This window comes from Ammospiza nelsoni, chromosome 12, assembly GCF_027579445.1.
Source record: "Ammospiza nelsoni isolate bAmmNel1 chromosome 12, bAmmNel1.pri, whole genome shotgun sequence".
Lineage (NCBI taxonomy): Eukaryota > Metazoa > Chordata > Aves > Passeriformes > Passerellidae > Ammospiza > Ammospiza nelsoni.
This window is the reverse complement of record NC_080644.1, coordinates 13,895,916-14,179,545: the sequence shown is the minus strand read 5'-3', so window position 1 is coordinate 14,179,545 and position 283,630 is coordinate 13,895,916. Positions and strand designations below refer to the sequence as shown.

The 283,630-nt window shown below is 48.3% G+C and overlaps 7 protein-coding genes across 9 annotated transcripts; 2 read left to right on the top strand and 5 right to left on the bottom strand.

The window, feature by feature from the left end:
• The first annotated feature begins 62,027 nt into the window (after positions 1-62,027).
• On the top strand, positions 62,028-104,406 carry MMP24 (matrix metallopeptidase 24). The gene is made up of 9 exons (XM_059480638.1): positions 62,028-62,202; positions 64,561-64,709; positions 70,599-70,715; positions 72,717-73,021; positions 89,773-89,934; positions 97,792-98,006; positions 99,306-99,444; positions 100,352-100,618; positions 101,887-104,406. Exons 1-9 carry the CDS (start codon positions 62,104-62,106, stop codon positions 102,222-102,224), a joined length of 1,791 nt encoding a protein of 596 aa, XP_059336621.1. The 5' UTR covers positions 62,028-62,103; the 3' UTR covers positions 102,225-104,406.
• Positions 104,407-106,510: 2,104 nt separating this feature from the next.
• EIF6 (eukaryotic translation initiation factor 6) lies at positions 106,511-113,525 on the bottom strand. Of its 2 annotated transcripts, XM_059480639.1 has the most exons (6): positions 113,172-113,525; positions 113,012-113,097; positions 112,095-112,270; positions 110,710-110,886; positions 109,252-109,433; positions 106,511-108,115 (listed from the first exon to the last, which is right to left on the bottom strand). In XM_059480639.1, the coding sequence occupies exons 1-6, from the start codon at positions 113,276-113,278 to the stop codon at positions 108,106-108,108; spliced, it is 738 nt and encodes a 245-aa protein (XP_059336622.1). In that variant the 5' UTR covers positions 113,279-113,525; the 3' UTR covers positions 106,511-108,105. The 2 variants fall into 2 exon arrangements, with proteins under 2 accessions (XP_059336622.1, XP_059336623.1); XM_059480640.1 differs by lacking the exon at positions 109,252-109,433.
• Positions 113,526-114,401: 876 nt separating this feature from the next.
• FAM83C (family with sequence similarity 83 member C) lies at positions 114,402-137,197 on the bottom strand. The gene is given in 5 exon segments (XM_059480926.1): positions 114,402-115,746; positions 125,001-125,125; positions 129,364-129,531; positions 136,518-137,150; positions 137,153-137,197. Coding segments are annotated over 5 exon segments (1,902 nt in total). The 3' UTR covers positions 114,402-114,815.
• Positions 137,198-144,791: 7,594 nt separating this feature from the next.
• LOC132078767 (ubiquinol-cytochrome-c reductase complex assembly factor 1) lies at positions 144,792-191,702 on the bottom strand. 2 transcript variants are annotated; one of them, XR_009419296.1, is made up of 11 exons: positions 191,672-191,702; positions 187,531-187,635; positions 186,109-186,213; positions 181,247-181,354; positions 178,877-178,949; positions 173,398-173,455; positions 167,451-167,559; positions 150,433-150,510; positions 148,946-149,059; positions 145,562-145,963; positions 144,792-145,121 (listed from the first exon to the last, which is right to left on the bottom strand). XR_009419296.1 is itself a non-coding variant. In XM_059481085.1 (10 exons), the coding sequence occupies exons 1-10, from the start codon at positions 191,693-191,695 to the stop codon at positions 145,829-145,831; spliced, it is 909 nt and encodes a 302-aa protein (XP_059337068.1). In that variant the 5' UTR covers positions 191,696-191,702; the 3' UTR covers positions 144,792-145,828. The 2 variants fall into 2 exon arrangements, 1 of the variants encoding a protein (XP_059337068.1); XM_059481085.1 differs by having other exon boundaries at positions 144,792-145,963.
• A 16,695-nt stretch (positions 191,703-208,397) lies between these two features.
• Positions 208,398-211,742, bottom strand: GDF5 (growth differentiation factor 5). Its single transcript, XM_059481019.1, has 2 exons — positions 211,109-211,742; positions 208,398-209,564 (listed from the first exon to the last, which is right to left on the bottom strand). Exons 1-2 carry the CDS (start codon positions 211,740-211,742, stop codon positions 208,696-208,698), a joined length of 1,503 nt encoding a protein of 500 aa, XP_059337002.1. The 3' UTR covers positions 208,398-208,695.
• Positions 211,743-216,563: 4,821 nt separating this feature from the next.
• Positions 216,564-245,049, top strand: CEP250 (centrosomal protein 250). The gene is made up of 32 exons (XM_059480562.1): positions 216,564-216,829; positions 216,935-217,022; positions 217,266-217,322; positions 217,996-218,078; positions 218,644-218,809; positions 220,146-220,252; positions 221,882-222,109; positions 222,688-222,784; positions 223,267-223,365; positions 224,119-224,280; positions 224,581-224,759; positions 225,206-225,388; positions 225,509-225,653; positions 225,934-226,080; positions 226,254-226,484; positions 227,769-227,962; positions 228,322-228,449; positions 228,628-228,797; positions 229,551-229,730; positions 230,344-230,478; positions 230,755-230,898; positions 231,363-231,643; positions 234,587-234,746; positions 235,323-235,635; positions 236,032-236,159; positions 236,423-236,543; positions 237,148-237,302; positions 238,249-240,837; positions 242,402-242,557; positions 242,946-243,059; positions 243,222-243,272; positions 244,281-245,049. The coding sequence occupies exons 1-32, from the start codon at positions 216,564-216,566 to the stop codon at positions 244,569-244,571; spliced, it is 7,548 nt and encodes a 2,515-aa protein (XP_059336545.1). The 3' UTR covers positions 244,572-245,049.
• Positions 245,050-262,633: 17,584 nt separating this feature from the next.
• MAP1LC3A (microtubule associated protein 1 light chain 3 alpha) lies at positions 262,634-280,888 on the bottom strand. The gene is made up of 4 exons (XM_059481001.1): positions 280,762-280,888; positions 270,981-271,036; positions 264,357-264,463; positions 262,634-263,857 (listed from the first exon to the last, which is right to left on the bottom strand). The coding sequence occupies exons 1-4, from the start codon at positions 280,799-280,801 to the stop codon at positions 263,695-263,697; spliced, it is 366 nt and encodes a 121-aa protein (XP_059336984.1). The 5' UTR covers positions 280,802-280,888; the 3' UTR covers positions 262,634-263,694.
• Between the last annotated feature and the right edge of the window lie 2,742 nt (positions 280,889-283,630).

The following is a 283,630-nucleotide window of genomic DNA, read 5'->3' as shown; positions in this document are numbered from 1 at the left end:
ATATGTGCCTGAGCTTCGAACCTAAATCCGGGACTGGCTTGGAACAAAGGAAGCAGCAAGAGGTGCTGAAGAAAGGCAGGCACTTGTGGCCACCATTCAGGGCTGGAGGGAAGCCCTTTGGTGTCTGCTGAGGACATGGCTCGCTTCACAAGCTCAGGCTTTGCTGCTGGAAGATCCTGCTTTGCTCTTGCTGGAGCCCATTCCCTACCACCAATGCATGGGCTTCCATCGTTCCTGAATCAAGTCTGCTGGACCTGTGGGCAACAAGTCTGTCCCGTGTGCATCTGAGAGCAGAAAAGAGCAGGACATGGCTGCTTCCAGCACTTGTCTTGGCTGCTCCTTCATGGTGCTTGCACCACCATCAGAGACACAGAACGGCTTCTCCTCCCAGAGTTATCCCTATCCTCTGCAATTCCCCGGGTGTCTGCCTTGATGTTCACCGGGGACCTCCCTGTTTGTGGCCATCCATTGCCGTGCTCAGCAGGCAGCCAGTTGTGTTTGCACGGGAGCTGCCACAGGAAGAAACGCAAGAAGTGGACAATTGAATAGCAGAGGCTGGGCCAATTATTTTTCTTTCCAAGTGCAAGACAGACAGAAAAGCACAAGGAAACATGACAGTGTTTTGCTGGAGTCTCTTTGTCCTGCGAAATTCTGTAGCTGTTGGTGTTGCTGTGCTACTCCTAATCCCTTCCTTGAAAAAAATCATTCCAGGAAGGAGCAACATCATCTGACACGTACCAAGTGTTGCCACCAGTTGCTCCAGGTGCTCCTCCCAAGAGCCCCTGTAGGATGGAGCACAGCCCCCAGTGCACGTTGGCTTTGGCTGCCCTCTGGCAGAGAAGCCCTCTCGAGGCACAGGTCTCTGGGGCAGGAGATGGGCACCAGCATTGCCAGGGCTCGGGGGGACTCTGCTTTGGCGGGGACTCTGCCACACCTGCTGATGTCAGTGCTCCCAGGGCCCCAGGGCTCAGAGCAGCATTTGTGCCCTGGCTCACACGTTCCTTGTCTCTGTCACACGGCTGCGCTTAGCACCAGTGTCACTGAGTCCTGTTCAGACGATGTCTTTGCCTTTCAGAGTCACTTTGCATTGGCATGTGGGGCACTGATAGGTAATACATTGTGTCCAAAATTTCTGCCAGACCCCTGTGGAACCAAATCCCCGCCCCTCTGTTCAGTTATCAGGGGTGCAGATATGGGTGCTCTCAGGAAAAGCATTGTTATAAATACATATTATAATATAGACTTTTTGCAAATATTAGGATGGATTCTATATGTGTATTAGAATAACTTTTCTATAAAAATATAGAGTTTTTTCAGTTCTACACTAAACCTTGACATAGTAGTTAAATGGATGATATTATATGCCTGTGTTAAACTGCCTGCTTGGTTGGGATAACATTCAATGAACATATGATGGAGACCCCTCTTGCTGACATGCCAGTTTTCAGCACTGACCATCTGTAGAAAGAATGGACCAAAGCCCAAACAGGAGGTGATAACAAGGGTGAGCTCAAACCATAGCCACGAAATGCACATGCTCTGAAAAGGTGGACCTGAGGAGGAGCCATGCTAAACAATTCTTGGAACATGTAAACTAGTTTGGGGAAAAGTTTAAATATGCTTAATTGGTTATGACTATGCAGTAGGCTCATGCAGTAGAAAGGGTATGTAAAGGACATCTCTGAAAGAGCAGGTGTGCTCTTGGTGGAATGCCAAGCAGCTGGCCACAAAAAAATTTGCTTTATTTGTCTCTTATTGTCCTTTATTCAACTTTTAAATTTTACAGGAGAGTGAACCTCTTTTTTCACAATGGGGATGTGTAAAATGGGACTTGAGGTACTCAAATGCCTCAAGAATGCACCAAAAACCCCAAGCACCACATTCCCCTCATGCCTGGGCTGGTGGTCCAGCAGCTCAAGTAGAAGAGTCCTCCAGGAGCTCAGGGGAGCAGCAGCCCTCGTGCTCCTCAGCCGGTGGAGAAAGGGGCCAGTGGCCCATATGTCTGCTTTGGAAATCAGAGCTGGGTTCCTAAACTCCATTGGCAGTCTCTATAATAGACCTGTGGTGGCTGAGGGATGTAGGTGGGAAGGGTTTGGCAGCCTTGAGCTGGACTTGTTGATGCTCTGAGCTCTGTTGTGTGTGGGAGCCTGTTCCTTTCCCCTTGCTCAAGGGCAGAGTGTTGGTGAGGGCTGGAGTTGGAGGCTGTGTGTGCCCCGAGAGCCGGTACCGTGGGGCTGCAGGTGCTCCTGCCAGCGTGGGCTTGTCTGAGCGGGGCCTTGTGCCTCTTTCAGGTGTCCCTGCTGCAGTCACAGCTGGCCCAAGAGCGACAGCAGCGGCAGAACTACCCTGAGAGCTGTGCAAGGACCAGGCAGGAGCTGTCAGACCTTCACCAGGAGCTGTGCTGCTCCTTTGCAGCTGTGCAAGGAGCCAAAAGCTGTTCTTGTGGAAGAAGAGACTTGAAGCTGCATCGCTCTCTGAACCTTAACTTGGTACTGACTTCCTTGGGCCATGTGTCTCTGGAGAGAGAGGCCTTACAGAAGGCAGGTGCAGCTCTTCTCTTCCACGCAGGATTTGTGCACTGCTCAGAAGCCAATTTCTGCCAACAGGGGCACAAAAATCCTCCCTAGGACACAGATGAACACTGTCAAAGATGAGGGCAAAAAATACCTGCCAAAGCCTCTGCAAACAAACCCATTTGGTTCTTGAAGGTCTGTTCTAGTGAGGAATCTTTGATGGAAGCAGCAAGACTTTTCTTCTGCCTACAAGACCTAGTGATTTATTGCCAAACAGAGAGCAGGGAAAAATGCACTCGTGGCTGTCTCAGAATTCTTAATCTATTTTGTGAGCCTTAAACACTGCACCTCTTGGGTTTTCTCTGTAGAAATTTGAAAAGCCCCAGAAACACCATGCTACCTCCTCATGTGGCTATTTCAAAAGCAAAGCTTTTTTTCCATGAATATTTGTAAGGACTAAGAATCTTTTTAGGCTTTTCCATACATATGCCCTTTGTCAGGGTAGACAGAAGAATTCCTGTGACTCAGGAATGGAGCAGATCCTTAAAGAGCCTGCAGGTTTTGAGGATGCTGAGCCTTCAAACTGACTTCTGAGCCAGGTTCCTGCCCAGCTGCCCAGGAGGGCTCTGGGGACCCAAGGGAAGCAGGGCCAGTGCCAGGAGCAGCAGAGCCAGGTGAGAGCCAGGGAGGGCCTCTCCAACAGCCCCTGGAATGCTGGGCTTTGGGCCCTGGCAGCCATCACAAAGGCCATGGAATGTTGGGGGTGTGACCCTGGCAACTGTCACAAAGGCCATGGAATGCTGGGGGTTGGATCCTGGCAACAATCAACAGCTCCTGGCTATTGGGGTTTGTACCCTGGAGCTGTCAACAGCTCATGCACTTTGGGGCTTGGACCTTGCAAAGGCCAAGGGCACTTTGTGCTATTGTCCTTGCAAAGGCCAAGAACCTTTGGATATTGGTGTTTACACCCTGCAAAGGCCAAGGGCCTTTGGATATTGGTGTTTATTTCCTGCAAAGGCCAAGGGCCTTTGGGCACTGGGGTTTAGACCCTGCAAAGGCCAAGGGCCTTTGGTCACTGGGGTTTAGACCCTGCATAGACCAAGGGCCTTTGGTCACTGATAGTTTCTCACTCTTTGTGCGAGGGGGCGGATGGCGACCCGGAGGGTGAGTGACAAAGCCACTGCTCTCCTTGTGCCAAGCCCAGCCGGGACCTGGCAGGCCTGGGCTGTGCCTCGGGGAACAGTTCCCTTTGGGATTAGCAAGGGATTGACAGTTGGCTGTTGCAGAGCTGGCAGCAGCTGTGGTGCTGCCCTGGGGACAGGCCTGGCAGGGAATGGGGGGCTCCTGGCTATCCCAGAGTGCAGCCACATCTCCTCCACTGTCCTTCTCCCACTGGAGGCCATGGGCACAAACAAAGGAGCAGCTTTACATTGCCTTCCCCTCACCCAAATTACAGCACAGCCTCAGTGCTTCCCAGAGTCAAGGATGAGTTTCTCCCTGACATTTTCAAAATGATCCCCAGTGGCTTAGAGAAGGTCACAAGGATGATAGGAAGATGCTGCAAGGGCTGGAGCACCTGTGCCAAGGGAAAAGGATGCAAGAGTTGGGGTTGTCCAGGCTCGAGAAGGTTTCAGGGTGACCTTAGAGTCCCTTCCAATGCATGAAAAGGCTGCAAGAGAGCTGGAGAGGGACTTAAGCCAGGGGCCTGCAGAGACAGGACAAAGCTTCCCACTGAGACATGGCAAGGATGGATGGGAGGGAATTCTGCCCTCTGAGGGTGCTGAGGCCCTGGCACAGCTTGCCCAGAGAAGCTGTGGCTGCCCCTGGATCCCTGGGGGTGTTCACGGCCTGGTTGGATTGGGCTCTGGGCAGTTCCCGTTCTGGTGTTCTTAGAAGTGATGAGACACCTTGCAGCATGTTGGTTTGTGCTGCTGTCAAAGTCCTGGGCTGAAAATATTGCCAAGGAGGGGAGGAAGAGCTCAGCTGGAAGTGCTGTGCTCTGGGACAGGCTGGGAAGCACTTAGAGGCAACTGCCTCAGGGGCAGCCATGCAGTCTGAGTGTGCTCTTCCCTGTGCACTTGCAGGGAGCTCGAGGGCTTTCTCACCAGGGACGTTCCTCCAGAGCCCCTGAGGTGAGTAAACTGTGCTGAGCTCACTGGCCTTTTGAAACTGGTTCTCCATGAATGGACACTGGTTCTTATGGGATCGGAAGAGCATCTCAGTGCTACTTTGGAACAGGAACAGAATATCTGACTAACAGCTGGATGTGGGCATTCAGGTGCTGGTAGACGACAGTGACAGCATGGCCAATTCCATCATCTGCACCGACAATCCTGGAAACATCCTCTCAACTCTGACATCCACTGAAGATCAGCATCCCTTTGAATTGGCTCGGGAAGCTACAGAGAATTGTGAGCGCATGTGGCAACAGTTTGATCAAGTAGAGGCGAGAACCCAGAGGATCAGAAGCCAATACCAGATCATAGACTCTCTGCTAGAGGAAATCAGAAGGTGAGCATTTCCTCCTCTTCTTCCTCCTGCATTCCAGAGGCAATCAACTTCCAGGTCTGGGAGGTCAGAGGTGTCCTGGGTGAAGAAATCACCTGCCCACCATCTGTAGGCCTCAGTGTGGCTCTCGAGCATTGTCCTGTCTGGGTTTTTCATGCTCTACTGTGACTCCCAAGGCTGTCTGGGAGATGCAGAGCCATGTTGGAATAGAAGACTCCTTCTTCTCGCTGTGCTGCTTCCCTGAATTCTGTTTTTGTGTGCCCCTGCCCAGCCACTGCTTCTGGCTGAAGGAAGGCAAAATCCTGCCTTCCTTTCCCTTTGCCTCTGGAGGATTTCCTTGGGAGGGAAAGAGCAAGGTCTTCCTTAGCCCACTGCCCCAAACTCCATCATGGAATGATGGAAATGGCATTGCTGACTCTTCAGGCCTCTTGCTTCTTCTGACTGAGCCTTGTCTCTGCAGTGACTGTGCAAACTTTGAGAAGTCCAAGGAAATGCTGCTGCAATGCACTGGAATCCTGGAGACAGGAGCATTTCGTCTGCAGCAGAAGAACACTAAGCAGCAGAAGGAAGCATCAGTCCAGGAGGAAGAGGCAGAGCAGCAGGACAGGATGGAGGTTGGTTTTGGAAATGAGACTGGTTTTCTCTCGAAAAGTTGTCTTGCCCCTTCTTGTACAGTGAAGAACTTGGCTGCACTCGAGGGAGAAGAGCCATCCTTGCAGATCCAACTGGAATTCAAGAGGAAGACATTGGAGGAATTGAAGCTTGAGAGGGATGTGCTGGAGCAAGAGAGGGATGATGTTAGCAGGGCTCTGAACACCTTATTGCTAGGCAGCACCTGTGGGAGTGGGAGTTGTGGCAGCCAGATCAGCCCAGATGCTCTTTCTGGCACTAGAAGACAGGCACACTGCTGTGCACACCTGGCTCAAGATGGCACACGCATTTCTTAGCCAGGGATATGCATGTTCATCAGCAAAGTGTTGCATGCTTCTGCAAAATGTGTTGCTTTGGGCAGCCACAGAGCCTCTAAAAGAGGGAAGTGAGCTGGGGAAACTTTGAGGCCAGAGCACAGCTGCTCCTTGTCCTCTGGCTGCCTGTCAGGTGGCACTGGCTGGCTCTGCACAGGGCTCCCCAGGAAGGGCTCCAGCTGTACCTTGTCCCACTTGCAGGTTTCCCCGGAGCAAGAGTCGTCGACGTGGTGTCTGGAGCAGCTGAGCCAGGAATCCTCTGGCCAAGGGCATGAAGTGGCCCAGGTGGGCAGAGAGGAGGAGCTGCTGGCCCAGAAGGCTGACCTTGAGGGGCGACTGGCAGCCAGCGAGGGGCTCCAAGAAGACCTTGCCAGGCAGCTGGCAGAGACCAGGTAAAGGCAGGGAGCTGAGCCTTTTCAGATGTTTTTACATTGCATGGACAGAATACAGAAGAGTCTCAAAAACAAAACAAAACTATACTAAACTAAACTAAAAAAAGAAACAAAAAACAAAACAAACAAACAAAAAAAACAAAAAAACCACCAAAAAAACCCCATGATATGAAGGTTATTTTTCTGGCACGTAGAGCCAGAAAAGCTTTTATGAGCCTTGGGCTCCTGTTTGTGCCACCGAGTACACTCCTGTGGGATGTCAAACACAATCCAGCCAGCCTGAACTGAGGAGTACTTCAACCATGCAGATGCTGAGTGAAACCTCAAGTTTCTCTCGGATTTGGTTCCTCGTTCTGGGCATTGAACATCCCTCGCTCCTTTCTGAGTAGCTTGACATGATCCTGATCTTCAGACCAGGAAGCTTCATCTTCAGCATTCCAGGCTCTTACCTTGGCACGCTGGGAGTAGCACGCTGCCATTCAGGGTGAAGCCAGAGGCTCCTGCTGAAAATCTTGAGGCATTTCTGCTTCCAAGCACACTCTTGAGATGTGAGGGACAGGATGTAGTGCTGTTAGAGAGCAGCAGGGAAAGCTCTTTGGAATTCTCAACAGCCTCTGGGCATTCTTGCTGATTGTTGATGGGCACCCAGCTGCCAAACCTGCCAAGGGCCCTTTGCATGGTCCCTCTCACTGTGTAAGGAAGGACAAGTCCCTTGGGCTCCTGCCTGCTTGTTCAGCAACACTCAAATAAAGGCAGCAAGTCTACTGCTTGACGTGACAAGAGTTGAAACAGCAGTCTCTGCATTCAGGTAGTTGGTATTCAGACAAAAACCTGTTCCGATTATTTCCAAGTGCTGCCATGGCCATGACATTTTACTGGATCTGCAAAGTAGTTCTGAAGCCTCGTTAAATACAGGGTGTCTGGAAGATGATGTACCTTTCTGTCCATTATCAAGAGCATTAAAAAGTCAGGAGTCAGCCAGGACAAGAGTCTGTTCTGTCCCCCTGCAGAGCAGCTTGGAAGTGCTGATGAGAGAAGGGCTGTGAGCAGGGGCTGGGCTTTTGCTTGTTGCTCCAGCCTGTTTGGGCACAGCTGCCCAGAGTCATAGGTCAGGAACAGCAAGTGAAGGTTTGGCTGTTGAGGCCAAGTTGGGCTGGGCAGTCTGTGCTATGGCAGGCCATAAGGAAGGCCTGGGCAGTCCCTCAGAGGCCCTGCTCTGCTCTGGAAATGGCCCAGATGGGCCTTCTCTGGACAAGTTTCCAGGTGACCCATTTTCCATCCTCAGGCATGGGGATCTTGAGCCACGTCGTCCTGGAATAAGCGGCTGTGGGTGTCTGGAGCAAGCAACTCATGTCTGTCCATATTTGCAACTTGTAGGTCAGCAAAGGAGAGCCTGCAATCCAGGCTGTGTGCTGCCCAGCAGCAGATATCACAGCTGGAGATCACCAGGAACAATCTGGAAGCTCAAGTGCTCACAGTCAGACAGGCCAAGGAGGTGATAGAAGGTGAGAACCTCGTGTGCTTTGTTTGTGGTGCTGCCCCTTGCTAGAGAAAGCTGTCTCTGTCCACAGAGCTTCTGAGGAGTGGTGGGGCTGGAGACACTGAAAGGGCCTGCAGTCAGTAAAGTCAGTAAAGAGTGTGACTCTTGCTGTTGGTCATGTTTGCAGGACAAGTGAAGGGCCTGCAACGTGAGCTGGAAGCAGAGAGAGCTCTCAGGAGGCAGGAGCAGGAAGACACAGCTCAACAGCTCGTGCAGGCAGAGCAGCAGCATCAGGAAAGCCTCAGGCTTCAGGGAACTGCTCAGCAACTGGAAATAAAGAAGCTCCTGCAAGACCTGGTAGGGGACAATATGCTTCTGAATTGTCCAAGCCAGCCCTGTGAGTTGGTGTAGCACAAGCAGAGGCTGAGGGTGTGAAAGGGCAGCAATTCTCTGCCAGAGGCCTCCCGCTGCTGGGCTGGACAGCAGAGCCAGCAGCTGAGACTTGGAGGAGCATGAAGGCCCCCAGGGTGGTGCTGGGACAGTAAATGCAGCCATGGCTTCAGGGAGGGTGTAAGAGGAGCTCCAGAGCAGGTTGGGCAGTGCCCACCCGAAGCGTGGCAGCCCAGGGCAGGATCATTCCCGAGTCCCACCTGCCACAGAGCAGATGCCAACGTGGAGCAGATGCCAACATGGAGCAGATGCCAACAGTGCTGTTAGCTGCAGGTGTGGGAACTCGTTTCTTTTCTTGCTATGCTTCCATGGTGGACAGAGGGATTAGCTTTGGGCTGGAAGCAAATGGAACAGGCCCCTTGTCCCTGGTCCTTCAGTCCTTGTGACTGGGGCAGCAGAGAGGGGAAGGTGACACCTCCTCTTCTGAGTGCTTGGACTCGGTGCTTGGGAAGGTCTTGGCCAGCAGAAGAGATTCCACAAGTCTCTGAATCCTGCACCTGCTGAGCCTCCTTTTGAATTCCCTGACAGGACACAGTTTCTGGTGTGCAGAAAGCCAGTGCTGTTGTCTTTTCCAGTTGGGGGTTGTGGGAGGGATGGAGCTTCACATCTTTCAGCATGAGCTTGCCTGGGACTTCATCTTGCAAAGTTTTCCTCCCCTCCTCAGGCAAGTGAGCGTGAAAAGCACCGTGCAGAGATGCAGGAGATGCTGGAGCAATGGGAAAAAGAGAAGGCAGAGAGAGAGCAGGAGCACAAGAAGGTGCTGTCTGAGATGAGGCAGAAAGTTGCCACCCTGCTGGCACAACAAGAAGAGGAACGAAGTAGATTTGAAAATGCCAACCAAGAGGTAATGATTGTGAGAGGAGAACTGGTGTGATTTTTTGCAAGGCAGGAGCTGTGGGAGATGGCAGGATATGGGGCTGTGTGGAGCATGCGCTCCGTGTCTTCTGCACTGAATTAGGGGAGGTGAAAGCTGAACGGGGCTGTCGTTGGCACCAGGAATGAGCCCTCTCATAGGAAGCCAGGCAGAAACATCAGCTGTCAGCTGAGAGCTTTGTGCTGCTCTTGTGCTCTGTTGTTCTAAGATGTACCTCAGGGTATCTTCACTGTTCTCCTTCTGCTTCCCTTTCGGTGTGTACTGGTAGATGTTCATGGCCAAGGTGAGTTTGTAGGACTTTTCTTTGGGAGCATGCAGAGGGTGCAGCAAGAATGCTGACAAGAGAACAATCTCTTTAAAGGCTTGCCTGAAGTATTTCTGAACAGGAATGCAGAGATGTCTTCTGGGCTGTGTTTTAAGTCACTTCCTGGGAAGCTGTGTCTCCCTCAGGGCAGGCAGTGGCCCAGGGCAGCAGCAGCCAAGTGCTCTGAGAGCACAGGAGCCCATCAGTCTTTGCCCCTTGCCACGGGGATGTTGCAGGAGGAGTGTGAAGCCCTCTGCTCTTTCCTCCTGTGCAGGTCCTGCTGGAAGAGCAGAAGGAGAAGAGTGCTTTATCAGAGGCACTGCTCCAAACTCAGGGAGAGCTCATCCGAGCCCGCCAGCAAGTCCAGCAGCTCAGGCAGGAGGTGACAGAGCAGCAAGAGAAGGGGCAGGTAAGTGTGAGTAGGCAGGCAACAGAGGGCAGGGCAGTGACAAGGGCACAAAAGGCAGCTCCTGGGACTGAGGAAGCAAGGGCTGCCTCAGGCCCTGGGAGCACAGAGCCTGGTAAGCTCCAGAGCTCAGCCCCAGGAAGGAAGGCTTGCAGTGGAAGCAGAGCTGGGTACAGATGCCAAAAGAAGCAGCTGAGGGAATGGGATTTTGAGGCAGCAAGTGGAAAAAGCTGAGCCTGAAGGCAGGTCCCAGGAAGTGGCTCTGCATTTTGTTGCCAGACCGTGAAGGCAAATCTGCAAGCTGAGCTGGAGGAAGCTCACAGTGAAGTCCAGGCAGAGCAGAGGAAGCATGAGGAAGAGCTACAAGGCCTCAAAGAGGAAATGAATCTCCTCCTTGAGCAGAGGGAGGCTCTACAAAAGCAGGTGAGTGAAAGGGCAGTGGCACTGCAGTCATGCTGGGAGGGGTCTGTGGCCTTCTTGCTTTTCCATGGCAGAGCAGCAGCTGCTGGGCTGAGCCCTGGGGCTGTCTCGTGCTCTGGGGGCTCCATGGCAGCTGCTCTGAAGGACACTCAGTGCTCTGCTGAATGTCAGCTGCTGCTCTGGACAGCTGGGCTGGTCCTCTGTGCTGTTGGCCAGCATGGATTCCTGCTGGCCTGTTCTTGCTAGCCTTGCTTTGGCAGGTGCTTTCTCAGGTGCCCTTGGTGGTGGGCCACTTAGAGCCTGAAACAAGTTGTCCATATCCTTTGTGAATCTGGTGCTCTCAGGACAGGGAGGAGAGGAAAGTTTTCCTTTACCTTTGCTCACAGCCTGTGCTGTGGCTGACAGTGACTGTAGCTGTGGCTGTAGCCTCTGACTGCTTTGTTCTGTTTGATTGGAGGTGGCAGAGTTGACATCTCAGCTGGCAGCCTCCCGAGAGTGCCAGGAAAGGACTGTGCAGAGAGCCCAGCAAGATGGGAGGGAGGCCCAGGAAGAGTCCAGGCAGAAGCTGCTGGAGGTTGAGCAGATGCAGAAGATGCTGGAGGAGGCAGAACATCAGAACAAGGAGCTGCAAGAGCATCTGCAGAACTTGGAGAAGGAATGGAGTCAATGGGAAGAAGTGGCTCAGCAAAATTCAGAATTGCAGGCCTCCGTCAATGCCCTAGAGCGGGAAAAAAACAGGTAAATGAAAGCCTGTGGCACTCTGCATTGTGCTGAATGGATTCCCTCTTTGCCATCTTTGCACCTGCCAGGGCCTCTGGCAGCATTTCCTAAGTGGCGGATTCTGAATTCCCCATGTAGACACATCTAATTGTCTGGATGTTGAGTTTCATTTTCTTTACTTTTAAGCCTTCAGATAGAGTTTTTATGAAGAAAAAGGCTTTGGGGTAGCCCTTTCCCTCTAGGGGATATTGTGTTGTTAGGTGGGGGTGTTGATGCTGCCCAAGCTGCACTGTAAGGAGCTGGATCCATCCATCAGCTCCACCTTGGGGCCTGTAACTTGAAGCCTTTGGGGTCTGGATCAGCCTGGCATCTGATGCTTTTTCTGGGCAGAACCATCTTAAGGCCCTGATTGCTGCTCTAGGCCAGATTGGCCTCGGAGGCAGCCCAGAAACAAGAATGTCTCTGTTGCATCGTTCCTCATCAAATGTCCCCCGGTGCCTGCAGGGGGTCAAGCAGGGTCCCTGCCACCCTGCACAGTCACAGGCATTTCTGACTGTGCAAAGAATGCAAGAAACAGGACCAAGGTATGGGGGGCTCCTGCAGCTGATCAAGTCCTGCCAGGCTTCAGTGCCTCAGGATTCTTCCTCCATGAAGGAGACAAAGGAAAGGCAGGGCACTCCTGCTTGGCTTGAGCCTTCTGCATCTTCCATGAGGTTGTGCTTCAAGCCTCGGTTGCCACTTTGGCCTTTGTTTCTCCAGCTGAAAGTAGGATGGGTGCTGGTAAATGTTAGGGAAGTTGCCAGAGATGCCCTGGCTCTAGGGTGCTGCTCTTCCTACCTGGATGTGTAAGATGAGGGAAGGAAATGTCTCTTCCATGCTGACCAAGCCTCCCTGCTTTGGAGCCTGTTTAGTCAGAAGGAAATTGTTCCTCTCCCCTAATGTCTTCATTGCAAGACTTTGTTAGGTTTGTATTCACATTCCCATCTCAAAAACAAGGTAGAGCATGGAGGCAGGAACTCACTGTTCCTTCAGGGACAAAAGCAGAGCAGGCACATTCTGGGCTGGGACTGCAGGGGGAACAAAGAGCCAAGTTGTTTAGACAAACCTTATCAGGCAGAGCAGGTTTTCTCTGAGGTGTGGTGCAAGTCCTAAGAGTTGCTAAAAAGTGATATAATTTAGTAATGAGTCACTTGCTTCCCTTCCAGGCTGATTCTGTCTCTGGAGGAAAAGAATGTGTGCCTTACAACACTGGAAGAACAGAACTTGGTGCTGACCAATCAGCTGTCTCAGTGTCAATCTGCTCTTTGGGAGACAGAGCAGCTCTATTCTAAGCATAGAAGAGAACTGCTGGGGCTCAACACACAGGTAAGCTGTGCAGTGGCATCCTCTTCTCCAGGGACACACAACAGCACCTTTGCCTTGGAGGCCCCAACCTCTTTCCCCTGCCAGCAGCATCCACAGCTGCCGTGTTCTGCCCGGGGCTGCTGCTGCACCCTGAGCCTGAGGCTGGATCTGGTGTCAGCTGCAGAAGTTTTCCCCCATCCTCTCCCGGGTCCCAGCAGGAAATGTGGGAGGAGAAGCAGCAGCAGACTCCTCTGGAGCTTCTCTGTCCCTCTGTTAGCCGTGTTGTCCCAGACAGAGTGGGTGCCTGTGCCAGGCACTGGGCAATGTGGGACACAGAGGTGGCTGTGGCAGGCTCGGCAGGGCACTTCCAGCACAGCCAGTTCAGCCACTGTTCAGAGCTGCAGCCCAAGGATGCCCATTGCCTCCCTTTCCCTGTTTTCTCTCCATTTGTCTCCATTGCAATCCTTGCTTCTGTGCCTTCTGGGTTTGGCTTGAAGTCATTTCCCCTCCGTTGCTCTCCCTGCGGCCCACTCTGTGGCCTCAGGAGCAGCCCTGTCCCTGAGGCCCTGTGCATCCATCTTCCAGGCCTGGGCTCTGCTGGAGGCAGTGAAGGAGAAGGGAGCTTGCCTTGAACCTCGACAGAAGCAGCTGGAAACTGACGTGTCTGAGCTGTGCATGAGGCTCCAGAGCTCTGACCAAAGAGCACAGGCCATTGTCACACAGTGTAACGCCTTGGAGCGAGAGCTGAGGAAAAGACAGGCTCAGAGAGACAATCTCAGGGCTCGCAATAGGGAGCTGCTCAAACAGCTGGAGCAAAGTGAGCAAGGTACAGCTTCTCCTCTACCATCCACTGCCCCATGCTCTCTCTCATCAGCGGAGATCTCACTGATGCCTCGCAGAGGAAAAGTGCCCAGAGATTGCCGAGGAGAAAAACAGCCAGCAGGAGATTACTCCATCCAAGTGCCAGTGAAAGCTTTCTCTTGAGAAAGATGCTGTGGCTGGCAGTGCCATCTGGCTGTGCTAGGGCTGATCCTGTGCACGGCTGGTGCCTCTCAGTTGCCGTATCTGTGCTAAGGAGCTGTAGCTGGATGCCTCAGCTCCATTCCCCCAAACTCCAGGCCCTGCCAGAGTTTACAGGCTATTGGCCTCTCTGGAGCAGGCCTGCACAGGCATCCCATCTCCTGTGTCTCTCTTGGCTTGATCACTCTTCACAAGGGCAAGAGCAAACACACTTTCCTATCCCTCTGAAACTTGTCCCTTTCATTCCTGCCTTTTTCTGTGCCTGGAAGTTTCCTTCATTTCTGTCAGCTTTGGAGCCTTTGTGGGCTTAGGGCCTGGCAAACACAGGCAGGTAGAGAAGACAGTGCTGTTGTCTCTGCAGGATGCACATCAGTTTAACTCGACTTTTCTTTTCCCCTCCTCCTTCCCCTTCCCTCCTGCAGCAATGTTGAAGGCAGAACACCAGAAAATCTCTCTAGAAAGCACCCAGAAGAAAGACATCATTGCCCTGAAGGAAGAGGATATGACTCATGGTCACTCTCTGCAGAGGAAATTGGAAAAGCTGGAGAAGGAAAGGAAAGATGTGCTGGTGAGATTGGCAGATGCCACAAAGAACCATTTCCTAGCTATGTTTGGACCTTGTGTTCATAGTTCTAAAGAGCACCTTTTCTCAATTTACATTTTGTAATTGATTTTTTCTGAATAAGGAGAAGATGTTGTAGTCATGGCAAAGACAGTTAATGCTGAGACTGCTGATTTTCCTCCATGCTGGGATTCTGTGCCCTAGGACCTTTAGTTCTCCATGTCCTCAGTGTCCCCACTGACATTGCATGGCTGGGGGAATTCCTGGTGCCCAATCCCATGTTCAGATTTCTAAATATCTGGATCTGGAATGCAGGGGAGAGTCCCAATTTTGCTGTTAAGAGAAAAGTGTTTGTCCTTGGCCATCGGAGAGCAGCCAGTGGGGAGAGAGGAGAGGAAAGGCAAGTGCTGATCCCCAGCAGGATGTGTGCCTGCAAGATGAGAATTCGTCCTGAGTGGCAGCAGAGAATGACAGACTGATGTGGCCATTGCTGCTGCCAGAGAGGGCAGTGGGGCTCTGGGGGATGGAGCCATGGAAACTCTACACAGGAGAGGTTTAAAACCACTGCTGTCAGCCCAAGAACAGGGAATGAAAGGCTGGGGCTGTTTACTCTTCCCTTCCCCCCAGATGGAGAGCACATCCTCGTGGCACTGCCTGAATCCTGCTTAGCGTGCACTTGCAATCCTGGCTGCAGTTCTGGCAGCTCCTGCCCAAAGGAGCACTGGAGTGGAGCTGCAGGAGGTCAGGGAAGGGCAGAAAGGAAGCTGGGACAGGCTGAGTGAGCTGGGAAAGATGCAGCATCAAGGGGTCCTAGCAAAGCTCTGCAGCATCCCGAGGGGCAGAGAGAGAGGGGCAGCCTGTGCCTGCCCCTGCAGCAGGAGTCCAGATCTGGTATGAAAAGCAAAGGGAGAGAGGGAATGAGGGACCCTTTTTCTCCCTGTTTTGGCAGCATGAACGGGAATTGTACCAGCAGCAGATGAGAGATCTGGAAAAGAAGAATGAAATGCATGCACCTGAGATGAGAAATCATAAGAGAAATACTCAAGAATTGGAGGTAGAGAGGGAAGACCTGCAGGAAGATTTGGAACATGGTGCTGCTGCTTTGAAGAAATTGAGGGACAAAACTCAAGTACTGAGTTCTGCACTCAACAAGTGTGAACTTGCCAAAGGGGCTCTGAAGAAAGACTTAGACATCCTGAAGGGAAAGACTTCTATCCAGGCAGGCACTGGCATTGACCTTCAGTCCACTCCAGTGTCCCTCACTTATTCCAGAGATGTTTCCCATGAAGAGGTGGGTCTCTATCCCTGTCAGTCCCATTGGGTAAAGCAGCCTGGGCTGCAGCAGGCAGCCTTGTCTGTGTGCCTGGCTCCAGCCAGAGGCCATTGACTGCCAGATTGTTTCCTGGCACACCTGGAATGACTGATCCAGCTCTGGAGCTTGCTGTTAAAACCAGCTCCAGGCCAAAAGCTGGGCATGGGGAGCTGCTTATCCTGTGCCTGTAAAAGGGGAAACATGGGAGTCTGGTTTTGGTGTGAGAAGGAATGGAGCAGGTGAGCAGAATGATGGACTTAAGCTGGCTGAATTTTGGATCAATGGCTGAAAATTGATCACTGCTGGTGCTTAGAGTAAATTGTATTGGCACTTGTGGAAGATGCAGTGGTTTGGGGTGACAACACAGAGTTTGGAGTAGGGATATTATAGGGAAGGAGCTGTCTGGTCCCAGGTAAGGCAGCAGGGCCTGCCACAGCACTTCCAAGGTAACAGTGCCAGAGGCTTCTGGCAGGCCAGGCTATCAGAGCTGCATGGGGCAGGTGCTGTGAAACTTTCAGGCCAGAGCACAGCTGCTCCTTGTCCTCTGGCTGCCTGTCAGGTGGCACTGGCTGGCTCTGCACGGGCTCCCCAGGAAGGGCTCCAGCTGTACCTTGTCCCACTTGCAGGTTTCCCAGGAGCAAGAGTCATCGAGCCGGTGTCTGGAGCAGCTGGGCCAGGAATCCTCTGGCCAAGGGCATGAAGTGGCCCAGGTGGGCAGAGAGGAGGAGCTGCTGGCCCAGAAGGCTGACCTTGAGGGGCGACTGGCAGCCAGCGAGGGGCTCCGAGAAGACCTTGCCAGGCAGCTGGCAAAGAACAGGTAAAGGCAGGGAATTGAAACGTTTCAGCTGTTTTTACATTGCATGGACAGAATATGGAAGAGTCTCAAAAAAAAAAATTAGGCCACAATGTGAAGGTTATTCTTCTGGCATGTAAAGCCAGCAAAGCTCTTGTGAGCCTTGGGCTCCTGTTTGTACCACCGAGTACACTCCTGTGGGATGTCAAACGCCATCCAGCCAGCCTGAACTGAGGAGTACTTCAACCATGCAGATGCTGAGTGATACTCAAGTTTCTCTTGGGTTTGGTTCCTCATTCTGGGCATTGAACATCCCTCGCTCCTTTCTGAGTAGCTTGACATGATCCTGATCTTCAGACTAGGAAGCTTCATCTTCAGCATTCCAGGCTCTTACCTTGGCATGCTGGGAGTAGCACGCTGCCATTCAGGGTGAAGCCAGAGGCTCCTGCTGAAAATCTTGAGGCATTTCTGCTTCCAAGCACACTCTTGAGATGTGAGGGACAGGATGTAGTGCTGGTTAGAGAGCAGCAGGGAAAGCTCTTTGGAATTCTCAACAGCCTCTGGGCATTCTTGCTGATTGTTGATGGGCACCCAGCTGCCAAACCTGCCAAGGGCCCTTTGCATGGTCCCTCTCACTGTGTAAGGAAGGACAAGTCCCTTGGGCTCCTGCCTGCTTGTTCAGCAACACTCAAATAAAGGCAGCAAGTCTACTGCTTGACCTTGCAAGGGTTGAAACAGCAGTCTCTGCATTCAGGTAGTTGGTATTCAGACAAAAACCTGTTCCGATTATTTCCAAGTGCTGCCATGGCCATGACATTTTACTGGATCTGCAAAGTAGTTCTGAAGCCTCGTTAAATACAGGGTGTCTGGAAGATGATGTACCTTTCTGTCCATTATCAAGAGCATTAAAAAGTCAGGAGTCAGCCAGGACAAGAGTCTGTTCTGTCCCCCTGCAGAGCAGCTTGGAAGTGCTGATGAGAGAAGGGCTGTGAGCAGGGGCTGGGCTTTTGCTTGTTGCTCCAGCCTGTTTGGGCACAGCTGCCCAGAGTCATAGGTCAGGAACAGCAAGTGAAGGTTTGGCTGTTGAGGCCAAGTTGGGCTGGGCAGTCTGTGCTATGGCAGGCCATAAGGAAGGCCTGGGCAGTCCCTCAGAGGCCCTGCTCTGCTCTGGAAATGGCCCAGATGGGCCTTCTCTGGACAAGTTTCCAGGTGACCTATTTTCCATCCTCAGGCATGGGGATCTTGAGCCACGTCGTCCTGGAATAAGTGGCTGTGGGTGTCTGGAGCAAGCAACTCATGTCTGTCCATATTTGCAACTTGTAGGTCAGCAAAGGAGAGCCTGCAATCCAGGCTGTGTGCTGCCCAGCAGCAGATATCACAGCTGGAGATCACCAGGAACAATCTGGAAGCTCAAGTGCTCACAGTCAGACAGGCCAAGGAGGTGATAGAAGGTGAGAACCTCGTGTGCTTTGTTTGTGGTGCTGCCCCTTGCTAGAGAAAGCTGTCTCTGTCCACAGAGCTTCTGAGGAGTGGTAGGGCTGGAGGCCATGAAAGGGCCTGCAGTCAGTAAAGTTAGTAAAGAGCGTGACTCTTGCTGTTGGTCATGTTTGCAGGACAAGTGAAGGGCCTGCAACGTGAGCTGGAAGCAGAGAGAGCTCTCAGGAGGCAGGAGCAGGAAGACACAGCTCAACAGCTCGTGCAGGCAGAGCAGCAGCATCAGGAAAGCCTCAGGCTTCAGGGAACTGCTCAGCAACTGGAAATAAAGAAGCTCCTGCAAGACCTGGTAGGGGACAATATGCTTCTGAATTGTCCAAGCCAGCCCTGTGAGTTGGTGTAGCACAAGCAGAGGCTGAGGGTGTGAAAGGGCAGCAATTCTCTGCCAGAGGCCTCCCGCTGCTGGGCTGGACAGCAGAGCCAGCAGCTGAGACTTGGAGGAGCATGAAGGCCCCCAGGGTGGTGCTGGGACAGTAAATGCAGCCATGGCTTCAGGGAGGGTGTAAGAGGAGCTCCAGAGCAGGTTGGGCAGTGCCCACCCGAAGCGTGGCAGCCCAGGGCAGGATCATCCCCGAGTCCCACCTGCCACAGAGCAGATGCCAACGTGGAGCAGATGCCAACATGGAGCAGATGCCAACAGTGCTGGTGGCTGCAGGCTTGGGAACTCGTTTCTTTTCTTGCTGTGCTTCCATGGTGGACAGAGGGATTAGCTTTGGGCTGGAAGCAAATGGAACAGGCCCCTTGTCCCTGGTCCTTCAGTCCTTGTGACTGGGGCAGCAGAGAGGGGAAGGTGACACCTCCTCTTCTGAGTGCTTGGACTCGGTGCTTGGGAAGGTCTTGGCCAGCAGAAGAGATTCCACAAGTCTCTGAATCCTGCGCCTGCTGAGCCTCCTTTTGAATTCCCTGACAGGACACAGTTTCTGGTGTGCAGAAAGCCAGTGCTGTTGTCTTTTCCAGTTGGGGGTTGTGGGAGGGATGGAGCTTCACATCTTTCAGCATGAGCTTGCCTGGGACTTCATCTTGCAAAGTTTTCCTCCCCCCTCAGGCAAGTGAGCGTGAAAGGCACCGTGCAGAGATGCAAGAGATGCTGGAGCAATGGGAAAAAGAGAAGGCAGAGAGAGAGCAGGAGCACAAGAAGGTGCTGTCTGAGATGAGGCAGAAAGTTGCCACCCTGCTGGCACAACAAGAAGAGGAACGAACTAGATTTGAAAATGCCAACCAAGAGGTAATGATTGTGAGAGGAGAACTGGTGTGATTTTTTGCAAGGCAGGAGCTGTGGGAGATGGCAGGATATGGGGCTGTGTGGAGCATGCGCTCCGTGTCTTCTGCACTGAATTAGGGGAGGTGAAAGCTGAACGGGGCTGTCGTTGGCACCAGGAATGAGCCCTCTCATAGGAAGCCAGGCAGAAACATCAGCTGTCAGCTGAGAGCTTTGTGCTGCTCTTGTGCTCTGTTGTTCTAAGATGTACCTCAGGGTATCTTCACTGTTCTCCTTCTGCTTCCCTTTTGGTGTGTACTGGTAGATGTTCATGGCCAAGGTGAGTTTGTAGGACTTTTCTTTTGTGGGCATGCAGAGGGTGCAGCAAGAATGCTGACAAGAGAACAATCTCTTTAAAGGCTTGCCTGAAGTATTTCTGAACAGGAATGCAGAGATGTCTTCTGGGCTGTGTTTTAAGTCACTTCCTGGGAAGCTGTGTCTCCCCCAGGGCAGGCAGTGGCCCAGGGCAGCAGCAGCCAAGTGCTCTGAGAGCACAGGAGCCCATCAGTCTTTGCCCCTTGCCACGGGGATGTTGCAGGAGGAGTGTGAAGCCCTCTGCTCTTTCCTCCTGTGCAGGTCCTGCTGGAAGAGCAGAAGGAGAAGAGTGCTTTATCAGAGGCACTGCTCCAAACTCAGGGAGAGCTCATCCGAGCCCGCCAGCAGGTCCAGCAGCTCAGGCAGGAGGTGACAGAGCAGCAAGAGAAGGGGCAGGTAAGTGTGAGTAGGCAGGCAACAGAGGGCAGGGCAGTGACAAGGGCACAAAAGGCAGCTCCTGGGACTGAGGAAGCAAGGGCTGCCTCAGGCCCTGGGAGCACAGAGCCTGGTAAGCTCCAGAGCTCAGCCCCAGGAAGGAAGGCTTGCAGTGGAAGCAGAGCTGGGTACAGATGCCAAAAGAAGCAGCTGAGGGAATGGGATTTTGAGGCAGCAAGTGGAAAAAGCTGAGCCTGAAGGCAGGTCCCAGGAAGTGGCTCTGCATTTTGTTGCCAGACCGTGAAGGCAAATCTGCAAGCTGAGCTGGAGGAAGCTCACAGTGAAGTCCAGGCAGAGCAGAGGAAGCATGAGGAAGAGCTACAAGGCCTCAAAGAGGAAATGAATCTCCTCCTTGAGCAGAGGGAGGCTCTACAAAAGCAGGTGAGTGAAAGGGCAGTGGCACTGCAGTCATGCTGGGAGGGGTCTGTGGCCTTCTTGCTTTTCCATGGCAGAGCAGCAGCTGCTGGGTTGAGCCCTGGGGCTGTCTCGTGCTCTGGGGGCTCCATGGCAGCTGCTCTGAAGGACACTCAGTGCTCTGCTGAATGTCAGCTGCTGCTCTGGACAGCTGGGCTGGTCCTCTGTGCTGTTGGCCAGCATGGATTCCTGCTGGCCTGATCTTGCTAGCCTTGCTTTGGCAGGTGCTTTCTCAGGTGCCCTTGGTGGTGGGCCACTTAGAGCCTGAAACAAGTTGTCCATATCCTTTGTGAATCTGGTGCTCTCAGGACAGGGAGGAGAGGAAAGTTCTCCTTTACCTTTGCTCACAGCCTGTGCTGTGGCTGACAGTGACTGTAGCTGTGGCTGTAGCCTCTGACTGCTTTGTTCTGTTTGATTGGAGGTGGCAGAGTTGACATCTCAGCTGGCAGCCTCCCGAGAGTGCCAGGAAAGGACTGTGCAGAGAGCCCAGCAAGATGGGAGGGAGGCCCAGGAAGAGTCCAGGCAGAAGCTGCTGGAGGTTGAGCAGATGCAGAAGATGCTGGAGGAGGCAGAACATCAGAACAAGGAGCTGCAAGAGCATCTGCAGAACTTGGAGAAGGAATGGAGTCAATGGGAAGAAGTGGCTCAGCAAAATTCAGAATTGCAGGCCTCCGTCAATGCCCTAGAGCGGGAAAAAAACAGGTAAATGAAAGCCTGTGGCACTCTGCATTGTGCTGAATGGATTCCCTCTTTGCCATCTTTGCACCTGCCAGGGCCTCTGGCAGCATTTCCTAAGTGGCGGATTCTGAATTCCCCATGTAGACACATCTAATTGTCTGGATGTTGAGTTTCATTTTCTTTACTTTTAAGCCTTCAGATAGAGTTTTTCTGAAGAAAAAGGCTTTGGGGTAGCCCTTTCCCTCTAGGGGATATTGTGTTGTTAGGTGGGGGTGTTGATGCTGCCCAAGCTGCACTGTAAGGAGCTGGATCCATCCATCAGCTCCACCTTGGGGCCTGTAACTTGAAGCCTTTGGGGTCTGGATCAGCCTGGCATCTGATGCTTTTTCTGGGCAGAACCATCTTAAGGCCCTGATTGCTGCTCTAGGCCAGATTGGCCTCGGAGGCAGCCCAGAAACAAGAATGTCTCTGTTGCATCGTTCCTCATCAAATGTCCCCCGGTGCCTGCAGGGGGTCAAGCAGGGTCCCTGCCACCCTGCACAGTCACAGGCATTTCTGACTGTGCAAAGAATGCAAGAAACAGGACCAAGGTATGGAGGGCTCTTGTCGCTGATCAGGTCCTGCCAGGCTTCAGTGCCACAGGATTCTTCTTCCAAGAAGGAGACAAAGGAAAGGCAGGGAACTCCTGCTTGGCTTGAGCCTTCTGCATCTTCCATGAGGTTGTGCTTCAAGCCTCGGTTGCCACTTTGGCCTTTGTTTCTCCAGCTGAAAGTAGGATGGGTGCTGGTAAATGTTAGGGAAGTTGCCAGAGATGCCCTGGCTCTAGGGTGCTGCTCTTCCTACCTGGATGTGTAAGATGAGGGAAGGAAATGTCTCTTCCATGCTGACCAAGCCTCCCTGCTTTGGAGCCTGTTTAGTCAGAAGGAAATTGTTCCTCTCCCCTAATGTCTTCATTGCAAGACTTTGTTAGGTTTGTATTCACATTCCCATCTCAAAAACAAGGTAGAGCATGGAGGCAGGAACTCACTGTTCTTTCAGGGACAAAAGCAGAGCAGGCACATTCTGGGCTGAGACTGCAGGGGGAACAAAGAGCCAAGTTGTTTAGACAAACCTCATCAGACAGAGCAGGTTTTCTCCGAGGTGTGGTGCAAGTCCTAAGAGTTGCTAAAATGTGATATAATTTAGTAATGAGTCACCTGCTTCCCTTCCAGGCTGATTCTGTCTCTGGAGGAAAAGAATGTGTGCCTTAGGACACTGGAAGAACAGAATCTGACACTTAACAGTCAGGTGTCTCAGTGTCAATCTGCTCTTCAGCATGCCGAACGGCTCTCTTCAAACCGTGCTGGACAACTGCGGGAGCTCAACACACAGGTAAGCTGTGCAGTGGCATCCTCTTCTCCAGGGACACACAACAGCACCTTTGCCTTGGAGGCCCCAACCTCTTTCCCCTGCCAGCAGCATCCACAGCTGCCGTGCTCTGCCCGGGGCTGCTGCTGCACCCTGAGCCTGAGGCTGGATCTGGTGTCAGCTGCAGAAGTTTTCCCCCATCCTCTCCCGGGTCCCAGCAGGAAATGTGGGAGGAGAAGCAGCAGCAGACTCGTCTGGAGCTTCTCTGTCCCTCTGTTAGCCGTGTTGTCCCAGACAGAGTGGGTGCCTGTGCCAGGCACTGGGCAATGTGGGGACACAGAGGTGGCTGTGGCAGGCTGGGCAGGGCACTTCCAGCACAGCCAGTTCAGCCGCTGTTCAGAGCTGTAGCCCAAGGATGCCCATTGCCTCCCTTTCCCTGTTTTCTCTCCATTTGTCTCCATTGCAATCCTTGCTTCTGTGCCTTCTGGGTTTGGCTTGAAGTCATTTCCCCTCCGTTGCTCTCCCTGCAGCCCACTCTGTGGCCTCAGGAGCAGCCGTGTCCCTGAGGCTGTGTTCATCCATCTTTCAGATCCAGGCCCTACAGGATGCAGTGCTGCAGATGGAGGCTTCCCAGGCAACTCGGCAGAAGCAGCTGCTGAAGGAGCTGGAGGAGTCCCAAGCAGGAGGACGCTCTTTGAGGGACTCTGTGCACGTGCTGGAGGCTGAGGTGTCTGAGCTGCGTGTGAAGCTCCAGAGATCTGATGACAAAGCTCTTGCCTTGGCCATACAGTCTAAGGCTGTGGAGCAGGAGCTGAGGAAGACAAAAGTTCAGAGTGAAAATCTCAGAGCCCGCAACCTGGAGCTGCAGAAGGAGTTGGAGGAAATTGAGCAAGGTACAGCTTCTCCTTTCCCACTCACTGCCCCATGCTGTCTCACCAGCTGAGGAGCTGTAGCTGGAGGCCTCAGCTCCATTCCCCCAAACTCCAGGCCCTGCCAGAGTCTCCAGGCGAGTGGCCTCTCTGGAGCAGGGCTGCACAGGCATCTCCTCTCCTTCGTCTCTATTGAATTGCTCACTCTGCACAAGGCCAAGGGCAAACACACTTTCCTATCCCTATGAACCTTGTCCCTTTCATTCCTGCCTTTTTCTCTGCTTAGAAATTTTCTTCATTTCTGTCAGCTTTGGAGTCTTTGTGGGCTTAGGGCCTGGCAAACACAGGCAGGTAGAGAAGACAGTGCTGTTGTCTCTGCAGAGTGCACATCAGTTTGCCTTTCCTTTGCTTGTGTCTTTCTCCTTCTCCTTTCCCCTTTCCTTCTGCAGATTGGTGGAAGGAGGAAGCCAAGCACACCTCTCGAGAAACTGCCCTGGAGAAAGAGGCCACTGAAAGGCAGGAAGAGGCTGTGGCTCTCCGTCGGGAGGTGGCATCTCTGAGGACGAAACTCGAAAAGCTGGAGAAGGAAAGGAAGAATGTGCTGGTGAGATTGGCAGATGCCACAAAGTGCCATTTCCTAGCTATGGTTGGGCCTTGTGTTCATAGTTCTAAAGAGCACCTTTTCTCAGTTTAACTTTTGTAATTGCATTCCTCTGAATAAGGAGGAGATGTTCTAGTCATGGCAAAGCCAGTTAATGCTGAGGCTGCTGCTGATTTTCCTCCATTCTGGGCTTCTGTGCCCTAGAACCTTTAGTTCTCCATGTCCTCAGTGTCCCCATTGACATTGCATGGTTTGGGGAACTCCTGGTGTCCAATCCCATGTTCAGATTTCTAAATATCTGGATCTGGAATGCAGGGGAGAGTCCCAAGTTTGCTGTTAAGAGAAAGGTGTTTGTCCTTGGCCATCGGAGAGCAGCCAGTGGGGAGAGAGGAGAGGAAAGGCAAGTGCTGATCCCCAGCAGGATGTGTGCCTGCAAGGGGAGAATTCGTCCTGAGTGGCAGCAGAGAATGACAGACTGATGTGGCCATTGCTGCTGCCAGAGAGGGCAGTGGGGCTCTGGGGGATGGAGCCATGGAAACTCTGCACAGGAGAGGTGGAAAACCACTGCTGTCAGCCCAAGGGCAGGGAATGAAAGGCTGGGGCTGTTTGCTCTTCCCTTCCTCCCTGATGGAGAGCACATCCTCGTGGCACTGCCTGAATTCTGCTTAGCGTGCACTTGCAATCCTGGCTGCAGTTCTGGCAGCTCCTGCCCAAAGGAGCACTGGAGTGGAGCTGCAGGAGGTCAGGGAAGGGCAGAAGGGAAGCTGGGACAGGCTGAGTGAGCTGGGAAAGATGCAGCATCAAGGGGGGCCCAGCAAAGCTCTGCAGCATCCCGAGGGGCAGAGAGAGAGGGGCAGCCTGTGCCTGCCCCTGCAGCAGGAGTCCAGATCTGGTATGAAAAGCAAAGGGAGAGAGGGAATGAGGGACCCTTTTTCTCCCTGTTTTGGCAGCATGAACAGGAATTGTACCAGCAGCAGATGAGAGATCTGGAAAAGAAGAATGAAATGCATTCACTCAACATGCCAAGTCAGCAGGAAAGATTTCAACACTTGGATAGTGAAAAGGAAACCATGCAGGAATATTTGGAGCATAGCGCTGCTGCTTTGAATGAAAGAGGGAGCACGCTGACTGCTGCACTGACCAAGTTTAAAATTGCCAAAGGGGCTCTGCAGAAACACTTGGCCTTCCTGAAGGGAAAGTCTTCTATCCAGTCAGGCACTGGCATTGACCTTCAGTCCACTCCAGTGTCCTTGACTTATTCCAGAGATGTTTCCCATGAAGAGGTGGGTCTCTATCCCTGTCAGTCCAGGCCTGCTTGGGTAAAGCAGCCTGGGCTGCAGCAGGCAGCCTTGTCTGTGTGCCTGACTCCAGCCAGAGGCCACTGACTGTCAGATTGTTTCCTGGCACACCCAGAATGACTGATCCAGCTCTGGAGCTTGCTGTTCAAACATCTCCAGGCCAAAGCTGGGTTGGGCAGCTTCGTCTTCTCCTGTGCCCACAAAAGGGGAGGCAACATGTAGGGGTTTGGAATTGGTGTGGGAGGGAACAGAGCAGGTGAGCAGAGTGATGAACTAAACCCAGCTGAGTATTGTACCAAGAGGGCTCAACAGCAGCTGCACTGCTGGTGCTTCAAGGATGCTTCATGAGATGGAGATTTCTGAGGGACAGCTTCTGTGGTGTTTGAAATATGGGAATCATCTCCTCTCTAAACACCCAGCAGGCTGTTGCAGCACAAGAGAAGCACCTGTTATGTGGCTCAAGGACCAGCCTGGAATCTAAGAAAACGCTTGCATCAGCAGAGAAGGAGAGGAGAGAGAGGCCTGAATTATCCACTGTGCACAGGAGAAGTGGTGAGCAGGTAAATTGGGATTTCACTGCCTCTGCAGAGCCTCAGGCTCCTCTGGAACAGAAGCCTGTGGTGTCAGGAAAGAAGAGTTAGAGGAGTTTCAAGTCCTCGGCATTGCTTCAAGGCTCATTTTTCCCCTGGGCTTGGTTGCCCACATTGTGATCGGATCCCATGTGGAATGCTCTGATGTTTCGGAGAGGGAGAATTTGCTCCCTGACCCTGGGCTGCCTGTGCAGGAGCTTGCTGTTCAAACATCTCCAGGCCAAAGCTGGGCATGGGGAGCTGCTTCTCCTGTGCCCACAAAAGGGGAGGCAACATGTAGGGGTTTGGAATTGGTGTGGGAAGGAATGGAGCAGGTGAGCAGAGTGATGAACTAAACCCAGCTGAGTATTGTACCAAGAGAGCTCAACAGCAGCTGCACTGCTGGTGCTTCAAGGATGCTTCATGAGATGGAGATTTCTGAGGGACATCTTCTGTGGTTTTTGAAATATGGGAATAATCTCCTCTCTAAACACCCAGCAGGCTGTTGCAGCACAAGAGGAGCAGCTGTTACCTGGCTCAAGGACCAGCCTGGAATCTAAGAAACCACTTGCATCAGCAGAGAAGGAGAAGAGAGAGAGGCCTGAATTATCCACTGTGCACAGGAGAAGTGGTGAGCAGGTAAATTGGGCTTTGACTGCCTCTGCACAGCCTCAGGCTCCTCTGGAACTTGGCACCTTAGGCCAGGCAGTGCTTTGGAGACCTCTGCTTGCTCCGTTGCCTCTCCCTGTCCCTGCTGTGGCCCAGCCCTTTGTTTGCTCTCTCTCTTGTGGCAGCCCATGGCTTTCACAAGGGCTTTCACTGCGCTGCCTCCCTCCCTGGCCCCGTGTCCCTGCACACACACACTGGCCTCTCTTGCACAGCTTCCAGCGAGAGCTTTTTGCCCCCAGTGTGGTCTGGTGCAGTTCAGGGTCTCAGAGCAGGGATCTCCTTTCTTGATGTCCAGAGGTGCTTTTGCTCCATGTTTGCTGACAGCTTTCTGTGACCCTCTCTCCCATCCAATGTGCAGGTGGACCCTGAAAGGAGAAGAATCAGAACTTTTAGGAGAGTGTTCCCTCCAGACTACTATACCTTGCCTGTCCATGACTCTACCGATAGAAACTGGTCGACTTCTGAAATAGAAGAGTCCTCCAGTAGCTCAGGGGAGCAGCAGCCTCTGTGCTGAGGCACAGCCTGTGGAGAAAGGGGTCAGTGGCCCAAATGTGTGCTCTGGAAATCAGAGCTGGATTCCTAAATCCCTTTGGGAGTCTCTGTAATAGACCTGTGGTGGCTGAGGGATGTAGGTGGGAAGGGTTTGGCAGCCTTGAGCTGGACTTGTTGATGCTCTGAGCTCTGTTGTGTGTGGAAGCCTGTTCCTTTCCCCTTGCCCAAGGGCAGAGTGTTGGTGAGGGCTGGAGTTGGAGGCTCTGTGTGCCCCGAGAGCCGGTACGGTGGGGCTGCAGGTGCTCCTGCCAGCGTGGGCTTGTCTGAGCGGGGCCTTGTGCCTCTTTCAGGTGTCCCTGCTGCAGTCACAGCTGGCCCAAGAGCGACAGCACCACCTGGAGAGCTGTGCAGGGAGCAGGCAGGAGACACAAGGTGCAGAAGGGATCTCCTTGCTTCCTGAACGTCTCAGAGAGGAGCCAGGCTGCAGCTGGATATAGTTTTAGACTTAGTCAGTAGTTTATGTTTAAAGGATAGTATAGGTGTGTTTGAACCTTTATACAACTGTGTTCCATAGGATTAAGAATATATTTATAGGAAAATAAAGAGTTTATTATGATCATGAATAAAGTAAACGATCTTTGTCAGGGCTATTTACTACCCAGTGCACAGACTTATATCTTCCAGTATAGTGCATTATGTCTGAAGCAACATTGAAGCAATTCTAGTCCATCCAGCAAAAACCAAGTCTTAATTAAAGATTGATGCCACTCACCCAAACCAATGACCATGGGCAAACATTCCTCTCAGCCTCAAGGCGTGACCTTGAGGAGCATCCTCACTCCAGGGAGGAATCTGCAGAAGGGAGACATGTGCCATGAAGCACTTTGGTGAAGGCAGGAGAAAGCTGCCATGTGTGGAGCTTTTTCATTTGTCTTTAGGAAGCTGCAGCCTGTTTGTTGTCAGAGTGACAGAATCTCAGGCTGGGGGAGGCTGGAGGCACCTCTGGAGGTCACCTCGCCCAGCCCCTGCTCCATCAGGACCAGCCAGAGCCGGCTGCCCAGGATGTGTCCAGGTGCCTTTGAGTCTCTGCAGGGATGGAGACTCCCCCAGCTCCCCGGGCACCTGCGTCAGTGCTCGGCCACCCTCCCAGTGCAGCAGCATCTCCTGAGCTCGGAGGGCCCCTCCTTTGGGTCACTCTGTGCCCAAGGCCCCCGGGGCTGTCCCTGGCCCCGTCCCCTCTGCAGCCTCCCCCTGGCTTTTCATGCCCAGGGATGAGATGCCCTGAGCCTGCTGTGCTCCAGGCTGGGCAGTGCCAGCTCTCTCAGCCTCTCCTCATGGCAGAGACGCTGCAGTCCCTCTATCAGCTTCATGGCCCTGTGCTGGACTCTGTCCAGTCTGTCCCTGTGTCCCGTCCTGGGGAGCCCAGCTCTGGGCCCAGCACTCCAGGGCTGCCTCACTGCTGTGGAGCAGAGGGAAAGGATCCCCTCCCTCTGCCAGCTGTGACACAGCTCCCAGTGCAGCCCAGGACGCTGTTCTGCATTGCTGCAGGAGCACATTGCTGCCCCATGGGCATCCTGGTGTCCAGCAGAACCCTGCCAATCTTCACGTTTCCAACTGGGTGGCCCCCAGCAGTCACCGCTGCCTGTGGTTGTTCCTTGCCAAGGACAGGACTCAGCACTTGTCATTGAACTGTCCCCCTTGTTGAACTGTCCCTCTGCATGGCAGCACTTCTCTCTGGCAGATCAGCCACTGCTCCTGGTGTGTGGGAGTGCACAGCCTGGCTTCTCACCCTGTTCACTAACAAAGGTGTCAGGAAGGACTGGGCTCAGCATTGTCCTTCCAGCATCCTCCGCTAGACTCTGTGCCACTGATCACCAGGGTTCCAACAAGGTAGAGTCTGTACAAGGCATCTTTGCTTGTATGTACTTATTCAGAAAGAATAGGCAGGATTTACAACAGGGATTTCTGCTCCATATCTTATGTGGGAAAATGGAATGATCCACGCTCCCTCTCACTGGTGGTGGGTAAAGTGGTCCTATTGTTGGTGGCAGTGGATGTCACCTGCACAGGAACTGTGCCAGACTGGTGTGACATACTGTGGGAAGGAGCACTCTGAGGGAGGTAAAAGCTGGGCTGTAGAGATCATTCCAAGACTCTTCTTCAAGTCATAGAAGGCCCAGTTTTGTGCAGATCAGGAACAATTCCTAGGCAAGGGCTGAAGCTGCATACATCTGTGAGTTCCTTTACCTCCTAGGTCAATTTCTCCGTTAATGATAGCAGATTGTCCTGGTTGAAAAGACAGATGTCTTCCAAGGAAGCTGGGAATCTTCCTGGAATGGAGAGATAGGCCCCTCCCTCCAAATCATTCTAACTTGAAAATTCTGGGCCTCCAGGCAAAGATATGGGAAGAGAAATATCAGTTCTTCACTAGAATATAAAGATATGTATGTATAGGTGAAGAGGAGAGAACAAGCAGCAGCGCCCCCAAAGCAATGCCAGACTCTTCCCACCCGTTGAGCAGTTCTGCCTTTGCTGTAGTTCTGAGCACACCCGGCAGAGGGCGCTGTGAGCTGAGGCGGGGCAGAGGGGCTGCAGTGACTCTGCCCTGGCTCCAGGGGGCGCTGTCGGCCCCGGCGGCCTCAGGGGCCACGGCTGCGAGTCCTGAGCCAGCCCCGGGGTTAACGGCAGCCTCGGGGACACAGGGAAGCTGGGGCTCTGCTTTTCCCAGCTTCTCACCTGCCTCTTGCAGTATCCTGGTGATGGCAGCTCTGCTCTGGTTCCAGTCAAGCAGCCCCTGGGGCTCCCTCTCTCCAGGGAGGTGGGAGGTGGTCCCATTTCCCATGAAGCACCCACACAGATGGTGAGGATCTTCCTTGGCGATAGCGAGTGTTGAAAAGTCCCCGTCAATCAGCAGCTGCATCAAGCAATAGGCTCACCTATGGATGGCAAGAAGAATTCTGAAGCAGTGCCGGATCAAGCACCAAAAACTGCCCAAAGTGCCCTGCTCCTAGCATGGCCAGCTGGTTATTCCTTCGGCAAGCCAGTGCCCAACCCTGCCCTCCCTGCCTGGAATTTTCCAGTGGAATGGGAGAGTCATTGGCCAGTTCTTTTGCATCTCAGTTGCCCCACAGGCAATTCATTCCCCACAGGCATCAACTGCTCTTTCCTCGCCACGTTCCCCTTTTCAAGTAACACATGAGAGAAAATTCACAAAAAAACACCCCAAACACACAACATTTTCCACCCTGACTTTTTTCCCATACCAACATGTTACAACAAACTGAATTTTTAACTACATACATCCGTGTATTATCCAAATTATATACATACATAGATACATACATGCAGATATGGATACAGGCACAGTGTTTTGGGCAATTCACCCCAAAAACAAGGTCTCCTGGAGATATGCATTGTATTTTTCCATCTTTCTGCATCATCCACCAAGTCCAGTCCAGTCCCTGAGCAAAGACAACCTCACAGGTGCGTTTGTCTTTGCTCGAGGCAGAATTAATCCCAACAGTCTTTCCTAGCACCCCTCTCATGTGCACCACCAGAACTTTGTCTCCACCTGCTGTGCACAGGGGTTTGCATTGGGCATGGCCAGCTTGGTTGGTGGAATCTCTGCTATTAGCTAACCATGCAGCCTTTGCTAAATGCAGCTCCCACTGCTTGGGGGTCCCATCCCCCCATTACCTTCCATGTGTTTTTGAAGAGTTCATTGCACTGCTGACCGTTCCTGGCCGCTGGTGCACAGTAAGGAATGTCTGTCCTGCCACTTCACTCCCAGGACCTGGACCTCTTGGACAGGTCTCTTGACTTTGCTCTTTTTGATGGAGAAGCTGGCTTCCAGCAGAATCTGGATGATTCCTTCTCCTTTCTCAAATACAATGATGTCACCAATGCACTGCAGATTTTCTGGAGCTTCACCCTTTTCCAGTGCAGCCTGGATCAGTCCATGGCAGATGGTGGGGCTGTGTTTCCACCCTTGGGGCAGTTGGTTCCAGGTGTACTGCACAACCCTCCAGAAGAAGGCAAACTGAGGCCTGCATTCAGGTGCCAGAGGAATGGAGAAAAATGCATTGGCAATGTCAGTAGTGGCACACCACTTTGCTGCCTTGGACTCCAGCTCGCACTGGGGCTCCAGCATGTCCGGCCCAGCAGCGCTCAGCGGTGGAGTCACTTCATTCAAGGCACAATTGTCCACAGTCAATCTCCATTCTCCATCAGACTCATTCACAGGCCAAGTGGGGCTGTTGAAGGGGGAGTGGGCCTTGCTGACCACCCCTTGGCTCTCCAGCTCTCAGATCATTTTGTGGATGTGGATCATGGCATCTCAATTTGTCTGATATTGTGGGTGACACACCTCTGAGGTGGCAATTGGTCCTTGTTACTCTCCTGCCTTCAAGAGTCCAACAGCAGAAGGATTTTTAGACAGTCCAGGCAAGAACTTTCATTTGCCTAACATCCTCTGCCTCCACAGCAACTGTTGCAAAAGCTCACCTGAGTCCTTTTGTGTCTTTGAAATAACCACTCCAGAGGAAATCTCTGCCCAGAATAGACGGGGCCGCTGGGTCAGTCACATAGGATGTTTCTTGCACTCTTTCCCAGCCTAACTCACCTCAGCTTCCAGCAGGGACAACTGCTGCGATCCCCCGTCACGCCAGCAATAGAAACGGGTTCTGCCCCCACATGTCCTGATGGGATTGGAGTACACTGTGCACCAATGTCAACAAAAGCCTTGTATACCTATGGCTCTGCTGTGCCAGGGATCCACACAGCCCAAAAGACACAATTTTACCTGGCCTCTACCTGGCTAGAGACAGGGCCTCTCTAGTTCTGGCTACCGTTCCCTCCCTGGGCATATATTCTGGATGTTCCTTCAAGGGGATCTGACATATCATGCTCCCTTCTGTTATACCTGGCAGCTTGGTCACAGGAAGCTGGGGCTGCATTCATTTGGGTGGAAATCCCTCTGTTAGTAGTTTCCTCCTTTAGCTTGCATACCCATGCTGCTAGGACAGACATGGGTTTTCCATTCCACCCTCTCATGTCTTCCCCATGTTCATACAGGAAGAGCCACAGGTCAACTCATGAGCTGTACTCTCTCTCCCTAGCTGGGGATGTTGGGTACTGACACTGAGGCCTCTGGTTTTGTTATAGATGGATAATGGGATGATTGGCTCAGGCAATTCAGGGATAACTATTGTGTAAATATTAAGAAAAGCTTTAATGATATATAGTTACGTTATTGTAGTTTAGACGTCCTCTCTTCTCCCCATAGTTCCCTTTTCCCCCTCCTGTAGTGTTACCATCAGACAGCCGGGGTTGTCTAGGACAGGTACAAAGAAGGCTGCACGTGTGCCCCTTGCATGGGGCAGTTGGGAATGAAAAAGCTTGGTGCTTAGGGGGTGAGGCATGGCAACACCTGATCTCCAATCCAGTTACAAGAAAGCAATCTCCACTGATAAATGGCAAAGAAGAGCTGACTGACAGACCTTGGGAGGGGCCAGGGCTGGCTGATGCAACCCCCAGGGGTATAAAAGACTGAGAATCCATCTTGAAGATGAACCTGCCACATGGTATGCACGAGAACAGTCCCCAGCGCTGTGAATTTTTCTATATATAGTCCATTTTTTATATTTTTGTCAAGGTTTAATAAGCCTTTTTTAAATTTTCAAAGCGAGCAGTTGTTTCTCAGAGGTTTGCACCGATGTCATATGGGAACTACCCTTGCTTATCTCCTTTCTCATCTTCTCTCTGAATTTTTCCTGTTCATCCTTGAGACTCAACCACAGCAGAGACATGAGTGTGTATCAGGCCATGGACGAAGGTCTCATCATTCCTGAGCTTGCTTGCTACAGAACTCACTGTCTCTTGGTTGTCCACTAAATGCATTGTTCCCATGAAGCTGGAGTATTCCGATGGCTCATGCAGTGTAAGGCTCCAGCCCATTTGCACTGTGCACCTGACCTTGTCAGGGTCATTATGCTGTCCATCCCTTGCAAAATGTTTCTCCATTACTGCCATTTGTCTCAGTGTTGGAGGTTAGGATTTTTCCTTTTTTTTTCTTTCTCTTAGGATATTTTCTCCCATTTGTTGCTAAGAGATTGATACTTAAGAGAACAAAAGATGTGGCTGAGAGGAGGAGGAGGCAGAAGGGGAGTGTCTTACTGTAGGGGTTTTCTCTTGGGAAGGGCAGGGATACCACAAAATTGTGGCCAGGGGGTGAGGGGCTAGGCTCTGCTCCTTTCACTCTCTCGAGGTCAGATGAGGGGCAGCCTGGAGGATGTTATGAGTAAAAAAAGCATTACTCATTTTTTTAGAAGAAACATTGCTGAGTTACAAGTTGAGTTGGGAGCTGATTGCTGGCCGAAGAGAGTTCTTTGTTAGCTGCATGTTGTAACCACCTGTTAAGTGTCAGTCGTTAACCCTCTTTTGTTGAGAATTCCCCTTTTTGTATCAGTAGTGCCCTGCCTAAAGCCAGGTTGATGGCCCTTCTTGGACAGTGCAAGGAAGAGACATCAGAGTACATGCAGATAACCTCAGACCCAGAATGCAACAAGAGAGGACCCCCACCAAACTTACCAAAAGACCCCAAAACCAACGAGCCAACACAGAATTAAGAGATCAAAGTGATGTCTGGACGTGAGCAACAAAGTACAAGAGCCTGCAGAGACGCTGACACCCTTTTTTGCCCCTCGCCCTAGCTAAGGAAGGACCCCGGCTAGAGGCAGGGCCCTGGGAGGCAAACCCAAGAGTTGTAACATGGGGTTTACCACACTGCTGTTGTGACGATAGGACCCCCACAGCTCTGCCCCCTAGGGGACAAAGCTGCTCATTCCTCCTCCTCCAAGGCACTCCTGGGAGCGGCGAAACCAGGGACCGGTCCAGCCTCCCAGCCTTGAACTGATCACTTTTAATAAAGGCATTAAAAAGAAGAAAAGATCTCCTGCCCTGTTTATTTCAGAGGATTCTCTGCCACTATAGAGCTTTTGTCCTGCCACTGCTTCTCCTACCATGGCTCGCTGCTGCCAAGGTTCCTGCTGCAGTCCATTTCTCCAGCCGGAGGTGCAGCGGGCCCGGCCGTCCCTGAGGGTTCCAAAGGCAGCCCCTTGTGCATCCCTTCCGCCAGCCCGGCCGCCATTGCCGTGCGCAGAGAGGCGGCCGAGCTCGCGCCACAGCGCCCCCTGCAGCCCCGGGGGAATCATCGCCCCACCCTGCCCGGCTGGGAGCCACCAGCGCCCCTGCTGGCTGTGCCCGGAACTGCACCGCAGGGGAAGGGGCCTGCAGCCGGGACAAGGCCGGCCCTGGGGCTCTGCGTCTGCTCGTCGGTGCTGCCGCCTTGGGGTTGGTTTGCCACGTTATACACACACACGCTAGCAAGGAACTTCTATTCCTCTTCTCCTGTCTTTGCCTGTAATCCCTGTCATTTCAAAGTTATACGAATTTAGAGGGAAAGGGGTCATATTTTCCATTCTAAGGGAGCTTCCTGCCTTCCTTGGCAGACACCTGTCTTTCAAACCAAGACACTCAGGCACTGGATTCTTTCCTTCCTGGTCTTCCAGGGCTTTTTATGATGGTGTTTCTACAGGCTGTCCCTGTAAACAAAAATCTCTCCTTCATTTGTTATAAACTGCTCCCAGAGAGAAAGGGGCCTTAAATTTTCATCCTTTACCTGTTTTTCAATTGCTGCAGCAATTTTTTTCCCCAAATTGCAGAAAAGGCTCTTTAAGACCTTGTCTTATAGTGACATTTCTTGGTTTTGGAGCTGCCATTTCCATCTTTTTAGTGATAGGACTCATACCTAATTGTTGAGCCTGTGTTAAAACCAGGGGATCCCATCATGCCTGAAATCTGGATTAGAAAAAGGCCCTTGACCAAGAAAAACATCAACTCCTACAGCATGGTGAGGGTCCTGCTGAGGTAGTTGCATATTATTTAAAGCTGTTCGCTTGGCTAATTGCCTCCAATTGTCTTGAAATATTCCATACTGCACTGATTGAAACAAAACTGCAGCCAAATGCACAATATCATAAGGAGACAGCAAATCTGTATTAATAATACTGATTAATTGCATTACTTCAGCAGAATTAATACCAAATTTAGCTACTTTAGACTGAAGATCATGCACAACCTTCCATGCAAAAACCTCATAACTATCATTTTGTCCTGAATTAGGAGCTGTTTTAAACACAGGAAAAGCCATTTTACCATTAGCAACATCCATATCAACAGCATCTGGTGGGCCTATTTTCTCCACTAAATCCCAGTCTCCTGTCTCAACTGCTTTCCTTTTAACATATTCCCAACACTGAAAAGAATGACAAACAGTTACAATAGCATTATCAGAAGGCAGAGTTTTTGAAACACCAAGCTTATTTCTATTACCAGTCTTACCAAGCTTATTTCTACTACCAGTTTTACTAAGCTTCTCTCTATTACCAGTTTTACAGCAATCAGAAGTATGCATTAATTCAGACCTTTTAATCCCTGTAATTTCCTCATTGTCACTATCAGAATCAGAAGTCAAAGGAGGAAAAAGAGTTAATATTTCCTTATGTTTGTGCAGTTCAGAATCAGAAGCAAGCAAAGGAGCAGATGGCTCAATTTGTTTCTTTTTTAAGGTCATCTTAGCCAGCCGCTGTGCCAAGGACTCAGAGTTAGATTTAACATTAAGTTCAGCTAGTTACTCTGTGGGTGAGGGGTACATGGATTTAAAGCCTTTTGCAGACAAACACAAAGAAGCCTTATCAAATTGGTGCCCATTTCCCGTAGCAACAGACCCAGCAACAGTCTCTGCAGAAAAAATCCCAGCAGAACTCTCAGGCTGAGCTTCTCCCCTTTGCTGCTCCCCAGCAACTTCGAGTTCCTCCTTCAATTCCCTTTCTACCTCCTCCAAGTCTTTTTTATTCTGCTCCGCTTTCCACTCCTTTAAGGTGTTATAAAGCAACCTCCCAGTAGAAGATAAATCTGCAGCTGCTTTTCCCCCATTCTGAATTACTTCCCAGAGTGTTTCTCCAACTTCTTTCCAAGATCTAACACTAAAAGTAGTAGTTACATCAGTCTTAAAATTTTGAGACTTTGCCCATATTAAAATATTACGCAGAGCATAGTCTGTTGTTTTAACTCCTTTTCTTTTGAAGAAAGTTTTCCATGTAGATAAAACAATCTGTTCTTCACTTGTTAAATTATTTCCCATTGTTCCAAGCGGCTCACCTCTTTTCCAGGTGTCAGAATCAGATCTGGACTGACAGCTGCAGCCCACTGCTCTCAGCTTTACTGGGCTCCGACCTCACTGCCCCTCGCCTGGCAGTTCCATCATGCCAGGTAGGCACCAAATGTCACTGTTAAGCTGGATGTGACATACATACGTGATCAGGGTCCAAAAAGAAAAAGGTTTTTTTATTCTGCATGTTCTCCAGTTTATATACTCTTAACAAAACGTGATCTTAAGTCATTAACTACATCACAATAACCTATTATATTCATTGGTGCAAAGCAATTAGCGTCCATATCATTGGCAAAAGTTTTACAGAAATTTAATAAGGCACGTATACACATCTACTTAGGCATGTGGTCTAGCTACAAAAAGTTTCATGTTTCTTTTCTAATCGGTTTCCATGCTGGCGGCGTTGTCTTCTTCCTTGCTGTGGATACACTCAAAAATCATCTATTGTTATTTCTTCTATTAACTCAGCTTTGCCTGCAGGCCAGCTGTCAAGGCCCTCCATATGCAAGCTATTCCATCCTCCCCTTCTCGACTCTCTAAATTCTCCACAGCTGGGTGCCCCCAGTCCAAAGCCACTAGTCTCCCAGCAGACATCTGATATAAACCTTCTAAATATATTCTCTCATTTCCCCTGTCTATCCACTAGTTTATAGAATTCACAAACTCTCACGAGTCGAGCCCAAATCACTGAAGCCAAGGAGTTCCTCCTATCTGTCTGTCCAGATTGGATTCTCAGATCAAAACTACCCCTATTATGTTTACAAACATAAACCCCGTACCTAAAACCACAAGTGAGCCCTTAGCAAAGTCTCCAAACAAACCAGTTTAACGACTTCACACTCAACGTGTGCTACACTTACAACTTTTGGCACAAGACGGCAGCGTTGCCTCAAAAATACACCACAGCTACAAACATGACTGCAACACCACAATCTTCTTATTCCCGAGGGAAACACTTAATACAATCTAACAATATCCAAATACATTACACTAAAGCACTCAACTTCTATTTTTCAAATTCCACAAACATAAACACCCTTTTACTGTGAACACCATCTGTTACCATAAATTCCATCCCCCATAACTAAAACACAGACACACACAGTCACAGTGGGGAGGGGATTTTATTAAGGATCATGCACCCCACTTGCTTTGTTTCAGTCACCCAAAAAGGGAACCGTGGGCCCAAGCTCCCACTTGCATCATACTAACAGCATGTCTCAACAAATGCTCTCACAGTTGTTTTCACTGTCAGGACACATTCACAACAGCACAACCACTTTAGATTTGCCCTTATGACTGGTAGCCCCAATTGCTACCAGACTGAGCCCTCTACGATGAAACAAATGGCAAAATCCTCTTCTGTCAGCAACAGAAGCCCAAGCTCTGCACAACAGTTCAACAAATCTTTCTGCTGACAACCAGATTTCAACTGCAACTTCAGTCTGCAAGCACACTACAGAGGCACAAGTTGTGCATGGAACGTCTCCCACGACTTACCAAATGGCCTTTTCTGACCAGGCGCATGCCTTACAGACCACTGCGTACAACTGTTAAATTTTTAAACATACCATTTTCTCCAGAGTTTTAGTAGTCAGGGGTCCTTGTCTGCTGCTGGATGAACAGTCTGGGCAGCAGAGGCTGCTTTTCCAGGAATATCCCTGGGGTCATCCCGAGGACATCCATGTCCTGAGCTGCTCTCACAGCCGAGCAGAGTCTTCTCCTGACTTGGCTCGCCAATTGAATCATTAGAACCGAAAATCACGGACAAAGACTCTCTAAACTCATCCAAGTTAGAAAGTCTTATGCTTATTATGCAGCAGGTGGCACTGTAGGGGTCATCCCCAAAATGCGTGACTGCGCCACACAAGGATTTTTGGCCTCTATTTATTTCCCAAAATAATACATATGCATAACCATAACCCCAGCACCTCCCATCCCCGCTTTGTATTAAAATGAGTTTATTATTCCCTCATGCCTGCGCTATTTTTCTCTTGAATTGGGTGGGTGATCTCAAACTGGGTCAGTGGTCCCAGGGATTAAGTCAGGAAAGTCTTCGTCAGGTCTCTGGGACCCTCTGACACAATCCAAGCCCCTCTGCTTCATGATGGATTGACATAGAGTCCAGGTGATGAGCATTGTCCTGGTTTCAATAATGGTTCCTACAATGGTTCACTTGCTCTACTTTCTTCCACAATGAGTTCATAATATAACAGTTAACTTTAGCTTAAGCATCTTATAATCATTAACCTATCGCTGGTGTATCTAACTTCAATGTGAATTGCCTCTAAATCTGAGCTGAAATCTTAGCGCTTTAAAATCATTATTTAATTGGTTGTTGCTGTTGTCTCTGCCCCTTATAGCAGTAGATATCTATATCTCACTGTCTTTGTTCCTGGACCCCTCCAGAGTGTCGGTGAAATAAACTACCACTGGAAACCAATACAATGACACTCCCTGCCTCTGCCATCATCGATAATCACCTGCTGCGCATGAGTGTGGTATTTGCTGCGTGCTTGGTGGTGCGCTCTCCTAGTGGGGACGCTTTAGGTAGATTGCAACAACCAACCATCTGCCCACACTGCAACATGCACCCTCCTGGAGCTCTCTCCAACTGGCAGAGGAGAGGAGCCAAAGGGACGAGCACTTGCACCAAGCCCTGCCATACCTGGACAGCCCACAGGAGTCCGTGGGTTCTGCTCCCTGTGCGCAGCAGGGCTGCCGTGGCCAGAGCACACGCTCCCATTTCAGGCCCACGTGGGGCAACAGTGTCCGGCAGCTTCGGGCTGATCCCCTTGCTCCCTGCTCCCTCCTGGCCATGGCCAGAGCCGGCTGACATGGCCCTGCCTCCGGCGTCTCCTTGGCTCCCCAAAGATCCGGGATCTGACCGTGCCTCTGTTCCTCTCTCTTGCAGCCCTCAAAGACAAGGCAGAGGACATCAGCCCTGCCACTAGCAGCCTGGCTCTCGAAACAGCCTTTGTCCTCCGGGCTGTGGAGAGAGCTCCAGGCTCCATCTTGCTGAAGGTGCAAGATCAGTTTCGCAGGGCCCGCAAGAAACGGCCTTGTCTCTGGGGCCACAGCTGGCTGTGCTGCTGGCGCTCTGAGGAGAGCTGATTTGAGAGGCTCTCTGTCTGCTGGGGCCATATGAGCCAGAGGGGATTTTTCTTTTCTTGATGATTGTTTTATTCCTTTTTTATTTCATTCTTCATTAGGATATAATGTTAGAATGTGTTCCAATACCCAGACTCCCAGAAGCTCTCTTTGGTGCCCAGCGTCCACAGGGCACAGGGGAAGAGGGGAAAACGGCTTCTTGTGCCAAGTGAGCTGCCCAGGTGTGCAGTGGGGAAGGGAAAATGGCCAGAAGCCCCTTGGCATTTGGTGGTTCTGCTGAAGCCTTTGTGCTGGCCACAGAGCGGCTGGGCAGGGGCCAGAGCTGCAGGGATCGCTGCCGGCCTGGTGCCTGGAGATGGCCACAAGGCCCTCCTGCCCAGCCAGGAAGGGCCATCTGTGTCCTCCTGCCCGTGTGTTGCTGGCTGCATTGCTGAGGCCTCTGAGGTGCCTCTCGATGCGGCTTCTCTGGAGCTCCCTCGGGGCTGCGCCACTGCCAGGCACCTGGGCCGGACTGGGGGAGACCCTGAGGGGACGACAGGGCAGTGGGAGGCCGTGAAGGCATGAGGTGCTGCGGAGGCCCTGATGGGACAAGGCGCTGGGAAGGCACGAGGGCCCTGTGAGGGGAGTGGGTGGCAGGAGGCTCCAAGGGGACAGGAGGCCCCTGAGGGGCTGCGCTGTTGGGAAGCCCTGAGGAAATGGGTGTCAGCCTTGTTCCTGACAGCCGGCTGCTCTGGCGCTTCCTCAGGGAGGCTCCCACACCTGGGGCAGAAGCCCTGGAGGCTGGGCCTCAGCAGGAGGATGGCGACACCCCGAGGTGCCCAGATTGGGCTGGCTGGGGACACGGAGGGCAAGGGGGCCCTGCCAGGGCACGGTCACTGGGTGCTGCCAGGGCAGAGGGCAGAGCAGGGCTGGCGGCCAGCCCGGGCCCCCGCGGCTGCCCAGGCCATGGTGCTGAGGATGAGGCCCTTCTGACACAGAGCTCTGGGCCCAAAGAGCTTCTGCCTCCGTGGCCAGGGTGGCGATGTCTCCTCGAGCAGGGCTGCTGAGTCGCTGCTGCCAAAGCGGCTCTGGACGCCACAGAAACAGCACCAGAGCGTGCACAGGAACAGCAGCACCCTGAACGCAGGCACCTGCTCCAGGAGGCGTCTGCACCAGCCAGGGGCCATACTGTGGGCACTATTGCACGTGGTTTAGCAAAAGGCTTCAGCACACTCGGCCACAATGGCTTTCTCTCTGTGAGGTTTGCCAGCCTCACAGCAATGCTTGGCAGCTGCTGCTGCAGCCTGTGCCCCTGACTGGCTACAATGGCTGTGCTTGAGGGCAGACTCGCCTTCCACAGGCCAGCATCCCCAGGCAGCAGCACTGGTGCCATTGTGAGAGGGAAACAAGTCTGCGCTGCCGCTGGCAACCCTCTTCTTCGTGCAGGCGCCTTAAAATATGTGCCTGAGCTTCGAACCTAAATCCGGGACTGGCTTGGAACAAAGGAAGCAGCAAGAGGTGCTGAAGAAAGGCAGGCACTTGTGGCCACCATTCAGGGCTGGAGGGAAGCCCTTTGGTGTCTGCTGAGGACATGGCTCGCTTCACAAGCTCAGGCTTTGCTGCTGGAAGATCCTGCTTTGCTCTTGCTGGAGCCCATTCCCTACCACCAATGCATGGGCTTCCATCGTTCCTGAATCAAGTCTGCTGGACCTGTGGGCAACAAGTCTGTCCCGTGTGCATCTGAGAGCAGAAAAGAGCAGGACATGGCTGCTTCCAGCACTTGTCTTGGCTGCTCCTTCATGGTGCTTGCACCACCATCAGAGACACAGAACGGCTTCTCCTCCCAGAGTTATCCCTATCCTCTGCAATTCCCCGGGTGTCTGCCTTGATGTTCACCGGGGACCTCCCTGTTTGTGGCCATCCATTGCCGTGCTCAGCAGGCAGCCAGTTGTGTTTGCACGGGAGCTGCCACAGGAAGAAACGCAAGAAGTGGACAATTGAATAGCAGAGGCTGGGCCAATTATTTTTCTTTCCAAGTGCAAGACAGACAGAAAAGCACAAGGAAACATGACAGTGTTTTGCTGGAGTCTCTTTGTCCTGCGAAATTCTGTAGCTGTTGGTGTTGCTGTGCTACTCCTAATCCCTTCCTTGAAAAAAATCATTCCAGGAAGGAGCAACATCATCTGACACGTACCAAGTGTTGCCACCAGTTGCTCCAGGTGCTCCTCCCAAGAGCCCCTGTAGGATGGAGCACAGCCCCCAGTGCACGTTGGCTTTGGCTGCCCTCTGGCAGAGAAGCCCTCTCGAGGCACAGGTCTCTGGGGCAGGAGATGGGCACCAGCATTGCCAGGGCTCGGGGGGACTCTGCTTTGGCGGGGACTCTGCCACACCTGCTGATGTCAGTGCTCCCAGGGCCCCAGGGCTCAGAGCAGCATTTGTGCCCTGGCTCACACGTTCCTTGTCTCTGTCACACGGCTGCGCTTAGCACCAGTGTCACTGAGTCCTGTTCAGACGATGTCTTTGCCTTTCAGAGTCACTTTGCATTGGCATGTGGGGCACTGATAGGTAATACATTGTGTCCAAAATTTCTGCCAGACCCCTGTGGAACCAAATCCCCGCCCCTCTGTTCAGTTATCAGGGGTGCAGATATGGGTGCTCTCAGGAAAAGCATTGTTATAAATACATATTATAATATAGACTTTTTGCAAATATTAGGATGGATTCTATATGTGTATTAGAATAACTTTTCTATAAAAATATAGAGTTTTTTCAGTTCTACACTAAACCTTGACATAGTAGTTAAATGGATGATATAATATGCCTGTGTTAAACTGCCTGCTTGGTTGGGATAACATTCAATGAACATATGAGGGAGACCCCTCTTGCTGACATGCCAGTCTTCAGCACTGACCATCTGTAGAAAGAATGGACCAAAGCCCAAACAGGAGGTGATAACAAGGGTGAGCTCAAACCATAGCCACGAAATGCACATGCTCTGAAAAGGTGGACCTGAGGAGGAGCCATGCTAAACAATTCTTGGAACATGTAAACTAGTTTGGGGAAAAGTTTAAATATGCTTAATTGGTTATGACTATGCAGTAGGCTCATGCAGTAGAAAGGGTATGTAAAGGACATCTCTGAAAGAGCAGGTGTGCTCTTGGTGGAATGCCAAGCAGCTGGCCACAAAAAAATTTGCTTTATTTGTCTCTTATTGTCCTTTATTCAACTTTTAAATTTTACAGGAGAGTGAACCTCATTTTTCACAATGGGGATGTGTAAAATGGGACTTGAGGTACTCAAATGCCTCAAGAATGCACTAAAAACCCCAAGCACCACATTCCCCTCATGCCTGGGCTGGTGGTCCAGCAGCTCAAGTAGAAGAGTCCTCCAGGAGCTCAGGGGAGCAGCAGCCCTCGTGCTCCTCAGCCGGTGGAGAAAGGGGCCAGTGGCCCAAATGTCTGCTTTGGAAATCAGAGCTGGGTTCCTAAACTCCATTGGCAGTCTCTATAATAGACCTGTGGTGGCTGAGGGATGTAGGTGGGAAGGGTTTGGCAGCCTTGAGCTGGACTTGTTGATGCTCTGAGCTCTGTTGTGTGTGGGAGCCTGTTCCTTTCCCCTTGCCCAAGGGCAGAGTGTTGGTGAGGGCTGGAGTTGGAGGCTCTGTGTGCCCCGAGAGCCGGTACCGTGGGGCTGCAGGTGCTCCTGCCAGCGTGGGCTTGTCTGAGTGGGGCCTTGTGCCTCTTTCAGGTGTCCCTGTTGCAGTCACAGCTGGCCCAAGAGCGACAGCAGCGGCAGAACTACCCTGAGAGCTGTGCAAGGACCAGGCAGGAGCTGTCAGACCTTCACCAGGAGCTGTGCTGCTCCTTTGCAGCTGTGCAAGGAGCCAAAAGCTGTTCTTGTGGAAGAAGAGACTTGAAGCTGCATCGCTCTCTGAACCTTAACTTGGTACTGACTTCCTTGGGCCATGTGTCTCTGGAGAGAGAGGCCTTACAGAAGGCAGGTGCAGCTCTTCTCTTCCACGCAGGATTTGTGCACTGCTCAGAAGCCAATTTCTGCCAACAGGGGCACAAAAATCCTCCCTAGGACACAGATGAACACTGTCAAAGATGAGGGCAAAAAATACCTGCCAAAGCCTCTGCAAACAAACCCATTTGGTTCTTGAAGGTCTGTTCTAGTGAGGAATCTTTGATGGAAGCAGCAAGACTTTTCTTCTGCCTACAAGACCTAGTGATTTATTGCCAAACAGAGAGCAGGGAAAAATGCACTCGTGGCTGTCTCAGAATTCTTAATCTATTTTGTGAGCCTTAAACACTGCACCTCTTGGGTTTTCTCTGTAGAAATTTGAAAAGCCCCAGAAACACCATGCTACCTCCTCATGTGGCTATTTCAAAAGCAAAGCTTTTTTTCCATGAATATTTGTAAGGACTAAGAATCTTTTTAGGCTTTTCCATACATATGCCCTTTGTCAGGGTAGACAGAAGAATTCCTGTGACTCAGGAATGGAGCAGATCCTTAAAGAGCCTGCAGGTTTTGAGGATGCTGAGCCTTCAAACTGACTTCTGAGCCAGGTTCCTGCCCAGCTGCCCAGGAGGGCTCTGGGGACCCAAGGGAAGCAGGGCCAGTGCCAGGAGCAGCAGAGCCAGGTGAGAGCCAGGGAGGGCCTCTCCAACAGCCCCTGGAATGCTGGGCTTTGGGCCCTGGCAGCCATCACAAAGGCCATGGAATGTTGGGGGTGTGACCCTGGCAACTGTCACAAAGGCCATGGAATGCTGGGGGTTGGATCCTGGCAACAATCAACAGCTCCTGGCTATTGGGGTTTGTACCCTGGAGCTGTCAACAGCTCATGCACTTTGGGGCTTGGACCTTGCAAAGGCCAAGGGCACTTTGTGCTATTGTCCTTGCAAAGGCCAAGAACCTTTGGATATTGGTGTTTACACCCTGCAAAGGCCAAGGGCCTTTGGATATTGGTGTTTGTTTCCTGCAAAGGCCAAGGGCCTTTGGGCACTGGGGTTTAGACCCTGCAAAGGCCAAGGGCCTTTGGTCACTGGGGTTTAGACCCTGCATAGACCAAGGGCCTTTGGTCACTGATAGTTTCTCACTCTTTGTGCGAGGGGCGGATGGAGACCCGGAGGGTGAGTGACAAAGCCGCTGCTCTCCTTGTGCCAAGCCCAGCCGGGACCTGGCAGGCCTGGGCTGTGCCTCGGGGAACAGTTCCCTTTGGGATTAGCAAGGGATTGACAGTTGGCTGTTGCAGAGCTGGCAGCAGCTGTGGTGCTGCCCTGGGGACAGGCCTGGCAGGGAATGGGGGGCTCCTGGCTATCCCAGAGCGCAGCCACATCTCCTCCACTGTCCTTCTCCCACTGGAGGCCATGGGCACAAACAAGGGAGCAGCTTTACATTGCCTTCCCCTCACCCAAATTACAGCACAGCCTCAGTGCTTCCCAGAGTCAAGGATGAGTTTCTCCCTGACATCTTCAAAATGATCCCCAGTGGCTTAGAGAAGGTCACAAGGATGATAGGAAGATGCTGCAAGGGCTGGAGCACCTGTGCCAAGGGAAAAGGATGCAAGAGTTGGGGTTGTCCAGGCTCGAGAAGGTTTCAGGGTGACCTTAGAGTCCCTTCCAATGCATGAAAAGGCTGCAAGAGAGCTGGAGAGGGACTTAAGCCAGGGGCCTGCAGAGACAGGACAAAGCTTCCCACTGAGACATGGCAAGGATGGATGGGAGGGAATTCTGCCCTCTGAGGGTGCTGAGGCCCTGGCACAGCTTGCCCAGAGAAGCTGTGGCTGCCCCTGGATCCCTGGGGGTGTTCATGGCCAGGTTGGATTGGGCTCTGGGCAGTTCCCGTTCTGGTGTTCTTAGAAGTGATGAGACACCTTGCAGCATGTTGGTTTGTGCTGCTGTCAAAGTCCTGGGCTGAAAATATTGCCAAGGAGGGGAGGAAGAGCTCAGCTGGAAGTGCTGTGCTCTGGGACAGGCTGGGAAGCACTTAGAGGCAACTGCCTCAGGGGCAGCCATGCAGTCTGAGTGTGCTCTTCCCTGTGCACTTGCAGGGAGCTCGAGGGCTTTCTCACCAGGGACGTTCCTCCAGAGCCCCTGAGGTGAGTAAACTGTGCTGCGCTCACTGGCCTTTTGAAACTGGTTCTCCATGAATGGACACTGGTTCTTATGGGATTGGAAGAGCATCTCAGTGCTACTTTGGAACAGGAACAGAATATCTGACTAACAGCTGGATGTGGGCATTCAGGTGCTGGTAGACGACAGTGACAGCATGGCCAATTCCATCATCTGCACCGACAATCCTGGAAACATCCTCTCAACTCTGACATCCACTGAAGATCAGCATCCCTTTGAATTGGCTCGGGAAGCTACAGAGAATTGTGAGCGCATGTGGCAACAGTTTGATCAAGTAGAGGCGAGAACCCAGAGGATCAGAAGCCAATACCAGATCATAGACTCTCTGCTAGAAGAAATCAGAAGGTGAGTATTTCCTCCTCCTCTTCCTCCTGCATTCCAGAGGCAATCAACTTCCAGGTCTGGGAGGTCAGAGGTGTCCTGGGTGAAGAAATCACCTGCCCACCATCTGTAGGCCTCAGTGTGGCTCTCCAGCATTGTCCTGTCTGGGTTTTTCATGCTCTACTGTGACTCCCAAGGCTGTCTGGGAGATGCAGAGCCATGTTGGAATAGAAGACTCCTTCTCGCTGTGCTGCTTCCCTGAATTCTGTTTTTGTGTGCCCCTGCCCAGCCACTGCTTCTGGCTGAAGGAAGGCAAAATCCTGCCTTCCTTTCCCTTTGCCTCTGGAGGATTTCCTTGGGAGGGAAAGAGCAAGGTCTTCCTTAGCCCACTGCCCCAAACTCCATCATGGAGTGATGGAAATGGCATTGCTGACCCTTCAGGCCTCTTGCTTCTTCTGACTGAGCCTTGTCTCTGCAGTGACTGTGCAAACTTTGAGAAATCCAAGGAAATGCTGCTGCAATGCACTGGAATCCTGGAGACAGGAGCCTTTCGTCTGCAGCAGAAGAACACTAAGCAGCAGAAGGAAGCATCAGTCCAGGAGGAAGAGGCAGAGCAGCAGGACAGGATGGAGGTTGGTTTTGGAAATGAGACTGGTTTTCTCTCGAAAAGTTGTCTTGCCCCTTCTTGTACAGTGAAGAACTTGGCTGCACTCGAGGGAGAAGAGCCATCCTTGCAGATCCAACTGGAATTCAAGAGGAAGACATTGGAGGAATTGAAGCTTGAGAGGGATGTGCTGGAGCAAGAGAGGGATGATGTTAGCAGGGCTCTGAACACCTTATTGCTAGGCAGCACCTGTGGGAGTGGGAGTTGTGGCAGCCAGATCAGCCCAGATGCTCTTTCTGGCACTAGAAGACAGGCACACTGCTGTGCACACCTGGCTCAAGATGGCACACGCATTTCTTAGCCAGGGATATGCATGTTCATCAGCAAAGTGTTGCATGCTTCTGCAAAATGTGTTGCTTTGGGCAGCCACAGAGCCTCTAAAAGAGGGAAGTGAGCTGGGGAAACTTTGAGGCCAGAGCACAGCTGCTCCTTGTCCTCTGGCTGCCTGTCAGGTGGCACTGGCTGGCTCTGCACAGGGCTCCCCAGGAAGGGCTCCAGCTGTACCTTGTCCCACTTGCAGATTTCCCCAGAGCAAGAGTCGTCGACGTGGTGTCTGGAGCAGCTGAGCCAGGAATCCTCTGGCCAAGGGCATGAAGTGGCCCAGGTGGGCAGAGAGGAGGAGCTGCTGGCCCAGAAGGCTGACCTTGAGGGGCGACTGGCAGCCAGCGAGGGGCTCCAAGAAGACCTTGCCAGGCAGCTGGCAGAGACCAGGTAAAGGCAGGGAGCTGAGCCTTTTCAGATGTTTTTACATTGCATGGACAGAATACAGAAGAGTCTCAAAAACAAAACAAAACTATACTAAACTAAACTAAAAAAAAAAAAAAAAAAAAAACAAAAAAAAAAAAACAAAACAAACAAACAAAAAAAACCAAAAAAACCCCCAAAAAACCCCCATGATATGAAGGTTATTTTTCTGGCACGTAGAGCCAGAAAAGCTTTCATGAGCCTTGGGCTCCTGTTTGTGCCACCGAGTACACTCCTGTGGGATGTCAAACACAATCCAGCCAGCCTGAACTGAGGAGTACTTCAACCATGCAGATGCTGAGTGAAACCTCAAGTTTCTCACGGATTTGGTTCCTCGTTCTGGGCATTGAACATCCCTCGCTCCTTTCTGAGTAGCTTGACATGATCCTGATCTTCAGACCAGGAAGCTTCATCTTCAGCATTCCAGGCTCTTACCTTGGCACGCTGGGAGTAGCACGCTGCCATTCAGGGTGAAGCCAGAGGCTCCTGCTGAAAATCTTGAGGCATTTCTGCTTCCAAGCACACTCTTGAGATGTGAGGGACAGGATGTAGTGCTGTTAGAGAGCAGCAGGGAAAGCTCTTTGGAATTCTCAACAGCCTCTGGGCATTCTTGCTGATTGTTGATGGGCACCCAGCTGCCAAACCTGCCAAGGGCCCTTTGCATGGTCCCTCTCACTGTGTAAGGAAGGACAAGTCCCTTGGGCTCCTGCCTGCTTGTTCAGCAACACTCAAATAAAGGCAGCAAGTCTACTGCTTGACGTGACAAGAGTTGAAACAGCAGTCTCTGCATTCAGGTAGTTGGTATTCAGACAAAAACCTGTTCCGATTATTTCCAAGTGCTGCCATGGCCATGACATTTTACTGGATCTGCAAAGTAGTTCTGAAGCCTCGTTAAATACAGGGTGTCTGGAAGATGATGTACCTTTCTGTCCATTATCAAGAGCATTAAAAAGTCAGGAGTCAGCCAGGACAAGAGTCTGTTCTGTCCCCCTGCAGAGCAGCTTGGAAGTGCTGATGAGAGAAGGGCTGTGAGCAGGGGCTGGGCTTTTGCTTGTTGCTCCAGCCTGTTTGGGCACAGCTGCCCAGAGTCATAGGTCAGGAACAGCAAGTGAAGGTTTGGCTGTTGAGGCCAAGTTGGGCTGGGCAGTCTGTGCTATGGCAGGCCATAAGGAAGGCCTGGGCAGTCCCTCAGAGGCCCTGCTCTGCTCTGGAAATGGCCCAGATGGGCCTTCTCTGGACAAGTTTCCAGGTGACCTATTTTCCATCCTCAGGCATGGGGATCTTGAGCCACGTCGTCCTGGAATAAGTGGCTGTGGGTGTCTGGAGCAAGCAACTCATGTCTGTCCATATTTGCAACATGTAGGTCAGCAAAGGAGAGCCTGCAATCCAGGCTGTTTGCTGCCCAGCAGCAGATATCACAGCTGGAGATCACCAGGAACAATCTGGAAGCTCAAGTGCTCACAGTCACACAGGCCAAGGAGGTGATAGAAGGTGAGAACTTCGTGTGCTTTGTTTGTGGTGCTGCCCCTTGCTAGAGAAAGCTGTCTCTGTCCACAGAGCTTCTGAGGAGAGGTAGGGCTGGAGGCCATGAAAGGGCCTGCGGTCAGTAAAGTTAGTAAAGAGTGTGACTCTTGCTGTTGGTCATGTTTGCAGGACAAGTGAAGGGCCTGCAACGTGAGCTGGAAGCAGAGAGAGCTCTCAGGAGGCAGGAGCAGGAAGACACAGCTCAACAGCTCGTGCAGGCAGAGCAGCAGCATCAGGAAAGCCTCAGGCTTCAGGGAACTGCTCAGCAACTGGAAATAAAGAAGCTCCTGCAAGACCTGGTAGGGGACAATATGCTTCTGAATTGTCCAAGCCAGCCCTGTGAGTTGGTGTAGCACAAGCAGAGGCTGAGGGTGTGAAAGGGCAGCAATTCTCTGCCAGAGGCCTCCCGCCGCTGGGCTGGACAGCAGAGCCAGCAGCTGAGACTTGGAGGAGCATGAAGGCCCCCAGGGTGGTGCTGGGACAGTAAATGCAGCCATGGCTTCAGGGAGGGTGTAAGAGGAGCTCCAGAGCAGGTTGGGCAGTGCCCACCCAAAGCGTGGCAGCCCAGGGCAGGATCATCCCCGAGTCCCACCTGCCACAGAGCAGATGCCAACGTGGAGCAGATGCCAACATGGAGCAGATGCCAACAGTGCTGTTAGCTGCAGGTGTGGGAACTCGTTTCTTTTCTTGCTGTGCTTCCATGGTGGACAGAGGGATTAGCTTTGGGCTGGAAGCAAATGGAACAGGCCCCTTGTCCCTGGTCCTTCAGTCCTTGTGACTGGGGCAGCAGAGAGGGGAAGGTGACACCTCCTCTTCTGAGTGCTTGGACTCGGTGCTTGGGAAGGTCTTTGCCAGCAGAAGAGATTCCACAAGTCTCTGAATCCTGCACCTGCTGAGCCTCCTTTTGAATTCCCTGACAGGACACAGTTTCTGGTGTGCAGAAAGCCAGTGCTGTTGTCTTTTCCAGTTGGGGGTTGTGGGAGGGATGGAGCTTCACATCTTTCAGCATGAGCTTGCCTGGGACTTCATCTTGCAAAGTTTTCCTCTCCTCCTCAGGCAAGTGAGCGTGAAAAGCACCGTGCAGAGATGCAAGAGATGCTGGAGCAATGGGAAAAAGAGAAGGCAGAGAGAGAGCAGGAGCACAAGAAGGTGCTGTCTGAGATGAGGCAGAAAGTTGCCACCCTGCTGGCACAACAAGAAGAGGAACGAAGTAGATTTGAAAATGCCAACCAAGAGGTAATGATTGTGAGAGGAGAACTGGTGTGATTTTTTGCAAGGCAGGAGCTGTGGGAGATGGCAGGATATGGGGCTGTGTGGAGCATGCCCTCCGTGTCTTCTGCACTGAATTAGGGGAGGTGAAAGCTGAACGGGGCTGTCGTTGGCACCAGGAATGAGCCCTCTCATAGGAAGCCAGGCAGAAACATCAGCTGTCAGCTGAGAGCTTTGTGCTGCTCTTGTGCTCTGTTGTTCTAAGATGTACCTCAGGGTATCTTCACTGTTCTCCTTCTGCTGCCCTTTTGGTGTGTACTGGTAGATGTTCATGGCCAAGGTGAGTTTGTAGGACTTTTCTTTGTGGGCATGCAGAGGGTGCAGCAAGAATGCTGACAAGAGAACAATCTCTTTAAAGGCTTGCCTGAAGTATTTCTGAACAGGAATGCAGAGATGTCTTCTGGGCTGTGTTTTAAGTCACTTCCTGGGAAGCTGTGTCTCCCCCAGGGCAGGCAGTGGCCCAGGGCAGCAGCAGCCAAGTGCTCTGAGAGCACAGGAGCCCATCAGTCTTTGCCCCTTGCCACGGGGATGTTGCAGGAGGAGTGTGAAGCCCTCTGCTCTTTCCTCCTTTGCAGGTCCTGCTGGAAGAGCAGAAGGAGAAGAGTGCTTTATCAGAGGCACTGCTCCAAACTCAGGGAGAGCTCATCCAAGCCCGCCAGCAGGTCCAGCAGCTCAGGCAGGAGGTGACAGAGCAGCAAGAGAAGGGGCAGGTAAGTGTGAGTAGGCAGGCAACAGAGGGCAGGGCAGTGACAAGGGCACAAAAGGCAGCTCCTGGGACTGAGGAAGCAAGGGCTGCTTCAGGCCCTGGGAGCACAGAGCCTGGTAAGCTCCAGAGCTCAGCCCCAGGAAGGAAGGCTTGCAGTGGAAGCAGAGCTGGGTACAGATGCCAAAAGAAGCAGCTGAGGGAATGGGATTTTGAGGCAGCAAGTGGAAAAAGCTGAGCCTGAGGGCAGGTCCCAGGAAGTGGCTCTGCATTTTGTTGCCAGACCGTGAAGGCATATCTGCAAGCTGAGCTGGAGGAAGCTCACAGTGAAGTCCAGGCAGCGCAGAGGAAGCACGAGGAAGAGCTACAAGGCCTCAAAGAGGAAATGAATCTCCTCCTTGAGCAGAGGGAGGCTCTACAAAAGCAGGTGAGTGAAAGGGCAGTGGCACTGCAGTCATGCTGGGAGGGGTCTGTGGCCTTCTTGCTTTTCCATGGCAGAGCAGCAGCTGCTGGGCTGAGCCCTGGGGCTGTCTCGTGCTCTGGGGGCTCCATGGCAGCTGCTCTGAAGGACACTCAGTGCTCTGCTGAATGTCAGCTGCTGCTCTGGACAGCTGGGCTGGTCCTCTGTGCTGTTGGCCAGCATGGATTCCTGCTGGCCTGTTCTTGCTAGCCTTGCTTTGGCAGGTGCTTTCTCAGGTGCCCTTGGTGGTGGGCCACTTAGAGCCTGAAACAAGTTGTCCATATCCTTTGTGAATCTGGTGCTCTCAGGACAGGGAGGAGAGGAAAGTTTTCCTTTACCTTTGCTCACAGCCTGTGCTGTGGCTGACAGTGACTGTAGCTGTGGCTGTAGCCTCTGACTGCTTTGTTCTGTTTGATTGGAGGTGGCAGAGTTGACATCTCAGCTGGCAGCCTCCCGAGAGTGCCAGGAAAGGACTGTGCAGAGAGCCCAGCAAGATGGGAGGGAGGCCCAGGAAGAGTCCAGGCAGAAGCTGCTGGAGGTTGAGCAGATGCAGAAGATGCTGGAGGAGGCAGAACATCAGAACAAGGAGCTGCAAGAGCATCTGCAGAACTTGGAGAAGGAATGGAGTCAATGGGAAGAAGTGGCTCAGCAAAATTCAGAATTGCAGGCCTCCGTCAATGCCCTAGAGCGGGAAAAAAACAGGTAAATGAAAGCCTGTGGCACTCTGCATTGTGCTGAATGGATTCCCTCTTTGCCATCTTTGCACCTGCCAGGGCCTCTGGCAGCATTTCCTAAGTGGCGGATTCTGAATTCCCCATGTAGACACATCTAATTGTCTGGATGTTGAGTTTCATTTTCTTTACTTTTAAGCCTTCAGATAGAGTTTTTATGAAGAAAAAGGCTTTGGGGTAGCCCTTTCCCTCTAGGGGATATTGTGTTGTTAGGTGGGGGTGTTGATGCTGCCCAAGCTGCACTGTAAGGAGCTGGATCCATCCATCAGCTCCACCTTGGGGCCTGTAACTTGAAGCCTTTGGGGTCTGGATCAGCCTGGCATCTGATGCTTTTTCTGGGCAGAACCATCTTAAGGCCCTGATTGCTGCTCTAGGCCAGATTGGCCTCGGAGGCAGCCCAGAAACAAGAATGTCTCTGTTGCATCGTTCCTCATCAAATGTCCCCCGGTGCCTGCAGGGGTTCAAGCAGGGTCCCTGCCACCCTGCACAGTCACAGGCATTTCTGACTGTGCAAAGAATGCAAGAAACAGGACCAAGGTATGGGGGGCTCCTGCAGCTGATCAAGTCCTGCCAGGCTTCAGTGCCACAGGATTCTTCATCCAAGAAGGAGACAAAGGAAAGGCAGGGCACTCCTGCTTGGCTTGAGCCTTCTGCATCTTCCATGAGGTTGTGCTCCAAGCCTCGGTTGCCACCTTGGCCTTTGTTTCTCCAACTGAAAGTAGGATGGGTGCTGGTAAATGTTAGGGAAGTTGCCAGAGATGCCCTGGCTCTAGGGTGCTGCTCTTCCTACCTGGATGTGTAAGATGAGGGAAGGAAATGTCTCTTCCATGCTGACCAAGCCTCCCTGCTTTGGAGCCTGTTTAGTCAGAAGGAAATTGTTCCTCTCCCCTAATGTCTTCATTGCAAGACTTTGTTAGGTTTGTATTCACATTCCCATCTCAAAAACAAGGTAGAGCATGGAGGCAGGAACTCACTGTTCTTTCAGGGACAAAAGCAGAGCAGGCACATTCTGGGCTGAGACTGCAGGGGGAACAAAGAGCCAAGTTGTTTAGACAAACCTCATCAGACAGAGCAGGTTTTCTCCGAGGTGTGGTGCAAGTCCTAAGAGTTGCTAAAATGTGATATAATTTAGTAATGAGTCACCTGCTTCCCTTCCAGGCTGATTCTGTCTCTGGAGGAAAAGAATGTGTGCCTTAGGACACTGGAAGAACAGAATCTGACACTTAACAGTCAGGTGTCTCAGTGTCAATCTGCTCTTCAGCATGCCGAACGGCTCTCTTCAAACCGTGCTGGACAACTGCGGGAGCTCAACACACAGGTAAGCTGTGCAGTGGCATCCTCTTCTCCAGGGACACACAACAGCACCTTTGCCTTGGAGGCCCCAACCTCTTTCCCCTGCCAGCAGCATCCACAGCTGCCGTGTTCTGCCCGGGGCTGCTGCTGCACCCTGAGCCTGAGGCTGGATCTGGTGTCAGCTGCAGACGTTTTCCCCCATCCTCTCCCGGGTCCCAGCAGGAAATGTGGGAGGAGAAGCTGCAGCAGACTCCTCTGGAACTTCTCTGTCCCTCTGTTAGCCGTGTTGTCCCAGACAGAGTGGGTGCCTGTGCCAGGCACTGGGCATTGTGGGGACACAGAGGTGGCTGTGGCAGGCTGGGCAGGGCACTTCCAGCACAGCCAGTTCAGCCGCTGTTCAGAGCTGCAGCCCAAGGATGCCCATTGCCTCCCTTTCCCTGTTTTCTCTCCATTTGTCTCCATTGCAATCCTTGCTTCTGTGCCTTCTGGGTTTGGCTTGAAGTCATTTCTCCTCCGTTGCTCTCCCTGCGGCCCACTCTGCTGCCTCAGGAGCAGCCGTGTCCCTGAGGCTGTGTTCATCCATCTTTCAGATCCAGGCCCTACAGGATGCAGTGCTGCAGATGGAGGCTTCCCAGGCAACTCGGCAGAAGCAGCTGCTGAAGGAGCTGGAGGAGTCCCAAGCAGGAGGACGCTCTTTGAGGGACTCTGTGCACGTGCTGGAGGCTGAGGTGTCTGAGCTGCGTGTGAAGCTCCAGAGATCTGATGACAAAGCTCTTGCCTTGGCCATACAGTCTAAGGCTGTGGAGCAGGAGCTGAGGAAGACAAAAGTTCAGAGTGAAAATCTCAGAGCCCGCAACCTGGAGCTGCAGAAGGAGTTGGAGGAAATTGAGCAAGGTACAGCTTCTCCTTTCCCACTCACTGCCCCATGCTGTCTCACCAGCTGAGGAGCTGTAGCTGGAGGCCTCAGCTCCATTCCCCCAAACTCCAGGCCCTGCCAGAGTCTCCAGGCGAGTGGCCTCTCTGGAGCAGGGCTGCACAGGCATCTCCTCTCCTTCGTCTCTATTGAATTGCTCACTCTGCACAAGGCCAAGGGCAAACACACTTTCCTATCCCTATGAACCTTGTCCCTTTCATTCCTGCCTTTTTCTCTGCTTAGAAATTTTCTTCATTTCTGTCAGCTTTGGAGTCTTTGTGGGCTTAGGGCCTGGCAAACACAGGCAGGTAGAGAAGACAGTGCTGTTGTCTCTGCAGAGTGCACATCAGTTTGCCTTTCCTTTGCTTGTGTCTTTCTCCTTCTCCTTTCCCCTTTCCTTCTGCAGATTGGTGGAAGGAGGAAGCCAAGCACACCTCTCGAGAAACTGCCCTGGAGAAAGAGGCCACTGAAAGGCAGGAAGAGGCTGTGGCTCTCCGTCGGGAGGTGGCATCTCTGAGGACGAAACTCGAAAAGCTGGAGAAGGAAAGGAAGAATGTGCTGGTGAGATTGGCAGATGCCACAAAGTGCCATTTCCTAGCTATGGTTGGGCCTTGTGTTCATAGTTCTAAAGAGCACCTTTTCTCAGTTTAACTTTTGTAATTGCATTCCTCTGAATAAGGAGGAGATGTTGTAGTCATGGCAAAGCCAGTTAATGCTGAGGCTGCTGCTGATTTTCCTCCATTCTGGGCTTCTGTGCCCTAGGACCTTTAGTTCTCCATGTCCTCAGTGTCCCCATTGACATTGCATGGTTTGGGGAACTCCTGGTGTCCAATCCCATGTTCAGATTTCTAAATATCTGGATCTGGAAGGAGGGGGGAGAGTCCCAAGTTTGCTGTTAAGAGAAAGGTGTTTGTCCTTGGCCATCGGAGAGCAGCCAGTGGGGAGAGAGGAGAGGAAAGGCAAGTGCTGATCCCCAGCAGGATGTGTGCCTGCAAGGGGAGAACTCGTCCTGAGTGGCAGCAGAGAATGACAGACTGATGTGGCCATTGCTGCTGCCAGAGAGGGCAGTGGGGCTCTGGGGGATGGAGCCATGGAAACTCTACACAGGAGAGGTGGAAAACCACTGCTGTCAGCCCAAGGGCAGGGAATGAAAGGCTGGGGCTGTTTGCTCTTCCCTTCCTCCCTGATGGAGAGCACATCCTCGTGGCACTGCCTGAATTCTGCTTAGCGTGCACTTGCAATCCTGGCTGCAGTTCTGGCAGCTCCTGCCCAAAGGAGCACTGGAGTGGAGCTGCAGGAGGTCAGGGAAGGGCAGAAGGGAAGCTGGGACAGGCTGAGTGAGCTGGGAAAGATGCAGCATCAAGGGGGGCCCAGCAAAGCTCTGCAGCATCCCGAGGGGCAGAGAGAGAGGGGCAGCCTGTGCCTGCCCCTGCAGCAGGAGTCCAGATCTGGTATGAAAAGCAAAGGGAGAGAGGGAATGAGGGACCCTTTTTCTCCCTGTTTTGGCAGCATGAACGGGAATTGTACCAGCAGCAGATGAGAGATCTGGAAAAGAAGAATGAAATGCATTCACTCAACATACCAAGTCACCAGGAAAGATTTCAACACTTGGATAGTGAAAAGGAAACCATGCAGGAATATTTGGAGCATAGTGCTGCTGCTTTGAATGAAAGAGGGAGCACGCTGACTGCTGCACTGACCAAGTTTAAAATTGCCAAAGGGGCTCTGCAGAAACACTTGGCCTTCCTGAAGGGAAAGTCTTCTATCCAGTCAGGCACTGGCATTGACCTTCAGTCCACTCCAGTGTCCCTGACTTATTCCAGAGATGTTTCCCATGAAGAGGTGGGTCTCTATCCCTGTCAGTCCAGGCCTGCTTGGGTAAAGCAGCCTGGGCTGCAGCAGGCAGCCTTGTCTGTGTGCCTGGCTCCAGCCAGAGGCCACTGACTGCCAGATTGTTTCCTGGCACACCCAGAATGACTGATCCAGCTCTGGAGCTTGCTGTTCAAACATCTCCAGGCCAAAGCTGGGTTGGGCAGCTTCGTCTTCTCCTGTGCCCACAAAAGGGGAGGCAACATGTAGGGGTTTGGAATTGGTGTGGGAGGGAACAGAGCAGGTGAGCAGAGTGATGAACTAAACCCAGCTGAGTATTGTACCAAGAGGGCTCAACAGCAGCTGCACTGCTGGTGCTTCAAGGATGCTTCATGAGATGGAGATTTCTGAGGGACAGCTTCTGTGGTGTTTGAAATATGGGAATCATCTCCTCTCTAAACACCCAGCAGGCTGTTGCAGCACAAGAGAAGCACCTGTTATGTGGCTCAAGGACCAGCCTGGAATCTAAGAAAACGCTTGCATCAGCAGAGAAGGAGAAGGGAGAGAGGCCTGAATTATCCACTGTGCACAGGAGAAGTGGTGAGCAGGTAAATTGGGCTTTGACTGCCTCTGCACAGCCTCAGGCTCCTCTGGAACTTGGCACCTTAGGCCAGGCAGTGCTTTGGAGACCTCTGCTTGCTCCGTTGCCTCTCCCTGTCCCTGCTGTGGCCCAGCCCTTTGTTTGCTCTCTCTCTTGTGGCAGCCCATGGCTTTCACAAGGGCTTTCACTGCGCTGCCTCCCTCCCTGGCCCCGTGTCCCTGCACACACACACTGCCCTCTCTTGCACAGCTTCCAGCGAGAGCTTTTTGCCCCCAGTGTGGTCTGGTGCAGTTCAGGGTCTCAGAGCAGGGATCTCCTTCCTTGATGTCCAGAGGTGCTTTTGCTCCATGTTTGCTGACAGCTTTCTGTGACTCTCTCTCCCATCCAATGTGCAGGTGGACCCTGAAAGGAGAAGAATCAGAACTTTTAGGAGAGTGTTCCCTCCAGACTACTATACCTTGCCTGTCCATGACTCTACCGATAGAAATTGGTCGACTTGTGAAATAGAAGAGTCCTCCAGTAGCTCAGGGGAGCAGCAGCCTCTGTGCTGAGGCACAGCCTGTGGAGAAAGGGGTCAGTGGCCCAAATGTGTGCTCTGGAAATCAGAGCTGGGTTCCTAAATCCCTTTGGGAGTCTCTGTAATAGACCTGTGGTGGCTGAGGGATGTAGGTGGGAAGGGTTTGGCAGTCTTGAGCTGGACTTGTTGATGCTCTGAGCTCTGTTGTGTGTGGGAGCCTGTTCCTTTCCCCTTGCCCAAGGGCAGAGTGTTGGTGAGGGCTGGAGTTGGAGGCTCTGTGTGCCCCGAGAGCCGGTACCGTGGGGCTGCAGGTGCTCCTGCCAGCGTGGGCTTGTCTGAGCGGGGCCTTGTGCCTCTTTCAGGTGTCCCTGCTGCAGTCACAGCTGGCCCAAGAGCGACAGCACCACCTGGAGAGCTGTGCAGGGAGCAGGCAGGAGACACAAGGTGCAGAAGGGACCTCCTTGCTTCCTGAACGTCTCAGAGAGGAGCCAGGCTGCAGCTGGATATAGTTTTAGACTTAGTCAGTAGTTTATGTTTAAAGGATAGTATAGGTGTAATTGAACCTTTATACAACTCTGTTCCATAGGATTAAGGATATATTTATAGGAAAAAAAAGAGTTTATTATGATCATGAATAAAGTAAACGATCTTTGTCAGGGCTATTTACTACCCAGTGCAGAACAATAAATTCCATTATAGTGCATTATATCTGAAGCGACATTGAAGCAATTCCAGTCCAGCCAGCAAAACCAAGTCTTAATTAAAGATTGATGCCAGTCACCCAAACCAATGACCATGGGCAAACATTTCTCTCAGGCTCAAGGCATGACCTTGAGGAGCATCCTCACTCCAGGGAGGAATCTGCAGAAGGGAGATGTGTGCCATGAAGCACTTTGGTGAAGGCAGGAGAAAGCTGCCATGTGTGGAGCTTTTTCATTTGTCTTTAGGAAGCTGCAGCCTGTTTGTTGTCAGAGTGACAGAATCTCAGGCTGGGGGAGGCTGGAGGCACCTCTGGAGGTCACCTCGCCCAGCCCCTGCTCCATCAGGGCCAGCCAGAGCCGGCTGCCCAGGATGTGTCCAGGTGCCTTTGAGTCTCTGCAGGGATGGAGACTCCCCCAGCTCCCTGGGCACCTGCGTCAGTGCTCGGCCACCCTCCCAGTTCAGCAGCATCTCCTGAGCTCGGAGGGCCCCTCCTTTGGGTCACTCTGTGCCCGAGGCCCCCGGGGCTGTCCCTGGCCCCGTCCCCTCTGCAGCCTCCCCCTGGCTTTTCATGCCCAGGGATGAGATGCCCTGAGCCTGCTCTGCTCCAGGCTGGGCAGTGCCAGCTCTCTCAGCCTCTCCTCATGGCAGAGACGCTGCAGTCCCTCCATCAGCTTCATGGCCCTGTGCTGGACTCTGTCCAGTCTGTCCCTGTGTCCCGTCCTGGGCAGCCCAGCTCTGGGCCCAGCACTCCAGGGCTGCCTCACTGCTGTGGAGCAGAGGGAAAGGATCCCCTCCCTCTGCCAGCTGTGACACAGCTCCCAGTGCAGCCCAGGACGCTGTTCTGCATTTCTGCAGGAGCACATTGCTGCCCCATGGGCATCCTGGTGTCCAGCAGAACCCTGCCAATCTTCACGTTTCCAACTGGGTGGCCCCCAGCAGTCACCGCTGCCTGTGGTTGTTCCTTGCCAAGGACAGGACTCAGCACTTGTCATTGAACTGTCTCCCTTGTTGAACTGTCCCTCTGCATGGCAGCACTTCTCTCTGGCAGATCAGCCACTGCTCCTGGTGTGTGGGAGGGCACAGCCTGTCCCCTCACCCAGTTCAGTAACAAAGGTGTCAGGAAGGACTGGACTCAGCATTGTCCTTCCAGCATCCTCCGCTAGACTCTGTGCCACTGATCACCAGGGTTCCAACAAGGTAGAGTCTGTACAAGGCATCTTTGCTTGTATGTACTTATTCAGAAAGAATAGGCAGGATTTACAACAGGGATTTCTGCTCCATATCTTATGTGGGAAAAATGGAATGATCCACGCTCCCTCTCACTGGTGGTGGGTAAAGTGGTCCTATTGTTGGTGGCAGTGGATGTCACCTGCACAGGAACTGTGCCAGACTGGTGTGACATACTGTGGGAAGGAGCACTCTGAGGAAGGCAAAAGCTGGGCTGTAGAGATCATTCCAAGACTCTTCTTCAAGTCATAGAAGGCCCAGTTTTGTGCAGATCAGGAACAATTCCTAGGCAAGGGCTGAAGCTGCATACATCTGTGAGTTCCTTTACCTCCTAGGTCAATTTCTCCATTAATGATAGCATATTGTCCTGGTTGAAAAGACAGATGTCTTCCAAGGAAGCTGGGAATCTTCCTGGAATGGAGAGATAGGCCCCTCCCTCCAAATCATTCTAACTTGAAAATTCTGGGCCTCCAGGCAAAGATATGGGAAGAGAAATATCAGTTCTTCACTAGAATATAAAGATATGTATGTATAGGTGAAGAGGAGAGAACAAGCAGCAGCGCCCCCAAAGCAATGCCAGACTCTTCCCACCCGTTGAGCAGTTCTGCCTTTGCTGTAGTTCTGAGCACACCCGGCAGAGGGCGCTGTGAGCTGAGGCGGGGCAGAGGGGCTGCAGTGACTCTGCCCTGGCTCCAGGGGGCGCTGTCGGCCCCGGCGGCCTCAGGGGCCACGGCTGCGAGTCCTGAGCCAGCCCCGGGGTTAACGGCAGCCTCGGGGACACAGGGAAGCTGGGGCTCTGCTTTTCCCAGCTTCTCACCTGCCTCTTGCAGTATCCTGGTGATGGCAGCTCTGCTCTGGTTCCAGTCAAGCAGCCCCTGGGGCTCCCTCTCTCCAGGGAGGTGGGAGGTGGTCCCATTTCCCATGAAGCACCCACACAGATGGTGAGAATCTTCCTTGGCGATGGCGAGTGTTGAAAAATCCCCATCAACCAGCAGCTGCAGCAAGCAATGGGCTCACCTATGGATGGCAAGAAGAATTCTGAAGCAGTGCCGGATCAAGCACCAAAAACTGCCCAAAGTGCCCTGCTCCTAGCATGGCCAGCTGGTTCTTCCCTCAGCAAGCCAGTGCCCAACCCTGCCCTCCCTGCCTGGAAGTTTCCAGTGAAATGGGAGAGTCATTGGCCAGTTCTTTTGCATCTCAATTGCCCCACAGGCAATTCATTCCCCACAGGCATTAACTGCTCTTTCCTCACCACATCCCACTTTTCAAGTAAGAAATGAGAGAAAATTCACCAATAAAAAACACCCCAATCACACAACATTTTCCACCCTGAATTCTTTCCATACCAACATGCTACATCAAACTTTGATTTTTAAACTATATACATCGATGTATTATCCTAATTATATACGTACATACATAACATGCAGATATGGATACAGGCACAGTGTTTTGGGCAATTCACCCCAAAAACAAGGTCCCCTGGAGATATGCATTGTGTTTATCCATCTTTCTGCATCACCCACCAAGTGCAGTCCAGTCCCTGAGCAAAGGCAACTCCACAGGTGCGTTTGTCTTTGCTCGAGGCAGAATTAATCCCAACAGTCTTTCCTAGCACCCCTCTCATGTGCACCACCAGAACTTTGTCTCCACCTGCTGTGCACAGGGGTTTGCATTGGGCATGGCCAGCTTGGTTGGTGGAATCTCTGCTATTAGCTAACCATGCAGCCTTTGCTAAATGCAGCTCCCACTGCTTGAGGGTCCCATCCCCCCATTGCCTTCAATGTGTTTTTGAAGAGTTCATTGCACTGCTGACCTTTCCTGGCCGCTGGTGCACGGTTGGGAATGTGACACACCCACTCCATGCCAGGTTCTCTAGCCCAGGTGTTGATAAGGCTGTCCTTGAGATGAGTCCCTTTGTTGGACTCAATTCTCTTACAGGTGCCATGCCTCCAAAGGAGCTGCTTTTCAAGGCCCATCATGGTGTTCTGGGCAGTGCCATGAGGCACAGGGTAGGTCTCCAACCATCCCGTGCTGGCTTCTGCCATTGGGAGCATGTAGCACTTGCCTTGGTGGGTTGGAGGCAGCCTGATGTAGTCAATCTGCCAGGCCTGGCCATACTTCTGTTGGAACCATGGCCCCCATACCACAGGGGCTTCATCCGCTCAGCTTGCTTGATGGCAGCTCCCGTCTCAGAGTCATGGATAACCTGGGAGATGCTGCCCATGCTTACATCCACCCCTGGCTCTCGTGCCTACCTGGAGGTGGCATCTCTGCCCTGATGGCCTGAGGTACCATGGGCCCATTGAGCTGTGAACAACTGTCCCTTGTGTTGCCAATCCAAACACGTCGTAACACCTCGTTTTTTGCAGACAGGACAGAGTGCTGCCCTGAGGAGCCCCCGCAGGGCACACTCATTTCTTGCTGAGCAGAAACGAGTTTAACTCACACCCCCAGGAAGGTTTAACCAGACCACTGTAGTTCTAGAATTTTGAAAAAAAAAGATCAGTTCAGCTTTGTAGTACATTAGGGTCACAGTAAGGATTCTCAGAAGCGTCTAAAAGCTCCATGTCATCTGGCATAGACTGTGTTGTTGAGAGCATAGTGTTGTCCCTGCAGAGAAATACAATGAAGTTTACAGAGCAGAACTGTAGGAGCTCAGGGAGAGTGGGAGGAAGGAGTTCTCTGCCCAAAGTCCTGGCAGGGGCTGGTGGTCAGAGGGGACAGAGGAACAGACTGCTGCCTGCCTCCATCCTCACAGTCCCTCTGTTTACACAGTATGGCCCAAATGGAATGTGGGCTTGTCATTCGTATTCCAGGAGAGGGCAGGAAAAAAAGAAAACTCAGAACAGAACCAAGAGTGATTTTGCTGGGCTGAAGCAGCAGAGGGAAGATCTTCTGGCTGCTGGTACTGTTCAGTGCTTACCTGGCTGAGAAGAGGCTCCAAGGTGCCAAGCTGCTCCGGGGCAGAACTGGCTGCCTGCAGCAAGCAATTCCCTCCCTGCAAGCAGACCGAACTGCGGGGGAACAGAAGGGAGCTATGATTTGGCCTGGCAGGAGGGAAGGGCTCCTGTAGCCTGTGAGAGATGGGGCTGGTTGTGTAGGTGTCAAGGGGAGTCCTGCTGATCCTGATGTGCTGGAATTGTCTTGGGAAATGGGGTGCAATTGGAAGGAGAGAGACTGGTGAAGTTCGTGGCTGAGCTTGATCCGCCGCCCGCTACCTCTGGTACATAGCAGTTCATCTGGGAAGGCCTTCCACAAGCTAGAGCTAGTAAATATCTGCACGACACAGCCCTCATTCCCTGAGGAATGTCCCTGCTGACCGCCCGTCCAGCTGTCCCGCTGTCGGCTACCCGCAGCCGGTATCACATTCTCTCCGGAGACGGTCACACCGAATAACAGCCTTTCTTAAGAAAACTCTGCATATTCCTTGCAACACGCCGGCCGGTCACGGCGACCCGCGGCCGCACTCTGCGCGGGGCAGCCCCCGGCCGACCGGCAGAGGAAGCAGCGGATTCTGCTGCCCGCCTTCCCTTTCCCTTTCCTCTTTCGCCGTCCCCCTTCCCCCTTCTCCTTCCGGGCAGCCGCGCAGCCGCAGCCGCGGCGCCGGGGCCGGAGCGCTCCGAGCCGCGCTGGTGCCGAGCCGGGCCCGGGCCCCGCCGGGGCCATGGCGCGCTGCCCGCGCCGGGCGCTGGGCGCGGCGGGGCCGCTGCTGCCGCTGCTCTGCGCGCTGCTCCGCGCCGCCGCTGACACCAGCACCGGCCGGGTAGGTCCGCGAGCGGGTCCGGGCGGGGCCGCCGCTGCCACCGGCGTCTCGGGGCCGCGATGTGCGCCAGGTGTCTCGGGGTGGGCCGGAAAGCTGGGCGGGCAGCGGTTCCTCCGCCTCCTCCGCCAGAAGCCTTCCATCATCTCCCGCAGGGCCGGGCTGAGCTCGGGTATGCGGGCACAGCTCCTCCGGCCGCGCCTCGGCAGGTTGGGACCGGCCGGAGAAGCAGCCGTACTCCTCCTGTGTGATCATAAGCTTCAGTCTCCGGGAGCAGCTTCTCGGGGTGTCCGAGTGGCCATCGTGTGGTGCCCCGTTCCCGCTGCCGCCTCCGAGTGCGGCCGGGAGCGAAGGGGTATACGCGAGGGCAGCCCCGCTCCGAGCTGTTTTGGTTACTGTTCTCTCGCTGCTCCAGGCGAGCTAATGTTGGTTATAATGGAGTGTCCCAGCATTGTTGTGCTTGTCAGAGGCCGAGGTAGGGATAGCAGATGGTCTTGGAGCAGTTTTGCAGCTTGGCTTTGTCTGAAGCCATTGGTGATGTCTGTGTTTAGTAGCGTTGTATGTGCCCTTGGTGGACTTGGGCATGCCCGGTCCGTGCTCTCGTGTCGCTTCCCTGCCCCACCTAGAGCACTGCCTCCGGCTCTGGGGCTCCTAACACAAGACCATTCAGGAGCTGCTGGTGCAAGGCCAGAGGAGGCCATGGAGATTTTCTGAGAGCTGGAGCTCCACTGCTCTGAGCCAGGCCGGGAGAGCTGAGGATGTTCACCTGGAGACGAAAAGGCTCCGAGGAGACAGTACAGCCCCTTCCAGTGCCCAAAGGGGCTCCAAGAGAGCTGGAGAGGGACTTTGGACAAGGGTCTGGAGGGACAGACACAGGGACTGGCTTCCTACTGCCAGCAGGCAGGGTTAGATGGGATATTGGGAAGGAACGTGAGGGTGAGGAGGTACAGGGTGCCCAGAGCAGCTGTGGCTGCCCCATCCCTGGAAGTGTCCAAGGCCAGGTTGGACAGGGCTTGGAACAACCAACAAGACCATAGTGGCAGATGTCCCTGCCTACAGCAGGGGAGTGGAATGAGATGGGCTTCTAGCCCTTCTATGATTCTTTCTCCTGCTTTGGAAGCAGGACCCTTCCCTCTCCCTAATGGCTTCTGGCATCTCCTTGTTGCTACAAAGAAACAGGGATTGTTCTCCCACTTCTGCTTCTCCTGACTTGAGCCCCTTTCCTCCTGCTATGTAATGTTAAGGGAGAGCAAGCATCTTCCCTCCCCCTTCCCTGAGCGATCATGCTGTCAGTGGGAGAGCAGGTCAGGCAGATGATTTACCAGTGCTGATGTGGTGAGGACTGTCCTGTGGGTCACATTGATTGGGGAAAAGCCTACAGGATATATGCTGCTCTCATAATAATCCTGGTCTAAGAATTGAATCAACCAGAAGGATGAAGCACTAGAGAGTGTGCATGAAAAGTTATGGAGAAAAGTTCATGAAAACAAGTTTTTATTCTACTACTGCTATTTTTGTTGTTGTTGTTATTGTTACTTAATGTTCTGGTTTCTCCTCTTATCAAAGTGAGGGAGGGGATGACAGGAGAGGAAAAAACTCCTGAATAATTGTATGTTTTCGAAAATGCTGTCCTTAGCATTTTGACAAGTTTGATATTCAGTTTTATCTAAGGCTGCATTTTAGGTGGAGGCAGGGAAAAGGGACATAACTCCTTGAGGAGTTGGCTATTTTCCTGTTCTGACAGTTGGCTAGTATTAGCTATTAGTTGAGGAAACACCCACCTAATCAGGTTGTTTCATTTTTTTTGTGTGTGTTTTATGTTTTTTGGGGATTTTGTTGCTGTTGTTTGTTTGTTTGTTTTGGTTCATTTGGTTTTTTTTAGAATTACTCCTGTGTTCGTTTGCAAATGCAAAGGTGAACATGTGTTTCCAGGGATTTCTCAGGACTGTTAAGCTGTTTTCTTGGAATGATGCTCCAGAGACAGCAGTGTGTAGTGGGCTCTTGGGAGCTTGCTGCTGTGGGGACTGAGGAGTCTCATGGTGGCACAGGAAGTCCCTGGAACAACAACAAAGCTTCTTGGGCATTTCTGGTGCTCCAAAGATTTAAGTCTGCCCCAATTGCTCAGTACAGATGATGCTCATTTTTAAGTGGCAGGTATGCCTGTCCTGTCAGGACAGGTGATATTAAGCTGGGTCTTCAGCCCTTCCTAGGAATCATCTGATATTACCAAATCTAACCAAAAAAAGAGAGATGACTGAATATTTTGGGCTAGTTTGTCACTTTTTCTTTTGAGGAAATGTTCTGAACTGTTATGTTGAAAAATTACTGTGGCATCTTACCATCTGTTTCTTTCTTTTTCAGGGTTGGTTAAAAACTTATGGCTACTTACTTCCATCTGACAGCCAAATGTCTCCCTTGCAGTCAGGAAAAGCTGTGCAGTCTGCAGTTGCCACTATGCAACAGTTTTATGGAATCCCAGTAACAGGAGTTTTGGACCAGACAACTCTTGAGTAAGATTAATATAGGCTACTTTTGTCTTTCTCTTTCTTAATGCACTGTCATATTTCAGTATGAAATATGTATTTCATACTGACAGTATTTTTTTGTGAGTGTGAGGAGAAGCTCTTGTTACTGTTGTTCTTTGAGCACAGATCCCCATTGCTGGTGCACAATCAAAGCGTGAATCCTGTGAGCTTTTGAAAGTGGAAGACATCAAGGGTTTAATTTACTTCCATCTCTGTCTGAATTTAGGTTAAAATTCTGGCTCCAGAAATGGCTTCTAATCTATTTCCTAATTAATGGATTTGTGCATCACCATAGATGTTATTTGTGGAGATCCATAGTTTGAACTGAAGTGAGGTATTGTAGTCTGATAATGGTAGTCAAGGCTGTTTAGCTGCCCACAGTTGCCCTTTGTTGGACATTAGATGTTCTCTGCTGTGTGTTGGCCATGTGTTGGTGGTGGTGGTCAGGGTTTTGATAGCTCAGATGCATTGGTGTAAATTGCCAGGGCTGGAGGGAATTTGTTTTTTCATCTTCTCTTCAATGTGGGCTCCAAAGGGTGGTGTGGAAGTGGCTCCTTGTCTGGCTGCCAGGTGTTGTGTAGCGGCTGGATCCATCTGCTGTTGGTCTGGGGAGCATCTGCTAACTACAGCAGAATGCAGAGAAGGTCTTACTGAGGCTGTCTGGGGAAAAAAGCATCTCATGGTGAGCAAAAAGAGAAAGTCCGATGGAACTTGCTTGGGCCCTGCCTTGCTACCTTCGGAGACCCTTTCAGAGCATGCTCTGCCTGGTTCTTCATCTCTCCTCAGTGGGCGTCCTGCTGGCAAAAGGGGTGTGGTAGCCCAAAAGAAAGGGCCATAAAGTAACCAAATTAAAAGTAACCAAAGTAAAGAACAAAGTGGCTTGGTTTTATGCCTTCCAGACTGCAAGAAGAGGGAGAAATAGAAGAAATCAGTGAGTTGGACAGGAGGGGATCATTCTGGGCTGGGACTACCTCTCTAGTGAATGTAGCATTCCCTCCTTTAGCTCACAGGAAAAGCCCCTTGTTCTCCATTGAGGAACAGAGAGAATCCTGTATGCTTTTCAAATTACTTGAAAACAAAGTGCTTTTTAAAGGTGGGGATTTTCCTCTGAGATCTCTTTGCTATTTATAACATGGTTTGTAGGTGAATGCTGAAGCAGAGCCATCGAGCAATGCTCTGTGTGTGCAGTTAGTGTGTCGAAGCTTGGATTTGGGATGCTGATGATTTGGAAAGGGATAGGGAAAGAAGGGGCTGTGATACTGGGGTACTAGTTTGGAAAGTTAAGGAGCTGCTTCTGCTGTCTTGTGGGTGACAGGGGAAGGGTGCAAACTGCGAGTGGGAGTCCCTGCTTTAATAAGTAAAAGTTTTTCTGAAAGAAAGGAAGGTATTGCCCACATTTTAAGACTTTGTATTTATGGGCAGGGCTTGATCAGTGCATGAACACCCAAAGGCTGATGAGTGGAAAACCCAGATGGTTCCCTCTTCTGAAACTCAAGTATCGAAAGCTTGAGACCTCAGCTCCAACCAAACACTGGTGTGCTTTGGAGGCATGTTGGGTTGCTCTGCCTCCATCTGTCCTGAGTCAGTGGGTCCATATGTTGTATGGCAGGGTGGAATTTGCCTAGAATTTGGATGAAGGGGAAAAGAGGTCCAGATTGCTGTTAGCAGTGAGCCTGTCGTTTGAGCTGGAGGGGCATCTGCCTGGGCTGTGTTGGGCTGTCACTTCCTCAGACCTGGCTGTGGAAGCTGAGCAGGAGGAAGAGAGCTGGCAAGGCAGCCTGCCTCCAAGGGCTCTGAATTACTCAAGCATTCACTGAGCCGTTGTTTCAGTCTGTGTTAGGAGTTTTGAGATTGCAATTAGGAATTTTTCTGTCACTTCTGTCAGTGTCATAAGTTCTGTCTCTTAAAAGTGACTTTAAGAATCAGAGTTATTTACACTTACTATGGAAGCCTAAAGTTTCTTATCTCCTTTCACACATGCCCTCAAATCTGGAGCTTGTTTTTTCCTCCAAGATTGGTACCCAAGCATGTGGAAGCCACCATTCAGGTGCTGCTAGTGGGAGATGAGAAGAAGCATCACCACAGGTGATGCTTTTTAATACCCAAAAGGAAGTTTGAGTGGGGGTCCATTCAGCAGAAGATAAGTAGTTTCCTGTAAAGAGAGCAGGGAGAACACATAAAACAGCTTCCCCAGACCCTGCAACTGATGATGCCTCAGCAGATCTTGTGTCTGCCTACAGCTGGTGGGCTGAACTGTGGTTTTGTGAGCAGCTGGGCAAGGAAATAATCCTTGAGCATGCTGGAGAGAAGGCACAATAGTGCTGAACAAAAGTGGTGATTTGTCTCTGTCATGGTCAATCACATGGCCTTAGAAGGAACCAAGAAATTATCTTACTTCTGTTGGAAGCATCTTGTGCTTTGTCTGGAGCCTGTTGTGTAGGTCTGTCACCTTGGGGTGCACCACAGCTGTTTAAAGATACCACTCCCACCAGCTTAAGAGTAGGGGATTGAGAGTGACAGCTCCCTCTCTTTAGGAGAGTCTTGTGAAAGGCTTGGAGCCTGAGCTGGGGAGAGCAGCTGTATCTGGACAAGAACTGGATGTCACTGCTTTTGGAAATTGCTTGTTTCCTGATGCCAAGCAGCTGGAGGAATGCAGTAGTCTGTGCCTCAAGAGTGCCAAGTATAAATTTTGATGATCCAGTGTTAGTGGTGTTCCCATTTAAAAAAATAAAGAGAGGGGAATCAACCATAAGTATCTGAATCTTGCTTCAAGTAATTGTCTTTTGTTGTTTCTGATGTGATGATTTCCCCTGGAAATAGAGTGGGGTATCCAAACTGCTCAGTAGAGAATGACTATCATAAAGCTCAGCTACAGATGATTGGCAGCAGCAGCTACAGCTTTGTGGATATTTTGCCACAGACCTGCTCTGCTGAGAGGAGGAGAGATGGCTGCATTTGTACCATGTGATGAGAGCAGGGCCCATATGTCTGGGAAGTAAGTTGAAGCAGGGAACTGATCCAGATAAACATTCTCAGCTTGACATTAGCTCAGGCTGACGACAGCTCGGGTGCTGCTGAGCTCCAACCAGGTAGCTGAGCTCTGTTCCTTGGCTTCACACAGGCAATATCTGAGCTCTGGAACAAACTGTGGGGGAATATGGGGGTTCAGACAGGCCTAAGTTAAGTAGGGTATTTATATAGTTTAAATGAGGAGTTAGGGGCCATGGGCGGCATGAGTCTCAGTAGCTCTACCTTGGAAGCTTTGACTCAAGAAGTCCTTGAAGGCCCAGGGGTTGGTATTGCAGCTTCCTGTGGAGCAGCCCCATGCTCTTGTGCCTGTACCTGGAGCTGGCAGACAGGCAGGGAATTTGGCTGTTGGAGGGAATTCACTTTCTGTGGGGTCTCTGGGCAGTTCTGGCTTTGATAACAATGGGCTGAGCCGTGTGGGGGTGAATTCATGTGGCCAGCTGGGCACAGGGCAAGTGTTGGGAGCTTGGCAAGGTGTTGTTACAGGAAACAGATGCTGAGGTGTGAGGTCCTGCTGGTGTGTCAGCACTGCCCTGGACAGCCCCAGCGACTTCTCTACACATGCAGGCTAGTTTGGTAGTACTGCTTTGTTAATTCTTTATCTTCTAGATGATACTGGTAAGTATAAAACAGAGGGTCGTTTTCTGACTGTAGTCAGGGCCTGATGATGGTGGTGTTCAGGCTACTGGAGTTCCCATGAAGCTCAAGAGGGGAAAACCTGATTCAGACTATGGCTTGTGTAAGGTTATGATGAAAACATTGTATCATAACATATGAGTGGAACTGGAAAAGACCCTGACAACTCAGGAGGTAATCTAGGAGAATACGGGTGACAGAAAGCTTGAGGTCTCTTTAGGAAAGTGCTAGAAGCAATGCAAAAGAGCACAAATAAAGGACACTTGGAAAAACACAGTGTGTTCAGGTTGAATTGATATTTCTAAAAGCAAATCTTAGATGTACTGATTTTATTTGAAGGTGGCAGCAGTTGTGTGGGCAAGACAGATCCAATTTCCACAGGTTGCCTGGATTTCTGAAAGATGTACAGTGCTGATAAATGTGAGGTGATGTAAGTGGGGAAGATCTGTGCTGGCTTTATATACACAGCTTGGGTTCTTGTCAGGTACAGTGCAATGTGTATAACAGCTCTCATTTGCTCTGTTCTTGGTGGGGAGACGATGACAGATGACAGCATTGAAATTTATAAGCAACCAGAATGACATACAGGAAGTGGAATCAGGAAAGGGCTGCATGGCTGCCTGAATAGGGAGCAGGTGTGTGTGTTCCGAAAGAATTTGCTGCTGAGGCACAGTGTCTGTGTGTCTGGTTGGTTTTAATTTAAAAGGTGTCCAAAAGTCTTGTAAACCATCTACTGGTGATGGGAGACTCTCCCTTCCTGAAGGTCTGGGATTAATATTTTTTGGTGAATAATATGTACATTGTTTAGGCACAAGTGTGGACTGCTTGCCATTGGCTGGCTGCAGTTGATGGAGGAGTGTCTGCATTTGGAGGCCAAAAATTGTCCCCTGGATAACCAAGGATGTGGGAGAAACTTTATTGAGGAGGGGGGAGAGAATTTGGTATCCTGTGAGAAATGGGCCAGCGCTGGCTAGAATGCTTTTCCGTGGCATGTCCTGCAAAGTGTTCTTAAGAGCTTTGTGTCACTTGTCTTTGCCATCAGAGTGAGTGGATCAAATGTATGAAATGCCTGAAGAAGTCCAGTGGCTGAGGCAGTGCCAGTCTGCTTAGGGGGAGGCTCTGGCCAGAGATTGCTTGTGTTGTGCCTGGGCTCTGCTCTCCTGGGATGCACTGCAGAGTCTCAGAGGATGTGACTGGGCACCTGTGGAGACTAGTGCTTGTAGTTCCTCAGCCTCTGCCTTTGTCTCCTTCTTCCCCAGCTGCCACATGCAGTGATGGGCAGATTTGTTCCTCCATAAGCCACTTCTGGCTTCTCTGGAGTGTGTCCACATGAGCAAGTGTAATTTGAGGAACAGTCTATTTCTCCTTGATTCTGTCAGAGAATCATTGAAGGAGGGTCTTGAGTTCATCTACTCTGACCCTCTGCTGAAACAGGGATGTCTAAAGCAGGCTGCCCAGGACCATCTCCAGTTGGGTCATGAATATCTTCAAGGATGGAGATTCTGCCACTTCTCTGGGCAACCTCTGCGAGTGTTTGACCATCCCCAAGCTGCTGTAAGAAAGAAACAGAAGATCTGTCAAGGCCGGAGGTAAAGGAGGTAGGGAAGGAGAGTGGACTTCTGTGATAATACTGCCTGGATCCCTGTGCAAGGGACTTTGCTCTTGCAGTTCACTTGGCAATAGAGACTAGAGTTTCCTGCATCATGAGTGACATCAAGAGTCAGGGGTTATGGAAGACCTGTTCTGGTCATTCCAGGTGAAAGCCTTAGTTATTATCTGGGAGGGCTGTGTTTGCACTTGTTCAGTTTTACCTAGTGAGGTATGAACTGGATTTTTTTTCAGTGGCACAGGACACTTTACCAAAAGAAGAGTGGATCCAGTGGGTGATAGGTGAGTTTGATCCCACCTGCAATTTTGATTTGGATCTCTTGTGGCATTATCATGATTGAGCTCTTGTTGAACATAGGGACTGCCTGATCTGGGCTCTGTGTTTCCACAAGGAAAAGTGAAGTGGCTTTGGTGTGTGGATTGCCAGCAGAGGTGGGTAGCACAGCCCGGTGCAGAGGACAAACCTGACAAAGGGAGGACTGAACCCTTCTTGCTGTCAGCACTGGCCATCTCTCAGAGGTCTTCCAGTCACCCCCTGAGGTGTTTGGAATCTCTTTTCCAAACTCTTAGTGTAGCTTGTTGTTTTGTTCCCTTTACTTGCAGGTGGATGAAGAAGCCTCGATGCGGAGTTCCGGATCATCCCCACCTGCGTCGCAGCCGGAGGAAAAAGCGGTACGCGCTCACTGGCCAGAAGTGGAGACAGAAGCACATAACCTACAGGTACAGCCCCCTCCCTCCCCCTTCTGGATGGGGAAAAAATGGTCTGGACTGGTTTGGCATGCAGAGTTTGTAAGCACTTTTAAATTGAAGCTGGATCCTCCCTGTTATGTCTAGTCTGGGCTTTGGTTCTCACAATGTGATGGGGGAGAATACTGTTAGAGCACTGGAGTAACTGAAGAGTGTTATCAAGTCTGTTATTATTTATTAGAAAATAACTGATCAGTAAAGGCACCTGAATTGCAGCCATCAGATGTGTCATTTTGGTAGAAAAATCTTAGTAAAAGGCCCTTTTTCTTCTGTTAGAAATCTAAAGCTCCAGCCTTTAGATCATGTGTCACCTTTAACAAACCATTAAACCAAAAGGAACATCACTGTTTAGGGATGAGATGCTTTCTCTTTCTCCTGATTTGCAACATTTACTTTTGCAGAGGTTTTATTTTTGCTCCTGTAGTAGAACTCTTGCTTTTATCCAGACTTAGGCCAGCTGAGGTTAGGCCAGCTGGGGTGAGCTACAGGTGTCAGGGGAGTGTTGCAGAGGGGCAGTTGTTTCCCAGAGGGGTGTTCTGAGTCAGTCAGGCTGTGAGCTTTTGGAAGGCAGTTGCTGAAAGATGGTCAGTGGAGGTTTCTGGCAATAGGAATGTCACTTCAAATTAAAACTAACCCACCCTCTAGTTGAAATTGCAGCCTTTTAAATTGTTTGGAGGGAGAAAGGAGATTGCAAAAAAGTGAAAATTAGAGATGTAGTCATTAAGAAGATCTGGGTAAGACTAAGACAGAAAGAAGGTGTGTAGTGAAGAGGTAGAAATGTGAGTGACCAGCACAGGAAAAGTACCAGAATGTGTAGGAAAGAACATGATGGTGTGAAGGGAAAGAGGATCAGGGACTGGGGCCCTCTGTCTCTTCTGCAAAGAATTCTGAGAAAGGAGGAGGATGCTTCAAGTCACAGTGAGGGGCTACAGAGACTGGGAGGAAGGACTAGTTCTGGGCACTAGTTCAAAGCTTCCACCAATAATAATTGCTTTAACTCAAATTGTAAAGGGACACCTTCTGTATGCAAAGGTCTGAGAATCAGATCCTTCTTCTAACCTTTTTCTGGATCGTAGGGGAAAGTGGTATGGAGTCATATAAATAAAATAAGTCTTAAGCATATGCATAAGCAAGAGAAGCAGCTTGGTAGATGACTGCACTGCTGCCCTTGTCATACCAGTAGTTGTTTGGCTTTCCAATTTCAGTATTTGTTGTGTGCATTCAAGTGATGGGTGTCTTGATTCACCACTGAATGTGTTACAGTGTGTTTATATTAAATTGAGCCAGCTTCATTAAAGACTGAAAATTGTTCCCATGGCATAGTTACTTTATATTCCCCAAGTCAAGTTTAGTAGATCATGAGGCTATTATGTGCACATGCACAAAACATCTCATGAACAATATTTTTAACATAAGGTTTAGAATTATGGGACATTTAGGTGCAGTTAAATGCCCCTTACTCTCCCCAAACTCTGTATCTTTAGCTCTCATGGACTTGGGCTGCACAAAACTGGCAGATCCATCACCCTTATGACCTCTAGAATATTTTAAGTAGTTTGGAGAATGAAGCAGGTCATATAAGTAAGGTTGTGTGGTTTACTGCAAGTTTGTTTCTCAAAATGTATTTTAGTGATCCATTTTTTTCATGTAGTAGATTCCGTCTTAGCACAACTTCAGACAAAATCTGAAGTAATTTACATTTTAAAAAAAGTTACTCAGCTGTCTACACCCAGATTTGAAAGGTTTTTAGGAAGTGATCCAAAATCAACCAAAGCATTATGAAGGTTCTTGTTAATAAATGTAGAATTCAGATCAGGGTGGTAGTTCTGTTGGTAACTTTCTTTGTAACAGCCAAACTTTGCATGCACAGAGTAAAAAAACTTCCTGTGGGAAGTTGAAACTGTGTGGTTATGTATTGATAAGTCTCAGATGTGTTCTGCAAATTGAAACATTCCTTCTTTCTCATTCCCACAGTGTACACAACTACACCCCCAAGGTTGGCGAGATCGATACCAGGAGAGCCATTCGTCAGGCCTTTGATGTTTGGCAGAGAGTGACACCACTTACCTTTGAAGAGGTCCCTTACCATGAAATTAAAAATGACAGAAAGGAGGCAGATATTATGATCTTTTTTGCTTCTGGTTTCCATGGAGACAGTTCTCCGTTTGATGGAGAAGGTGGCTTCCTGGCTCATGCTTACTTTCCTGGACCAGGAATTGGAGGAGACACTCACTTTGACTCAGATGAGCCATGGACCCTGGGAAATTCTAACCATGATGGTAAGAGTGCAGGTCATCTTTCCCAGCAAGGATAAGTTGGATGCAGACACACTGACAGGCTTTCAACTAGAAAGTATTTGCTTGGTGGAGCTTTCACCTCCCATACAGTGGTTCAGGTGCTTTCTAAATACATATTCTATCTTAAATGGGAAAATGATAGTATTTATTTGTTTGTGGCTGTGCATGGTGTGAATTTTAGGAGTGAAGAGAAGAGTGTGTCTGCTGGGTTCTTACATCTCTCAAGATTTGAGCCTTAATTGCTACAAAAACCACAACTCTGGGAGGGAAAAGATTAATAAAATGGTGTTGAAATTGTATCAAATGGAATACTTTCCAAGGGCAAATAAAGTTAGTTGTAAAGGTGAATAGAAAGTTGAGAGTGAAGACATTTTGAATTGCCAATTTGTTTTGATCCATATTTGTTTTCTTACACTCTGGAATTCCTTTATTCTGTCACAGTTTGGGGCTGGCTGATCAGTTAAGGGAGGCTGATGATTGGGACAACTCTTTTTATCTTATTAAGCATGAAGAGTCTGCGTCTTTCTAGCTTTATCTTACTCTCTAAAGGCAATGAGCTCTTTCTGTTCTATTTTCAAACCTTTGATTGAGGGTAGTGATGTCTTGTAAAAAGTTTAAGCTGATAATCAGAATTTCACAGTGGCCTCACCAAATATCTCTCCATTTTTCACAGTCCTAATGGTTTGGGAAGAACGAGGTGTCTTTAAGCCTTTGGGGATTCAAAATTATGTTTTAAATTTTGATAAGGACTAAAAGTTTACTTGGACTGTAAATATGTCTTGATTTTTCAACCATATAAAAGCAGCAGTATTGTGCTCATGATGCCTAAGGACATAGGCAGAGGTGATGTCTTTCTTTAGACCAAAAAGTGTTGTTTTAAAAGAAAAAGCTTTCAGGCACACAAGCCACTTTCAGGCCTGGCTTAAAAGTGACAGCTTGCTTTCAGACTGGGTTGCAAATGGGGAAAATCCCTCAGAGTTGAGAGTTGGTGTCAGATCATCTCTGCCAGGAAATGGAGCTGTCAGGTTCAGCGCGGGAGTGCTGATTCGTAGGAAAGCAGAAATGAGACAATACTTGTCTTTGTAGGGAAAGAGGAGCAATGTTTCCTGGCATGTGCAAATGACTACAGAAGGTGTAGGCTGAGAAAGGGAGGTGGGGTGTGGTGAGTGGGAGAATGTGGAGACTGTGGGAAATTATAATGTGGCTGAGAAAAGCTGTGTTTTGCTGTCTTGCAATGTTAGCAAGTTTTATTCCTAGGTTTGTGGCTGGAGGGCTCCCTCCAGGATCAGGAGTGACAGACAGGCAGCGACTGGGTGGTTTCTGTGTGAGAGCTGCAGCAGTGAGGTGTGTTTGTGTGTGCCAGTGCTCTGTGCCACTTCAGTCTGGTCTCAGCAGTTATTTGAGCTCAGCTGTGGCAGTGTGGGAGCCCCAGGTATTGGGTATGACTTCCTAGGAAAGCTCCTGTATGAGACCTGGGAGTGCTGGTGTCTGGGGTGGAAGGTCCTTGCAGGAAGGTGGAAGGGAAGGTTTTGACAAGTTGTTCTTGCTTTTTTCTATTCTCATTTTCTGCACAAAATGCTTCCTTCTGAGATAAGCTTAGCAAGGTTGGGTGCCAGCTTAAAGGCTGGCAGGGATGGCTCTGCAGAAAATATTCCATCCCTTGGTAGGATGTTCCACCATAGGTGGTCACTTCTTTGAGGATTTCTTTAATGCAGTTTTTAGGATGATGTTTGAGTGCAATGCATACAATGAGTAGAGTGTCTCTCTTTTTATAAAAGCTTTTTTATGCTATTCTTATCCATGTGGCTCTTTCAAAAACATGCTGTATTTCTCTGCTGTTCTGAGTGACTGTCATGAGTGGTGTCCTCAAAGTTCATGAATTGGTATTTGATGGGCTGGTGTGCTCTTTGTGTAAGAATTGATAGAGGAATTGAGATTTCCTTTTCAGAGGATGTCACCTGTGCATTTACTGTGCTGCACAGACTGGGCTGCACAGGCTCTTTTCAGAAGTCACCAGTGAGGAAGCTGAGAATGGTGGGGTTGTATTTGACCCTTCCATGTGGGGGAAGTGTTGGTGGTAGGAGAATTTGATGTTTTGAAGGTGACAGGGGTAAGGCTGTAGTCAGAGCATTATAGACATTTTGTTTTTGGTTTTGCCTGCATCCTTATTTTTGGTGTGCAGTTGTGAAGGTGTCCTGCTTCCTCCCTGGGTGGTCCAGGCCTCTTTAGGGAGGAGTTTCCTTCTGTTTCACTGTTCCTTGTCACTGGAGCACTCACTAGCTTCAGGTTCTCAGCTCTGATGTGTTCTATTTGAAATGCTTTTAGGAGGGCTTTGAAGAGTTTCTTTTTGGTCAGAGGTTTCCTGCTCAGTTCACTGCCAATTTTCATTGAAAATAAGTTATTAGAGGGGACAATATAATCTGTTTAACAGGAAGTGTTTCTTCAAATATGATCTTGCTTGTCCTTAAGATATGTATTTTCTGACAACAGGGTTGATCAGTCTGGAATTGAAGAAGCCTCAGTAAAAGAACAAGAAAAGCCCAACCAAAAATCATTAGCAAAGCTCTCATCTATTCACATGCAAAAGAGGAACTGGTTTGGCCATTCAGTATCTGTTCAATGATTATAAGAGTCTTGAAATAAGATTGAAGTAACAGTGGTATCTTTTCATCAACCCACAAAATACCACAGTGTAAAATGTTCACTCCTGACAAGAATGTGTCTTAGTTGGAGGGAAAAGTTGAGCCATCTACCTTAGAGCTCTCTTAGCCTTGCACTTGGGAAGGTAAATCTCCTGTCAGCAGAGCAGAATGTTGAAACTGCTGCCATAGATCCTTAGAACATTTTGCTGACCTCTCACCCATAAAGTTGTATTACAATTATTCCAGTCTGAATCCTTGCTTTTCTGAGTCTGCATCTGTTTCACTGTATTGTGGCACCTGCAGAGATCCAGTGCATCTGTGTTTGGAAGCACCTCTCACCCCACAGAAGAGCTGCTTTGCAGTCTTCACTAGCAGTACAAATTATATGGATAGAAGTGAAATGTTTCACATGAAATTTCATCCACTCAGGAAAAATAAGAATTATTTGATTTGAGCAGATCTTTCTATGCAAACAGCCATCTCCAATTTGTACATGGAGAATGTGGTATATCCTGTTGATGAAAGCTTCTGTCTTGTAAAGAGGCCTTGTGGTAATCCACTGGGATTATTGACAACTTTATCATCCCAGCTAGGATATAGTTAGTTGGGATTTATATACTCATTATCACTTTGCATTGTTATTATTATACTGATTTTGCCCTTGTGGACAGCATGTCCACTACCACATCCCTTAAAATTATTGGTGTAATCATAATAGCTGTGATGCGGTTGCTTGTCCTCTTGAGCCCTTGGTAACAGGGGCACATGCACCAACCCTTCTGTTTTCTTCTGCTGTGAAGAATGACCCCTGCATAGGCTTTCAAAGTGAATGCAAAGTTTCCTTCCCCCTGGATATTACAGTTCCACTCAGACATTCAGTTTCGTTAGCCAAGTAAGACTGTACTTTCAATTTATGGTTGCTGATTTATCTTCATAATTGTACTGCCTTCTCTGGCATTCTCATAAGTAAGCTCTGGAAGATTAATTTAGATAATCTTACGATGAAGATGGGCAAAACCAGGTAGGAGGTTGAACTCCTGGAGTGGCTCTTATTAACTGGGACCATGGGATAAAGAATTTGTTTGTTTTCCCATGAAAATGTTGATGAGAGCAGCTGGAAGCACGAAGCAGAACATTGGAATTTGGAGGAAACAAGGGAAATCAGAGAAGTCATGCAGCAAACAAGATGCAACTGAAAAAGAGAGGGCACATTCAGAGATAAATCATCTACAGAACCCCACATGAGGAGCAGCTGGCACGGTCACAGTGGTGGGGGCTGACCTTGTGATTTTCCTGGAATGTGCTCTTCAATAGGGATGAAAGCAGCTGTTGGCTGCTTAGCTGGCCCCAGCCCTGTTGGGCTTTGGTGCCTGGCAGCTGGAGGCAGGTGAGGCTGTGTTTGAGTCCCTGTCCCTCAGCAGGACCTGGGGTGCAGCTGCTCCCTGCCCACGGGGCCCCTCTTGGCTGCTCACATGCAGCATTTGGAACCTGCACGTGTCAGCACAGCCTCAGTTCCCAGTGCTGGTTTTATCAAAAGAACACCAGACTTTCCTCTCCTTTCTTGAGGTTTTGGGCATTTTTTACTTGAAATGCGCTGTAGAAACAGCCAAGCAGGCTTTGAACTGCTCACCTCAAGACTCACAGCACCAGCGCGTTGCTCAGGCAGCGAAAGCCTGAAAGGGGATTGTCACGGTTTGACGCTGGTGCAATGTGAGTGTCTCCATGAAAATAACTTCTCCCTGGTGTCTGCAGTGAGATGGGACCAGAAATAGAGCAAAACAGGCTCTCACTTAGAAATAAAGAAGAGAAAACTTTATTAACTTACAACTATATGTAAAAAGAAGCACACAGAAAGAATGAAAACCTTCCAAAAACATTTCCTCCTCCCCCCCCACCAAAAAATTCACTTCCTCTCAAACCACAACACTGATGAACAGACTTGGCAGGGCTGGGGTCTCTCTCCCTTGGCTCCTAACTTGGCCCAAGCATAGAGGAGATGCATGGAATACATTATTAACTGGCCAAATTGAACACTTGCTGGGCTTTATATGGAAATAATAATTATAGATGTATGTAGCTCCAAAGTTGAAAAGGAATCCTGAGTGACTGAAAGTGAGTTCTGTCAGTTTAAATATCCACATGACACATAGCAGCTCTTACACACCTCTGACAATTCAAATATTATTTTAATCCAGATTAATTACAGAAAGTAAATTTTTATCTCCAGTTTAACATTACAAACAGTATTAATAATAATCCCAGGCAAATCTCCCTCCTAGTGTTTTAAAACCAAAAATACATTGCTGTTATGCATGTCACTAACACCATACCACTAAATCTGTGGTGTCTGTCAACGCCCTGCATGTAGATTAGTCTTTTTAATACTAAGGTGAGGTAAGACCTGGGGTATCCATACTCTGCCAGGGATCACTAGATTTTATTTATTTCACCATGCCCACAGTTGGCCTCTAAGAGCCTCCCTGTCATGTGTTGTCATGTGGCATTGTGGCTGGGAGTGTGCCCAGGGCAGCCACTTCAGCTCCTTCAGCAAACACCCACAGCTGATGAATTATTTCTGTACCAACTCCAGTGTGCTCAGCTTCACATTGTGTGGTCACTGTACAGACCACAGGGTTCATCTTCCAGTGCCTCTCTTCCACACTTGTACCAAGTTTTCTCGGTAAATGTTGGATGACCACTGTGGCGGCTTTTTAGATGTTGGCAAGAAATGCTGAGCTTTGCTAACAGCAAGTAAACAAATCTTATAATTATTCCAACTGATTGTGTCCCCCACAGATCCCAGTGGGTTCCTGCAGAGACTTCTTTGGAAAGCTTCCTGTTCATGGCTTCTGAGAGAAAGCCAACCAAAAATACTGCCAGAGTTTGCAGGACACTGGCAGAAGCAGTACAGGAGATGAGATTTCCCAGGTCACCTTCAATTAATTCAGTGCTAATTCAGCACAGGAGCTCTGGAGGAAGAGGGCCTGAAGCACCTTTGGGAAGGTTCTGTCAGCCACAGAGCAGAGGAACTGGAGAGCTTTTTCCCTGTGATTCTGCCACAAGGAGAAGCATTGTTTCAGTGGACACAGCAGAGCAAGCACTCCTGGAGTCACCATCTGGACATGGCATATGTTCAGGAACCTGACCAGGTTTTTCAGGACAGCCAAATATTGTCTGGGCTGACGAATGTGAATATTCAGCAAGGATCTGAAGGAGAAAATTTTGATTAGGATAGCTAATTTTGGAGCTTACTGACAGCCAGTGATCATGACAGGCCTGTTTGGGGAATGCAGAGCTTTAAGCCAACATATGCTGATCAGTGTGTTCAAAGCACTGTCTCACTAGAGGTTTGCTGTTTTCTGTCCTGTCAGTATTAACATCACAGACCTCCTTGATTCTTTGGACATTTGTATCCCTGTAAGCAAGATGAAACCAGGGGAGATGGGCTTGGTCAGCCTAGTGAGGAGGATGGGGAGGAAGCATCTAATAAAAGTCCTCTTTTACCTGAGGAGATATTAGGAAGAGGAGGGAGGCACACTCTCTTGGAGATGGAGGAACAGAAAAAGGAACAAAAGGCAAGGGGCACAAGCTGCACCTGGGCTGTAAGGTGAAAACTTCTTCAGCTGCAGAGTGGTAGAACTCAGAGGCTGCACCTGGAGAGGCTGTGGGGACTCCATCCTTTGAGACTTTTGGAACATGGCTGGATGATGTCCTGAGCAACCTGATGTAGTTTTGGGATTAGTCCTGCTTGAAGCAGAAAGATAAACTTGGTGGCTTCCAGCCATGCCTTTCAATCTACATTTTTCCATAATTCTTTAGTGCTGCCATAGACAGAATTTGAGTTCCTAGAACTTGAAAGCAAATTGTAGTTATTTCCCATGGCAGTTCTGAGCCATAACAAGGTATTCAGCTCATAAAATTCTCTGTTTCTAGCAGCTAGTTCCCTTCTAAAAACAGGACTGTTTAACATTGAAATTGCTCATGAGGGAGGACTGGTGATGCTCACAGGTGCATGAAAAGGTAGCTGGCAATATTTTTTGCCAGCTGCTTGATCATTTTGAAGAAACACCTCTGACTGATCCTTTTTCTTTTTTTCTTTTTTCCATGCCTGAATGTACAAGGTTTCTGGAGCATTGACTAGACTAATCCTATAAACATAGAATGTATGTTAGAATATCCAACAGATTCTCTGGTATTTAGGGGGGGATGTATCAGTAGGTTTGGCTTTTTCTAGGTAAAAACTAGTCATACAATTCTTCTTTATCAAAGACTTCCAGGTGTTTCCAGTCACTTTGGAAACACTGCTGGCTAAACATGATTTATCCTATTTGTTTTGTTTGATTACAGTTGTGATATTTTATGTGGGGGGAGGGAACTAAGAGGAATGCAGAGTATCCAGCTGTAGCTTTCTTGTTGTGTTTGAGATTTGTGTTGGTATCCATTTTCCTAGATTGACTCTCTACTCTCTGCTTGCTTCCCACTTACCTGACTTGTGCAAGTGCAGTGCCTGCTCGAAAAAGGAAATGCACCTTAACCCCTGTGCCTTCACCCAGCAAATTGCCAGAACTTGGCAGTCTTCTCTCCTTGATTAATTCCTGTTTCCTCTGTGTCTTGCCTCGCTTTCTCTCATTTCTTACTTATTTTACCACTTTTTCTCATGTTCATTTTCTACGGAGGTACTGAGATTGGCAATCTACAGAGAACGTGTAATTTTTGTGCTGTTTGGCTGCTAAGTAGATTTTTAATTTTCTTTCTTTGATTTCTCAGATACAGAACATGTTCTCATCTAAAGAGCTTTGTTCTAACAAATGGCATTTTGAATCCATCATTATTTTTCAGGCTTTTGACACTGTTGTTGAAAATGAGCATCAGCGTTTTCCAGAGCAAAAACCAGAGCTGCTTTGAAGTTACTCACAAGTACCTTAACACAGAAGACCTGGAAGACTTTCATGTACACGTTGGAAGTCAAGTGGGGCATAAATTGTATTAAAATTTCAATTTATTCTCTCATGCCTTTTGATGATACATCACCAGGTCATGCTGTTGCTTGGTATTTTGTTCACTGAAGACCAGTTCAGTGTTTAATCTCCAGGACATACCTATTTAACACTGGTTTCATCCTTTAGCTGCTTGGAGAGAGACTCCTTCCCATAAGCCAGAGCTCTCTCACATCCTGTGCTAATGTTGAACAGATTTGAGCAAGGATATAAACACATGATTTCCAGACAGCCAGCCACAGTAAAAAGAAATCAAATCAGGCAGCTTAAATCAGCAGCAGTTTGAGATTATACTCCTGTTCTGTCAACCTGAAGGAGAAGAGAGGAAGCCCATCAGCACTTGGGGAAGATTTGTGTCTTCAGATTCTCCTCTCCACCCCTGGACAGCTTCTCTGTAAGTAATGCTTTCTTTTGGTGTGTTTGCTGTCATTTTATAAACATGGCAGTGGCTTCACAATGCAGGCTGGATTTTAAAGCTTGGCAGTGCTAGTTATTGATTACAGCTGAGATTCATTTATAAGGGTCACCTCCAAATTCCAAATGTTCAAAACACTGTACTTGTCAATACCTGAGGTTCACAGTGTTCTTTAAAGAAAAATGTTAGCCCATTGCATTTGTTACTAGTCTTTCAATACACAGAGTACGAATATAGTTATGTAGGTATTTGGAGTCCTATTAATTTATGTATAACCAAAATTAAATATTTTACTTCTTTTCACAGAGAATCAAATACTCTGGGATTCACAGTAAAGAGCCAGTAAGGACCAAAATGGTGTGTCATTCCCTTAAAAAGGAAGAAGAAGAAAAACAAAACTGTGGAAAAAAACAAGTCACAAGAATCAAGGTGAGCCAACAAAAATTCTCTTTTTATCACTTTCCTTTTGTAAAGCAGAAACTGATGATGTGAAATGAGCCAAAACAGAGCCGTGTCTTTAATAAAGTTGTGTCATTCCACTTGCTGAAGGGCAGAGGAGAAAAACAACAGGAAGAAAAGAAAATAAAAATAGAGGAATTCTTGAAAAGAGTTTGTGAGTCATCAGAGGCAGATTGTAGCATCAGCAGGGAAATGACACCTAGTACTCTGGATTTTGACATCACACACAAGCAGCAGACTTGGGAGGTGCTTAAATTACTTTTTTCTTTGCTGTTTCTGAAGGAGAGCTCACAGTGTGAAAACAGTTTGACTAGCATTGCCTTCTCTACCCAAATCCACCAGAATATCATTCTGAGGGCGAGATCTCTTCCATCCCAGCTCTCTTGTGTCTCAGTCCTACTCAGCCTCACAGCCCCATCAGGAACGTCTGTGTTAGGGGAGGACAAAGACAGAAAGTCTCCTGCTCTAGAGAACACCCTGGCTGTGGCACAGAGCTGCTCTTACAGCCTCCAGAGCAACACTTGCTCTGTTGCCAGCATCAGGAATTAAATATCATTTCAACCTGATGGGCAAAAAAGGATTCCAAATGTCACAGACTGGATTGTCCATACTGCCTATGCCAAGGCCTGGGATTTTTTAGTTACCTTCCAGTGTTTCCACAGCTGGCTCAGAACTGAATTCTGTCAGTAGATTCTGCTGTTTAAATACTTTTAAAATACAAACAATAGCTCATTTTCAAGACTGATGGAATGAAGGTCATACCTACATTTTTTTGTGTTTCTATGATTTTTTTTTTCTTTACTGCTTTACCATCTGTTCTACCAAATTCTCTGCTGGTATAGGCAAATAGGAATTTTCATTTTGGGATTAGTAATTCTTTGATATTGAATTGTTTATGGAACTACAACCTACATTTGTGAAAGATGACTTTAATTTTTCAGCAGAACACGCTGGCTCCACTGACTGTCAGGCTGCTGAGCAGCAGAAATGGCACAACTGCCCCTCCCTCTGGCTGCCCCCTCTGTCAATATTGGTCTCACCATTCCAGACCATTAGTTTGTATTTTTCCTCTTGAGTTTCTACAGGAGGTTGTGCTCATAGTCCCCTCTGTGCATGTCAAATAAAGCACAGCTTGCACCATTAGTAAGGTGTATAGCACAGCTACCAGCCCTGATTTGCACACTGCCTTTGGGCAGTAAAGGCAAATTAGCTTTCACGATGGTAACGTGATGTGGTTCTTGTCCTTCTGCAGTCCCTTGGTCTCGTGGGGATCAGTTTAATATGGCTGTGGTGCAATTGCTGTTAAAACTGCAGATCACTCCTTCTTCCTGCAAGGAAGCTGTTCAGACACTTTTCAGAGTTTTCAGTAATTCCTTAAGAAGCAACACATAACAATAATTGCTTATGAACAGAGGAACGCCTGTATTTCATTTTAACATGTATTTTCTTCCTTTCTAGATAGAAAAGCTGTTTTCCACAGGATTCCACAGAGCAGTATCACCCCTTCTTCAGGGTCTTCAGAAGATTGGAAAGCTTTCCTTGAGCAGAGCGTGTTGTGGAGGTGAATGGAGGAGCACAGACAAATCACATCTTCTCTTGGACAGGTCAGACCTGCCAGGTCTGAAGATGGAAGAACCAATGCACAGCTTAGAGTAGCCCTAAAGCTTCTTTAAGTTGTGCTTGGGAAACAATTGTCTCTGCGTGGCTGTTGGGGTGGAAGGAACATAAGCATGTTTAGTTCACACCATCTCTTCTGTAATTACCTGAGGCATGCTATTGTCACACACAATCGATCCTCTGACTTCTTAAGTATCATTCTTACTTTAATAAAATTTCAAAATATAACCCTCATATGTCTTTTTGTGTCCGAGTACACTGCAATATGTAGATTTGTTGGAAGAGTGATACAGTTCATAAAGGATAAAACTAACATGACAAGGAGCAGAGATTCAGTCTCTTTTCTGCTGTTAATCAGATATGCAATATTGTTGGTACTTCTGTTGTCTTAGAAGCTGTGTCCTGGATTTACAGTCCCCAGTGCAGTGCGCTCTCCAGAGCCTACCCACATGCACAGCTGAAGGATAAACACTGATGGCAGTGGCTGATAGCACTGCCCTGATGGAGTCTGTGACCTGCTGCTGTGTGCTGACAGGCATTTCAGCAGCCTACAGGAATTATTCAGTGAGTTACATAGCCAAATGAATTGTTTTGGTATGGATTTCCATATTTTAAAGGAATGACACTGTACAGGAAGGCATGTGCTGGCAACTTCACAAAGAACAGCTGTCTCAAGGTGTCTCTGTTACCTATTGAATGGTTTTTCCAGAGGAAGATTAAAATCAAAGAATCAGGAGGGTGGAGTTTGAGAGTTACAGGAAGTTAATACATAAATAGTTTATCTATGATTCCAGTGTTCTCTGTTGTAATAAAACCATGTCTTTCTTTATTCTGCAGGGAAAAATAGAATGTTACAAACAATTTGAGAGGCCTTTCACCAAAGATCTGGGTTTAATGTGGGATTATATTGCAGTTTATCTAAAGTAAGGTAGCTCATCTAGGAGCACACCAGCTAATGAGGTGTGCACACAGATTGTTTTTACTTAAGAAAATTAAACTTAAACCTATGTTTCGAGTTGTATAGAGCCATTGAGCTGGATGTAAGGTAAGCAGTGTATTCACCTGTATGTCATCCCAGGATGCTTTTATAGTGCTATAGGTGTGTCCTCAGTTGTCATTTTCTGTGGTGATAACGTGCTGGTAAGGAAAACACATCAGCAGCTTCAAAACTGAATTAGCTGTGTTTCTTTGTGTTTGGTATAGCAGGTCAAACTGTTACATTCAATGAGCCAATTTACCCCTCCAGTTTTACAGAGTCATCCTCTCTCTGGTGCTCACTGGTGGACTTTTGGCTGCCTCCTGAGAGCTGGGAAGGGGAAGCTCAGGCAGGTCTCTGACCAGACCTGTTTGTTTTGTACAGATGGTGCAAATGAGCAAAAGTTGTTGTATTCCTCTTGGGACTGTTTCCTCCAAGTACAGATCCTTCCTAACCCTGCTGTTTTACCCAGGTCCTGAGATACTCTGAGTGGAAGTTTTTCTTGTTACTTGAGTGGGTTGAGCAGGAAATTAAGGAGCTGTATCCCATTGCTTGACCATGTTTCCATGGCAAAGCATCAAGCTAGGCTGATGCTAGCCTAGCATCCATCTGAATCTTTCTCCAAGAGGATGGACACTATAGGGAATGCTTTTGGATAAGAAATGTGGAGAACTGGAAGGTCAGAAACCTTCCTGTACATTCAAGAACCAACGGAAACAATGTGGGAGGTACCAGCTCCTTTCCAGACTTGTCCAGCTCAGCAGTGGGTGAGAACACAGAGAGCCCTCAGAGCCCCAGGCCGAGTTCTGTGGAAGGAGAGAAAGAACTACACTGGTGGTTTTATACCTCAGTATTTTCTTTTCAGAGCAAATCCTAGCCTACCCCTTCAAAAGGAGCAACGTGTTCTCTTCCATGCTATGAAATTTACTCCCATTAGCAAATTAAAAGGAATTTGTTCCTTAACAATGTTATTGATTGAGTGACCCTTCAAGAGAAAACAGGATGATGAATCCAGAGCTGGATTTTTGAGAACTCTGGGCTTCTGAAATGGTCTTAAGGCTTCTCTCTCCCATCTCCTCCTCCCATGAAATGCTGTTTCACTTGTTCTCTGAGAATGATGTGGTTGTCTCAGACCCGGGACCCCCTTAGAGTGTGCAGCAGGATGGAGAAAGGAGATAACAGGGGCATGGTGGAAGGAAAAGATCAACAGATGTGTCTGGGAGGAGGCCAGAAAAGAAATATGAGGGGATTAAACAGAGGTGAGAGATTTTTGGCCAGGGCAGGGAGCAGAAGGAGAGGGAGCTGTGTGTGCTTCTGCCACGGCTGCCTTTCAGCAAAAGTAGATGAGAAGCAACCACAGCAGTGAGAATCAGGGCACTTGGAGAGAGCTAAGGGGAGCTTCTTGTCCTGCTTTCTGTGGAGATCAGTTCACTTCCTAGGAATTCTCTTGAGCTCTACTTCCTCTGCTCCAGCCATTGCCCAGGGTTTATCCCTGCTTTGGTTTGGGTGGCATCCTGGCCATGGAGGAGGAGAACTTTTCCACTCCACTGCTGACCTGTCTGCTGTGGTGTGCTGGAACTGGGACAGTTTATTTCTTGGAGTTTCTTATCTCTAGTTGCAACAAGTGTTCCCAGCCAACATTTTCTGTGTTCTGTGACATCCTCACACACAACTGCCAGCCAGAATGGTGGTTTAAAACTGGACAGCAGCAGCTGTTTTCCACAGCTGTTTTTCCAGGAATATTTCCTAAGCATAGCTGGGAAAAGGTGTGTATGTGTTCCATAGGGGAGGAGCTGGCCTGACCACCATGGTGGTTGAGGTACTTCCTCAGAAATGAGCCTTCATCTTGCTGATCATCACAGAACTCTTACTGGTTATCTCACTGGTGATCAAAGAACAAACAATGATCTGCTGGACCTGACAGCTGAGGAAGTGTGGGTTGCATCCTGGGCTGTGGTAACCACGAGATGGACAAGTATTGGAATATGAATCCCAATATTACCAGTTAGATTGTGCCTGGGCCAGTCTGACCCTCGCTGCTGGGCCAAAGGCAGCAACTGCGGTGTATCACCCCAGAGATACCTTGGCTTGCTGGAGATTGCAGCTGGGCACTGAACAAGTCCAGGCTTGTTAGGAACTCCGTTTACCTCAGGAGAAAGGCTTCAGGCGATGGTGAAGAGAAAAAGGAGATGGATTCTGCTGGAGGGTTTAATGTCCAGAGGTTTATTCCATGGTTACAGAGGTCTGAATATGGGCAACTGCTCCAACAGAATCTTGACCGCATGGCTTGATTCACCTTTTAAGCTCAGGGACAGGGGGAGGGGAGGTACAGGTGAGCCACCAACCAGGTGAGAGGGGCAGGGTCTCAGGGGGGGATGACACCCAGACAGGCCAATGACCCCCAGGCCTGAGGGGCATCCTTTGAACTTGACCAACCACACAACGCCTTGCTGGAATGTTAAGCCTGATTGACAGGACTCACTCAGCAAGGGGGCGAGGGGGAAGAGGTATAGGCACACCTGGGAGGTGACCTGGAAGTCTAAAATGAGACATTACAGCACACCGCAACAGACAAGTTCAGGATTTGTGTCAGAGGAGCTGCGTGAGATCAGTGCTGACTAATACCTTGATGGAATTAGATCAGTGATGCAGCAGAGTGCACATTCAGTGACTTTGAAGATTGTCACTGTGATATTTTCTGAAAAATACCTTCGCCAGGATTTCTTCTCCTGGGAAGCTGAGAAGTCTCAGTGAAAAGGGAAAACAATTTTATCTCATTTGCTTCTCCTGTGTTTGCTGCTTTGGAATGTGCTTTGGAGATTGTTTATCCAACATGTGAATTGTTTTGACTTAATGACCAATCATGGTCCAGCTGTGTTGGGACTCTGGCGAGTCACAGGTTTTTCATAAGTATCTTGTCAAGCCTTCTGTAAGAATCCTTTCTCTAATCTTTAGTATAGTTTAGTATAGCATTCTTTAATATAATATCATAAAATGATAAATTAACCTTCTAAGAACATGGAGTCATTCATAATTTCCTTCCTGCCATGGAGGACCCCAGAAAATACCACAGAAGATGACAGGAACTTTGGAGGAGTGTTTGATAACACTGCCCGGTGATGCCTTCGTTCAGAGACCTCGAGAGGCTGGAGGAGCAGCCTGACAGGAGCCATGGGAAGGTGAGGAATGCACAGCCCTGCCCCTGGACTGCTGGTGGCCCAGGGCCTGGAAGCAGCTTTGCAGAGAAGGACCTGGGGCTCTTGGTTGGCAGCAGGTGGAACATGAGTCATGAGCAAGGAGATGATCCTTCCTTTCCACCTGACACACCTGGAGAGCCCTGTGCACCCCAGTATGAGAAACTTGACACTCAAACCTGACCAGACAATTGGCTTTACCTGAGCTTGCTTGAGCTGGGCATTGGACCAGACAATCTCCAGAGGTGCCTTCCACCCTCAACCATCCTGTGAATCTGTGGGATTCATTTTACACCTATAAAGTGGGCTGGCATTTACTTTGGGCAGAAACAAATGATTGAAAGCTATTTTAAACTAATTTAACTTAAGTTAGTGTTTGATCTTGTGCTCCTAGTGAAGGATTAGCACACAGAGGCAAGTCACTTCCATAGATTTATATGTAGACTTACACAGAGACAGGTTCTAGATCTGCTGGCAGCACCAGTACTGCAGGTACTTCAGCAAGGAGGAAAATGCCACCAAGGGAAGGTGAGGGAAGATGTCCCTGAGCACGGGCAAAGCCTGTGAGCCTGTGCTGAGCAGTCTCATGAGGTCAGCTCTGTACTGAGTAACCTTTGCTGTGGGCTTCCACATGTGAATAGTTGTGGCAGCAGTGAAAATTATGCTTTCACTGGCATTTACCTGATACAGGAGACTAAGTCCATTCAGTTTTGCAAAAGGACATTGATTCTCTGAATCCCATTTGGAATCTGGGTGCATCTTTGAAGCTTGAGTGTTTTTGAAAACCTGTGAGGAATGATCAGTCCTCCAACCTTTACCATAAAACTACTTCATGGATTTTATATTGTGCTGTTGGACATTGTATTAACCTGTTCTGCACACACCAGAGTTTTCAGCAACAGATGAGAAAAAAATTACTAAGTAGGTATTTACTTGAATTTCCCAAATACAGAAATTCTAAAATTCCCCATAAATGTGTGGCTAAATTTTAGGCTTTATATGTTTTTGGACAATTGTATTTGAAAATTTATTTGGAATGCATTTGTATATTTTAATGCGTCTTGCATATTCAGATGCTTTAACCATCCAACTCAAATGTTTAGAGCATTTAACCATTTTGGGGTGGTATGTGTGGCTGGGGAGCACTGCTTGGTACTGACTTCAGGTATCTTCATCTGCTGGCAAAGCTCCCTGCTGAGGAGGCTCACAGACCCCTGAAACTGCTTTGTCATGTTTTTATGGGTAACAGTGAAGCAGTAACTGTTTAAAAAGTGGGGATGGTTCTGTGTGTGTCACTGTTGCAACTCCTGTCTCAGGCAGAGCTCAGCACAGAACTGAGCTTTGTTCAGCTGGAGGCATGAGGAAGCTCTTTGGAGACATTGACAACTGATTGCAAATGCTCTTGGTTTCTGCCTTGCCATAAAAACCCAAAACCAGAGGAGCCCAAATTCAGGCAGAATTGAGGGCTCAGACATTTTACTGCCGTGAGGAGACCCTTACATCCGTTCTTGTTGGCTGTGTCTTCATCCCTGCATAGCACTGCTGGGCCACTTCCCAGTGCCCTTATGGAGCAGGACACCCAGGGACCGCTCTGGATCAAAGGGATGAGGGTCCAGGCCCGTGGGGCTGAAGAGGAATGTGTGCCTGTAGAGTTGAAGGTACCCCCACGTGGCACTGCTCCCAGCTTTGCCCCACACAGGGCTCCTCATCCCTCCTGCCTCCTGCCAGGAAGAGTCCTGACCCTTCTCTCCCCCTTCTTCCTTCTGTCCTCTGCCACTGGGATCCAACCCAGCCTGCTCCCTGTGTGGGAGTGGGGCAGGATGGAGCTGCCTGTGCTCAGCTCCTGCACACGTGGCAGTGCCAGGGGTCCAGCAGAGTGAAAGCCCTTGCTGGAGGGGATGGGGCTGCCCATGTGGGACAGTGAATGTTACCCTGCTCTTCTCTGTCCTTCCTCCTGCCTTGCCAGGTGCCTGCAGACCTCCCCTGCCATTTGTTGGTCCAGAGCTGATCAGAGAATGGCACCAGAGGACCCAGAAGGGGCACAAGGCACTCACCCCACCACTGAATAGCTGACTGTGCTCTCACCTCTCCTGGCAGCACTCTGATAAGGAGCCAGTGGTGTCAGTGACCATTTTGATGGCCATTTTCTGTAATCTCTCTACAAAGGAGTCTACAGTCAGTATCCCTTCACTCCAGGCACTGCCTGTTTTACCTGCTCTGGGGCTGGCAGCCTCTGGCCCATTCTTTGACAGTGGCTAAAGGCTGTGCAGGCTTTTGGGACTAAACCCATCTCCAGGAGCTAACCCTGCCACTGTGACCTGCTGTGCAGTAGGAGAGCAAAGCATTTGCTTCTGGCTTTATGGGCAAGAGGCGCTTGGGATGGGCTGAGGGTTGGCTGTGTGGTGCTGACCGGGCTGTGCCTTCCCCCCACAGGGAACGATCTTTTCCTGGTTGCTGTCCACGAGCTGGGGCACGCGCTGGGGCTGGAGCACTCCAACGATCCCAGCGCTATCATGGCTCCTTTCTACCAGTACATGGAGACACACAACTTCAAACTGCCCCAGGACGACCTCCAAGGGATTCAGAAAATCTATGGTGAGTAACCCTACCTACTTCTTTCCTTACACCAGCCTTAAGCCTAGGGAGTGTTTTACAACTCACCCCTGCGTGCTGCAGATGGGGGCTGCATTTCCTGCCAGAGCTGAGTGGGAAACTGCTTAAAGCCCTGCTTAAAGCCCTTCATCCAGGACTAAGTGCCAGATGACTGCACAGGTCAGGAGAACCAAACCTCTGTGATTCCCCTGCTGCTCCCTCCCTCACTGTGCCCCCCTGCTGCAGAGGGTTTGCTGTACCCAAGGTTTGTCCATTAGGAACAACCAGTGCAAATAAAGGAAAAGAATGCAAAGAGCCTGGAACATCAAGGAAAGGTAAAAAGTATTTTTGCTCTTCTTTTTTTCTCATTATTTATAAGGTAAGGGAAATTAAGTTTGGATCTGCTTAGGGAACACTTTGCTTGTTTCAATCTCCAGCTGAACATGTTGTACAGCATGTGCCACAAAGATATTGGACTCAAGGGAAATAGAAAAGGAGCAGAGAGATTATGGGAGAAAGCCTAGAGGCTGCATGTGATATGGTGCCATGTGATTGGATCATGGATACCAGGGTGTGAGGACAGGAATTCACAGAATTATTGGCTGAAGGAGACTCTGAGAGCAAAGAGAAATCCAGGTTTTAGGAACACAAGGGGAGACTGAGACTGATAGCCACAGTCTGTGGCAACCTGTGATAAATAGGTTTCATCAAACATCCCTGATTTCATTCTTAGTGGAAAGTACAAGTTTGACAGAGAGATTACCTAATAAATGCAGCCCAGAGCAGTTGTGCTGTGTAACTGTGCAGGTGGAGTCAAACATCAGCTCCCAGAAGCAGCAGGGTGTGAATTAAAGGTGAAAAAAATACTTGTGAGGTGGTGGTCACTGGGAAAGCTGGTGTTTCTCAGGGCTTGCTGCAGAGCTTGGTGGCAGGCCTGGCACTCAATGTTTCCATCCATGGTCTGCCAGTGAATTTGAGATTGCTGCTAATAAAATGTGTGCCAAGACCTGTGAGACTCTAAAGCAGCGTAGCAAGACTTTAGACATCTAAATTGCATCTCAGCTGTTTGAGTCAGATTTGGTGTTTGATTTCTGTGACTGGATTGAGATTCATTGTTTAAGTGCAGATGCCTGGAAAAGTCTTTTTCTGGGCTAATTTCTCTGACTTGTGAGGGCAGTGGGGAAAACCAGGCATTTGTAGAGAGCAGTCCAGCCTCAGTGTGAGGCACATATCCAAGTAAGGTCCAACATCTAAAATAAGATGGCTTAAAATACACCCAGGATAACTATCTCATCTCATTGCTGCATCTTCTTATTGATCATTACCAGGTGAAGTTGCATGTTAATTGTCCTGTGGTATTGTTTAATTATGACTACTGTAACACAGTTAAACACAGTTACATGTTCTGGTGCTCAGGATAGCAGAGGCTCTGGAGAGTTTTGAAATAAAGTGCTGGGGTAGTCAGTGTTAAACTTTCATTAAGTAATAGATCTAAGTGTTAATTTTTGAAAGCTGCCAAAATGCCATTATGCTGTTTCTATTTTGAAATGTTGATTTAGTTCCTGTGAACTTTGATTAATCAGAAAGAAAAAAAACTGCAATTTATTGCAGACAGTGGAAGTACAATCAAGAAAAAATGACTGGTTTCTCTGTTTTCAGACATGTTTTTGGAAAGGGAGCAGATAAGGAGCTGACAGCCTTCCTGCTTTACTTTTGGGATTCAAACCAAGATCAGCAGGGGCTGAGCTGGGACCAGCACTCCCCAGAATGGGGCTCTGAGGCCCTGGAGCTGGGATGGGCTGGGGATGGTGTTGGGGGTTGTAGAGATAACTCATCCTGTGGGGAGAAGAAGGAGCAACTTCTGCAGCAGGAGCTTTCCTTCCCCAGGGAGAGATTTCAGCCCTTGGTACAGAGTTACTGTCCAAAAATCAAAGTTGAATTTAAAATTAGGTTTTCCACTTATGGTTCACAAAGAAATTTGGAAAATGTGATGTTTCTCCCTGGAACTAATGGTGAAAGAACAGAACCATTCATCTGATCTCAAAACTGAGAAGGGCCTGCTGAAATATCCTTTCTGTAGCTTTAGCAGGAACATTCAACTAATGTATTTTATTTCCACAGTGCCACTCTGCTTTGTTGTGCCTTGGGAATACCAAAAGCCCATCTACCAGAGAACCTCTCCAGAACCCAAAATCTCCTGCTTTCCTGCTGCTTTGACATTCTCTAACACAGCAGCATGTGCTCAATATGTATTATTTAGTTACCTACTCTGGAAAGTCAGACAAGAGCCACTGTCTTGCCTGTAGGGTCCTTTTAAAAAAATAGTTATAATCAAAACTTCCAATTTTTAATTCCACTGAAGTTCCTAGAACAAAGAACAGAGGCTCTGCTAAAGCTGAAGTCCATTTTGCTGCCTTTTGAAAATGATGCATTTCAAATGTGGTTTATATTGTGTCTGTGTTTATCCATTAAAAAAGAAACATGTCCAGATCTGTCATATAATGACTTCTTGAATTTTTAATTTATTTTCTGCTGAATTTATTTCAAAACTCACTCTCAGAGCCAGTAGGTGATGTGAACTCTTGTTTGTGCTTCATGCTGATCAGTATAAGATCAATGTTTAAAATGATAATTCCATTTTGAGCTGCTGAGAGCAAGGCCAGCAGCTCCCAGTGTGACAGAGCTGTGACACCAGTCAGCAACATTCCCATCTCCTGAGAGCTCCTTCCTGCAGCACATTGTTTGGCAAAACAAGGAAATAGCGGGGCTCTACTTTGTGTGTGTTTTTCAGAAGGGTTTCCCCCTCTGCATTTATGTGCCTGTGTCACAAGTGACATGCCCAGGAGGGAATTAAACTGGAAGTGACACCAGTTTGGAGGTCCCCTGGATGTCCTGCTGAGCTGCCTTTCCTTTGCTGGAGCTGGGGCTGCAGGTGGAGAGGGCAGAGCTGTGGCTGTGTGACAGGGCCTGAGCTGGTCCCTCTGCAGCCCTGTCCTGGCAGGAGGGGCTCAGGGCTCTCCCAAGTGACAACTGGCAGGACAAAAGGAAACAGCCTCCAGTTGTGTCAGGGCAGTTTCAGCCTGGGTATTAGGGAGAATTTATTCACTAGAAGGGTGGTCAGGCATGGGAACAGCTGCCCAGGACAGTGGTGGAGCCACATCCCATTTAGAAAATGTGTGGATGTGGCACTTGGTGACACGGTTTGGTGGTGAGCTTGGCAGTTCTGGGTTAAGGGTTGGACTCGATCACCTCAGAGGGCTTTTCAGCCTGAATGATCCTGTGATTCCATGATTTTCACATGCTGCTCTCTGTACTGGTCTGCAGGGGGTGACAAGGGAGCCTCCCATGGGAGTGGCCCTGTCTGAGGGCCTGGCCTGAGGTAGAGGGAAAGCTCATGATGTGCACAGGGCTGGTTGGCCAGGCCAGCCTTCCAGGCCTGTCAGAGCCTGAGGTCTCAAAGGGGAGGTCTCCTAATCACTCAGAGGTAGACCTGGCCATTAACCCTGGAGACAGCCTCAAAGATCTGGGACATCCCAAACCTCACTGAGGAACTCCCAGCCTCATACATCTTCAGGTGGAGATCCCACTCATGGCACATGCTGAGGGCTGAGGTCCAGAGGGGACATGAAACCACTGCAGGCCCTGCCTGAGGAACTGGACAGCACCAGCTCTGACATCCAGGATCAGCAGGGCACAGTGTCCATGTGCAACCAGGGCCTTCTGCCGGCCTCACCCCCTCAGTGCAGCCCTTCCATCGCCTCCCCTTTTCCAGTGGCAGCCATGGAGATTCTTGTAACCTGCAGACCCTTGTGACCATCCCAGGGCACTTGTGAGCTGCACACACGTGTGAGATGGCTTGTGAGGGAACAGCAGAAAGACCTGGTGGAGAATTTCCATGTGGTGATATGCGCTGTGAGTGGGACCATCAGAGCAAGCTTTGCTGTCATGTGGGACCTGGAAATGTTCTCTGGTAATGTCCTCTTGGACATGGGGAGGAAACAGAGTAACATCCAAGACCTCATCTGTAGAAGCTGCAGGATTGGGACTTGTGGATCCGTGCCCCATGGTCCTGTGCTCCCAGGAGGAGAGAAGAAGGAAAATGCTTGGCAATCAGGAATCTGGAGGGATGTGCCCTGGTGCCGCATCTCTGGCACATTGCAGAGATACCTGACACCCTCTCTATGTTGCATCACTTAATTTGCACCTTTCCTCCTGTCCACAGACTCTGTTAGACCCAGCAGGAAACACCAGACTCCAGCTGTGGTGCATCCACAGAGCCTCCCTCACCTGCCAAATGCCAGATCTTCATTCCCACTCCTCTGAAACACAGGGAGCAGCTGCCTGGCTCCCAGTGCTGTCCTTGGGCTCACCTGGATGACTCTGCCAGAGGGGAGGCTGAGAGGGAGCCCATCTCTCCTGGGAGGTTTCTCAGCTGGTGGAAAAACACTGGTGTGTGTTATGGCTGGGCAGAAAATACTGTTCTCATCCTACAGATTCTTCTGAGTATAGAAAAATGTTCTGTTTTTCTGTGGAGCAGATGTCAGGCTTCTGAAAGCTTTTCCAGAAGGAAACTGAAGCATCTTGCAGAGCCCTAACCTCTCATCATTTGCCTACCTAAGCCTGGGAGTTTCTGACCCAGTTTTCTGGCACCCAAGTGCAGGGTGAATCCAGAGCCCAGGAAAGCATTCCTTTGGCTCAGAGCAAGAATGTCTGCTCTGGACTCTGCTCTGGACAGAGCATTCACCTGTCTCCCAGGTGAAAGTTCTGTCACCTGGGTGGCAGCTGTCATCCAGAGGAGAATGTCTTTGTGAGAAGGGCTTGAGAAAAACCTTCCTGCCACCCAGTGATGATCATGGGGGCCTTGACTGTGCCCCCCTTGTTCTGTGGGTGCTGTGGCCTGTTCTGCACTGTGGCATGGTCCCAGGCTAACTGGGACATCTTAGCTCACTTCAGCCCTGAAGGCTGAACCCAGAGGTGCAAAGTGCTCTGTAGGTGAGTTTGTCAAGGGACGAGGAGCCCTTCCTGCACTTTGAGTTCTGTGGACAATCTCTGGCCCCTGAGGCAGCTTGTTGGCAGCTACATCATGTGGTGTGAGCAGGGGCCTCTCTCCACTGCCCTGGAGCCTGCAGAGCAGCTCCAGGTGGTTTCTCTTGCTCTCCCTGGCTCCCTTGGATCATAGGCTGAGGAGCCTTGCCTGTGTCCCTGGACAGCTCCACAAACACACTGGCAGCTCAGCTTTTTCAAACCAGAACCTCCCTTGAGTTATTCAAACCATCACAATCGTTTGGAGGAGAGTTTTCTTCTCAGAGTGAAGAAGATAAGGACAGGCCTTTGTTTGCAAGTGGTTCTCTCCCCTGAGCTGACCCAAAGCCTCCTCTGTGCTGGCAGACCTGGGAGCTGCTGTCTGGGACTGGCTGAGCCAGGCAGGTGCTGTGCAGCTGAGGGAACACTCTGTCAATAGCCAGGAGGACAGTACAATTATATTTTGTCCTCAACTATCGACACAGTGGCTCCTAAATGCCTCCTCTCTCTGTGTTATCTTCACAGGTCACCTTGGTATTCAGATGGGCTGCGACAGAGGAAGCATGAAGGGAGGAGGCTAAGTGCCAGTGGTGGAAGTCACACTCTAAAGGTGATCTGCTGTGACCCAAAAGCTTTCTGACATCCTTTGCCTTGCTTCTGATAGAGAGGAAGAAACTCTTCTTCTCCAAAGAGTGTCTGTAGAGTCCCAGCAAGCTGCTTCCCTCCAGAATGGAGATTTCCAGCTCCAGGAGATTTCTTACCTGCTTCCCATGGGGAAGTGGCTGCAGGACCAGTCCCAGGCATGGACTTGGCTCTGCTGCTGGGATCACACATGATAACTAGGTGACTCTGTTCAGGCCCATTTGCACTCCCATGCAATAACCTCTCTCACTTAGATTTTTCTAATTAGAAACTTTTCCTCTGTCTGATTCTTTGAAGCTGCTCAGAAGTGTAGTGGCAGAGGGTGTGGTTTGTGTGCTCTGCTGCCTGCTCAGGCTGGTGGATGTGATCAGTCACTGCATTAATTACCACAGTGCCAGCACATCTTAAGTGACTCTTTGTTCACACACTCAGGTGAACCTGTTCCATCCTGCCTTGAGCTGTTACTGTGATGGAGTCTGGAAATAGGAACGACCAGTGGCCTTTCCCAATGGATGGGGTCTGCTCATTCTGCTTTTGTGCCAGGTTGGACTCTGCAGTGCCTCCCTTATGAGGGACCAACTTCTCCACCAAAGGACAGGCTGTGCTTCTGCTTCCCATCCCCATAGCTGTGCACCAAATTCTGCCTGAGTGGCACTTGCACCTGAGGATTTCCATGTTTTTATGTTTCACTCCTCTGCTCTTTGCATGTGCACAGCTGAGGGATCACCTCCCACCCTAAGCCACACTCAGGGACTAAGTGGAGGCAGTAGCTAAAAATGAAAAGGCAGTCTAGAGAGACAAATCTTCAATCAGAATAAATTAGAAGGCCTAGGTTATAAAAACAAAAATGAGTGAAAGGTAGCAAGGAAACATCCATGGCTAGCAGAGAAGGACAGTAAGAGGAATATTTGAAGTGGAATGACAAAGTCTGGATCCAAGCAGGTTGCAGACCCCCTGCAGCACGTGTGGGAAGCCTTGCCAGGGCTGGTTTGGCCATGGCCAGCATTGAGTACACACAGGGCCAGCTTCCCTTGTTGGGCCTGACTTGAGATCTCTCCACTGATCTAGCAAACATTTTCCTTAAAGCAAATCCCTGGTTCATCTGAATCTTTCCTGCTTGGCATCATCCTGACCACGGTGTGCACAACTGCTTCTGCCATGCCAGTTCTTCAGTGGCATTTTAGGGCTGATTAAAACCTCTACATTGGTGCCCTGGGTTGCAGGTTCTGTGACTCTTCCAGGCTGTGAGGATGAGCCTTGTCCAGGGCCAGTGTTCACCTCCAGCTGGGGTGCAGCTCCTTGGCCCCAGTGTGTGACACTGAAACAGCACCCATGACAGCAGCCCCCATCGTGGGGGTTTATCCTACAGGCTCAGAATGAAATTGAAACCATGATCCTTGCAAATAAACCATCTTCACATCTCAAGCCCACTAAAATCCCTTGCTCTAGTGGCCTTCTGTTTATTGCCATCTTAACTCATGGCCTTCTCTGAGAAGCAACAAGAAATGTGACTCTCTGAGTGAAATTTGGTCCAGATTTACCGCTAACAGTTAATGAAAATATCCTAAGGCAAGAGGCTGTTTAAGACCTCTGCTCCAGTCTAGCTCACTTGTACTTTTATTTCTTTGGCCCTGTCAGATCCCAGAGCTGAGTTTGGGAAGGATGGAAAGGGAGAGCTGTGCTGGGAGGTTGTCAGCTGGGTGGGATGAGGTCCCTTGTCACAGCTGCTCACCAGGGACAGCACAGGTTGGTCACTGCTGTGTAATGAAGGGCTCCCTGCAGTTCTCCTTACAATGTAGCATTGGTTTTCACACCCTCTTTTTTCTTTTTTTTCTAGTTTTGCTTTGGTTTCTAGGGTTTTTCTTGCCTTTTTTTATGGTCTACTAAACAGTTCTATTCAAGGGTTACCACCTTTCATTTCAGTTGGGAACGTGACTGGTGTGGCTCTTTCTTCCTTTTAGCTCCAGCCTCCTTGGGAAGACCTACAAAAACATTCTGGCTCTTCTTCAGTTCTTATCACTTGTCTGTTTTGGGACAGTTTTCACATGTGGATGCATCTTGTTCTGCTCCCCATTTCTAGGGAATGAGCTCTGCATCAGGAGCTGGCAGTGCTGTCCATCCAGCCTGGAGCCTTTTAAAGCTTACAGAAAACACAAGCTTGTCCACTTTGCTAAATATATTCCTTTTCACTTCTAGGTCCTCCTATAGAGCCCCTGGAGCCAACCAGGCCTTTACCAACTCTTCCTGTTCGCAGAATTCACTCCACTTCAGAGAGAAAACACGAGAGGCAGCCACGACCCGCCAGCCCTCCCCTGGGTGACAGGCCAGCCCTCCCTGGCTCCAAACCAAACATCTGTGATGGCAACTTTAACACTGTGGCTCTCTTTAGAGGAGAAATGTTTGTTTTCAAGGTACTGAGAATTCCCACTTACCCATGAGTCTTCCCTTAATTTAATTGCTGGAAAAGGTTAATAGAAGTATTTGGTAGTGAGATTTGAAACGTCTGTGAAAATAGCTCTGTTCCTCTGAGGGTGATGACTGAGAAATATTGGAAGGAAATGTGAACAGATTGGTTCTGTAATATTTGGAAACAATGCCTGATGGGATTTACAGAATGCCCAGGCATCCTGTGCTCCAAAATGTGAAATGGGTGCATTGGCAGAGAATTCAGATGCCACCAAGCCTGAGAGGAGCCCCCTGTAAAGCCAGGAAGCAATACCAGTACCATGGGTAACCATTAGAGGGGTTGGGTTGGGAGGGACATTAAAGATCACCTTGTCCCACCCCCTGCCATGGACAGGGACACCTTCCACTGTCCACCATGCCCTGTCCAAGCCGGCCTGAAACACTTTCAGGGATGGGGCAGCCACAGCTTCTCTGGGAGCAGCCTCATTGTCTCAGAGGTGACATGCATGGAACTGGGGCTCTGGGAGCACTCAGTCTACCTGGGGTGTTGGAGTCAACCTTTCTTGTACAGCACAGCCCTTGCTCAATAACCCATTAGAGTACCAATGGAATATGGACATCCATTATACCATTCCCAAAATACCAGCAGTTTTATCTCTGCCCAATGGGTGTGAAGTGTGGAAAGGGACATATTGAAGGTTATTAAATGGACAAACCACATCAGTTGCAGAAGATTTCTGAAATGAAACTAGTTGAAGGTTGGGATGGTATCTCGGAGGAATGTCAAAGGTTCTGTCCTGCTCATGCTCATCCCAGAGCATCCCCTGCAGCTTTAAGCAATGATAGAATATCTAAAGGGATATTTCGTGCCTCCTTTGTGCCTTTAAACCTTGTGTGTTTCACACAGTCACCAGGTGATGTTCAGGCTGTCTGGCTCTCCTGGGCTCCAGGAGCTTCAGCTGAACCAGGACAAGCATGACACCTCAGTGACAAGACATGGAGAGGTCACAATGCTTACAGCTGTGGACTCACTTCCCCCTGCTCCTTTCCCCTCTCCTTCTTTCCACCCTTTTCCACAGCCCCATCAATCAACATCTCCCCCTTTGTGCTGCCATCTTCCCTCCACAGCACCTCCCACACTGGAGACAGTGTTGGGCTGGGTTGGAGCTGTCACCTGAGGCAGGACTTGTGTCCGTAATGGTTGTGGGGCCTGGGCAAGGATTAGCAGAGCTGGATACTGGACCCAGCCAGGTCTGACTGCAAGACAAGAGTGCTCAGTCTCAAGAGGCTTCTGGTTTCCTCAGGATCGCTGGTTCTGGCGTCTGCGCAACAACCGCGTGCAGGAAGGGTACCCCATGCAGATTGAGCAGTTCTGGAAGGGCCTCCCTGCCAAGATCGACGCTGCCTATGAGCGCTCTGATGGCAAATTCGTTTTCTTCAAAGGTACAGTACAGCTCAGCACGAGCCAGACACTCCTGCCTCAGCTCTGGCTGCTTCTGTGGCGTGAAAATGTGGAAAACGGGTACGCTGCACCCTTGCCCTTCTCTGAGGGGGCACTTCAAGCAGCCACTGATCCTTAAAATACAGTTCAGTGTGGGCTGGCCTTGCCAGGACCATCTCTGTATAGAGTTAATATCAATTAGGGGAAGTTGGCTTTCATGTGACAAGAAACAGCTCCTATTTCCCAGCGAGTGCCAGTGCCCTGCTTATCTCCTTGAACACCTTTTGCCAGGGCATTGAGCCCTCTCCAGGTGCAGGGCACTCCCAAACCTCATTTCTGGACAATTGTCTCCTAAAGAGACAAAATGACCAACCTTATGCTGGGGCCCACTTTAGCTCCTTGTATGGTGGCTGTGCCTGAACAGGATCCTGTACCTTGAGAGCAAATGGTGAGCAAGGAAGAGTGGCTGGACAGCATGGCTGGTACAAAACTACAGAACCTGGGCTTCTGCATTTGTGTCTGCAACTGCAGTACCTCAGCTTTCTAAACTGTACTAAAACTTGAGAGGCTCAGGGAAAGGCAACAGAAATGTCTGAAAAGCTTGGGCTGATCAACAGCTCAGCCTGAGCAAAAGATGGCAGACAGGGGATGAGAAAGTCTGAAATCATGACTGGCATGAGAAGGTAAATGGGAAAGGGCTGTTTAGCAGCTCTCCCAAAACAAGAGCTGAGAAGCAGCAGATGAAATGATGTTTCAAATTCAAAATGAAGTGGAGGAGCAGCTTTTCACAGATTTCAGTTAAGCCTGGAAGCCCTCAAGATGCTGCAGTCCACTGGTTGGTTTAGGTTCATATCGATCCGACTCCTAACAGGCCAATGTGTTTGTTGTTGTGTCCCTGCTCATCTCTAGGAGATAAGTACTGGGTTTTTAAGGAGGTGACAGCAGAGCCAGGGTACCCTCACAGCCTGGTGGAGCTGGGGAGCTGCCTGCCCCGCGAGGGCATCGACACCGCGCTGCGCTGGGAGCCCGTGGGCAAAACCTACTTCTTCAAAGGGGACAGGTACTGGAGGTACAACGAGGACAAGAGAGCAACGGACCCAGGCTACCCCAAGCCCATCACCGTGTGGAGAGGAATCCCTCAGGCTCCTCAGGGGGCTTTCATCAGCAAGGAAGGCTGTATGTGTCTGCAGGCATTGCACCTGTTAGATCGGGAAGAGCTGGTCTGTGCTGGGAGCTGGGTGGTTGGATGTGGAGTATTTTGAGTATTTTCTGATCCAGGAATCAAGTCTCAGAAGACCTGGGGTCACCTGGGCTTTGTGAGCAGCAGCAGTCTGAGATTCTTCCTGGCCCTCATCCCAACCCACACACTTCCTCAGCTGCTAAACCACAATTGGGACAATCCAGCTCTGTGGGAATGGGACTTTTTCTGCCACAACGGACCCTACCCAACTTTTCCTGGGCCCTGGTTCTGGGGGTGCTGGAACTTACATTTCCTCCTAATCTACCTGTAGTGAGATCTGGCTCTCTGCTAAAGGCTCCAGCCTGTCTGATGTCAGTAGTTAGCCTTGAAGTTATGCTCTGAGTAGGGGCTTCGCGCTCCAGAGGCTCCTTCCAACACATTTCTTTCTCTCATTTGAAGATTTCCTCCTCCAGTAAAGGAAAGAGCCAACAGAAGGGGTTTGTGCCATTGAGGCTGTGTTCAAATTTGGAGCTGTGGTGTGAGAGGAGGGCTGTAGGGCTGGGCCAGGCTTTGGGGAATGGCAGTGAGAGTCAGCTAAGCTGGGGAACAGTGCAGGAGACCAACACTTTGACCACAGCTCCCTTCTCCTGTTCTCTTATTTTCTAATAACTTGAAAGTCAATAGAAAATGGGTCATCTGGGGAGAGGGAGGTGCTTCAAACAACATGTAGCATAAAGCATCACCCTTGTATTAGCAGTAGAACAACACTCCTCCTTAACACAGGCCAAATCTTCGGGATTCTGTGGCAAAAGGATTCATCTTACTCAGCATTTGTTCCCTCAGGCTGAATGAACAGAAACAGGATGTTCTTCCAAACACTGTCATACCCAGACACATGCTGGCACCCTGCAGATGATGTTTATCACTTAGCAATGATGAGCACATATTTACAGATGCCTTAGTTAAAAAATACCTCACTGCAGAACCTTTCCTTTAAAGATTGTAGAGTTTTAATTCCCAGCTTGTCTTGGCCAAGGGGAATGGTGTTCCATGGGTAATGTTGAACATGCTTGCCAGGGTTACAGCTTCTCCTTTAAATCCCACCTCCAAAACCACCTTCACTTTCCAATGGCTGGAGAATGTTCTGGATAAATGTGTTTTATTGACTTAGGTAGTGTCTGTCTTCAGGCTCCCTTAAAGTCCTCCCACAAGCACAGCTCACCAACAGGAAATAGTGAGTAATACTCTCTGTTTTGTCTCCTAGTTTACACCTACTTTTACAAAGGGAAGGAGTACTGGAAATTCGATAACCAGAGGCTGAGTGTGGAGCCAGGCTACCCCAGGTCGATCCTCAAGGACTGGATGGGCTGTAACCAGAAGGAAGTTGAGCGGAGCAAGGACCGGCGCCTCCCGCACGACGACGTGGACATCATGGTGACAATAAATGACGTGCCCAGCACTGTCAATGCCATCGCAGTGGTGATCCCCTGCATCCTGTCTCTGTGTATCCTTGTCCTGGTATACACAATCTTCCAGTTTAAAAACAAAGAGGTGCAGCAAAATGTCGTGTACTACAAAAGACCTGTCCAGGAATGGGTATGACACAGCCTGCTGCACATTTCAACTCATTGAGCTGATGAGGACTATGGACACACACAAAAAAGTGGAAAAAAATGCATTGAAAAGCCTACCAAACAAAACTACTTCGGTGACCTACAAGTTTTGGACACCCTGGGATGGAAATAAGCAGGAAAACTGGAAAAAATACAGGCAGGCAGCCTTGCAGTGTGGAGCCTCTTTCCTTTGTACTGCTTTGGTCACCTGCCAGCCGCGGTGCCATCCACCGGCTCGCTCTGCCAGCACCAGAGTCTTTGAGACAGGTTTCAACTGATCTGGGAAACTTCCTTCAGTTCCCTGCACCAGTGCTCCCTGTTAAACCCAGCATTCTCCAGTGTAGCTAAACCACCTCTGAACAGAACCATTTTTTTAATAGCTCTCTCATAAATGAATTAAGATCATGAAATCTATGAACAAGAACAATTTCAGTGTCATAAGCAGAAGACATTCTGATGCTGAATCATTCTAAAAAATCTTCTTAGTTTATTAAAAAATCCAGAGATCTACCTGGATACGATTTTCCAATACCTGCTGGTCAGATGTTTTGTACATTCATAACTAATCAATGCTGCCACTCAGCACAGTGCACGAGGAACCACCAAGCACTCAAAGAGGTACCGGAGTGCGGAGCAGAAGCTCAAGAAGCACCAAACCAGACACCTGGCAACATTAAGCCCTAGACTGGGACAATCTGAAGACAAAGTAATTTGGTCTTAAAAAACAACCAAACCAATCATGGTTTTTGTTTTGGGAGCCACTCATGAAAGAAATATTTAAATGTCATGTAAGTTGGTTTAAGCTCCCGCCAGCAAGAACCCAGGAACCAATGGTTACCAAAATACGGGGAATGAGTATAGACAGACTGCACTCTGCCCGTTCAGACGCTGGGAAAAGATGAGTTGTTGTTCCGTGGCATGTGTAACTAGATTGTGGAATTTGTATGTTGGGTTTCAGGAGAATGGAAATGTTTGTTTGGAGTGAGGTCGTCATTATATTTTGGTGAAATAATCAAGGTTCGGTAAGAATTAGGCCTGTTTATAAAACTAAATCCAACCCCTGTAGATGTTACAAACATTGTACGCCTTCAGAATTTGGGGGTTTGTTTTGCCCACTTCTTCACAGGCAAATATTTAGCAAGGACCAAAGGAAGCATGCCACACAGTAGAATGAGTTTACCATGTTTGACAGAGCCATAAAAATCAGGTAAAGGCAAGAAAAATACCTTAACTTTCAGCTAGTGACTTTCCACAGATCTCTTCCTACAACAGTAGCTTCTGCTTGTCCCTCTTAGTTGTGAGTGGTTCAGGACATTGTGCCCTAGCCATAAACTTTTGATTTTCGTGTTGATGCTGATATTTTTACCATTTTGAATAAGAGTGGAAGAGCCTTTTGCAGTGCAGTGTAATGGTGAAGCCCAGCACTGTACAGAAGTGCCATCCATTGTCAGCACAGGAATTGCTTTGCCCACTCACCATGGGGAACAGGTGATTAGCCTAAACCCCCTGCCTATAACTGAATTTTATTGAGTGCAATGAAGTGCAATGCACAGAATGTCCACTTAGTATAGAAAATTACAGCTTTGTAATGTCAGCTCTTAAAAAAAAACCCCAAGGACAACAAACACACTAAAACTATTCCTAATTACAATGAGGAACAAAGCAGCAGAGAGATCGTTAGCATTCTGGATTGCTAATTAGTGCTCAAATATTGCTCTGGTGAAGCAGGATAGACACTTAGATTCGTCTGGTGAAGCCCACTAGGACTGCATTAACATGTGGTCTCAAACTGTATTTTGTCCTTCATAACTGATTTCCATAGCCAAGCTGTTTATTGTGTTTAAACATAAACTATTACCAACATATTACAAAGTAAGTGAGAAGCTCGTAGATGCAAAACTTTGAACTGTAGTGACAAAACGTGCTAACGTCTCATGGTGAATGAAGGAGTGCGAAGGACCAAAGGAAACCAGAGCTCCTGATCAGACAGCCCCACGCTACTCCACGTTGCTCTGTGCACCAGAGGTGTGGTGGGACACACCACGGCCACCACGGCCACCTGGCACCTCGGTCTCATCTGTACGCTGCCATCTCGCCGGGACTGCGACAGCCCAAACCTTTGAGCAACTTCCAACAGCCATCATTAAAAAAAAAAAAAATTATTAAAAAAATAATTTACAACGGAGAGCAGTGTCTGGGTTTGTTTGTATTTTATCCCACTCACCCCAAATTTAGGGTTTTGGCCTGCCCAAAGAAGGAGCTGATCGAGGAGAGCAGTGCCCTGTGCCTGAGGTGGCTGCAGCAAGGTGAGCTGCTGCCCTGGGCTGCCAAAACCCAGCCCCAGCTGCTGCTCCACAGAGCCACAGAAATACCCCAGGGCCTTTTCCACCTGGCCTTTTCCACCTGCCCTGTGCCCCCGCCTGGGGCAGGTGTTACATATGGGAGTTCCCAGGGGGTGAGAACAGCCCTCTGCAGCCACAGGGGACTGCAGGAGGGGAGGCAGCTTTCCTCCAGCACAATCCCATTCATTATCACCTCTGTTTTGCTATGATCAGCCCATGGGCAGTCCTGGGGTAACTTGGGCACAAACATGGGGGTTTTTTTGTGTGTAAGGGACAGTTCCCACCCTGAGCTGTTTGAAGGGATCCTACAGGAGCACTGGGCTCGCTGCCCATCAGCCTGGCCAAAGCTCTCTGTGGGCAGGGGCTGCGTTCCAGCTCCTGTCCAGAAATGCAGGACCCATTGTTCCCACATGGGAGCAGGGATCAGCAGTGCTAATTCAGCTCTAACAAGCAAAAGTGCTGTTTTGTGTTTGTGATCCTGCTCTGCAGCATGGGGATTTGGAGAGCCCAGGGACCTTGGAACACTCTGGACAAACTGCCAGCCACACTCAATATGCTATTTGGGTTTTTTTCCCATTTTTGACTACTTTGAACAATTTCATCACCATTGAGGTTCACTTTCACAGGCTTTTTTTTTACATTTTACATCCTCTGTAAAGGATCCTAACAAGTTTTTGGCCATTAAAGCACACACAGCTACGCACCTCAAGACCTTCCCACTGAACCCACTTATGAGACTTTCATAACTTTCTCCCTCCGGTCACATTCACCTCAAGGCTAGATTCCAGCCCTTCTCATAGCATCACCTATTTGTCCAGCACTCCTTTAGTTCCTCTGAATGTTCCTGCAACCCTTCCCAGCACCTGAAGTCACATGTCGCCTTTGCCTGATGGCAAAGGTGCCATGTGGCTTTAGTCATGCTGTGTAACCCACACCTTTGTAGCTCAATTTAAGAATCCCAAGAACCCATAGCATCCAAGTTCTGGGAACATTTGATATGATTGACTATTGAACATACAATTTTATTGACTATTCCTTAACACCTGTTGGCATCATCAGCACACATGCTGTGCTGCCTTGGAGATGAAAGCCATGGAAAAGGGGCAGGCAGGGGCTGCACTGTGCTTGTGCTGTCCCCTGGAATCCTGCCATTCTGGAGCCCTTCACCTGGGCTCTCATGTCACCCTTGCTGTGACACAGTGCTGTACTCAGCCTCCTCAGCACCCTGCTCCTGCCAGCTCTGGCACTGCAGGGCAGATCTCAGGGCAAGCAATGGGCAGCAGTATGAGAGTTTCACCCTTCCTTTCCCCAGCCTCTTTTGGAGTTTGAGACCCAAAATCTAATGTAGATGTGCATTATTCCAGAATATCTATTTGCAGAAACACTTGGCAACCACTGTGCAACACTTGCACCTCATCTACACACAGAGCTCAGGATGAAGATGCATTATATACATTCCAGATAATGCTGCTTTGGGCTCTTTGGGCTTTGTTTTCCTCATTAGCTCCAGACATTGTTTGCTTTCTTGACCATCACTGAACCCAGAGCATGTCTGTTCCAACGTGGACCTTCAGTCAGGAGTATGCTCTTGCACTGCTCAGAGCTCACCACTACTGGGTGAAATTTGGATTCTTAACCACAATGTGCTTCACTTCACACTCAGCTGCAGTTTCCCTTTCTATCCAGTCCTCATCCTCACTAGTCTAAGTCAGTATGACCAAAATTCCCTGCCCTAATCCATTGACTTTCCTAAATCAGGCAAGAGGACTTCCCTCATTCCATGGGATCACTGACCCAAGGTCCCCAAATGCCTTTTGAAAATACAACAGTACAAGAGACCCTATCCCTGTGGACTCTTTTAATTTTTAAGAGCTGCACAGGTCCTGTGGGACACAACTTGCCATTGAAACACCACGCTTATCCTCTCTCATGATCTGTGTTTCTAAACCCATTCTTTATTAGTTTGTTTTCCTTGTACACAGCTCCATCTCACTAGCTCAGGATACCCACAGAGCCACATTTAAAACAGGTATCACATTTGTTCCCCCCAAGAGCTGAGCCCTGTGAGGTGGCCAAGGAGAAGCAGCTTCTCACTCTAAATCTGAGAGAGGCTGAGGGGAGACCTGGAGTCAGGACCAAGACAGGTGGTGCATATTAAAGGGCTGATATCTGATCACAGATGATCATGGCAATCTTTATTTTGAAGTTTAAGGAGTAACCTTTTAATCAGCCAAATCTTAAAAAGTCTTTCCTGAACATCCAGACAGTAAAACAAAACTGGAGATTTGCTCAATTTTCTACAAAGCCCAAAGCAGCTGGGCCAAAAAGAGCTCTGCCCATACAGCCCACAGGTCACCATACCCCAAGAGAACTCAGCTGAGAGCAAGGCAGCTTGCTCCAGTGTGGAGACAAGCGAGAGCTTCCTCTTACCCTCAGGATGGAAATGGAGGCACTTCTGTGCCTTCAGTGCACACTTAATGGACAAGCAGGAAAGCAACTGAAATGAGATATCCTGACTAACAGCTGTGTAGAAAGAAATTACAATCTTCTGCCTGAAAGCAGCACCTACAGCAGCTTTCATCTGGCACAGGCAGAGCTCTTCATGAGGAAGCTCCCAAATCTGTAGCCCTTGACTGACTGACTGCTCAGAACCATGCTATTTAACCTCTGTCTCCAAGGTAACTCCAGACAAGGTGGTCCAAATCCATTGAGATTTGCTGATTTTTCTAAGAGTTTCCCAGTGTAGGGGGTGAACTCCTGCAGGATAAATTAAGCCCACTGGCAAATGTGTCTTTTGGGCCCTCTCCTGCAGGTGCCCCAGAAGCAGCACAGGTGACACCAGGTCAAACACTGACCCTGGAGGTCCAGGGACTCCCACACTGTTATTGTTAAAAGCCTTTGGATTGACACTGAAAAACTCCAGTTTTTAACCAAGCTGATCACTTCAGAATCACCATCCCTTGGGAACAGATGCAAGTGATGGCAAAAGAGCAGGTGATAATTTTTGAATTATTTTGTGGATTTTTGAATTATTTTGTGGCAAGTAAACTACTGTATTTTTGGTACTGGACATACAAAGGGGTCTTACATGTACCTAGAGCAGAAACACCACTCAAGCAGGAGTGTGGAAAGAGAGGGCAGCACACGTAGTGCCAAAACAAACTCTGTGCAGCAGGACACTGGTGCAAGACTTAAGGCAAAATAATCGCTAGTGATCAACATCCAAGAGCCACAAGAGTAAATATTGTGGGGTAATCTGAGGGGCTCAGTTGGCATCACAGAACCAGAAAGCAGAGCTGAAGAACTGAGCAAAGGGATAGAGAGCATTCCTTATTTGTAACTTATGCATGTTATTTGTCAGTTTTTGTGGTAACAGTTTACAAAAGATGACAAACATTTGGTTTTGTAGCCTCTCCTTTGGGTCAGGCCTGCAGAAACATCATCAGAAGTTCTGGATGTCTGTGATCCAAAGTGCAGCTCAACACTTCACTCCTTAGGAGCTTTCTGGGAAGTAGGAACCAACACTGCTCATGTCAGGCTAAAAGACAAAACAGAAAGAAGGTTTAGTTGTGCCAGAATGCAGAAGGCATTTCAAAATACCAGCTTCAGTCAGTTCTCACCTTCCCATTACAAAGGCACAGAAGAAATTTCCCTTTCTAGGAAAGGGAAAGCAAGGGTAAGAGGGAAGCAAGGATAAGAGGGAAGAAAGATGTGGCTGCTAACAGCCAGCCACAGGATCAGACCTCTCAGGCTGGCAAAGGCAAAATGCACATTCAGCCTGGCCCAGGTAATGATCTACAGCTCAGAGCAGGCTTAATTACAGCTCTGATATGCTCACAGACATCAAGACTTTGTACCCAAAGTGTAACAGGACAATGAATAATTTAAAGGGCTTTCTACTGAAGGAACTCCTTATGCCATAAACAATTCCCAGACTGTGGCTGAGAACTCAGCAACCAAGTTACAATGCTCAGGAAGTTCAGGAACACACTTTCAGCACCACATCAGTGGTGCTCAGGGTTGGAACTCAGGGCCCAAAATCAGTTCCCACAGGACATTCATCTATGCTTCTGCCTAAATGTAAAAACATTTGCTTATGAAAAATATTTACATACATTAATGAACGGGGAAGGCCCCATATCATCATCAGTCCAGATGGAAAAATACATCTGCCTCACATTAAAAAGTAACTTGAACAAAGCCTTTAGCAAAAAGGCTTAAAAAAAAATCAAGTTAGCAGTTTTAAATGTAAGAGGTCTGTGGCAGCAGCTGCTGACAAGTTCCATGGTCTTTTTGGCTCCAGAAATGGTTACAGCTAGCATTTGAAATAACAGTTGAATAACTACAGTGATCAAAAGCCAAGATGACATGCAAACTCACTGATATTTTAACTTTTAAAATAAGATTTGTTTTAAAAAACTGATTTATGTCATAGCTGAGCACTGAACAGTTTGGAAAGAAAATCTGCCAGCTGAAACAGATGTTAGTTCTCACAAAAAGGATTCTCATTACAACAGCATATTTCATAACCCAATGAGTAACTGCTGCCAGTAACCAACAAAAGGGGAGAAGTAGTGAAAAAATTATGATTAAAGCAGACAGATCAAGTGTGAAACCAGCTGCCTTTATAACAAAATCTTGCCTGTTCTGCCCACGACTCTGGATCCTCCTTACCTGTCAATGAGGGAATCCCTCATGTTGGTGGCGATGGTGCTGGGCTGAGCCTCATTGAGCCTGAAGATGCTCTCGATGACGGAGAGCTCAGTGCTGGTGGTGTCCAGCCCGCAGAAGGCGCACCAGTCATTGACCACCATCCCCGCGGCGATCACCTCGCTGCCGCGGTTCACCGTGCCCGCCTGCGGACACAGCGGCCATGAGAGGGGCTGCCACAGCTCCTCACAGCGCCTGCCACAGCTCCTCACAGTGCCTGCCACAGCTCCTCCTCAAACTGCCTGCTACAGCTCCTCACAGTGCCACACTGCCTGCCACAGCTCCTCACACAGCTCCTCACAGTGCCCTGGCACAGCTCCTCAGTGCCACACTGCCTGGCACAACTCTTCACAGTGCCCTGGCACAGCTTCTCACAGTGCCACACTGCCTGCCACAGCTCCTCACAGTGCCTGGCACAGATCTTTGTTGGGGGGCTCAGCTTACACTGCTGAAAAGAGCAACTCTGCCACCAGCAAAGTTCTGAAGGTGTCAGATGAAATGATTAATGAACAGCCTTTACTCTCTGGTGAGAAACTGGTGTGGCATTCAGTGACAGAGAATCCAAGGAGCAGGAAGGATAACAGCATTTACACATCCAACTGAGCAGGCAAAGGAGTTTCTTACTTAATCTTTTTAAAAACTGGCTAAAAATGCAGGTGTTACAATGGTAGGTGCTGCTGCCTAGTTTTGTTCCCAACAAGCCTCTCCTGTCGAAAGGCAAGCTGAGTGAACATTCAGTCAATGCAGTCAAACCTCCCTCAACACTCACCACAACTGGCACAGTGATAGTGGCAAGAAAGGCTCTTTTGCAAAGTTTATTCCAGCAGGGTAGCACAGCAGCAGAAGGGCAAACCCCGGGAAAAGAGGATGAACCACGTGGAGCAGGCAGCCTATAAAGGGGAAGGGCGGGGGGGCCCAAGCCTGGGCAGAGGGGCCTGGCCTCCAGGGGAAGGGGGGTGGCCACCAGGAACGCCCAGCCAGTGACAGGGGAAGGAGAAACCAGAGGAAGTTGTGACACCAAGTCCATGGGGGAGTCTGTTTTTCCCTTTGGGAGGGCTAACTCTATGGTAAGTAGTTAATGTTTCCAGGGCTGAGGGCTTGGGGACTGACCAAAGGGAGAGAGTTCATGGGATGCTACAACTGGCTTCAGCCAAACCACAAACAGCCTCACATTCTGTATCTGCACAACGTGCACAATCCCAGCAGAGCAACATTTCAGAGGGCAGCTAAAAGCACTGAGCAGCTTATGCAGACTCAGGAAGGATTAGAAACTGTATGGAAGACTTGGTTCAAGTCTTTTCCTCACCTCCCACTCAAAATCACTTCACAGAAAAAAATCTATCTGGGAGCCCCTGAGATGGAGAAACATTGCACTGGAGCTGGGAGGGAATGGGAGCAGCAAACACTCCACAAAGGCCTTACCACGAGTGGGACCTGCAGCAAAGAAGAGAGCTCATCCTGGTCATCGATGGAAGTCTTGGGGTGCACGATTCCTCCCTGGTTACTGAACACACAGTAACTTCCAACCAGCACCTGGTCTGCTACTGTTTGTCTGAACACCTCCACCTTCAGCACATCTGCCAGGATCTCTTCTGTCTCCTGCAAATGGAAGGAGGATAAAGCCTTCAGCCAAATGGAATTGTGGAGTGGGAAGTGAAGCTATTCCTGCACACAGCCCTCAGCTGGGAGCCTCCCACACTGCACAGCCCAGTGCAACCCAGCCACAATAACACACACAGCCAAGCTCCACACTCTGCACCTTCCCAGCTTCCTGTGCCACTACAAACACAACCTCCTGCCTCTGCTGGAAAGTGCCCAAATCCCCCCTCTCTGCTGGCAGTACATCAGTTGTATCAATTCTCAGCAAACCAGTCCTCTTTGCTCCCAAACCACATGGACAAAATGGTCTAATGCTCCCCATAACTCTAACAACTCTTTTCCTCTTCTGATTTCACTGTGAATTATTTTGATTTCTCTCTCTTGGGCCATCTTACATTACTTTTTACACTTTTTAAAAACATAAGAGTACAAAGCCTTCTCCCATCCCCTTATTTTTCCTTTTGCACTCCTGCCACTAAGCTGGAAGCAAACACTGTCAGGACCTGCAGCCACACAACACATCACTCTCAATGCCATTCAGGTTCCTGTTCTCAGGCATAAAATGGGAGTGACATTGTCTCCTCTGCCCTTATTTTAAACTCTCATACAAGAACCTTCTATTTTTCTTTCAGACCCCTGTAATGATGCACATCCATGGTCTCTTTCAGCTATCACATGCTCTGACTCATTCAGCTGTAGCTTGCAACTCCTCCTGCACTCCTCCTTATGCTCCTGATTAGACCCATGCACACTCTGCCTCACCCAATTTTATGCACCCAAAGCAAGCTCTACCCAATGATCACTGATTCACAGAATGCTTTGGGTTGGAGGGACCTTAAACTCATCTCATTCCACCTCCTGCCATGGGCAGGGACACCTTCCACCACACCAGATTGCCCCAACCCCCATTCAACCTGGCCTTGGGCACTTCCAGAGGTGGGGCTTGGAGCTTCTCTGGACAATCTGTTCCAGACCCTCACCACTCTGTCAGGGAAGAATTTCCTCCCACCATCCCATCTAGCCCTGCCCTCAGTCAGTGGGGAGCTGGTCCCCCTTGCCCTGCCCTGTGACACACAGGACCCCTCCCACTCCCTCCCTTCTCCAAAGCACATCCACCCCCTCTGCACCACAGGGAACAATTCCAGCCTCAGCCAGGGCAGCATTTCCCAGCCCCGCTCTGGATGAGGGAGCATCCCAGAGCCCTGTACCCTGTCCAGGTCGGGGTGCACCAGGGCCACATAGTCGTTGCAGGTGGTGACGTTGCCCAGGGCCGAGAGCCGCTCCTCCACGCGCTGGATGCGCACGGAGTCGGGGAGGCTGTTCCTGATGTGCTGCAGCTCCTGGTCTGTCGTGCTGCTCGGCACCAGCAGCCCATGCCTGTTCCCTAGCAGGACAGCAGGAAACAGGACAGAATGAAAATAATGTTCCCACAGGGTGTGTTAGCACTGCCCTGCTGTTCACACATGGTTTCAGCTGCTCGTGCTCTGTGCACTTCTTTCAAGCCCAGAATTCAGCCTAGGAGATGTAAAAATAATGAGCACCTCAGGAAAGGAAAAGCCAGGCTGAAGCTCAGAGTGTGGGTGAAAGGCACTATCGTTACCCCCTTCTCTCTTCCAACAGGACAAAAGGAGCCCCCAGGCTCTCAGTGAGACACTTAACAAGGAACTCTCCGTGCAGATGCCACCTGCCCTACAAAAGGCCCAGGGCTACTGTTTATGTGACTGTGGCAGCATGGCTGAATGGTTGAAGAACAAGCAAGAACCTGATCAGAACTAACAGGTCTCACCAGGCACAGACACGTGAAAGGCTTTTCCCTGACTCACATTCGGTATCGCCTCCCCCTCCCTGGCCACCGAGGAGCAGCCGAGCTCTCCCGGCCCCGAGAGCCAACACCCCACCCCGGCTCCGGGCGAGTCTCTGTTTCCCTCCTTCCTTCACAGAACCAGCCGGGTTGGAAAAGACCTTTGAGCTCATCCTTCCCTCTGCTCACACACTCGAGGCATTAAAACCCTCGAGGGCGAGGGGCGCTGCCCCACGGGCCCCCAGGCAGGGCTCAGCCCCGCTGCGGCTCCGAGTGAACCGCGACCCCTCCCCGTCCCCGCCGAGGCTCCCCCGGCTCACGTACCCACACACATCCTGCCGATGATGCGGCAGCCGGCGATGGAGGCGTGAACCACCGGGATGGTCCCGAAGAGCTCCCCCTCGAACACGCTGCAAGGAGAAAGCGCCGCGTCAGGGCCGGGCCGGGCCGCGGGCACGGCCGGGCCGAGCCGGGCCTGCCTCACCTGTAGAAGTTCTCGGAGCCGCCGATGGCCACGAGACAATAGGCGTTGGTGAGCTTGGCGAAGCAGCCCAGCTCGTTGTTGTTCTCGAAGCTGGCGCGGACCGCCATGGCAGGAACGGGAATGCGAGCGGGGCCGGGAATGGGAGCGGGAATGGAGCCGGGAACGGGACTAAGAAGGGAGCCGAGAAGGGGAATGGGAACGGAACTGTCTCCGGGAAGGAAGCCGGAACGGGACCAAGACTGGGGCGAGAACGGGAACTGGGCGGGGCCAGGGCTTGGAAGGAGCTGAAGCGGGAACAGGAACAGGAACGGGAACGGGAACAGGGACGGGCCGCGGCGGCTCCGAGCGCCTCCGCCCGAACCACGAGGCGCCGCCGATTCCGCTTCCGGCAGGGCGCAACGGGGCAGAGCGGCACCGGCCGCCCCTGTTGGGGACAGCGCCGCCAAGCGGCCGGGAGGTGAGAGCGCCTAGGGCGCGCCGCCGTGAGGGGAGCGGGGCGGGACCCGCTGAGGAACCGAGCGGGACCGGGACTGGTCTAGGAGGGACCGGCCTGTGGCGGCAGCACCGCCCCAGGCAGCTCTCGCCGGCTCGGGCCCCGCCACGGCTCTGTGGGACACGACCCGTTCCCGTGTGCCGGATCCCGCCTGGGGCTGGGCCGGCCCGTGTGTACCTACAGCCTGGAGAGGCCGTCACGGGTCCAGGGGCGGCATTCGCTGTCCTTGTCCCTGGTGTCCATCACTGTCCCTATGCCAGGTGTGCCATGGCTGTCCCTGTCCCTGTGCCGGTGCCAGCCGTGCTGTGCTTGTCTCTGTCCCTGTGCCAGGTGTGCCATGGTTGTCCCTGGCCACTGTGGGCCACCCCCTCTGTGTACAGCCCGGCCCATGCCCTGGTGCTCCCCAGATTCTGGCACTGTCCCTGTCCCAACAGGAGCCATGCCTGGGCGCCCCTGCCCTGCTGTAGGACAGCAGATGTGTCACCTGTGAGCTGACAGGCTACCCGCGACCCGGCTGCCACCCGAGTGCCTCACTCGTGTGTAGGGGCAACCTGTGTCAGCTCCCACCAGTGTTCAGATGTGACCCCATCCGTGTGCTGACACCTCTGCCGTGCCAATGTCAGCCGTGTGCAGATGCCAAACATGCGCCCAGACATGTCCCTGTCCCCTCCTGGCCTGGCACGGCTCAGCACGGCCTCACCCCCTCCATCAGGACCCAACACAGCTTTTTCCAGCAGAACAACTCCTTTATTTTTCACATCCCCCTGGCTTTGGCCATTTCATTTTCACCATATGGATACAGGGAGAGGAATCGCTCAGCATGGAGAGAACCAGGGCTCACCCTGAAGACCTCAGTGGCCAGTTTCCAGATGTAGCAATGGCTTTGCTGTAGGTTTTGGGGAAATGGTTCTTTCCCAAATGGGTAAAAAGAATGTGCGTTATATTTATGTGCTTTTCTCTCTCCTGCCACAATCATGTAATTGAAAATTTGAGCTGCAGTTGCTAATCTCGTCTGAATCAGTCATCTACATAGATTGGACACCTTTTAACAGGAACAAGACTAATGTTTTGATTCCGAGCCCCAGGCATGATGATTGGCGGGGAAAAGCAGCCCCTGGAAAATCAGAGCAGAGGCCAGCTGGAGGCCCAGGTCAGAGTTCGAACCGACTGTGTATGTGTTTGGATTTTAGTTTGTTGTACTTGGTGATCAGGTCCAGCTTGCTGTGCCCCAGAGTCATTCTCTTCTCCGCCCCGTACGCACTGTTCTTTTCCTGCAGCACATCCTCTGGGAACTTGTCATAGCAAGGCACTACGGACTTTTTATCCCGTTTGAGGTGGTTGTATGGGGAGAAAAGGTCAAAATGGCCATGTCCCGGGCTCTGTCTCTTTTCTACCCCGTAAACCATGTTCTCATTTTCAGCTGGCAGCTCCCCAGAGGTGGCCACAGGTGCTCTCTGCTTCAGGCTGCTCCCATTGCTGCTGGTGCCCTCTGACAGGGACTGCAGTGGCTGCCCTGCTCTCGGTGGGGAGCAGTGGCTGCTGCTGGCCTTAGTGTCCCCCTGGTCACCAGGTTTATTGGAGTAAGGCTCTGGCTGCAGGAATGTCCTTGCTATTATGAGGTTTGATTTGGAATACAAGACTGGGATGGGTTTATTTGGAGGACTGTTTGCCGAGTCTGGTGGTTCTTCTTGCTGTTTAGGGCAAGTGGGCTTCAGGAATGTGTCCTCCTTCCCCTTCTTATTGCCAGAATCAGAGCTGGAATCTTGCTTTTCCTGGTGTGCACTGCAGCTGGAGTTTTTCATGAAGGGAGACACTTTTATGCTCCTGATGCTCACATTGGAAAGGCTGCTGGAGGGGCTCAGGGTCTCAGTATCATTTCCCTGAGTGGGTTTTAGAAGACAGTTGTCAACTTTTGAGGTATTCCAAGAAGAGAGACACGTCCCGGGATCTGGCACACAGAAGCTGGTCACTGCTCTGGACTCTGCGTACAAGAACCGGAATTCCTTCTCAAACTCTGTAACAATTTGCCCGCGGAAGTGGGTCACCAGGCCAGTGTGGACTTGGCTGCAAAGCCAGGTGAAACTGCAGGAAAAGAAACAAAACACATGTTAACTTCAGTTCACAGAGTGCCAGAATGCCCAGCATGGATTTTCACATTCCAGTGATGGATTCCTACCCGCTTTGTGAGATTGCTCATGGACATGAATGTGCTTATCAATAAGTACAAAAGAACAACCCTAAAGTGGTTGTTTGATTTCTGCTCGGGGTCCCCTGCTCTTCACTCGCCTCGGCAGGACCTGTGTTCTCATGTCCTGATATCCATGATGGGCTTGTAGGAGCTGCCTGGGCAGGCAGGAAATGAGGAACTGCCTTGAGGAGTGGAGGTCTCCAGAGACTACAGGAATACCTCAGGACAGGAAGGATGATGATGTTTGCTACAAGTATTGCTGTGGGATTCCCAATTGCAATAAAAGTTAATTCTTGGCTCAACAAGTCCAATCCCTGTCCTCACAATTAAGTGTTTCGGGATGTTTTGTGGGAGTTCATCACATTCTACCCTAAAACCAAACTGGTTTTGCCCTAGCTGGGTAAAAACTTTCATTAATTGCAACTCTGCAAATTTTCCTTATCTGTTTAACCCTACCTCTTGTTTATGCCCAAACTGTAACCTAATTAGCTCTTCCCCAATATAGGTACAGATTGTAACCACATTCTCTTCATCTTCCTTTTTCTGATTAAGCAGGGAAGTTCCTCTCCAGAGTGGGATCCCCAGGCTCCTGGTCATCCCAGTCATCAGCTGATTTTTTATTCTTGCTGTAGTCTAACCAGACCAGTACACTGAATGTGTCAAATAAACCAGAATTTTCAGAGGTGGCAGTACCAGCTGAGGGGGCTGCGTTATTGGCTGCTAAAGCAAGACACTGATTCTGAAGAGCTGGGTAAAATTACAGGAGCTCCAGGAGAGCAATTGTCATGAGACAATACATTCTCAAGTAAATGTAATTTCAGGACAAGATACTGGCACTGTGTTTTCAGACCTCATCAATGTTTAGCTCGCAAGAAAGCCATTTGGGAATTTCTAGTAGGAAACACAGCTCCTGGCCAGTCCCTGAGCACTCTGCAGTTGTTTTGAGTCAGACTGGTGTTTAGTATGTTGACACTCAGCAATCACACACCAAAGAGAAACATAATATGGGAAAAATACTCTGCTGCTTCATATCAAACCAGGTAAATTAGGTAAGAATGCAAAAGTAGTAAAAGAGAGAAAAGATCTTTGTGGGTGGCATGAAGAGTACTCAGAAATACCATCCTGGAGGCTCAAAGCAAACACATCCCTTCACAGAGATATTAGGGTGAAAAAATCAAACCAGAAACTCCCTGGGATTGCTAAATGACAGAGGAGAAGATCCAGAGAAATCATCTTTGAAAAAGGTTGGGTCACATATTGCAAAAGGGGAAAGAAGAAATATTCAGCTTTTTTTGAGGCACATGGTGCATGTGCAACAGGAGTGTTCAGATAACTCCTCTGCATCCCTTTACTGTACAGGAGCTTGGGCTGCCCTGAGCCCCCTTGGCACAGAACACAAGGGAGGATCAGTCTCCTGTTGAGATCTCTGTAGAAGAGATTAGAAAACATCAACAGAGCAGATATCAGCACTTGGGCAGGAGCAGGGATCATCAACATAAGAGCATCCAGGGAATGCCAGGATGAAATAGCTCAGCTCCTAACCAGGCTGTGCTATCTCTCACTTGAAAGGGCTCTGGCTATCGGGAGAGTGGCAGGGTGCTAATGTGATATAATGGTTTTTATGTTATAGACAATTAAGTCTCACAAATTAGATAGACATAAGTTGTGTAGATACACAAATTAGTAGAGACTCTTCTAAAGAATACAATTAATGGCCATATAGGAAATATGAGATAACAAGCTGAAAGGCAGCTTTGGCAAAGGAATGTTATCTCTCAGAAAGCCGTGAGAGTTCTTTGAGGAATTCCAGGAGTCCAGACAGGGGAGTTTTCATGGTTCAACACTGTCAAAGGCATCTGTCCCAGGGCACTTCCTGGCTCCACTGCTGCCTCTGGCCCCGGTTTGGGCATTCCTGTGTCCCACTTTCCCATGCCGACCCAATGAGGTCCTGCTCACTCTGTGTCATGACAGGATCTGGAAGGAATCATCCAAGTCCCCTGGTGGCACAGCCCTCCTTGCCACAGCACAGGTTTCCAGGATGTGAAATGAGGTCTTGCAGCCATGGCTATTCCCATCTCTGCAAACTAATAAAGAACATTTTCTTCCCTGACTGGCATAGCCAGGGAATGATTTCTGGTATAAAAATGAGGCACTGGATGAAGTTCACAAGTTAAAAATCGAATACAGACAGGAAGAAGTGCTGTGCCTTGCACAACCCAACACCCACGTGGGCTTTGCAGCTCCTCCTGCTGCAGGCCACCCTGGATGCTAAAAGATAATAGGAGCTTCCAAGAGCTGCAGGATTTTCCTGACATTATTTTTCCCCTATAACAAACAGCTGCTCACAGCCGTTCTAGATCACCCTGGGACACAAGGACTCAGAGAGGACGGCTGTAGGGTCGGACCCCTCCGTGCCTGCTTTCGGGCTCTGCGGGAGCGGTGCAGCTCAGCCCTTGGCCGGGAGATGGAGGTGCAGCATCACCCCCTGCCCGGGGCTCTGCCGTGCGGGCCGGGGCAGGAGCGGGAAGAGCACCTGCGGTGTTCCACAAGTCTCCGTCTCAGCAGCATTTTCGACACCCGGATTCGTTCGCTGCGTGCCCCCCTGCACAGCCGTCACTGCTCTGGTCTCACGGTGGCCTTTGCCTGTCCTCAGCTGTTTGAACAGGTGACTCCACATCTCCACACTCAGCCTCTCTGCTTTAGCTCTTTCCAACAGACGAGATACCAATCTGCAGCAGAAGATTTTTTTCTTCTTTCAATAGTTTCTCAAACTCATTTTTATTGCTCTTCTGTCACTTGGGCTGTCAAAGCCATTCTTTGTTTTCCATATGCCAATACAAACTTGTGTTTTGTTTTTGCTCATGGCTAAATGCATGTACCACATAACATTCATTACTAGACCTTTGATTTCAAGTGACATTTTCTTTGATAAGGTACCAACAGCCTGCCTTTATTGCAGCAACTTCTTTTAGCTTGCTCCCAACACACTTGAAATAATTTCCATTCCTTGATTCTCATCTTTGTTTTGATCCAAACCAGTGCAATGTACTCACTAATTTGGGCACCCATGTCTGTTATCTCTTATTTCTTATTCATCCTTCCAGCAGCAGACCTTGTCTCTTTCTCCTGGATTCACTTTTTAATTACACACCTGAGGACTTGCTCTTCCCTGCTTCGGTGTGCCCAGCAAGGCTGCGCATCACTCATCTCCTGGCAATGTCACTGCATTGCTGCATGTGTCACCTGGGGTTCCCTTGCTGATGCACTGTGCTTCCCACTCCTTACACACTCCCTTTCTGCTTAATTAGAATTTCTTTCTTGAGGTGAGTCCTCATCAAGCTAGATCTGAAAATCCCTCTTCAAAGCTCTTTCCTCTTGCTTGGGCCATGGACACCTGTGAGTATAAGCACCTTTCTGTGAAAGAAATGCCAGGCTTCCTTTAGCCTCAAACCCATGTAACTTTATCTGTCCATTGCCAAACACTTCTGTACTTCAGTTTTATTTCTCCTGAAGCCATGCGTGGAAGATTTTGCACTCTTGTAAACTTTCGCCTCTTGTTTTTTGGTTTCAGCTGCTGTGTCAGCTTCAACCCCAGATCTTGAGTTTCTCCCTACAGCAAACACTGGGCTCCTTCTTCTCTGTGCCCATGGCAGGACACAACCATACCGTGGCCATCTTTCATTTTCAGCAGGGAAATTTAATCTCCTCTAAGGCAACTCAGCCACATAACTCTCTTTCAGGCTGACAATACCAGTCTGGTTCTAGTCTATATTTCCTGTTCAAGATCCTGTTTAGCTCTAGCTCCTATTGGCCCTTGGGTTCTTCTCACCTGCTGAAATAAGTGAATATCTTAAGTGCTCAAATAAACACTCTATTTCTTGTTACCCAGAATAAACCTAAATAGCTATATACTTAATTACATTTAGGATTTTAGATTATTGCTTTGCCTAGATACCTCAGTCTAGTTTTTTTCTTTTATTTAGAAGAAATATCATGTTAGTAAGTGAAAACATAGGAGTTGAAGAGCCTAAACTGATTTGCCTGCATTTGTTTAAGATAAGAGCTGTGAGCTTGGCTTCCATATTTAGAGAGTGCTGCAAAAATGTGCTTGATCTGTACCAAGAGACAGCATTTTTTTAATTTATCCTGATATGTTTATCAGAATAAATTAAAGAATCATGGAATCACAGAACATCCTGAGTGGGAATGGACCCACTGGGATCATGCAATCGAACCCCTGGCCCTGCACAGACACCCAACAGTCCCACCCTGGGCATCCCTGGCAGCTCCTGGAGCTCTGGCAGCCTCGGGGCCGTGCCCATTCCCTGGGGAGCCTGGGCAGTGCCAGCACCCTCTGGGGAAGAGCCTTTCCCTGATGTCCAGGCTAAGTCCCCTGACACAGCTCCGTGTGGTTTTTATTGTATCAATGAATAAACCTGTGAGAGCAGAGGGACAGTTACACTGTTTCTGCATAGTTGGATCCTTTTCTTCATTGCTCATCTCCTCGTTGCAGAGCTGCCAGGCTGGAGTGACCCAATGGACAGCAGGGTGCTGTGGATTGCTACAGACCAAAGCTGGGATGTGTAGAGGGTCACACAGTTAGGGATCACCCACTTCACTTTAAAAACAAATGCAAGAAAACTGTATTCTGATAAAAGGACAGGATGGAAATCAGTGACACTTGGGTAAGGAATTAGAATCAATGGAGAACATCTGAACAAATAAAGCTTTGTTTAGAAAAGTGCATGGTGGCTGTACTGGGAACTTTCTGAGCAGAGTGCTGATGGTAAATAAGCCACGTTGAGGGGGTGCTGAGATACTAAGAAGGCAGAAAACAGAGGAAAACAGAGGGATAAAGGGAGATCCTGCCAGGCTGAACGGGGACCACAATGAGGAGAGTTGCTAAAACTGCATTTTAGACACTATAAATGACTACTTGTTGGTAAAACTAACCAGAAAGCCAACAAAAGGAGAAACAACATTACCAGTTCAGAGAGTTTCTCTGGGAAGTTCACTCAGCAAAAAATAACCATGACCTAGCCATATCAAATATTCTTTCAGAACCAAAATAATCCACAACAGTAATGCTTAACTTCAAAGAGAAAGTGAGGAATGCTATTAAAAAGAAATTTAAAAGAGCAATCAAAAAGGTTAAATGCTTGAGGTGGCAAGAAGATTGTTTAAAGATGCTATGTTAGAGTCTCAGAGAAAATGTACCTATCAAAATAAAGACATTTTAAATCATCTAAAAATCTCACCATAGTTAAAAGGTGCATTAAATGAAAATATTAAAGCAGAAAGCCTTCATAAAATGAAGTCAGCGATTTTCCAATTATAAACCAGAGAATAACCTATAATTTAATATTGAACATAGTAGCAGAGGAATGGAAAGTTTTAAATGTGAACCTTTTAAAGAGCTCCTGGAAAACTGCAAACCAGCCAGTCCTATTTCCATACTGAACAAACTGGTAGAAGCAAATAGAGAGTAAAATGATTAGATACATAAATAACTATAATCATAATGCTGAAGACTCAGCATGTTTTTGTGGAAGGAAGCCATGCCTCAAAAGCCTCTTGCAGATCTTTGAGGGAGACAGCAAGCACACAGATGTGCTTGATATATCAAACTTGAACTTTCAAAGAGATTTTGACGTGGTCACTCAGCAAAGACAATTTTTGTTGTTGGAAAAATTAAGTGATCAAGAAATACATACAAAGGAAGGTCTTCCCAACAAGTAGCAGCTGATTAAAAATACAAACACTAGCAGTGGGTTCCATTTACCCATTGAAAAACCACAAGTTTTGTACTGGGATCAATCCTGTTCAACATGTTGAGAAAAGTACTAAAAAACGGTAGAAACTGTCCATGTCAGACCTCATGACAAAATTATTGTGAATCAGAAGAAAACTGTATAAACAGAAGCTGCAAGAGGATTTTATGGTAAGGGGAGGAATATGTGACAAAATTATGGACAATTAAATGTCAATAAATTCAACCTCTGGATACAAGAAATGACTGGAAAGCCAAGGATACTTCACCAGGAGATGAGATGATTCACACGAGGGATTATAATGGAGGAGGACAAAATCATGGATGCAGCCAAGAAAGTAAATAGGAAACACTGTTTTTCTGTGCCCAGGTTGTGGGAATTTGGGGACATCAAATATAATTTTCTGGCAGCAGGTCTTCTCTAAACACTACAGACCACTTCTTCACACAAAACATAAATTAAACTGCATAACCCATTGCCAGGGGGTATCGTGGAGGCCAGACACGGTGGGAAAGAGTGTCCTACAGCAAACTGAACATAGAGAAGCACATACAACATAAAACCCCAGAGTTCTGAAACCTCTGATCCTTGCACACAGCATTGCTGGACTGCAAAACCTGCTGCTGGGTAAGAACATTCTTACCCTTTTCCCTGTATCATCCTGAGACACCCCTGGTTCCACTCTGGATCTTTGGCTTTACTCAGTAACGGTTCTCATCCTTTGCATCTGGCTTTCCCATCTGCAGGGACAGTAATCTAAATATCTCCTATACAGGTTGCACTATACCAGAAGCAGACACCCTGATTTTCTGCGTGAAAGTGTTTCTGACAAGTGAACAAACTCCCCAAGAAGAGACTGTCTCTGTTAGTCCGGAACATCCTGTGCTTACTGGCACAGCACAGGATAAGATGTAAAACCCTATTTAACTGAAATACTATCTTCCAGAATTCCAGAAGTTTCAGCTCTGCAGAGCTCTGTAGAAAGGGAGCACATGAGAGCCCCCAGTCCCTGCCCTTCACAGCACAGGGAGGAACTGACCCAGAGAGCTGCACCTGCATTTTGAGCAATACCCTGACTCTGGGCCACAGGGAAATCAGATGTTCCTCCAGCTGTACAGTTCAATCCAGCTGACACATGCTCAGCTTTAGTCATCCAAAAATGAGTGATCCTGATGAGTTATGCAATCCCTGCCCCTGGAGCTAATGGAGATGGATAGAGGGATTTAAAAGATGAGTATATGTGACATGGGTTAGTTGTGGGCTCAGCAGTGCTGAGGGAACAATTGGACTCAAGGCTCTTAAAGGGCTTTTCCACTTGTGATTCACTCCATTGTTTTTCAGTGTCTTAGGATGGTAAAAATGCCACTAGACACTATTCTCCGTGTTGTTTAGAGATTTGACACAACCAGTTTCAACTATATACTCCCATTTTTCATTCATTTTGCCTGAGTTTGATGAGGTGAGACCTCCACTCTTGGAGATGATGAAGTCAACAGCAGAGGAGAAGGTGCAGCTTGAAGCTACAGCACTGATGAGGACACTGGTAGCCTGAGGGTCCAGCATGTGCTCACAGAGAGATGGAAACTGAGAGAAAGGAAGAGGGAGAGCAGCGTTCAAGGAGATCTGGTGCAAGAAGAATAAAAGTGTTGACAGGACAACAAATTCACAGAGCAGGCTTGTCCTGAGGAGCTGCACTGTTTGTGAAGGATCATATAATGTTCAACAGTGTAAAAATACTGTGGGGAGGATCTGTAGATGGAAAAGTAACTAAATAGAGTCTAGTAATAAAAATATAGGACAAGAACAGTAGTCCTGACCCTCTGATCAGAACTGTGGAGAACAATGTTAACTGAGATCACAGAGGCTGCAAAATTAGGATGGGCAGCAACAGGGGGAGATTTCATCCATTCATACACATACAGGTTAATGCTTCACTGGGATGAACCATGGAGAAAAACTTTTTGGAAGCAATAAATGATTACATGCCAGAATTAACTAGTCTAAATTGTTTGACCCACAAGAAAAGATGTGATTCAGGATGTGGTCTGGAATGGGGCATAAGACTTGGTTCCAGAGGCAGAAGTGGAAGAACCTGTTTGTAAGAATGATCACAACACTGTTTTAACTCTTTAGTGGAGAGCAAGCTAAATAAATGCAGCATGTGGAGGTTCAATTTCAAGAAAGGTAACTATGTAAAAATGCAGCAATCTGTCAAAAAGAGCTGAAAGGGAGCAGACCAAAAAGCCCCAGGATGACTGGGGCTGTATGTTGTTCACAAATGCTGTACTGGCAATCAAGGAATCATGGGCTCTTTTGAGGCCTGGGTGTCACAAGAGTGATGGCAAAGCCACAGCTGAGAACCTCAATGAACTTCCTGCATCCATCACTGGTGCTGGTGGCACTGAGATGTGCTTCACTCCTGTGTATCAGCACCACCAGGAAGGCCAAGGGCTGAGAGGTTCCCCTCTGATCCCACCTACAGAGAGGGCTCTGAGTGCAGTCCTGAGGCTCACACACCCCTGGAGCTGCCCTCTACCCTGGGGCATGCAGAGCATGCTGAGAAGAACAAGATTCCTGCTAGCATGGAGAATCGCAGCCTCTTGGAAAAGGACAACAGGGCAAAGGGAAGCCCAGCTCACCAACCTGCTGGAGTTTGGTGAGGGAGCCAATGAGCACATGGATGCCCTCAGGCCTGGAGGGGTGCAGTGAAATTCCCAGGCTTGCAGGTGATCCTCAGGTCCTTCAGGTGGTTGGATACCTCACTGAAGGTGAGCAAATCCAGAAGAACCTCACAGAAATGAGCAAGTGAACAAATATGTGGCAGATGAACTTCAGTAAAGAAAAATATGGTGTATCCATTGGGGAAAATTATCTGTATGATGCTGAACCTGGAACAGCTCAGGAAGTTGTCTGACATCATCAGCTCAGAGTGCCACAGTGACTAAAACATGCAGTGAGTGTTGGCCCCTGCCAGCAAGGGCCACAATCACAATCCAGAGTCTGGGCATCTTTGAGCCCTCTGGAAGACCTCGGTGCAGCCTATCAAGGGGGCCACATGCAGTTCTTGTCTCTGCACCTCGAGAAGGAGGTAGTGAGGTCACAGAGGGTGCAGAAAAACAGAATTAAAAAGGCTGAGGGATGCAGCAGCCACTGTATGAGGAGAGACTTCTGAAAAGTTTGTGGTCTTCAGGTAAGAAAAGGGCAGGGAGGGTGGATAAGATGAAGGTTTGGAAAACTGTGAAAGCCCTGACTGAGGTGAATGCAGGGCAGCTCTTGAACCAGCATGCAGCACCAGGAGTTACATTATTCGGTATTTTGGTAAGGATATTTCCTCAGTGTCACCAGTCTCTGCCACAGTAGTTGCTATATTTTCTTACCTGTATGTACCAGCAAGAACTTGGTCACAATCAACCAGGACAAACTTCTCCAGAACCTGGCCTGCAAATTTCTTGCCTGCTTTGCTGTAGTACGTGTCTCCGCTCAGGCACCTTATGCGCATGTTCTGAAACCAAAGCAGGGAGAGTTGGTAAGGGGCTGTGTACTGAGCTAAACTGAGATGTTCCCTTGTGCATCCCTCTAGCTCATGCTCTGCTCTGAGAGGTAGAACTCAGCAAGGCATTAAGTATTTCTTGGCTCCTACATACCAAATATTTTGTCACACTGCCTGCTTCTATGGGATAAAAAACAGCAAAAATTAACAAGTTGCACTTGAGTGCAAATTCTGGTTTGAAAAAAAATTTGGAGAATCCTATGAGCCTACAGATCATTTCTGACATATGTAAAACTATCCAATTTCTTCCAGATTATTAATGATATTCAGCACCCCACTAGCTGGTGGCTCTGCATTAAGTAAATTTTGATGCATAACAACTAGCTAGTTTCTAATCAATAGAGTGTGCTGCTCTGATTTTATACAATTACAGGCTTAAAACTAAAACATCGCTCAATGAAAAAAGACTTAGAGGAATATCTACATTTTAAGGAATTCCTTTTACCAATACATTTTAAAATTATATTAACATTTTCAGCTGCTATACTCAATTGAAGCAGACCTGGTGCTCCACTGCAAATACTTCTCTGATACAACCTTGACCTGTAAAACCAACTGCCCAGAATAAACTGGGTTATATGGCTCTTGGTATCCATTGGGAGCCTCTTTCATAACGCAAGGTGTTTGCCCATAATAGAAGCTATTTGCACCTCAGGTGAGGAAGAAAGAAGAGCAGAACAGTCACTGGAAGTTGTTAGTAATCTACTCTGTGTGATACAGTGCCAAACAAAACATCTGGCATGTAAATAAACATCCCCAAGGCTACACCTCGTTGGGGCTGCCAGGTCATCCCTTCCTGCCCTCCAGGCCAGCTCCCCTGACACCTGTCACACCTCTGGTACAGCAGGAGCTGTCACAAGCTGTCACCACCTGCACTTGACCGGGCAGACCCCTCTGTGGGCAGCCCATTCCTGCCGAGCATCAGCCCAGCTATGGCCAAAGCCTTAGAGCAGCTGGTGGGGCTGATTTGCTCCTGGCAGAACCGGGTGCTCAGGGAATGTGGCACTGCCCCTCCACCCCCCAGCAGGTTTCTCGCCAGGCCAGGCAAGGGACAAGCACCAGCAGGGATTTGCTGGCAGGTGTTCCCCCAGAGAGCATCCCACACCCCTTCCAGCCTTCCGGAGCTGTCCCTGGGCACCCTGGTGCCCCCTTCGCCTTCCTCCCACGGGGCTCAGGGCAGGGACCCTCGGGGTGATGAGGGAGCAGGGCAGGGACCCTGCGGCTTCTTCTGCTGTCAGAGTCCCCACGAGCAGGAGCGGAGCTTCCCTCCAGGAGCACCGCCAAGTGGGAAAGGCTCAGATCCCACACTGCAGTGAGGGTCTGCAGGTGAGAAGGCAGAAGCAGCAGCAGCAGCAAATCTGCTCCTGACCAGAGCCCATCCAGGCTCTCTCTTGCAGTGGGCAATGGCAGCTGGGGACAGCAGGGAGAGGGCAATCATTTATGATGCTGCCCCTAATATTGCCCCTGTTTTCTGCTCAGGGGATTTCCTGAGCTTCTTGTAGTTTGTGCCAGTGGGAAGCCCACCATTATATCTTCTCCATGTGCTTTTCCACTCTTCTCTTGAGTTCATGGAAACCTCTAGCAAGTACAGAGCTGAAGCTTCAGAATTTTGACATTGTGGCTTTCACTTGTTGGCTTTTTATGTCCCAGAACATATCCTCATCTGCCACACATGAAAAGGGAGAAATCTTTTCCCCATAATGACAGTCTTTGGAACAAGCTACCCAGAGAGACTGTGCAGTCTCCTCACTTGGAGATCTGCCAGATGAGACCAGGTAAAGTGACCTCACAGGTGACACTGTTTTGAGTGGGAGGCCGGGCTGATGACATCTTAAGGTCCCTGCCAACTTGCATGAACCTGTGATCCTCTGAAATGACACCACAAGTTGCTGATCCAGACCAAGATAACACTGGATACTTGGTGAGGTCTTCACCTTATCCTGTGCCCATTCAGCACAGAGATTTTTTTCTTCCAGTGGTAAAGTTTCAGTAATACTGGTTTTCATTGGGAGGAGCTTCCTCCCCCCCCACCTTCTTCCTGGGGAAATTAAAACAACTTCAGGTAAATTCCATGAATTTGCCACCACAATATTTCTTCACTCCCTGTATCCTTTCCAAGGCTGGGTGAGTTTTTGATATCTGGTTCATTTTCATCATAATCTTCCTCCTCTTGTCAATCCAGATCCCGAATAATCCCCACAAGATGAGAATCCTGAAGTCTTGCAGGAAAGACACCCAGGTACTACTCTTGCTCCATCCAAACAGTAGCTCCAGGTTCAGCAGACAGATGTTTGAAAACTCCAAGTTAAGGTTTCTGCTGTCTCTGCTGCCAGTGCTCCACACAGGATTTTCTGATGCTCAGCACTGGAATTTGCCACCAGCAGACTCACATGTTGTTTTCAGAACTAAGATGCTGGAGGAGCAATTACCCCAAATTCCCCATTCAAACCCAAATTGTCACCAATTATTCCAAATGGAGATTTACTGCCACATCCTGTCACAACTTGGAGGCAGGAATAAAATATGTACCCTCATTCCACTCAGATGTGTATTCAGCCTGCAGGTAATGGACTGCACAGGTGCATCAGGTGAGAGACACTTCAGATGGAGAGCTGCTAGTGAGTCATGGAATGGGGAGCAGGTGTTAATTACCCTTCAAGCACACGACATGACATCAGGCATAACAAAGAGACACAGACATCTCCACAGATATAAACTCATTCTAATTTTAATTTTAACAATGGCTACCTCTTGGACAAGAAGGAATAAAATATATTTTGGAGAGATGAAATTCATCTGAATGCACCAGGTCACTTCAGTGTGGAAGCTCTTTATGAAAACAAACATGCTCCAGCAAGGAGGAGTTTTCCCCAAGAGCTGCCATCTCAAGGGTCAGGATGAAATGGGTCTGGCTTGTAAGAAACAAGACAGGACAGAGCTTCACCAGCACGGTGGAAGAATCACAGAATCATTTAGATTGGGAAATACATCCAAGGTCATCAAGTCCAACCTTGTCAACTGGACCAGAGCACTGAGTGCTTCTCTAAAGAAGCCTCCGTAAATTAACCTTTGTGTAGACAGGTTAAAAATCAGGGAAAATTAGGACACCTTAACTGCATCTATTTAGAATATCCTGTAACACATTGTTTTTGCATTGTTCCTAGCTTATTTTTAGCTAGGAATACCTTTGAGCTAACTGGAAAATTTCCAAGTGTTCCCCACAAAAATGAAGGGAAAATCCATGAAACTGGAGGCTGGAGTGGAGTCAGTGCTCCAGGGAATCCTGCACACCTAGGGAAGGAGCACAGCCAGCACTGCTGACCTTACAGGAATAACAAATGACAACAAAGAATCAACTTCCATTGAGAGGTGGTGGCCAGAAATGGGGATCTGCAGGATACTGGGGTGCATCTCTGAGTCTGCAAGTTCCCAAGAGAGCTTATGGCACTGTCATATTCATTTTTACTGTTTATCTGCTCTGGGCACCACATGCTGGGTGATGGGCACCCACTCAGCAGGAATCAGGATTTTCATAAATCTAAATCATGGGCCCACAACTGAATTGCAAAGCCTAAAAGCAGATCTTAACGTGAGATTTTTAACCTGTGGGTTCAGCAGAAGGAAGTGATGGGGTTTGCAGCAGGACATCTGAGGGGACTCACTGCTTCCCTTGCCCTCCCAGCTATTGCCCTGCAGGAAATATGGGCAGAATTTAAATCCCTGAGGATTTAGGGATCTGAATATGAGCAATTTTAGTCTTGCAATTCTATGTCCTAGAGCAGGGGCTGTGTTCTTTCCCCCCATGTCCAGATGATACAGGTTCACATAAACTAAATTTCCAGGCCTCCCCCTGCATCTCTGCACCAGCCCAGCAAAGTGTTCAGCAACTCACTGCATCTCATTGGCTCCAGCTTCACACTCCCTGCATAGAAAACTGAAATGAGGACCATAAAACATCCATATATGGGACTAGGAGTCTCCTGCATGCCTTCCTCTGTGCTTCCAGACAGATCTCAATTTCCTAGAGCAAACAGCCTTGGTTCCCTAGCCTGGGACAGGGAGGGAAGGGATAGATTGTGGGGAAAGGGATGAGTCCTAGGGACCAGGCAGGGGGAACAGAACACAGGGTACATAATTTTTATAAATTCCAAGACCTGTTTATCATATCCAGTGTGTGACTGAAAACTTACTGGGAAGCTGTCCTGAGTTAGAGCCATTTTATTGCACATTTCCACAAAATGCTTCAAGTACTCTTCATCCAGGATCAGGTAAACGGGGATGTGCCGTCTGCTTGAGGCCTCCAGCAGGTCACACAGAATTTCCATGTCTGTGAACAGATCCATCACAATTGCTATTACCTGGCCAGGAGAGAAGAGGTATGGGGGGAAAGAAACACAAGAGACTGTTGAAATCTCGTGCCCAAGTGAATTGTGCTTTAAACTATGTGCTATAAACTATTCAAACCTCCTGAGTTACTGAGATGCCGTGGCCAACTGAATGGAGATGATTCTGGACCTTTGTGTTTAAGGTCCAGAATTTAGTTTAATTTGTGGTTAGCTGCCACAGCCCTTACCCTGCTGTGGCAGCTAAAATCAAATTTTAATAACTGTGAAGACAATTCCCACCTGGATACCTCCTGTCTCATCTTCTATTCACAGAAAGGAATAGCTGAAAGGGTAACGCATGCACAAACTCTGAATTTCAGTGGTCCAACAAGTATGTGTTGCCTTAAGATAATATGCCAAGAATAAAGCATATAAACAAGAGTTGAGACTGAGCAAAATCATTGTTCAATCAGCAAGAGTGACTCTACATGACTAATTAAGATTAATACAAAAAAGTACAATTTTTTTTCAAGACAGACACACTACCAGGTGAGGGAGAAGGTACTGTGATAAAGTATGTGCAAATCCTCGTGTCAAGATTAGATCCTAGGGGTGCCTAGACAAAATCTGAGAATAATGTGTGTGGAAAGGATCCCTCCCCTTTCCCTGCTGGCAGAACTCCTGCTCATGCAGCCAGGGATGCAAGAGATGGGTATGAAACCTGACAGGAGGAAGAAGGAATAATGCTAAGATTATTAAAAAATAAAAATATATGTATGGCAATAAAGTGAAGATAAGGTCTTCAAGGAAGGAGTTTAAAATAGGAAAAGAATTTTAAAGGGAACTGCCAGTTCTTTAAAGAATGAGGTTGAAAAAGACCATGGCAATCTATCCCACTGTGGAGATAGAGTGGGAGGCAGCAGAATGTCATGGCTACATGAATTCTACAAAATCTGGAATGAAAACGCAGAAAACAGAAGGTAAATCATGACAAGCAGTTACTACACGTGAGTTGACCCAAGACCAGACAATCCAAAGTATAGAATGACCTGCAATAAGAACAATGCATGAAGGGAAATCAGCCATAAATAGATTCAGATGGGGTTGGAGACCCTGTTGCTCTGTTCCTCAGGGAATGAAGTTCCCAGCAGACAACGCTGAAGGGACCCTTATTTGGATGAGGAAGTGACTGTTGGGATCCATCTGTTGACTGTCACTGTCAGGGTCAGGGGGATGCCTTGGAGAAGGAAGGAACTAACAGGAGAGCACTTGCTGAGCAGGATAATTTGTCACTGCACCTGAGGGTGCAGAGCACCTGGTGACTCAGACCTTGAAGCATCAGCAGTTAACACTGAGAACTCATGGCAGATGGCAACACACTGCATGATGGAAAAGGGTAGGGGAGGATTTACCATCAGCCAAACTTCTTTTCAAAAGCTGAAAAAACCCCAGTAAAACTACTGCCCAAGTACTTTGGTCCAAGTCTTACCATATCATAGTGAATAAGGTAACTGGTGCTGGTAAGTTGGGTGTATAGCCCTGATTTGTGTTTCTGCACCTGGCAGAGAATGCCCAAACAAAGATGACTCAAAGCTCACTAAATTTGGGAGTGAAGCTCCAGTAACCTATTCTGCTTCTCAGTGCTCATGCCCTGCACCACACCTGGCACAGAAAACCCAGTCAGCCCTGCTGCCATCGTGCCCCCACGAGGAGGGAGCCTGTGCTCCAGCACCTCTGCTGCCTGTGTTACGTGCATGGCCACAAATGCAGCTCTCCATAGTCCAAATCACCCCATGGATCTCACCCCTGCAGGGTGAGCCTTCCTCTGCCACTGCTGCTCACCTGCTGCTCACCTTCAAACCAAGAGCTAAATGCAGCAGATAGCAGTGAGGTCAGATTTTACATGTGCAGTGGTTCAAGCTGCAAATAGGAACAGGGGAAATTGCAATCATGGCATGGGGCTGACCGGGAATAGCTTCAGAAAAGAGGAGAGGAGCTCCAAGTTTAACTGTCCTTGGATTTGTGCTCCAGACTGCCACAGTGGCCCAGATTGCTCCCTGCCCAGCAGCTCCTCTGCTCTGTTTTCATTAATAAGCTGCCTCGTTCCAGGCTCACACTCATGGCCTCAGAGCAGTCACAGGCAGAGTAGGGCCCCTGAGCTTCCCTGTGCTCTCCAGCCCAGTCTTCTGCTTGGGGGCTGGCTGTTCAGCCTGTCCAGGCCATGGAGAGACCTTTGCACGGAGCCACAGGGGAGAGGACAGCAATGTCAGAAGGCTCCCTTGGGGACTGAGCCCTTTTGCAGATGGACAAAGATACCATGGCTCTGTTTTGTCCTCAAAACCCATCCCTGTGATGATGCCCAACACACTGTCATCGGTCCTCAACATCTTGCAGGAGACCCCAGGCCCAGCTCACCACAGCAGGGTTTGGGGAAGAACCTTCCCAGAGGATGGTGTGATCCCAGATATCCATGTGGGACACAAGGCATCTGTCAAGAGCTAAAAATCATTCCTGCTGTCAAGGCCAAAACCACATCTCCACCCTCTCACCCTGGCCCTGGCAGATACAGGCTCTAGAATCTGACTCCAAAGGGCCCCTCTTCTGTTGGCCTTGTCAGTGTTGTATTCCCAGAAGCCTTCAAGGGTTTGGCAAACTTCTCCTCTCTTGAAACGTGCCCATCTCATAGAGAGCAGAGTCAGCCTGAAGGAGCTCTGCAAGCACCGAGAAGCATCTTCAACTTCCCAAATTAATGTTGCTGCTGGTCTATCAGCATAAGGTACCACTGAGACTCACAGTATAAAAGGACTTTGCCACATCTCTCCAGGCTGTCCTCCAGCCAAAGGCCAACTGCAATTTAGCCAAATTTCTTTGATGGGTCACACATCCTCTGATGATGAAGCACCATGAAAAACGATGGCCCAGACCTTGTGTGAAGCCTCAGGCAAGTCCCTCTCTGCCAGATTTCACCTCATGATATTTGAGCTCATCTCAAGCTTAGGTTTGAGGCAGGTTTGTCCTGGGGAAGTCTATCTGCTTGGGAAGTCAGTGTGATGGAGTCAAGGAAGACCAAAGCTCCTTTTTCCCCAGATCCCACATGCTGAGGGGCAAGGCCTGTACCCGGGATGCACAGGAGATCCACACCACTTGCTTTCCTCTACCAGTGCTTGCAGGCTTTGGCAGGGCTGGTTGCCACAGTTCAGGCTGATCCTTGCCCCAGACCAGCACTGCTAGGGCCTCAGTGCTCCCCGTGAGAGGATGGGGCTGAGCAGGCAGCACACACAGCACAGAGTCACCGTGGCAGCCGATGCCAGGCTGGATGCAGCGAGAGCCCCAGGCAGCAGGGCCAGCCTGTGCAAGCTGGGTGCAGCCCTGATCGTCACACTCAGCCTTTCCAAAGCGGGTCTTGGCTTGGTCTGGAGGTGGAGCAGGCTGCAGCTCTGCTCACACCTTCCTTCCCAGTGCTCCCAGTGTGCAGCACAGCCGGTGCTGGCAGGAAGGACAGAGCCCGTGTGTGCTGCACTGGGCACAGAGGGCAGGCTGTGCCCTCCCTGCAGGGGGAGATGCCTGTGCAGGGCTGCTCTTTATAACTGTGGGTATCCATAAGGGCTCTGAGATCAGCACATCCTTTTGGAAATCAAAGCAGGCAGCTCTTAAAATAACATCAGATCAACCCCAAAGCCAAGAAATTTTGGGGGAAGAAGACCCTGGAAGTTTTTTCCCCTCAAATTCCCTAAAGCAGTGGGAGTTCAGTATCCAAGTACCATCTGCAATTCAGGCTCCAAACAGCTCATGTCTCACATTTAAAGCTTTGGGCATTCAAGTCAGTCAGACCATACAAACCTAAACCTGTGTCTGTGCCTCCAGCCCCTCTGTGTCAGTGGTGGGGGCTGCAAGGCTGGCTCGGGTCATCCCTACTCCTCACCATGCCCACCCCAACCTCTGAGCCCATGGCTTGGCCTTGGCAGGTTAGGATGTTACAGACACAGCTGCCCCACAGGCTTTAAAAAGATTCACACCTTGCCATTGTAGGGTTAAACCATGACATTTCCAAATGCACTTCTGGAAACTCACAATTCAGCAATTACTGGAGTCATCACTTTAGGAATTACAGCACTTACCAGATCCCCAGTGGGGTTTGCCATCTGTCTGGTTTGTAACCAGCGCAGCTGGTTTTACTGGTATTTGCCAATAGCAGTGTGGTTTGGGTCATTACTGCAGTGGTGCCATTTGATCTCTTGCTTCCCTGGGGACCATCAGAGACCCTTCTCCCACCAGGCACAGACAGAGTTCAAGGGGCACAAGAGGGGTGAAAAAAGCAGCATGGACAGTTCAAACCAGTTTGGAGCTTATCCAGCAAGAGCAAAATTTTACTAGTATTATCAAATGAAGGCAAAGGTGTGGCTGTGCTGCATCTTCTTATGTCTGCAAAGAGAAAAGCTCAAATCTGAACATCAGTCTTCAAAGAGAACTGGCTAAACACAGTGAAGGCAAAAGACCAACCTCACCAGCCAAAGATACCCATGAAACAAATGCTCCTTTTGCTAATTTGTCAGCACAAACATGCTGTTGCAAGAGATGTCAGCTGATGTTGTTCTGTGTGACTCTACCGGGAAGAAGCAAACAGCATTTCAAGACACACACCTCCTTGGCTGCAGGACCTGGGAAAAGCAGCTGGGGATCTCAACATCTTTCCCACATCACACCAGCACTGTGTCCCTCATGGGAGGAGAAACTCTCTAAAAGAGGGATTTATGACAACAGCTAAAATTCTAGTGGCAAAAATATTGGAAACGTAGAAACAGCAGCTGCAAACCAATAACCAGGCAGTTCTCCAAATGGTTCATACTGGCACTTCAAGCAAAGGAAGTTTTTACCTCTGGTAGTAGCTCTTTTGTCAATTAGACACATAAGTAACATCCTTTTGGATGGTTTGTTGAGCAAAATGACTCAGTATGTACTTTAATATGGATAACTGAGATTGTGACTGAGCTGGAGTTGCCATCAATCATAGAGTTAATCATGGGAAGCACTGGCTAGAGCTGCTAACCCAAAAGCCAGTAGAACACCAGTAATAAATCAGTAAGATACTTAAAAACTCGTTCTCACATTTTGCACAACAGTAAAAAACACTGTGGGAAACCTCCAACTCAAACATGAAGGGCAGAAGATTGTCAGGTCTTTGTCAACCCAAGCAAAGAAAGCAACAAGCTCAGAATGTACTGAAAGTACAATAAAGCAGCCACTGCCCAGGCAACTTGCCCATAGAAACTGAGAAGTTCTTGTGAAGTGAGAAAGCAGCAAGATGTTTTTCCTGTGTCTTAAAGGATCATTATATCACTGAAGATCTGGGACACGTGCTGAGTGAGGGGAGGACACTTCTTGGTAGTCATTTACTCTGTGCATTCTACCATGACTGTGCCTTAATCCCCACTCCTGACAAGGATGGGGTCAGTATCACAGAACGTTTCAGATCATTTAAGCTACCATAAATCAGCTGCCTGCAAGGACAAACAAAGCTTTTTGTCACTTATTTCCTGGACCAAAACTTCCTGTAATTGCCTCTCAGATGCAGTGGAAGCTCAGGCATTTAGCAAGGGCTGCTTACAACTGAGCAGCAGTTCATGTGGCAAAATGGTCTTTTTGGCAAAAGAAAAAAGATCCCCATTCACCTCATATCAAACCCAAACTTCACTGATATCTGGCTCTTTGAGGATGCTTTAATGCTGTGCAGCAATCTGAGCTGCTGGGAATACATAAATTCATTTGCTCAGCTCAGCTGAGGTTTATAGAAGAACACACTTGAGCTGCAGTGATCCAGGTGATTCCTTATCTCCAGCTTTTACACAAGCAACAATGAATATAAGGAGTGACTGAAGTTAAATAGGAAACTACTGGAGTGATAAGAGGAACTGCCAGAAGTGGACTGGTTAAAGTGAACTTTGCTCTAAATGTTTCTTCAATAACTCAACACAAATACTACAAAAGAAGATTGATGTGAAACAGCAGAAAAGAACCATGAAGAGAACAAAAAGCTGAAAATGTGTCTGAGATAGTTGTCTGAGCTGCTGCTTTCACACAGAGTACAGTGGCAAAGCGAAAGAAACAACAAGCAGCATAATTGAGTGAATAAATTCATGCCAGCATTGTGCTTGGTAGGCAGGCACTATAATCATCCAGTTTTTATTACATCCGAGGGTTGTAATAACACACCAGAAACTGTGCAATGGGGAAAAATGGGCTGATCTTACTCATCCCTGGGGAGGCACAGACATCAAACCTAAGAGACAGGATTCTAACTTAATTCAAACCACTGGCAGGGATTTTCAGTCCCACAAATTTACTCAGGTCATATGTGGTGAGGTCCTGGCCTCGGTTACCCAGAGAAGCTGTGGCTGCTCCATCCTTGGTAATGTCCAAGGCCAGGGTGGACAGGGCTTGGAGCAACCTGGGATAGTGGAAGGTGTCCCTGCCCATGGCAGGGCATGGAATGAGATGGTCCTTAAGGCTCCTTCCAGCACAAGCAAAAAATTCTGAGATTTTCTCTGTGACAACAGCTCACCAGTGATATTGTCTTGTCCAGCTTAAAATGATGTCCAGGGCTGGAGAAGAGCCCTGGCTGTGCAGAGAGAGGAGAGCTGGGAGGACACACAGAGCTAGGGACACACAGAGCCAGGGACACTGCAGAGCCAGGGACACAGGGCTGGCTGGGACACACAGAGCCAGGGACACTACAGGCCCTGCCTGCACGCCACTGGGCTCTGGGACTGCTGTGCATCCCTGGAGCTGTAGACACAGAGAACCTGCGAGGGCACTGCCTGCATGATGTGAAATCCCAGGCAGAAAGAAATGACAAGGAAGGAAAGGAGCAGAGCAGCTACAGGTCTGCTGCAGGAAAAGCAATGCCATCATGCCAGACATGGAGAGAGCAGCGACAGCGTGGAGCATGTGGTCACAGGTGTGGGAGCAGCCCCGGGCGCTGTGGCACAGGGCTCCCCTCAGGGACACAGCTCTGTACATACCGTCCGTGCCCGGCTGATCAGAGACCGGACCAGATCCTTAATGCTGTTTGTTTTGTTTCTTTGGAAAATCACAGTGGCCTGAGTCTGGCCAGACAGCGTGAGGAGAGGAGTCCCTGGCCAGCCCAGCTCCAGCTCCGGAGGGAGCACGTCTGACATGAGGGGGAAGTAGGTGCCCGATGTCAGTTCAGAGTTGAGGGACACCCTGTCTCCAGTGTCCCCATCACCGGGGTCAGCTTCTTTGTCTTTCATTGCACTGGGGTCTGGGAAGCTTTGGTTCCTCTGATGGCTGATGTATTCCATGTCCAAGGCAGACAGAAATGGCAGCTCCCTCTCCTCGGCGATGGCGCTCAGGTAGCCGCGCTCGCCCTGCTCGAGGAAGGCGTCGATGGCCAGCCTGGCTGTCTCGCTGTGCTGGAGCACCAGCGGGGTGGGCTCCCTCCACCACGGCTTCTTCAGCTGCTCCAGGCGGCTCTTCAGTGGCCCAGACACCCCTTGCTGGCTCCCATAGCTGCGGGGAAGCTGGGGCCTCACCTCGACTGCTAGGTAGTTGAACATGACTGGAGCTGCTGATGCCGAGAGGTGTCTCTCCTGCTGGATTAGTCCTGTGTCCGTCTTCACGTCGTTTCTGCCCCTCCTGCGCTCCTGAGCTCCTCCCAACAGGTTCCTCCAGGATTCAGCATAAGCTCAACTCCTTAATCACCAGGTACAGCCTCCCACTCTGGGGAGGAGCCGCCTTTTCCAGCTCCCTCGCCCGGCTTCCCCAGACACACACACCTGGTACTCGGGGCTCAGAGCGTCCCTCTTGCAAGAGGAAGAATATCAACTCTTCAAGCTGCTCCTTCCTTTTCCTTGTAACTGATTAATCTGCTGTTCTCCCCTTCTCTTCCCATCCCTAGAGAGGTCCCCACCCTTGGCCTAGCAGGCTCTAACCTGTTTTGTCCCTCACTGTGCTCGCAGTGGAAATGCAGATGCTGGAACTTGTTCCTGCTTAAAATTTGTTCCAAATCAAACACGCTGCTTAGTGTCAGTTATAATGAAACACGAATATCCCAAGTGGGTAATCAGACTCAGCAGAGAAACTTACTCATCCCTGAGCCACAGATAATGCTCCTCCTTAGTATTTCTTGGGATCTTGGCTCTGCTACACCAGAACTGTCTATTTCTTGACGCACAGAGTCATGGTGTTTGTAGGAATCCCAGCAGGAATCTTGGTCATTAGATGCTGCAGGCAAGAGGAGCAATATTTCACATGCTCATTTAGCATCTCCCTGGAAATCCTTCAAGGACATTCAGCCTTAGGAGTCTGGTGCTGTGTGAATGATGATACTGCCCACATGCTGCTTATTGGGAATTAGTTAATTCCAGCTTCCCAAATGCATCATGGAGTTATTTTTGGAGGAACAGTACAGGCAGACATTGCTATATGAATTAAGGCACTGTTTAGGAACACACCAGGAGAACACAAGGTGTGAAGAACTGCAGAGGAGCAGAGATCAGCTCACCTTGGAGCTACTGAACTCCACACAGGCAACCAGGGAATGAAAAACTGGCTGGAGAGTTGATGTAATCAATTAGCCTTTTATGTACAAAATCCCCTGGGATTAAATTAAATTAAGTAATGTAAAAGCTACATGTGTGCCCTGGAATAATCATGGGCATGGAATAATAGTCAATGGAGTAGGGACAGCCATGCCTGAGTGTGAACCAGCACATCCAGACACCAGGCTCTAAAACAGCTGGGATGAATCATGTCCCCAAGGGACTATCACTCTCCATGGACTACAGCTGAGTGGGATGGTTAGTTTGGATTAGCTGTCTGGTCTCTGGATGCCTGAATTCAGGATGAAGCCTCAGCAGGACTGCAAATGGCAAGAACACTGCATTGATTGAATCAGAAAACAGAAGTTGGCTGCCAGTTGGCTGTGAGCAAGGGCAAAGTAGGGATGGGACAAAACCATGACAAAGCTGCTGGCACAGAAGTGTTCGGGGTGAATGTAAACGTTAGAAAAGCTTAAAGACTTAACTTAAACTTAAAATGTGTAGTGAACAGCCAACCCAGTGTAAGGAAGTTTGGGGGAGTAACAAAGGGAAGGAGCTGTAACATGGTGAGTGTTTTTCTGGAGCTGCTTTGCCAGGGTGATAACAGAAGTGTACCATCACCCTACTTTTTGCCTTCCTAAAGAGCTTAAAAGAGTGTGAATTTTAAAAGAACTAATCAAATGCATATTTTCTGCTGCTGATTCTGTAAAGGAGATTTGTAAAGGGATTTGCACTGTTTGGTAATGATCTTCTCTCCCTCCAGTAATTTCTCATGTCCTCAGCACATGAAAGCACACACGATGTAAACATCTCCAGCCCAGCTTGTCAGGCTGGGCTCCTCCAGGGTTGGTGGGGAGAGGCAGAGACTTCCAGGAGTCAGTTACCTCACCCTGCAGCAGACACCTGGAACAGGTTGGATGAAATGTGCCTGGGAAGCTCTTATCTCCCCCCACTGACAGCAGGAGCTCGGGCTGCCCAAGTCAGTGACAGAGGTTTGCCATGCAGACATCTAAAATTAGATGTGTCCTGTCCCTGCTGTCTGGCAAAATGGCTCTAATTGGCACTCCAGAGGCTGATTGGCCAACACAGGATGTGGGAATCTCATCAGCCCATTTTTGCCAGCTAAAACCTGGGATCTTATCTGGAAGTCTTGTCTACACACCTTCTGCAATCAACAGAGAAGGACAAGGGGAAAATTCCCTCTGGCTGAACGCACGCCCCAAGTGCCACTGCCAAGTCCATGTCCCTGGGCAGCTCTGCTCTGGCTGATAACTGAGCTCAGCCAAGCATTAGGCAATACTTCATTCTTCCTTCCCACAGATGTTCTTGGAGCTCAGCAAACACAAACACCTTGCCTGGGCTCTCCACAGAATGTACCTGCTGCTTCCTCTTCACGCACACATGGAGGCAGCCTGCCAGTCTGTTTCCTGATAGATCTTGGAGAGCACTCACCGGGCAACACAAGAAGCCAGATTTGCTTTTATCCCCCCTCTATTTCAGACTGAAACCCAATCTTCCATCTCAAAATATCAGGGTGCTGTACCAGCATTTCTGGAAGGCACTGCACAGCAGTGCTCCACTGCAGAATTCACTGGCCAGATGCACTCAGCCAGCACAGCTGGATGAGAGAAGTCCCAATTTTAGTTCCTGCACATGAATTCCATGTTTCATCTTTACCATTCATTTGTTAAGACCCTCTCAAGTCAGGGGAGAGGCAGCCTCACACCGGCACAGCTGAAGGGGGGCACTGGACACCAGCTGCCAGCCAGAGGCCAAATGATCCAACACAAAGGATGTCAGGGGAGGCAGGGACCCCCCAGCCCTGCTGCCCCTGCCCAGGGGTGTGCCCAGCACAGAGGTTCTGTCCCTTTGCAGCCCCAAGGTCTCCACACCCCTGTGCCATGCAGGGAAGCCAACGTGAGTCCATGGAGCTGCTGTGGTGCAGCCCTGAGCTGCCCAGGGGGCTGATGCACAGCTGCCAGGAGAGGGACACAGAGCTGCTTCCTTCAGCTGCTGCCCCGTATTGAACATGGGAAAAGCACTTCCAGACACCCCTTCTGTGTCTCCTTCCAAAGGGAATCCACAGAGACAGAACTGGGTGTTGTAATATCACTGGCTCTGGCTACCAGCAGAAGAGGGTGCACAGGGAAGGATGTGGCACATTGAAAAATCTGCCTAAGATGCCTGGTTTTGACAGGATGTGGAGCAGCCTGGGAGCTGGCAGGTGGGATGAGGCATGAAGGATCCCAGCTCATGTGATGCAGTCATTAATGAAGGCTCTGAGTGCACAGGATTCCTCAGTTCTACAATGAGCACGAGGGAGCTCTCACCTCTGGAGGAGCTGCAGCAGCTCCCAGCAGGATCCAGGCTCAGCAGCTTGAGCAGGGCCCTCCCAGGTGAACACACCTGCACCAGACAGCAACAGCAGGACAGATGTTGCTGGTTACAGATGTTGCTCTTTACATGACAAGTTAAAATGAGGAAGTTTGCCTTGGGAAAAAAATAACAAAATGCCTTTTTTTTTTAATACACAGAAGGCTCCCTGAAGGATTAAAAAAATTGAAGGCAGTATTTGGGAGTGTTTCCACTAATCTGCCCCAGGTCCCTCTGACAGTTCTATTGTCACTTGACCTGAACTCCCTGGCTGCTCCCAGCAAATCACATCGGAGCAGCCACAGAGATGTAACAGCAGAAGTTGGAATCACTCCCATGTGAGCTCTACGTTCCCAGGGGAAGGATGAGGCCCAGCCATCTCTTCTGTGCCACAAATGAGCAGAGCAAGCTGCCCAGCAGGTTGAATGACTGTAAGCAAAACAAGCACTCCCTCAACATGTTCAGCAACTTCAGGAAGACACACGTAGGATGCACAGGGCAGCCCTGGGCGCCTGAAGAAGGGGCAGTGGTCAAAAAACCCTCACCAGAGGAGTCTGGGAAGGATCACAGGATTGTTAACACTCAACTGCACCCTCAGGGTGGAGGAGGCCGGGCAGCCCATGGCACCCACAGGTGACAGTCCCTCTGCAGGCGGAGGAGGGGCAGGCACTCTGTAAGCAGCAGAGCCCACTGGTCACCCCTGCGGTGCCTCAGGGTCTCTCCTATGTCCTTGCCAGCTTTCCCAGGCTCTCACATAAGCTGCTGCCCTCTCCTTGCCTTCTCAGACCTTCAGAACATGCTGAGGGCCAGGCTGTGCAGACACAAGGTGCCCAAAGATGCTGATCCTGTTCCAGTGGCACAGGGACATCGTCACCCAGAGAGCTGGGACAGGTGTGCCCCCAGCCTGGGAGAGCTGGACACAGTGCAGGTCAGTGAGAAGGACAGGACACAGGTTCATGACAGCTTCTTGCAGAGAAAAGAGCAAAGAAGCCTTGATTAGAGTTCAGTAATCAGGGAGACAACAGAGATCAGACAAAGCAGGGCAGATGTGAAGAGGCAGATGGGGAGGGAAGGAACCCATACAGAGAAGTTTCCACCTGGAACCCTGGACAATGCTCTCAGGCACAGGGTGGGATTCCTGGGGTCCTGTGCACAGGCAGGAGCTGGACTCAGTGATCCTGGTGGGTGCCTTCCAGGTCAGAGTGTTCCATGATTCTATAATTCTAAATTAGCTGCCACCAGCATCAGCCAAGAAAAATGCTTGTGCACAAGGCTGTGGCCAGGACCAAACCCCACACTGGGGCCTGAAATAACCACTGCATTTGTGCCACAGCTCTCTTAGCAGAAGAATTAGGAAGACACAGCAGTTCTAGCTATGGATTAACTTAAACACTTACAATTCCCTACAGTGGGACTTTTCTCTTCCTGGAAGGAAGGCAGCACCCAGTGCAGCTTGGAGCTCAATGCCTCATTCAGCACCCCTGGAGAGGGGATCAGCAAACCTCTCCAAATGCTCAAGCAGGACTTCAGCATGTTCCTGGGATGCAGGCAACCACCAGGATTAAACCATTCTCCAACAAGTAGGAGAATGTGGAAAACACAAGTGGGTCACAGGGTAGGGCATGGCACCCACTGCTCCTCAGAGTGGTGCCAGGCAGTGGCAGTGGCACAGGTCACAGGGACCAAGCTTGCACAACCAGTCCCCTCCCAGCTGATGCCCACACCCCCAGCTTTGCTACTCTTCACCTACTCTACATTCATCTCATTTACAGCTCTGGTTCTTAGCTCTGGTTCTTGTTCTGTGTCCAGTTTCTGTTTCCCACATTTGCTGAGGCATGGGCAGGGAGACAGGACAGTGGTTAATTCTGACTGCCAGGCCAGGAGGAGCAGTTCTGACCTAGGGCTTGGTGGGGCAGAGACACGGCTGAAAACATCACCCTGTGCAAGGTGGGGATGGGAGTCACAAATCTGGGAAGTGGCAACAGCACAGGAGTGTGGAGATCATGGAGGATGGCTGTGCTCTCTGCACTGCAGCACTTTGAAGATGCAGGAGAAAACAGTTCAACACCCAAAGGTGGTGTGAGCACAGCAGCCAAGGTGACACAGGAAAACATTTAACCACCTAAAACAGAGAGGGGGCATTGAAGAGTATCAGATGACTCCCCCTACTCCAAAACATCTCAAAAATACCAGCCTAAAGCAAGAGACTTCCCAAGTTTGACCCTGAGAGGCAAAACATGCTCCTACTCTCCCATGGTGCAAAACAGAGGAGAAGACAGTGAGTGCTGATCCTTCTACCCACAGGGAGCAACCCAGGATCCAGCTGAAATCATGAATGATTCCTAGGGGTTCATGTCTCTTCATTTTAAGATACCTGGAAAAGCTGAAGTCCTTTGGAATCCTAAGTGATGTCCAAATGCTGTCTGTGAGACAGGAGATCAGGCCGGATGGTGATGGTTCCTTTCAGAAAAAAATTCACATGGATATGTTCATTTAGATACAGTAAGTGCCTCTAAGCTGATGGTCTGAGACCACTTTCCAAAAACCCAACAGCATAAACAAAGAACTGTCCATAAGTGAAACACCTTCAATCATTCCCTCTGGAAAACTTTGAAAATAGGAAAATATGGGCTTTACAATGTTTGTTTTAACCCCCTCTGTTCTGCTGCCCTGGAAGCAGAGCTGTGCAGAGGAATCACTCACCTGCTGGAACACTGCAGAGGGCAGATTTTGCTACTGGGAATGGATTTTCTTTCATTCTGTCTTAAGTAAGATACAGGCAACGGCTCTCCAGCTCACCTTTCTTCACCTCTTGAGAGCAACAGGGGTCACATTAAAATCCCAGAATGGTTTGGGTTGGAAGGAAATTCAAAGTTCATCTCACTTCACCCCTGCCATGGCAGGGACACCTCACACTGTCCCAGGCTGCTCCAAGCCCCATCCAACCCAGCCCTGGGCACTGCCAGGGATCCAGGGACAGTCACAGCTGCTCTGGGCACCTGTGCCAGGGCCTGCCCACCCTCACAGGGAAGGATTTCTTCCTGATCTCCAATTCAATACTGTAGGATCCTGGCTCTGGGTAACTAATGACTGGGAAGCAAAGTCTCCCCTGGTCCCGTGTAGCCTCCAGTGGATTTTGCCTTTGTAACAAATTACCCTTTTAGCTCAGAGACAGTATCTGCCTTGTTTTCTCCCCAGGCCCCACACGCCCAAGCACAGCCCTATGCTGGCTCAGCCCTTCCAGCGGGCGGTGAGGGCATTTCATGGCCAGGCAGAGCTGTGATTACAGCCCTTTATCCTCACCCTAATAAAAGGTGCAGGGGCAGATGCCAACGACTCCAATCTGGCACCATCACTTGTGGAGTCTCCTGCCCATAAACACAGGGGAGGGTTCAGCTTGACCACATGCTGTCCCACATTCAGAGCACAGAGCTGTTCTCCCCTCCAGGCCAGCCCAAGGACTCCAGAGCTCTCCAGCCTCGATGGTGCTGTGCTCCCAGCCCCTGTTCCCATGGCATGGAGAACATGAGCTCAGGTTTAAATTACACAGCAGGAAAGGGGTTAAAGTTTAAATAACTGTTTTGTATATGAATTAATGTATGTAGTTTTGAGCCAAAATATCTACCATTAATTTTTCCACCTATTTCAGGAGCAGTAAGATACACAAAGTAAAGTTTATTTTGGTACTTGGTATACTTCACTCTCATTAAAAATAAATTAATCAGCAAATTCCTACACAGCTCAGCCTTCTTTTATGTAAATACAAGCCAGCTGTGATGAATTACAAGGTGTTATTATCTCACACACACTGTATAATACTTCACACATAAGAGGTTTCTCTGCTTAGCTCAGCTTTCAACAAAAGCATCTTAAATAAACTGCAAGCAAGTTGTTTGGGCTGTAATGTTTTCACAGAGAAGGGATACACCTCACAAAGAGAGAGGGGCTCTTTACATGCCTCATTTTATAACAAGTTAAACTGAGGAAGCTCGTTCTGGAAAAAAAAAAAACACTCTTTTTTATACACAGAAGGCTCCCTAAAAGAAGATTTTAAAGCAACCCCACAAGTCAGTGTTTGGGAGCCTCTGTGCTGCATCCCACTGCTTTTTACACAGGGAAGGGAAGGCAAATATTCCCCAACACACACACACAAAGAAAGCAACTTGAGAAGGAAGAATAGTCACAACCAGGCACAGTTTCACTTTCACCAGACTAAGGAGTCACAAATTAAGGATTAAATTCATAAATTAAGGATTATCACCTTCTACTTTTGCTTAATACTTTTATTAGGAATAAGTCCTGATTTTATAGGGTTTATTCTTATCAAAAGCACACATGGCACAGAAAACAAACACACAGCAATTTAACCCAGACTGACATTTATTATTGACTCAGATTTTGGACAGGAGAGAAATAAAAACTCTTTTTGCCACTGACCTGGAAACAGCCTGGTGAACCATCCACCCACACAGAGCACCTCAGCCTCTGCTGATCTCATCAGTGTAGCTCCTGCTCCCCTTAATTGCTGTGTTGGCACCATTTGCCTGCACAGCCATAGAAAGTTTTCACTGGTGTTGAAGGATCTTGCTAAAACCCCTGGACCGCTGCTGCAGGGGATGGAGGATGGCAGAGTCCTGTCCCAGGGACACAACAGGGATGTTCTTTTCATAAAGGAGTTCCTAGAAGACAATTCTATAAAGAATGTGGAAGTATCAGCAAGGCAGACTGAACATCAGGTTCTGGGGCAGCTTTTAGTGCCAGCCCAGCCAGAACTGGGGCTTTAATCTCCCTCAGACAGCCAAAGTCACAGAGGATTGCTGGGGACTGTGCATTATTCTTTGCATTCTCTCACCCTTGTGCAACAAAGCGGAGAGTTCCTAAAAGGGATTTTCACAGAAAACCCTTCAGAATGTTAAAGCAATTCTTAACTCCAGTAATGCAAAGATGGACCATTCCATCTTGGCATCAGACATTTAAAATATATACTTAATATCTAAGTATGCAAAGCTCACATTTACAATTACAACCATTCAGGGAGCAGAGGACACCACTGTGTCTCTGAGTAGCAGCTCTTTAAACAAGGCAAGGGACAGAAATGTCTTTTTGAGAGAACTCTACGTCATGGTGAATACCTGGTTTCCTAAAGGCAGAAGGCAGCTCTGTCCATGTCAGCAAGGGCCACTCGGGTCCATAAAACGGACAGAGGTTCTTAAAACAATGAGCATTTATTTGCAGGTGAAGATTCAGGAGTACGGCTGCTCAGGAGGCTACCGAGGCACCACGGATGGGAGAGCTAATGAAATGTTTTCCTTCCAACAGCAAACTGTTCTTCCCAACCACGCAGCCTCAGCCCAGTCCCATTGCAGCCACGCTTCCCAAGCTGTCCGGGCACGTGGATCTCAGAGTCCTTCATCGTTGTACACGGGGGACAGGGGCTTGAGGATGCTGCGGGCGTTGCTCTCCACCAGCGGCCGCCAGCTCACCTCGCCCGTGAGCAGCAGATCCTCCCCGCTCAGCGCGTCCAGGTGCTGCACCTGCAAGCACAGCAAGTCACTGCCACGTGCCCATGGCCCAGGCAGCTCCCTCAGCAGCTACACACACACCTCGCTCCAAAAAGCAGCACAACAGGGACATTTCAGCCTACTCTGCCATTTGGGTGAGGTGGACCTAAAACGGTCACTTCCGACTGGTAAGGCCAGGATAAGGATCTGCAGATCCTCTGGAGTCACCTGCGTCACTGATGCCTCCTCTGAAGGTTTGGCAACAGGGCAAAGAGGAGGCAGCAAAGCTGCAGTGAGTCACTTCATCCTCCTGGTGGTTCCTGCAGGGAACACTGCCCAGGCCAGAGCCCCATGGAGAGCTCCCATCCTGCACACAGCCGAGGCTTCAGCCACAGAAAAATGGCCTGAGCAGGAGGGAACACCTGGGATTTATCACATCAAAGCACATGAGCTGGAAAAGGTGAACATGCAATGAATGCTCATCCTCCCAACAGAAGAATTCCCTGAATGGTTTGGGTTGGAAGGGTCCTTAAAGCCCATCAGGAACACCTTCCACTATCCCAGGTTGCTCCAAGCCCTGTCCAGCTTGGCCTTGAACACTTCCAGGGATGGGGCATCCACAACCTCTCTGAGCAAGATAGTTGGGATCTATTGTAATTTTAGGGTGTAATATAGGCAAATTAAAAAAAAAAAAAAACCCTCTCATCATATAGCAGAGGGTCAACTTGCTGCCACTGGTCACCCTAGATTTGGGAAATGGGAAAAAATAGTCTTTCAAGGATGAGTCAAAGACAATCCCAGCACCATTAGCTCAGGAAGGCTGGGAGAGCTGACCAGGGGCACAGTACATGCTGTGCTATCAGTATGTTCTCTGGCACCCACTAATAGCCACTGTTAAAGACAGGACCCACAAGAAACTGGGGACAACCTGGTACACAGTGTTATAGAAACAAAGGATAATTGGGCAAGGAGTTTCTCAACAGGGGAATGAATGGCCCATGGTCACAGAGGGTCACACTGGGAAGCCACCTAAGCTGTCTTGTTCTGTTCTGTCATGTCCTGTTCCTGACAGTCACCACCAGCCACTTCCCCAGGAGGAGTTAAACACAGCACACAATGCTCTTTTCCTTGTTCATTTTCCCTCCCTCTCAGAATCTGTTCATTCACAAATTTTGAGTCTGAAGTGGTTGTGGATTTAATAGCCCTGGGCAAACTTTTCTTCCATAAATCTTGCCAGTGGCTTTGGAACTGCATGTGCAATTGCAGCATCCCAATCAACTGTGCCAATGCTCTGTCCCCACATTCCTGTGTCCCTCAATGCCTTTCCTTCCTCACGTTTCACATGCCTTCAGGATTTCCCAGAGATGTCTCCCATTTTTTCTCCCATTCTTTTTTGGGCAGGGGATTCTATTCATTGCTAAAAAAGGAGCAGTTTCACTGTCACCCTTAGTGCTCCTGTCTGAGCCTTCTTCAGGTAACGTTTGATCTGTTCTGGTGGTCAGCACCCAAACCAGACACATTATTCCAGCTCACAATGGTACCAGACATGTAAAACTGGCACCACAGCAGGATTTTATCCTCTATTTCATTCCCAGTAGTTCTGAGGATTTGTTTTACATTTTTTAAACACAATGGAGTGCTGAACTGACATTTTTATAATGGAACTCAAGGCCTCATTCCTGTGTGGTAACAGTTCAGAGCTCACTGGTGCCTATGCAAAGCTGGGAATGTTTTCCTCAAGTGCACCACTGGTCTGCAGGAATGATCTGTCTGCACAGAACCTGTGCTCATTCCTCCCCAATGTGCCACATTTTCCTGCCTGATCACTCTTTCCTATTCAACTGCTGATTGCTTCAGACCTATCCTTTGCTTGAATATCCAGAAGTGCAACAAAGTCCCCATCTGGCAAGAAATTATCCCAAATTACATATGTTTTATATGTGCTTGTCCCCAGCAAGCTTTCCTACAGCTTCACCACTGAGCATCAGCAACCTTCAGCATTTAATTAAGCCAGTCCCTCCTGAGAACTCTCTGGCATTCCCAAAGTGTCCTCAGTCCCTTAGGAAGCTCAGCCCTTTATTTCTCATTTTCTCAGACACAAACTTATAATACTGTCTCTCCATACCTCTATCTGATCCTGATATGCTATTGGAAACATTACAGAGAATGATGTTGTGAAAGTTCTGGTCTTCAATTTCCTGTCCAACACCCTCCACTTTTACTCCATAACCTCTTTCTTTGGTGCCCACATGGATTTTATCCCACCAACATTTCCTAGAGATCTGGTTCACAAAAATCCTCAGGGCTGAGAGGACAAACACTACTCAGTGCTGTCTCCTCCAGGTAATAACTGAAAGAATCAGAAATAATTCTGGAAAACAAACCTATTTGTTTCTTTTCCTCAAAGGTCACCAAGAGACGTTGAAGCTCTTTGTGCTATTTCACTATGAGGAGAATCCCAACTCTCTAACACTGGTAACAATTCAACAACAAATTTGCAGCCTATTTCTGGCACATTTTGTCAAGCCACTCTGTAGCACAGGTCCAGAAATAGCTAAGCAGGACTGCCTTCAATATTCCATTAATTTCTCTGCAGCCATTTGTCATTAAACTGCAGCAATGATCTGTTCTCTCTGGTGACCACGGACAGGACCCAGGGCATGGCTGGAGCTGTGCCAGGCAGGCTCAGGCTGGACACCAGGGAAAGGCTCTTCCCCAGAGGGTGCTGGCACTGCCCAGGCTCCCCAGGAATGGGCACTGGGGCTGCCAGGAGCTGCCAGGGATGCCCAGGGTGGGGCTGTTGGGGTGTCTGTGCAGGGCTGGGGCTGCCCTGGCTGATCCTGGGGGTCCCTCCCAGCTCAGGACATTCCATGACTCTGTAATAAATATCATCCAGTTTTCAGATTTTTCTTTTCTTAGAAATGATCACTGATTATAAGAATGAGGTTTATGGTGAGAATGAGCTGCACAGGGAAGCAGTGGAAGCTCCCCGAGCAGAGCAAAGCGGGGCCGCACCTGTTTGCGCACGTACTCCACGAGCAGCTCCAGGTGCCGAGGGTCCTCACAGTTCCTGTTAAAAAGGTTTCTCCACAGAGCTGATGCCAGAACACGATCATCACACAGGATTCCCTAAAGGGAAGGACACAGGGGGATTAAAAACTGCACGTGAAGAAGGCCTGAACACGAGACACCCCCATTGGTGCACTTGGCCCCTGGCCACGGCACCTGTCCCAGAGCCCGCAGCTGCTGAGGGCTCTGCACATGGAAAGGCAGCAATATCACTCTTTCCCAGAATGGAAAAACAGTCCTGGCCTTAAATTAATTTACAGAGCAGTCTGTAACCAATTTTCTGGCAAGTTAATTTGGAAAAAACCTGGGTCAGGGTATTCCTAACGTCAGAGTTGATAACTGCATTTCTATGTTATGAAATCTTTACTATAAAAATGGTGATCTTACAGAGAAGGCAGCACCACCTCATGGGAATGTGTGAAGCCTACGACAATTTAAAAAGAAAAATTAAAGGATAATTAATCCAATGTTGCAGAACTGTAGTCTGGAGTTTGCTGTTTTTCTTTGCTTTTTACTTTTCATTCTAAATGAGAGAGAAATCCTGCTCATCAAGAACTATCTAGATTTTTCCAGTAAAATCAAATTTTAGCTTTGGTTTATAAAAGAACCACATCCATTAATGTTTTTTCTCCAAATTCTCTTGAACTTTTATTGTCTTTTTAGATTATGTAGTGTTGTCACCACAGGCTCATAACTCCTGTCTTCTGCTGACACATTTACCAAAGGCAAAAGCCTTTAAAATATTCGGTTAAAAAATTTTAAAAGTCAACATTTGTCTTTAATCAAAGCAAACATTTTGTTCCCAGAAAGAATGTCAACATAGCACAAGCAGACACATCCTGGTTATACTTAAAACTAGATTAAACCTTGCATGTGTAACACTGTCCACAACTCTCTGAGGTTACATTCACAATATAATACTAATGCAAATCACTGAGCAAAAAACCAATATCATGATGTGAATAAGAGCATCTGAAGAGCAACACTCACAAGAGAAAAGAAACCCCAATGTAATTGTATTTTCCTCTTGAAGGTCCTGCAGACACTTATGCAGAGTGGTGCTTTTGCCTCCCTGCCTTATTAGGTACTGCCTGTAAATATTCTTGCATAGACTCCCTATAAATATTCTATAAATCCTCTCTTTGCTTTCAAAGTACAGCTGAGTACAGCAGGATTCAGAGGGAGGAAATGACTTAGGGGTGGCCAGTAAGGGATGGTGAAGCAGCAGAAAGAACATCCTACCTTCCACACCCATGGTTTAAATCCATATGCCCTGTGCAGTTTTCTTCTAAGAATTTTCATCCAAGGCTGCTTCCCTAATGTAATATTTCTCCAAAGAAATGGGCAGTGAATGTTTTCCCCACCTGGACTATTCTGTGTTCAGGAATTAGATGGTTTACTTGTTGTACATTCCCTGAAAACAGCCTTCTTACCTCATCGTATCCAAACAGAGCTGCATAGAAATTTTCTGCCATCCTTTTCAACTCTTCTTTTAGAACAGTAGAATTAATCTGAAAAACAAACCAGAAAACCATCAGTAGAGGCCTTAAGGAAGAGGTGAGGAGATAATATTCCCAGTTTCACTGTGAGTGGACAAAGAGCCACCAGTGCCCCAGCCCACCTGAGTGAGATTTGGCTGCAAACAGGAGTGAGTCCCTCTGGAACGCCCCTGACACAGCTCCATCAGTTCTGACACAGCTGAGGTTGGTGTTACCCAGCTCACAACTGGCAGGAGCATCCCAGCCCACAGCTCTGCCTCCAGCTGCAGGAGGGGAGAGAAAATGCTGCTGAGGGAGGGTGAGGCAAGGCTGCCCTTGCAGTGGCAGCACAGCCCAAGAGCATGGGGACCCCTCTGTAGTCAACTACTGAGCAGCTACTCCACACCTTCATCCATCCATAGAAATTCAAAGATTTTTCACTGTTTTTTTGTCCCCAAAGGACAGACTGCAGGGATGCATGTGCTACTACAGTGGAAGAACAGGAATGCTAAAGACAGAGACACCACCCTGCCACTGCTCCTCCTGCACTGTCCAGACTGACTCTCAGCCAGCAATAACATGAATTCTGCCTCCCCAGCATCTCTAGCAGCTCAGATTCACAAGTTTTTGACTATGATTAAACTTCTTTCAGAGTCTGTGATGACACAGCAACTTCCCCCACGCTCTAAGTGTGACTCAGTCCAAGTTCCACACTGACCTTTAACTAAATTTAGTAATTGCTTCAGTATTTGCTGGGTTGGCCTAAGCCACCCACTGGTGTGAGAACTGACCCCATGTCAGCTTAAAATGGGACTGGACCAACTGCTGGGTGCAGAGGGATGGCTGAAATGCCTCCTGTGCATCTCCCTCACCCACACTGCCTGTCCCTCTTGCCTCTGCTCTTTACCTCTGCCAACAAAGTGATGCAGTTCCTCTCCCAAGGGCCCAGCTACACTTTGGTAAAGCTTCTTCTTTGTACTGACTCCCATGAGGGATCCAAGAGACACAAGGCATTTCTTTTCTACAGCTCTCATGTGCTCCAGAAGTACAAAAGACAAGGCCAATAAGCCCGGCACACCAGCAGGACACTCAGGTGTGACACTGCACTCTGCAAAGACAGGATTCACAACCAGCCCAGCACATCCACCACACTGGGAACCCCTTGTCCTGAATCCTCTCTCAGTATCCTTGTGAGTATTCACCTTGGCAATTACACAACAGCTTTTCTATCAAAATATGAGTTAGTTTCTGTCAAGTGAACAAATTTCCACTTCATATACTCTTCCCTTAAACCACTGTCTTTTTTCATCTGTCGATTTTTATAGCAATGCACATAGTGCAAACACAAGGAAAATTCCTTTTATGTCAGTTACTCATATTTTTCCATTAATATAAACTATTAAAATCCATGCAGATATTTTATAGGCCATCAAGATTTGGAGACTGGTTATTACTGAATGTTTAAAAAAAGAACTAAACATAAGAAATCAGAGGGTTAAATGATGACTGCAACTTCTGTAATGACTTAATTAAATTTTTATTGAGTACATAAACTATGATGTCATTTCTACCCAACCATGCTCAAACCTTCTATGCATGTCAGAGATCGTGGTTTTTCTCAATAGAACATACTTCTAAATAAGCTGCACTTCTACAGCTCTAATAAGGGGGAGCAGGTCTCATGTAACACACTCAATAAATTATCCTTCCATTTTAAACAAACAAATTCCATGAGTTATTATATATTTGCCACGCACTTTTTATGACATAATAAAAATGTTACCTCAAGGATTACTTAACACATACTACAAATGTTACAGCAGGCAACTGCAAGGGGCAAAGAAAACAAATAGTCCCATTACAGAGACAAGTCCTGGACTATACATCCCTGGGGAAGCAGCTTTCCCTACTAAAACCAAAGAGCAGCAGCTTTAGGTTAGCAAGAAACAGACTGATGAAGGAGATAAGCAAGTTAAACAAACATGGCAATAAATACATCTTAAAAGACAGTTTCAGATAAAAAATCTGAGTTTGGGGATGGAGCTGTATCTTATGCAATGAAATGATATTTAAAGAAATATTGCAGTTTCTGAAGAATACAACTGGCATCAGTCAAGTACAAACACCGAAGGAAAAAGAATCCTTCTTTATAAATCAAGAAAAATGAGCAATTCCAAAGCAGTCTTTGCTGGAAGTGCTTCCTCTTTCAAAGCTTGTACAAGTTCTTGCCACTGGCAAGTTTCAGGATCTGGTTGGTTGTGATTCTGCTGACTCTTCCACAGTTTGTTATTAAGAAGAAAAACTGCTAGAGAATTCCAAGTGAGTAATTGCTAATAACAAGGAAAAAATCAGTAACATCTGGAGCTCTTCTTGGGACCTTGCCCCTTTGCCTTCCTTGGAGCAGCCCAGTGCAGAGCTGCCACTGGACAGATTTATGGGCTGAGTGACACAGTACTGTGTTAGTTCAAAACAAGGAACCCATTTTTGGCACACATCTCACCTTTACAAGACCTCTGAAACAAGGAAATGTACAGCTAACATTATCTCCCTGCTACAGGTCACAACTGTTCTCTGAAAGGCTCCGTGAGCCTTTCTGTGGGAGCCTTTCTGTTCTGCCTGTGGGACAACTGCAGCAAGCAGCTGCTGGATTTTCCATGTCACAGTGAAAAAACCATCTTCAGCCTCAGGGAGTTCATGTGCATCATCCAACAGCCACGTGCTGAGGGTGACTCTGCAGCAAAGTCTCACAGAAGGTTTTGTATTCTAAGAAGATTTCTAGGGAAGTAAGAGCACAGTGCTCTCCTGTCCTGCTGGACACGTAGCAAAAGACCTAACACGTGGCCATGGTGTTTAAAGGGAATGCTGCTCTGGAATTAGTCTATGTCAGTGTCCTCTGAAGGACCAAGAGCTTCCTCTGGAGATGAATCTCCTCCTCCTCCCCACTTGCTTTGGCTCATGGTGCAGAGCAGAATCAGTGTGCACAGACTGGAAGGTAACAAATGACAGGGCAAGAGGAACAGCCTCAAGTTGTGCCAGGAGAGGTTTAGATTGGACATGAGGGAAAAGAAACAACAGAAAGACTTTTAAAACACTGGCACAGGCTTCCCAGGACAGTGGTGGAGTCACCATCCCTGGTTCAAAAATTGTGCGGATGAGGCAGTTGAGGACGTGGTTTAATGGTGAACATGGAGGTGCTGTTACACTGACTGATGGGGACTGGATGATCTGGATGATGTTTCCCAATCTTGAAAATTCCGTGGGCTCTGATGTGCTCTGCCTGTCAGAGCCACCAGCCCAGGGGCTGAGGTGCAGCCCATCCTCTCAGAGCAGGACAGGGGATCCCTGGCAGTGTCACTGCCCCAGCTGGGATGGCCATGGCTGCACTGCCTTGAGCACTGCAACAGGAGTTTCTTTCTGCTTCAGCTTTTGCCAGCATGTGTTGCACCCTTAAGCTACTTTAACACATTAATCCTTCCATAGACTATAAAGCCAGAAGGGGCACTTCTAACTGCCTTGTACAAGCACTAGTCATTGAATTCCAGGCAGCAATTCCTCTCTTTAGGCTGCAAGTTATGCTTGAACTAGACTTTTTTATGAAGAGATTTCAGCCAGAAGAAATGATTAGATCATAGAACCTGACCCTCTGCATATCACAGACCATTACATTTCACCGAGTTCCCCCTGTACTAAGCTCACTAAGTTGTGTTTGGCTAAAGCATATCACCCTCACAGTTGAACATGTGTATCTCATTTCATATTTCAATTTTCTGGCTTGGGTTTCCAGCCCCTCATTCTCATTATACCAATCCTGCTGGAATAAATAGCAGGATTTATTCTGTACAATGTGTTTGCTCCTGTACCTGTACAGCATGGATGTGCCAGCAGAGTCATCTCTTCAAACCAGGACTGGGCTCTTCCAGGTGTCACCCCACACCAGCAGCACCCTCCTGGAGTGGGCAAAGTTGCAACAGCAAAGCAGTGGTTTATGCTGACAGAGTACAAATTAATCCATGCCTTGTGCAAAACAAGTTCCACAGGTCTGAGTGCACTCATCTTGTCACGGCTGAGTCCACTCTGGGGGCTTCTGCAGCCCCACTGCCATAAACTTCAGCCACTCTCACTCACTTCTGACTGCCAGAGCAGGAATATCAGCAAAAGTTCCTCAAGGAGATACAGGACCAAACTTCCATGGTAAAAAATGCCACTCCAGAAATATTTAGGCTTTTTAATGCCTCCTCTCTCAAGTTGGAATAGGACAGAATTACTTGTAATATGGTTTATGCTATTTATAAATAATATATAAGCACTTGCAGTTATATATGGGCTTTTTGAGTGTTTGCTCAAAACACTGTGTTAAAACACACATGACCTTAAATGGGCAAACACAGCCCTTTTATTTCATCCTGTAACATCACTACTGCTTGCAGGACAGTAATTTTAACATGACTGAGACTGTAGCTAGAATAAAAAATATTAAATTAATAAAAAAGATTAGGAAGATTCCTGTAGCAAGGAGCCATAACAGCCAGCTCCTTCAGGCGCATACTTGTGAAATGACAAAGATATTAAAGAAATTTTTTTTCCAATCTTCAATCTTTGAGCCTTTTATTAACTGCTCTGCTACTTTGTCTGCAAAGCAGATCACTGCTTGTAATTAGCCACAGCTTGAGTCCTGTATGTTTTAAATATCAACTCTTCTGATAAATTCTATATTTTTTAATTAAAAGTAATTTTGTAATACACCTCCATAATCATTAACTTCAGAGAACAGTCTTCAATATTCAGAGATAACCTACCCCAATATTCTTTTAACCTAGACAAAAGGTAAATGTTGGGGTGTGGCAGAACCAGCTCCTGCCAAAATCTTCAATCCATAAAATACAACATGTTAATGGAAAAAGTTGTGCATGCTCTACCTTCACAACAATTGTGCAATCATCAATAAGTTATACAACATTACCTACATCTTTCAGCAAAAGCAGATGCTCACCCCTACCTTTCTGCTACCCAGAAAATGAGGTTTGTTCCCGTCGTGCAGTTTATTAATTTGGAAGCACTGCCATGGTAAGAATTACAGATGCAGAGCAGATCGCAGCACAAGCTGAACTGTATTCAGTGGCTTACTCCAAATTCCTGCTTCCCTGCAGAACGTGGCTGGCAGAGCTCACTGATAACCTCTCAAGAGAAGGATCAGGGAGAAGAGGTCAAATTGCTGGGCTCTGTCAAGTTGTGCTGATTCTCTGTAAGGTGAGCAGTTGTCAAAGGATTTTCTTGTAATGTCTCCTGAAATACCTAGTTGCTAAAAGCCTAAAGCTAACCAATGTGTTTCTGAACACACCAGAATCAGGAATTCAGCCTGATCAACTGCTAAGGGAAATTTCAGAACCAAGTTTGAAAGAAGCACCCGGAGAAGACAGTAGCAAAGGCAGATAAATCATTAAGGTAAATGTGCACCATGAGCACTCACAGAGTTCCTGTAAAGCTCCAGCTCCTCACTGAGACAAACCCCAGGGCCTGTCAGGAAGTGCCACACACCAGGAACACTGACCAGACCAAGGGGCCACCTACCAGGGTATCCTGCCTTGCACAGCAGCCAGAACCCCTGAGAAAAGGCCAAACCCTAGAAAAGCTGATATATACTCCTTCCAAAGATTCTCCCAACTAATTTCAGCTAAGGATACCTCCCAACTCTTGCTATTTGTTTAGAGAGTAACCTCCAAAAGGTCTCCATGTCCAGCAGCTTGTGCAGGGAACTCTCTGCACTCACAATGTGCTTCAGCAAGAAGCACCCTGGTCTGTACCCCCGAGGAGATCCATCTCCTCCTGTGGGGACCCCTGGCTCCTGCTGGCTGCATCTGCTGGCCCAGTCTTTCCACAGGATCAGGCAGTGAACACTCATTGCTCCATCACCTTCTCACAGCACTCAGGATTTTGAGAGTCAGAGAACGATCCCAGACTGGTTTGGGTTGGAAGAAGGGACCTTCAAGCCCATCCATTTCCACCCCCTGCCTTGGGCAGGGACACCTTCCACCAGAGCAGGCTCCAAGCCCTGTCCACCCTGGCCTTGGACACTCCCAGTCCATCATCTTCCAGATGTGATCCACCCATACAGAAAGGCTTCTGATAACTTAATAAAAGTCAAAAGCAACAAAATTCCAGGGATCATAAAGTACTAAAACAAATTAAACATCTTAGCTAACATTACCAGAGAGACAGGAAAGGTGGCATCCATTCTGAAAAGTCTTTCAGCAGAAACAGATAAGTACAAATTAGTAGAAAATACAGTAGATGAAAATAAAAATCACAGATAATTATGACCGGTAATATTCAATGCTGATAAAGGTACTTGTAGTAGGTATTTTAAAAAAAGTCCATAAAACCTATTTAACAACATGCACACATTTGGCAGCTACAGTTTTGAAATGGATCTTTAAGAGAAAAAAATTAAGTTGAACAATTCAATAGTGAAGAAAAAGATACATACATTTTAGGAATTGTTATGAAAGGAATATAAACCAAAAGAGGAACCCTATTCTGCATAAATCCATAATGTACTGCATATAAAATGGTGTGCATAATTGTCACCTTTTGATCTCTGAACAAATCTAAAAGTAGTAGAAAACACACAGAAAAGAACATGATGACATGATGACACATATGAGCAAACACTCAGGAAACTTTTCAGGATGAAGTGAGGAAGAAGAGATGATGGAGAGGCAAAGTCATGACTGGTATCAAGGAGATAAACAAGGAATTACTGTCCACTGTTTCTCATTAAAAAAGATGTAGTAAAGAATCTAATGAAAATGACAAAATAATATTTTAAAATATAAGTGTTTTCTCATGCAACACAATTAAGTGGCAGGAGTCACTACCACAGGGCATTAAAGAGCAAAAATTATGGAAGAGGCAACAAAGGCTGCACATTCCTGGAGGATTCCTGTCAGTGATCCCTGTGCAGATCTCGGGTTACTCGTTAGTGAATGTCAGGAGAATGTACCAGAAGGAACTGACCCACAGTTCTGCTTCTTGTCCTTTATCCCAACTATCTCTGGTCATTGGCAGCCACAGCACACACTGGATCTTCATCTGACAGCAGCAGGAGCTCTGAGCATGTTCAGCTTTGTCCATTTTTTTGCTGACCTTTGCAGATACTGCTGGTATCTCTCCTCTCTGGGTCTCTGTTGTTTCCTGCCCTGACTTCCAGCAGGACAGGCACAGCTCATTAGATGATCCTGGACACCAGACTCAGGTCACTTTGCTGACTTGGCAGGAATTTCACCTGAAAAGTGCTAGTGCTATTAAAAAGCCTGCTCCCTTACCATAGCCTTTAATACCCTCATGGGAAGAGGTTACATTTTATGTAGCAATATGAGTAAAAATGATCCTGCTCATACCAAATAGGTCATCCTCCCCTAGGGGAAAAATACTTAAGAACATTAAAAAAAATTTTTTCTCCAGAATTTGGGACCAAGACCAGCTTCTGTTGGAAGGGAACAGCAAGGCACCCATCTCCTCTCCTAAAAAAACTGTCCAAAAAATGTTTGTTTCATTTCAAATGGAGTGATAATTGCAGAGTCCACACAATTAGTCAGCAATTAACCAGCCTAATCCTTACTGCTACAACCTTCATCCAGTGACAGAGGCCAGGATAAATGCAAATACTCACAATTACTATCACCTTTTCAAATTCATTTCTGTATGCCTGGCAGTCTGGCTGATTTGTGTTTGCTCCATCAGCCTCTCCTGGCAGGGCCCTGCTCGTACGTGACCTGTTTGACATTCTCCCATCAGTTCCACATTTGGGTAAAATTCTAATTTGAAGTCGCATTGCTTTCACCTTCTACCAATATTCTGCACCTTCTGGTTTCAATCATAAGCTGAGAAAAACCCGATTTCCCCAAGCATTCCTCCTCCCCAGGGCTTCAAACACACACAGGCCACAGAACAGTTAACAGTTAAATATTTTCTTGCCAATATTTTAAGAGTGCAGAAGGTTCCAAATTGCTGGTAAAATAAACAATGCCAGACTGTGAAAACTCCTGCCTGCCATATACTCTGATGTTAACAAGAGTTTCTTTATTACTGTAACCTTTCAGAAGAGAACAAAAATTATTTCTCTACCCTAGTTCTGCCCTCAAGTAAAAGGCAAAGGAGGAAAGCAAACCATGAAAAGGCTGCAGGGTAAGATATTGTGAGTTTTCCATCTTACTTCTGCATTTCATTCAGATTCGATGCTGCTGTGAATAAATGAACTTCCAGAAGATCCTAAAAACATGGGCAAGGATTTTTCCTTACACAGTTTCCTGAATAACACGGATTAAACCTATATATAGGTTATCTTCCCTCCTGCAAGGGCATAATAAAACAGGAAATACACAAGTGTAAATTTAGGGTGCTCTCAAGTAGACACATCATTATTAAGCTCTTGGTACCTGGCTTTGTCCTCTGGGGCTTTAGTCCTGTATGTCTACCAATTACAGGGGCTCTGACACTTTCCCACTTTTAAAGAATGAAGTCTTCAAACAGCACCTCCAAAGAGAACTGCTGGTACTCAGCATCAATGAGACAAGTGACTCCAGAGCTCAGGGGAACCCCCTAAAACCCCTGCTCACCCACAGGCCTGCCTTGTGCTCCCTGCCAGGCCCTTCTGCATGCCCAAGCCTTGTGAAAACCCACTCAGACCAGGGCTGCTCATTTCACATTACAGACCAAGACTGCAGTGACCCCATCTCCCATCCATGACAGCCCAGCCATAAAATTGTCCCTTTTGTGTGCATTTGCTCTCCTGGCCACAGGGCTTCCTGACTAACTTGAAAATCAACATGATGAACACTTTGCTACCAACTAAGAGAGATCTCCAAGATTAGATATGTTGGTATTTTAAGCTTTGGCATTATTTCCTGACCTTTGAAAAAAATAAAAACATTCAAGTTCTTATGGCAGTGTAATCAGAATTAACTAATTAACAGAGACAAAGCAAGTGCTGTGTAAGACCAGGAAGAGAAGAGAAAGACTGAGGACAGAAAAAGGAATAGAATCCATTAAGATTCCCAGACCAGAATGGAAAACAGCAAAGCACCTCAGTTTCCCCAGATTGTACAGAAGTATCCTGTGCTGTGGCTTTAGTAGGGCTGTAAAAGAAACCAGAGGAGTCAGCAAGTGTGGCAGCAGGCACTGGGATTACTGCAGGGATTGCACTTGCACTTCCTGATCATTATCTTTTCTTCTCCTGTGGGAGCAGTTAGCAAAGGCAGTCAAAAAAAGTTTCAAAGAGCTGCCACTTCTGTAAATGGATAAAACGGGCCAGAGGACTCAGAAAATGGAAGCAAAAAATAAACAAAGCTCCAGCAATAAAATACAAGACTCAATCCTGAAGTGGAAGAAGATATCAGTGACTTTCTATCTGCAGAGAAAAGCACAAGCAACAATGTGATTAAAATGTATGGGAACAACAGAGCAGCTCTCAATGGTTTGTTTGGCTCAATTTAGAACCGACTCTGGTCTTGGTATTATTTCTGTTTTTATGGAGGAGCTTGAAAGCACCTTCTGGGGGAAGAACCTTACCTATGGAATTATTATATTAATATGTTGTATTAACAGACATAGAGTAATATAACACTGAAAAATACATAATTCTGAAAAAAAAAGGTATCTCTAGAAAAGGTGCCACAAGGCAGCTTCCAGTGTAATTCCTGCAGGCACTCAAGCAAGGCAGAGAACATGCCAACAACACCACCTTACAGTAACAGGATCCAACACATCTGGGAAATTTAAATTGATTTTTTTGTGCCAGAATTGATTTTTTTTATGCCAGAAAACTGGGGCAGGCCGTCTGAAGAGAACCCAAGCATTTATTATTATACATTGATTTCAATACCAGGTATCCTCAGCATGGCCCAAACATTTCAGCCAGGTGTGCTGGTTCCACAGATGCTGTCTCTAGAACAACTGCATAACAAACAACTTGAGGGAGAGATCCATATTTCAAAGCTCCATGTGCTGGTAAAGCTACATTTGTATCATTTCAGTTTGTTCCAGACATCATCACAGCTGAGATAATTCAAGGTAACATTCCATGCACATGCACTATCCTGCATATTTAAGTTATTAAGATTTCCAGAATCAAATTTACTGAATTTCCTCTGGAAAAGTACCTACTATTATTCATGCATGAAATGACAAAGTACTGGAAACTTAGTGTGAACTTTCAAGCTCTTTGAGAAAAGATCAAGGGTTGATGAACTTTTTTAGGTGATGTTCTTGAAACAATAACTTCAGGTAAAACTAATCATACAATGTCTGGTATCCTATTTTAAAAATGCCACAAAAACTACACAGAACAATTTTCTATCTCACTACTCTGGCAAGGGTATAGTTTCTTTGTTGTTTTTAAAGGGAACTAGAAACTGGTGAAATTTTATATATTCCAACTGGTCATCAAAAATCATAACATTTTTCTCCTTAAAATGTCCTAGTAAAGCATTTCAAAATATACATAGATAATTTAAAACTCAAACTTCTCTTCTTTAGTTTTATAGGTATTTAAAAACCTTTTTCAACTCTACTGAACACTATCCTCTGTCTCATATCCCAGTCCATTTCCTCAAACAAAATCAATACTTTCTCTGCAATGTTTTTCTTCAGTACACTCCCTTCATCCCAACTCCCCATTCCAGCCCCAAAATACTGCACCCACTTTCCTCCTGCCCCATTCTCTCTCAAAAATGTAGTTTCACTCCTGTGTATCCAAAACTGACTCCATGACTTCCCATCAAATTTTAGAGCAGGCCTGGAGAGGACCTCTGGACATCCCAGGACAGCAGCTTCCCACTTCAATTCATTATTTCAAAATTGTATCCATTTTACACCGTGTCCTCTCATCCTCTAAAGCCATTCTACAACTCGCTGGTCTCACCCTGACCATGCCTTCTCAGTCTTTATTCACAAGGCTCAAACTTTTTGTTCTCCACAGTAAGAATAACTTAAACAGAATGAAACTGAGTTTAGGAAATTCTGTAGCTCCTGTAAGGTAAATAAGCATTTTTAATCAACTGAAATTTTCTGATTATGAAAAAAGTATCAAGACAGAAAATAGTGCTCAAGTTCCCAGAGCCAATTTCAGCTCTCAGTTACATGTATTGATTCTGATGCTGTTACTTCAGATGTACATGAGTGTAATTGAGAGCAAATTATGGGTCACTGGGTATAAACAGCTCCAGCTAAAAGTGTAACAAAGGCTGTATTGTGCTACACACAGCAGAGCCAATAAACGAATTCAAAAGACACCTAGATGTGTTCCTGGAAAAAAAAGGGGGTAGGAGTCTAAGTGGTCTGGTGGGAAAACAGGAAAGTGAGATTATGACAAATTAAAACAGGTTTGGCACACTGGGCTGGACAGCCCCTCCTAGTCCTATCTCTTTTAGAACATTTATTTATTATAAAATGAATTTGCAGCTTTAAGAACATTTATTAATTATAAAAGGGATTGTCATTTTGTACTGAAAACAACTTTAATTCCTTTCAGCAGCAGAATGCCACCACCACAACCACGACCAAGGCAGGTAAAGTGAGACTGCAACCAGTTACAAGTATTGGAATAAAGCCTGGTGGATCTTCCTGAGACACCACAGGGTTTGTACCCAAAAGTATTAGTGTGGGGTGCTTGGAGGAGGGAGAAGGGGTGTGGAGGTTTTTTAGGGTTGGGATTTTTTGAGTGGTTTAAAGTCTGTTATTTATTTATTTATTTATTTAACCTTCTTATCTCCTGCCCTGTTATCAGCTGAAATCCTGTTCCAGAGAATACCCACATGTCCTTCCCATCAACTCTGCAGCTTCATCTAAGGGTATTAAAACACACTTAAACTTTTATCACAACTTTTAAATCCACACTTTTAGTAAAGCACAATACTGATATCAACCAGGTTAATTCTCAGGTGGCTCCAGAACTCACTCAGGGAGAAAACAGCAGCAATGTCCAGTCCTGAGAGAATTCCCTCTGCAAACTGATGAGGCAGCTGCCAGCTTGCACAGTGCAAATCCATTCCCTGCAAGCCACGAGGTGGAGATCTCTGGCAAAGCAGGATCCAAAGGAAGTCTTTTACCCAGCCTAATGTTACTATTAACACTTGGAGCCATTGCATCAAGCCAATTTTTCTGTTTGTTTTTAAAGTTTGATAGAAATGTCACTAGTGGAAAAATTAAGTAAAGAGCACTGGTTAGCCACAGAACTGGACACACCTGGCTGCAAACCCACCAAAAGAGACTGACTTCATTAGTACTAGGGACAGCAGAGTAAAATTTATATCTGAAATATGCCTGCACCAGTAGAATTTGCTGAGGCTACAGACTCTCAGTGTGTTTTTACAGCTGTGTCAAGTTTGGGTTTCTGACTCTTGCCGACATTCAGGAGTGCTGAAGGAGCTCAGGCTAACAGGTCCCAAAACTTTGTAGCAGAGATTTAGATCTCAGCAGTTTTAACAACCAGGTTTTGAAATAATACAAACTCAATTTGGAGCTGGAGCTGATGTAAATTTGCAGTTAAAATGCTTTACATTCTACCCCTTTGGGCTCCAATGAACCAGTTAAGAGCAGATGGCACATTTCAATAAAGCATCAGCATCACCTCAGGAATACAGTGTCCATTTTCTGCATCAAGTGCCAGCATTGTTGCTAGATTGGAAGCAAGCTAAAGAACTGCAACTTTGTATGTCAGCAAGTTAAACTAATTGCATCCAGACAGCAATTCCACCCAGATGCTCTGTCACTTGTACCACAATACAGGAATCTGAGTTAAATCTTTACCTTTGATACACTACATGAGAGAAAAGGCAAGGAATGGACCCCTAGGATCTATGCAAATGAAAATTTCGTTCTCTGAATGTAGTTTCTTTTCACTTATCTTATTTCTGAGAAAGACACAGATTCTGAAATTTAAGAGCACCAACACAGGAACATTAATGTCTTCTTTTTATCTATTATTCTTAATGTATTTGACCACCTTCTTTTGGAGGCAGAATATTTACTGATTGCTGGACTACATTGAAAATAAATTGCTACTACTACTTGAAAATAAATTGCTGCTATACATACCCTTCCATCAGGTCACATACCCTCTGTCATTACCTCAGCTTCAGTTTAAAAAAATCATTAGGGATAAAGAGGTCAAGATGAATAAAAAGCATGTAGCACTTGGGAAACTGCCCTTTATTGGTCACTCAAAACTCCTTGCAATTGCCAAAGGTGAGAAGTGAGAAAGATTTCAGCCAGGGTACAGCTCTGTGAAGGGAAGGAAAGTGAGTGGAGAAGAGTGAACAAGCATGGAAAAAACAGAACTGCCTGTGCAGGGGCATGAGTGAAGTGGGATGTGAAGCCAGAATCACTGGCAAAGACAAAGGAAAATGAAGCAGTGACAAGGAGCAAGGGAACTGGTAACATCTTCAAACATCAGGGCAGAGATAATTTTCATCTAACATACAGTAAATGTTACCAGAAGAGACCAAAAAGTTTGTTCATCTCAACAAAATCCCAGAACTTTTGGGTCATCCCATTCCACCTCCTGCCATGGCAGGGACACCTTCCACTATTCCAGGCTACTCCAAGCTCCATCCAACCTTCCAGGGATCCAGGGGCAGCCACAGCTTCTCTGGGCACCATTGCTGACAGGGAGGAATTCCTTCCACATGTCTAACCTAAATTCCCTCCCTTTCTTTGTGAAGCCATCCCCCTTTGTCCTGTCACTGCAGTTCCTGAGGAAGGGTCCCCCTCTGGCTTCCCTGCAGGTGCTGGGAGGTCTCCACAGAACCTTCCCTCCTCCAACCTCAACAGCCTCAACCCTCTCAGCCCATCTCCTTAGGGGACTGACTGTGAATAATGACTGAGAGATCAGGAATAAATAAAAGATTAAAAAACCAAACCAAACCACTACAGATAATGAAAGCCCTCCCTGAGACTACAGTGAAGAGAACAGTCCTGATTTCCAAATTTACACCCCAGGAGAGTCCACTCTGCTTTCTCACCCTCCCTCAGTGCCTGCTCAGGAGTTCACTGCTCACCCAAGGAGGCTCATTAAACCAAGGGGCCCCTGAGCAGCTCAGCTGCACTAAATACATCCAGGTGTAACTGCCTTGCAGATTAATCCCTGCAGCTTCTTCCTCTGAGCATCTGCTATGGCCACATAAAGGCTGTGCTAGCACCAGGCCACAGTCTGGTGTGTTACAGGAATCACAGCAGGGCCAGCCAAGCACACTGGAGATTCCACTGCAGGGTCATTCCTACAAGGACTGCACAATTTAAATTCAAGGGTGAACTGAGCAGATGCCTAACCTGACAAGGCAGGGAACAAATGGCATTCCAGCAACTTCAGAGCTCCTTGCAGTTGCATGACACAGCAGCCATGATACTGCAAAATGCAAGTATAAACACTTCAGGGTACTGACTGGATGAAAAGATAAAGACTCTGATGGGTTTTTTTATACTTCAAGGAATTTTGTGGAGAAATGGGATAGTTTAGTTTGCATAAATGGAAACCCTGTGCATCCCTTTAAAAATAACTGCCTGCAAACATTATCTTTTTCCCCCTAAGGTTTACTGTAAAGCTCTCAGTGCAGGCCTACCCTGCAGCATTCTTCACTTTGGAGCCTTGCATGGCTTAAAGGACAGCAAACAGCCAAATCTGCTCCTCTTTTCTGACTGCTGCTCCCAACCCTGCACAGAAAACTACAAGCCAGCACTTTGTTCATATGAGACAAAATTAGGGACAAAAGAAACAGACAAATGATCTTCTTTTCCCAAGGTCATTTTCTCCATGGAATCAGACAGATGCTTCAGGTGTTCTGGAAGGTGACATGTTTGGCTGGAGTTTGTTCTGGGTTTGGGAGGATTTTTTGCTTTTCAAGAAGAAGAACCTTAAATTTACACTCAGAGTAAAGATCTGAGCTGTGTATAGCTCCTAGAGAAAGCAGAACGAACCAGAGATATGATATGGAAGGCACTGGATAAGACAAAAATGCAGAAGCTCTTTCATTCCGTTTTTTTCTCCAGTACATCTGATTTGTTAGGCTCACACACACTGCCCTACCAGAAAGAGAAGATTCCCACACTGGAATTTATCTAAGCACATTAACATAGCAAAAAACCCTCAGATGTACAAATTTAAATTTAATTCAAAAGAAGATTAACAGGATGTCTTGTCTATAAGAGCAATGTGCAACAAAGTAAAGCTACAGAAGTCCCAACAACAGGGAACAAACCCTATTGCTAAAGGAATAACTGAAGTTATACCAGAACCAACACCTTCTAAAACCACATACAAAATAAAGAATCAGAGAGAAACTTCTTGAATTTCTAATGTGATTGCATCCCAAATCCTGACTCACTGGTTAATTCCCTTGTCTGGCACCACCAGGAACATCCTGGCAGCTTCTCCAATAGAACTGACAGCAAAGGCTTAACAAATAAGGAATTAATTACTGCTATATGAAAATTGTCACTTCTTTAACACTGAATCACTGAACAGTTCTCTTCCTTTTTGACAACACAGATGTTGCCAGGCCTGTTCTCCCACAGAAGTGCTCTGAACACAGGCAGCCTCACCTGCATCAGGTCTGCTGTCACCTACTACCACTGCCTCTCCAATGCCTTCTCTTCAGGCAAACACCAACACAGGGCTGAAGAACCACATTTTCATACTTTAGGTACAGAAATTACCATTACAACCAATTACCATAACCTTCCTCAGAAGAGGCCAGAATGATCCAACCTTCCTCTTCCTTCAAAATTGCAAATGAAGTCTCCTTGGAACTACTCTCTCTTTAGAACTTTCTTCTTTTTTTTTTTTTTTTTGGTGATAAAGATCAGATATAGTGAAAATCCAAAATTAAAAATACACAAAGGACTAGGTATAGTCCTTGGAACTTGACAAAGTAGGAACTTGACAAAAACCTCTTGTTGATTAACGTCCCTTTTACCACTTTAGATATGTGGGATCTCTGAGGTGCAGAGAGACCGAGACCACCCTTGGGGGGCTCGGAGGTCCTGGAATGTTGCCAGAAGTGTCTGGTGGCTGGACTTTGATCCTGCACGGGAGACGACACCTGTATGAGGATGGGAGGATTTCACTGGGGTAAATGGTGAAGGGATAAGTTAATTAGAGTGTGAAACACAGGGTTTAAGATTTCTGTACAGGGGGGTCTAGAGAAGTAAGATGGAGGAATTGGGGCGTGTCCTGTCCTTCTTCGCCTCCATCTTCTGTGGTGATGTTGGCACTTTGGGATTGGTTATTACTAAAGGTGTACTGGTCAATAAGGGTGACAGGTATTGGGGGAAAAAGGTAAATATTGTATACGTAATTTTGAGTATAAAGATAGGTGACCGCCCCGGGGGCTCTCAGTGTGCCCATGGCTGACATGCTGTGCAGACCTCTGTCGGGCCGAGAGAAAATCTTTTAGATAAACAACTAATAAATACTGAAGACCGAGAAAAAACCTGAAGACTCTTTTCGTCCTTTGGAGCGCGGGCTGCCCAAGGCTACCCCGGGCCTTTCCAGGTCATTAAAACAGCCGAGAAACTGACAAGACACAGAGAACACTCAGAGCTCTGCTGGAATTACTGAAGTTGTTGCTATTGATTTGGCACCAGTCACATTCCTCCCTACCACAGCTGCTTATTCCTATCCCCATTCTGTTTTAGCAGCATCCATTCCTGCAATCACACAGCAAATCATTTAGGAAATGAATCAATTTCAGACAAATCAATACCTTTATCCAGGTCATAATGCACTTTCAGAAAGAAGGACAGTGCTCAATACAGCAGCTGAGGGAATGAACGGTCAGGAGTGAGGGCTGCAGGTACCAGCTTAAGCTAGAAAAGGAATCAACCAGTTGGATTCTTGGGCATTTTTCTAAGATATTTAAATCCAAAAGAGCACTGAAAGATGGGAATCATGAGGATTAACACCAGCAGAGAGGACTTACCCCCATCACCTTCCCACGCTGCTCCACGTCCTCCCACATGCAGTGCACAATGTAGCGGCACATGTACTTCCCCGTGCGGCCCTCCTGCTTCAGCCGCACCAGGCACATCCTGCAAGAGCACACACCACTCAGCCCCCGGGCTTTTGTTAAAGGGAGAGAGTAAATTAAATACATTCCAGCTCATTTAAGAGTTTTCTTACAGTATATGTTTGTGATCAGGAGGAAAATACACATGGATTCTTTTTTTTTTAATAAACCACTACAAACATTTCCATTCTGTACTCAGGAGCTGCATCTGCTGGATTTTGGCCAATCCAGCCATAGAAGAGTGACAGTGGACTCTATTCTTGCTGACAGTACTGTAATCTAGTTAAACACTACTGCAACCTGAATTCCTCAGCCTTAAGAACACCTCACCCTCTGGAGGAGGAACACATGGCTTGTCTAATCCAGGCTCCGAGCCAGCTGTAGCTCAGTTGGTCACTCAAGGGCTGTAAGAGCCCAACTAGCCAAGCTGGGAAAGCTTAAGCAAGTTACAGACTCCAAACAATCCAAATTAACAATGTCCTAAATTACTTCAACTACAGGGGTATTAGTATACATGTCCAGCCACCTGGCAAAACCTCCACGTGCAAGACCAGCTCAGAGACTTGTAAGTGCACTGAGATCTTAATGAGAACATCAGGTTGAGTTGTTTTACTTTGTTTTTAAGCATTAAAGCCACTTAAAACTTCATTGCTGCTGTTCTGTCTACAAAATAAAAGAATAATTTTATTTTGCCTCTCATAAAACATCTGTAAAGAGCACAAACTGAAGCCCAGGCTGATTCCTCAGTGGGCTGGGACCAGTCCTGTCACCTGTCCCATCTTCTCTACCTCATTCAGCAACTCCTGGTCTGAAAGACAGAAATGCCTGTCCAGGACTGACTGAGTGACTGCAGATGAGGTAATGCTCAAACACTGGGGCTCAAAGAATCCACTGCTTCTCACAGACATGCTAGGAAGGAAACTGCTCCCTGTAAAACCAACAGAGCAGAGCTGCTGGAGGCCACTGTGGAGCTGGTGCACACTAACAATGGTGAATGTGCCACAAGAGCTAAAAGGAAAATATGCTTATTTATTGATGAATCTAATGAATAGGTTCATTTCTTTAGTGAATATAAGATCTGCAGGCATTAAAAGTATTTGGTGACCAATGAATGCCAGCTCAACAGGGAAAATCACAAACACCTGAAGTGTGCTGAGATGACCTGTAAAGGGACAGATGTCCATCTTTATAATGGGTTCTTTCTTGTGTATGGATTAGTAAAGGAAACATTTTTTAGCCTGTTAAAGAAGTAAAACTTACTGCCAGGGACAATCAGAGACAAAAGCTAAAGGCAGCAAAACCCACAGCAATCCTATATTCTTCTTCCTAGTCAGAATCACTGTCCCACCACACAAATGCAATTAAGATGGTACCAAAACCAAACCCTCATTTTCTCACAGAAGGATGGCAAAGCTTTCTGTTCAAACAGTGGTCAGAGAGCAGCTGTCATAGAACAGCTGTCCAGGTACCAGACCTTCTACAAAACAAATGCACAAAGAGCTTAAAACTTTCAGTGTACTTCTACCAGTTTCAAAACCTTTGTTCCTCTTGTGCATTTACATAACTGAATTGCACAAAGGAGTGAATTACTGAATTGAAAATTCTTACTCACTCTTAGCAAGACAAAAAGAAAAAGACTCAGATAAAAGACTAATTTTGTGTTAAGAAAAGCATTTTTATACTTCTCTTGCTGAACAGCTGAACTCAGGGGTGAAAAACTCAGGGGAAAGAAAAGCTCCCCCTGAGCAAAAATAGTGTTTCCCATCCTGTGTGCCTTGGGTGGTGGAGAAGCAGGAGAGAGCAGTGCAGAGACCAACAACTGGTCAGTGATGAGCAGGACTCGGCTGGTGTGCAGGGGAAAACCTGTTACTCATGGAGCCTAAAAGGGAGCTCTTGTGTTTGGATGCACAGTGCTGACACAGAGCTGTTCTGCAGCACCACCAGTGAGATCATGGAATTTTGCAGCTTATTTGGAAGTTTGGTAGTTTGTTACTACACCTGCTGTCTGAGGTGACACAGACTCTTTAAAGCTGTAAACCTCCTAACCAGATCACCATAGCCTGAAACATTTCATCATTTCACTGCACAATCTGTTCTGTAATTTAGTCAAATACTGACTCATCTCCATCAAACCCTGAAAGGAAAATTACTCCAAACTATCTTTAGAAAGCTGTACACCTCACATTAGTTGGGTTGGATAATTTTTGCTGTATTAAGTTATGCAGAGAGACTACCTTAGAAGAAAATCTTAGCATCTTAGAAGAAAGGATAGTGGAAAAGGATCAGGAGCCTCTGTATCTCAACCCTCATCAGCTGAGATGTTGTAGTTTCTCACAACAGTCTCAGCCAGCTTCTGTCAGTGCTCCCAGAGTGCCAGACTGGCCTGAACACCAGAAGTGGTGGTTGACACCTCCTGATCACTGCTGTGAGGTGCCCTGTGCCATGCACCAAGGTTTGATGAGCCATTAAGGGTAAAGTGAACCTTCCTGTACCTGGCCACTCATTCCTGCTCCCTCAGCTGCTCCAGAGCAACTATTTCTGCAGCTACACTATAGCTGCTCAAAGAAATTACTCTGGCTTTTAACACCACAAATATCAACAGCATTTTTGGAAGGCTTTATTCTGTTTAACCCACTCATGAACAGCTGCCAGCTTGGGGGATGGCAGGAAACTCCTGAACTGACTTTTCCATCAGCTCCCTTGTGACATTGCACTTCAGGGAATGATGATTATCAGCAGAATTCTGACCAGGTCCTAATTAGGTTTGCATGTTCTCCTGTGCTCCAGCCTGGCCAGCTCCCCAGTACTGCTGTATCCAGCACACAGAGCCCAGCCTGGCTCTGCAGCCTTCTCTCCCCTGGGGCCTTTCTCAGGCTGCTGTGGCCCAGTCCCTCATGTTAAGGTAGGAGCAACTAAATGCTGGAGACATTCCAAATAAACTTATTCTTAAAATCTCTCTCAAGCAAGACTATCCTGATGCAATTAAGACACAAAACATAGAGTTTATTCCCTTTCTTCTGAAGCACCACATTTCAAAATGGCACTGTGTCCTCAAGCATCTCTGTGCAAATCAGAGAAATCTTTTCTGGCAGGAGTGGTTTTCTACATATACTTGGTAGTTTTCACTCCCCTCTGGACTTCCCGAGGCTGATCAGAACTTTCCTAAGTGCAGATTTCGTTAAGAAAAACAATGCTCAGATGAGTTTTTGCAACAGGTCTCTGAGTCTTTCAGAACAGGAGGTGTAGCACCACTCTATTTGATCCTAAATACTTCAGAGATGTCACCATGCTTGGTGTGGTGACAATGCAAAGGGAGCTCTAGGTAGCTACATGGCAAATACTGAACCAAGACATTCCTCAACAGTCACCCATGTAATTTCTTTGGCAGTTTGGTAACAGCTCTGGATTCAGCCAATACTCCATTTAGATGCATGGGAAAATGCAAACCCAGCAGAAGAAATAAAGAGCTTTTCTAAAGGTCTGGATTTCTAAATATAAACCAAGAGTCCCTCTGACATCAGAGGTGTAAAGTAACAGAAAGGGCCTATGAAAACATGACATTCAGGAAAGAATAACCATGGGTTGGTTTTCCAAGTAATATTGATGGGTTGACTTTTTAAAGCATGATTTTAGCACTGCATTGGAAGGCACTGCAGTGTTTCTAAAGGAACATTATCTTATAAACAAGCTTCCAACAGCAGAGGCTAAACATGAGAGCCTGAATTCCTCTCTTTTTGAGTGGGGTCAGGAGGAACATTCTATTCACAGACAAGAAGAAGTAGGGGCCAGAGATTCAGAGAACCCACCAGAATGAGTAACACAACAACGTGCCCTGACAAGCACTTATTTAAATCTGTAAAAGTTGTGATGCAAAAAGCATGGAAAAATTGACCAGAACATGCTGGGCAATGGCAACAGTAAGAGAAGGAGACAAAGTTTATCAAAATAGGGAAAATTATCAACTTCTCTGGCTCCAGAAGACAATCTAAATCAGTTGAAAATAGGCTGCTGAAATAAGAAGGAAGAAGTATCTGAGAAAGTTGTGCAGACTGCTCTGCCAGGGGCAGCAGGAGCAGATGGTGATCAGAATCTCCTGGCTGGCTGCTGGCCACCAGATCAGGAGGATTTCTACCCCCTGAGGCAAATGGTCCAGCAGGAAAGAGGAGAACTGGAGCCTTCACACAGGGGTAGGATGTCCTTGGCCTTGTCAAAGGTAGCAGAAGCACTTCTGCTCCCAATTTACCGAGGTCAAACTGCCTGAAGAAAGAGATCCCAGAGAAGAGCAATAAAAGCAAAGCATGGCATGGCAGGATGCTGGTCACTGATCTCACCACAGGCAAAGCCTACAGCATTTCCCAATAAGCCAGGCAGTGAGCAGCCCTGTCACAGGCTTCTCTGTGTCCTGGAATATCAAACCAGAGCTCTGATTTGTGGTCCAGAATGACAGTGCTGCCAGGAACACAGAGGAGCCAGGCTCATAAACCCTAGAAAAATTAACCTCTTGTGCTAACCTCCACACCTGAATTTTCCCTGCTGACACAATGAGGGCAGAGGGATTTGGTTCTTTCCTGCTTGCTCAGGATATTGCTGTCAAACTGTCCACCATATCTCACATATAAGAGTATTTCACTTCTCAGCAAATCTCCCCATAACATCAGCTCAAAGTGCAGCAACTCTTGGCTACCTTCAAAAGAAGACAATGTAGCTTTGATCTTAGAAACTTATGCCTATCCTATACCAGTTTCATCTCTGTCTTAGCTCTCTTGTTGACTTTTATAATTAATATTGAATTTGATGCTGTTTATTAATCACAGGAGGCACTGTCCCATCAATGAGAAATCAAGATGAAAATAGTGTGTTCTCTGCAGATTCATCTTAACTCTTTCTGGTTTTCCCAGATACTTACAAACAGTCTGGTTTTTAACACTTATTGCACTAGTTTTCAAAACACCTATATGAATTATTAGCTCATCGATTCATTTTTTCCCACAAGGAACAGTAGGAAATAAATAAACTGCAGATTTCAAGGGTCATCCTTACTTTGTTCCACTGATTTCATTAACTGATTATAATTTCAATGGTTCTGCTCATTTATTCACTCTTTAGTGTAATGAGCTGCCCCATCTTTCACTATATTGAGGAGTCAGGAAATTAAAAGGAGAGAAGGGAAAAAGGAGGAGGCAAGGAAACAAGGGGCCTTAAGTGCAGCTATTTCAGTACAAACTTCCTTTCAGCCTTTGGACAGCTGAACCCAAGTCTATGGACTTCAGTTCCCTGAAAGATCTGGCACTTAGAAAATTACTGTACTCCCCTGTGCATCCTCTGACCTTTTTAAGTATGTAATGCTAGATGAAAACCTGATTTTTTTGGCTACTATTTTCACAAACGAAAAAGGGAAAAAAACTTCACGTTTAAGGTGTTAAATATTTTTACATGCAGCCAAGCTGGCATTCACCACCCTGCACGTACCTTTCAGAACTGAAAGAATAAATGCCAGTGCTATAATTTGTTAAATGCTTCTCATCACCACAAATTCTCCCAATTTAAATGACTTTTACATAAATTTAAACCTTTCCTAAAACACCCAAGTAGGATTTTTCCACATAGCCTGAGTAAGGCTTTTAGAAAACTCATGGCAAAGATCATTCCACTAGTGAGGGATTTTGAGATGTAAGAGATGTCAGCTTCTCTATAGGACTTACTGTTCTTCAGCAGAAAACAGCTTAAATTCAGTCATCAGTAAAATGAATATAACCTCTATTATCAGCCATGGATAGAAGGCTGTACTTTTTCTCACATTAAGTTGTATATAACTCCATTTCCTGAAAATAACTGTATTACTATTATGTCTTTCACTTACCAGACATGAAGCTGGGCTACTAGAAACCATGAATTCAAAGTATCAGGCATTTGGCATCCTTGATCGAAGGGGGGGAAAAAAAAACACAAAACCAAAACAAAACATTAAAATTAATTTAATCCCATTTTGTGCTTAACAGAAAATCACTGCACCAAAATCTAAAAGCACTTTAGTAATTTTTTTTCAGCAATAACAGTACATACATACTGCAAACACCATTTACTGTCATGTTTGTGCTTAAATTCTAGAACATACAGCCACAGGACGCTGTGGATTCTGAAAGATTTCAGGTGTTTAGAATCCACTTGAGTAACTTTTACAGAGGGGGGAAATTCCACAATGGAGAATGAGTCAAACATGTGGCTTCTAGCCTGGAGAGTCTCAAAGCAGCAGTGACTAACACAGAGGAATCAATGGATGCTTTGCTCCATTCTTACACTCTTCCCTCCCATGTGCTGCTGTCTCCTGCCAGGCACAGAGTTCTGTGTTACCTGAGTCTGCTCCCACTCCCCTGGCTGGATTCACTCCATGGCTGCACAGCCCACAGCACTCTGAGTGCTCCAGCCAGGCTACATCAGGATTAAACCCATCAAACAACCACAGAAAATCTGCTTCCAGATTCAGCTCTACTCCCACAGCCACTGCTTTCCCAGAGATGGTTTGTCCATATGTGTGTTCACAGGATGGATTTTCATGTGCTGTTAGGATGCCAGGTTGGAGATTTAGGCAACGTGGCACAAAAACCATATTCCTCTTTCTCATGCTTGAAAAAAAAAATGAACCTGTGGGTTCTGTGTATGCCAAATCCTTTAGTTCCTGTCAATCTCAAACCTTCCTCCCAGGCACACTTCTGCATCTGTTTCCTGGAGAAGGTTTTAAGGCAAGTCCCTAATGAGAAGGATCTGAGGCAGCCACCTTGGCCTACCCAGCACTTGGTGTTCCCTTCTGAGCTGTTCAAACCTAGCTGGAAGAAGGCCAGAGAGCCTTCAGAAAGTGACTCTACAGTCAGATATGCCCTAGGGAAGTCAACCTCATCTTTTCTGTGCTAAATAGATTCCTTCCTGGCTCCTATGCTTCTTTGCTGTCAAGTATTACAAAGGAGATTCACCCAGATCATGAAGCAATGCTTTCACAGCCTTTTTCTTTTTACATGCCAGCTCTGGTCAGAAGAACCAAACAGATCACCACTATTCCTCCCTCCCCAGAGAGATGACTCCATCAGGCCTAGGAGGTGCCAAGGTTCAGCACCACTGCCCATACATCACCTCTAAGACAGTACAAAGACACAAACAGTCCATGTTTGGAGATTAAACACAGGTCTCCCTCACCCTTCTACCCTTCTGGCTCTCTCATTCCTATTAGAAATAATTCCTGTGCCTAGAAATGACTACTCTGACCTAAAGCCACGCCAAGGCATCTCTAACTAGGGCAGCAGCACACAATGCCTGCATTAACCAAACCATCTCAGTAAATGCAGGTTCCACAGGCAAGAGGCAAACACTCAGTTCAGACAGAGGTTTCTCCAGTAGGAGCTCCCATGGATCAGTCCCCACCACAGAAATCACTCTGCAGTGGAAAGCAAAGCTCACACCTCCACTCCTGGAAACACAGAAAGTTTTTAAAGACCTATTCAGTACCCAGGAGGCAAGAATTTTTTCTCTAATTTTCCAAGAGTTGCAATTCTATTTTTATAAATCATTTTTAACTTCTATATTTTGACTGTCTGCATGGTAAATTTAAAGGAAGGGTGGCTCCTTTAAGCAAAAGCAAGAACTTTTTCATGATGGATCATCTTTGCCACTACCACAACTTTAGAAGGACACAATGGGGTAACATCCACACATCCTGCACAAGAACAGGAGTGTTGTGCTCCCCTGAGTGTGGCAGGCAGCAGCAGGAGCCTGGAAGGCACCGAGTGGTGCCTATTAAGGGAGACATTAGAATTAAGAGTCCTGTAACCTCCAGCCTTTTTTGAGCTGCACTGAGCCCCACTAGGAGCCATACAAAAGCCTGATTTGGTGGGACAAGCTCTCTACTGCTGCAGCTGCCTGACTCTAGAGAATTAACAGCATTAATAGTTCAAGTTCAATTCAAGGTAACCCTACAGTCCACATTCATCAGCCAAACTCCAGTTCAGCTCTGAGTATTACCTGCCTGATGCTAAAAGTTCTTTTGACCTTTCAAGTCTGAGGTCAGGCATGAAACTCTCTCCTCACAGGCTGCCTCTTCTGTTGCATGGGAACTACCCAAGCTCTGTGCCAAACCTGGCACCAGCAACTTTGCTATTCCCTCTGCTGCTTCTCTCTTCTCCTTTAAACAAGAAACAGCTGACATCCTAAAATAGCTCCACTTTCCCCATAAGTAGCACAGTACAGACATTTGGGATATGGGCTCTAAAGCAGAGTTCCCAAAGTTTTGTCCATCAGTGATCCAATATTGAAAGACAAAGGGATGGCAAGCATAATAAAATTAGCTGCAGTTTTATACTCAAGAGTCTCAATTAAAACACCTTCTTTATATCCTACAGCAGCCTCATGACTTGCATAGCCACAGTCTGTATTTTGGGAACTGCTGTTCCAAGACATATTCAGACACAGGCAGTTCACAGGGCTCTCATACTGTGGCACAAAAAGTCTCAGAAATTCCACTGGGCACCAGCAGGAATGCAGTGAGATAGAAGAGAGCCCATAGACATGAAAATGGACACTGTCCTAGCCCTCCACTACACCATTCACTCTTTACACTGTCACCTCTGTAAGAGAGCGACCCTACAAACTCCCCACAGCATTCCAAGTTCCACTGTGACTTCAGAAGGTCCCAGTGCTGTTGTTCCTTATGCCACAACAGAACCACACCACAAAAGCACACCCAGAAAACACTGAGAAGGGCTCTGTGCAGAACTGTTCTGCTCACTCAGGTTAAGGAGCCCATGAGTGGTTTCACACATGAAGGGCTGCAGGTTTCCCAGGTCAGCTCTGCAGGTGAACAGGGCTCACACACGGCCAGGAAGGAGCTAATAAGCTCTCCAGAGAGCAAAGCTGACTCTGAGTAGTTCACCTGGTATCAACACCCTCCTGCTGGAGCCAGAAGGGCAGCAGAGCACAAACACAGCCCAGGTGAGCACATGGCTCAGACAGCACCACCCTGCCCTGGGGCTCCCGTGGGCATTGGGAGGGGAGCAGCACCCATGGAGCACAGGCTGGGGCACTGCTCTGCTGCAGCAGCACACACAGGTCACAGGTACCTGCCTCTCCTCCCACCAGCCCTCCAGGCTGCTCCTTCAGCAGTGAGCAATGGGCTTAAGCAATGTCCATCTTTAAAACCAGCTCCCGACTGACACAGTTTGATGCAGACATAGTAAACTCAAGTGAAAGTTGGGTATCCTGCTCCATGCCATGTTCTCCTCTCAGTTATGCACTCCCTAGCACCTGCTTTGTGCCACAGCTGCTCTCCACCAGACCCTTCCATGTGCCACTTAGCTCACCAACACAGCAAACCAGGAGTTCAGTAAACTGAGCTGTTCTCCTTCTCACCAAGGACATACCTGTGCAGTCCAGAACAGGGAAAGATGTGAGACTTTCCCCTTTGGCTGCTACTTCAACTCAGCTGCCCATGGAACCACAGCCTAAAGCTTCTCCATGGCAAAATCCTGTTTAAAGCTTCCCACCCATCCCACATTGCTTGTTTTAGGGGAGCTACTTTTTAACATGGATCACAAGCCTGTTAAATTTTTGAGCTTATCTCCCAAAAGAGTTTAATTTCTATGTGACAGAAGTAAAAGAAACTTCTTTTACCTGTTGTGGTATGAAAACAATGATTTCTTTGGAACCACAAGCACTGACCCCCCACAGCACAGGTGATCCTATACTACCAACAGGTGCATCATGCACTCCATCAATCTCAGAAAATTACCTTGTTCCTTAGGCAACAACTGTCTCAAGTCCATACAAACATATCCTACTCTTTAAATACATGCTTTCTTTTTAAAACAGTAAGACAACATCAAAAGCACAACTGAAGCTATTTTACTCTGTACTGAACCTGAAAATTTGTGCCAGAATTTTTTCCACAAACAAGTCTAGAAATTCCTTTAAATTTTAAGCTAGGGCAACATTTATAGATCTTTGTACAATTAAACAGGGATAGTGAAACACCAGTTAAAGACAGCAAAGCCCTTGTCTGAGAGGTAAATACCACAAACAGAGCAGACCCTATCTGAGCAAGCCTGGGAGGGCACTCAGCTGGGAGAGGGTGTGCACAGGCAAAATGAGGTTCCTAAGTTTTGATCACTAGTAATGAATCCTGCTCACAGAGTTCTCTCACTCCTGCAACCACTGAAACCACATCAGAGGTTTGGAAAATCTTCTGAAAAACACTTGAAAATTTTGCAGTAGCAACACCATGTAACAAACCACCCTCACTATGCTCTGCACTGCATGAAGGTGTTCCTTCAGCTGGTCTCTCATGAGGCAGCAGCCCCAACCTGTGCTGTAAGGAAGCATCTGGCAGCTCAGGAATCCAGGCAAGATCCAGCTAATGGGTTTACTACCAGCTAAATCACACTGACACAAGAAATAATTCACCTAAGCAAAAAATACTACTGCAGCTTACATAATTGCCAAAGAACATCTTCCCTCTTCACCAGCCAGGTTTGAAACTATTCAAAGCTGCAACAGATTTTTTAGCTGATAGTTAAAAACCACTGTGTACAACATCAAAAAAAATCATCCCAATCCAAGCCACTAATATACCTATATACTTATAGAAGGGACTTGTTCTGCCTATGTTCTAGTTATATATATATATATATATATATATATATATATGTATATGTATATACGTGTATATGTATATATGTATATATCTACATATAGAGAGTGTTCTAGTCATACTCTCTACCCAGTCAAGAGATGTGTCCTGATTTAATGCTGTCAGGGTCAGTAAAAAATGTAGAAAGTCTCTTAATTTGTACCCAAACCTCCCCCAGCCATGACAGAGACAGGTGATCCCTGTGACCTAACTGACCTTGCATCATTAAAAAGTTGTGCATTAGTGCATGGGGGTGATTCCCTTACCTGCATCCCAGTTGTACTGGGGATGGCACAGGGTAGGACACAGAGACCATAAAAAGGGAAGGGATATTTGGATTCTTTGTTTATCCCACCCTGGTAATAAAAAATGGCAATATCCCTTGAAGTCCAGGCTATTCCAAGTTCTTCCCATCCCACTCCTGTTCCTGTTGCCCACTGCAGCAGGGAAAATGTAACAGTGCCAGACTCCAGGGTCTGCCCTGGTACCCCTGGCACTCCAGCGCTCAGGGGAACGCTGCAGTACAGTCCCCTTCCAGCTGACCATGCCCTGCTAAGGTCTGACAAGACTTTGTTGTAGCATTTATTATTACAAACAGACCCAGTGACATGATTCCAGTGTGTGTTCCCTTCCCAGGGCAGCAGGCACACAGCCTCAGGGCAGCACTTACTGTTGAAGAACTCGTCGAAGTCGGTTTTCTCCACGCAGCACGCGTACATGCGCAGCGCCGCCACCTTCAGCTTCTGAACAAAAGGAACAGACAGCACTTGAAACGTTCATCACCGAGCTGGGGAACACTGCTGGCTTTGTCCCTGAACACTGGGAACACTGGTGAACACTGTCCCTTTGTCCCACACTGCCATTTTCTGAAAACACTTCTTTTGAGAATCACCATTGCTTGAGATTTTCAGGGGCACATTAAACTGTTAGATCTGCCAGTAATGGCATGAGTATAATTCATTTTGCCTTGAAGGAAACAAAATTATTAAATGTCTTCCTGAATATCCTTCCAAATCCAGTGTGTTAAAATACTTGATATAATTACAGAAAATATAAATTAAATGGTTTTCCTTACAGAGTCTCTGAAGATCCCAATTCACAACTCCTGGTTTCCTCCAACAAATTTAAGTGATGCATACCACTAAGAGTGTTCTGTGTAATTTAAGTTTAAAATATTAAAGTCACATACCAGTCATGTCCTAAAAATAGCTTTTTTTTTCCTAGAAAAGTGACATTTGACTGATTATGAGAGTGAGAAAGGAATCACAAATGAACAACATGAGGTATTCCTGCATGCTTTGGCATTTCTCATTTTGTTCCCAGCCTGCCACTGCACCCAAAACACCTCCAGTGCATCATCCAGAACACTGACACACGTGCTGAAGCTTCAAAGAGCGCAATAACTAATAGCAAAAATCTTAAAGAGAAATGGCATTGGGTTTGGATTGCTCTGGTTTGGTTTTCTGTTTTTTCTAGTGACATATACCAGTGATCATCTCAGTGCTCACCACACTGCAGGGATGAGCACCCTGCCTGCTAAATGGCAGTTCAAATCACCAAGTAATTATTTGTGTCTCTTTCAACCAAAAGGAAAATAAAGAAGTTGCAACTGATTGCTGAGGAAACACAGGAGCTCATTATTTTTCTTATTCAGTAATCTCAGGCTTCTGTCAAAAATCAAAGATATAGCTAAACTTCTTGAAGTAAAATGATTTGCATTGCTTACAGGAGTTCTGAAAGTTTCCCTTTTAAAAGAAACACTGCCTGGCCTGTGAGCAGAGATCTCCCTGGTGAGAGTCACTGCCCCAGAGCAGGCATTACTAGACATTAAAAACATATTGTAAAAAACAGTCCCCACAATCCAGTCCTTAAATAATGCAGGTAACAAAGGAGAAACTGATGAAATTTAATCATGGAAGTTTTAGGGTGTAGAAGAAGCGTGGGGGAAGGGAGAATAACACAGAAAAAAGCAAGAGAAATTTTAAGAAACTTCCCAATGATCTCCTAGAGAGCACAAGCAAGGCCAAAAATGAACTCAGGTCTCTTGGGCCCTAACCACAAAATAACTCTCTCCCAACCCAGGATCCCCAGCCAAAAGCAGGCAGTAAAGAGCAGCAATTAAGGAGAACTCTGAAATCAACACTTAGAGCTAACAAGAATCTTTATTACAACAATATGTACACAAGCACATGGGAGAGAAACTACACTCTCAAGAGGTTTAGCATCACCTGATTAAAGCAACTGATTTTAACCAAAATAACTAAGCCTGTTACAAGTCATTTATCTTTGCTTTACACTTTCTGAGGAGCAGCATGCAATCAGCAACAGTTTCAGGTCAGTCTCTGAAGAGGTGCACTCTGCCTTGCAGCTATTCAAAGCACCTTAAAACTTCCATTATTTTTAATCTTTTTATTCAAATAACTGTTTTTCATTTCAACACAATTGAGCTCAGTCCTTCTTTCAAGCTGCCTTCTCCTCTCATTCTTTTGCACTCTTCCTTAGTTCAGAGAAAAACAATTATGAATTTCATCTTTTTTCTTCCACATAAGGAACCAAAAGCATCTCTCACAGAGCTGCTCTCACTTAGTCAATGTTAGCAACTGTTTTATGAAAGGGCTATTTAAAAAGAAAAGGAGAAAGAGCAGGACCTGTTTGTGACTCTGCCCCAGTCAGCTACCACTGAACAGTGATTTGAGCAGCAACCACACCATATCTCAGCACTGCCTGCTCAGCAGACCCTCCTGGTAAGGCTCTTACTCTGTTCTTTGGTGCACAAATGAAGTGAAAATCAGATATCTGAAGACATTCAAGAAGGATTTAGACTCTACCCAATACAGCACTGTTGCATATGTCAATGATGGCAATACATAATGGAGGTTCAAGATCTGGATTATTAATTCCTTACACCAGAAAACAGAAATTTACATTAAAACTTATCTATTAAGTACTGCTCCTATCATAAGAAAATAATGTGGAGTGGTTTTGGTCTGCTTTTTAGAACTATGAAACAAACAAAAGAATTATTAAATTACTGCTTTACCCATCTGCTGTACTTGAGTGGTCCCGTGAACCCGAAGGCTTCCATTATCCTTGTAAAAGCACCCACTTTTTCTTCAGATGACAGGAAGGAATCTTTTGCAGAAAGATGCTGTAAAATTGAAATAGCACATACTTCAGTCTCAGCACCTAAATCTAACACATTTTAGATAGCAAAGTTACAAATTTACCACAGAATTTTAGGGCTTTATTGCCTGTTTTCTTTGTTCAACTGTTTTTTAAACAAAAAACACTGTTTAGGTCTCCTCTGAAAACATTCCACTGGTTTTCATATGTGCCATTCCTCTGTGTATGAATACAAAAATTGCATAACCATGGTGATAACAACATCCCATTGGAAGCTCAAATATTTAATATTTACAGAAACTTGCTTTCCAAAATATGCCTTCTATCCTAGACTCCCATATTCATTCTAGGTGTCTTTACATGGGCTTAAGTCTTTTGCAGATAAAATGAGCAAACAAATCACAGAAACAGAGTAAATAAATAAAGCTAACCTTTCACATTCCCTTTCTTCCTCTCACAGGCATTGTACAGTAATTATGCATTACACAAAGCAATCAGCTCTGTTTTAAAACCAATGAAGATACATGAACCCACCATTTTACCAAAGAGCTCCCCCAGACTCTTACTCTCCTAGTTGATCTACAGAGTACTTGCAGAAAATCCAGATCAGCAAAGTACTTAGTGAGCAATGATTTGCAGTGTCTGCAAACATGAAGATAAACGTTCTTTTCCAGACTCACTACACACCTTAAACACCCCTGGGCTGGTGCTGTGGCTTTAGCCCAGTGGACAGGTGGGGACAGGGGAGAGAATTGGGAGGGTAAAAGTGAGAAAATTGAGATAAGGGCAGTAAAACAAAAGCCAGAGACACAGCAAGGCCAAAGGAGGAATTCATCCCCCACTTCCCCAGGGCAGGCAGGTGCTAAGCCACCCCCAGGGCAGCTGGGCTCCATCAGAGTAACATCACACCAATGTCCCCCCCTTCCTCCTTCTGCCCAAACTTTAGATGTGAGAATGATGCTGGATGGTCTGGGCTGTCCCTGGGGTCAGCTGGGATCAGCTGTCCCCACTGTGTCCCCACTGTGTCCCTGCAATTCCTTGTGCACCCCCAGCTGCTCCACTGGTGGGGAGAGGAGCAGGAAAGGCCTCAGCCTTGCGTCAGCCCTGCTCAGTAACTCAAACATGCCTGGAAAATCAGGCCTGTGTCCAGCACAAATCCAAACCACAGCCACACCAGCTACCAGGAAGAAAATTTACTCTCCCCCAGCCCAAAGCAGCACAAATGGTAAGAAAACTTTATGGCATTCAGCCCCAGCAGCACCATCAGCCAGCTGTAATCACCACTGGTACTCCAGCAAATCATTTCCATGAATTAAGTATGCAGTACAGACTTTTTGCTATCAACAAATTACTTTTAACCTATCTATTGCACATGAACCTCCTAGGTATGATTTGAGGAAATACAGCTGAGAGCCATTATAACCTGTGAGAGTAATGAGAGCAGGATGCCAGCTCCAGCAAGGACCAGGAGCAGACTCTTGGGGATGCCACAAAAGCAGAGAAATACAGCACACACCTCCCCAGCCTTCTGGGATGTACCTGCCCAGCTTCTGACAGACATTCCTGCACAAGAAAATGTATCTATTCGTTTTTTTTTGTCAGCTCCAACTGGCTACACCTTCAGTATCCCAGTGGCATTTGAAATTACTTAACCTCAGTAACACAAAGTCGTGGTATGTTTGGTTTCACAGTTTAATCATGTTAAAAAAAAAAAAATCCCTTGTGCCTTTTTAAAATCCAACCTTGTAATTTGGACTAGATGACCTTTAAAAGTCCCTTCCAACCCAAAGTATTCTATGATCCTTGGATGTTCCCAATTTTCCCATAAGAACCTGCAAACAACCACTTCCTATCCCACTTTTCAGTAACTTTTATTACTTTTATAGGCCAGTATCATACATGCATTCCTTAGTTTAGAAGGGTCCTAAAACAGGCTGAAAGAGGCTGAAACAGGCTATTCTCATACTGAAAGCTTTTCCCCTTTCTGATAATTCTCTATAGACTTCTTAGCACTAATATGGTAGTGTTTGAAAAGGCATGAATGGTAAGTAAATGCATACAGATTAAAATACAGATCCATACTCTGCACAAGGTGCTATCATTAATTAAAAACTAGCTGTAAAGGTGACAAACTTATAGCTCTCAGACAGAGTCCATCCCTGTGTATATCCACACACCAGCCTGAGTATTTGAGATAAAATACCCTGCACTCATGCACTGTCCAAGGATGGCTGCCAGTGCCTTGAATCCTGCCATGCCCAGCATTCAGGTAAATGTGAGAAACACAGCCAGCACCATTTTAACATCTGTCAACCTCCCAGCAGTGTAACACTGCCCAGACCTCCTATGATACTCAGCTCCTCTGAATGCTGGTCATTAACCCTGCTCACCAGGTCCCCAATGTCTGCAGAGGCTCATCCCACCTCTGCCACACGTGATGGACCCAGTGATTCCCTGACATGTACTGGTATTTAAACCAGTTTTTATTTAAACCTCCTCTTCAGGATTATGCAGTGCAATACTCCCTGCTACTCTACAAATGGCTCCTAACCTTCCATCCTAACTCCAAAATCCCCCTCCCCCTCCAGCCAGGCAATGGTAGGAACTGCTGAAGGCAGAGCTTGTGTCCAATAACCACTGCCACATTCACTAAATCATTCATCTCCTCCACAGGAATTCAAATCACACTGAACCTCTAATGAACCCAGGCAGAATTTCACTACATGCCTCTTATCTATAAATGCACATGAAGTCTCCCTCTGTACAGGTTTTTCGTTATGTAGAGAAAGTTAAAAACCAAAATTGTCTCAATTTGTCTGTTGTTAGCTCATCACTAAAACAAGGGCTAACCAACCAGCAGGTTTCTCTAGGAAATGCCATGTTTCTTGCTTCTTTCTTCTGCAAGGCAGCCTGGACTAGCTCAAGAGATGGTGAAGGGATTTAAGCAGAGAGTGCTTGGTTCAACCTATGGATAGAGGTCTGAAGCTCATCCTGTCAATGCCAGGACTGCAGCCAAATGCAATTAAACAATCCTATAAGTGTCTGCAAAATCAGATCTAGAAAACACTGGGGTGAGGGGGGGAAACTGTGTGGTGCTTAGTTGCCAACTGGGCTAAAACCACAACAAAGAGAAAGAAAAAACTTTAAAAATGTATTTTATACCTCACTCAAAACAAGCTCATGAAGACACTGCAAGGGACATAAGCCTACCTCAGGCTGCCTTTTCTGCTCAATACCTGAAAGGCAGTGCTTAAAGCAAACAACCATTTTAATTTTGACACCAAACATAAACTGAAACATCTGGAGCTCACCATTAATTCCAAACCACTTTCCCACCAGGACTGCATAGTCAAGTTCACATTTCAAAGATGAGTAAGTACTTCTCTATTCAAAATAATGAAGTTGCAGTCCAAAAACCCACCTCAAACCTACAGTGTTGTAAACTGCTTCCTCTCTGGTCATAAATCCTGCCTGGCTTCTTACACCATGGCTATTTTAACTGGGAAGTTTCCCCATCCATCTTTCAGCCCTTGTACCCCTCCCCTTGCCCTTTCCAATACACCAAAACAAATCTTGAGTCCTGCCTTGAAGATTTTCATGGCACTCCTGGTTTGTTTGAGGTACTGTCCTGTCACCCACTGCTCTCCCAGGCCTGCTCTGTAAGTGCTGCCTGTGCAGGGCTCAGAGCAGTGCAGGCAGGATGGGGATTAGGGGCAAGCACCATCTTTGGGAGCCTGGATAACAACTTTAGCTCTGGTCATGATAAATTGCCCAATTCCTTTGTATATGCTTCAAACTCTGTCTGCAAAATGTTTGGTTTATCTTAATAGCTGAAAAATACTGAAAATTTGACTATAAGAAGGAAAAACCCCTAGCTGAGAACTAAATGCAAAGACCAGGCAGGGGCTCTTCCCTTGCACACTTCTGGTTTTACTTCATTTTTTCTATCCATGTCAAAATAACCAATTTAAAATCCTTCTTAGCATGTACCTCTAACTCCACACCAGCAAAATGCACTATTAGCTAGACAACAAACTGGGATTATTGTTTTCATGGAAGTTTTACACATCAGTCCCCAACTCTTTTTCCTTCTGTCATCTCACTTCTCATGCACGTGCTCCATTTTGCCATTTTCTTCACACTGGATTAACAAGATATCAGGATATTTATTAGTTGAGAGATGCTAACACCCTTAGTTTAAGTGGTGAACTGATATTACGGAGTTGATTCATGCCTCAGAAAACTTCTACTCCAGGACAAAAGACGATGCATGTACAAGACACACAGACCACAGATTAACAAAATACTACAAATGAACAAAATACTACAAATAAATTGTTACACAATAATTAGCTGTTACTAATAAACTGCATGACAATTTTCAGTGTTTAGAAGATAGAAAAACTCTCACCACACATTATTCCCAAACCAAAGAATAAGGAAACATTTTGTCACTTCAGGTATGTGTAGAAGGAACATCTGCCCCCAATATCTTGACTTAATTTCTTCCCTGACTGGAAGGAAGCCCTCAGCCTTGTCAATGAACCTTCACCCTGATCACCCAACTGTAACTGCACCTTCCTATGTCAGCCCCTCCTTTGCTGGAAAGGAACAGAATTCCTTCTCTAATCACCAGACCCACTGTTCATATTACACTAAAACATCTTAGAGAAAGGCTGAATCCTCTCCTATGTGTTCTTAGAAGTGTTTTGCCTCCTGTCTCTGTAGAATCCCCAGCCCATGTGTCCTCCAACAATAAAACTTCCCAACTCTTCTCACCTTACTCGTATTGTAAAAGGATCTGTTTTGCTGTGTGATGGCTCCATTGGCTTGAATCAATCCACCACAGAATTTAGAGAGTTGGAAGGTGCCAGCCTTGTGTCTCTAGTAGAAATGATAAAAGAAAAAAAAAAAAAATTAAGAGACCACTGATTTTGCATCAACCACCTGTAGTTTTCTTCCAAGTCAATTAATTCTGGCTAATCCTGAAAAACTCTGCATCACAAATAGCACAAATTTATTACAGCAACTGTTACAAATAAAATGGCTGTCCATCCTTAATGCTCCAGACCACATTTTCCAGTGTTCCATAAATGTACTGATGGAATGGACTGGTAGAACACTGCACTCAAAAGCCACAGCCTCTCTGCTTTGGCTCTCACACTACTTCTAATTATGGGGTTTGTCTCTTAATAAAGAATAATTGTTTTTTCTGACTTAGCAGACAAATAGCTATTTTTATCTACAACTTTATAGCCTGTTCAATTGTTTTTGTGGCCAAGACTTGAGAAAATTGCAGGGTAAATGCTACCACTACAGCCCCTATGACTTCAATCCCAGATCTAGTGCACAACAAAGAAAATTCTCAAGCAGGAGCAAGTGAGCTCCCCAGGAAAGAAGCTGCACACTGAACAGAATATTCTCAGTCTCCCAGCACACCCAGCTTAGCAGCACCTTATTTATCAATTAATTCAGACAGAGTAAATATGCTGTTCAGAGCAGTTATCCCCAGATGTGTACTCAATGTAGAGTAAGCCCAACTTCATTAATAATTTCACAACTGCTCATTTCCACCTCTAGTCCCAACATCACGTGCTATTGGTGCAAACTGGTGCTTTAATAATAGGGTTAGCATTCTATGTCTATTCCCATTTTCTACATATTTTTCACTCCTTTATCATAAGCTGCTATTACTTGATGCTCTAGTTGATTTACTCAGGAAAGACACACTCTGGCACTATGCTGGTGTCCCACAACAGTGAGCCAAACTGCAAAGCTTCCACTGCAACAACACTAAATGTGCTGTGCAAGGTAAACATCCATCATACTGGGAAGTCCAAGGTCACTGTACAGTGGAGATGCCCTATAAAGTGTTCCCTAAAATAAAATGCTGGAAGCAGCATGCAAACATGACTGGCTTGTAATAGCTTGTTTGGAAAAGTAACACCTCCATTTGGACTTCTGCATTTAATCTTCTCATGACAGATCATTTGGATCTATTAAAAGACACACCTGGACATGTAACAAGAGTGGGAGCTCACTCCTGCAGCAGTAGAGAGCTCTAGAGTTGCCTTGGAATTTCCACAATACACAGTGAAGACATCACTTTTGGAAGCGTCTTTATTGAAAAACTCTTACTTTTTCTTGGTAATTTCAGATCATTCAATTTTTCAGACACTTTAACATGCAGTGATGTCTTACCTGGAAAGCACTGCAGAGCACCCACCTCCAGGGGCCTGGGACTGCAGGGCTCTGCAGCAACCCACAGCACCCTGCTGTCCACTGGGTCACTCCAGCCTGGCAGCTCTGCAACAAGGAGAGCAATGAGGGAAAGAAAAGGACACAGATGTGCACAAATAGTGTAACTGCCCCTCTGCTCTCACAGGTTTTATTAATTCATATGACAAAAACAACATGGAGCTGTGTAAGGAGGGCAGGGTTTAGGTTGGGTATCAGGGAAAGGCTCTTCCCCAGAGGGTGCTGGCACTGCCCAGGCTCCCCAGGGAATGGGCACGGCCCCGAGGCTGCCAGAGCTCCAGGAGTGTTGGGACAGCTCTGCCAGGCACAGGGGGGATTGTTGGGGTGTCTGTGCAGGGCTGGGCATGGGACTCAATGATCCTTGTGGGTCCCTTCCAGCTCAGGATATTCCATGATTCTAACAATCCTCAGATTCAACTCCCAACTTGTGCTTGACAAGAGTATAAATTTTGATTATGAAAATATTTTGCCTTCCAGTACAAGTATCCAACCCAAGTCTGATGGCAGAAACAGATGAATGGAAGGAAATGGTGGGCTGTCTACATCATAAAACCACACCACAACTACTCTGTCTATACAATAAATTCAAATGCTTAAGAAGCATTCTTCAATTGACTGAGTAAGCTCTAAAAAGCCCTCATCCAACTGAGCTTTTATGCATCTTTCTCTTACTTTACTCAGGCACAGCTAAGAATTTTCGTATTCCAAAAGTATATTGTCCCCATAAATTTTAGAGAAGATCATTATTTTCTGTCCTGAAAATGTCAGCAATACAAAGAAGAGGTGGAGCTTCTTTTGCCTGCACCTTCTTTGCACCTTTCACCTTCTGCAACATTTAAGTTAGTACAATATTTGCCTCCTTCATACATACACTACATCAACACTGGAAATAATGTATGGAGATGCCATTTTCTAATAAAAATAGCTTCATCTTTGGTTGGTCACAAAGATGATTAAGAGACTGAAGCATGCAATGTATGAGCAGAGAAGACTTCAGGGAAATCTTATCAATCTGTATTAACATCTGGTGGGGTGGGCAGTCAGACTGTCCCTGGGGGTGCTCAGTGAAAGGACAGCCAGAAGAGCAGCAGATCTGCCCAGAGACCAGAGGAGCCAACACAAAGCACCCCGAGTTCCTGTCCCCCTCCTGTGACCTGTCACCACTGTCCCTCAACTGCAGAGCTGCACCTTGAATCCATCAAGGGAACTGATCTGGGGTTTTAAACACTGCCCAGAGAGAGATGCTGTCCCATGCCAAACATGGTGAGCGTTCACTGCTACTACACCTTCTGATCTACTCAGGCTTCTGATCTTTGCACCTAACATCACCATCAGCAAGTGAAGTTATGAAAATGACACATTTCTCTCCAAAAAAACATTTCAGCTGAGTCCCACAAAATACTTCTTGAGACAACCTAGTGTTCTGACCCAAACAGTTTAATAAACACTTAATTGAAAAAGAAGTTTGTTGTTTTTTTTTTTTTTGCGAACAATTACTACAAGATCCAAGGATCTGACACAGTTTTTTTGAGGCTTTTTCTCACTAAATGCCCAGGTTATGGCTTAGAGCTTGAACATACTGAGGTTTGGAACTGCTGAAAAGCACAAATGCAACAAAACTGGACAGAGACATATGAAAACAAAAAAAAAAAAAAAAAAAGCATAAGCACACTTAAAAGTTGAGATGTGATAAACAATCCAGTAATAAAGAAAACAGACACCAGGAGATAGCAGGGAATATGAGGAGCTAAGGAATTTTCTCTAAGCCAGCATCACTCTGCAGAACACAGCCTTCCTTTCAAACTGCAAGTGCTTCTTTTGCTTCCCCCCTGGGCTGAAAGAAAATGTACCAAGCCTAAACTGAACAGGATTACTCAGGAATGGTCTGCAGACAGCTGCCTTGTCAAGACAGAGATGAAAGAATATCACTAGTCTTTTAAATCCTCTTGGCAAACTTTTGGAAATACTTAGGTAGCAGGCAAGCTATTTATCAAGGTATCTTGGGCAAAAGCCAGATTTATCATAATGCCAGTATTAAGGAGCAGAGCTGAAATGTCAGGGCTGTATCATACTGCAGAAACTCAAAGTCAGACAAAAACCGAATTTTCCTTATTTCCAGTAAAAGGAAGACAGAAAGTTTTAAGAGTCGTTTTCATACAATTAGGAAACGACTGAATTCTAATGCAGAAACATGTGCTGAGAAATGCCAGGGATGAGCAGTTCTTGAGCTGAAGCTGAGCATACTTCAGCTCACAAAAATGGCAGATAACTACATCATCTCCTCTCCAAAGAGAAACCTTTCTGGTCTGACTGAAAAATAAAATCAGCTTGCTTTGCCACATGAATGCCAGCAGCAGCTGGCTGAGGAGCTGCCCAGGGACAGGTAAGCCCCGGAGGCAAATTCTTCCCCTTCAGAAGCAGCTTCCATTGCAATCCCTGCCCTGGGGGTGAGGCTCCACAGACAGCTGAGCCCTCCTGGTGCCTCACTGCTCCCCTAGTGCCCTCCCTGCTCCCTTCCTGCCTGGCTCCCCCCTGGCTGACCATTGCTTCTTTAATGCTTTCAAACTGCACAACCTGTTGTCACTGTTCTGCTGCTCCAGTACTTGGATCATGGGGCCAAGAAAAAGGCAGGCAACAGAGCAAGGAGAAAGCACAGAGAAAGGGCAGGGGTGGGAGGAGAAAGCAGGAACTCAAGGTCGCTGCATTTGAACTGCTCTTGAGCAGGTTTGTGCGTGGCTGCTCTCACCCCGAGTTTGGAAAGGACAGGGCTCAGCATGACTGGGGAAACCACACCCTGAGCCATCGGCTCAGAGAACCTGGGGGACTGACTGCATGCGTGGATATTGCCCCTATACTAAAGGCCTTTCCCGTTCCTGGCACATCTGTCCCCACCTAGCAGTGCTGGCCAAGCTGTGTGGTGATGTGAGATCATATCCAGGTACAAAATTCCGTGTTCTAGACAATATGCTAAAGAGAGGAACTCTGCCACAGATGCTTCAAAGGCTAATAGAAAGAAAAAATACACACAAATGGGAAAACAAGGAGTGGAGGCATCGGAAACCCACACTTTCACAGGAACCCAAACACTTCCAATCTGAATCACATAACCACTAGGGCTGGAAAAGCCCTCTAAGGAGATCAAGTCCAACCCTTACTAAACCATGTCACCAAGTGCTATATCCACATGGTGTCTGAATATTTCCAGGGATGGTATCTCCACCACTGCCCAGTGATGGTGCCAGTGCCTGAGCAGTACACAAGAATTGGAATCTTTACACTACCCTTGCTATCAAACAGCTCCAGAGTGAGAAGGGAAGGCCCCATAAGGGCAATGCCCACCCCTCAGGGCACACACTGAGCCCACTGGCAGGCACGTGTCTCCAGTTCCCACCAGGAGCCCAAATCCTTACACAACAGAAACACAGGATCAATTAACTTGGAAAAGACCTCTAAGATCACCGAGTTCAACCTATGACTGCAACACCATCATGTCAACTAGACCATGGCACAGAGTCCCTTAAACACCACCAGGGATGGTGACTCCACCACCTGCCTGGACCGCCCCTTCCAATGCCTGATCACCCTTTCAGTGAAGAAATTCCTCCTGACGTCCCAGCTGAACCTCCTCTGGCACAACTTGAAGCTGTTTCCTCTCATCCTTGTTCCCGAACTCCTCCTGTCTATTCCCTCCTGTCAGGGAGTTTGTGCAGGTGCCCAAACTCAGGCTCAGGTGCCCCCTGAGCCTCCTTTTCTGCAGGCAGAGCCCGCCCAGCTCCCTCAGCCACTCCTGGTGCTCCAGCCCCTTCCCCAGCTCCGTTCCCTTCCCTAAACATGCTCCAGCCCCTCACTAACCCTTCAGCAAACACAAACTCCATAGGAAAAGCTCGCCCGGCTGCTTCACCAGACATCGGGCGCGAGGCCATAGGGCGGGAAGCAGGAGCAGCCCCCGCTGACACCCCTCGGGCTGCAGGGGGAGGCCGCCACAGGGGCGGCACAGGCACAACCCCGGCTCCACACGCCGCTCGCCCCCTCAGCACCACAGCTCTGTCCCCTCCTTCCTCCCCTCCCTCCTCCCTTCGCTCACCAGGGCCCGCGCCAGCGCCGCCATGAGTCCCCGGCGCCGCTTCCGCCGGCGCGGCCCGGCCCCTTCCGCGGGAAGCGCCGGCGGGCGGCGGCGTGAGCCGGGAGGGCGGCCATCGGCAGCCTTCCCCGGCGTGAAACAAATCGATAATGGCACGCTCGAGAGAGTGATTATGTAGTTGTGTTTCCATGGGAAGGAGAGTACCTTTCCCTGTAGAAAGCGCAGGTTATAAACTACCTACGGGAGGTAAAGGTTAAGGAAGCTTCCCATTCTGAAACGCCCTGGCAGTCCCACTGTCAAAGGTCAGACACATTCCCTGCTATAACCGAAGCCCCTCCACAATAGGAGGCTCAAATGAGCCGAAGGGTGTCCCTGCATGCCCCACTCTCACACAGTCAGCCCAGGTTTTCCACAGCAGAGTCTCACGTGTCTTATTCCACAAAACAATTCATTTGTGGCGTAGGGGCACAGAAACAGCTCGAGCCGGTGCCTCCACGGAGGGACCTTGAAACCCATGACTTACACCTTAACAGTCTGAGCCCAGCAAAGTCTCAGCTCTTCCTCGTGGCTCTCTGGCTCCTGTCCCCCTGCCCATCCACGTCCCTGGTACCTGTCTCTGTGTCCTTTGTTAACCACAGGCTGGCAGCTCATGGCTCCCACCCAGAGCTCAATCCACATTTCAATCTGCAGAGTTACCTGGACCAGATTTATTTCTCAACAGTAAAGCCTAGCAAAAGCTTTCTGACCTCTCGCATCTTGTGCAGGAGCAATCCCTGGATCTGTTCAGTTTTGGAGCAAATTTTGCAACCAAATTGCAGAGATCCGGTCCAGAAAGTGAATCAAAGCACCTTTCCTGGAGAAGGGCAATCAATACCTGTTCATCCTGTTGGTGCTGCAGGTGATCATCTGCCTAGTGCCAGTAAAGGCTAGCAAGACTTTTCTGCCTTGACACCTTTTGTGTGTGAGCAATCTTTGGATGTATTCAGTACTGGAGGTGGTATCATAAATTTTGAGGATGGACCCCTGAATGGAAATGACTGTGCTTTTCCATGGGAATGAGAGCCAGTAGCCCCAGGGTTCCAGGTGCATACGATGGGCTGCCCAACAGGAGGAGAAGCCAGCAAGGCCTTTCTTTCTTGGAGCCTGTTGTGTTGTAGCAATCCCTGTGCATGTTCAGCCTTGGAGCTGAGTTCCTGATGCCAAACTGGGATCTGCATCTAAATGACGCCACCTTTCCTTGAGCAAGGGAGCACCTAGTCCTGTTCTTGGTGCTGCATATGATCATCTGCCCAATGGAAAGGAAGGTCAGCAAGATTATTTATTTCAGAGTTGTGCAAGCCTGGGAGCTTGGTGATATTCAACAAATCCAGCATGCCCTAGCAGAATTTGCACCACATTTTTTAGACACGGAAATTCAGAATTAGGAACTTCCCGTTAGGATCAGTTCATAGTTTCCATACAGTTATATAACCCAGGAGCCTTTTTGACCCATAGGCATGATGTAGGTATTACAATGAACATAATTCATCTATGGGATACATGGACCTTGAGTATTTTGCCAGGTTAGCAATGTAGACATAGACATACATCAACATCTTGATTTACTGTGTCCTTAAAGCTTGTTAGTTACAGGATGTCCATGGGTAGGAGATGCTCCTGCTCCCTGTTCCACTGATGGGGTCTCCTTTCTTGATCATTAGGCTTGAAAGTATACAAAGACCTTACACCAAAGAACACCCTGACTTAAGACAATCTTGACATATTCCACATTTTTGCAACAGCATGGGAGGCTCCAGGTCTGTGCTGGCGTTTGGTTTGGAAGGGGCAGAGGTGGCAGATCTGTGCCTGCCCACTGCTGTCAGCATGTCCTGGGAGACAGTGGCTTTGCCCCGGGGTGGCAGGGACAGCAGCATGGAAGCAGCAGTAGCTCCCGTGGCTGAAGTTGGTGAGGCCATGCTGGCCAAGTTGGTGAGCCCCAAGAATTAGTGTGAGCCTGCACTCGTGTCACCAGGAAAACATAGCGGAGTCCGTCACCAGAGTCCCCCAGAGCAAACAGGAGCCATCCCTCCTGTCCCTGTCCCGTGTTCCCTGCCAGGAGCCATCCCTCCTGTCCCTGTCCCATGTTCCCTGCTCCTGGCTGCTGCTTTCACGAGGCCACAGAGTGAGCCTGAGCAGTGACCCAACGGGCTGAGGTGAGCTGGCTTGTTTTGCCAGGTTAGGCTGAATCTGGATCACATCCACATCACCTCACAAACGCCAGTGCTGGTGCAGATGTGAGCAGCAGCCGCAGCAGCTGGGGCAGGCAGCGAGGCTGTGCGGCCGGCGGCAGCGCTGGCTCAGAGGGCTTAGGGAACTATAACATTCTCCTCCTCTCTTTCCCAGCACGTTAACTGGGATGTCAGCTTCTCAGGAGGGCAGTAGCAGCTGCTTTAAATGGCCCTGAAACTTCACAGTAGTCCTTAGAAATCTTTCATATGTTCTTAAATATCAGGCCTCAGGGGGCCAATGGAATCACCTGTCTGGAGTTCTTATCCAAGGCATCCCAGGTCCCTGTGCTTGCAGCTGGTCTTTCCCGAGATGTTCTGCCTCCCCACAGCTATCTGCTGAAAGGGGTTTAACTGTGTCTGACGAGCTGTTTAGTGAACAAGTTGTTCTGACACGAGGCAGGATGTTGAACAATGCAGGGGACTTTGGGATCTCTGTTGGCGAAATGCTACATTTCATTTTGTTCTTGTCCCTGCAGTGAATTCCAGGTAGGAAGGTTAAAGCTGGTTTTGTTGTTTCATGTTTGCTTAGCTGGCCTTCATGCATTACACTCAAACCAATATTAAATACCATTGTTAACAGCAAATTTTTTGTGGGAAGGTGATGGAGAGGAGTGATTACACTTTTCTGAACCCTCTTTGCCATTAATGAGTTACAGCCATTAAAAATGACAATGCTCAAGAGGCCCTAAAATGTGTAGTCATGCAGAGAAAAGTTTCTTGCCTCCAGCAGTGTCTCTCAGTGATGTGACATGGTCTGTCCACTACAGTGGACACTTTCCAACTCAGAGCTATGTCTGAAAAAAATTGACGCTTACCTGGGTTTGTGTTAGTCCTACCTAATGATGCACAGAAAGATTCTGACACACTTCAGTTGGAGAAAGTTACTGTCCCACCTAAGATTCCTCTGCCTGTCACTGCTCCATGTAGCACCAAGCCCTTTCCCTGTCAGTCTGTCTGAACACAGCTCCCTGAGGGAACAGAACAACCTCTGATGGAACATGAATCCAGAAGACTTTTTGTGGACCTGGTTTCAATTTTAGTTTCAGTTCTGAAGGTATTCCCTCAGTCAGAGCACTGGCAATTTATTCTCCTTTGCACACATTTTTGCTGTCCTCTCAAGCTCCTCCACTCAGCTCTGCTCAGTGGGCAGCTCCACAGCTGTGTGGGTCTTACATCTGAGATAATGAATCTTCCATGTGGAACATTCCCTCCTCCTGGGAAATTGTCACCTGAAGCTACTGAAGAGACTGAGAAAATTGTGGTTATGTGTTTTCTGCAAGATGTTGGAGAACATCAACAATTGCCTCAGGTGCTCATGTGGCTGAAGAGGAAAGAAGGATCAGAAAGGATATCATGATGTTTAATGTATATAATTAATTATAAAAGAATTTTCTTATTATTTATAATAATAATTCATTTATTAATACATTATATTTAGTAGGCCTCCTGATTTGGTCTCAACCTTGTCTTCCCTTTAACCTCTCCTATGCTGGTTCAGTGGTCATTACTACAACTCTCTTTCCTTTTTGTCCAAATTAGCTAGGAATGATAAATAACTTTTAAACAAAGATATTTAAATATTTGATCTTCCTGTCCTCCTCATTCCCCCTCAGCACATAATTTTCTTTTGAATGTTAACATAGCACATGCTCTTCCTGTTTTCACACAGAAAAGCAGGCTGATCATTTTTATGCAGGCCTGTGCTTTTATATTTTAAAATGTTAAATATACAGGTTAATTGACCATCTTGAAATAAAGTCCTGTAACAGCATCTTGTATTTTTCTCTTCTTGGACACATGAAGAATAAAAGTCAAGTGGATAAGGTAATTGTTAGCCCAACATTTGCTGTGGGGAGCTCCCTCCTTCTGAAAAACAAACAGAGCTTTAGATCAGGGCAGAAGTACAAATCTTTCAACTTCAGTCTTTCCTCAGCTCATTCTGAAATTCCTGTCTAAGTAAAGATTTTAAATTGTATTAATTTTCCTTCTTTACCACCTGCTCCTTCTTCTGCAGAAGTAAAGTCAAAGGACTCTCATGGTCATGTGAGGAAAGAGGAACTGTCCATGTTGCCTGGGTCAAGCAGGGCTGGGACATTCTTGCTAACAAGAAAGAAAATAATCCATATGGGTATTCCAGGACACTCTGGAGATCATGATAAAGAGAAACCCAATAGAAAACATTCTGTTCAAGTCCAGCAGATCTTATTAATTCTGGTTCTGTGCCAATAGTGCAGGAGTGCCAGCTGGCCCCACAGCTACGTGAGCGGCGTTTCTGGTGCTCCAGGTTCTGAAGGGGTTGTTCTGTACGTCCCACCTGGCACTGCCTCCTGTCTCATGCACTGCTTCAGGACTGGAAGTGCAGATCAGTGATAACGTACACCTTGGAGCACTGGTAAATGTGGATTGACTTCTTCCAGAGCCTTCCTGGATGTGCCTGCTCTGCTCTTAGCAGAACTATGAGTTCCAGCGGAGTGGTGAGGGGCCATCTGACTGCAGGGGAAACCCAGATTCACTGGATTCCTGTCTCTGGCTGTTGCTGAAGGAAAAGGGCTTTTCTAAGCTTGAACTGGTAGTTCATAAACAAATTTGTCATACTTTGCTCTTGCAAAATTTTTCTCGTTTTCATATGGAGTAAATCTGAACACTTTGAGGCCATGTCCACCCTTAGGAATATGTTACAAGCTGAAAAAGGACTTTTAATGGGAGAAAATTATATTTTAGCAACATAAAGGTGATTAGTTCTCCCCATAAAATTAAATTTGGGGTGTCAGTGTGCATACATTTTTCTATTGCCATTTCTCAGGAAAAATGCTATATAAAAGTAAGAAATTAAGATGTATTTTTCAATAAAAATACAATGCTTACAATTCATTCTGGACTTTAAAAGGTTTGGCAAGTATGGAGATCAGTTCCCTGATCTGGAATTCCTTGGCTAGAGGTGCACAGCAGTCCTTGCTCTGGTCTCCAGAAGGGAGTTACCCTTCTTCTGCACCAGTGCTGCAGGAGGAAAAGCAGACATGAAGCAGAGCAGGCTGCTCAGTGCTGCACCTCGCTGAGTTTGGTGAAGCCTGGCAAGCACAACCTGAACTCCATGGCTGAACTGTTCAGGAGGAGTAGAAATAGGACCTGGTTACTTTTTCCAGGCTTTTATATCCTAATGGCTGCTGCTACTGTTAAATATGATAAACTCCTATTTGTTCACGTTAGCCAGCCATCAATAGTCCCTGTTTGCTGGGCAAGCCCAGGACATTCCCCTCCCCACCTGTCAAATCTGGAGTGTGCTTTGGCACCCTGCCACTGCAGAGCCTCAACGACTTGAGCAGAAATGAGGCATCCCAGTACTTAAGCTGCCTCTGTTTCATGAGCTTTTCTTCCCATCTGTCTGCTTTCAGAAGAAGAAAGTGTTTGCTGGTCAGACAGGTTTTCCACTTGCGCCTCCTTCGGCTTTCCATTACCTCTCCGAGGTTATATGGGGTGCAGGGCTATACACTGTACTGTACTATATGCAGAGGTGTTCAGACTTAATTTATTCCCTTCTCCTGGATAAAGATTATTGCAGCTGTGTGTTTTGGAAAACTATCAATGAAGGGAGTTCAGCTCATACAACACACTTTCAATAGGGTACTGTACTCTATATTTCCAGGTTCTGTTTTAATTACACTTGCATATTACCTTGGAGGAAGCTGAAATCTGGAAAATGTTTTCTCATATACCATGTCTTAAACCTTCCTGACCTTCTGTTTTATACCAAGTACTTTTATGTTTGTGATGAAAACCATATAATACGGGGCAAGGTCTGGCTATCCGGGATAATCTACCAGAGACTGTCAGTCCTTCCTAGCAAAGACTGAGCAATTCTAACTGAGAAATGTCCCCACCATCCCTCACCCCACCGCCTTCCAGCAGTCATTCCTTCTTCCCTCCCTTCACATGGCTCCCAACAAGAGACCCATGCTGTGAATAGGGCACACAGTGGCAGGGAGAGGCTCCTGCTGCTCCAAAGAATCTTGAGGGACTGAGTTACAGGATGGCTCGTGCAGTGCCAGCATGCTGCCTGTATCCCAGAAAAACAAGGAAAAGGCCCAGACTCATTAGAGGGGCTGTGTCCAGCAGTGCAATCCTACAGCTTCTTGGAGGCTGGTGAGCCGGTGAGCCAGAGCAGCCCAGGAGCCCTTGGGGTGCCTGAACAGCTCCTCCTGGGCCAGGGGAGCAAATGCTGCTCTGGGGTGTCTGTACTGGCTGCACTGGGCACCACTGGAAAAACAAAAACAAACCTACCACCCAGTGTCCAGAATTTAAACCTCCTCAAGACAGCTGGCACAGGGCTGGGGGAGCATGGCATTGTGAGAACTCTGGCATGGCACGTGCCCTCTGCCAGGAGAAGTGGCTACAAGCAGGTTACAAGCAGGTTACAAGCAGGTTACAGGGGTGCCCTATGGACTCACAGCAAGAGGTGCAAACCTCCCCCAGTGATCTGAGACCGTGTGATTCCCAGGGCTGACAGCAGAACAAAATGTGTAGGAACCAGGCAGCTCCAGAGCAGCTTTCAAGCCAACTTCAAATCCATGCCAAAGAGAGCACATCTTGATTTTCACATCCTTGGGTTGTCTGGAGAATGTCCTGGGACAAAGGGTTTTAGTGAATATGTGTGAGCAGCAGAGGGTTGGTCAGTCCCCAGCTCTTGGAGCCCAGCACCCCACAATTCCAGAAGCACAGATTGCTGCCTGCATCCTTCTTCTATGACTTCTTGAGGAGCTTTCTCCTCCAGGAGGCATGGGATGGTGGCAAACCACCAGTCTGGGACCTTGAGGTCTGCTCTGGAGCCTGGTACTGCCAGGGCTCATGAGGTCCCACCTTCACTCGTCCCAACACCTCACCCTAAAAAGCAAAGTAACTTTTACTTAATAATGAATAACAGGAATTACATAAATCATGTCAAGCAGAGACTTTTTAGTGGGACTGAACTGGTTTTTAACTCAGCTGTAAACAAGGATTTTCAACTCTGAGGCAAGAACTTATAAAATGGAAAGCTTTTCATTAGAAAGCAGTGATTATGGAAAAGCAGGGTTGGTCATAATAGAAAGCTGATTCTGAACTCCTAACGTGATGCTGGAACTGAGAGGGAAAGCTGATCCCCAGACTGTAAAGGTCAAAATCCAGTAAAAGTAGAAAGTTAGTAGTGCCTCTGTGGCGTTGATGAGACTGTTACTGCAACATTAAATGAGTTCTGGTGTTTACATATTAAAAATATTTGGAGAAGTGAGAGCCTAAAGGAAAAAATCCAAGGAGAGAAAAAATCTGGTAATGAAGGTGCATAGCAGAAGCAAAGCAAAGTCGATCGACCTCTTCCACAGAAAATAAGAGAAAAACATTCATCACAGTCTGCACAGGTAGAACAATGCCCATGGGAGTAAGTTTTTTCATACAGCAGACAAAGAAGCCAATTCAGTAATTCAAAGTGGAAACTGGACAGTAAGTAGAAATAGCTGCTTATTAAAAAATGAAGTGCTAATATTCCCCGAATTAGCTTAGAGCTGAATGTGGTGAGCTTTTTAAAACTTTCGGTCTTTAAATCAATCCTGGGTCTCTCTTTCCAAATATGTAATCCCCAGCTATTACATAGCGTCATTTAATTCCACGGAACTCTAAATATAGAGTCTTTAAAAAAATAGATGGGAAAAGAAGCACCAATGAGACAGCCATGCTCCTCTAAAGGACAGTGGCCAGCCCCTGTAAGTCCCACTGGTTTGAGCCACCATGTCCCAGTTTTCCAGTTTATTCCGAGTTTTGGGCTTCACGCGGAGGAATGGTTTTGCCGAGTTAGACCATGGATCCATGGAGCTTATCTTCTATAGGGAACAGCAGATCCCTACAAAGAAAATAAAGACAGGACAAATGTGCAGCAAGGTTTTCTTGGCAGAGCTTTTGAACTTCCAGCTGCCAAGGGCTCAGAAAGTCCCATGGACTGATGGTCAACAGCTTTTCATGGATTTTTTTTCCTTTTTTTTTTTTTTTCCAAACATATACAAAATTTAGCATCCCAACAAGAGTATGCTCAGGACTTCTGTAGCTGGGCAACCCTGAGGGAATCAGTGTCCTTCTGCTTGCTTCAAGCCTGTCCTGAGCCACTGTCATTTGGTACTGTGGTTCTTGTTTTCTTGTTTGGGAGAAAACTTGCTCCCAGTTCACATTCTTAGTCCTCACCACTTTTCCTTCTTGCCCCAGACACCTTTCACTGAAGGGCTCCAGTCTCATTATTTCTCTCACAGAAGCTGTTCCATCCTTCCTGTCCTTTTTACTGCTCTTCTCCCACTCTTTTGTATCCCAAAGTATTTCAGAGTTGTGTGCAGTGCCTGCATATTGTCTTCTCCTTTATTCTCTATTTCCTTTTCAGTCATTCCTAAAGTTGTATTTGCTTTCCTGATTGCTGTAAAAACTGAGCTGACACTTCAGGGACTCAGAAATATTTTTTTTTTTACCTGGAGTAGGTAGAGTTCATCAGGCCAAATGGTCCTCATTGTTCTTCATTCCCTTATCACCTGCAAATTAAATTGCTATTCTTCAACAACATTTTTAGATTCAGTCAGTATCAACAGCCCCATAATTTGATTATGATTGCCAGTTCAGAACAGTCACCCTTTAAAGTACTGAATTAAGTTTCTTTTCTCTTGAGACTCCCAAACCTCTGGAATTTCCCCAAAATCCCAAGATTTATTAAAAATCAGTAGGCTTACTGGTGCAGGTGAAATGTTTTAAAACTCTGACAATGCCAGCACATGCTCCTCATCACTTTCTTATCTTACTGGCATGGGGAATATTTCATTACTGTTGCAAGAAGTGAATTATTCCTTATGGCTTTTTCTCTTACCAAAAATATAATGTTTTGAGAGACAGATATCCCCACTGTGTTTTGAGATAAAGAGCAGGTTGTTTTTCTAGAATTCCAAAGGATCAATTTGTGTTTAAAGTTTCTGTGCCACTGGAAGATTCCATTTTATATTTTCTGGAGCTTACTGATCAAATATTATTATGCTTCTGCCAGTTGCTCAAGTCTTTTCTTTCTCTCCTCTCTCCTTCCTCACGCTCAGTGTTTGCTGCCCATCTCTGATTAATCCAGCAGCTATTCTCACAATGCTCCTAAACCACCAGGCTGCTGAACCAGCTGTTTACTAACAACACAGGAAGTAAAATAATCAGTCAGATGTGGAAGCATGTACTTTAAGTCCTTTCTTGAGGTCACATCAGCTAAAACCCAGGGCTGTACAGGGGTAGGTGTCTGTCTCAGCCCTGCTCTGCAGTCTGTCCAGCTTCATGCTTGTGGGGCACAGGCAGGAATGTGATTTTCCCAGTAAGTTCCCCCTCCTGGTGCCTCCAGGCAGGCAGAAATGCAGCAGAGAAAAGGAACTGGGCCCAAGCTCTCATCACCTTGGCAAGTAAAAAACCTCCCAGCAAACCCAGGGACTCTTGTGTTTAACAGGAGCCTCTCCACTCCTTTTTCTCCTGCGCAGTGTGATCCTGTCATGCCTGCAGCTGCATCCTAGCAGGAGAGAGGGACCCAAACCCCAGCCCCTGTCCCCAGCCAGGAGGCTCATTTGGGACACTGTGCCTGGTGTCCCTCACCAGCTCCTACCTGGCACAGAGGCTTCAGCTCGCTCTCCCAGGGCCTGCTCTGCCCTCATGCTGCTGGGAATGCTGCTCACTTTAGTGCTCTGAATCAGCTGCTGGAGCCAAGGGCTGCTGAGAAAAGCACAAAAATGCCAAATTAAGCACTTTGTAAAGTCCAGAGCTACCTTTAACCCCAGTCCTAGGAGAAGAGAGACTGCTTGTGCCTGGGGCCCAGCTATGACATCTGTGATCTACCTGAGGTCTCATAAATGAAAGTCCCGCGTTCTCCAGACTCAGGTTTCTAACCCCTGTGAGTTTGAACTCCCACCAGAGCACACATGGCCGCAGTCAGTGTTGTGGGAAAGTTACTGCTGGTTCTGTCTGTTCAATGCCACTGTCAGAAGTTATTTGCCTCTGCTGAGCTTCTGAAGTATTGTACCAGAAAAGGTGCAGCCAGCAGGACCAGGGCAGGGATCATCCTCCAGTGCTGGGCACTGGTGAGGCTTCACCCCAAATCCTGGGAATAGTTCTGGATCCCTCATGGCAAAAAAGACACTGAGGGACTGGAGCATGTCCAGAGAAGGGCAGTGGCGCTGGGGAAGGGTCTGGAGCACAGGGGTGATGACAAGAAGCTGAGAGAGCTGGGTGGGTTCAGCCTGGAGAAAAGGAGACTCAGGAGGGAAGGAAGTTGTAGCCAGGTGGGGGTTGGTCTCTTCACCCATGTAACAAGTGACAGGACAAGAGAAAACATCCTCAAGTTATGCCAGGGGAAGTTTGGGTTGGATCCTGAGGTCAATTTTTCATAGAAGGGATGGTCAGTCATTGAACAGGCTGCCCATGGCAGTGGTGGGGTCACCATCCCTGGAGGTGCTCAGAAATGTGTGGATGTGGCATCTGGGGACATGGGTTAGTGGTAAACCTGGCAATGTTGGGTTAAGGGTTGGACTCCATGATCTTGGAGGTCTTTCCCCAACCTTAATGATTGTGTGATTCCATGATCCAGCCCCCTCTTGCTGTAAGCCTGCAGCAGCTTCGGGCCTGGAGCTCTCAGGAAAGCCCTGGAAGCCACTAGCAGGGAGACAGGAAAGTGCTAAGAATTACTTTCACCAAGCCCTCAGAATAAGGGGTTTTTTTACCTGGTAGGCACATAGAGAGAATCATAGAATCATTTAGGTTGGAAAAGACCTCTGAGATCATTGAGTCCAATTTTCGACCGATCCCTACCTTGTCAACTAAACCATAGCACTGAGTGTCACCTCCAGATGTTTCTTCAACAGCTCCAGGGATGGTGACTCCACCACTTCCCTGGGCAGCCCCTGCCAATGCTTGACAACTCTTTCTATGAAGAAATTCTTCCTGGTGGCCAACCTGAGCCCCCCTGAGTCTGCATCCTCTTGTCCCTGTGTTTGTCACCTGGATGTGTCAGTTCCCCCAGCAGCCCTGCCACCCACCCAACTCCTGTACACGTGGAGGAGCATCCACTCTGCAGTTCCTCCTGTGTTTGCCCCACCTTAATATTCCATCTTTCATCCAGACTCAGCCCCTGCTGTGGGGGCTGCCTGTCTGTGTCCCCCCAAGAGCCACTTGTCCTCAGGTCCTCTCCCCCAGTCACATTCCAATCTTAGAGCACCTCCTCCTGCTTCTCCCCTCACTGCCTTTAGCCCTTAAATCCTCCCTAGCTGGGTTCCTGTAACCTGATCACCAACCCCAGAGTTAATGACTTCTTTGCCATCTGAAGTTTATGAGCCTTGTTTCACCTTTGCAGAAAAGAGAGCTGTGGGGAAGTTATCCGTCCCCTTCTCTCAGCATGGGGAGGACCCAAGTTGTGCTTCTCTTCTAAAATTTCTGGAGAAAGATTAATGTTTTGAAGGCATTTGCATGAGCAACCTGAAATGTCTCTTGTTTTATCAGTTAAAGCCTTATTTCTGACTTTATGCCACAATCAATGGCATTGTGTAAAAACAGGCAGATGGAAACTGGATGTGCAGAAGCAATTCCTTCATTTTAGTTCCATTTAATTAGTTTAATAACATTTCTCTGGCAGTATGATGGGCAGAGGCTGCTCAGCCTGGATTCCTGGATGGCAAATTATGGCTTAAGATATTATATCAAATAGATTCTAAGAGAAAAAAAACAGTGAAAAGAACATTTTCTATCCCCTAGCAGAGGGTCAGCCAATTAATCACTGTTATTGTTGACTAAGTAATTTTTTCTTGACAGCTGTGCCCTTCAAAATGACATCAGGGGAAACTGAATCCATTTGCATTACTTCAGCTGGCCAAATCACTGCAGAAAGTTGAAACTAGTTCTGAAAAAAAACAACCAGGCAAACAGGGACACCAGTGAACTCCGAATGACAGAATAAATGGGCTATTCTGAGTACTCAGCAAAGTGCATTTACTGCTCTGTATTTACTGTTTTTCAAAAAATCTTAAGATTATTGTTTATTGGATTTGTTGAGAAGGAATGAAGTCTCCTGCAATTTTATTTTTAAATATCATTTTACTACCCAACAGCAATAGTAAATCCATAAAATAACACAATTGACCAGGACTATGGAGTAAAAAAAAATATTGTTTGCTTTGTACATTCTTATTAGTCTTGGCTAAGATGTTATAAAAGCAGTATCTTTTAACACCTTTTATTATACAAGGGTCAAGGGGTTTTTATGTTTCTTAAAGAAAGCTTCAAATAGCCCACATAGCGGGTTCCTGCATCTTTCATATGGCTGCTGTATAAACAAGCCCATTTTACACAGGAAATGACATAACCATGTAAAAGTGTACACGGAGTTTAGGCACATATTCAAACACTAATGGGAATGCATTGTTTTCAATGGCATACTTTTATGTTTACCTATTGAGCTTAGTACCCATATTTTAGCCAAATACAACAAAAATTATCCACACATACCTGTCTTATAGTGTACTGTTTATTTGAAATTTGGACCTTCACAAAGACTCTCGTGGGACAGATAATGACCCTAAAAAGTAAATACAAATGAGGCATTCTCAGTGAGAGAGTGAAACCTGCCATCATAAAGGTGGAAAGCTAAACTTTTAACCTGTATTGCTTTACAGCTCAGGTTTCTGCCATCCAGTTGCTTACACCAGCTCACCCATGGGAAGAAAGCCGTAACAATAATTTAGGGTGTCTATCTTTGCACATTATATAATGACCTGGCTGAAGAAAGTAGTGCCAAACTCCTGGAGTCATAGAATCACAGAGTCACTCAGGTTGGAAAAGACTTCCACTGAAGCACATCAGGAAATGTCACATCTGCTTGTTTGCTGAACTTCCAGGGATGGGTGACTCCACCACTTCCTTGGCCAATGTCGGGTTCCCTGTTTCTCTCCAGTTTCTGTGCCAAGTGTCAACTCCAGGGTGTGCCTTATTCCTAAACCCCAGGGTTTGGAGGGGAATGAAGATTGAATGAATCCTGCCTGGGTCTTTCTTTTGTGCTCATCCATGCCATTCATGTACCTGGAGAAGTTTCAAAGCCTTTTTCTGTCCACATGCCAGGTAACTGGAACTGAGACTGCCAGGCACGGCCTTGACAAGATTTGCAACAATTTGTGAGAAGACAGAAGTCTGTGCCAGGGGATTCCAATGCCTCCAGCAATGTACCAATAAAGCACCTCTAGGCTAGTACACATTTACACCATGGGCAAAGTCAGTAGAGCTTTCCAGAACAAAATAGTGTAGAACTGCAATTTCCAGACTTATCAGCCAATTTCACAATGTAAATGCAAAAGGACACTCTGGACATGACAATATTGGTTTATAGCTAATGGTATCAACCAAGAATGCTCCAATTTAGACCTGAAAGTAAAAAAAACCCTACCTTATTCCTATGCCCATGATTATAAACTCCTCACTTTGAGCTGAACCAAACTTGAGCAGCACCAGGGCTGTCCCTTCTGGATGTCACCACATTTGAGAGACGAGCCAAACAAACTGAATGTCATGTTACCTCCTGATCCAGAAACTTGGGCTTAAACTGCTTCTGTTTTGTCAAAAGCCATTTTTGAAGCAGTAATAATCCATAATGACTCCAGCATTTTACTGTCTGTACCTTCAAATTTGTTTAAATGGACATTACAGACCTACTGATGGTTTGTTTTTTTTATTTTCCTTTCTAGGTATAATTCCTACCAAGCAGAATGTAGGCTTTTGAATGATTACCAAAAGGGTGTTTGTTAAGACTTTAGTTTGACAGTATTTCTTTTCATTTTTCCTCAGATCATACTGTTTGCTTTGGGATAATTGCAAAACCATGGCATATTTTTCCATTTAGATGCTGATACACACTCAATTTAAATACCATTTACCTTAGCTTTTATTTTGCTTTATTCATGCATTGAAAAACTGATACAGGGACAGCAAGAAAGAACCTCAGAGAGGTTTATACCTATTAGGTTTTAGAAACTTTCTACTGTGACCAGCCTAATCGGGACTCTCAGGCTGGTCACCAGCTCTGCAGTGTTAACTGAGCAGGAATTTTCCTCCTCAGATTTCCAAACTATCATGCCTCATGTGTAACACCAGTGCTCCCATCCAGCACAGTTGTTACAGCACTTGATGAATCCAGGTGTACTGAAGCAAACTGCCCTGTGCAGGCAGTCCTAATCCCAGGAGTTAACTTGTCTTAGCTTAGATTTGCTTCAAGTGTATTTAAATAGGCAGTATTTGCTATTTTAAACTGATCACCCTTAGCCATTGAGGAACGTGCCTGTGTGGTTAGTAACTGGCATGGCACAGTGTCTCAAAGGTCAGAGCAGAGATTTCCTTGGGAATGTGCAAACAGCATTCCCAGAGTGGGAGCAGCACATGCCTAAGGAAGAAAGGAGACAACCCTTTGTCATGGCCATTGAGCAAACCTCTCCAGGAGATAGCTGGAGCCAGTGCTAGAGAAAGCTGCAAACACACCTGAGAGCAGCCAGGAGCTGGAAAAGAACTGCTTGAACAGATCAGGAAAAAAAAAAAAAGCCTGAGCTGCCCCTCCTGGCTTTGGACTTGGCAGGGGAATGTTTTCCCTCCTACTGTAGCAACAGTAAAAATCAGCAGTATTTAAATCAGGTTTTAGCAAAGCTTAGACTTGTAGTTTTGAAAGACTGGCTGGTGAAAGGCAGATAGTGCTGGGGCCAGTAATGCTGTGCCTGGCCTAAGGCTCCATGAGGATGAGGAAGAGCAGGACCTGGGACGGGACACTGAGAGTCTGGAAGGGAGATGGGGAATCCCTGCAGACAGCCCTGGCCCACCAAAAAGACCCATAAAACACCGAATTTCTCACACACTTGGTACAAAGGAGCTTCAAGTGCTCCTCATTCATGTGCCTGCTGCCCTGCTGGGCATTCACCATCTGGGCAGGGGCAGCTTTCTGGTCCCCGGGTTTGCAGCAGGTGGGCAGTGCCTGCAGGCAGGAAAAGCGGGCAGGGTCAGCCCCTCCAAGCCAGGCAGTGTCAGTCTCTGCAGGCAGGGAAAGCAGGCAGTGTCAGTCTCTGCAGGCAGGAATGATGGCACTGAGCAAATCCCACAGACCAAATCTCCCTGCAGGGCTGTTCTGCATCCCTGAACTGCAGGTGAGGACACAGGGCAGGTCCCCTGCACAGGGGTTCCCCAGGTGTCTGGCAGCAAGGCTGCTTATCCAGGTAGATTAAGCTGGTTAAAGGTTGAGCTGCCCAGAGAGTGCAGGAGGAAGGGCAGAGCTTTATGTCTCTGTTTATGGCCATTGATCAGGAATTTAGGATGCTTTGCTGCTGGTGTGAGCTGGAGCATGTCCAGACTGGGGTACTGAGCAGAAGGACCTTGGGGACTGTACTCAGCTCCCTGCCTCTACCACACCAGTGATGCTGTGCAGAGCCAGGAAATCTTATGACTCGATGATCTAAGCAATATCAAAATTTAGCATTTATATTTTGTACTATGGATAAACTCCTTCAGTAATTTCTGTTGGTTCACATCACCTTTCTGATCCATCTGTAGTTGAACATTTGGTACCTCCTTTTGTGGGTGGAAACATACAGGGGCAATCCCATTTATAATCCATGTCTGTAATAGATCAAGGAGATATACGAGCACATAGCCCTTGGAGGCTGAAATAAATGGATACCAAAGCTCTTTCGCAACCATCTGCATAACTCATTTTTGCCCCAAACACATCAAGTCACAGTGTCATTCCCCACCAGATCAAACCAGGCCTTCCTTTCAGATCTTTCCTTCAATGTTTCCACAGTTTCTCTCTGTGGCAGCAAAATATACAGACATGTTTTGCATACCCCTGGTATTCTGCTGCATGGAAAAGTCCCTTTCACTTGTATTTATTGTACAAAAACATAAAACAAATTTTTAATTGTGTTATAATTATGCAGAGTTGGACAGCTAGGCACAATGCAGCACTGTGTCAATAATTTATTACATCTTATGCCATAATTGAACACTTTTACTAGGAGCACTTGAGAACAACTTGGACCTTATACAGAATAATATATTTTGCTACATAATAATGGAAAGGTGGATACTTAAGAAAGATGTGTAGCTTGGAGGAAAACATACATGGAAGCAAATACCTCCTGCATCACCTATCTTTATGTAAAACTTAAAACTAAGCCAACATATTATATTTAATGATCCCTTTTTATATATGCATAGTTTCAAGAGCTAATCAGAAGGAAATCATATCACAGTGCAACTATTTACACCAGAACGCAACAACTCTTGTCAACATTGGGACTCTTTTCTCACATTTATGAATGGACAAAGCACATGGGAATCAGACAGAAATTCATTCTCAAGAACAATGTTCAAGGAACAAACAGGTCATATCCACAGCTCACTGATATCATCTCCATCCACTGCCTCGAGGCTAAAAGCTCGAGATCTCAAGGTGTCCAGGTATCATCTTCTCTGTCATGGACTTCACTTAGAGTCAGTCCTGTGTTGCCAGTAGCACAGGGCCTTAAATCCAGCTATGTGACAGCATCCAAATGCATCTGCAATATGTCCATGGAGACACACAGAAACACTGGATTTATTGCTACATCCTTGTAAACACACTTACCCTAGGGGTAAGAAATCTAGTTAACCTTGTTTGAGAGGTTATGTCCAATGTGTCAAACTACCTTTCATAACATATTCACATGAGCAGCTGTTCTGCTACCTGCAGCCACAGGACTCCACCACCATGTCCTCGTACTGCTTGTAGACCACATTGTTTGCAGAGTCAATGAAAAGGATGCTGATGGGGCTCAGCCGGGTTGGGACGCAGCAAGTCGGGGGCGTGGACTCAGGGTCCATGGAGTTCATTAAAGTCTGGATAACCGCGTGGTTGGTGGGCTCCAGGTGGGAGCGGAGCGGGAATTCACAGAGCCCTTCGCAATGATACGCCTCATACTCCAGGGGGGCAATTATCCAGTCATCCCAGCCCATATCCTTAAAATTCACGTGGAGGGCTTTTCTGCTACACCTCGCCTTCAGATTCTTGGTGGGCCTCTTGCCTTGCCGTGTTGCTAGAGGAGCTCTTCTCTTCCGCCTCTGGTTGAATAAGTACTCATAAACAGTTTTGTCATCTTGGCCGGATCTAGCTTTGATTTCATTGAAGAATAAATCTCTTTTTTTCGTCCTCCCAAACACCAAGAACAGAGCCTTTTCATTGACCTGTCTTCCTGTTCTATTAAATCCCACACTCCTGAGATCAACAGCTCTCCCCCTGTCAAAAGTTTCCAGTTCAAAACACAAGTTAACCAAGTTTTTAAAGTTTCTGAAAAGTTTCCAGATATCAAACACTTCCCACTTGGGTGTATCGGTGATGCTGACAGTCCGAGAGTCCAAGAGTGTTGAGGCTTGTCTGTTTGTAGAGCAACTAAATAATTTTACTTGGGAAGTTTTTCCAGAAGAATGAGACCTCCAGGTATCAGAAGGTTTTTTTCTCAATATTCGAAGCTCTGCTCCCAGCAAACCATCTTTTTCTAATGCACTGATGTCAAAAATATATTTTTGTTTTCTTATAGTTGGTGCTCGCTCATCTAAAAAAAGCACACAGATTTTAAAATGTATATCAAGCACAGAGCAATATCACTTATTCAGTTCTTAATGGTTTTCCTCAGATTTTCTTATAAGCCTCGAAGTTAGCCCACTGAACAGAAAGAGCAATTTTTGTCTAAGGGATCAGCCCCATGCAGGGACTCAGAAGAACCCAGGGACTCACCAGAGAAATGAGTTTCTGAGTCTGCCTTCTAGAAATCTTCTTTCTTTCACCAGTGGGCATTTTCTAACTTCAAAGTTGTGGTTAGCCAGTTGAAAAATAATACTTTTTCAAGGCTGAGCATTCACAGGACCTATTTACCATTTATATTCTACTTAAATTACTGAAAGAGAGCTTCAGGCCTTATGCTGGCTCCAAACATGAGCAAATTTACCCTTAGATGATGCAATAGTAAATTAGTCCTTTAAAACCAGCCTCCCTAGGAACTGCCAGACATAAGGATAATTGCCTAATTAACTAACCCCACATAATTCACAATTTTTCAAATTGGACAGAAAAAAATTCCTCTCTTTATCCTGACTTTACATTCACTTGCTTCAGGTGGTGAAGAATATGGCTGAGCCATATTCACTCCAGTGAGGTGACATTAACAGAGCCTTCCAGGGGCAAGCTGGGAACCTGAAGGCAGCCCTTGTGAGCAGTGCATCCTCCCTTCCCAGCAGCCAAGCTATTAATGAAGGGATGGCAAACAAATCCAGTCCTGGTGAGTCTTTCATCACAATTCCTTCACCAGCTGTGTTGCTTCCTTGAGAACGTGACAAAACTCTTACAAATGTCACTGGAAGCAAGAGGGGGCTCCCAAAGCAGGGTGGGGAGGTGAACATCATTCATTGGGAGGCTGGTTATTTCTCCTGTGAAAGCAGACACTAGCCCAAATTTCCAGAAATGTTTGGAAGGAACAGGAATGTTGAGCTGCAGGTTCTGGAGTCCTGGATGTTGCTACCCTTGGTAGCCTGTGCTGAGCTGTGGGCTCCTTGGTGCTACCTGAATGTTTTAAGGTAGTACAGATACACCTCCCCACAGAATAATGACCCCTGGGTCTGCAGTGTAGTTCCTCACAATTCTACCTTGAACAAACCAGACTGGGTTGTTTTGGGGTTTTTTTCACAGAATAGCTCTGTTCTTAGCATATTGTATGTTTTTAGGCACACTACAATCTAACATTAGCTGTTTCCATGAGCTAGTTTCCAGCTAGCTAGAAAGAAAAAATAAGACAAAAATCCAAAAGGTTTTTAAACACCTAAGCACGCAAAGACTGATTGATTTTCAACAATATGCATCTAAAATACTTCCTAAATGTTTTCTTTGGCTGCCACACAACCATCTAGTTCTGCCTGTAAATGAGTTTTCCAAGATAAGTCAGGAGGACAAAATCTGCAGCAAAGTTGTGTGATTTCATTTACATTAAAAAGAGCTCTTTGACTTTTCCAAAGCATGATTATTTTCCAATACTCTCTGCATTTATAAGCACACTCAGACATCTCTCTCTGTCCACACTCACTCACACACAAGCTCCTTTCTTACCTTGTCCTTTGTCTATAAAGCTGGTTATTGTATTGGCAAGTCCAGCCTCCAGTTTTACACTTCCATTAACACCCTTTCTTTCTGCATCTGAGAGAGTCCTGTACAAAGAGAGCATGTATTCATGTGGCGTTATCGGGGGATGTCGGAAACTTTCCTTAGCTTCCCTCTGGGTTACAGGCTCTTTAGTCTTTTTGGTTTTGAGAGAATCACTGTCAGTACTGCTTGTCCCAGTTTTTTTCAAAGCCACCTTGCTGCTAAGATTTTGAACCTTTGGAGTGACTGTCCTTACTCCAGAAGCTCTGCTGGGGAGATGTCCTACCTTGCCCTCCGTGGCTGCTGTTCTCGAGGGAACCTTCTTTGAGTCATCGTTCTTGGCCAGCAGAGCTCCAGCCTGAACAGCACTGCTTTTAGTCCTGGCCTTTGAGGTCCCAGCACTGTATCCATGGCTTGCAGTCCTCAATGTACCTGCCCGTGCAGAGGGATTCCTCTCCTTTCCTTCTGCTTTCAAAAAACCTAGTTTAGATCCTGGATTACCCTGGCCTGCTTCAGAATTACTCAGCGCTCCAGGAACTAGATCCAGAGACAGCCAAGTCAAATGCCAAAGCAGTAAAGTGAGAAAATGCAGGATTTTCATCCTCTGGTCTTCCTCTGAATGCCACTAAAGAAAAACTCAGAAAAGGTTCCTCCAGTTTGGCAGAAGAAAACATGAAAGAAATTAAAAACCAAAGTTAGCAAAAATGGTTTTTGTTTGAGATTAAAACATTTCAGATATCGTTGTTCAATACTTGTATCCAGTCCCATAGTGGAAATGCTCATGTACTCAGATATGATCTCCCCTGACTTCAGTCAGCAGCTATAAAGAAGTTGTTCTTGAAAAGAGAAAGTTTACCACCTCGTTTTCTTCTGTAAAACTGACTGAAAACTTGAAGGAGTCTTGTTTAAATCCAAGGGTTTTTTTTTTTTTTTCCAAGAAGGAAGAATGGCGTAATGCTGCCTCTGTGTTAAAAGGTTTTTTTAAAGTTTTGAGTTTTGAATCCTTTCCAGTGAAAATATTTCACACACAGAGGCCTGCAGGTGCTCAGAAATCTTTTACAAACCTGAACTCTGGAATTGGAAACGGAATTCCAACAAACCTATTTAATTACTCTCTGATGTCATGCTGTCTAAACTAATTTAACTGCGATATATTTCTTAAAAAAAAATCTTCTTTACCCTTTTCATTAGCATGAGTCATACTCTGCCTCATGTGAAACAGCTCCACAGGCTCAAAACTCCAGAGGATGCCTTTTCAAGTGGCAGTATGACCTCTGCCTCAGCCCTCGATGAACTTCACGTTTAGACAGGACAAACTGCAAGATCAACAACTGAGAGCTGTCACACAGTCCGCTGGACACATACATAAACTAATTTAGAAATAACTCATGTGGCTCTTTTTCCAGAGAACTTCTAACAGTGCCTTCACTCCGTCCCCCTGTGACTGCAGGGCTGTGCTGCAACGCCGGCGCTTAACGAGGGTAACATTTAATTTTACACAAACTCAACAGGGCCGTGCCCGCAGTCAGAGTATTTTGTCTTATTTATTGCTGTGCTTTAAAAACCCCGTGTCAGCGCAGCTGGAGCAGCAGCTCCTGCCGCAGGGGATGCCCCGCGGGGCGCGGTGCGGCGGGGCAGCAGTGCACCCTGCAGGCAGCCATCCTCCTCCTCCTCCTCCTCCTCCTCCTCCTCCTCCTCCTCCTCCTCCTCCTCCTTCTGCAGGGCCACGCGGGAGCTGGAGACAGGCGAACCCCGTCATTCCTCCCGAGACTGCTGAACACCAGCCTTTGTTTAATTTTAGATGCAAAATGCCCAAGAGCTGCTGACCTCGGGGCCCCAAGAAGGCTGCGGGTCAAAACCAGCGCTCCTCGCTGTCCGGGCTGTCCTGCAGCTTTCAGCCGAGTGTGTCTTTGATAACCTGCACAAAATGAACTGTTGTTCTAAAGGAGCCTTCGGGAAAGGAGGCACTGGGCTGGACTGAGCAGGGATTACTGGGACCCATCTCTCATCTTGCACTGATGCTAAACCCAGTCCTTCTGCAATTGCTTTTCTTTCTGAGTTAAGATGAAAGGGGAAAGGTACAGCACCTTTTAGCTTGTTCTGTGTGTGCTGTAGCATTGCCCACCCACCCTGACAGGGGTCTGACCCTGACAGTATCAGCAGCAGTGAACTGCTTTCATAAATAACAACCTGCATGGCATGAGGAGCTCTGAATGCTTCACTTGTTTTGATGGAGGAACTGAAGGATAGAAGAGTTCAGTGATTTTACAGATGTCACAAATAAGGTAGATTCAAATCATGATCCTCCTGATTTTGATCTAATGGCCCTTCCTCTGCTGTCAGTTGTACTTTTTGTATTTCCCTACAAAATAAAGCAGCTTCTCCTGGGAGTTACCTCTGGTGAAACCATTCCCCAGCAGTCACTCCACACCATCCCAAGGCCCTCCCAGCCACTTTATCCCTCCCATATTGCCCACCTTTCTGCTGGGTGGTGTGCTGTGTCTGGTTCTGCACCGTGGAGGTATTGATCAGCTTGCTAGTAAGCCAGAAAAGTAGCTAAATGTTGAATTTCCACTTTTAATCTATCCAGCTTCCAGTTTTCACATTGCTTGCAAGAATTTAATATCTTTAAAAGGTCATTTGCGCTATCAAACTTGGCTGAGATTTGGAAACAGATTTACAAATGATTTAAGAGATGGGATGTGAAAGAGCAGGAGGTTGGACAGTGTGATTACATGGGCCTTGTCTTAGTAAATCAAATTAAAGCATGATCATTGATATGTTCAAAGAATATTTATGTGTCTGAGATGAAAAAATCTTAGTGGGCTGGACAGAGCTAGACAGAAAGAAAAAGGAATAGCAAGCAAAACAAGGTGTGCAAACTAATCTCTCTCTTTAAAAGAGGCTCTCTTGAAGCAAACACCATCCCAGTGCTTGGAACCACGGGAGCACCGATGCTGTGGAGTGCACTGAGCCCCACAGACTCCAGAGTGGAATGCTGACCCTGAACAAGACCCACAGACTGAGAGGTTCCTATGATCCCTACACCATAGTGGAGTCATTCCAGCTGGCTAAACTCAAACTGCACTGCAGGAGTTCCGTGTGTAGCTGGAAACCCTCCTGCTGGTGAGGTTCTGGATACACAGGGCACAGTGGCAGTGGTGCTCCAAGCCTCCCACTGCTCACCACCAGCCACATTTCTGTGCCCCTTCCCTCGAGTGGCCAGGTTCATGTAACCCACCTGTCCTCCTGAGCCTGTTCTGTGACAGCAGCTCCTCCCTCACACGGTCTGGGTGGGATTTGAAAAGGGAGGAGCACCTGTGTCCCTGCTCCCTGAAGTGCCCTGCCTCCTGTTCTCCAGATCCTGACATTATATAATGCCTACATGAGCTGTGATGCCTTCTCCATCTCAGCCCTTCTGGATGTCCAGCATGGTCTAGAGCAAGGGATCATTCTGGGGAGCCAGAGGAAGATTTCACAGTGTTGAAAACACTGCCCTTCCCTGGGGATGAACAGCTCCATTGGATATGTGATGCCAGGAGTTAGAATTTGCTCTCTGGTGCAAAGTTGCAGTTGAAGCTGCACATGGAAGTCTTTAGAGTGATCTATCAGGAAATTCATTGTCCTTTCCCAGGTGCACTAATTTCCAGAAAGGACTTACAAGATTGAGTTAACTCTATGTATTAGGCCACTTGCTGTCGCATTGTTTTGCTTATTGAAACTAATTATCATTCTATTTCTGTGAGGATTTAGACCTCTGCACCATAGCTCTTGGGCAACTGCTTTTTAAAAGTGTGAACTTATAATTTAGGAAGGAACTTAACATCTTTGTACTTTTCAGAAGGAAAGAATTGCACAAAACCTACATATGTTATAATTAAAACTTGCTTGTCTTGGAGCAGAGCAAAACAAATGTAATGATATTTCCACTTCCATGTGAAGGTGGCATAATTTAAAACAATGTTGTGCTGTTAAATAAAAAGTTGGAAGTCCAAAGAAATAATTCTGTCATTGGTTATCAATAAACTTGGCTACATCTGCAAACAGTAGTGAACTACAAAGCACAGAATCATAGAAACACGGAATATCCTGAATGGGAGTGTTATTTTTGTTTCTTGGTTCCTCAGATGTACCTAATTTTCCCAACTCTGAATTAAGTGGATTTTTTTTTCTTATTTTTGGTACCTCTGCCTGTTACCAGTTAGAGAAATTCAGGGTTTGTTTCAAGCTTCTTCAAGCCTATTCACTAACAGAGTCCCTCCATTTGGTATACAATGTTAATTAGTTGTCTTTTATAGGTATTGTTCATCTTTGCAATAGAAGCATATTTAAATGATTCAAGACTTGAGAGAGAGATCCTGAGATCCCGAATTACTTTGCTGACCAAAGACAATTTTGGTGGCAATTCATTTATTCCTCATCTTAAAAAAAAAAACAAACAGAATGTCAGTGATGAAGCATTCACTGTCACGGGAAAAAGCAGGGACTGAAAACAAGCCAGCGTCATTCAGCAGCCAAATACAAAATGAAACATATTTTTAGCAATGGGGTTAACTTAATGTGAAAAATGCATGTATTTTATGATTGGCTTTTTGCAAATATTAAAATTATTATTATATGTGTTCTGTTAGAAAGTAATGCTGTGTTAATTCTCTTAAGTAGTGTGTTAAATATAGTTTTAGGTTATAAAAAATGTTAAAACAGAAACTATGCTATGTAGGATACTTTTTTTAAATAAAGGACTCACAGCAAAATAGCAGCCACAGGACACCTAAATCTTTCAGAGAGAAAGAATTTATTGCTCTCTTATCAGAAGAAATGAACTTCTTCCCGCCTCGAGGGCGCTGTTAGGATTCAGAGGAAGAAGTTGACACTGACCAGACAGAATCTTGTGTTTGAATGGAATTTATGCATCATGTATGAGGTGTATGAATATGCAACAGGCTGTTGTTTTTAAGGGTTAATCCTCTCTTAACGGGGGTCCTTTTTCGGGCTCGTTCTGCCCAGAAAAGGTACCTGGACGTCCGTAACTCTTTGTCTCTATTGTCTCATATTGTCCTAATTCAAATTGTCCAAATTATTATTACTCTAATTGTATTACTATTTTTATAATCATTTTATTACTATTAAACTTTTAAAATTTTAAAACCAAGTGATTGGCGTTTTCCACACTTAACTAACTCCCAGAACAATTCCCGATGGAACGCAGAGGGTTCACTGTCACTGTATTTTCTGATTACATTCCCTGCCGCAGCGGAAGCGCCCACAACGGCCCGCGCTGGGCCCGCCACGGGCAGGCCGCGCCGCCCCTCACGGAGCCTGCGCTGCCTCCGGCCGGCCCCGGGGAGCCGCTCCTCCCGCGGCCGGCGGGGCGGGACCCTCGGGGCGGGCTGGGCTGGGCCCGGGCGGGGCTGGGCCGGCCATGGCGGGCAGCGCGGGCTATGGGGAGCTCAGCCCGGGCTCGCTGCGGCGGCGGCTGCGGAGCGCGGAGGAGGCGCAGCAGCGCCAGGCGGGGCTGTTGCGGCAGCTGCAGGACGAGGTGAGCAGCGGGCGGTGCCCGGCGGCGGGGAGGGGGAGCGGGGCCGCCCGCGCTGCCCTGGGGGACTCGGCGGAAACTCGCGGGGCCTCCCCGGGCGGGCGGCGCCGAGCTCGGGGCGGGGAAGCCCCGGGAGCGCCCGTCCCGCCGCGGTCTCGCTGCCGAGCCCCTCCTGATCTCTGTGCCTGCAGCATCGCCGCTGTTCGGCCCCGTTAACGGGGTTGTCCCGGGCAGGGGTCGGGCTGGTTGGCTTGCAGAGCAAGTTTGAAAACTCGTTTCGGTCGCTTCAAGGACCCCCTTGAACAGCCAGATGTTGGCTCGGGGTACGCGGAGCCCGTAGGTCAGGTAGAGCTGCCCGCAGCTGCCCCATCGTTCTGCTTGCTGCCGCTGTCTCAGGTGGGCAGACAGTGCCTGAGAGAAACCCCGCCCCAATTCTGTCCTATTACAGTGAAACTTCCCTATATTGCAGTGACTTCTTGTGGAGTGTATCAGAATCACTCTTGGACAGAGTCAGAGAAAAGTTAATGTGGGGTGAGTGGAGTCTATAACAAGCTGCTTCTCTCATCTTCATTCTCTGTATCCATTCAGGTACTGCAGTACCAGACCTGGTGTCGAGAGTTGGAGCAGCAAGTGAAAGCTGGAAGGGTGAGTGTGCTGCAGGTTGTGAACTAAAAAGGGTGTATCTAATGTTCCCAAATCTAGACCAATAAAAACTCTCTACAATCCAATTACAAGAAAGAAGATTGTTACTGTCTGAGGGTTTAGAGAAACACTGTGAATCTTCCCATCAGTGTTTTGTCCATTTGCAGTCAGTAGTCCCAGAAAAACAAGTCCAGAAAACCCAGTTGAGGATTTTAATTTTGTGAAAGAGTGCTTCATTGGAGTTACATTTGTCCTGGGTTTCAGGAGAGGACTGTGCTGTGTGTTACATGGTACAGCTGTCCTGGAGAAAGAACCAGTTGAAACAGCTTTTTGGAAGTCTGGTGGTCAACATACAGAACTGGCCCTATGCATTTCTTTCTGCTTCATAGCTAAAGTAAACCTAGAAGCCAAGGGGTGGAAGAATAGGAGAGCATTCCCAGGCTTCAAGTCCAAATCAGCACTTGAAGTCATGAAGCGAGGACACGTAGCAGTGGAAGAGTGAGGAGAGCTACTCACACTAACACCCTTCCCTTCCTCCCTGTAGTCACAACACTATTACACCTGGAAGAAGCCATGACCTTCTGAGATACCAAACAAATGGATGGGAAAATGGTGGATGCTGACAGTGGTAAAGGAAACACTATCATTTGACTAAACATTTCCTTTCTTCTTAAAGGGATCCCTTCCAGGCAGGTGGGAAGCCACAGCAGACCACAGCCTGGAGAAAGCACTGCTTCAGGTGGAAGAGGAGCAGCACAGGTACAAGGAAGAAGCATTTCTTCATACTTGGTATCCTGGATGCTCATGGAAGTGAGGGAAAACCTGTCGGTGCTACCTGGTCTCCCCAAGGGAAGCGGTTGGGCAAGCTGCTCTGACAGGAGAAAGGTCCACAATCTGCTTTCTGTGGTGCAGTAATAGTGCTGTGTGCTGAGTGGCTCTGCTTTGAGTAGGGAAATGGGGTGTGTATTCTGGTGAAAGGTCCCTTTCCAGCCCAAATTATTCTGTGGTTCAGTAGGGGAACAACTCTGGACAGTGCTATAGAAAAGTGATACATCCAGTGACCATCAGCGTGAAGAGGGGGCAAATTGTTACTTGTGAGCATCATCAAGGTTGAAGGGGAAACCAAAATCATGGATGGAAATTGAAGGCTCAAAGCACAGAGAAGCAAATGAGGTTTTCATCACAGAGAGATCTTAGTTAAGCCTGTAAAGTGCTTTTACTGCCTCTTAGACAACAAAGTCACTGTTAAGGGAGCTGGAAAATCACATGGATGCTGGAGAGCTGTTGCTCAGTGACCTCATTGTTGTTTCTCTCTCTCTCCAAGGTGTGAGAATCTGGCAGAAGTGAACACTCTCCTGCGGGAGCACCTCGATAAAGCCAGCGAGGTGAATTCTGCCCTCAAGGAAGACGTTGGGAAGCTGACGGTGGATTGGATGAGGGCCCGGGAGGAGCTGGAGCTGAAGGAGAGCGAATGGCACAGTGAACGGGAGGTGAGGATGGGCCACGGGAGTGCCAGAGGGGAATGGGAGTGGGAATGCCATTTGTTCCTTGTTGGGTACCTGCTGCTGATTCCCCAGCTTCTGGGACTCTGGCTGTGCCCTCCCAGGGGGCTCCTCTGTTGGGGTAGACCCTCCTGGAGCAGTCTTGTGTCAGGAAAAAAGAGACACACTCAATCTTTTCGGTCTTCAGGTTCTTGTTTATTGTTATCTTATCTAGAGTTTTGCATGCTGTCCACACCAGGTCAGTGCATTGGAAAAGCACTGCAAAAATGGCTAACAATATTTTGTTACAAGGTCTTTTAAAGCTAAACTATCCAATTAAGAACTGACAACTAGATTATTTTCCCTTTTAACCCAATAACTGGTCCCAAAGAGCCCACAATGCGGACTTTTCCACCCAATTACAAAGTGCCACCCAAACCCATGAAGAAGAAGAAGAAGGAAGAAGAAGCATGAAGAAGAAACCCAGGATGACACCCTGTGCCCTCCATCTTCCTTCTATCCATTACATACTAAAAATCCTAAAACCTAAATTTCCCACCCAGGTGATACACCTACACTACTCTCTACAATCTACTTCACACCCTAGTAGATTCTAGTCTGTTCTGTCTGTTTAGGAAACTTTCTCCATGAATGAGGGTCAAAGTCAGTGTTCCCCTGGGGGTCAGGGCACCCCAGAGCAGACAGGGAAATATTCCTGGTGCCCTGGGTTTCCACAGTTCCTGGCATGGGGAACTTGCTGTGTGGAGCCTGTGGCTCTGCTGAGGATGCACTGGTGCTGGACAGGGGTGTGGGAGGGAGGAGTGTCAGCAGAGGGTGCTGGGGGAGATGCCCACCTTCTGTGACTGCACTGCTTGGTCAAGAAGATAGAGCTGGGCACTGTATGGCAGTCACAGGAACACTTGTCTCTTTAATAGTTCCTTAATCCTTGTTTTGAGCAACTGAGACCAGAGAGGTCTGTGTGTGTCCAGATTCAAAGTGGCCAACACAGGAACAAGACAGACCTCTTGTACTGACTGCCTGTTGTAAGCCAACCTGGCACTAACCTTGAAGGAGTTTCTCTGTGTTCCTCTGCTGTGACTTTGAGGTGGTGAATCACCATCAGCTTGCTGCTGCCACCCACTGCCACGGGAGAAGTGTGGGTGCTCTCCTCTGCGCAGGTGTTCCCTTCTGTGGGCCTGTGTGGTGCCTCTTCAGTCCCTGATGGCCCTGGTGCAGTAGTTACTAAAAGGCGCTGGGTGAGGGTGATTCACGCTCTCCTGTCTGAGAGATGCTGCAGTGACAGGAAAGGCTGAATTGGCATTTCTCTTTGTCCTTGCATGTTTAGCTTTATGACAGCTACATGAGGGGGGAGCACGGCCGGCTGCTGGGGCTGTGGCAGCAGGTGGTGACCTTGCGCCGCCTCTTCCTGGAGATGAAAACCGCCACGGACCGGTGAGTCAGGGCTGGGGCGACATCCCCTGCAGCAAAGTGTGCCTTGCTTGCTTTGGGTCCTGCCTTTTGAACCTCCATGTTGTTGCATTAGGTACAGCAGAGGTGGGATTGCTCCTTTGGCAGTCAGAAGCAATGCCATTCAGCTTTGGGCTGGTCTCAGAGCAGTTGTTGGCTGCTGGTCTTCTGTCAGACATATTTTATGAAAAATCCTTTTATTAGGATCTTTGAAAAGCTGAGAGGTCTCAGAAACAAAATGTAAGCAATAATTATCTGCTGCTGTGGAATGCAACAGGTGCATCTTTGATTGGTCTCATGTGGTAGTTTTTAATTAATGGCCCATCACAGTCCAGCTGTCTCAGACTCTCTGGTCAGTCACAAGATTTTATTATCATTCCTTCCTTTCTATTCCTTGCTAGCCTCCTGATGAAACCCTTTCTTTTATTCTTTTAGTATAGTTTTAATATATAGTTTTCTTATAATATATACCATAAAATAATAAATGAGCCTTCTGTTACATGGAGTCAAGATTCTCGTCTCTTCTCTTGTTCTGGGACCCCTGTATAAGCCACCACATTCTTCAGATAAAGGTGAAGGGCTTGGGCCATGAGGACAGCAGAGGCTGTGAGCAGGCAATGACTGTGGTGATGTGTGGGCATGTGAACACAGGCACAGAAATGCATGGACATCTGGGAAGAGACTCACTAAAGCTGTGCATGCAGCATATAGAGTGGTCCCTTTTATGAAATTGTAAAAACCTGCCTTTAAAAAATCTTACCAAATTTCTTTTCCCACTGCTCCTAAGAGAAAGATGATTAATGTATATTTTTTCCTTTTTCATTTCCAGGATACATTTATTCTGGTCAGTTTGTATCCCCTTACTCCTCTTCCAGCATTACTGAGAGAAAGAATAGTTTCTCTCCCCTCTTACTGCATTTGTTTTATTTGTCTTGTTTAGTTTGATACCTCTTTTTATGATTGTTTTCTTGTTCTTGGGCTCTCTGAAGTGCTTTTCTCCCAAGAAAAATAGTGTAACCATAATAGTACCTTCTGGTGTCAACATGCACTTTCAAACTCTGGGTTACTGTAAGCCATTTGTCTTGATTATAAGTCTTTCCTATTGTGTAGAGTCTGCCTGACCTGCTATTTAGTCCTTGTATTGTTTGTGCTTTTGTGTTACAGCATTTCAGGCTGATTCTTACACCACCTTTCTGAAATGTTTTATTATATAGGTACAGTCTAGAGCTTCTTAGCAGTCCAAGTGGGGATAACAGAGCACTCAAGAGCAGAGTATATAAAAGCTGGGGATCTTGGTAAAATTCCTAATATCTAGTAATGATAATTACAGTATGTTAATAAGAGTAATTAGAGGTGCTTCAGGCCTTCTGGCCTGTGCCATATCCTACTTCTTATATCAGAAGAAAACAGACTCCACACTTGGCTACCTGGTAAAGTCATTGTTCAGGTGTCAAGATGTGTCCTGGTCCCCAAGTGTCAGATGAATGACTTGTCCCCAGCAAAGACATCACCTTGCCTGCCAGCTCTTCCTCATGCATGATTGCATGCTTCAGAAGTGAATCAGCTGATAAAGATGGTGGAGTGAACATTGGCTCTTTCTTGGTTCCTCTTCAGAGATTTGTCAGAGCTGAAGGCAGAACAGATGAGGCTTTCTGGATCTATTCTTGTGACCTGCTCTCGCCTGAACTCCTGTGTGCAGCTCAGGGAGTCCATCCCTCTGGGTAAACCTGTCCTGAAGGATCAGGCAGAGCAGCAAGTGGAACCAAAAATAAACCACACAGCTCAGGAAGTGATAGCCTTACAAGTCAGGTGTGACATGGAGAAGAAAGAGCTTCAGGACAGGTAAAGGTGTTTTAACTTTGGTATTACCAGCATTATCTTTTGTGGCAGCTTCTTGGGTTCACAAATGGGCTGTGCTCACATTTAGAACAACCCTGCACAGCCCTGTGTCTGTCCTCAGTCAAACTCTTCCCTTCAACAGAAAGGATGGAAAAAAGTATTTGCCTGACAGAAATTCTTCCAAGTAAGACAAGACTGAAAAACAGAGATAGCCTCTGATAGTGCTTTTTGGTGTTAAGTGATTCTTAGTGAAAAACTGAATTCAGCATAAAGAGAGTTGTGTTTCTTGTACAGCCCTTTTACATCTCAGGGAAGGAATTGAGAGGAATTTGCCCAGGGCTACCATAAGCACTGCAGCACCTCTGTGCTCACAGTTCCTTGCAAGACTGAGTGCAGAGGCCTTTGGGGCAAGAGGTGCCATTGTGCAACACCAAGCCTATTAACCTGTAGAGATGAATGCTGCCTTTGCTGTGTTTCCTGGGTTGAACTTTGCTATGCTATGCTTTGGGGAGCTGCTTGGCGCTCTAACAGGTGCTGGTGTGCAAATCTTTTGGAATGGCACGTAGACCTTCTCTTCTCAGGGTGATGGAGCTCTCAGCCTTGCTTGTACAGTCTCAGAAGCAGAACGAGGAGAAGGAGAAGACCATGAAAACACTTAACGACACAGTGGAGATTCTAGTATGTTTTACCTTTACCTGGGAGATAGCCCAGTGTTTGCTCTCCAGCCTGAACACAGAGGTGTGGCTTCCTCAGGAGAAACAGTGGTAAAGATGCCCAGTGTATGGGAACATCAGGCACTTTGCCAAAATATTCCTTGTGTGTTCAGCAGATGCGGAGTCAGTCCAGATGCAGGCAGTGCCAGAGGAACTGCAGACAGTTCAGGTGTCTTCCTCTGAGGGGTGGCACCAGTGCTCTTCTGCCTGTGACTTCAGGTCTCTGGGGATCAGAGTTCCTTGGAACTGACCATTTAATAGCAGTCTATAAAAACTAGCTTTTGGTCTTCCTTGTAGTTTTAGTAGAGAAGAAATGGAATAGATGTGGACAGGAATATACTGGAATCACTAGGGCTGAGACTCAGCAGTGTGACTGCTACTGAGGATGGGAATGCTGCAGATAGGAGCAGCTCTTCCGTGCCCACCCTTTCTTTATTCTGTTCTCAGGAATCAAGTTGGATAGAGAAAGAATTTACAGCTTCATTGACTAACAGTGCCAAAGAAGAGAATCTTTTCCTTCAAAAGCTCATTAAAAATATCACTGAGGTGAGTACAGACCTGGTACAGGGACCACATCCCTGTAAATTTGATTTTGAAGTATTTGAGTAAGGCAACAGACTGGCCTGAGGCTTAGAGATACATGTTGTGTACTATCTGTGTTAACTGCCATTGCCTGTTAAATTTTTAGACCTCTTTACTGACTGTTCTAACCTGTTCTAACTTGTGAGTTGCTGTGCTGTGACAGTTCAGTGAGCCATTAGACATTTCAGTACCTTTGGCTTCACCACCCCACTAAGGTCTCTCTTGGACTGTGTTTTTGGAGTGTGCTACTTGACATTTGTGTTCCTGTGTTTCTTGGGCAATTCCCTCACCCTCTTTGAGCAATGACTCTGTTGTTCTTCAGATCTTTATGAAAGGTCACTGACTCAGTTGATGCACTTGCTCCTTCCCTCAGTGTTCACTGACCATTATAATCTCCCCAGAATGACAACTTTCAGGGGTAACCTTAACTTAGTCCTAAAGTTCTCATAATAGAGAAGGGTTTAGTTGTCATCTCTTCTACACAGCTGCAAGAAAGTGATTGTTCAGGCAGCCTCCAGCCACGTCACATTTGTGAAGAGTAGCTGTATTCAGAAATCCCAGGAGTATGTGTAGCCACAGGGACAAACCTTTGTGGACTGAAGAAGTGAGAAAATTGAGTTTTTAATGACGCCAGGGTAAAGTGGGAGGAAAACGAGAACAAGACAAAGAAAACCAAGTAAAATGAGCAAAGACTAACAGCTGGATGTGGGCTTTCAGATGGTGCTAGATGACAGTGACAGCATGGTCAGCATTATCTGCACTGGCAGTTCCCAGCATGCAGACTCTGGGCACATCTTCTCAGCTCCAAGGTCTGTTGATACAGGACGTGCCTTTGGACTGGTTCTGGAAGCACTGGCAAGGATGCGAGGGGCAACACGGGTGAGAGCTTTGTGTCTTCCCCAGTGGCCACAGGCTCAGTGCTGAGGCCTTGCTCAGCTCAACACCTTTCCATTTGCTCAGCCACTTCAGGCACTTCTTTGCACCTTCATGCTCCTGCCCTGCTTTGCTGGTCTTCCCAGCTCTGTGTTCTGCTGCTTTTCTCTCCTTGATGCCCATCCTCTCAGCACAGCTTTTGCCTTCAGGGGAGCTGTCTCTGCTAGCTGTTTCTTCCAGCTCTCTGGAGCCACCTTCCCTGCTCCTTATTGCTCATTTGTGCTCCTTCCCTGCCTGTTCCTGCAGGCCCTGAGAGAAGAGCTTTCTGCTAGGCAGGACTCAAACAAATTCCTGCTGCAGCAGCAGAGGCATCAGGAGGAGAAGTGCAGGGAGGTGCAGCAAAGGCTTGAGCAACTGGAGGAGAAATGCCGGAAGTCCAGCAGCCACCAGCAGCATCTTCAGTCTTTAGTAGAAACACTCAGAAGGTGAGTGTCCCCTTCTCCTGCATTCCAGAGGCAATCTGCTTCCAGGTTTGGGAGGTCAGAGGTGTCCTAGGTGAAGAAATCACCTGCCCACCATCTGTAGGCCTCAGTGTGGCTCTCGAGCATTGTCCTGTCTGGGTTTTTCATGCTCTACTGAGACTCCCAAGGCTGTCTGGGAGATGCAGAGCCATGTTGGAATAGAAGACTCCTTCTTGCTGTGCTGCTTCCCTGAATTCTGTTTTTTGTGTGCCCCTGCCCAGCCACTGCTTCTGGCTGAAGGAAGGCAAAATCCTGCCTTCCTTTCCCTTTGCCTCTAGAGGATTTCCTTGGGAGGGAAAGAGCAAGGTCTTCCTTAGCCCACTGCCCCCAGATCAATCCTGGAGTCCTGAAAATGGCATTGCTGACTCTTCAGGCCTCTTGCTTCTTCTGACTGAGCCTTGTCTCTGCAGTGACTGTGCAAACCTTGAGAAAACCAGGGAAGAGCTGCAGGAACAGCTTGGATTAAGGGAGCAAGAAGCTTCATGTCTGCGTCAGAGTAATGCTGAGCTGCAGATGAGGGAGGAGTCAGCCCAGGCAGAAAAGGCAGAGCAGCAGGACAGGATGGAGAGAGCACGCCGTGAGCAGGAGCTCCTGTGAGTGTTAGAGATTTTTCTGGAGCTTGAGGAGGCCCAGTGTGAAGGAACAAATGGTGCCTGCTCCTCTCTTGTAGCATAGACTGTTTTTCTGTAAAAACTTCTTTCCCCTCCTCATAGAGTGAAGGACCTGGCTGCACTTGAGGAAAAGCACTCATTACTGCAGAGTGAGTTGGTAGTCCAGAGACAGACACTGGAGAAATTGCAACTTCAGAAGGATCTGCTGGAACAGGAGAAGGATGAGTTTGCCATGGCTCTGGAGAAGGTATAGACACCTTATTCCTAGGCAGTACTTGTGGGAGTGGGAGCTGTGCCACCAAGATCACCTGAGATGCTGTTTCCGGCAGTAGAAGAGAGGGACACTGTTGTTCTTCTTGGAAAATGATGATCCAACCAGACAGGCTCTTTGGGATCATTGGTCCCCATGATCTTACTGAGAGCTCTGCCCTAGGAATAAGTCAGAGACACCCAGGAGAGGTGGAGTGGTTGCCTGCAGTCCTGGATTTTGCTGCCCTTGTTGTCCCATTGTTCTTTTGCCTCTCCAGGCAGAGCGGTCAGTGGCAGAGCTGACAGGGGCTCAGAACAAGCTGAATGCTGAAAGAGCTGATCTGCAGGCTGCAGCAGCAAAGATGAGCAGCATCAATGAAGCTCTTGCATTGGACAAAGTGGAGCTGAACAAATGTGTGTGGCAGGTGAGCAGAGTTGCCAGAGATGTGCCAGATGTTTGTCTCCAGCTGCTGCTGCTTCTCAGCCTTCTTGGCACAGTCTGGCCAACTGACTGTGGCAGTGTTCCTTTTGTGTCTGAGACAATCTTTCATAGTAATTATTCCTGTACTTTATTTCCTCTATGTTTCTGTGACTCTAGCTGGAGCAAGAGAAGGAAGCTTTGTCTGCTAAAGTGGATGAGATGGAGAGAGCAAAGATCTGTGAGCAGGAGAAGCTGAACTTCTATGAAAGAGCAAACAAAGAGCTCTGTGCAGAGAAAGCCTGGCTAGAGCAGCTACTGAAGGAAGCAGAGGAGCAACGGGAGGAGCTGTGGCTGGAGCTTAGGACACTGGGAGAGGAGAAAGCAGAAACCCAGGAGAAATTCCATCAGGTGACCAAAAGTATGGTGCATCCATGTGGGCACTGGGCTGCTTGGATGAGGGAAGCTTTACTTGGTGGATTCTGCAGTGGTTTTGTCAAGGGAACATGTGGTAGTGCTTGAGGTCACAAGGCTTTGCTTGCTCCTTTTTGGAAATGTGGGGGTGGCTTGCAGAGCTGTTCCACAGTTCTCGGAGTTGTCCTCTGCTTGTACAGAGTCTTTCAGTCCACCTGTCTTTGTTGGCCTCTTTTTTGGCTCTTGATAAGTTGTGAAGAGATAATTGTGTAGTCCATGAATCTGAGTGGGTGGCAAAAGGATCAAATTCTGTAGCTCTGAATCCTTTTTCTGAAAAAAAACCCAGGTCTGCACGTTTCTGTTGATGCTTTTTGTCATGAAGTTGGAGCATGTCCATAGAAGGGAAGGGAGCTGGGGAAGTCTCAGGAGCACAGGTGTGACCAGGAGCAGCTGAGGGAGCTGGGGGGGCTCAGCCTGGAGGAAAGGAGGCTCAGGGAGCACCTTCTTGCTCTCTACAACTCACTGTTACAGGAAGCTGCAGCCAGGTGAGGGTCAGGCTCTGCTTCCAGGGAACAAGGGACAGGAGAAGAGGAAACAGCCCCAAGCTGTGGCAGGGGAGGTTTGCATTGGGTGTTACAGGATAGCTGCAAGAGAAGGATTTGTTTCAGATGGTCTCTGTCAGACAGTCTCAGTTCTGGGGAATGTGGTAGGTTTGGCAAATGCACAGCAGAGGTTTTTCTTTGGCCACATCAGCCAGACATTCATCAGTCACTAAATGTCTGCTCAGCACAAGAGATGCCAAGCATCCTCTCCTTGCAGAGTTGAATATGTGAGGAGGTTACACTTTGATGTGGGTTTTGTTCTAGAAGGGGAAAATCCTGTATATTTTCCCTTGATTCAGCAAGCAAAATTGTTTTCCCCAACTTTCCTGAAAATGTCCAGCACTGAAATAGATCCAGAAAGCAATTTGGTTAGCCAAGTGGCAGTTGTGGAAGATGCAATGTTTGTGAGAGACAACATGGAGTTTGGAGTAGGGATGTTGTACGGAAGGAGCTGTCTGGTCCCAGGTAAGGCAGCAGGGCCTACCACAGCACTTCCAAGGTAACAGTGCCAGAGGCTTCTGGCAGGCCAGGCTATCAGAGCTGCATGGGGCAGGTGCTGTGAAACTTTGAGGCCAGAGCACAGCTGCTCCGTGTCCTCTGGCTGCCTGTCAGGTGGCACTGGCTGGCTCTGCACGGGCTCCCCAGGAAGGGCTTCAGCTGTACCTTGTCCCACTTGCAGGTTTCCCAGAAGCAAGAATCATTGAGCAAAGCTCTGGAGCAGCTGAGCCAGGAATCCTCTGACCAAGGGCATGAACTGGCGCAGGTGGGCAGAGAGAAGGAGCTGCTGGGCCAGGAGAAGGCTGCCCTTGAGGGCCGACTGGCAGCCGTGGAGCGCCACCAACATGACCTTTCCAAGCAGCTGGCAGAGACCAGGTAATGGCAGGGAGCAGGCCCTGGGCAGGACAGGGCTGAAGAGCTGTAATGATAAAAGTGATAAAGACTACACAGAGGTTTATTGTATCCTCTGTGCTTTTCAGATGTAGATTTGGTTGTTGAGGCCAAGTTGGGCTGGGCAGTCTGTGCTATGGCAGGCCATAAGGAAGGCCTGGGCAGTCCCTCAGAGGCCCTGCTCTGCTCTGGAAATGGCCCAGATGGGCCTTCTCTGGACAAGTTTCCGGGTGACCCATTTTCCATCCTCAGGCGTGGGGATCTTGAGCCACGTCGTCCTGGAATAAGCGGCTGTGGGTGTCTGGAGCAAGCAACTCATGTCTGTCCATATTTGCAACTTGTAGGTCAGCAAAGGAGAGCCTGCAATCCAGGCTGTTTGCTGCTCAGCAGCAGATATCACAGCTGGAGATCACCAGGAACCATCTGGAGGCTCAAGTGCTCATAATCACACAGGCCAAGGAGGTGATAGAAGGTGAGAACCTCGTGTGCTTTGTTTGTGGTGCTGCCCCTGCCTAGAGAAGCTGAGCACCCTGCAAAGCTGTCTCTGTCCACAGAGCTTCGGAGGAGTGGTGGGGCTGGAGGCCCTGAAAGGGCCTGCGGTCAGTAAAGTCAGTAAAGAGCGTGACTCTTGTTCTTGGCCATGTTTGCAGGAGAAGTGAAGTGCCTGCAACGTGAGCTGGAAGCAGAGAGAGCTCTCAGGAGGCAGGAGCAGGAAGACACAGCTCAACAGCTCGTGCAGGCAGAGCAGCAGCATCAGGAAAGCCTCAGGCTTCAGGGAACTGCTCAGCAACTGGAAATAAAGAAGCTCCTGCAAGACCTGGTAGGGGACAATATGCTTCTGAATTGTCCAAGCCAGCCCTGTGTGCTGGTGTAGCACAAGCAGAGGCTGAGGGTGTGAAAGGGCAGCAATTCTCTGCCAGAGGCCTCCCGCCGCTGGGCTGGGCAGCAGAGCCAGCAGCTGAGACTTGGAGGAGCATGAAGGCCCCCAGGGTGGTGCTGGGACAGTAAATGCAGCCATGGCTTCAGGGAGGGTGTAAGAGGAGCTCCAGAGCAGGTTGGGCAGTGCCCACCCAAAGCATGGCAGCCCAGGGCAGGATCATCCCCGAGTCCCACCTGCCACAGAGCAGATGCCAACGTGGAGCAGATGCCAACATGGAGCAGATGCCAACAGTGCTGGTGGCTGCAGGCTTGGGAACTCGTTTCCTTTCTTGCTGTGCTTCCATGGTGGACAGAGGGATTAGCTTTGGGCTGGAAGCAAATGGAACAGGCCCCTTGTCCCTGGTCCTTCAGTCCTTGTGACTGGGGCAGCAGAGAGGGGAAGGTGACACCTCCTCTTCTGAGTGCTTGGACTCGGTGCTTGGGAAGGTCTTTGCCAGCAGAAGAGATTCCACAAGTCTGTGAATCCTGCACCTGCTGAGCCTCCTTTTGAATTCCCTGACAGGACACAGTTTCTGGTGTGCAAAAAGCCTGTGCTGTTGTCTTTTCCAGTTGGGGGTTGTGGGAGGGATGGAGCTTCACATCTTTCAGCCACGAGCTTGCCTGGGATCTTGCAAAGTTTTCCTCCCCTCCTCAGGCAAGTGAGCGTGAAAGGCACCGTGCAGAGATGCAGGAGACGCTGGAGCAATGGGGAAAAGAGAAGGCAGAGAGAGAGCAGGAGCACAAGAAGGAGCTGTCTGAGATGAGGCAGAAAGTTGCCACCCTGCTGGCACAACAAGAAGAGGAACGAAGTAGATTTGAAAATGCCAAGCAAGAGGTAATGATTGTGAAAGGAGAGAGAACTGGTGTGATTTTTTGCAAGGCAGGAGCTGTGGGAGATGGCAGGATATGGGGCTGTGTGGAGCATGCGCTCCGTGTCTTCTGCACTGAATTAGGGGAGGTGAAAGCTGAACGGGGCTGTCGTTGGCACCAGGAATGAGCCCTCTCATAGGAAGCCAGGCAGAAACATCAGCTGTCAGCTGAGAGCTTTGTGCTCCTCTTGTGCTCTGTTGTTCTAAGATGTACCTCAGGGTATCTTCACTGTTCTCCTTCTGCTTCCCTTTTGGTGTGTACTGGTAGATGTTCATGGCCAAGGTGAGTTTGTAGGACTTTTCTTTTGTGAGCATGCAGAGGGTGCAGCAAGAATGCTGACAAGAGAACAATCTTTTTAAAGGCTTGCCTGGAGTATTTCTGAACAACAATGCAGAGATATCTTCTGGGCTGTGTTTTAAGTCACTTCCTGGGAAGCTGTGTCTCCCCCAGGGCAGGCAGTGGCCCAGGGCAGCAGCAGCCAAGTGCTCTGAGAGCACAGGAGCCCATCAGTCTTTGCCTCTTGCCACGGGGATGTTGCAGGAGGAGTGTGAAGCCCTCTGCTCTTTCCTCCTGTGCAGGTCCTGCTGGAAGAGCAGAAGGAGAAGAGTGCTTTATCAGAGGCACTGCTCCAAACTCAGGGAGAGCTCATCCGAGCCCGCCAGCAGGTCCAGCAGCTCAGGCAGGAGGTGACAGAGCAGCAAGAGAAGGGGCAGGTAAGTGTGAGTAGGCAGGCAACAGAGGGCAGGGCAGTGACAAGGGCACAAAAGGCAGCTCCTGGGACTGAGGAAGCAAGGGCTGCTTCAGGCCCTGGGAGCACAGAGCCTGGTAAGCTCCAGAGCTCAGCCCCAGGAAGGAAGGCTTGCAGTGGGAGCAGAGCTGGGTACAGAAGCCAAAAGAAGCAGCTGAGGGAATGGGATTTTGAGGCAGCAAGTGGAAAACACTGAGCCTGAGGGCAGGTCCCAGGAAGTGGCTCTGCATTTTGTTGCCAGACCGTGAAGGCAAATCTGCAAGCTGAGCTCGAGGAAGCTCACAGTGAAGCCCAGGCAGCTCAGAGGAGGCACGAGGAAGAGCTACAAGGCCTCAAAGAGGAAATTAATCTCCTCCTTGAGCAGAGGGAGGCTCTACAAAAGCAGGTGAGTGAAAGGGCAGTGGCACTGCAGTCATGCTGGGAGGGGTCTGTGGCCTTCTTGCTTTTCCATGGCAGAGCAGCAGCTGCTGGGCTGAGCCCTGGGACTCTCTTGTGCTCTGGGGGCTCCATGGCAGCTGCTCTGAAGGACACTCAGTGCTCTGCTGAATGTCAGCTGCTGCTCTGGACAGCTGGGCTAGTCCTCTGTGCTGTTGGCCAGCAAGCAGCAGCATGGATTCCTGCTGGCCTCTCCTTGCTAGCCTTGCTTTGGCAGGTGCTTTCTCAGGTGCCCTTGGTGGTGGGCCACTTAGAGCCTGAAACAAGTTGTCCATATCCTTTGTGAATCTGGTGCTCTCAGGACAGGGAGGAGAGGAAAGTTCTCCTTTACCTTTGCTCACAGCCTGTGCTGTGGCTGACAGTGACTGTAGCTGTGGCTGTAGCCTCTGACTGCTTTGTTCTGTTTGATTGGAGGTGGCAGAGTTGACATCTCAGCTGGCAGCCTCCCGAGAGTGCCAGGAAAGGACTGTACAGAGAGCCCAGCAAGATGTGAGGGAGGCCCAGGAAGTGTCCAGGCAGAAGCTGCTGGAGGCTGAGCAGACCCAGAAGATGCTGGAGGAGGCAGAACATCAGAAGAAGGAGCTTCAAGTATATCTGGAGTACCTGGAGAGGGAAAGGAGTCGATTGGAAGAAGTGGCACAGAAAAATTCAGAATTGCAGGCTTCAGTGAATGCCCTAGAGAAGGAAAAAGCCAGGTAAATGAAAGCCTGTGGCACTCTGCATTGTGCTGAATGGATTCCCTCTTTGCCATCTTTGCACCTGCCAGGGGCTCTGGCAGCATTTCCTAAGTGGCAGATTCTGAACTCTCCATGCAGACAGGTCTTATTTTCTGGATGTTCTCTTTCATTTTCTTTTCTTTTAAGCCTTCAGATACAGTTTTTCTGAAGACAAAGGCTTTTGGGGTAGCCCGTTCCCTGTAGGGCATATTGTGTTGTTAGGTGGGTGTGTAGACACTGCCCCAGCTGCACTGTAAGGAGCTGGATCCATCCATCAGCTCCACCTTGGGGCCTGTAACTTGAAGCCTTTGGGGTCTGGATCAGCCTGGCATCTGATGCCTTTTGTTGACATAAGACATTTTAAACCCATGATTTTTTGTCTAAGCCAGATTAAGACAATCACAGAAAGGGTAAGTTTGGAGGCACCACAGTGATTCATCTGATCCCACATACCTGCATACACAGGGCTGTCCTAGAGCACATGGAACAGGGTTGCATCCAGATGGTTCTGGAATGTCTCCAGTGAGGGACACTCCACACCCTCCCTGGGCAGCCTGTTCACGGTCACTGCACAGGGAAGAATTTCTCCCTCCTGTCCAGGTGCAACTTCCTGGGCATCGGTCCCTGCCCGTGGCTCTGGTGCCATCGCTGGGCCCCAGGGAGCAGAGCCTGGGCCCTGCTCTGCCCCTCCTGCACACAGGGACAGCCAGGCCTGAGGCCCCTCTCAGCTGGGGCTCCTCTCCAGGCTGAGCAGCCCCAGCTCCCTCAGCCTTTCCTGGGCTCCCAGATGCTCCAGGCCCTTGCTCAGCTCCAGGAGCTCCTGTCCCTGCTGTGCTGAGGAGCCAGAGCTGGACCCAGCACTGCAGATGTGCCTCCCAGGGCTGAGCAGAGGGGCTGGATCCCCTCCCTGACCTGCTGGCAATGCTGTTCCCGGTGTTTTCCAAGTCCCAGTAGCCCCCTTGGCCACAAGGACCCACTGCTGGCTTGTGGAGAGTTCCTTGTCCACCAGGACCCCCAGGTCCTTCTCCACAAAGCTGCTCCCCAGCAGGTTGGCCCCAGCCTGTGCAGATGCCTGGGGCTGTTCCTGCCCAGGTGCAGGAGCTTGCTGGATTTCAGAAGGTTCCTCTCTGCCCATCCCCAGCCTGCTGAGATCCCTCTGAGGGGATGCACAGAGGCCCTCATGGGCAGGCATTGCCCACTTCATCCAAGCCATTGATGAGCAAGTTCTACAACTTTGGTCCCAGGAGTGAGCCCTGGGGGACACCACTAATGACAGGCCTCCAGTGAGACCTTGTGCCACTAATCACACCCCTCTGGCTTCTGCTGTTCAGCCAGCACTCAGTTCAGCCCATTGCCCACTCCTCCAGCCCCTGCTGCATGAGTTCCCAAAGAGGATGTTGTGAGTGACTGTGTCAAAAGCCTTGCTGACATCAGAGTAAGCAATACCCACTGCTCTCCCTTTGTCCACCCAGGTAGACAGAAGGCAATCAGGTTGGTCAGGCATGATTTATCTTTAGTGAATCTAATGCTGACCATTCCTGATCATCTTCTTGTCCTTCCATGTGGGGAAGAGGAGATCTCCAGCATGAGATACTCCATCACCTTTCCAAGGATTGAGGTGATTGTGACAGGGCCATAATTCCCTGGGTCCTCCTCCATGCCCTTTCTGAAGACCAGAATGATGTTTGCTTTCTTCCAGCCCCCAGGCACCTCCTGATCTCCATGACCTTTCCAAGATAATGGGGAGTGGCCTCACTCTGGTGTCCATGAGCTCCCTCAGCACTCATGGTCACATCTGTCAGGGCCTGAGGACTGGTGGATGTCGAGTTTGTCCAGGCATTCAGTAACCCAGTTCTGATCTCTGAGGGCTGGTCTTGTCCAGTACAGACCGATGCTAATAGAGGCACTCAGGAACTCTGCCTTCTCTGCATTCTCTGTTACCAGGGTCTCCCGTCCATTTAGGAACAGACAGAGACACATCATCCTTGGTTTTCCTTTTGTTGCTGATGTGTTTTAAAAAGCCCTTCTTGATGTCCTTGCCCAGATTTAATTCCAAGGTGGTCCTTGGTCTTCTTTGTCTCATTTCTACTTACTCCAACACTGTCTCTATGTTCATTCCAAGTGGCCTGAGCCTGCTTCCATCTCCTGTGTATGTCATGCTTGCACTTGAGAAATGACCGAAGTTCTTTGTTTATCCACTCAGGTCTCTTGCTTCCTTTGCCCAGTTTCTTGCTCACTAGGATGCATTGTTGTTGAGCCTGGAGGAAGTGATCCTTGAATATCAGCTTGGACCCCTTTACCCTGCAGTGCCTGTTCCCATCTGCTTCTTTCAAGAAGGTCCCTGAAGAGGCTAAAGTTAGCTCTCATGAGGTCTGTGGTTGTAATCTTGCTGCCCTGCTTTTTCCTCACTCCCAGCTGAACTCCACAACCTCATTCATAGGCAGTGCAGCCAAGGCTGACCTCAGGCTTTACATCTCCAGCAAGGCCTTCCCTGATGCTTAGGGTAAGGTTGAGCAGCATGTTCCTTGTGGGATCCTCCACTGCCTGTGGCAGCAAGTTGTCATCAGTGCTTTCCAGGAACATCCTGCACTGTGTGGCTTCTCCAGCTGATGGCAGGGAAGCTAAAGTCCCCCACAAGAACCAGGACCTGTGACTTTGAGATTGCTTTATGTTCCCTGTAGAAAGCCTCATCTACTTCTCTTCCTGTTCAGGTGGCCTCTAGCAAACACCCACAACAATGTCACCCTTACTTGTCTGTCCTTTTATTCTGACCCATAAGCTCTGGACTCACTCATCATCTACCCCAGACAAAGCTTGACACATTCCAAGTGTTGCCTCACACAATGGTCAACTCCACCACCCCTTCTGAGGCACCCAAGGATATGAATGTCTCTCATGGCCTTCTGTTGCCTTGTTCTACAGGCTGACTCTGTCTCTGGAAGAAAAGGATCTGAGCCTCAGAACCCTGGAAGAAAACAACCTGGCCCAGATCAGTCAGGTGTCTCAGCTTCATTCTGCCCTTACCCAGGCTGAGGAGCTCCACTCAGAGCACAGAAGAGAAGTGCAGGAGCTCAACAAACAGGTAAGCTGTGCAGTGGCATCCTCTTCTCCAGGGACACACAACAGCACCTTTGCCTTGGAGGCCCCAACCTCTTTCCCCTGCCAGCAGCATCCACAGCTGCCGTGTTCTGCCCGGGGCTGCTGCTGCACCCTGAGCCTGAGGCTGGATCTGGTGTCAGCTGCAGAAGTTTTCCCCCATCCTCTCCCGGGTCCCAGCAGGAAATGTGGGAGGAGAAGCAGCAGCAGACTCCTCTGGAGCTTCTCTGTCCCTCTGTTAGCCGTGTTGTCTCAGACAGAGTGGGTGCCTGTGCCAGGCTCTGAGCAATGTGGGGACACAGAGGTGGCTGTGGCAGGCTGGGCAGGGCACTTCCAGCACAGCCAGTTCAGCCGCTGTTCAGAGCTGCAGCCCAAGGATGCCCATTGCCTCCCTTTCCCTATTTTCTCTCCATTTGTCTCCATTGCAATCCTTGCTTCTGTGACTTCTGGGTTTGGCATGTTTTTGGCCTGAAATGATTTCTCCTTTGTTGCTCTCCCTGCAGCCCACTCTGCTGCCTCAGGAGCAGCCATGTCCCTGAGGCTGTGTTCATCCATCTTTCAGATCCAGGCCCTACAGGATGCAGTGCTGCAGATGGAGGCTTCCCAGGCAACTCGGCAGAAGCAGCTGCTGAAGGAGCTGGAGGAGTCCCAGGCAGGAGAACGCTCTTTGAGGGACTCTGTGCACGTGCTGGAGGCTGAGGTGTCTGAGCTGCGTGTGAAGCTCCAGAGCTCTGATGACAGAGCAGAGGCCTTGGCCACACAGTGTCAACAGGCCAGTGGTGCCCACCAGGAAACTCAGTCCCAGCTGGACAAACTGCTCTTAGCTCTCCACCACATGATCAGGGTCAGCAGGGACTTGGTCACTTGGAGCTCAGGTAAGTGTGGGAGGCTGGGTGTGCAGGTGGAGTGAGGGGTGTTCCTGGTCACCCTGGTATCACACACTCACCCTGTCAGTTTAGGCTGACTCAGGCCTTGGGAAGTCTTGACAGTTTGACTTCCCTGCAGAGACACAAGTCCATGTTTGTATGTAGAGAAATGATCAGAGTCAGGAGGGAGAAGGGACCAAGTCCTGTCAAGCCCAGGGCCCGTGCAGTTGTCTCTGGGGCAGTGCTGACATTAGTGGTTGTCAGAATAATGTCAGCCTGTGACACACATCCTGCTGCAAGGCGAGCTCTAGGACAATGACAAAGGCACCTCCTCCTAGGTAGAGAGGCCTTGTTTGTTGGAGACTAGTGGATTAAATCTTGAAACAGAATATCTTCTCTTTTCAGAAGAGGATCATGTCATGGGCCTAACTGCTTCTCAGGCCGGGGATGTCTCCACAGAGCTCACAGTGGACAGAGTGGCAGCAGCTCTGCAAGACCTGCAGCAGCACCTGGAGCATTCCCAGAAAGATCTGGTAATGTGTGCCCAGTGCACCCAGAAATCCTGTGTTGCTGTTGGGCTGCTGCACAAGCACTGTGCCAAGGCCATGATGGGTGTGAGTCCTTGTAGGGGGGTTGGTTCACTGCCATGGGGAGCAAGGAGGATCACAATCACATCCACCAGTACAGTCCAGCTGCCCTCTCCCACATGGGCTATTTCTTCTTTAGTGTTTGTAGCCCTTTGTCTCCTGCCAGCAGTGGCAATGGCAGGTGATTCTGCTCCACTTGTCTCTTCCAGAATGATGCAAGGAACAGGATACAGGCCTTGGAGCTGGAGCTGGTCACGAGGCAGGATCAGATAGACAATCTCAGAGCCAGCAATCAGGAGCTGCAGATACAGTTGGATGAAAGTCGGGCAGGTACAGCTTCTCCTTTCCCACCCACTGTCCCATGCTGTCTCACCCGTGGGGATCTCACTGATGCCTCGCAGAGGAAAAGTGCCCATAGCAGAGGGGGAAAACAGCCAGCAGGAGATTTCTCCATCCAAGTGCCAGTGAAAGCTTTCTCCTGAGAAAGATGCTGTGGCTGGCAGTGCCATCTGGCTGTGCTAGGGCTGATCCCGTGCACAGCTGGTGCCTCTCAGGTGCTGTGTCTGTGCTAAGGAGCTGTACCTGGATGCCTCAGCTCCATTGCCCCAAACTGCAGGCCCTGCCAGTGTCTCCAGGCTATTGGCCTCTCTGGAGCAGGCCTGCACAGGCATCCCTCTCCTTTGTCTTGGCTTGCTCACTCTGCTCTTGGCATGTGCAAACACACTTTCCTATCCCTCTGAACCTTGCCCCTTTCATTCCTGCCTTTTTCTGTGCCTGGAATTTTCCTTCATTTCTGTCAGCTTTGGAGCCTTTGTGGGCTTAGGGCCTGGCAAACACAAGCAGGTAGAGAAGACAGTGCTGTTGAATCTGCAGGATGCACATCAGCTTAACTTGAATTTTCTTTTCCTCTCCTCCTTCCCCTTCCCTCCTGCAGCAATGTTGAAGGCAGAACACCAGAAGACCTCTCTAGAAACTGCCTTGAAGGAAGAGACCATTACCCTGAAGGAAGAGGCTGTGGCTCTCCGTCAGGAGGTGGCATCTCTGAAGAAGAAATTGGAAAACCTGGAGAAGGAAAGGAAAGATGTGCTGGTGAGATTGGCAGATGCCATGAATTGCCATTTCCTGGCTATGTTTGGACCTTGTGTTCATAGTTCTGACAAGCACCTTTTCTCAGTTTAATTTTCCAATTGCATTCTTCTGAATAAGGAAGAGAAGATGTTGTAGTCATGGGCAAAGCCAGTTAATGCTGAGGCTGCTGATTTTCCTCCATGCTGGGTTTCTGTGCCCTAGAACCTTTAGTTCTCAATGTCCTCAGTGTCCCCACTGACATTGCATGGTTTGGGGAATTCCTGGTGTCCAATCCCATGTTTAGATTTCTAAATATCTGGATCTGGAAGGAGGGGAGAGTCCCAAGTTTGCTGTTAAGAGAAAGGTGTTTGTCCTTGGCCATCGGAGAGCAGCCAGTGGGAAGAGAGGAGAGGAAAGGCAAGTGCTGATCCCCAGCAGGACGTGTGCCTGCAAGGGGAGAACTCGTCCTGAGTGGCAGCAGAGAATGACAGACTGATGTGGCCATTGCTGCTGCCAGAGAGGGCAGTGGGGCTCTGGGGGATGGAGCCATGGAAACTCTACACAGGAGAGGTGGAAAACCACTGCTGTCAGCCCAAGGGCAGGGAATGAAAGGCTGGGGCTGTTTGCTCTTCCCTTCCTCCCTGATGGAGAGCACATCCTCGTGGCACTGCCTGAATTCTGCTTAGCGTGCACTTGCAATCCTGGCTGCAGTTCTGGCAGCTCCTGCCCAAAGGAGCACTGGAGTGGAGCTGCAGGAGGTCAGGGAAGGGCAGAAGGGAAGCTGGGACAGGCTGAGTGAGCTGGGAAAGATGCAGCATCAAGGGGGGCCCAGCAAAGCTCTGCAGCATCCCGAGGGGCAGAGAGAGAGGGGCAGCCTGTGCCTGTCCCTGCAGCAGGAGTCCAGATCTGGTATGAAAAGCAAAGGGAGAGAGGGAATGAGTGACCCTTTTTCTCCCTGTTTTGGCAGCATGAACAGGACAGGCTGCAGGCAGATAAAGAAAAACTAGAGTGTGAGATAAAACTTCTGGAGGAATCAGTCACAGCCTCTGAAACCCGAGCAAATACAGCAATAGACAAGAATCACTCTCTTGAACAAGAACTCCAAACTGCCCTGTCCATGTTAAAAATTAAAAATGAGGAAGTACAAAACCAGGGGAAGAAAATGGAGATTCTTCAGAAAGAGGCAGCAGAGACCAAAGCTTTGCAGGAGCATCTCACTCATGTGACTGCCATACTGTCAGAGAGGGAGGGAGAAATGAAGTTGTACCAAGAGCAGATGAGAATGTTGGAAAAGCAGAAAGAAATGCATAAAACTGCTCTTAATCAGGTTATTAAGGACATAACAGAGAAAGAACAGAAGACAGAATCCCAACAGGAACAGATACAGGAGCTGGAGAAGCAGCAAGAAAAGCAAAGGATTGTTTTAAGCAAAATGAGCCAAGAGCTGGAAGAGAAGGACCAAGAGATCAGGTCCCAGGAAGAGCTGATAAGGGAGCTGGAGAAGCAGTTAGAATTGCAGAACTCTGCTGTCAGCAGGGTGAGCAAAGAGCTGGAGGAGAGACACCTGGAGATCAAATTCCAGGAGGAGAAAATAATGATTCTAGAACAGCATGGTGCAGTACAAGTCAGAAATCTGCTTGTTGATCTTGATGATATGAAAGGAAACCTGAAGGAGAAAGGGTTGGAGCTTCTTTCTCTGACTCAGCAGATTCAAGAACTGGAAAAGGAGAGAGAAGATGTGAAATCTCTAAATGCTAGCCTTGAGCACCTGAGAACTATTCTTAAGGACAGAGAGAGTGAGTGTGATGCTCAAAGGGAAGAGTTAAGGCTCCTGCAGCAGTACAAGGAACAGCAAGACAGGCATCTGCAAGAGCTTCTTGATAAAGTAGAAATCATGACACTTTCTTTATCTAAAAAAGAGCAAGAGCTTGAGTCACAGCAAAAGCAAATGCAGGAAGTTGAAGAAGTGATGGAAATGCAGTTAAAGACTGTCCGGGACCAACTGGAGCAGACCTTAGCAACCTTAAAAGAAAAAGACAGACTTATGGACATCCAAAAGCAACAAACAAGGAGCTATGAGGAAAAAAAAGAGGAACAGATTAATGTCTTGCACAGAGACTTAGAATACTCTCGAACAATATTGAAAGAAAAGGATTTAATGATTGAATCTCAGAAGGAACTGATTGAGACCTTCCAAAAACAAAAGCAAGACTCTGAACAGCAGAAGCAAATTCTGCATTGTCTTCAAGTGGAACTAAAGGAAAAAGAGCAGGAAATTTTGTCCCTTAGAAAGCAATGTGAGGCATGCAAGGAAAAGGAGGAAAAGCTTGAAGCTGAGCAAAGAAATTTCCATGCAACAGCACTGAGTCTGAAAGAAAAAGAAGACAAGATTTGTGTTCTGGAGGACACCATCACAAAGCTTCAACAGCAGAAGGAAGAGACAGCAGTGCAGGCTAAAGCCATACTGCAAAAACTAGAATATGCTGAGTCTTCTCTTGAAGCTAAACATCAAGAGATAGTGGCTTTGCAAGAGCATGTCCAGGACCTTCAAGAGCAGAAGGAGGTGGCAGGCAAGCAGGCCAAAAGTCTAGAGCAGGATCTAGACAAAGCAAGCCAGATGTTGAAGAAGAACCATTTGGAGTTCCTCAAGCAGACAGAGCAAATGAACACGTTCCAGCTTCGTGAAGAAAGCATGAAAGTAGCGCTAACATCATGCCAGAAACAAGTGACTCTACTTGAGGAAGTGGTGAGGAAGAAAGATGAGGACAATGACACTCTTAGGCAAAAACTCCAGCATGTAGAAGAAGAACTGAAGACTTTGCAGAATCTCCAGCTTAGGTTAACTGAGAAGAATGAAGGGGTTAGACATGATGGAGAGCAAGAGTTCCTGAAAGAAACCTTCCCTGAAAGAGAAGGAGAGATCAGGGCTCAAAGTGAGCAAAAGCAGATAGAAGTGGAAATAAGAGCTCTTCGGGAAGATCTCCAGCACGTTCAGCATACTCTGACAAAGAAGGATAAAGAGGTCAAGTACCAGACAGACAAAGTCAAGTATTTAAAGAAGACTCTAATAGAGAGAGAACAAGAACTTAGGAGGCAGAGTGAACTCCTGAAAGAATTAACATTGGCTTTGCGATGGAAAGATGAAGGGGAAACCCTAAAGAAACAAATCCAAAAACTCCAAAAATGGGAGGAAGAGGAAGCAGAGAAGAGGAAAATTCTCCAAGAGAGGGACTATCTCTTGCAAAGGCAGAAGGAAATTACCCAACAGTTAGAAGCTGAGAGGGAAGCCAATGGCAAAGACCTGGAGTGTGTGACTGCTGCTTTGAAGCAGAGGGAAAGCAGAGAACATGAATGGAGAGAGAACGCTCAAGTCCTGAGTGCTGCACTGAGCAAGAGTGAAATGGCCAATGGGAATCTGAAGAAGGAGATAACCATCCTGCAGAGAATGATTTCAGAGAGAGACACAGACCGATTTCGTCAACAGGTAGGCACTGGCATTGACCTTCAGTCCACTGCAACACACCTGAATTATTCCAGTGATGTTTCCCAAGAAGAGGTGGGTCTCTATCCCTGTCAGTGCAGGCCTGCTTGGGTAAAGCAGCCTGGGCTGCAGCAGGCAGCCTTGTCTGTGTGCCTGACTCCAGCCAGAGGCCATTGACTGCCAGATTGTTTTCTGGCACACCCAAAATGACTGATCCAGCTCTGGAGCTTGATGGTCAAATCATCTCCAGGCCAAAAGCTGGGCATGGGGAGCTGCTTCTCCTGTGCCCACAAAAGGGGAGGCAACACATAGGGGTTTGGAATTGGTGTGGGAAGGAATGGAGCAGGTGAGCAGAGTGATGAAATAAACCCAGCTGAGTATTGTACCAAGAGGGCTCAACAGCAGCTGCACTGCTGGTGCTTTGAGGATGCTTCCCGAGATGGAGATTTCTGAGGGGTAGTTTTTCCTGTGTGTTAAAAGAATGGGATTTCTTTTATTGCCTGGTCAGATTAAATTCTTTATTTTGCATTCAGGACATGTTTGTACTGCAATTCAAAAATCACAGAGGCAAACTTGTGTGTATTTTTCCAAAGTGGACTTAGTCAGATCCTGCTAGTGGAACAGTTGCAATAGCCTGTGCTGCAGCTTTGCCAAGAATTTGCCTATATCCTGGTGTCCATTAGTATATTGGCATGTAAAAAGTGCTACTAAGAAAACACTGTATTTATGCATTATACATTTACTTATGACTTAAGAAATATTACTTGCAGCCTGATCTGGGATGCTGACAAGTATTGAGATCTGTTGATGGGAAGTAAAGATGTGACAAGGGCAAGAAATGTGAAAAGAGCATGAGATTTCAGTTACATCCATGTAGGTCAGGTATGCAAGAACATTCAGTCAGGTAATGCAGTGACATCCACACAGATATTTGTTTACTGCTGATACCAAGACTGCATTTATAGGTGCTTCAAGGAGCAGTTCGTGAAGAAAGGCACAAAGTAGAAGGAGGAATTTCCAAGCAATGCTTGTGGCCTGATTGATAACGTGGTATTTTCAAAGAGCAGTTCTGTATGACAATGTGACAGGTAAAGAGAATAGAGAAAAAAACTGCACTGTTTTATCACTGCAGAAATGCATGCTTCACCCACATCTTGCACATTTGGTTGTCTAAGGACAGAGAGCAGAAGTGTAGGTAAGAGAATTTACAGTGATGATCAAAAAGGATGACCAAAGATGGTAATTAACTTCCCCAAGGGGAGTAAATGTTTAAGTATTCCCAACTGAGAAGAAATGGCTGAGAGAGAGAGAGAGAGGTGGAGTTACTACAGAGCTTTGTAAAACCATGAAATGGCTGGATAGGAAATTAATGCTTCCAGTGTCTGAAAACCAGAATGGGGAACACTGAAAAAAAACTAGCAGGAAGCAGATCCAGAGCAAAGTACTCAATTCTCCAAGGGGATTTGGAGGAGGGTCCCTAGAGAGACGGTGTGTTGTTTTGGCCTGTGGACAAGGAGAAGAAGAAGGCCCTTAGCACTGTGCATTCCTGCTGTGGTCACTTTCTCCACTGTATCAATTCTGACACCCTTCTAACATTTATGTGGCACCAGCTCATGGCATCTCCTTTCTGAATGCCCAGCAGGCTCTTGCTGAAGGGGAGCAGCTGTCATGGCTGTCAGAGAAGAGACTCATGTTGCAGAGCCTGGAATGTCTGCAGCGAGCAGTTGCAAAGCTGGAAGATGAAAAGGTGAAGCTCAACCAACAAAACACTGAACTCAGGAGGACTCTTGAGCAGGTAAATTGGGCTTTGACTGCCTCTGCAGAGCCTCAGGCTCCTCTGGAACTCGGCACCTTAGGCCAGGCAGTGCTTTGGAGACCTCTGCTTGTTCCCTTGCCTCTCCCTGTCCCTGCTGTGGCCCAGCCCTTTGTTTGCTCTCTCTCTTGTGGCAGCCCATGGCTTTCACAAGGGCTTTCACTGCGCTGCCTCCCTCCCTGGCCCCGTGTCCCTGCACACACACACTGGCCTCTCTTGCACAGCTTCCAGCGAGAGCTTTTTGCCCCCAGTGTGGTCTGGTGCAGTTCAGGGTCTCAGAGCAGGGATCTCCTTCCTTGATGTCCAGAGGTGCTTTTGCTCCATGTTTGCTGACAGATTTCTCTGACCCTCTCTCCCATCCAATGTGCAGGTGGAACACGAACGGAGGAGACTGAAGAGATGTTTTAGGGGTCGGTTACTCCCAGATGCCTCTGGATTTTCTCTCTCTGAGTCTGACCAGTGCAAGTCGCCTGCTTCCAGACAGGTGAGAACATTTTTTTTTGGTACGAGGAGGCTTTGGTCATACGGAGGAATGATGAAAAATCCCAGTGGCAGCAGCCCTCCAGTAGAGACCTAACAGAAGTCAAATATTGTCTGTGGTTGTGACCAAACAGACTGATAGAGCATCCTTTCCTTTTCTTCACAGGAGGAGTCTCATGCTCACTGCAGTCAGCGCTTGGCTGAGTTACAGAACCAGGTGAGGAGTAGGAAAACTTTCCTCCAAAGGCTGCTGTGGCTCTTCTCATGGGCACAGCTGTGCCTGCTGCTACAGCCTGAGTTGTGTTTGGCTCTTAGGAAGTGAGCACAGGAGGTGTTGTCAGTTGTGCACCTGTTGGCAACAACCAAATATCCTTTTCCTTGGTCTTGTTTCTGACTTGTCTAGATTAGGCGGTGGGGGAGAGAGATAGGATGAAATTCAGAGCACTGGAAGTTACCTGAAAATATCAGAATCATAGAATCATAAAATGCTTAAGGTTGGAAAAGCCCTCTCAGATAATCTAATCCAACTATTAAACCAGATTGTCAATCCCAGCACTAAACCATGGCCCGAAGTGCCACAGCCACATGTTTTCTGAACACTTCCAGAGACCATGATTCCACTACTTCCCTGGGCAGTGTGGACCAGGATGTTCTCCTTTGTTGCCTGTTTCCATTTTCCCTTGACTCTGTAACAGTGGAGCTTGCATTTTAGTAGAAATCCAGGGACCTGAGACAATGCCAGAGGTTTATTATTCCACTGGGCTTATTTGTCCACATTGTGCTCTGCTCCTGTATGGAAAGCTCTGAAGTTGGGGAAAGGGAGAGTTTGCGCCCTGTCCCTCAGCTCAAGTAGAAGAGTCCTCCAGGAGCTCAGGGGAGCAGCAGCCTCTGTGTTGAGGCACAGCCTGTGGAGAAAGGGGTCAGTGGCCCAAATGTGTGCTCTGGAAATCAGAGCTGGGTTCCTAAATCCTGTTGAGAGTCTCTATAATAGACCTGTGTTGGCTGAGGGATGTACATGGGAAGGGTTTGGCAGGCTTGAGCTGGACTTGTTGATGCTCTGAGCTCTGTTGTGTGTGGGAGCCTGTTCCTTTCCCCTTGCCCAAGGGCAGAGTGTTGGTGAGGGCTGGAGTTGGAGGCTGTGTGTGCCCCGAGAGCCGGTACCGTGGGGCTGCAGGTGCTCCTGTCAGCGTGGGCTTGTCTGAGCGGGGCCTTGTGCCTCTTTCAGGTGTCCCTGCTGCAGTCACAGCTGGCCCAAGAGCGACAGCACTGTCAGAATTACATTGAGAGCTGTGCAAGGACCAGGCAGGAGCTGTCAGACCTTCATCAGGAGCTGTCCTGCTCCTTTGCAGCTGTGCTCAAGGAGCCCGAAGTTGCTGTTCTGGAAGAAGAGACGCGGAAGCTGGATCAGTCTCTGAACCTTAACTCTGCACTGACACCCCTGGACCATCATTCTCTGGAGAGACAGCTGGAGCATCCAAGAGCCAGACCTGCCAGAAGCAATGATGACCTGAGGTAACAGCACCTCTGGTCTCCATTTGAATGGAACAATTTCTCCTAAGACAAAGAGCTCATGGATGTGAGAAATGGGGTCAGCTCCTCAGGACAGGGCTACTCCCTGCCTTAAACATCCGTTGGTCTCACATTCGGCTGGTATCAAACCTCACCTTATGTTGAGGATTAGGATCTACAAAACATTATTTCATTAAGTAGATGATTTCTGGGACTAAAATGTGAATATGTGAGAACAACAACATAGGTAAGGAGAAGGAATGATGCATGGAGAATGAAGCCGGAACAAAAAAAAACTAATCCTTGAACAGTAAGACTTGTGGGTGACATCTGTCTGAGGGCAGCTACTTAAAATAAAAGGACACAAAGAGTGTGCTACAAACAATTAAAGTAACATAACAGTTGGTGGTGTTTGCATTTGCAAGCATTTCCTAGGGACAGGTATTTTAATTTTTTTTAATAAAATGTTTTTCAGAAGAAAATTATACTCATTTTCACTGTCGCAATGAGGCTACTGCAAGCTCTTACAGTTTCCCTTCTTGAGGGCAGAGGTGTTCCCTGCAACAAGTAACGAGAATTTGAGGTGTTATCAAACAAAGGGGTGAAGAGTGCACAGCAGGGATCAAAGTTCAGTGAGAAATGAGGCTGCCCTTCCCTTCTCCCTTCCCTTTTTCCCTCCAAAGCACTGATGGCTTTGCCCCAACAGCAGCCCCAGGGACAGCTCAGCTGCTCTCCACAGGCTGTCAGTGCCCAGCTCCAGCCCTGCCACAGCCCGAGGCCACAGATGCATGGGGAGGGTGTCCTGGTGAATGGTTAAACTGAAAATCACAGACAAAGACTCTCTAACTCATCAAAGTTAGAAAGTGTTATGTTTATCACACTGGTGGGCAGCACCGTGGGGATCGTCCCCAAAATGCGTGACTGTGCTGCAAAAGTATTTTTGCCTTCCATTTATTTCCCAAAATAATACATATGCGTATCCCCAGCACCTCCCATCCCCGCTTTGTATTAAAATGATTTTATTAGTCCTTCATGCCTGGGCAATTCTTCCCTTGAATTGGGTGGGTGATCTCAAACTGGTTCAGTGGTCCCAAGGATTAAGTCAGAAAAGCCCGGTCAGGTCTCTGGGACCCTCTGACACAATCCAAACCCCCCTGCTTCATGATGGATTGACATAAAGTCCAGGTTATGGGCATTGTCCTACTGGTTTCACTATGTTCCTATAATGGTTCCCCTGCTCCACTTCCTTTTACAAATTAGTTCATTGTGGCCACAGCTCTCTTCACAGAGAGAAGCAGGCACAACTTCCCAAGGATTTTTCCTGAGGAAGGCAGTGAGAACCTCAGAGAAGAAGAGAAAACAATTCTTATTTCTAGTCACTGCTCCTGTTGTTTTTGCACATGCGGAATCTGTTATGGAGATTGTTTACCAAAAGTGATTTGGTTAATTGGACACCAGTGAAAGTTGGTTTAAGTGATTAGCCAATCACTCAAAGCTGTGTCCTGGCTGTCTCGGACAGTCATGGGTTTTTTTTACTAGTATAGTAAGAGTAAGAGTATAGTATAGTATAGTATAGTATCTTTTTAGTATGTAATTTAATATAGTATTAGTGTAATATGGTATAGCTTAATAAAGCAATTGTTCAGCATTCTGAATCATGGAGTCAGAGCACATTACTCCTTGCCAGGGGATTGCCTTTCTACCATAGTTCATAATATAACAATTAGCTTTAGCATCTAATAATCATTAACCTATTGTTGGTGTATCTAACTTCAATATGAATTGGTTCTAACGCTCAACTAAAATCTTAACGCTTTAAAATCATGATTCACTGGGCAGAGAGAGCTGCTGTCCACAGCGGCTGAATCTCCTTCCTATGCTGCCCACACTGCTGGCAATGCAGTCCAGGACATGGGTACTTTCTGGGCCAGTGCAGGGAGAGGTGTCCTCTGACTCTTATCCTGTCAGAGTCTTATCTTATCCTCTTAGCTTACTTGTCCGCCCAGCAACCCTGTATCTACAGGGTCTCTAGGTCATCTATAGGGTCTCTGAGGAGCTGGCCAGGCTCAAACACAGATGAAGGAAGCTGGAACCCCCTGCTTGGTGCCCTCATTCAGCTGCTTTCCTGCCCTAAATCCTCTTTTCTAGTTCCCCCATGAGGTGCCAGGGCTTCAGTGCAGGGGGCAGAGCAGAGTGCTGAGAGCCAGGCACTGGGCAGCAGCAGCAGCATCTCCATCTCCAGGAGTGGGCAGGGGTCCCCCACAGTGCCCACCATGGCCCTCAAGCAGCCGAAGGCGTGAGTGGGTCTGGGGGCATCACTGGGGGTTTGTGGGGGCACACAGGGCATGGCTGGAGCGCTCTGGGGGTCACGGGTGGCTGTTGGTGGGGCAGGGGCTCGGGGGGTGCTGGGGAGCACTGAAGGGTGACTGGGGGAGGTGGGGACTGCAGCGGTCAAGGCTCACAGGGAGGGGTTTTCAGGGGCTGCTGGATGTCTTGGTTTTGACTGAGAGAATTTTCTCCCAGAAGCTGCTCCAGCACTGTTTTTTGTATTCAAAGTGAGAACAACGCTGGTAACATGCTGAATCAGAGCCCCGTGGAGCTCACTCCAAGGCAAGGACTTTTCAGTGTCCCATGCTCTGCCAGCAAGGGGAGCATGGCCAGGAGACCCGACCCCAACTGGGCAGGGGGATATTCCTGGCCACAGAACCTCCTGCCCAGTACAGAAACTGGGAGGGGGCTGGGAGCCAGCGATTGCTACTGGGGAACGGGCTGGGTATTGGTCAGTGGGTGATGAGCAGCTACTGGGCACTGCTGGTTTCTATTGCATTCTCTCTCCTTTTCACTGGTCAAAGCAGAAGTGGTAATAGCAGTAATAAAATGTTTAGTTTTGTTTCAATTATTAAGGCTCTTTTTGTGTCAATCTATGGGTTTTACCTCTTCCTAATTTCCCCAGTCTCACCAGAGCAGAGACTGGCTGTGTGGGACTGAGTTCCTGGCTGGGGTTAAACCACGACAGTCCTTCTTGGTGCTCAACTGGGGCACAAAGAGTTGAGATAACAACAGATCTGAGGAGACCATGTTAAAACACAGCTGTAAGCATCTCGCGTATTTATTTAATAGCTGTGGGTCACAGTTTGCTCTCGTGATTCCTGCCCGTGCGCTCACAGGTGCATTTTATAAAACCCTTCCTGGTGGGTGTAGTCCCATGGAAATGTTCATCCTCCCTGGCTCTGGGCTAAGGTTATCACTCTGTTGTGGTTGATAACACGGGGCTGTGGTACGAGAGGACGGCTGGATCAAAGCTGCCGGCTGTGCTCGGCATTGCCGTCCCCGCTGGGCTTCGGGAGCCATCCAGTGGGAACTGCCCATAATTACACCTTTGGAAAGAGGCAAACTAGAAATCAGGCAGCTGTTTTTCCTGACAGAGGGGAGTCAGGCACGAATCGGGCTCTTACGCTGAGGTTTCGTGGTTTTAAGTCCTGATAGATAGAAGACCTGACATTGGTAAAGTTAGGCAATCAAGAGATCAGGCAGTTGTTTTAGTGTAAAGTCCTGAGCGTCAGGCAAATTTGAAGTTTGGTGGAGGAGGCTGAAGCTCCTCAAACAAGATTTTTCTTGAGATTACCTGTCAGTAGAGGCACCTTTGAGATTTTTTTCTGTTGAGACCCAAAAAATGGGAGGGTGTAATAGTAAGAAGACAGACAAGAGATTGAGGAATATACCTCCCAATAGTCCCTTAGGGGAAATGTTAGAGAAATGGGATTCTATAGAGGCCACGGAGGGATTAGATAAGGTGAAGATGATCCACTACTGCGTAGAAGTCTGGCCAGAATTAGAGGTGCAAGGAGGATGGCCTTCGTGTGGGACAAGGGACAAGTGGATGTGTCAACAACTGAGTCATTATCTGACAGCTCGAGGAGATACTGATCCTGAGCAATTATTGTATGTAGCTTGCTGGGTAAAGAGTGCTGTTGGGGATGAGGGGATGCGAATTTGTAAGGTACAGAAGAAGAAAGAGGGGAATGAAGGAGGGGATGATGGAATTGGTAAAAGATGGGACCCCTGATGCCCCTCCACCTTATAATCCTCTTCCTCAAGCACCTCAAATGGCAGGTCCAGTTCCTCCCCTGGCTGCCATCTCATTACCACCTGCTCAAACTCCTCCTTCTACCTCTTCAGCTTCCCCTATGGTAAACCCAGTATCTCCCCCAGTAACCACTCCCTCACCACCCCCTTCAGCTCCTCCAGTTCCTTGTGCATCACCACAAGTGCCTACTCCACCTGCTGCATTCTCCACCCCTTCTCCAGCTCCGCTTAATATCCACTCAGGCTCTTCTCCCCCTCCAATTGCTGTCCCTTTACCTCCTTCTAGTAGTTGGGACACAAATGCCTCCTTGCCCAGTAAACAGCTATCAGCAAATACACCTGCTGATCTGCAGAAAGTTCAGGGTAACCCAGATACCCCTCAAACTAGTAGTTTGGCATCTGAAGATGGGCCGTACTGCCGTGCCAGATCCAAGACCTCCAGGGTAGAGAGACTTTATCCCCTCAGAGAAGTTCCTATGGGAGGAGTAGTGGGAGGTGTTGGCTTTGTGATGAAACTCCTGCTACTTGGGCTAATGCAGAACTTCCAGCTGTACTCCAAAATAGACCCAGACACCCCAGAAGGTCAAGTGCTACTAAAGGTCCAATTTGTTACCAAATCTTGGCCTGATATACAGAGAAAACTAAAAAAGATTGAAGATTGGCAAGAGAAGGACATTAATGAGTTATTGAGAGAAGCATTGAAAGTGTATTTAAGGAGGGAAGAAGAAAAATCAAAGGCCAAGGCTAGGATCATGGTTTTGGGAGCTAGAGAAAGTGTGGGGGGCAAGCAAGGTAACAAAAGAATGGGCAGGTCCACCACCAGGAGGAGGTGAGGATAAGCCAGTATTGTCAGGTACAAGAGGGATGGAGAGACCTCAAGTCCCTTTGAGTGAATGACACTGCTATTATTGCGGAGAAACAGCTAGGTGGAAAGATATCCAATAGCACTGGGACTGGCCAGCAACACCTAAACTTGTAATAAGTGATGTGAAAGTAAAAGGTACCTTATTGTTGTCTTGTTGTGTGTGTGAGAATGAGTCACACCCAAAGTCAGCCTCAACTTCCCAGGCAGGTGGGAAGGGGGAGGCAGTGGAAAGAGGAGTGTGTGACCTGCAAACCAGACTATTGTTCCCCAGGCATGTCAGGGCTTTAGCCAGAGTGTGTGTGACCTGCACACCAGGCTATTGTCCCCGGGCAGGTGGGGACTTTGGCTGAAAGCTGCGTGTGACCTGCAAACCAAACTATTGTTCCCCAGGCATGTCAGGGCTTTAGCCAAAGAGTGTGTGTGACCTGCACACCAGGCTATTGTTCCCCAGACGAGTGAGGGGGCCATAGCTATAAGAGCATGAGTGACACGCAGACAGCCTCACAGGTGAATGGGCACCGGAGGCAACCAGAGTCAGGACCCTTCCAAGAGGCCCAGAGATACTGAGACCTGTGGGCCAACCACAAGGTGAGGGGACGGCCACAGGGAGCTGTGATTTTCTGGCAATAAGGATCCACTTTGTGTCTTGAGGGTGTGAAGGAATGTGTGAAGGTGAATGAGAAATAAAAGTGAATGAATGTAGAAGAATGAAAGTATAGGCAATGTAGATTGTGCATTTTAAGTTTTACCACATCTCCTTGGAGGGATGTGCATTGTTTTGAAAAGTAGCGTGAGAAAAAAGTTTGTTTTAGGTGTAAGGGGTTGAAAGAAAAGTGGTATTTAAGCTGTTAGTGAAAGTGAGAAACAGAGGCCGGAGATGAATAGATAAGATCTTTAAAATGGAAGAGAAAACCAGTAAGTTAGATACAGAGAAAAATGGGAGAATAAAAGCATACTAGAAGAGATACCCCCAAAATAGCCCTTTGGGAGTTAAGTTAGCTAACAGAAATACAACTCCTTGCAAACTACAGTGTATGCAGAAGTTGATGAGAGAAACATGCAAGCTATGGAAAAAGGGAAATGAACCAATTATACATAACATTAACCCAAGAAATTGGGTTTTGATAGAATCATAAAATAGTAGACCATTAATGCCTATATTTGAAAGCCCCTTTCAGGTACTCCTTATTGCTAATTCGACTGTGTGGATCAGAGGAAAGGGTTGGACCCACATCACCAGATTCCACCCCACTCTCCCTCTGGCATTGGACCGGACTCCACACCACTCTCCCTCTGGCACTGGACCAGATTCAACATCAGTTTTTCCCTCTGGCATTGGAACAGAGTCCACACCACTCTCAGCCCCTAACTCAGGACAGGATTCAACCACATCACGAGTTAATTCACCTGAATATACCATTATAAAAGGACCAAAAAGACTTAAAGTTGACTCTCAGAAGGAAGAGTCAAAAAGACCAATGAACTGTATAGGAAAAGAGTTTGGTATCAGAACCATACCATATCTTAAAGTGTTATAAGACAGTTCTGTGTTAAAAATAAGTTTGTAAAAAGTTAAAGATTGTTAATAAGTAATTCTGGTTAAGTTCCCCCAATTTAGTTCCAAAGACTCCAGGTTAATCCTCTACAGAGCACTCCCCTAGGAGAAACCAAAATTAGTGAGGAACAGACCAAGAGGGGTTTAACCAAAGAAGCGGATAGAAGAGACTCTAAAGAGCTTGGAAGCTTCTTCTCAGTAAAATTCCCCAAGAGGCAAGGCCGGGTGGGCAGGCTGTGCAAGATGACCCATACCGGACTCTTGGGAAGGGCAGTAATGATGGCTCTGATTGCTGGTGGTGCTCGGGGGAGCCCAGGAGAGCCGTGCAGTGAGTGCTACCAACCCCTCTATGAGGAGGAAGTGAGCTCCTTGTTGAGAGTCCACACCAATTCTAACCCTGATTGTGTTAACCTCTCCCAATTGGTCCTTTGCCAAGAAGATAAGAGAATGTATTGGATAGCTCAGAATACCGCCACTTTTAGGCAGCGACTCCTGGGAGAGTGCCCTATAGGAGAAGCCTGGTTGTGCTTTGAATGTGATGTTGCTTTTAACAATTATACAATTACAATACATATAACCCACCATTACTCAACGGCCACATACCTCCACAGCTCCTTGACTCAACGGCCATGTTTCTTCACAGCTCTTGGCTGTCTTAACCTCCACAGCTCTCAGGCTGCCACAGCTCTCGGCTGTCCTACCTTCCACAGCTCTTCAGGCTGCATATCTCCATCACGTCGGGGTCACCACTTGTTTTTATTATATTGTTGTTATCATATTTCCAGATTCCCATACCTTCTGGGTGGTTTTCTCACAAGCAGCTCTTCACAGCAGTGTTGTTCATGCTTCTTCATCAGGGCTCCTCCAAGGCTCTCCCTGACCAGCTAACCCACCCCCTTTTATCACAGTTATTTTCACTAGCCACAGCAGCCGCCCAATTAAGGACATCACAGCTGCAGCCCATCAAGAACAACTAGGATGGGGGCAAGGCCACTTATACAATACATATATTTTACTGAGATGCATAGGCCACTTATACAATACATATATTTCACTATGGCTCAAAGGCCACCTATACAATACATACTAAGATTCAACGGCCACCTATATTTCCCCATTTTCTTTTAACAATTATACAATTACAATACATATAACCCACCATTACTCAACGGCCACATACCTCCACAGCTCCTTGACTCAACGGCCATGTTTCTTCACAGCTCTTGGCTGTCTTAACATCCACAGCTCTCAGGCTGCCACAGCTCTTGGCTGTCCTATCTTTCACAGCTCTTCAGGCTGCATATTCCTCCACAGCTCTCAGGCTGCATATCGCCATCACATTGGGGTCACCACTTGTTGTTATTATATTGTTGTTATCATGTTTATAGAGTCCCATACCTTCTGGGTGGTTTTCTCACAAGCAGCTCTTTACAGCAGTGTTGTTCCTGCCTCTTCATCAGGGCTCCTCTGAAGCTCTCCTTGACCAGCCAACCCACCCCTTTTTATCCCAGTTATCTTCACTAGCCACAGCAGCCGCCCAATTAAGGACATCACAGCTGCAGCCCACCAAGAACAACTAGGATTGGGGCAAGGCCACTTATACAATACATATATTTTACTGAGACGCATAGGCCACTTATACAATACATATGTTTCACTATAGCTCAAAGGCCACCTATACAATACATACTAAGATTCAATGGCCACCTATAATATGATGCTGCTGAAGCAAGCTTAGTAGATCTAGTCAAAAGAAAAGAGATAGTAAAAGCAGTAAGAAAGATGGTTTGTAAAAGGTATTCAGCAGTAAAGAATTCTGCTACCTGGTGGATCCCAAGAGATCCAAATAAATTAGAGTCTGTTGAGAAAAAAGAAAGAGACAAGTGTACCCACCATGAAGTATATGAACTTTATGAGTGTACTGAAAAAGGGATAAACTCCTTCTGGAAAATGAAAAAACTGTGTATATATTGGGAATGCCCAACAGAAACTAATAACACATTTCAGGAGAGCCCTAAACACCTGGTTTTGATCTCTGGTACTAGAGCATACACTGAATTGTCAGGAGACTGGTCTGGCAGTTGCACCACTGAAATGATAAGACCAGCTTTCTTCTTATTACCCAAAGGAACTGGATCAAGTTTAGGAGTTCCTATATACAATGATTTAAGAGGAACCAAACAGAAGAGGCAAAGTGCAATAGAAATTGGGAGAATCCAAAATTGTAAGAGAATCCAGAATTGTAAGTTCAGACCCCAATATCTATGTTAAACAGAACCATCAAGCACCAGGCAGTATTAGAGATAAAGAATGCAATCATTAGAAACATCTCCAACTAAATAAAAACACTAGCATATGTAAATAACCAAGAACAAACTCCTACACTTTATTCCAGATGGTGGGATAACCTATGGACTTTCCAAAAGGATTTATGGGAAAAAGTAGCTTTCTTCACTGTGTGCACACTTGCTGGTTTGCTCTTTTTACTATGCTTACTTCCCTGCTTCGTTAAAATAGTAGTATTGGCCATGCAGACCAACCTAAAGATCTCAAAAAATTTTAACCTGAACAAACCAAAAAAAGTAACAAAGTAAAGTAACCATGATTAGCAGATTGCTTAAGAAATTTATAATCAATACAAAAAATTAAAGAAATATGATACTCATGAATCATGTTATAAATTATCAAATCGATAGCCAAATTATTAAAAATTTAACCACGATTTATTAGGTCAATTACAAAAAAAAAATAGTATTTTGAGCAACCACCACAGTCAAGACAGCATCAGTCCTGGGTATGGGGCGCTGGAGGAGACCAGATGTTCTCCAACAGAGTGATGGCATCCCCTCTAAGGTTCACACTGAGTGCTTCGTCCAGCTTATCTACAGTTTATTCTGCCTGAGGCAAAGATGACCCCATCTTTCTATTCACTTCTTTGAATGTAAATCCACTTCCATACATATGTTGAAATAGACAAAGACGGGCCCAGTTTGCAGACAGAAGTCTAGGTAGACAGGGGAAGTTTGCTTTCACATGTAATAAGTTGGTATCAGTCCCTGAGTACCCAGACGCAATCAAGATGGGTCTGAATCTTGTGAGATTCCTGGGACACAGCAATTAATCATGGGCCAGGGAGGCTCCTGATGTTATCTCCCAGGTGCAGGAGAGGAGGAAATCATCACTGATGGTCCAGGAAGGCTCCTTTCAGACGTTAAACAGGTCAGATGCTATCTTGACATTGCCAGGAATTAGTTATAATTTGAATAGAGCTTTATTCCTGGCTGGGAGGTTAAAACATTATTTCTACTATATTTTATACCTACATGTATCTATTTATACAGCATGAATTAACTACATGACATATAACAAGTCAGAAATTGCAAGTTGATGTGAGCTTAAGTGTGGAGAGCTTTGTTCAGACATGGCTTATAGAAAAAGGCCATGATCATATACAGCTGGTTAAGCAGTAAAAAGCAGCTGTAAGTAGTAAGTTCTCAGCCTTTTTCCTTACGAGAAAAACAATAAACACTGTGTCCTTGGTTAAGTGATGAGAAAAACATGGTGGAAAACATGGAGTCCTTGAGGATGGTCAATAACAAGTCAACAGCAGGATGAGGAAAACAAGTATTAGCCTCAAAAAGAAACCACAGGTATTAGCAACAAAGGAGGGGTTGGCATGTAATCTGTAACCAATGATGAGCTCGGTTTTTGCAATATGTATGAGCTTAATTAACACTACTATAAAAGTATGTGAGCTGGATCAATAAATCTGAGACCGATGATCATTGATCAGACGTGTAAGTCTCCCTTCACTTTCGTCACTTAAGTTTAAGCTCAGTCAAAGAAAAAGAGGGTGGACTGTTATAAGTAAAAAAAAAAAAAGCTGCCAATTTTTGAAAAAGGTTGCAGAGTGAACAGGTTAAACCATTTGCTGCCTAGGTGGAGTTCTACCCGTTTGTTATTGTAATCACCAGTCGTTTTTGTTAATTACCCCTTTTGTATCAGTAGGCCCTGCCTAAAGCTAAGCTGATAGCCCTTCTGCTTGGACAGTGAAAGGAGGGGACATGAGGAAGGGACATCAGAGGGCATGCAAAATAACTTCAGAACCAGCACGCCATGGGAAAGCCACCCAACCAACCTTACCAAAAGACCCCCAAAAACAACGAGCCAACACAGAATTAAGAGATGAAAATGATGTCTGGACGTGAGGAACAAAGTACCGAGCCTGCAGAGATGCTGAGACCCTTTGTTGCCCCTCAGCTGGAGCCAAGACCCCAGGACGGCAAAGCCCGAAAGTTCTAACATGGGGTTTACCCCCACTGCTCTCGTGAGGATGGGACCCCCCAGCTCTGCCCCCCAGGGGACAAAGCTGCGCTTTCCTCCTCCTCCGAGTCACCCTGGAAGCGACAACGGAGAAGCCGCGGACCTGTTGAGACTCCCAACCTTGAGCTGATCACTTTTAATAAAGGCATTAAAAGGACAAAAAGTCTCCTGCCCTGTTTATTTCATGCCTGTCTCTTGCCTTTGTGCAAAGAGCGAGGCTGGCAGGGCTCTGCAGTGTAAAAGCTGCCCCAAGGAACCAGACAGGCTGGTGGAACGGGCACCAGAGATCTCACCAAATCCAGCCAAGAAGGGGTAGGAAGTGAGAGTGTCACCAAACAGGAAAAAAGAAACTTATCCAATACCAATTTGATGTGAATAAGCAGACACTTCTTTATTCAGGTGCTGGGAACACAGGGATAACTCCTCTGGAAATATGTTCCACCTAACCAACAAAACCCATCCATTTTATATACTTTTTCTGCTGAATCATCATTAAGTGCGTTCTTTTATATATTACGCATACTATGCCCACTCTTAAATTTAACCTTTACATTGATTGGTTCTAATAGTTAATAACTTCATCAATATTCTTATTCTAAAACAATTATTGGCCATCTCTCCTGAGGTCTACTGACTGGAATCCTTAATATTAAAATCAAGATGGGAAGGATACTGGGTTTCCGAGCAATGTTACTGGTAAGCATGATTCCTGATATTTCTATACCTTTTATTTCACAATTATCTACTTATAATAATAGTTAACCCTTTTATATTATCTGATTATTTGATCAAAACATTCATAACAAGAGCAGACAGGATCAGCAAAAGCCAGGGCAGGGGAGATCGGAAAGGCGGCAGAGAGATGTGTGGGCTGAAGGGGATCCTGAGGAAAGGGGGGGGAGGGGGCTTTCCCTCAGCCCATGCTTCTCTTCTGTTTCTCAAAACATGACCAAGGAATCTCATGTTGCCAGGGATGGGCCAAATATCCAGTGTGCTGCAATTTCCCCAGTTGTGGCTGCTTGGCCATGACAAGGAAGAAGGTCTAAAAAGGGAAAGGGGGAAAAGCAGCCCCAAACTGGGCATCTTTGGAGAGGCAATTCCTGCCATTCCTTCCTGTTGGTGAGAAGGCTGTGCCTGACAGAATGACATGACAGGGGAGGGGGAAGGGGCCTGTGGACAGGAGCTCTCAGAGCTGGGTCACACGGAGGGGGCGGCCCACAGGGCTGCCCAAAGGAGCCTCCAGGTGCCCCCCTTCCCCTGAGGCGTGGTGGGCAGCTTCCGTGGGACACAGTGTCAGCACATGATGTGACAATGCGGGGATGTGACATCACCATGATGTAACAATGCCCATCGCTGGGAAACCTCTGGAGCACCAGGAGTCAGTGTGGGATTGCAGCACCACGAGAGCTCTTGGAAGGAGCACTGCTCAGCATCACAGCACCAAGAGAGCTCTTGGAGGGAGCTGTGGGGCTCCATCTCACTGCTGGTGTCCTGCCAAAAAGCAGAGGCACTGCTGAGTGCCCTGGCAATTACGGGGAGGACAGCAGTGGGCCGGTGAGCCTGGGGCTTGGGGGCCTGCTCTAGGGCCTCAAGACCCTCAAGAATCTCAGCTCCTTATCTTGCACCTGCTGTGCAGGAGGCTTATTGAGCTACTGTGTCTTCCCAGACTGGCCCCAGAACTCCACACCTGGGAGACTGAGCCACCAGGCTGATGGATTATCTTCTGGACCTTCCACTCGGAGTCAAGATCTTTGTGAAGCCCAAGTCCAAGTTTGTTCTCTGCAGGGGAAAGCTGGGGGAAAAGGTAAAGGAAGTAAAAGAATCCTCTTTCATGGGGTCCCCATCATGCACAGAGGACTTGTGGCCACCTCCTCTACAGCAGGGGCTGCAGCCCTACAGTCAGGCAGGGCTGGGCAGAAGAGTGAAGTTCCAGGTTCTCTGTGTTCTTCTCTTGGAACACAGAGAAGAAGCACTTGTCAGTCTCCTCACTGGTTTCTGGCACTGTGCATGTATGTGGCTGGGCCCCTGCCTGCAGTACGCAGCTGTGTTTGTCCTGGTGCCAGGGCAGTGAGTCCCTCCAGCTGATCCTGCCATGTCGAGTCAGGCTCTGGTGCATCTTTGAGGGACACTTCCACCTTCTCCTGCTTATTCTGTTGGCATTTTTGGAAGAGCTTGGGTTTTCCTGGTTGGGGAATGCACACACTGTCCTCCTCCTCCTCCTCCAGCTTGCACTGCACCTTCCCACAGCAGAGACTTGCCAGGGGCCAAGGCAGAGGCAGCTGACACAGCCCTTGAGCCTGCCTAACCCGAGGAGACTGGTTTCATCCACTCTCCACTGGCTGCATTTGAAGCACTGGGCCTGACCTTTTCAGTTGTGGGTGGGTCAGCAGCACCTCCTGAGGGCCTAAGGTGTCTATTTGCTGCTGGGGTTTGTCTTCTGTCCCTCAGCCCATCCCATCACAGCCCAGCCTGGCCCAGCACAGCCCTGCAGCCTTTCTGTGAGGGTCTCTATGTCTTCAGAAGGACAGTGAAGAGTGTTGGTCTTCAAAGTACCTTGCTCTTCTCACAAGTACCACATGGCACCTCTTTGCTGCTCTCCTGTCTCCTTCATACTCTGGGAAATGTCTCTTACAGCTATATGGGCTATCTCCTTCTTTCAATCTGGATGATCCCTACATGCACCAGCTGGACCTGCAATACAACTGCCTGCATGACCCCCACCTTCAGGACTACCACAAGCGCAAGGACATCCTGCGGATGCTGAAGAAACAGGGCTGTGTCACCAGTGACAACAAGGTAGGTTTGGACATCAGGCTGATCAAGAACAGCCCTCTTCAAGCAGGGCTCCCACAGCCCTTGCTGCAGCTGCTGCTGCTGCCAGAGGAAAGGGCTGTGCATTGCTGTCCCTGGGAGCAGAAGCAGCACCAACATCCTCCTGGCAAGCCCCAGTCCTGCCCTTCTCAGCCTGCCCCACGCTGCCTGTTCAGCCCTGGCTGGGGGGACAGCAGTGGCACCAACACCAGGGTATGGGGAGAGGGCTTGGGGGCAGCTCCTCTCCCACTGGGCTCGGGCTGTTTTGGGGAAGGCCGACTGCATGGCTTGACAGTTTTGGAGGATTCTGCCCTCGTCCCTCCATAGGTGATTTGCACTGTGAAGGAGTTCAATGAGTACAGGCAGTACCTGAGCAGGATCAAGATGGAGTTAGAGCGGATGTTGAGGGAAGAGGTAGGCAAAGCGTTGTGTTCAGGGGCATGGGACTGTGCAGGGCGGTGCTGCTGGGCCGGGCGCTGTGGTGGGGAAAGGACTCCAGGGCTGGGAGCTGAGCCAGCACAGGGCACTGAGCTGGGCACGGGCAGCAGGGCCATGTGCAGGCACACACCGTGCTGAGGGAAGCCCTTCTCCCCTGCCCTCGTGCCTGGCTGAAGCAGAGTGCTGGCCTGGGCCTGCGGGAATCCTCAGCATGCAGGGGCTGAGTGCTTGTCCAGGCACATGACCCACAACCTGGTGTCACCTTTCAAGAAGGGTTTCTGCCACTTTTGGCCACATTAAAGGATGGCCCCAACTGCCAGGAACCACTAACACTTCCTGCTAGGCAGAGTGGCAGCTGCAGCCTCAGAAACCTTCTTGCCCACCTCCACAGAAGAGCAAAGAGACTGCCCGGAAATCACGGAGATTCAGAAGAGGGAAAGGAGCTTTAAACAAGGGCCAAACCAACTCCACAACTGAGCTGGGTCAGGAAGATGCCAGCAGAGCTGCTGACTCCCAGCAGAAGTCGGACAACACTGCTGACAGCCTCTTTAAAGCTATCTTTGAGCAGCTGACCACAGCAGAAGCCCTGAAGCTCCAAGGGCTGGTTGAGACTGTTGTGCACGAAGTCTTTGGGAGGCTCAGGGTTCCTCGGGATCACTATGCCAACTTTTTAAGGAGGGCTGCCCGGAGGATCAGAGGAGTAGTTTTTGGTGGCTGTGTGAGAACAGAGGCACCTCTAGAGCACGAACAGGAGCTAGAACTGGTGGCCAAGGAGCTTATAGCGACAGCATTGGAGATCTTGGGGGACTATGTGGAGACCAAAGCTTCTGAGCCAGGGAGGGCAGCCAGGCAGAAGGAGCAGCCTGTTGATGGAGGAGCCACCCAATCAGACACATCCAAAGAAGCTGAAACAGGCAGAGCACGGCTACACGCTTGCCTTGATGAACTCACCACACAAGTTGTTAAGAATGTTCGCTGCCTCTTAAAATCCTTGATAGCTTCTCAGTTTGGAGAAGACTCCAGCTCTGAGTACACCGAAATCCTGAAGCTTCCCAAGGGTAAGGTGTCCAACAGACAGATGGAACCAGCAATCTCTGGATCATCCAAAGAACAGAGCAAGGAAGAAAGCACAGGAGTAAAGCTGCCTGCCTTGGGACCACAGCTCCATGCAGAAGGGACTGGCTATGCCAAAACCATGGAGCCTGAGGATTCTGCAGTGGTGAAGGAGAGCTTGGTGAGAGAAAGGAATCCAGCAATTTCAGGCAACACCTTGGACATAAGGACCATTGCAAATGGGATTGTTCAGTCTCTGTTGAACCTGATTGGTCAGCATGGGCCTGCATCAACCCCCAGACAGAATTTTCAAGGACCTGTCCCAAGCGCAACCACATCCCAAGGTGGAGAGGAAAGCTCTGCTGCTGAGGACAGCCTCCCCTCCGTGGACCCACAGTTTTCCCGATGGCCCACCCCTCCAGAGGGTCCGAAGCCCCCTGCCCAGGCCAGACAGAATTTTCAAGGACCTGTCCCAAGCCCAGCCACATCCCAAGGTGGAGAGGAAAGCTCTGCTGCTGAGGACAACCTCCCCTCCGGGGACCCACAGTTCTCCCGACAGCCCACCCCTCCAGAGGGTCCGAAGCCCCCTGCCCAGGCCAGACAGAATTTTCAAGGACCTGTCCCAAGCCCAGCCACATCCCAAGGTGGAGAGGAAAGCTCTGCTGCTGAGGACAACCTCCCCTCCGGGGACCCACAGTTCTCCCGACAGCCCACCCCTCCAGAGGGTCCAAAGCCCCCTGCCCAGGCCAGACAGAATTTTCAAGGACCTGTCCCAAGCCCAGCCACATCCCAAGGTGGAGAGGAAAGCTCTGCTGCTGAGGACAACCTCCCCTCCATGAACCCACAGTTTTCCCGACAGCCCACCCCTCCGGAGGGTCCGAAGCCCCCTGCCCAGGCCGGAGCACGGCGCAGATGAGTGCACATAAAGTTCACCGGAGGCGAGTGATGCGTGTGGCAGGAGAGCTGAAGGGCCTCTAGTCAGCAAACTTGATACCCTTTTCTGTCAATAAAGTATTTACTCCTAAGGCCTTGCTTGTGCTTCCTCCAAACCAGGCCAAAGTGCATCTGCTCATCTTCCCTGCTGTAACCTGTCCCATCCTCTTCTCTTCTACAGCCTCAGCCACACTGCAAGCCAATTTTACTGAGCTAGGGAGGCAAGAAGTAGCCAGCATTTTTGTCTTGTACAGCAAGCTTTGCTGTCGGGTGCGTGGAGGGATGCATCCCATTGGACACAGCCTGGCTTTCACCTTGTGTGAAGGACAATGATGTCTTTGCCTTGCAATCCTTTTTGTAGGGCCCTTTCTGCTCAGACCAAGCTGCCCCAGAAGCTCTGCACGAGCACTTGCTGTCACTGTGCTGTGGATCAACAGCAGCAGCTGCATCTGGGATTGCTCTGCCACCTTTGGGTCTCACCTGCCCCAAGGAGGGAGGCAGGGAAAAGGTGGTGGCCCGAAGCTAGTTCTGAGTTTTCTCCTTTTTTTTCACACCCTGTCCTGGATTGGAATGGCCAACCCACATCCCCGTGGGGTAGTGTAACGCAGCTGCTCAGCAGTGGTGGTCTGTGAGTGAGGGCTGCTCTGGCACGGCTGGTGGAACGGTGCCACTGCAGGGGGGTGAAACGGGCTGGAAGCCGGGATGCCAGAGCACAGCTGCCATCCAGGGCCTGTCCTCTCCCCAGGGCATGAGATAAGGAACAGCTGAGAACCTGGGGAAGGCAGCAGCTCCCGCCGCCTCCCCCGCCGCTGGGGCTCGGCCTGCCCCGCAGGAAGGGCTTGGAGCCCGCCCAGCAGCCCCGGTCTGGCCTGGCAGGGCTCTTTCCATCTCCGGCCTCAGGCTGCGGGCAGGGCCCGGGGGAGTCGCAGCAGCCCCGGCCGTGCCGCATCTCCAGAACGGAGAGGCCGAAGTGGCTTTGCAGGCGCTGCTCCCCACAGGGCCGGGCAGGGCCTCGCACGGGTCCCGCTCCTGCCGAGGCTGCCTCGCCTGTCCCTGCCTGCAGCCCGGGGTCCCTCAAGGCACGCGTGTCCCGCATTCACCTCATCAACGTGTGCAAATATTTAAAGAGGCAGAGGCTGGAGCAAGGCCCTGCTCGGCAGTGCCCAGCAATGGGACAAGAGGCAACAGGCAGAAACCCTTAACCAGAAAGTTCTACCTGAACATGAGGAAGAAATTCTTTCCGGTTCAGAGACTGAGCACAGGAACAGACTGCCCAGAGAGGGTGTGGAGTCTCCCTCACCGGAGATATTCCAGAACTGTCTGGACACAATCCTGTGCCACCTGCTCTGGGATGACACCTGTTGAGCAGGGAAGTTGGACCAGATGAGCCATTGTGGTCCTTTCCAGCCTGACCCATCCTGGGATTCTGTGGGAGCAGGAGCCTGGTGGTATCATCAGCCCCTCATGCCAGCCTAGGGAGCTGTGGCACCATCAGGCTAGTGTGGGCTGCAACTCAGGCAAGCCCTAAGTCTTTTCAGTGCCCAAACCCTTTTCTGCTGGGCAGTGTAAAGGAAGGAGAGTGAGCTGAGGAGCAGGGAGACACTGACCAGCCCAAGGTCCATCAGCCCCTGCCTTAGCCTGGAGAAAAGTCTGATGGAGGGTTCAGGATAAGCCACAATTTCCTGCGCTGCTCAAAGCTTCCCTTAAAAACAAACTTTACAAATGCCTCCACCTCAAGTTTTTTTCCCAGATAAGGAAGTTTAATCAAAGGACAAGAGACTCTACACAGGTAGGGCAAGGACAACCATGTTTCCTGTCACTATCCAGTGCTCTGTTCTCCAAACCAATCTTCCCCCTTTGTCCCAGCCCCTCATCCCAACCAGCTGCTCTTTTAACCAGCTCAGAAGCCTGGCCAGGTACACACACACCAGTGAACAAGGGGAACACACATCACATTTGATATACCAGAGACATTAACACAGACAAATGAGATGGAAACAGAACATTCTTACAAGACACAACTTGAATTTATGTTTATTTTATATATATATTTTTATATATATATATATACCTTTGTATAGATTAAACTGGGGGGGATTTTATCATATACATGTTTTTGGTATAATACACGAGGAACAGGGACAGGAACATAGCAAATATAAATCAGTACATTCCTTCAGTGAACTCCTTGACACAGCGAGAGTGAAAAATTGCATGCAATGGGGAGACAGAGAGAAGGGAAATCAATTTTATTAGAAAAAACAAAGAAACAAGATAATCTAGGTACAACAGTCAACAGAGGAGCAGCACTATAGATGGCAAACCTGTATAAATTAAAAGAAAATTCCACTCTGACATCTATTATGCTTTAAAGTGCAATGAAGCCTGATTTATTTACCTACAGAATACAGGAAAGTTTCCCCCTCTCCCCATTCCAATCTATCCCTAAAAAAAACCAAACCAAACAAACAAACCAATAAAATAAATCTAAAGGATATACATTATCCACAGTCCTATAGAGACGCCTACATCTACTCAGTAGCACCAAGAATCTGATATGGGTGTAATTAAAATCAATTAAAACTCGGGAGCAATGGTAACATCTGTTAGCTGCTTCTGCAGACCTCCTGCCCTTTGTGAGTGCCTGGGGAGAGGAGGCTCCCCTTGTGCTGGGTGACAGCGGCCCAGCGGGTCTGGCAGCAGCAGAGCACACACAGCACAGCGAGAGCAGCGCAGGGATAGGGGGACAGAGAGACAGGGGGACAGAGAGACAGGGGGACAGAGAGACAGGGGGACAGGCCCCAGCGGGGTCTGCGGGGCTGGCTGGGGGTGTCACACACCTGGGCGGGCGCCTGGGGGAGCAGGACTGACCTACACAGGGGAGGGGTTGTGCGAGTCCAACACGCGCCACGAGCCTCTTTGGTGACAGGGAGGGTGACAGGGAGGGTGACAGGGAGGGGGTCAGCACAGCCCCCCTCTCGTGAGCCTCTGGCTGCGTTGTCCTCCGAGGCCAGGGGCCTCTGTGCCACAGTTCATCTGTCTCCACATGCCGACTGTCAGCAGCCCTCAGAAGCCAAAGGTCTCCTGGGAAGCATAGACCATGTAGAGGAAGCCATCCTCGTCCTTCTCCTGCTCGTAGATCTCCGAGATGGGGGTGGACACGCTGACCATGCTGTGCTGGTTCACCAGCAGGAAGAAGGCCTGGGTGGGGTTCAGCTGCAAGCGGCGCCTGTGGGGCAAGGTCAGAGTCAGGGCAGGGTGGGCGCCCTCACTGCCTGCTCCTCCTCCCCAGCAATGCTGTGCCCTTGGGGCCAGGCCTGCACAGCCAGGGCCTCCTCTGGACCTGCTCCCACCCCTCAGGACATGGTGTCCATGAATCTGAGCTACCCGAGGCTCCAAGGCCTCCTGAGCCAGGATTCTGCAAAGCCCTCCTACTCCAAGGGCTAGTAAGGACAAAGCAGAGGGGCCTCTTCCCTCTGAGTTGAAGAATAAAAAGAGGGGATGGGATCCCTTCATTGCTCATGAGTGCCCCTTGAGGGAGAGACCCCAGCCCTTCCCAAGGCGCTCAGAACCTGCCCTCCCCTGCCCCCCACAACAGCCTGTACCACACCCAAGGATGCTGGGGCTGCCACATCCCCATCCCTGCCCTCAGCAGCTGCCTCACCCTCACCCCAGCACCCTGCAGTGAGTGGCCTATGGGCAAGGACAGGCTCACTAACCCCACTCACCGGATTATTTTTACCAATTCACTCATGTTGACATGGTCTGGGACAAGGAACTTGGTCTTATCCAGCACTGGCAGCTGTTTCTCCCCTTTGTAGCGTTCAATGATGACCTGGGGGAAAGTCAAGGGCAGGATTAGTCATGTTCATAGTGCCCCACACTGGTCCCAAGGTCAGATACAAATCCAACTAGCATGGGTAGAAAAGCTGAGGTACAGCCTCACTTTGCTTCACTCTCACAAGAAACAAAACAAAAAAAGGACATGAGCACTGAGCACCAGGCTGGCTGCAGATGGCTCTTCATCCATCACCTGTGCCTGAGGCAGGCAGTGAACAGTGTCCAGAACAATGAACTAAAGCACCAAGTGCTCTGACAGGCTGAGAAACAGTGGGCACCACTGGACTGATACATATTCTGTACTCTGGCATGCAGGACATCTGAAGAGGAGTGAAATATTTTAACATCACTTTCTGACTGACCAAACCCACAGGTTTTGCTGGCTTGAGCTACAGACAGCTCATGATGCAGTTTCCTTCCTGCTGCCATTCAGCATCCCTCTTCCTGCTCAGGAACAGCTGTGGATATTCCCAAGCAAGCAGTTCTCAAGTTCTCAGAAGTCCCAGTGAAGCCACTCAGGCATTCCTTCAGAAAGGGGGGTTTGGATTTCACCAGTCCCACTCCTTATGTTAACAGCCAGACTCTGGGAAGGATCAGAAACCAGGGCCACCCCAGCTGTGCACTGAGCTTCCCAGGCACTCCTGCATGGTGCCACCACAGGGACAACCCAGCCTGTCCCCCTCTGCCAGACATCTTGATTGGAAAAGTTCTAACCATCCCTACATTCTGAAATGGCTGAATGATGATTTCTGATCCATTTTCCTGCTATTATAGTTAATGATTTTCTTCTGTGAAGCTGTTTGCTGATAGCTACAATCGCTGTTCTAAACCAGCCTGGAAATGTACCATTGTATTCTGAGAAATAAAGTGGCAGGAAGTTAAAATAGGGAATGTACTTCTAAGAAAAATGAAAATAAGTAAAGAATGTATAGCTTAGTATGTTCCCATTGCAGTGCTGCTCTCTCACATCTCTCCAGCAACCTGCTGATTTCCCCACAGAGAGACTCTTGAATATCCATCAGTCCATTATCCTCTCTCACCTGAGACTGAACATTATTTTTCACTACAAGGCAAGGAATTGCCAGAATTTGTTTTCCCAGGTCCTTTCCAAAAGTACTCGAGAGCTGCAAATGGCTTTTGGCAGCAGAGGGACGGAGCAGGGTGCAGAGAGGAGGATCCCCAGGAGATGGCTCTGCGGAGCCAGAAGGACCAGAGAACCCCTGGGAACACGGATTTCCCTTCCCTCTGATCCCGTGTTGGCACCTCAGCCTCTGCAGCAGCAGCAGCAGCAGCAGCAGTGGAACCCGTGCCCGGCTCCCCCCGAGGTGGGTCAGAGCCCCCGGCTGGGACAGAGCGGAGCCCCGGAGCTGGGGATGGCTGAGGAGCCCCAGGCTGGTGGGACAGGCTGGGCTGCAGGCACCAACCACAGAGGGGTGAGGGGCCCTGCTGGGGCTCTGCACCAAAACAGCCTCTGCAGAGCCCGCCCTTGTCAGGATCTCTCGCTGGTCACAGTGACCCCGAGAAAAGTTGGAAAGTCTCTTTTCCCAGCCCAGCACTTGAAGGAGGAGTCAGGGCTCTTCATTTCTCGGTCTCAAGGTTGTTTATTGTATTTTATCTATAAAAAACTTTCTCTTGCCCTGCCAAGGTTCATCCAGCAGGACAGTTCCAGGCACTCTGCCTGCCCCCGGGGCAGTGTTATGTCTTTATACTAAAAACTACATATACAATGTTTACAATTAGTTTTCAATACCCATCACCTATGTTAGACAGTGAGCTTCTACTCTAAACCAATCTGTAAGTGCCATCATCACAGCAGAAGATGGAGGCCAAGAAGAAGAAGAAGGAGAAAGGCTGGACATGCCCAGTTCCCTCCATCTTGCCTCCTGAACCCCCATACCAGAAACCCCAAAATCTACTTTTTCACCCCATGATAACTTCACTATTATTCTTAAACTGTTGAGGCTTGCTGATCTTCATAGAAGGTTGGTAATTTGCTCCATGGGTCATAATCAAACCCACAGGTGTTTTGGGCTCTGTGCCAGGGTCTCTGAGCCCCCTGGCAAGGTCCTGGCCATCCTGGACAGCCAGAGGGATATTCTGGGTTCCCACATACCCTGGACAAATCTCACCAAAGGGGAGCCCAACACCCGGGCCAGCAGCATGTGAACGAACACCAGGCAGCCCTCATGGGCAAAGGAGGATCTGATTAAAGAACCCTTTCTGCAACAGAGTAAATCATGCATTGGGACATCCCCCACCAAGCTGTTAATGGCCCTCCGTCCCTGCAAGGAGGGCACAGGGAGGACAAGATGAGCAGAACCATCCTGCTGCATTCAACTTGACTCTTACAAGCACAGGTGAGTGTGATGGTGTTCACAGGGGTTTTTGGATGAGGGAAGAGACGAGGATCTGACTCCATGTTTCAGAAGGCTTGATTTATTATTTTATGATATATATTACATTAAAACTATACTAAAAGAACAGAAGAAAGGATTTCCTCAGAAGGCTGGCTAAGAATAGAATAGGAAGGAATAATAACAAAGGTTTGTGGCTTGGGCTCTCTGTCCAAGCCAGCTGACTGTGATTGGCCATTAATTACAAACATCCAACATGGGCCAATCACAGATGCACCCTGTTGCATTCCACAGCAGCAGATAACCATTGTTTACATTTTGTTCCTGAGGTCTCTCAGCTTCTCAGGAGAAAAAAATCCTAAGGAAAGGATTTTCCATAAAAGATGTCTGCGACAGGTGAGTGTTTTGTCTGTGGGGAGAGGAGTCCTGAGGGGCTGAGCACTCCCAACCCCACAGACAGGGATCTGCTGGGAAACACAGGCAGCAGTGGCCCCTCAGCTTTTTGGTTTGCACGGAGAAGCAGTGACACAGCAGCTGTTTGTATATCCCCCTTTACCTGCAGAGAGGGCCCTGCACACCTGGATGGTGCCTCAGCTCTCACAGGAGCAGGACCAGAGGCTGGTGTCTCTCATTACCAGCCAGTTCCATCCCAAGAGGAACCACCTTTAGATTAACCCAAGAATGGGATGCAGTGGCTGTCCTGGCTCCTGGAGCAGCAGCTGCCTTGTGCTCTGAGCAGACACCGAGCCTCTCATGTAGAACAACTCCAAGAGCTTCTGTTCCCAGAACATGAGCTGCTATTTGGGTAACCCAGCTAAGAGAACAGGTGGCCAATGGACAAAACGTTCTTGTCTAGCCCTGGAGGGAAAAGCATGATCAGATGCTAAAGTTACACTCCTGTGGCCCCAGGGAGGGAGTGCACAGCCACCTCCCAGCCCATATCCTCTTCCAAGCTGCTGCCTCCAGCCAGGCCTTCCTCAGCATGGGACACCTGCTCTTGCAGAGGGAACCACCACAGATCTCTGCAGAAACCATGAGTGGGCACAGGTGGGGAGGGGAAACACTCAGGGCAGAGCCTGAAGTCCTGGTCCTGCTGCAAAGGGGCTTGGACAGTGTTTGTGAATACAGCCTTTGTCTGCAGAGATGGACAGGGAGGCTGGTAGGGAATATGGCCAGATGTGGGGGTCAACAGAGGCAAGGTCTAAGCAGGAGTGAGGCTGGGAAGGCATTCCCAGCAGGCACAGAGGCTCAAATGTGTGTATGCAACACCTGGCTGACATCCACAGCCAGGCACAGACTGACACAGACATCACACCAGCACAGCCTGCACCAGTCCCACCCTGTCCCCTCTGGCAGGTGCTTTAGTGGCACCAGACACAGCAGCCCTCAGTCACAAAGGTGCTCTGGTGTTGATCCATCCAGAGTCATGTCAGTGCTGGACACTGGATCTGCAGCTCCCCAGAAAAGCACTCCCAGGAGCCCAGAGAAGGGGGTCCCTTCCTCTGAGTCCATATTTTGGGTTTCCACCCACCCCTGTGCCAGGCCAGGGCATTATGTGGGACATCCCAGCTGCCACTGTCTCTCCATGCTCCTTTGTGGGTGCCCAGATGAACCCAACAGAGCCCAAATTCCCCCTCAGCCCTCCCTGCCCTCACCAGGCCTGCCTGGATTTAGCACTGCAGGGCTTTGGGAAGGGGTTTGCTCCCGTTGCTGCCCAGCACCAGCTGCTCCCCAGCAATGTCAGACTCTCTGAGGGTTCAATCATCTCCAGAAAGGTCCCTGGGGCTGAGAGAGGCAGGGACAGTGCAGGGGCACAGGCTCCCTGTCCTCTAACAGGACAGAAATGATTTTGAAAACATATTGAAGCTGTGGATGGGGGTCCCAGTGGAAAGGCTGAAGGTCTCTGCTTGCTCTGACTCCCAAGGAGGAGCAGCTGGAGATTTCCTCCCAGCAGAGCAGAGCGTGAGCAGCCCCTGCTGCCAACACAACCATCTCACCTTGCCTGCAGGTGTGCCTGTGGTCAGCAGCTCCTGCCAGAGCAGGCAGCTCTGGGCCTGCAGGGACAGCACAGGAGCCCCTGGCATGGACAGGGGACCTGGCTCCTGCTGTCCTCGCTGCACGTGCCAGGGGGGCAGCCTGGGATGAGCCTTGCGTGAAACAGAAGCAAAGAACTCCACGTCAGCCCCTTCCTCAGCTTTCCCTGCAAGTTCCCTCATGGAAACAGGAGAGATGAGCTCTTCCCTGGGCACACGGCCAGGCCATGTCCTCTCAAACCCTCCTGGCCCCCTCTCAAAGCCAAAGGGACTTGCCCAAGGACTCTGGCTGGAAACTGGAGATGCAGGAGGGCAGCAGGTGCTGCACAGCTTTGCTGTGGTTTCTGTCAGCACTAAGGGTGTGACCTTGGATCTCCCTCACTGCCCTGGCTGGGGGCTCAGACCCCTCTGCTGATTCCAAGGGCCTCTCCAGGGAAGCCAAGCACTTGAAGAACACAGCTCCTGTCTCTCACAGATCACCAAGACCTTCCCACAGTGATGAGTCTGCAGTGCTTGGACCATAGCAGTGCCCACACCGCCCTGCTGCACCAGGCTCTGACCACTGCCCTGAAACCTCCCTGGGACAGGAGAGACAGCACCAAGCTGGTGTTGGGCTCCAACAGGGACCAGGCCTTTAGAGACAGCAGTGACACAAACACAGCTGGGCCCCACGAGCCTTCGTAGACCTTCTCACCACCTGATTCTTTCTAACCCTCCAGCAAAACTTGCATTCTGGTGTTGACCCCAACACAAAGAGCCCTCCAGCCATGGGAGCTCTCCCACCATGTCCCAGTAATGCTACAGAACTCTGCCTGTGGATGCACAGCTCTTGCTCCTTCTGTCCATCCCCCAAGCAACACACATTTGTATGCAGGCACCTGATACGTGCACATGTGTGCATTTTATGTACAACTCATTTCTAGCCTGGCCTTACAGCCAGAGCCTGAATGCACTGCAGTCAGCTCTGCCACAGCTCTGGAGAAATGCAGAGCCAGTCTAATGCCATTGAAACCACATTAAAAGCAGAGGTAATCAATGTGCTGACAAACTGGAGCACTGGCCCAGGGTGCTGTGAGGGGCAGCCCTGCCCTGCTGAGCTGGAAACACGTGAACATCACATGAACACCACAGTGCTGGTGGGAGGAGAGGAGAGGACAAGAAAGAATTCTTCTGGCTAGAAAACACTGTGCTAAAAACAAAACACGAATGAGACAGAAGAGGACTGAGATGGGCCAGAGCAGTTTGAGACATTCAGTCTTGAAGGCCAAATGCTGATAGCGTACAATTTTAAGACAAGGTTGATGTTCATCCAGCACTGAGAGGGAGCTGAACTAGGAATCCTGTCTTTCTGGTCATTGATGCTGTGATACAGCAAATAGTAAGCTGAGCAAGCCCCAAGTACATAACTTCATTGAATCATGGAATGGTTTGGGTTGGAAGGGACCTTAAAGGTGAGCAGGGACACCTGCCACTAGACCAGGCTGCTCCAAGCCCTGTCCAACCTGGTGCTGGACACTTCTAGGAACAGGATGTTCCTCTAAGTTCTCCATCTTCTCAGGAAGAGAAGCAAACACTCAGGTAGGAACTCAAAAGCAGACTCAGCCAAAGAGCAACTCAACATATCAGGTGTGACATGGGCAGGAAGAACTGCAAGCTCATGCTGTCTCACCTGTGCCTGTCAACCACAGGTGCTGGGACAGCACAGAATGGCTCTGAATGATCCTAAAAGAGACTCTGTGCTTTCAGAGCAGTGAAGATCAGCCCACACTCCTTTCTCTGGGCAGAGAAATCCTTACCAGGCTATCCAGGACAAATCAGGTAGCTACTACAGCCAAAACAAAAGCCATTTCAGAGTCTTCTCCTACTGCACTTGCCTGGAAATAGATTTGAGATGAAATCAGCCCCCTGCCTCCAGGGCAGCGTGGAGCTTTGGAGCTGTGCTTTGCATGCAGAGAACACAGCTGCTGTTGGGCAGCTGGCACACACGGGGCACTGCAGGCTCGTGGGGACCATCCTCTGCTGATTCCAGGCAGCAAAGCTTTGCAAGCTCCATGGAGGCCACCCAGGAGCACAGAGGGGTCCTGAGAACAAAGCCTGACAAGAAGAGTGAGAACAATTCACTTACTGGGATCTTGTTTGGATGCTGCTCTCGGATCTGCTGCACTTCTTTACAACGATCCGCTGGAGGGAGAGAAGTGAAGAAATCAAGTTAGAAACACCTGTGGGGTAGGGCAAGCGGAACTGAGGGGCCCACCCTGCCAGCCACAGCCTGACCCAGAGAGGGACATTTTCCAAGGAATGCATATCCTGCTCCCCAGGCCTTTTGTGAGCATGCTGTGCCAGGTGTCAGCTCCAGTGACCAACCCTTCATGGGCTCAGCCACCCCAGGCTGGGACACTGCCTGCTAAACCTGGGCAGCACACCTGGGATCAGGAAAGTGAAAGGACACCATAAAGATCACAAAATTCACTTAAATCCACCCTAGGCACGTGCAGCTCCTGGGTGCAGGGCAGAGCACAGCTCTGGGGACTGTGCTCATTGTGTCTCCTGGATGCCTCCCCCAGAGGGACAGTTCTCCAGCTAGGGACAGCTCTCCAGCCATTTCCTCCTGCCTGCTGCTCACTTCCAAGCACTCCCTGGCACAGAGCCTGGCTCCACAAGAGCTGCACCAAGCCAAGGAGGACTCCTGCCCTAGCACAGAGCTGTGCAACAGCTACAACAGCTCTTGGCCTGACATTGCCAGGCCTGGAGGCAGGAGGAAAACCTGAAGCACGGAGATGACCCACATGCAGAAAGACTTTTCCTGCAGTTGTTCTCACACTTTCTATTTTTATTCCATTTTCCTCCAGAGTTTATTGACACACGCAACAGGCAGCAAAGCTTGTGCACTCTTCCAGTTGACAGGAGAAGCCCTTCCCACAGCCCTCACTGCTTTACCAGAGGGCTCTCCTCCTCCCACACCCCGGAGCAGCAGAAAGCAGAGAAGAAGCAGAGCCAGACCAGGGTATGTTCTCTCTGTGCTTGCTCTTCCTGGGACACCACAGACCTGTCCTGCTCCTGAACTGCCACTGCTCTGGGAGGTGCTTCACAGCCTGCACCTGAAATGCCCAGAAACCAAGCCAGGGGTGAAGATCTGACTGAGCACTGCCTAGAAAGGAGATCTGGGTACTGCAGGATCTATCACAGGATCATCCTGCCACACCCAGCACAGCCCCAGCCCAGCCCAGCCCAGCCCCAGCTCCCCATGGCCCACTGGGAGAATGGAGGGCTGGGTAAATGCATGAGTGTTTTCACCTCAGAAATATTGATAATTTCTCCTCTGAGCACTCAATAAAACTTTATTGCTTATATGTTGAATTTGGCTAGATAAGACCTTGGGAAGAAACTGGAGTTTCTTTAAAAGCCACAAGACTACAAAATCACCAGATCATAGAAAGTTTTGAGCCCCATTTCTGCCTCCTCTGAGAGGAAAATACCACTCTGCTAGGAGCTGTTAGATCTTTTATTCTGTAGGACTCCATAGGCAAGCAACACAGAGCAAGATTATTTAGATTTCATTAAAAATTCAGGCATATTTATTTTGGGTTTTATGACTGAAGATGCAGCTTCTCATGTTTCCTTTTCATCCAATCCAGTGCTCCAGGGATCCAGAGTCATCCTTGTGATACAGACAATTTTCCCCTGAGGTACCAAGCAGCCGGGGAGTGACAGAGACATCAACAGCAACGTGACACTGGCACAGAGACACCTCCCTGGCAGTGCTGAAGGGCACGGTGCCAGCAGCACCCAGCCCACAGCACCCAGCCCACAGAGCCCACTCCCACTTGTCACTTGTGTCCAGGATGGAGAATCCAAAAGGCTGCAGAGATCCAGAGCTCAGCTGGACAGCACTGATCACCATGGAAATTGCAGCAGCTTGACTGCAGCCAGCTCAGACTTGTGGGTGCTAACAGAGCCTGCAGAGCTGTGTCCTCACATCTGGCCAGTCATGCTGGCTTCGGTGTCACCCCAGCCTGCTTCTCTCTCCATGCTGTCATGTGCATGAGCTTCCTAAACACCACGAGCTGCCCTGCAAGATCTCAGGGCTGTGTGCACAGAAGCCCCAACAATGCAGGTAATTGTGAGAAGGGTCAGAGAAGGAATTTGCTGAAGGCATGTTATCATGGTTAGTAAATGAAGGTAATCTTGGACATCCAGCTGGCCCAGGCTGCATGTGCCAAAGGGCAGCCACATACCAGACACCCTCCCTGCTCCCTGGAGGCATCACCAGCTGCAGCACAAGGTGACAGAAGCCATCAGCACCTCCATTTACACAGTGGGAACAGAGGTGCCTCCTGCCCATTGCACTGAAAATGGTGCCACACAGAGAGGAAGAGGGTCCATCATCACTCCAGCTGCACATCAGTGCCCCAGGATCCCAGCCCTGGGAGCACATGGGGAGCAGATGGGGTGCAGTCCTCTGTCCCCACGGCGAGTAGATGGGGTGCCCTGGGCAGAGAGTGGCTGCTGCAGAAAGATCCTTCCAGCTCTTTCTGACTCTGTGCTCAGGAGGAATAAGGGCACAAGACACCAGTGACACAGCTCTCAGCTGCCCTCAAGGCTGCGGGGCCACAGTGGGAGCTCCCCTGTCCCAGCCTTTGAAACCTGCCCCATGCCCAGGAGCTGCTCCCTTTGGCTGCAGGCCCAGGGTATTCACACCTCCCTGACCTCAGGGCAGCCTGTGGCAGGAGGCTGATCTGCAGGTGACACAGGGCAATGGCAGCAGGTGCTGCTTTACTCCAGGGGCTGCTGCATCCCTCCAGCAGGTTCATGGATTGCAACTACAAACACCTCAAGCACTGCACTCTGGAATTGCTCACTTCAGGAACTCCACTAGGAAGGCAGTTGAGAGCAATCCCACCTAAGGTGCTCAGGTTCCTGAATCTACAGGCAGAAGTGTCCAGGACACCTGAAGCACTGCTAAACAGCACACTCTGTCCCATCCTAGCCTGGGAAAGCCAAGGAAGCAGGCTTGGCAATCAGGAAAGCTGCATCAATCCCTCAGTGATTCCTGTGCACCCAGGTGTTCACATCCAAGGGATCTCCAGCAGGAGACAGTGATGGTCTGATGGTCACCCACACCCTCCTCAGCCTGGGGTGGGAGCCAGAGGTGGAGCCTGTGACTCATGGAAGCACCAACATCACACAGCAGGAGCAGCTATAAATACCAGCCTTAATTCAGTGTCTGTGCAGTGTAACCTAAGTCACAGGGACACAGAGAAAATGGTTAAAAGGCATTTAGAGAAACCTGGCAGGAGGTGCCAGCCCAGCAGTGGAGCCCCCACAGTGCTGAGGACAGGCAGGATCCCCCCACCCCAGCACCTGCAGTGTTGGCACTCTCACATTCACACACAACAGACCTGACCTTACAAGCTTTCTCCTCCTGCAGCTCTCCCAAACTGTGCTGAAGTTGAGACTTTCCCCATCCCTGCAGCACCTGGCCACAGTTAATCCCTAGCCAATGTGCAGAGCAAACCAGAGCTGTTTGCACAGCCCTGTCCTCATCCATGTTCTCCTCTGGTCCCTCCTGGCTGCCAGGGCAGCACAACACCAGCCCTGAGTGCAGCACAACACCAGCCCTGAGTGCAGCATCTCAGGGCTCCAGGCTCCTGCTGCTCCCACTGACCTGCATGAGAGGGAACAGCCCCATCCTTCCCTGCTCCAGCTGTGGGCACCACATCCCTGCCCTGAGGGAAGCCAGCCTTGTCCCCAGTGCCAGGGTGGCAGATCTCAACATGGCAGCACAATAAAAACCACACAATTTTATTGTTTTTTCCCAGGGAAACTTCTCTGCTAGGGCCTATTGAAAGTCAGGAGTATTTTTGTAGCATTGCATATGCCGGGAAATTGCCTATTTCTCCTCCAAGTGCTGTTTCAACTGTTAAGTACCAACAGCAAAGCTTGCAAATTGCCCAAAACACCAGAATCTTGGCTGTTTTCTTGACTGAGGTCCTTCCCAAGCTGTGCTCCAAAAGATGCGAGCACACAGTGTATCCCATGGCAATGCAGGGTGAGGTCATTTCGGCGCTTCAGGAGAACAGTGGAAAATTTTGAGGCACACTTTGCAAACATTAACCTTTGTTATCAGCTGTGCCCAGGAGCCCTGGCCACGGGAGCCAGGTCCCTGCTGTGCTGGGTGCTGTGCAGGCACGGGATGAAAGGACAGTCCTGGATGCAAAAGAGCCTCAGCAGACAAAAGTTACAGATGGTGGGACAGAAGGAAAACACATGGCAAGTCCTCCAACAGCGCTGTTGCATAAGGGGCACCATTTTCCAGGGATTCTGGACAAGCAGTGCTCAGGCCCTGCTGCTGCCCCAAGGCAGCAGATGGATGACAGGGAGAGGCCCTGCTGCCTGTGACCAGCAGGAATGGTGTTTTCCTGACCAGAAAACACCACTAAGATCAAATACCACCTGGAAACGTCAGCAGTGTGCAGATCAACAGCTCCTGAGCTGGGCAGGGCAGAGAGCAGAGAGCAGAAATCAGCCAGGAGCTGCTGCCCCTCCCTGAGTGCCACAGCTCCAGAGGGCACAGACACATCCCTGGCACCTCCAGCCCTGTGACTTCTCCCTGCCATCCACACAACACCCTGCCAGCCAGCCCGGAGAGGGATCTGCCTGAGATTTGAGGCAGATGCAAAAATGAACGTGTTTCTTCAAGAAGCTGCTGTGGTCAGTCCCAGGGCAGAGTGCTGCTACAGGAATTGGATGGTTTGAAATCAGGATGTGTGTGGGATGAGCTGGCAAGGGCTGGAGACACAGGCCAGTTATGCAGGTCATTCCAGATGAACATCAATGACTATTTCTGTAATATCACACCACCCTAAGGCCAGACACCTCTAACCACCAGGAAACACCCAAATTGTGAGTGTGTGTGGCTCACCCAGCACCTGACCTGACCTGTCCTTGCCCAGTGCTCCTTCTCAGGCCAGTGGTGCTGCGGGAGGAGTGAGAGGAGATCCCACATGCAGGAAGGAAGGAGGCTGTGCCCAGGGCAGGTCCTCAGCACCCCGGAGGGTACCCAGGACAGCAGCACTGCAGACCTGACAGTGATTCTGACTGCCAGGTTTATTTTATTTGTCTGTCTGCAAAGCTGGGTGCTCCAGACAGAAGAAATGACTCAGGACCAAACCTACACTGCCCTGAACCTAAAAGCTTTGAACTGATAAAAAACATATCTCTGCATGACAGAATAGGTGGAGCCTGAAGCTCCACTGTCCCTGGAAGTTATTACCAGCATAAACATGGAGCAGTGGATGCTCTGTCTTCATGGCTCTCCATCCCATCACTACAGCTGCAATAATACCAGATGTGCAGTGTCTGGGGGGATTTTGGAGTGCCAGGTTCTTGGGCCCTGTCACTGCAGAAGCATCTCAGCATTCATTTGCAAAAATTCCCAATCTTCCTGGCTCCAGAACAGAGCTTGAAAATGGATTTTAAGACACAAAGAGGAAACAGCTTCATTTTTCTTAGCAGTTTAAAAGTGTAACAGGAGTATGATTTTGAGCCTGGCTCCAGGAATGAGCATTTGCATCTGGCAAATCACAATAAGGCTCAGCTTGTGATCAAGCAGAGCCACACCACAACTGTGAACTCTAAATAAACGTCAAGACACTTGTCCTCTGGTTGTACAGTACCACTGTGACAGGACAAGGCAGATTGGCATTAAACTGACAGAGAGCAGGGTTAGATGGGATACTGGGCAGGAATTGTTCCCTGTGAGGGTGGGCAGGCCCTGGCACAGGGTGCCCAGAGCAGCTGGGGCTGCCCCTGGATCCCTGGCAGTGCCCAAGGCCAGGCTGGACAGGGCTGGGAGCAGCCTGGGACAGTGGAAGGTGTCCCTGCCATGGCAGGGGGTGGGATGGAATGGGATGGACTTTAAGGCCCCTTCAAAACAAAACCATTCTGGGATTCTGTGATCCACCCCTGCCATGGGCTGTGCAGGATGAGCACTGGACCTCCAATCACCCAAACAGCTTAAAAAACTCACTGCCCCCTCTGAGCCTGAGGGGGAAATGGGCAGCACCTTCTGTGTCATGTCAGGATGGCAAACAGAGGATTTACATCACAGTCTCAGATAAGGAGCTGCTTTTTTGCTCAACATTTAATCACATTTCACTATCTTTGGTAAAGGAACAGCAAGTTCCCTCTGTACCCTGGGGAGGCTGTGCCAGGGTTTCCCTCTGCCTGCTGTGTGACCTTCCACCTGCACAACCTTCCCATCCATCCCCATCCATCCCCATGACAGCAGGAACACTCTCAGATTTCTCAGGGTTTACTCAGGACATTTCAGATTGCTCAAAGAAAGCCCCAGCCCTGCTGGCAGGATTGTATTTTGGTGCAGCCCCCCGTGCACCAGGAGCCTCTGCCCAGCACAGTTCCCTGCTGTTTGTGCACAGACAGGCCTGGACATGCACAGCTGCTCTGGGGACACATGCCAGACACCAGAGTCTTGGATGCATTCCTGCATTTTCTCTCACAGCCTTAAAGCACCTTCTGAGGACAAAAGGCAGCAAACAACAGCATGACAGAGCTGGTGGTGTTGACACACAGCCAGTCAGGCACAGAATGTCACCCGAGCAGGTGACACACTGTGAGACCTCCCAGGTGACTCTCCTGGCTGTGATCCTGCTGGGACTGACCACAGAAGGAACACCAGAGCCAAGGGCCATGACTTATCCATGGCTCATGGCTACTCACTGGCAGAGGTGGCAAGGGCCCACCACCCTGCATTCACCAGTCTCCACCCTTCTGGCTCAAAGGAAGATCTGAAGTTTTTATAGTGAAAAAAAAATTAAGTAATGAACAAAACACACAGATTATATTATTCCTGGCTGCCAGTCAGGACCTTGTGTTATATAAAAGAATAATAATAAAAAAATCAAAATTTGTGGTCTACATGTCAGTTTGGCTTTTGTTCTGCAAGCCTGTTCAGTTCTTCAACGCTGATAATGACCCCCACATCCAGTCAAGTCACAGAATGTCCTCAGTAATTAATCCAAGACACAGGCAGCTAAGCAGCAGCTTGGAGCAGCATCCTCCTCTCAGGGAACCCCAGCTCCCAGAGCACAGACACCCACAGACCAGCCCAGGGCCAGCGAGGGCTCACAGACCGCTCTCACATCAATATCCAGATGTTTTCCCAAGCCATCAAGGAGCAGAACTGTTGTGATAAGCCCAGGATGGTGTGTGAGGCAGACAGTGCAGGCCCTGCTGGTCTCTCAGTGGGTGAGCCCCCAGGGATGCCACTCTCCAGAGCCAAGAGGGGATTTGCTCCGCACCCACCCCTGCCTTTCCTCTGAGGAGGACTGGCTCCCCCAACCAAGGGCAGATCTGCCAGAGGATGGAACCTGGGATGGGAACACTCTGTCCACAGAGGCTGAGGTCAAACCTCTGTGTTTGTCCGCAAGCCAGGGGCTCCAGCTGAGCCAGCAGACACACGTGGGTGTGCTCCAGCCTCTGTTCCTGCCGGACACGGGACCGAGGGGCTCTGGGTCACCAGCCAGCCCAGGATCCAGGCCTGTGTCCATCACCACACTGGTTTGTGCTGCACTGAGGACACAGCTGGCAGCTGCTGCCAGCCCAGTGCAAACCCTGCTCAGGAGCAGTGGGACAAGGCTCCCAAGGACTCGTGTTCCTTTCGGGAAGCGCAGCGGTGCCGTCAGGCTGCTGCACGCTCCCAGCACTGCCAGGACAGCCTGTTCCTCTGACAGACTACAGCTTTGTTCTGGGAATTGTTTTGGACTCCTGCAACAGATCTGAACACGCCTCAGCCTGTGGGTTCAGCACATGGATGCAGAGGGTGCTGCCACATTTACCCCCTGCACTCACAGCAAGGAGGTTCTGCTGCCCAGGGCTGGCCCACAGAGCTCACCTGACACCAGGGACAGCACCTGAGGCCATGGCAGAGTCACTGCTCCGTGCCCTCCACACACCTCAGGTCAAACCCCTGCTGCTTCCCAGCCAGTCCCCTTCTAAGTCCTCACAGTGATGAAGAGAAATCAGGAAATTTTACTCAGGAGAGACCCAAGACCAAGCAGATGAACAAACATAAGGAATCCACAGAAAAATTCCAAAAATACAAGAAGGGGGAACACAAGCATTGAAGAAAGCAGAATCTTTGCTGAGGAGCAGCAGCCCAAGACCTAAGGCAGCCACTTGCCATGAAACTGGAGCCTGGGTGCCTTTGTAAACAGCCATAGCCCTGACTCTGCCTTTTCACTGTTTTTTTGGAACCCTTCCATTTCTGTAAAGTTTTGAAGCCTTAAAAATCAAGCCATTCTGAGGGTACAGAATCGCTGGAGATGTTTTCCTCCAGCCCTCTCCAACTGCATTGTAAACAATCGCTTCCTGCTCCTGTTGTGTAATGATTCAAAGACAAAAACAAGCCGTATTTACTTTCTCCAACAGAGTAATTCCAGCCCTGACCCAGAGCAGCTGCGGGGGCTGCCAGGCCTCCTCCTCCTCCTGGCTCAGCTCTGCAGCCCAGTCAGCTGAGAGAGCAAAAGGGCAGAGGAAAGTACAGAGAAACAAGGAGCACTTGCAGTTGCCGGCACCAAACTCCCTCACCCGCTCTGTCCCTCCTGGGCTATTTTAATCCTGCTTGCTTTCAACTGCTCTGAGCCTCAGATTTTGTTTTCCTTCTGGCTCAAAGAAAGTCTGAGCAATCCACGAAGGCAAACCCGTCTCCTCTTAACCATAATAAGCTGATTCTCACCAGTTTAACAGTAGGTAGTTACTAAGGGGCTGGTTTAAGACTTTGCTGGTTTTAAGACAGAGCTTAGGAGAACACAGCAGGCTCCCAGCAAGGATCCCAAGCTCCCAGGCTTGGGCTGGTTCTTGTTTGTGCGTGTTCCCTTGGCTCGGTCCTATGGCAGGGGAGGGCTGGGTAAGCATTCAAGGCCAGAAGGGTTGTGCCAATAAAATACCAAATATTTACAGTTTCCAGGAGAGCAGCAAGGGCCTGGATCAGCAGTTTTCAGCAGGCAAAAGCTCCAATTTTAAATCTCATGTAGGAAACGCCCTCACCTACATTCAGACAGTCTCTGGTATAATATGAGGGGGTTTTATGGCATAAAAACACTGATTTCAGCATTATACAGCAAATAAAGCTCAAATGCTACCCCTTCCCCAGGAATTTAACCTGCCAGAAACACACACCTTTCCCTGCGCCAGCTGGCAAAGGTCAAGGGAAAGAGCAGTTGGTGTTTCCTCGGATCCCGCTACCGGGTCTGGAGATAAAAATCTGGGACTTTCTACAGTCACCTCCTCACCTTCTGAGCGTCCCCAGGACGCACCTCTGACAAAGGGGTGGAGAGGATGTGAGCACTGAGCCTCCACAACCATCACTGACTCCGTGCGGCACCCTGCAACAACACCCGCCCGAGGCCGCAGGGATGGGGAGCGCGGGGGGCGATTTTTGGGGAGGTCTTTCTGCTCTGACAGCCAAAAGGGATCCCCGGCCACCCCCTCGTCCCGGGCATTGCACGGCCCCTTGCGGCCGCCACCGCGCCCCGGTGACGGCGGTGCCCCGGAGCAGCGGGAACACAGCGGGGATGGCCCGGGAGGGACGCGGCGGGGATGCGGCCCGGGGGGAACGGCGGGGATGGGGCGGGCGCGGCCCCCCCGGAGCGGGCCCGGCCGGGATGACAATGACATCACCGCGCGGCGGCTGCGGCACCGCCGCCCCCGGCCCGGGCCCCGCTGCTCCCGCGGCCGCGCCCGCCGGGACCCGCGGCGGTCGAGCCCGGCCCGGGCGGGGCCGGCCCGCAGGGCAGCACGGCGGGGGCGGCACAGGGCAGATCCCTACGTCCGTCCGTCCGTCCGTCTGTCTGTCCCTCCCTCCCGCGCGGCCGGTCCCGGCTCACCGAAGGTGCGGCGCTGCTTGAAGGGCCGGTCCGAGGGCATCGCGGCGGGACCGGGCGGCACCGGGACCGGGCGGCTCCGTCTTCGCTGGGGCTGCGGCGGAGCGGCGGTGACGTCACCGGGCACCGCCCATAGGGGGCGGGGCTTTGCCCGACCGGGGCCCCACCCATCCCCGCGACCCCGGAGCTCGCCCCGGACGGGCCCCGCAGCGACCCCGGGGATCACGGAGAGCACCGAGCCACGGAGAGCACCAGCAACCCCCGGGGCACGGGCAGCACCGAGCCACGGGCAGCACCGAGTCAAGCCCGGGCCACGGACAGCACGGAGCCACCGCCGGGTTTGGGCCACAGCCCAGCCCGTGCCACCCCTGCCATGGGCACGGACACCTTCCACTGTCCCAGGCTGCTCCAAGCCCTGTCCCACCCGGCCTTGGACACTCCCAAGGATGGGACAGCCGCAGCTTCTCTGGGCACCCTATGCAAAGCCTCGCCACCCTCACAGGGAAGAATTCCTCCCCTAATCCAATCAAAATCTCAGCTCTTTTAGTCTAAAACCATTCCCTATTGTCCTATTACTATCTGCCCCTCTCTTTTTTATAAGCCCCAACATGGCAGAGAGCAGCTGGTGACACGAGGATGCTGTGCCATAGGAACACCGTGGCAGAGCATCCCCATTTCCCAATGGGACATGATGGTTTATTCAGAGGTGTCCCCAAACAGGAGCATTTTTTCCATTTCTGATGGAGCAGAGCACCTGAGGGCCCTGCTTAAGGCAGCAGCAGTACCCCTGGGCTGGGGTTTCCAGAGGTGCTCAAAGCACAGAGGTGTCCGTGACTCTGGCCTGCAGCGGCATCTGCACATCTTGACTCAAACACCTTCCAAGTGTCACTGCCAGCTCTGGGCAGCAAATGTGGCTGCTGTGAGAAGGGTGGAGAAGGAGGGATTGGGTGGGGATGAAGCCACAACAGCTCGGAGCACAGATTCCAGCCAACAAACCTGGACAGAAACTGCTCTCTCACTCCAACATTTGTGATTCCCACATCTACCCCAATCATCTCCTGCTAACGAGCCCCTTGTTCTCCCTGCTGCATTCACAGCCATGGCTATGCTGAATATATTAAGGCCTGCAGCACAACTACAAATAGGGCAGCTATTTCTGGAGCTGGTAAATGAATCAAAAACAACTGCAAACAGAGCGTCAGTGTTTCACCAGGTCCAATATCCCTCCTCACTGCACACCACAACAGGAGCTGTGTCATTTGGAGCAGTGTCTCCTTGTTACAGTGAATTGGCACAAAGCAGGAGTGAACACAAAATGTTGAAGGATTAAGTATAACCTCGGTAAAAAAAAAACCCAAAACATGAAAGATGCAGTTTTGAAAGAACTGCTACAATTATTGTGTCACCAATTTAAACAAATATACGTTTAACAAGAACTGAAGATATTCTTGTTTCCCTGTTGAGTTTACCCAAGAAAGAAAACACTTTCATGGCCAATATAATGGATTTTCCTTGACCAAGCAGTAGTTAAACAATCACACACTGGTAAGAAAGTATAAACTCTTCAGATTCACTTTCATAATTAAGATACAAGTAGAGATATTAATCTCTGATATAAGTCCTGTTAATCAGAGAATACTGAAGGGAAAGCAGGAATGTTGAATCAGACATGGCAAGTGATGACCCTTACAGACTTCATCCTCAGCAAAGGGACTTGTTACTGTTGCTATAAAGTGTGAACCTCTTTTCTGTGACAGGAATGTGAAAGTCTTTCCAATTTAGTGATGGGGCCCCTGGTTTTATCCATGCAGACCTAATTGCAGGACTGGGGCCATAATTCCACAGAATATTATTCAGGCACCTGGAAAAGGAGAAAAACCTCCATTTTATAGAAGCTCTGGAGCTTCTCAGCCTGTTAGTGTGCTTCCAGAAGTGGGATGTGGATCAAATAAGTTTGATTTAATTTATCCACTTCTTCCTTCAGCCCTCAGCTTCCTGAACAATTCTGCACACATAAATGCCTCTCTTGCCTGGGCTTACTGATGTCACTGGCAAAACTCCTCATTTAAGGAAGTGCATTCCAGATCCAAGCCCCCCTCTCCCCCAATCAGTCAAAGGTTTAAGGCAGCGGTGAGCTGTCCTAACATGACCTGGAATCATCAAGGAGCTTCCCACATGCCAGCATTCCACAGGGTAGCACCACTGATAAGGAGCACTCCTGGATCTTGTGAAACCACAGCAGTGAGGGAAATCTCCCTGAAGGAATCCTGTAATCCTGGTAAAGGAAGTGTATTTTTGCCAGCAGATCTGTGTTGATGCTCAGGCCAGGGCAGTGTCCGAGCTCCTGCCCCTGCAGCCCCAGTGCTTCTGCTTCTCCTGCAGCTGCTGGGTCCCAGGATTTGTGTAGCTCTGCTCACCTTAGCCCAGCCTCTCTTGGTGTGAGATCTTCGTCCCCTAGAGAAGTAGCTAAGACAAGATCAAACATAAATCACAGACTGGTTTCTTTGTAAGGGACCTTAAATCAGTTTGGGAAGGACAATAAGACACTCAAGTGTGTCCAGAGGGGGCAGCGAGGCTGGAGAGGGGCTGGGAACACAAACCCTGTGAGGAAGCCCTGAGGGAGCTGGGGGTGCTCTGCCTGGAGAAAAGGAGACTCAGGGCTGCCCCCATCACTCTCACAGCTCCTGAAAGGTGCCTGTGCTCAGCTGGGGCTGGGCTCTGTCTGCAGCAGCACTGACACAGCCAGAGCACACAGCCTCAGGCTGCACCAAGGGAAATACAGGTTGGCGATCGGGAAAAAGCTTTTACAGAAAGGGTGATAAAGTTCTGGAATGGCTGCCCAGGGAGGTGGTGGAGTCCCCATCCCTGGGTG

Bases quoted from the DNA above. Each gene is read 5' to 3' on its own strand.
- MMP24 (XM_059480638.1), top strand. From the start codon at position 62,104: ATGGCGCGCTGCCCGCGCCGGGCGCTGGGCGCGGCGGGGCCGCTGCTG. The intron at 64,710-70,598 runs GTAAGATTAATA...CTTTACTTGCAG, and splicing joins TTGGACCAGACAACTCTTGA to GTGGATGAAGAAGCCTCGAT. The intron at 100,619-101,886 runs GTATGTGTCTGC...TTTGTCTCCTAG, and splicing joins TTTCATCAGCAAGGAAGGCT to TTTACACCTACTTTTACAAA.
- EIF6 (XM_059480639.1), bottom strand. From the start codon at position 113,278: ATGGCGGTCCGCGCCAGCTTCGAGAACAACAACGAGCTGGGCTGCTTC. The intron at 112,271-113,011 runs GTACGTGAGCCG...CTGTCCTGCTAG, and splicing joins CATCGGCAGGATGTGTGTGG to GGAACAGGCATGGGCTGCTG. The intron at 109,434-110,709 runs GTAAGGCCTTTG...CTGTGTCCGCAG, and splicing joins TGCTGCAGGTCCCACTCGTG to GCGGGCACGGTGAACCGCGG.
- LOC132078767 (XM_059481085.1), bottom strand. From the start codon at position 191,695: ATGGCGGCGCTGGCGCGGGCCCTG. The intron at 173,456-178,876 runs GTAAGTGCTGCC...CCTTCGATCAAG, and splicing joins CTTCGACGAGTTCTTCAACA to GATGCCAAATGCCTGATACT. The intron at 149,060-150,432 runs GTAAGAAGGCTG...CCTTCCCTTTAG, and splicing joins CTCTGTTTGGATACGATGAG to GGAATCCTGTGTGATGATCG.
- GDF5 (XM_059481019.1), bottom strand. From the start codon at position 211,742: ATGAAAATCCTGCATTTTCTCACTTTACTGCTTTGGCATTTGACTTGG. The intron at 209,565-211,108 runs GTAAGAAAGGAG...TGCTTTTTTTAG, and splicing joins CTTTATAGACAAAGGACAAG to ATGAGCGAGCACCAACTATA.
- CEP250 (XM_059480562.1), top strand. From the start codon at position 216,564: ATGGCGGGCAGCGCGGGCTATGGGGAGCTCAGCCCGGGCTCGCTGCGG. The intron at 222,110-222,687 runs GTAAAGGTGTTT...TTCTCTTCTCAG, and splicing joins AAGAAAGAGCTTCAGGACAG to GGTGATGGAGCTCTCAGCCT. The intron at 237,303-238,248 runs GTGAGATTGGCA...CTGTTTTGGCAG, and splicing joins AGGAAAGGAAAGATGTGCTG to CATGAACAGGACAGGCTGCA.
- MAP1LC3A (XM_059481001.1), bottom strand. From the start codon at position 280,801: ATGCCCTCGGACCGGCCCTTCAAGCAGCGCCGCACCTTCG. The intron at 271,037-280,761 runs GTGAGCCGGGAC...CTCTCCCTCCAG, and splicing joins CAAGCAGCGCCGCACCTTCG to CGGATCGTTGTAAAGAAGTG. The intron at 263,858-264,356 runs GTGAGTGGGGTT...CTTGCCCCACAG, and splicing joins GAATTGGTAAAAATAATCCG to GCGCCGCTTGCAGCTGAACC.